Here is a 235,730-nt window from a genome sequence, read left to right on the forward strand (position 1 = left end):
TTAAGATTCAATGAGTTCTGAACTTTAACATGGAACAAATCTGGATCATTGAATTTGCCATTGTGCATTTTTATTTTCCTCTAGCCTCGTGAAGCCCCAAACTTTTGCTGGAGTGCAATTCTGCAGGAGTGGCATTTCACCCAAACCAATGGTACAGTGAATTAGCAACCTAATCAATTAAAATTACTATCACAGCAGAGTTACATTTTGTAGCAGGAGTCACTGGATAGTAATCATGAGTGGTGACTACCTTAATTTCCCTCCTTTCTTTTCTTTCCTTTCCAGCTTTAAGTGTGGCAACCACTTCTTGTTCTTCAAAAGACTTGGCTGAAATTAAGTTACTCAACAGAAGCCACGGATTATGATTGCACACCTGGCATATTCCACATTGTATGCCAAAACTAAGATAGTAACCAAACGATTATTACTTAATAGCAAAAATACCACATCAATTTCTGGCCTTAATCATCACCCAGTTCTCTAAGTTACTAACACCACAAAGTGACAGTGCTGCAATCAGTCTGTCAAACCTAAAATGTTTAATTATTACATAGAAAGTACAACACTGAAGTATCATTCGGCCCAAATAGCCTGCTGGTGTTTATACTCTGCATGTGATTAAGCAAAAAAAAAGCAAACTTTTGAGGGAACTTGTTTCAGACCCTTTAAAATGCACTACTAATTTTATGCCTTCTACTGGCATTCATGTAATTTTTGACCTTTCATACAAATAAAGGAATATTTTATATACCTACTGCTTTAGTTATAAAGCCTGTGTAACTTTGTGTTCATCTGTCAGTGCTATTCTAACCTTATCCTTTTGGGGGCAGTATCAGCATTTTGAAGCTGTTGATCAGCTTTTATGAGTTTTGTATGTTACCATGTATGATACGATTAGATCAATTAGGCAGAAATTTTGCTTGATTCACTTTTTTTTTTAAAAAGGAGGGGAAGATGCAAGGAGTAGCTCAGAGGCTTCAATGATTGGTTTGGTAGATTTCATGATAGAGTAAATTGTTCATGGTCTGTACAAGAAATAGGGTTGTTGTGCTGAATGACCTTTTCTCATTCCTAACAGAAGGGGATTAGCAAATGACTCATTGCTAATCAATTCTTGAGCACTACCAAGGGTTTACTTTAAGACAAGCATTGCTAGAGGCCTGGCAGTATAGTGGCAAATCACTTGCTGCAACAAATTGCCCTTGGAATTTAGAACAGCAGGAGCAGACTTAACCAGAGGAAATGAAGAACATGCATATTCCTAACAATTACCTTTTCACTCCACTGCCCTTTATTTACATAAGCAGGGTTTCTGCCAAACCCCAACAAAAGTTAGCCAGTGGAGAGGGAGAAGCTGTGAGCAAATTTCCTGTGATTTTTTAAAAATTAAATTAAAATCTGTAAGTAAAATCTTGAATGGTATAGAATCAGAAGTACATGACTGATTGTGGAGCTGAGTGCAAAGGAACTTAGTTACATTAATAACCTATTTAATATCTACCACAAAATTATCTAAATATATGTTAAGATTTGAATCGATTTTACCGATTTGCAACTTGATAGTCTTGTCTACGTTAAATCATTTACAATTGAGATATAATAAAATCCAAAATTCATTACTACTGAAAATATTCACAAATCTCACCTCTATCTTATCCCAAAAATGGGCTGTACAATACCTACATTATTTAGACTTTTCCAGGGTCATTCAGGAATACCATTTCCCCAACATCTATATTAACAGTAAGTCATGTATTACCTCAGGATTACAGTAATGCCAACACACAATTAAACAGTGTAGCCTTTTAAAATGCAGGAAGAAATGTAGTAGTCTCTCTCTTGCTCTCAACGGTTTTTTATTGGCTGCTTTCATACTGCAGTTGATGAGCATTATTACCAATGCAGAGCCATCCCTTCCTGGTGGTCTTGCCATAGCTGCAGATTTCAGCGCTGATGAATATTACATGGTTTTATACTACCATTTTATCACTGGTCAGTGCCCAGAAAGATGTGGTAATGCCCAAAATTGCATCAATGTTCTTCACAAAATGCCTTCTACCATTCAATAAAATGTCACTTAACATGTATCTTGATGAAATATGGCATATCAAGTTATTGTGTCATAATTATTGAGTGAAAAACACTTAGGTTTGGGAAAATGCAGATATGACTACTTATCTATCCTTATTTCACAAGAGAAATCTAGCTAGAATCTTACACAGAATCAATGGTGAACAAAGCCAGTTGTCTAAAGTGAATTTTTTTTCAAGACAGTCTGCCCTGGGTGAGGGAAAAGGCTGCCACTGTTTGATTTCATGCTGTTTGTGCTGTATGTCTTAATCAAGACATAGTCTTAGTTGTGCAAAGGCCAGCTGCACCATCCCAGTTGAACAAAGATGTGCAGTGGCAGCAGATCAGATGAGAAGTAAAATTATGAGCGAAAACCACTTTTTATTGCATCATCACACCTTTCGGATGTCACTGTCACTGACGGAAGCCACTTGATCTTGGCAGCACCACACATGCAAGTTCCCATATCTAATTTCAGGTCTACAAACTCTTAATTTGCCACTGTTTAAATGTCATGTTCTGTCAGAAAGTGTTAGTGCAAGGAATTTTTGTACTGCATCCAATCTTCAAGGTTTTAGAGTTCCCAGGCAACTCATCCCTCACTCACTAGTTTTGACATATGTATCTAGCTCTTCACTCAAAAAGGTTGGACATCTTTGAGTGCTTATGAAAAAAAAAGACAATATATCAGTCTAGTCTGGGGTGTTGGAAAACATGAAAAATAAATTTCCAATTTTTCTAATTGCAATTTATAGCACATTTCAATTAATAAACCAAGTAACTGGCTAAAATTTTAAGAAGTACTAAAACACCTGCTGATTGACATTAGCAGTTCTGTGCAAGTCAGTGGAGGAAAATAGGAACAGGAGTAGTCCATTCAGCCTGTTGAGCCTGCTCCGCCATTCAATTAGATCATGGCTGATGATCTGCCTCAACGCCACTTTCCCACGTTATCTCCATATCCCTTGATGTCATTAGTCTCCAAAGATCTATCAATTTTTGTCTTGAACATGCTGGATGATTGAGCTTCCACAGCCACTTGCTGCAATCCTGTCAATATGCCATTAAAACTGCAAATCGTTTGCATTTGCCCAATGGTTGGAAAAGATTTAGACTACTCCGAAATCTGGTTGTGCATTATTGCCTTATTTGCGATTGGAGCAGAGTTAATGATGTACAGTCGTCCCAGGTCTGATGGTTTCTGGTAACTGCGTAGAGATCCAGTATCTCTTTGTACTATGTAAAATTGAGTTTAGCCTTCGATTCAATTGCTGTGCCAAAATTTCCACGAATGAATAGAGCCAGTGGCAGTGTATATGGTAATTACCAAAACCTGATTCTCTGCAATAGTACTGTAATATTTTCGTACATCGTAGTGACTTTCATGAAGATAGTCAGAATTGAGACAAGACTTTCCCGATTTTGACTCGGTCTGCCAGTACACACACTAGTTTTTTATTTGGCAAAAAAAAATTTCACTGAACTTTTACACAGCTAATCCATTTGACTCCAGTTCCTGGCAGTCTTCCCTCTGCAAAATTTAACTTGTTTCCTGGAAGAAGAGTGCCAGTCCAAGCTGGATTATCTCTACCTGATTAAGGGAACCCAGTGAGACCTTCAGTAGGTAGATGTAGTTGCTAGCTGTTCAGACTAAGTCACATCACCAATACAGTGAATGAAGACTCAGTACAGCAATGGGAAGAGATTGTGGACAAGGTTGTTCTGATTACTTCAAGAAAAACATGGTTCGCATCCTGGGCATAGCACTTTATCCTACAAACTTCATAAATAGGCGCATAGAGTATAAAAACAAGGAAGCTATGATAAACCTATATAAAACATTGCTTTAGCCTCAACTGGAGTATTATCTCCAGTCTGGGCACATGCACTTTTGGAAGGATGTTAAGGCATTAGAGAAGGTGCAGAAAAGATTAATAAGAATGGTCCCTGGGATGAGGAACTACAGTTATGTGGATAGGTTGGAGAAGCTGGGTCTGTTCTTCTTGGAGAAGAAGGGGAGATTTGATAGAGGTGTTCAAAATCATGAGGAGTCTGGACAGAGTAGATAGAGAGAAACTGTTCCCTTTGGCTGAAGGATCTAGAACCGCAGGACACTGATGTAAGCTGATTAGCAGAAGAAGCAACGGTGACATGAGGAAAAACCTTTTTACGCAAATGAGTGGATAGGATCTGGAATACACTGCCTGACAGTGTGGTGGAAGCAGATTCAGTTGAGGCCTTTAGAAGAGAACTGGATAATTATCTAAAGAGAATACATTTACAGGGCTACAGGGAAAAGGCAGGGGAGTGGGACTAGCCGGGTTGCTCTTGCAGAGAGCCGGCACGGACATGATGGGCCGAATGGCCTCCTTCCATGCTGCAAATTAGTATAAATGGGTGGTTGATGGTCGGCACAGACTCGGTGGGCCAAAGGGCCTGTTTCAGTGCTGTATCTCAAAACTAAACTAAACCATTCTATGATTCTAGTAGATTCCTAGTTTGTATTCCAGACACAACACTCTGGATTGCATCTTAAATCTTCAAAGCAATTTCTCCTCATTCATGTGTCAGCAAAAGCTTGGTGAATGCGCTTAGAACAGGTGTGTTTTTTAAAAAAACTTTGTTGAGACAAAAGTAGCTGGAATAAAGGGTAGCATTGTTAGGTTTCACAGAAAGTGCAGGACTAATATACTCGACTTATGTCCTTGCATACAAAAGCAGCGCAGACTGGACAAGATACATCAAGCATAATCATAAACCAAGCAAGCTCAAGATGAAGTCAACACTTATCACAGTTTGAACTCCATTATGAAGGCATTTGCAAAACATACTCCCAAAAGGTTTACTACCTTCATGGATCTTATCCAGATGTCATTTCAGCACTCGAGAGAATTTCAGTTGAGATCTCAAAGTATTTTTATGGATCAGGCATTAGGGGCAATGTTAACAAATTTGGTCATCATTAAATTTTTTCTTAGCATGTACAAAGTAACACCTAGATTAAACAGCATCGCAGAATAAAGACCTTTGTTGGAAATGAGCAAGATCATCCAGCAATACCCAGGTGCAGCCCCACATAAATTTACTATGCTAAAAAGCCCCACATCAATTTCCTCTTCTCTCCCAAAAATGAGAAACTGCAGTCTACACACAGTACAGCTTCAAACTCACTTTTAATCAATTCTGTCCTTCCTCTCCAGAAGATATCAGGGAAATTTTAACTTCAAAAAAAGATGGGAAAGTTTAGGTTGGGTGGGAGGTTAAAGTGTTAAAAAATCCTGAATCCTGACCCAAAATTGTCTCCAAACTGCCCACTTCTGGTTTTAACAGAGATGGGACGGTGGGTGGACAGGCAACCAACCTACTCCAAGAAGGTAGGTTGGCACTTTAAATATTATAATACGGCTGCAGTCCTCGTTGTTATTCAACCTTTTGAATTTAATTTACAGACAGCCGAGTTTCCCAAGCCTCGTACCAGGTGAGTACTGCCAAAACCAGAAGGTAAGTGCCTTTTCACTTAACTGCTGGATCCAGAGTGTCTGCCTGGGCAACCACTACCCCCCTCCTTCTACCACCACCATTCTGATCTACCCACAACCTCCCCTACAAGGCCTCCAACCGCCCATCCCCCAGGGCCACCCCCATTCTGAATTGACCACCCTTCCCCCATATTACCACAGACGTACCTGCTCTGCGACTTCCACCAAACTGCTTCCCGCCCGACTGCAAGACAAGTTTGTCTGTCTGTCTGTTGGTTGGTGATGTCAGGCACACGCTGTGGAGTGCAAGGGAACCCTGACTCTCGGTGGGTCAGATAAGTTAAAATTCCACAAATTCAATTGACACCACCCTTCCATCCCACTACTATCTTGCTGAAGTGGCCATTCTAAACATGAACCAAGACAATGAATTTCTGCAAGCTATTTAAGGGGGAAGGAAAGATGGCATCACAGGTCAGTCCAATTCTCTACTCACTAGACAGCCATACACATATCCAATTATCTTCCTTCAGAGTGTGAAAACTAGCTAATGTTCCCTTCCTTAACTCAGGTGGTGAGCCCAATTTAAGAGTTCCTGTCAATGTACCAGCTGAGACAGTTAATCAAAAATCAAAGATCAAACCCACTACTTGCCCAGCTTATCCTCTTTATTCCCCATTCATTGATAGTATTTTCTAATAACCTGGACTATACAACCCCTTATAAAATTTACAAATTCCGTAAATCCATATATGCTATGAACCTTTTGTGTTTCCAGTGGCCTTGAGTTTCTTTAATCCAGCCTTTGTTGGTCTCTGGCATATCAGGGTCCTACTTCATTACAGGATTTCTTCTTAAGATAAAACCATCTCTCATCACTTCCTTGCATTGCTCTCCACACACTTTTTCCTTTCCCTTCCAACTCTACTTCCTAACAAGTCCACCCCTGGAAAAAAACTAATTCACTTACAATTGCACTTTCAAAATCCCAATATCAAACCTTTGGCATCTTCCCCTTTCACTCCATTTCTGCAACTACCAATCTGCCCAACCACACCCTCATCCCCACCTTCGATGACCTAGTCCCATTAAAACCATTACTCTTTGAACCTTCATCTCTGATGCAAGAACAATGGAAGTAGACTTGAACAGATATGGCGAACAACTCCCATTCCTCTTCAAATTCCATGAATGTGTTGCTGCGTCCTAAATCCACACCCATCTTTCCCTGAACTCCATGTTTGAATCCCTCCAGGTTTCCTCCCCCGCTACAGTACTGAAATCGCACAAAGTCACAAATGACATCCATGTGACAGTGACTATGGTAAACAATCCTCCTCATCCTTTTCGACCTATTTGTAGCATTTGATACTGTATCCTCCTCCAACACATTTCCATCATCGTCATCGGCCTGATGTTAACTGTTTTTCTCCCTCCTCTGAAACAGCAGGACCTGCTGGCTATTTCCAGTACTTTGTTTATTTCAGATTTCCAGCATCCATAATATTTTGCTCTTGCTCCACAATCGTCCAGTTGGGTGGGATTTCATTCCCTGGTCTATTCTTATCTATCCAGACATAGCCAGAGAATCACCTCCAGTAGCATCTCTTCCCACTCCCACTCTCCTACTGCAGGTGTCTCCTGAGAATCTATCCTTGGATCCCTCCTATTTCTCATCTACATGCTGCCCCTTGGCGACATCATAAACAAAGCATCAGTTTGCACATCGACAAATAACTGCAGCTAACTCTACCTCACTACCATCTCTAAATTGCTGGTCTGCTTGTCCGACATTCAGTACTGGATGAGCAGTAAATTACTCCTATTAAATATTGGGAAGACCAAAGCCATAATTTCCTTAGCCACCGACTCCATCTCTCTCCCTGGCAATTGCCTGATATGAACTAGACTGTTTGCAACCTTGGTGTCATATTTGACCAAGATCGGCTTTCAACTACCTTTTTATTTATTATTCGTTCAGGGGATATGGGCATCACTGTCTAGGCCAGCATTTATTGCCCATCTCTATTTGCCCTTGAGAAGGTGGTGGTGAGCTGTCTTCTTGAACCGCTGCAGTTAATGTGGGGTAGGTACACCCACAGTGCTGTTAGGAAGGGAGTTCCAAGATTTTGACCCAGTGACACTGAAGAAATGGTGATATAGTTCCAAGTCAGGGTGGTTTGTGGCTTGGAGGGGAACTTGCAGATGGTGGTGTTTCCATGTATCTGCTGCCCTTGTCCTTCCAGGTGGTAGAGGTTGTGAGTTTGGAAGGTGCTGTCAAAGGAGCCATGTGAGTTGCTGCAGTGCATCTTGTAGATGGTACACACTGCTGCCACTGTGCATCTGCGGTGCAGGGAGCGAACCTTGAAGGTGGAGAGTATTCCATCACACTCCTGACTTGTACCTTGTAGACAGTGGACAGGCTTTGGGGAGTTAGGAGGTGAGTTACTCGCTGCAGAATTCCCACCCTCTGACCTGTTCTTGTAGCCATGGTATTTATATGGCTACTCCAGTTCAGTTTCTAGTCAATGGTGATCCCTAGGATGTTGATAGTGGGGGATTCAGCAAAGGTAATACCATTGAACATCAAGGGGAGATGGTTAGATTCTCTCTTTTTTGAGATGGCCATTGCCTGGCACTTGTGTGGCACGAATGTTACTTGCCACTTATCAGCCCAAGCCTGGATATTGTCCAGGTCTTGCTGCATTTCTACATGGACTGCTTCAGTATCTGAGGAATCGCGAATGGGGCTGAACATTGAGCAATCATCAGCGAACATCCCCACTTCTGACCTTATGATTGAAGGAAGGTCATTGATGAAACAGCTGATGATGTTTGGGCCTAGGACACTACCCTGAGGAACTCCTGCAGTGATATGCTGGGACTGAGATGATTGACCTCCAACAACCACAACCATCTTCCTTTGTGCTCGGTATTACTCCAACCAGCGGAGTTTTCCCCTGATTTCCATTGACTCCAGTTTTGTTAGGGTTCCTTGAGGCCACACTCGGTCACATACTGCCTTGATGTCAAGGGCAGTCACTCTCACCTTACCTCTGGAGTTCAGCTCTTTTGACTATGTTCGGACCAAGGCTGTCATGAGGTCAGGAGCTGAGTGGCCCCGGCGGAACCCAAACTGAGCTGGTTATTGCTGAGTAAGTGCCACTTGATAGCACTGTTGACAACCCCTTCCATCACTTTACTGACGCTCGAAAGAAGACTGATGGGGCGGTAATTGGCCGGGTTGGATTTGTTCTGCTTTTTGTGCACAGGACATACCTGGACAATTTTCTACATTGCCGGGTAGATGCCAGTGCTGTTGCTGTACTGGAACAGCTTGGCTCGTGGCACAGCTAGTTCTGGAGCACAGGTCTTCAATACTATTGCTGGAATGTTGTCGGATTCCATAACCTTTGCAGTATCCAGTGCCTTCAGTCGTTTCTAGATATCACGTGGAGTGAATTGGATTAGCTGGTGGGGACTTTATAAGGAGGCTGAGATGGATCATCCACTCGGCCCTTCTGGCTGAAGCGGGATGCAAATGCTTCAACCTTGTCCTTTGCACTGATGTGCTGCCCCCCGCCCCCCCATCGTAGAGGATGGGAATGTTTGTGGAGCCTCCTCCTCTTGTCAGTTAACTGTTCACCATTCGCAACTGGATGTGGCAGGACTGCAGAGCTCAAATCTGATCCATTGGTTGCGTGACCACTTAGCTCTATTGCATGCTGCTTCTGCTGTTTGGCATGTAATTGGTCTTGGGTTGTAGCTTCACCAGGCTGACACCTCATTTTTAGGTATGTCTGGTGCTGTTCCTGGCATACCTTCTTTCTCTCTTCATTGAACCAGGGTTAATCTCCTGGCTTCATGGTAATGGTAGAGTGGAGGATATGCCGGGCCATGAGGTTACAGATTGTGGTTGAATACAATTCTGCTGCTGCCCCATAGCGACTCATTGATGCCCAATTTTGAGTTGCTAGATCTGTTTGAAATCTATCCCATTTAGCATGCTGGTAGTGGAACACACTACCAATATTGTCATGGACAGGTGCATCTGCAGCAGGTAGATTGGGGAGGACGAGGTCAAGCAGTTTTTTCCCTCTTGTTGGTTCCCTCATCTCCTGTCGCAGACCCAGTCTAGCAGCTGTGTCCTTTAGGATTCAGGGAGCTCGGTCAGAAGCGGTGCTACTGAACCATTGAAGTCCCCCACCCGGAGTACATTTTCTGCCCTTACCACCCTCAGTGTTTCTTCCAATTGGTGTTCAACATGGAGAAGCACTGGGCTGGATTTTATAATCCCATCACCGAGATCGTCAGTGAGATAAAAGAATAGCGGCACGCCCATGCTGGCCATAAAGCCGCTGCAATCTTGAGCAGTGGCTCATTTGCAGGTGCTGATGCCATTTTAAAAGGGCCATCAGCTCAACAGACTAATTTAAATATTTAAAGGTAAATTTTATTCAAATAAATACATCTCTTTTGCCTCTCTCCCAATATCAATTAAATTTTCCCTTTTCCTCACAAAACACTTACCATCTGACCCACCCCCAAACTTTCAATTACACCTCCCACTATCTCCTACACCCATGACATTACTTTGACCCCATTTCACACCCCCCCCCCCACCCCCACCCACCAGCGTTGCGCCTCATTTCTCCTGGCAGGGATCGAAGGCACGGGAATACCAGCCGCTTGGCCATCGCTAAGACCCTATATTTCCACCTCGGTATCACCCAATACTGTCTCCACCCTCAATTCAGCTGCTGTTGAAATCCTGATCTATGCATTTGTTACCTCTAGACTTGACTATTCCAACTGTTACACCGGTGTGTTTTGTTGAATAATGATTTTCTTTGGTCCACTGGATTTGTATTTTTTTTTGAAGAAATATAAAAGGATAACTACTGGCAACTTATGATCACACAGTTTGCAACACTAACCTACATTGCAAAGGACTGTGAGGAGGGAGACAAAATATCTGTGCATTTTCCAGCAAGAACCAAGACCCAGGAAGTTTAAAATCTTTTCAGCACGCAAAGAAATATTGCTTGCTGCTATTTTTGAATCACTGATTGACTGTCATGTGACAAGCCCCTCCCCATCTGTGGTCTTAAGCTGGAGTTTTTTTTCTCCGCAGAAAAGCAGCAACTGGACTGACATGAGCAGACCCTAAGTGGGGGTGTCTCTCTCCATTCCAGCTCGAAAGCTTTCAAATCCTGCTTGTTGACTCACCTCATTTGCATACTCCAGCAAGAGTCAGAAACCCTATTGGAGGAAATCATCCACATCGCTATCTCCAAGAGACTCTCAGAATCAGTCACCTACCTCTTCAAATTAAAAGCCTCAGGACCACAGAATTCAGTTAGATGCCAGCCAAATCACCAAACTTCACATACAGTATACTTTTTTTTTTTTAAATGGACTCTAACTCAACCAATCTACCTTTCTCCACTCAACAATTTGTGCGTGTAAACCTTTCGTGAGAGAGAATGTGGGTGTCTTCTTTATTAGTTTGGTTTAGGTACAATAAAGTTAACCTTATGAAAACTTGTCCAACTGGCTCTTATGACCATAGCAAGTAAGTAATCAAAAACCTACTGAATTGGCCAGTACATCCACTTTAAGAATTAAAGAGTCAAACTAGGAGCAGGAAAAGAGGGAAGTTCTTCGATCCCTCCTCACTTGACCATAACACAACACACTTCTGATTGGCCTTCTATATTCTATCCGCTGTAATTGTCATTCAAAACTCTGCTGCCCGTGTCCTAACTCGCACAAAGTTCTGTGCTCCCATCACCCCTTTGCTGACTGACTTACATGGACAACACCTCAATTTTATAATTCTCATCCTAGTTTTCAAATCTCCTCCAGCCCTACAACCTTCTGAGATACCTGCTTTCCTCTAATTCTAGTCTCTCAAGCATCCGATTTTAATCGCTCCATCAGTGGTTGGACCTTCAGCTGGCAAGGTCTTAAAGCTCTGGAGTTCCCTTCCTAAGACTCTGCCTCTCTTTCCCCCTTTTTGATGCTCCTTAAAACTTACCACTTTGATCAAGCTTTTGATAACCTGCCCAATATCTCATGGCTCATTATCAAATGCTCCTGTGAAGTGCCTTGGAACATTTTACTACATTAAAGATGCTCTATAAATACAGGGGGTTTCCACTCCGTTTGTGTGGCATGTTTACTTTCTTGGACCTTAAACACCTCTACAACTGCCTCAACTGAATGCAAAATTATTTATCAAGTGCTCAAAATGTTATCAGATTCTTTATTGCCCATGTTAAATTTCAACACCTAGAAAAAAATCTGAAGATCCAAGTCATTACAAGACAAAAAATTGTTCACCAAACAGATTTTATTGTTATTCTGTGCCATATATTTGTATTTCAAAAACAAAATCAGTAATCATCCAAATTTACCAAAAGAATCTTCAGACAAATCCTTATATTTATTTCATTATACTTCAACTAATGATTTAAATAGCTGATACATTTTTGTCTTGCCAAGCCTTTGTATTGTGTTAAAACAAAGTGACACTACACCAAGGTATATCCAAGTAAAATCTGGGGCAAGTATTTTCTTCTTAGTAGAAGATTTTCTGATGTGGCACTGTTTGTCCAACAGAACAACTGGAGTTCTCATATCCATATAAGTCCAGTTTGGTTTGGAGTTGCACATATTTTAAATAAGCAAACATTACAGCTTCTATAAACTAGATCAAATACAAGCAGCAGTGTGGACTTAGATAGTCAAGTTCAAGGTATTCACTGATCAAAACCTCCAAGCAAATGATCTAAAAGAGTTAGCTAATACATGAGTACTTCAGTAATTACTACAAATGATCACTCTGGAAACACTGGAGAACAAGACCGAATCAGACAGACATGACAATCACTTGCACAGGCACTATAAAACATTAGAGCAATATGTTCAGGTTTGGAACATCAAGATTTCAGGTTTTCAGACTATTACAGATATTGAACTGCATACAGCCACAATCGCATCAACTGTAGATCCCATTAATATTGCTCCCATGTTTGGTATTTGCATTTTTTAAATAACTTTTTGGTGAACTCGCATCTTAGCAATGATAAATCAAATATGCCTGAACACAGCTTCAAAGCAGCATCCTGTTAATGCAAGTGGGAATCTTTCCAAATCACCATCTAGATGGCCTTTCTGAGCAGGATTACCAGTTATGGGCAGTACTGCACCAACCAGATAGGTTTCACTTGAAGAAAAAGCTTTAGTGCCAGAGGAAACTTTCATTCCTTCAAATCTTATGACGCATAAGAAAAATTAGTTTGCTTAAATCATTTTACCAGGTAGTCCCACACCCTGTGAATGAAGATAAATGCCTAAAGGTTTAAAATTAATTAACTGCATATCCTAGATGCTGCACCACTTGGTCACCGATAGTTGCATGTGAAGAATACTGACTTACATGCAACCTTCAGTGTCAGTGATTGTACAGCAACGTGCGAATAAAAATAAAATGAAACGTAAAGATGGCAGAATTGAAACGCCCAAGGTATCCACCATGTCACCACTGTCCCTCTTGATTGCTTTTTAGATTTGTGTAGTTTTCACTGAGTAATTTTAAATCCTTACATTGATGACATGCACACTAAATATGAAGCTCTCAATTCTATGTTTTTCAAACAAACAGATTAACTGACAGTACACATTATACATTTATGCATTTGATTACGTACAAATACACGAGATGGACATCAGTATTAAATGTAACTTGCATAAAAACCTGCTTATTTTGTTTAATATCAGTAAGGCAACCACCACTGTTTGAAGTGCAAACATTTCCATTTAGTTTGTGTATCGCTCCCTGCTTTTCCCAAACCAATATAGGAATCTTGACATTCTTAGTAAGCAAAGCGCATTCCTTTTGTATATCCAAGTTTGTCTAAGTTGGGGTTGCATGCAAATTGAATCATGGGAGGCGGGCCACACATGAGAATCAAGCTGTCATCACTGGGTGCTGGCAGGTGTTCCTTTATCATGTCAGAACTCAAAAAGCCTTCACTAAAATCCCAGCCTAAAATAGAAAAATAAATTTACATTAAACAATAGATCCATTTGGATATTTCCACAAAACCTACTGTGCCTCTCAAGAGTTGGTTTCCACTACCACCTCAGGTCAATGCCAGGCATACACATTTGGGCCCCAGCTGTTCACAATAATATCAATGATTTGGACGTGGGGACCAAATGCAATATCTCAAAGTTTGTGGATGGCACAAAACTAGACGGGAATGTGTGTTGAGGAAGATGCAAAGCGGCTTCAAGGGGATTTGGACAGACAGTGAGTGGGCAAGAACATGGCAGATAGAATATAATGTAGAAAAATATGAGGATATCCATTTTGATAGGAGGAATAGATGTTCAGAGTATTTCTTAAATAGCAAGAGATTAGAATGTGAAGATGTAGGGGCCTCACAGCTCCAGCGACACAGGTTCAGTTCTGGGTACTGCCTGTGGAGTCTGCAACTTCTCCCTGTGACCACATGGGTTTCCGCCGGGTGCGCCGGTTTCCTCCCACAGCCAAAGACTTGTAGGTTGATAGGTAAATTGGCCATTGTAAATTGCCCCTAGTGTAGGTAGGTGGTAAGAGAATTGAGGAAAGGTGGGATGTGGTAGGGAATATGGGATTAATGTAGGATTAGTATAAATGGGTGGTTGATGGTCGGCACAGACTTGGTGGGCCGAAGGGCCTGTTTCAGTGCTGCATCTTTCTATAAAGGGACCTGGGTGTCCTTGTAAATAAGTCACTGAAAGCTAACATGCAGGTGCAGCAAGCAATTAGGAAGGCCAATGGTATGTTAGCCTTTAACACAAGAGGATGCGAGTACAGGAGTAATGAAGTCTTGCTTCAATTGTATAGAACCTTGGTTAGACTGCACCTGGAGTACTGTGCGCAGTTTTGGCCCCCTTCCCTTATGAAGGCTATTACTGCCACAGAGAGTGCGCAACAAGGCTTCACCAGACTGGTTCCTGGGATGGCGGGACTGTCCTATGAAGACAGATTGGGGAAACTGGGCCTGTATTCTGTGGTTTCAAAGTATGAGAGATGATCTCACTGAAACCTACAAAATACTTAAAGGGATAGACAGGGTTGATGCAGGTAAGAAGTTTCCCCTGGCTGGGGAGTCTAGAACTAGGGGACACATTTCAAAATAAGGGGGAAGCCACTTAGGACAGAGATGAGGAGAAATTTCTTTATTCAGAAACTTGTGAATCTTTGGAATTCTCTATCCAGAGAGCTGTGGAAGCTGAGTCATCGACTATATTTAAAGCAGAAATTGACAGATTTCTAAATACCAATAACAAAGTGATATGGGGATAGTGTGGGAAAAAGGCATTGAAGTGAATGATCAGTCATGTTCATACTGAACGGCAGAGCAGGCTCAATAGGCTGAATGGCCTACTCCTGCTCCTATGAAGCATCAGGAGGAATTCCATTTACCTTGTCAGGACATTGTTGAAAAAATGCAAGGTCAAGTTTTTTTGTGCTTGACAGATCAGATTTGGTTTTCATGAAGTTATTAAAATCACCGCCAAATTAGGGAAGGGCAACAAATGCTGGCTTTGCCAGCGACGTTCACATCCCAAGAAAGAATTTTTAAAAATCCTTGTTTTCCATGCACTATTCCATAATCCTTTTGCTGTTTTGATCCCTGATTTTAATTAGTTCATCTCAGCCAGGGCAATTCATTTAGCCTTACTGCTCCTGGGGTTTGGAAGGAAGGTGACAGTTGCTGGAAAGTACACGTTTGGATGTAGCAGAGGACAGTTTCATGCTCAGGCACTGATGCTCCATGAGGTTGACAGCCTGACACTAACTGGCTGGGCTCACACAAATGGTTCCATTTCACTCAAGAAGGTTGACTTTACGAGCCAAAGTAGGTAAAATTTAAAATTGAAGAGACCATGGGATGAATAAATGTGTTAATTCACTCACAGCAAGAAAATACTTGATATTCAGATACCCAAGCTTTATAAGTGGAGCCTGCCAACTTAAAATTGAATAATTTTAAAGTCTCAGAACATGAAGGAAAAGTTAATCAAATAAATCTATCACAGGACTTTATTAAGAACCTTTTCTACAATAACTTATTTGTACAATTAACCTGTGATGGTCAAAGTTTATCACCATCCTTACTACTGGAAATTAATAACTGAAAATTAACCCCAAAGCTTCACAAATTGTAAAGACTGTTTCCGTTTGGCTTTTTTTCCCCCCTGACTTTTTCTAATCTATTCCAACTATTCTTCACTGTCCTTGCCTCAAAACCCAGAGCCCAGGCTAATGCTCTGGGGACATGGGTTCAAATCCCACCACAGCAGATGAAATTTGGATTCAATTAATAAATCTGGAATAAAAAGCTAGTCTAATGACGACCATGAAACCATTGTCGATTGTTGTAAAAACCCATCTGGTTCACTAATGTCCTTTAGAGAAGGAAATAGGCTGTGCTTACCTAGTCTGGCCTACAGGTGACTCCAGACCCACAGCAATGTGGTTGACTCTTAAAATGCCCTTTGAAATGGCCTAGCAAGCCACTCAGTTCAAGGGCAGTTAGGGATGGGCAACAAATGATGACCTAGCCAGCGACACCCACATCTAGAAAAAAAAACACTAAAAAAAATTCACACTTTCACCCTCTGCCCTTGCAATCACCAATAGCAGAGAACAAGTTTGAGGAAAATGCACTTGATTAATTGAAATCAAGAATGACCTTTAGCCACTCAAATACACAGACAAGGCAATGTCTGGTGTGGAAAAATGTACCAAATCTGGAAGGAATGTTCAAATGAGCAGCCCTTAAAAGAACAAGTCGACATACCTGTAATGAATGACAAATTAAGATGGAAACAATTCTTTGGCTCCATTTCGAATATGAGATTAAGAATCCCGATTTGAATGTGAATGAAAAGTCTACTCTAAGCAAATACCAAAAGAAATTAATTGTAAATTTGCTTTATTGAACTGTATTAAACATTGAGTGTCTACCTTCAGGAGCTTTATCCACAGTATACCACAGCCTAAAGCGATCAGGATACTGAGCTTGAATTTCCTCCAAGTCATCACGTAGCAGAATGTCCTTTTCAGTCTAAGATGGAAGAAAATATTGACAAAACATTGTTTAACCTGCACGCTATACTGTTTTCGGCAATGAAAGAGACCAGGAGCCAGGTGGTGCATCCCCAAAAACTGGAGTTAATCCAAGACAAAGGATAAAAAACAGGAAGAAAAATGAGCCATGTATTCTAGCTTATTTGAATACTTTGAAAGGTTTCTTTCCTGCTTCTTGAATTGTGAAAATTTCAGTAAAATGATATCTACTCTAAATAGTTATCTAATTCAAACCTTGTCAATAACCTTAGCTAGAGTTCGAACTTCAGAATTACAGTATTAGAGACAGCAAGACACAAAACAGAGGAAGATAAGGAAAAAGATTAAATGTAGTAATCCTGGCTATAGTCCTTTTGCCCCAATTAAGGGTATGCCTTTTCAGTGAACCCAGCTTCCATCCTCCATAAAAGAGCTTATCCAAAACTCACCTACACATTTCCTAATGCAACCAAGTTCCGTACCCCCATTACCCTGTGACCTACATTGGCTCCCGGTCTACAAACATCTCATTTAACATTTTTTGTTCAAATCCCATCATCTCACCCCTCCCCATCTCTAAGTTGCTTCAACTCTGCAACCCACTCCCCCCAAAAGAACTGTGTATTCCTCCATTTCTGGCCTCCTATACATTCCCAACTTCCTTCGCCCCATCACTGGCAGCCATATCTTCAGATGTCTAGGCCCAAAGCTCTGGAATTCCCTCCCTAAATTTCTCCCTCCTCCTTTAAGAGGTTCCTTAAAACCTACCTCTTAAGATTTTGGTCACCTGCTCTGATATCTTTGGCTCAGTGGCAATTATTTTCTAGTTATGCTCCTATGAAGCATTGAGATGTTTTACTACTTCAAGTCGTTGTTGAATGGCTGACTGAATAGCCAGTTTGATATGGCTATAAATAGAATGACTTGATACAAGTTTCACTAAACAGCCATTGTACTGCATTGTTGCTGTTTTGATGCTAGTAGAGGTGTCCAACCTTTTCACGTGGGAGGGGCCATATTACAATTTTTGTCCTACTTTGGGGGCCGGTGAGAAAAGTTTGTAAAGATAAAGGCATCAAATTTTTTTTTTTAATCAAAACAAAAAACGTGCATTTTTGTGAGGCAGCTTTAAATCAGAAGACTAATTTGACTTACTTCCTCGTCACTATGTTAAACACTAACTTAGTGACATAACTGGCATTGTTTTTGCTTGCATAAGTAATCAAGCCAAGAGGAGTATAGGAAGCGGAGGGGTGAAATCAAAAAGGAAGTTAGGAAAGCTAAGAGAGGACAACCAAAATCAAGGTGAACCCAAAGATGTTTTATCAATACATTAGGAGTAAGGATAACTAATGAAAGAGTAGGGCCCATGAAAGACCAAAAAAAGGTAACCTACATGTAGGGGCAGAGGATGTTGGTCTGGTTCTTAATGAATACTTTGCATCTGTCTTCACAAAGTGGGAAAGGGGGGGGGGGGGAATACAGATACTGTAGTCAAGGAAGAGGGGTGTGAAGTACTTAATGTGATAAACATAGGGAGGCAGGAAGTATTAATGGTATTAGCATCCTTGAAAGTGGATACATCACCAGGGACAGATGAAATGTACGTCAGGCTGTTAAAAGGAGCCAGACAGGAAATAGCAGAAGGTCTGTCCATCATTTCCCAGTTCTCACTGGATACAGCTGAGGTGCCGGAGGATTGGAGGACTGCAAACGTCGTACCTTTGTTTAAAAAGGGAGTGAGGGATAGACAGAATAATTACAGGCCAGTCAGTTTAACCTCAGTAGTGGGCAAATTATTGGAATCAATTCTGAGAGGCAGGATAAACTATCTCTTAGAAGGGCACAGATTAATCAAGGATAGTCAGCATGGATTTAAAGGAAGATCTTGTCCAACTAACTTGATTGAATTTTAAGTAACAAGGAAGATTGATGAGGGTAGTGCAGTTGATGTGGTCTACATGGATTTTAGCAAAGTTTAAAAAAAAAGCACATGGAATCCAGGGAAATGTAGCAAGGTGGATACAAAATTGGCTCAGTGGCAGAAAACAAACGGTAATTGTTGACAGGTGTTTTTGTGACTGGAAGACTGTTTCCAGTGGCGTTCCAAAGGGCTCAGTACCAGGTCCCCTGCTTTTTGTGGTATATATTTATGATTTGGAAGTAAATGTAGGGGGAAATGATCAAGAGGTTTGCAGACAACGCAAAAATCGGTCGTGTGGTTGATAGTAAGGAGGATTGCTGTAGACTGCAGGAAGATATCAATGGACAGGTCAAGTGGGCAGAAAAGCGGCAAATGGAATTCAACCCGGAGAAGTGTGAGGTAATGCATTTGGGGAGGTCAAACAAGGCATACACAATTAATGGGAGGATACCGAGAGGTGTAGAGGAAGTGAGGGACCTTGGAGTGAATGTCCACAGATTTCTGAAGATAGCAGAACAAGTCAATAAGGTGGTTAAGAAAGCAAGTGGAATCCTTTCCTTTATTAGCAGAGGTATAGAATACAAGAGCAGGGAGTTTATGCTGGAACTGTATAAATCATTGGTTCGGCCACAACTTGAGTTCTGTGTGCAGTTCTGATCATCCCATTACAGAAAGCATTAGAGAGGGTACAGAGGAGATTTACGAGGATGTTGCTGGGACTGGAATAATGTAGCGATGAGAAAAAATTGGATAGGTTTGGGTTCTCCTTGGAACAGAGAAGACTGAGGGGAGATTTGATTGAAATGCACAAAATTGAGGGGCCAGGACAGAGTGGATGTGAAGAGCCTATTTACCTTAGCAGAGAGGTCAGTGACTAGGGGGCACAGATTTAAAGTGATTGGTAGAAAGATTAGAGGGGAGATGATGAAAAATCTTTTCACCCAGAGGGTGGTGGGGGTCTGGAACTCACTGACAGGGTAGTAGAGGCAGAAACCCTCAACTCATTTAAAAGACGTCTGGATGTGCACCTCAAGTGCCATAACCTGCAGGGCTTTGGACCAAATGCTGGAAGATGGGATTAGGCTGGGGGCTCGTTTTTCGGCCAGCACAGACATGATGGGCCAAGTGGCCTCTTTCTGTGCCACAACCTTTCTATGACTCAACCTCTGCCCACACATTTGATGTAGCTATGGAATATTTCGGACAGCTGTCCATCAGTTAGGAGCGATTTTGATCTCTGTCTATTGCATCTCTCTTTGCCCCTCCCCACACTCACCATAAATGTGTATAATAGAGGCAGGCTGTGAACGCAGCCTCTCTGCTGGGCGCAGCCATGTTGTGTGGGAGCGGTCCTGACAAAGTTGTAGCTGTCCGCCAAGGTGCCTGACATTCAGGCAGTGCTGGGTTTGACCCCAGAGTGGCCACTGTAGCTGGTGCTTGGAGCAAAAGCAGAGCCAAGCTTGAAATTCCGACTCAAGGAAAGGGCAAAACAAATCAGAGGGCAGAAACCACACAGCAAGGAGGAGAAATGGCCAGATAGTTTATATCCGTGGGTCGGATGGATTCTGGCCCGTGGGCCGTATGTTGGACAACCCTGTACTAGTAGATTCTAGATGTAAAGGGACTTTTCTGGGTTATTCACCTAGACCAAGTGTTGGTTCAAGGCTCGTGCTCCTGAATACATACAATAGCCACGATACAGTTGCAACTGGTAAATTTCAACACAAGTGATTAGCAAAGGATTTCATCCCCTACTTTCCTTGACAACATCCAAGTCCAGTCAATATATCATTATAAATGAAAACAGAAAATGATGGAAATACGCAGCAGGCCAGGCAGCATTTGTAGAGAGAGAAACAGAATTAGCATTCCAGGTTGATGACTTTTCATCAGAACCTGAAGCGTTAACTGTTGCTCTCTCCACAGATACTGCCCAACTTGCTGAGTATTTCCAGCATTTTCTGTTTTCATTTGAAGTTTTCCGTGTGTTCAGTTCAATATTTATCTCTCAACCAACATCAAAATAAATGAATTTACCTGTTAATTGTTGGTGGGATCTTACAGTGCACAGTGTAGCTGCCACATTTCCTTAAATTACAACAATGCTACACTTCAGGATATCCTGAGGTTGTAAATGGTTTTATATAAACAAGTTCACTCCTTTATATATATCCCCACTACAATGGCTTGAATTAATTAGTCCCATTTAGATTGTCTCAGCACAGTAAATGTTTTAGTCTACTCACTTGATTTGCAAAAAGTAAATAGCACATTGTTGGGTCCTCGTGATCCTTCATAATCCCACGGATCAATTGCAGCATTGGAGTGATACCTATAGAATAAGGCAACAAATTAGTAAAGGGAAACCAAACAAACAATTTTATGTAGTCGACTGTCCAAGTGATACTTCTCTGCTTGGCGCCACAAATGCGCCAACATTCTATGTTCTGTAGGTTTCCATCCCTTTACTCCCATGTATTATGTTCTATTTCCTAACTTCTAACATTTAAAAAAGGAAAATAAAAGTCATAATTTCTTGTCATATTCCTTCTCATAGAATTGAATCACTACTTGAAAACTAGGCATGACTCTGTCATTAAATGTCTCGTGCAAAGTGTACTAAGCACTATAGACAAGGATTCCAGGTTCAATTACCAGTTGTGTTGAGTTAGCTCTCATCCATAATAGCTACAGATAAGTTATTACTGGTTCAAAGTCCTTGACAGGGAAGGAAAGCTACACCAGGCAAAGATTTCAACGGCGATTTGTGATGGAAGCTTGTGTGTGAATAGCATATATGTTAAGTTGCCCTCCCATACATGAACACTCCCCCATGCTCACTATACACACGGAAAACAGCTTGTGCAAGCTTTCAGAAGGATGCGGTTTTCTTGGAGCCCCTATTTGACACAGTACAAGAGGAGGGTTAGAGAGAGAGAAAGCAGTAGGAAAAATACTTTTCAATCATTTGTATATTCAAAACGAACTAGCAAAAGATAGTCACAACTATCACAAGCACAAAATAGTTACTCAACAGACTCGCATTACATACGAACATACAAACTAGAAGTAGGCCGTTCGGCCCCTTGAGCCTGTTCCGCCATTCAACATCATGACTGATCTGTTTGTCTCGAATTCCACACTCCCATCTACCTCCAATAACCTTCGATTCCCTTGCCTAACAAGAATCTATCTACCTCCGCCTTAAAAATATACAATGACTCCACCACCACTACCTTGAGGCAGAGAGTTCCAAAGTCGCACAACCCTCCGAAAGAAAGTTTCTTCTCATCTCTGCCCTAAAAGGACAGCCCCTAATTTTAAAACAATGCCCCCTAGTTCTGGACTCACCCACAAGAGGAAACATCCTTTCCACATCCACCTTGTCAAGACCGTTCAGGATCTTATATACTTCAATCAAGTCTCCCCTCACTCTTCTAAACTCCAGTGAAAATAAGCCCAGTCTGTCCAACCTTTCCTCATAAGGCAACCCGCTCATTCCAGGTATAAATCTAGTAAACCTCCTCTGAACCACCTCCAATGCATTCACACCCTTCCTTAAATGAGACCAAAACTGCACACCGTTTTGGAGATGTGGTCGCACCAAATCTCTGTATAACTGAAGCATAACATCCTTACTTTTATTTTCAGTTCCTCATAAGATAGCATTCCATTAGCCTTCTTTATGTCTCGCTGTACCTGCATACTAACTTTTTGTTACACACGCACAAGAATACCTAGATCCCTCTGAACCTCAGAATTCTGCAGTCATTCTCCATTTAATACTGCTTTTTTATTCTTCCTGCCAAAGTGAACAACTTCACATTTTCCCACATTATACTCCATATGCCACATTTTTGCCCACTCACTCAACCTATCTATATCAGTCTGCAACCTTATGTCCTCTTCACAACATACTTTCCTACCTATCTTTGTGTCATCTGCAAATTTAGCTACCAAGCCAGTGCTCCCCTCATCTAAGTCATTGATATAAATTGTCAGAAGTTGAGACCAGGGCACAGACCCCTGCAGGACTCCACTCGTCACATCCTGCCACTCAGAAAAGGACCATATAGTCATACTGTGTTTTCTGCCAGCCAGCCAATCGTCGATCCATGTTAATATGTTACCCCCTCTACACCATGAGCTCCGACTTTGCACAATAACCTTTTACATGGCACCTTGTCGAATACCTTCCGGAAATCCAAGTACAGTATGTCAACGGGTTCCCCTTTATCCACAGCACATGTTACTCCTTCAAAGAATTCCACTAAATTGGTTAAACATGATTTCCCTTTCACAAAACCATGCTGACTATTTTACCTTGAGTTTTTCTAAGTGCCCAGGTATAGCCTCCTTAATGATTGATTCTAACACCTTCCCCATGACAGATGTCAAGCTAACTAAGTGCCTCTCTTCCTTCCATCTCCTGACTTACAGCTATTACTGGAATGTTTTTGTATCCGCTATAGTGAAGACAGAAGCAAAATTTGTTCATTTCATCCACCATTTCCTTATTATCTATTAACTTCCCATTCTCTCTCTAGAGGACCAACACTCACTTTACTTACTCTTTTCCTTTTTAAATACCTGTAGAAACTCTTGCTGTTTTTACATTTTTAGCTAGCTTAAATCTGCAATCAAAGCAAAGTCACAGCTGTAATGAGGTTTACAACTTATTACCTACCAGTTCCACCGGCTATCAAACCAAGTTTTTTGGCAGATTTGGTTTCTGGTGGTGATTTCTTGTCAGGCTGGATACCAAATTTGCCTAGAAAAAACAAAATAAATTACTATGCAACTGCTCCTCTCCATCCACCTAACCCACAAGAGTCATGACACAATTGGACTTTGTCGTCTTAAACCTGTGTTAGTAGATAAAGTAAACAATGCTACACAATATGCTTATTTTGATGGTCAGCTGCATGTGAAACGTGAAGCAGTTTTTCACCGGGATAAATGCAAAAGTAGCCTTATAAGTTTACATGTAGAGACGACAAATGTTTGTGCTTTGCCTGCTCCTTTAGATTGATACTATTAAGAAAAGAACTCTGAGTTTCCAATTTCAGTCTCTGTTCAGAGAAAGGCAAAACATTAAAACAGGTGGGAAGCATCACAGGGCTAATCTTAGGCCACAACTATCAAAGAGCATTTGCTCACTTTTTCCGGAGTGTATGGCATGAAGGGACAAGTGCTCACCCTTGAAAATTTAACATTTTTAAAAATTCATTCATGGGATGTAGCCGTCGCTGGCTAGGCCCACATTTATTGCCCATCCCTAATTGCCCTTGAGAAGGTGGTGGTGAGTTGCCTTCTCAAACCACTGCAGTCCATGTGAGGTAGGTACACCCACAGTACTGTTAGGAAGGGAGTTCCAGGATTTTGACCCAGCAATGACGTAATGGCAATATAGTTCCAAGTCAGGATGGAGAGAGACTTGGAGGGGAACTTGCAGATGGTGTTCCCATACATTTGCTGCGCTTGTCCTTCTAGTTGGTAGAGGTCGTGAGTTTGGAAGGTGCGGTCTAAGGAGCCATGGTGCATTGCTGCAGTGCATCTTGTAGATGGTACACACTACTGCCACTGTGCACCAGTGATGGAGGGAGTGAATATTTGTGGATGGGGTGCCAATCAAGCGGGCTGTTTTGTCCTGGATGGTGTTGAGCTTCTCAAGTATTGTTGGAGCTGCACCCATCCAGGCAAGTGGAGAGTATTCCATCACACTCCTGATTTGTGCCTTGTGGACACGTTTTGGGGTGTCAGGAGGTGAGTTACTCGCTGCAGGATTCTGAGCCTCTGACCTGCTCTTATAAATAGTGGCTACATGGCTACTCCAGTTCAGTTTCCGGTCAATGGTAAGCCCCTAGGATGTTGATAGTGGGGGATTCAGCGATGGTAATGCCATTGAATGTCATAGGGAGATGGTTAGATTCTCTCATGTTGGAGATGGTCACTGCTTGGAACTTGTGTGGCACGAATGTTACTTGTATCAGCCCAAGCCTGGATATTGTTCAGGTCTTGCTGCATTTCTACACAGAACTGCTTCATATGAGTCTTCACAAATGGTACCGAACATTGCACAATCAGCGAACATCCCCACTTCTGACATTATAATTGAAGGAAGGTCATTGATGAAGCAGCTGAAGATGGTTGGGCCCAGGACACTACCCTGAGGAACTCCTGCAGTGATGTCCTGGAGCTCAGATGATTGATCTTCAACAACCACAACCATCTTCCTTTGTGCTAGGTATGACTCCAACCAGCAGAGAGTTTTCCCCGATTCCCATTGACTTTTGCTCGGCTCCTTGATGCCATTCTTGGTCAAATGCTGCCTTGATGTCAAGGGCATTCACTTTCACCTCACCTCCTGAATTCATCCCTTTTGTCCATGTTTGAGCCAAGGCTGTCATGAGGTCTGAAGCTGAGTGGCCCTGGCAGAACCCAAACTGAGTGTCACTGAGCAGGTTATTGCTAAGCAAGTGCCACTTGATAACACTGTCGATGACACCTTCCATCACTTTGCTGATGATTGAGTAGGCTGATGGGGCTATAATTGGCCGGGTTGGACTTGTCCTGCTTTTTGTGTACAGGACATACTTGGGCAATTTTCCACATTGCCAGGCAAATGTCAGTGCTGTAGCTGTACTGGAACAGCTTGGCTGGGGGTATGGCAAGTTCCGGAGCACAGCTCTTCAGTACTATTGCCGGAATATAGTCAGGGCCTATAGCCTTTGCAGTATCCAGTGCCTTCAGTCGTTTCTTGATATCACGCGGAGTGAGCCGAATTGGGCTGAAGTCTGGCTATGTGATGCTGGGGACTTCAGGAGGAGGCAAAGATGGATCAACAACTCGGCACTTCTGGCTGAAGATTGTTGCAAATGCTTCAGCCTTATCTTTCACACAGGTTTGTGCTGGGCTCCCCCATTACCTCCTCCAGTTAGTTGTTTAATTGTCCACCACCATTCACGGGTGGATGTGGCAGGACTGCAGAGCTTAGATCTGATCTGTTGGTTATGGGATCGCTTAGCTCTATCACATGCTGCCTATGCAGTTTGGCACGCAAGTAGTCCTGTGTTGTAGCTTCACCAAGTTGACACCTCATTTTGAGGCATGCCTGGTGCTGCTCCTGGCATACCCTCCTGCACTCTTCATTGAACCAGGGTTGGTCTCCCCTGGCTGGATGGTAATGGTAGAGTGGGGAATATGCCAGGCCATGAGGTTACAAATTGTGGTGGAGTACAAATTCTGCTGCTGCTGATGGCCCACAGCACCTCATGGATGTCCAGTTTTGAACTGCTAGATCTGTTCGAAATCTAACCCATTTAGGACAGTAGTAGTGCCACACAATACAATGGAGAGTATACTCAATGCGAAGGCAGGACTTCGTCTCCACAAGGATTGTGTGGTGGTCACTCCTACCAATACTGTCATGGACAGATGTATCTGCAACTAAATAATGACAAGAAATTTAGACACACTTGATGCTGCCATTCATTCCGACACTCGGTGGAAACCCTCCCCCCTCTAAATTGAATCATGTCACAGGAGCAGCCTGACTTAATAAATGCCGTTAATGCTACTACATGGCCCCCGATCTTAAAATAAAATGACTCTTAATTCAGGTTCGAAGAGGCAGAACATATTCAATCACTGCAAGCGGTGGATTTTTTCCATACGAGCAATAAAACATCCCCTCAATCCATTTACAGGAGTGAGTTATGTTCTTGATGTTGCAGTTTGTACTGCCTTCTGTACTTGGTGATACATGCCTATTTCACAACACATTAACTAGACAAGAACAAACACTTCCACCTACACGTTCTACAAACATCTTTGATATAGTTGCTCAGACATGTCATTTGTACATTGCAAACCTCCAAACTGCAAAAATCTCACACATGACAAGTGATTTAGTGCAACAAAATTCCAAAAAGGGATTTACTACTCAGTTCATTCTACAATTGTCAAGTTCACAACAAACCAAACTATGTGGAATAGCTCCATGTAGGGGGAGAAACACAAAGTATTGGTCTGGCATGTAATCTAGAAGGGGCATTACAGCTTTCCAAGCACATTATGGAGGATACCGCAGTGCACTACAAAACTATATTCCAGATTTAACCCCATTTTCCATAAACTTAAATAATCTTCAAGAAAAGGAAACATGCTCTCAAAGCTTTTCGTGTTGCACTCAGAGAGACGCAAGAATGCCAAATTTCAAAGAGAGCAACAATTAAGAAATCATCAATTCACAGTGAACCGGTTTTGTACAATCCCTGGTGATATCCCATCAGAGGATAGGTCTACTAATGCTGGGGACGCAGTGTTTTACTGTTGGGTGGAAGTGGCCCTGGGTATCCTCAGAATTGACTCCATTCTCATTGTCTTGGCTTCCGATTACATAGGGCAATAAAATCTGATTACCAACAACTGATAAATCAGTACTCTATGTTGAACATCACTCGGAAGCAGCTGAGGGAAGCAAGGGCACAAAATATACTCTGGATTGGAGAACTCAATGTCCACAAAGAGTTGCTTAGTGGCACATCACTTACTCAAGGATATGCTGCCGGACTAGGCCTATTTGGTGTCAAGGAAACATGAGGTGGTGACCTACTGTCACAGATACATTAGTTTACGACAGGACTAGTAGGTAAGTACAGCACAATCCATGTGAAGACAAGGTCTTCTCTCCATCATGAGCAAATCCTCCATAGGGGGAAGGTGGTGGCGTAATGATAATGCCACTGGACTAGTAATCTAGAGCCCAGACTAACTTTCTGGGGACATGGGTTCGAATCCCACCACGGCAGATGATGAAATTTGAATTCAATTAATAAACCTGGAATTAAAAAGCTAGTCTAATGGCGACCATGAAACCATTGCCGATTGCTGTAAAAACCCATCTGGTTCACTAATGTCCTTAAAGGAAGGAAATCTGCCATCCTTACCTGGTCTGGCCTACATGTGACTTCAGACTTGCATCAACATGGTTGACTCTTAAAATGCCTCTGAAATGGCCTAGCAAGCCACTCAGTTCAAGGGTAATTAGGGATGGACAATAAATATGTCAGCCATGCTAGCAACGCCGCATCCCACAAACGAATAAAAAAAAATTGTATGTGGTATTTCACCATGCTAAACAGGGGGACAGAGATTAAGGAAAGATCTAGCAGCCCAAACCAATGCATTGTTGAGATGCTATGGACCATTAGCCACAGCCCAATTCTATACCACTACAATCTGTAATCTCCTGGCCTGGAACATCCCAAATCCCTCTGCCACCATCAACCCAAGCTCAATGGAGAGTGTAAAAGGGGAGCTTTAGAGGTCCATGTATACAGATCATTAGAGTATTGTCAGGTGCAAAAATAATCAAAAAGGCTAATGGAACATTTTGCCACAGCTATATAAAGCCCTGGCTGGATCACATCATGAGTATTGTGTAGAGTTTTGGACACCACACCTTAGAAAAGATATACTAGCCTTGGAAATACTGCAACACAGAATCAGCAGAATGTTGCCAGGGTTCAGAGGAGTAAGTTATGAAAGATCACATGGATTAGGACTTATTCCCTGGAATTTAGGGGAGATCTGATTGAGGTTTCTAGGATTTGGAAAGGATACTGTAGTTACAGAGAAACTTTTATCGTTGGCGTGAGTCTAGGACAAGGGCGCATAACTTAAAAAGTCAGACCATTCATGACAAGTTAGGAAACACTTTATCACGCAAAAGGTGGTAGAAGTGTGAAACACTCTCCCACGAAAAGCAGATGTCAGTTCAATTAATAATAAGTCTTAGATATATCTTTGCTAGCCACAGATATTAAGTGATATGGAGCCAAAGTGGGTAAATGTGAGTTAGGTTACAGATCAGCCATGATCTCATGAATGGCTGAACAAGCTCACAGGGTTGAATGGCCTACTCCTGTTCTTATGTAGACCAAGTGTAGCACTGGGCATATCTTAGAATGAGATATGAACAAAGTGAAACTACACAGGACAACTTGCAATGCTAAATACCAAAAGCAGCTAATTGCTCTGATCTGCTGCTAATGGAGCCAATGTTCTGTCACTCTACCTTACCCAGTCAAGAATGGTGGAAAACTATCAGATAACAGGAGGAGGCCGCTCAGTATATTCCCATCCTCAACCATGATGCAGCCAACACATGCGCAGAGCACTTTATGACATGAAGCATGGTGAATAAAAACCTGTACAATGAGCTCAATTTAATGTACACAGCAAACTCTCACCTAGTATGGCCACTAATCAATGGAAATCATGCCAACAGGAAAGCGCAATTACAGGTGGCCTTCTGAAAGTCTTTGTTCAAGGTTATGTCAGTTGTTAAATACCTCAAGAGTTTTGATGTCTCTATAACCTGGAAGTACCTGGAACCTTTTAGTGCCCCAGGCACATCACACACTATACAATAATGTGGTATAAATTCTTAACACAAAGGGTACACTAATCAGATGAAGAACAGGTATCTTCCACATATCTTTACCCCTCTTCCCCCACTCCCTCACAAACATTACGAATGCTGGTGATCTTTATTTCAAATCTGTGATTGAGGTAATGCCAGTAATAAAGTCTGATTCATGTCTTTGAATGGATTGCAAACCTTTTCCATAGTAAGTGAGTAATCCACCCGGCCCTCTGAAGTGAATGGTATCGCCAACCTTCAGGTCTTCCAGATATTGAGACATCTTGCCACCTTCTGGGAACTTGGGATGCACCCCTTTAAAATAGATCTGCAGAGAGACAATATCAAACTTTGTGAGCTAGTTTACTCAGGTCCAAGAGAGAGGTTTCTATTATGGAGCCATAAGGGACTAAAATCAGCATCAGCTCCAGCAGAAAAGTAATACAGGCAAGGCTGAATGTTTATTTATCCCAAATGTAAAGCTGGATATCTTTTAACAAGTGTTTAAATTATACAAGTACTGTTGCTTCAGAAATGTTGGAATACAGAATCTAATCATGAATATAGATCTTCCAAACAGGAAGAAGATTAAGCAATGGAGTCAGGATTACAAGTGCTTAACTGGACTAGTATACGCCACACAAAATTTTATGTGCAGCTTTTTGAACAAACTATGCAAGAAATCAGTGTTAAATTAGTTGACACTGCTGAGTTTGATGCAGACCAAATCCTATCATTTACTGATCATCCAGCCATCCCGAATTCGTAATTATAAGTGCTGTGTAGCTCATTAGTTCCTGTCTTTTAACAAATAAATTAACCCAGGTAATTTTACTGTTATGCACAGACAACTGAACTAGAAGAATAAGGTTAACCTGACCGCAACAAACTCCAAACAAAGATTAACACTTTAAATACAGACTTGAGTTCATGAACAGCAGCTGTTTAGGTCACCACATTAGTTATTTCCCCTCTCATCCTTTCTTTTCTCTTTCCCTCCTCCCAAGAGCATTCCTGATCCTACCCCTTTTACCAAATATACTGCAATTCTTTTGGGCCTCCTTATCTCGAGAGACAATGGATACGCGCCTGGAGGTGGTCAGTGGTTTGTGAAGCAGCGCCTGGAGTGGCTATAAAGGCCAATTCTGGAGTGACAGGCTCTTCCACAGGTGCTGCAGAGAAATTTGTTTGTTGGGGCTGTTGCACAGTTGGCTCTCCCCTTGCGCCTCTGTCTTTTTTCCTGCCAACTACTAAGTCTCTTCGACTCGCCACAATTTAGCCCTGTCTTTATGGCTGCCCGCCAGCTCTGGCGAATGCTGGCAACTGACTCCCACGACTTGTGATCAATGTCACACGATTTCATGTCGCGTTTGCAGACGTCTTTATAACGGAGACATGGACGGCCGGTGGGTCTGATACCAGTGGCGAGCTCGCTGTACAATGTGTCTTTGGGGATCCTGCCATCTTCCATGCGGCTCACATGGCCAAGCCATCTCAAGCGCCGCTGACTCAGTAGTGTGTATAAGCTGGGGGTGTTGGCCGCTTCAAGGACTTCTGTGTTGGAGATATAGTCCTGCCACCTGATGCCAAGTATTCTCCGAAGGCAGCGAAGATGGAATGAATTGAGACGTCGCTCTTGGCTGGCATACGTTGTCCAGGTCTCGCTGCCGTAGAGCAAGGTACTGAGGACACAGGCCTGATACACTCGGACTTTTGTGTTCCGTGTCAGTGCGCCATTTTCCCACACTCTCTTGGCCAGTCTGGACATAGCAGTGGAAGCCTTACCCATGCGCTTGTTGATTTCTGCATCTAGAGACAGGTTACTGGTGATAGTTGAGCCTAGGTAGGTGAACTCTTGAACCACTTCCAGAGCGTGGTCGCCAATATTGATGGATGGAGCATTTCTGACATCCTGCCCCATGATGTTCGTTTTCTTGAGGCTGATGGTTAGGCCAAATTCATTGCAGGCAGACGCAAACCTGTCGATGAGACTCTGCAGGCATTCTTCAGTGTGAGATGTTAAAGCAGCATCGTCAGCAAAGAGGAGTTCTCTGATGAGGACTTTCCGTACTTTGGACTTCGCTCTTAGACGGGCAAGGTTGAACAACCTGCCCCCTGATCTTGTGTGGAGGAAAATTCCTTCTTCAGAGGATTTGAACGCATGTGAAAGCAGCAGGGAGAAGAAAATCCCAAAAAGTGTGGGTGCGAGAACACAGCCCTGTTTCACACCACTCAGGATAGGAAAGGGCTCTGATGAGGAGCCACCATGTTGAATTGTGCCTTTCATATTGTCATGGAATGAGGTGATGATACTTAGTAGCTTTGGTGGACATCCGATCTTTTCTAGTAGTCTGAAGAGACCACGTCTGCTGACGAGGTCAAAGGCTTTGGTGAGATCAATGAAAGCAATGTAGAGGGGCATCTGTTGTTCACGGCATTTCTCCTGTATCTGACGAAGGGAGAACAGCATGTCAATAGTCGATCTCTCTGCACGAAAGCCACACTGTGCCTCAGGGTAGACGCGCTCGGCCAGCTTCTGGAGCCTGTTCAGAGCGACTCGAGCAAAGACTTTCCCCACTATGCTGAGCAGGGAGATTCCACGGTAGTTGTTGCAGTCACCTTTGTTTTTATAGAGGGTGATGATGTTGGCATCGCGCATGTCCTGGGGTACTGCTCCCTCGTCCCAGCACAGGCATAGCAGTTCATGTAGTGCTGAGAGTATAGCAGGCTTGGCACTCTTGATTATTTCAGGGGTAATGCTGTCCTTCCCAGGGGCTTTTCCGCTGGCTAGGGAATCAATGGCATCACTGAGTTCCGATTTGGTTGGCTGTATGTCCAGCTCATCCATGACTGGTAGAGGCTGGGCTGCATTGAGGGCAGTCTCAGTGACAGCATTCTCCCTGGAGTACAGTTCTAGGTAGTGCTCAACCCAGCGGTCCATCTGTTTGCGTTGGTCAGTGATTATGTCCCCCGATTTAGATTTGAGGGGGGTGATCTTCTTGATGGTTGGCCCAAGAGCTCTCTTCATGCCATCATACATTCCTCTGATGTTTCCGGTGTCTGAGGCCAGCTGAATATGACTGCATAGGTGTTGCCAGTAGTCGTTTGCGCAACGCCTAGCTGTTCTTTGTGCAGTACTTCTGGCTGCTTTAAGTGCTGCGGATGTTAAATCGCTGGGGGCTTTCTTGTAGTTCAAAAGTGCAACAAACTCCAAACAAAGATTAACACTTTAAATACAGACTTGAGTTCATGAACAGCAGCTGTTTAGGTCACCACATTAGTTATTTCCCCTCTCATCCTTTCTTTTCTCTTTCCCTCCTCCCAAGAGCATTCCTGATCCTACCCCTTTTACCAAATATACTGCAATATTAACTTGCATATGTATGTAAAGAGTGAAAGAGTTAAGGACAAAACATGCACAAAGGAAGAAAGAAGTGTGGAAGGAGCAATTTCTGAACTTTTTTGGCTATTTACCCTTTTGGGTAATGGATGTTGAAATTAAGTTAACTTCAACTCAGATTCATAACATTGTCCGGTGATGCAGATCAAGATTCAACACAAAGAATTAGACCCAGAAGTATTTAACCAGGATGGTATTTATCACATACCACATCAATTTGAGATTTGTTAACACCTCTAACAAGGAGATTGAGCGATTATGCTAGTATGACCATCAGTCTGAGGCCAGTAGGGAGTATAGCCAGGGAACCTCCTACTTTGGAGCAGGGGGAAAGAGAGGGAGAATATCAGTTTGATTGACAGCTCATCTGACCAATCCACAGGAACGGGGAGGTGAGCTCGGTGAGAAGTTAAGCTGTTTTCTTTTTGCCCAGCCAAGAAAGGACATGCACAAATACACACAGATCGCCTGCAAGAACTGCTAAGGAAGTGGAGGGTGCTCTCAAACTTAGAGCTGATCTGTTTTGGGGAGATTACTGGTCAGAAAAGTGTATAGTGTGCTTTATTATTTTCTAATGATTACTGGCATGAGAGGTTACAGTACCCAACTCATACTGTAAAGGGTTTTCATCAATAGTTCCTCTTATGCCAAGTTATCACTTTACAAGAAATTGTGCAACAGAAGTAAACTGTTCTTTATAAGGAACGCAGGGTCTGCTTAGAGAAGAGTCTCAGAATAAGGGGTCAGCCATTTAGTACTGCGATAAGGAGAATTTTTTTCACTCAAAGGGCTGTAGATCTTTGGAATTCTCTACCCCAGAGGACTGAATGCTCAGTGATTGAACATATTCAATACAGAGAAATAATTTTTTGGATGCCAAAGGAATTAAGGATGTGGGGATAGTGCAGGAAGGTGGAATTGAGGTACAAAATCAACTGCATTCGTATTGAATAGCAGCGGAACAGGCTTATGCTCTTACGTTACAAATTTTGGGTCTTGTTTTTTAGTGTAGTAGGCACTTTGAGACAAAAATAAATAAACACAACTTGACATTTTGAAGAGGCTAGCTGTAGATAAATAAGAATGGGTAAGGTGTTGTACCTTATGGTTTTATGGTGAAAAGATTCTTCAATCTGCCTTAACAGGGTTTGCCACTTTCTAGTTTTTAAATTCCACTCTTATGCTCACAGAATACCACATTTAAAAATACATTACATTTTAATCGTGAATAAGGAAATGGGCGTTACCTTGACAACGAGATCCACATAGCCTTTGTCATCGTCACTGCTAACTGGAGTATACGGTCGCACAACAAGGCTTCCATCAATTCTTGCAGAGAGATACACATGTTTTCCTGTATTGAAAGATCCAAGTCAAACATCTAGTGCTAAAACATAAAACTAAGAACAACTGGAGTAATATAACTAACTGTGCTAGCAGATGTCCTGGGGCATTGCATGCAGATTGAGGACGAGATGGGGCTTTGTCTGTCAAGGAAACCTGCTATGCCAAATGAGGAATTTTAATTCATTAGTTGGAAACTTATATTAAACTTTTAATGGAAAAAAAATCCTAGAAAAATACTGACAGCCAAGATGGCCACTGCAATTTGCATCTGAAACACCTTGCACATACCAAAGCATCCAAGAGACAACGCATGTCTGATGAGCCTATACCTAAAACAACGGCTTGCTCCATTGATTGAGCTACCCGAGATTGCTTTCATTAGGATGATGTTCAAAACCATCCTGGAACACTAACACTGAAAGGGCAAACCCCTCCAAGTGTAAATATTGGCATCCTGAGGCACGAGAGATTGTAATTCCTAAACTTGAATCTCGTTAGAAGTTACCAGAGAATACACTAAGGCAGTCAGTCATGTGACTGCCCAACTCTGTGAAAGCTGGGAATTGCCCTTGAACAAAAGGAATAAGCCAGGGACTCAAACTGTGCAGAAGCCAGAAGAGCTCCTCCTCTCCAGAAGGCCTGGTGGGGCAAGCGAAGCCCAGAAGCCAGTTGCTAGATCCAAGACAAAGACACCAGGGGAAGAAAGCCACCTACAAGTCTGCCTCCAAGAAAACTCTGAGCCAGGTGGGCCAGCCACAAAGTACACTTCTACCAGCCAAAGACTCCAAGAACACAATTTCATTTGTAAGACAACAGAATCACCCAACCCCACAGACTGTATATTAATTTTTATTTGTTCTGGACTCTAATCCAACCACAAATCTACTCCTCACTCTATAATCTATGTGTGTGAGAGATTCTCATGAGTGTGCGCGTGTGTGTGTGTGTGTGTAGCATATTTTTTAAAATAATTTTATTGAGATCGGGTTTAGATTGTTAAGTATAATAAACTCAACTCTTGTTTAAACTCAGGAAAACCTGTTCGACTGGTTCTTTTACCATCGCAATAAAAGCAAAAGGTAAAATACTCAGTTGGGTGGTAAGCACATCCACTGTTTAAAAAGGAATAAAACCTGTTGTGGTCAAATAAGTGGAAGGTCAGAGGGGAGCCTGTGACCCCCCTCCTCACCTGGCCGTAACAGTGTCCTATAGGGCCATAAGCACATTTCTTTTTCCAGTCGGATGCATTTCCCACAATGTGTTGAGCAGAAATCAGATCAAGTTGAGCAAGGAGTGTGCATCATCTACACAGAGAAACAAGTACAGAGTTGACTCTAGATAGAGCATTGGAATTGAGTATGAGGGAGGCACAGTTGGAATAGAGACAAATCTGGGCAGGGACAATGTGGGGCACAGTACCCTTAAATCCTATCCATGACTGGCTTTCCATTAATTTGCTGGAAATGAAGTTGCAGGTAATTAAGATTTTTATTTTTAGGCACACACGAAACCTGAAACTTATGAACTGTTGCAACATTTAAAGCACCACTTATCAAAAGCTTTCCTCAATCCAAGCCTGTGTGGGAAGCATCATGGAAGCTGTATCCGTTGTTTTTCCTGCAAGGTGGCTCTACACGAGGGCCTTGTGCAATACGATTGGTCAGCAACAAAAGCAAACAAGGAGAAAAACACAGACCTAACTCATCAAGACAAACAAAACTGATGGTCACTATAGGTGTGAATAATGATACACAGTAGGTGTAAAGACTATAAATAAATAGCATGCACTGGTACAGGTCGCACACTATGCTGATGAACTAACAAGATACTAACACTAATACGAAGATTCCAGTCTCATCTAGACCATCAAGGGAAAGATACTTTGCTCCACAAGGGAGTAAACTTCAGTGTCAGGACAAGTGACCCCAGGTTGTTCTCATGTAGCCTTCAGCCAATAAATCTGCAGTTCAGGGTGGAAGTAACTTACCAATAGGCAAACCAAGAATGTGATCGCTTGAAGGAAGAGCAAAGCGAAACCGCCTGGTGTCATGACTCACAACCTATTCAAAAAGCAAGAACAGTGACAATACTTTCTTATTTTAGCAATTTTTGGAAGACTAAAAGTGTCCTCAAAAAAGTCATACTTACTTCCTTATCTATTAGTCGCAGTGGGTACTTCTCATTGGCATCTTTCAAAGTGATTTTAGATTTCTTTTTTTTGGACAAAACATAGTGTCCCACAACTACTCCAACTGTTGTTACGAAAACAGCGCCAATTGCAAAAAGCACTCCCGAGGTCTGTAACATACAACAACACTTCATGGCAACAGAAAACACCAAGCACAAAGATTCTTAACTGCAGCACATTTACATTCACTTTTAGCATTAAGTAGCTCAGAGTTACTTAACACAGTGACAGAATTAATCATATAATACTTAGAGCTTGTAATTAAGCATATAGAACTAGTAACAACAAAAATCACTCACTTTAAAGTCAATGCTGGTATACACTTAGTTAAAATGACAAAGAGCAAAATCTCATACCAACACTGAAGTCTGAACCAGTACAAAATAAAGGCAAGTTCACATGAACAGAAGTGAATGGCACAGCACAACTTCAAGGAAACTTTGTTTTTGGGGTCGGGGAGAAAGAGGGGGAGCAATTTATGTTTTTTTTTTGCACAGCATTTTATCAAAAAAGAGTTCACCACTAAAAAGCTCACTCAGGCACTAAGCAAACATGGATTCCCAGCTCATCAATGTTTAAAACAGCTACATTTCGTAACTCACTAGAGGATTAGTTTTGATTTAGGTTTATTACCTTACCTGGTAGGGGAATCACAATGCCATAGAAATCATCACCCAGTGAAACTAAAGGTACTGGGCCACAATTTACTCTAACCAGCAAATAAACGGCATCTGTCATCCGTCACACTTGCTCTTGCCAGTTTAATTTCCATGAGCTTTTGTGCAGCAAGTTGCTGTTAGTGGGGAATAAGATGGTTAAAAATAAAGTGAGGGGAACTGCTATTAAAAATGAATTAAACTGTCTGTACAACAATGCAGTGTCTATCATATGTTGTAACGAACTGATTGAATGTCACTGGTCACAACAAAAAGCACTATGCAAATATAAGTAAGCAGTTCAATACCAAAATATTTTCCCTCTAACTCAATTTAACTATAACCAAGCAGACTACAAAGCTCTAGAATAAATCTTTTTTATTTTTTTTATTTAGAGATACAGCACTGAAACAGGCCCTTCGGCCCACCGAATCTGTGCCGACCAAGAACCACCCATTTATACTAACCCTACAGTAATCTCATATTCCCTACCACCTACCTACACTAGGGGCAATTTACAATGGCCAATTTACCCATCACCTGCAAGTCTTTGGCGGTGGGAGGAAACCGCAGCACCCGGCGAAAACCCACGCGGTCACAGGGAGAACTTGCAAACTCCACACAGGCAGTACCCAGAATTGAACCCGGATCCCTGGAGCTGTGAGGCTGCGGCGCTAACCACTGCGCCACTGTGCCGCCCAATCTAACATACATTTTTACAAAAGTAGACCATAAACTTGAACTTCAACATTCTAAAGAATACCACACAACTGAAAAAGCCCAGTGAACACAACAACCAAGTCAATACACCATTAGTGTATTGCCAAAGTGCCAGTAGCAGGCAGTCAAAAATTTGGTGGGCAGATAATTGACCCAAAATGATTAAATGTACAATCAAGAACAATGCAAAAAAAACCCTGCCTTACAGTTTTGCCTATTTAATTTGAGAAGTATACAGAGAAGTCAACTCTCAATGTTATATCATAGAAGTATGAAATTAAAACCTCCAAGGTCAAGTCATTGAATAGTCAGTTTAAAATCTAAGATAGATGACCCCTCAGACTAGAAGCAATTCTAAATTTAAAAATGCTTAGGGTCAGAACACGTAAACAGGATGGGATGGTAAATTGGAATCTTATCACTTCATGCTTGAGTTTATTCAAACTCAAATTAAATAATCTTTTCAATTCAGTCTAAATATTTTCCACTCAGACCTGATTATACTAACATCTTAATTCTTAGAGATGACATTTATTCTCCCTCTTACTTCGAGAAGTTGCTCAGCTACAAACAAGAATAAAATAGAAAATGCTCTTGTACTAAAACGTCCTATTTTGCACCAAACTTGGCTACGGATTAAAAACCTTGTGCCCAGGAATGTCAGGCTGTTGCCAAGGGTCAGTACTAGCAGGCAGTTATTCCCACTGACATTTGAAATAAAACTGACACAACAAAGCAGGCCCTTTACTTTGTCAATGTTTAAACTACTTCGACCTGATGGGAGGAAATGGAAACTTGTTGGCAGCTACAAACATGCTAGGGGATTGATAGATCTAAAGTAAAACTGACATGCTTAATTTTTATTTGTAAATCAGCCATATGATCAATGTAACAGAATACGAGGTAGCACCACATTGAATTGCAAGCAGTATCTAATGAAAAGTGTCCTTGTATGACCTTATTTCCATAATAGTAACTATTAGCTTACAATTCCTTTGTAAGGAGCTGGATCAATTTCCTCCATTTTTTTTCCTAAACCATTTACTTGCTTTCACCACTAGATCCAAATTATGTTTTGTTTCAAACAGTACAAGCATTCTATAACTATTTCGATTTTGTGGCCCATACATGTACATCATGCATTCTCCCTGATTATTATATTTGGTCAAGTCTTGATACAATCTTTCTGTAACTTAGAGTACCAAATGATACCAGTTCATCCTGGGTTCCACCAGGGCCACTCAACTCCAGACCTTATTGCCTTGGCCCAAACATGGGCAAAAGAGCTGAATTCCAGAGGTGGAATCAAGGCAGCATTTGATTGAGTGCGGCATCAAGGAGCCCCAGCAAAATTTAGGTCAACAGGAATCCGGGGAAAACTCTCCGCTGGCTGGAGTCATACCTAGCACAAAGGAAGATGGTTATGGTTGTTGGAGGCCAATCATCTCAGCCCCAGGACACTGCTGCAGGAACATACGAATCAGGAGCAGGAGCCTCGAGCCTGCTCCGCCATTCAATACATTCATGGCTGAACTGATTACTCCACATTCCCACTTACCCCCGAGTTCCTCAGGCCCAACCATCTTCATCTGCTTCAATGATCTTCCCTCCAACATCAGGTCAGAAGTGAGGATGTTCGCTGATGTTTGCACAGTTTCAGTATCATTTACAACTCCTCAGATACTGAAACAGTCCGTGCCCACATGCAGCAAGACCTGGACAACATTCAGGCTTGGGTTGATAAGTGACAATTAATATTTGCACCACACAAATGCCAGGTAATGATCATCTCCAACAAGGGAGAATCTAACCATCTCCCCATTACATTCAATGGTATTACCATCGCTGAATTCTCCACCAACATTCTGGGGGTTGCCATTGAGCAGAAACTCAACTGGACCAGGGATAGAAATACTGTGTCCACAAGATCAGGTCTGAGGTTGAGAATTCTGTGATGAGTAACTCACTTCCTGACTCCCCAAAGCATGTCCACCATCCAGAAGGGAACAGTCAGGAGTGTGATGGAAAACTCTCCACTTGCCTGGATGAGTGCAGCTCCAACACTACTCAAGCAGCTCAACACCATCTAGGACAAAGCAGGCCACTTGATTGGCACCCCATTCATCACCCTAAAAATTCACTCCCTCTACATCATTGCACAATGTCAGCAGCATGCACCATCTACAAGATGCACTGCAACAATTCATCAAGACTCCTTCAAAAGCATTGTCTAGACCTGTGACCTCTACTACCTAGAACAAGGGCAGCAGACGAATGGGAACACCATCACCTGCAAGTTCCCCTCCAAGCCACACACTGTCCTGACTTGGAACTATATTGCCGTTCCTTCACTGTTGTTGGGTCAAAATTCTGGAACTCCCTCCCTAACAGTACTGTGGGTGTACCTACACCACAGGGACTGCAGCAGTCCAAGACGGCAGTTCACCACCACCTTCTCAAGGGCAATTAAGAATGAGCAATAAATGCTGTCCTTGCCAATGATGTTCACATCCCATGAGCAAATAAAACTATTTGAGGGCAGGGAATACAGATTTCAAAGCATCAACATTTTCAAAATCACTTTACAAACAAGACAAGCTCCCAATTATTCATTGGAAAGTTCAAAGTTTTTTTTTTAACCCCAGGCCAATAATTAAATGTTGCAAGACAAATTCCATAGTGCTTACAAGGGCATTATATACTGCCTAATGTCAAAAATATCAAGGACTGCAGGATGAGTCAGACTCACTTGAAGCTGACAACTGGAATGTCTCCCAGCCAACTTGTGCAAAGAACTGTATGAAGATTTGCCAGTTATATCCAAGGTCTTGATCATAAAATTCTGCACCTATGTCACTAACCAGCATTGAACAATTCATAAGAATTGGGCTGGAATCACAGATTCAAGCAATGCAAAATAAACTTGTACTAAACAGCTAAAGTTAGTTTAAGAGCCAATGTTTAAAAAGGTAGCATACCTGGTTACTAGTGAGCAGGACAGAGAATAGCACAGGTGAACAGAAAGTAGTACAAACATAAGGAATAAGGAGAAAACCCCCAAAGGAAAAACTCAAAAGAAAGGCAGTGCAACAATTTCCACCCCATGAGTTACCAACACTGAGAGGAACTAGCCAAATTTCCATCTGGGTAACTACAGTAGTCAGTTAATTACAGTAGTGAACTTTCATCTTGGGGCACTTTCCAAGTTATATGGGTACAGCCCAAATAACTTGCCCCCTTCATTAATTCCCGAGACTCACTTTCTATAGGACTAACGTTCACTATGTTAACTCTCTTTTTAAAATATCTATAGAAACTCTACTGTTCTATTTCTAGCAAGCTTTCTCTCGTACTCTAATTTTTCTCCCCTTGTTAACAATCTTCTGACCTGCCACCCCTCTTTGTGCAATTATATGCTTTTTCTTTAAGTTTGATATTATCTTTAACTTTTTTAGTTAAGCATGGATGGCGGGTCCTCCCCATTGAATGTTTCTTTCTTGTTGGAATGTATCTGTAATGTGTATTCTGAAATATCTCCTTAAATGTCTGCTACTGCATCTCTATTGACCTATCCCTTAACCTACTTTGCCAGCTTTTAGCTAGCTCTGCTTTCATACCCTCAGAATTGTCTTTATTTAAGTTTAAAATAACAACCCTAGATCCACTCTCCTCTCCCTCAAACAGAATATAAAATTAATTATGATCGCTGCTGCCTAGGGGCGACTTCACTACGAATTAATGAATCCTATCTCGTTGCACAATACCAGGTGTAGTATAGCCTGCTCTCTGGTTTGCACCAGAACATGCTGTTCCAACAAACTATCCCCAAAACATTCTATGAACTTATCTAGGCTACCTTTGCCCACCTGATTTTTCCAGTCTATACGTAGATCAAAATCCCCCATTTTTATTCATAGTCATACAGCACAGAAACAGGCCCTTCGGCCTATCGTGTCTGTGCCGGCTATCAAGCACCTAACTATTCTCGTCCCATTTTCTAGCACTTGGCCCGTAGCCTTGTATGCTATGGTGTTTCAAGTGTTCATCTAAATACTTCTTAAATGTTGTGAGGGTTACTGCCTCTACCACCACTTCAGGCAGTGTATTCCAGATTCCAACCACCCTCTGGGTGAAAAGATTTCTCCTCAAATCCCCTCTAAACCTCCTGCCTCTTACCTTAAATCTATGCCCCCTAGTTATTGACCCCTCTGCTAAGGGAAAAAGTCTCTTCCTATCTAACCTATCAATTTTGTATACCTCAATCATGTCCCCCCTCATCCTTCTCTGTTCTAAGGAAACAACCCTAGCCTTTTCAGTCTCTCTTCATAGAAGAAATGCTCCAGCCCAGGCAACATCCTGGTGAATCTCCTCTGCACCCTCTCCAGTGCAATCACATCCTTCCTATAGTGTGACAACCAGAACTGTACACAGTACTCCAGCTGTGGCCTAACTAGCGTTTTATACAGCTCCATCATAAACTCCCTGCTCTTATATTCTATGCCTCGGCTAATAAAGCAAGCACCCCATCTGTCTTCCTAACCACCTTATCTCCCTGTGCTGCTGCCTTCAGTGATTTATGAACAAGTACACCAAGGTCCCTCTGACACTCTACTTCCTAGGGTCCTACCATCCATTGTATATTCCCTTGCCTTGTTAGTCCTCCCAAAATGCATCACCTCACACTTCTCAGGATTAAATTCCATTTGCCACTGCTCCGCCCATCTTACCAGCCCATCTGTATCATCCTGTAATCTAAGGCTTTCCTCCTCACTATTTACGACACCACCAATTTTCGTGTCATCTGCAAACTTACTTATCATACCTCCTCTGTTCATGTTTAAATCATTAATGCACACTACAAACAGCAAGGGTCCCAGCACCAATCCCTGCAGTACACCACTGGCCACAGGCTTCCACTCGCAAAAATAACCCTCGACCATTACTCTCTGTTTCCTGCCACTAAGCCAATGTTGGATCCAATTTGCCTAATTGCCCTGAATCCCATGGGCTCTTACCTTCTTAACTAATCTCCCATGCGGGACCTTACCAAAAGCCTTACTGAAGTCCATGTAGACTACATCAACTGCTTTACCCTCATCTACACATTGTCACCTCCTCGAAAAATTCAATCAAGAAAGACATGATCTCCCCCTGACAAAGCTGACTATCCCTGATTATTCCCTGCCTCTCCAAGTGGAGATTAATCCTATCCCTCATAATATTTTCCAATAGTTTCCCAACCACTGATGTTAGACCCACCAGCCTGTAATTATCTGGCCTGTCCCTGCTACCCTTCTTGAATAATGGCACCACATTCGCTATCCTCCAATCCTCTGGCACCTCTCCTGTGGCTAGAGAGGATCTGAAAATTTGTGCCACTGCCCCTGCTATCACCTCCCTCGCCTCACACAACAGCCTGGGATACATCTCATCTGGGCTTGGGGATTTATCCACTTTTAAGCCCGCTAAAGCATCTAATACGTCCTCCCTTTCAATGTTAATATGTTCAAGTATATCGCAATCCCCCTCCCTGATCTCTACACCTACATCGTCGTTCTCCACAGTGAAAACACATGAAAAGTAATCATTTAAAACCTCACCTATGTCCTCCAGCTCCACACACAGATTGCCACTTTGGTCCCTAATGGGCCCTACTCTTTCCCTGGTTATCCTCTTGCCCTTAATATACTTATAAAATGCCTTAACATTTTCCTTTATATTGACCGCCAATGTTTTTTCATGTCCCCTCTTCGCTCCCCTAATTACTTTTTTTTTTAAGTACCCCCCTACACTTTCTATACTCCTCTAATGCCTCCACTGTTTTCAGCACTCTGAATCTGCCATAAGCCTCCTTTTTTTTTTTCCTGATCCAATCCTCTACATCTCTTGACATCCAGGGTTCCCTGGAATTGTTGGTCCTACCCTTCATCTTAATGTGTACATGTTTGCTCTGAACTCTCACTATTTCCTCTTTGAATGCCTCCCACTGGCCTGTAGACATTCCTGCAAGTAGCTGCTCCCAGTCCACTTTGTCCAGATCCTGTTTTATCGTATTGAAATCAGCCTTCCCCCAATTCAGTATCTTTATTTCTGGCCCGTCTTTGTCCTTTTCCATAACTACCTTAAATCTTACAGAGTTATGGTCACTATCCCCGAAACGCTCTCCCACTGATACTTCTACCACTTGTCCGGCTTCATTCCCTAGGATTGGACCAGTACTGCCCCTTCTCTTGTAAGACCTTCTACGTACTGGCGCAAAAAGCTCTCCTGTATGTATTTTAGGAATTCCGCCCACCTTGAGCCTTTTGCACTCAGACTATCCCAGTTGATATTCGGTCAGTTGAAATCCCATATTACCCTATTGTTTTTACACCTCTGTGATTTGCCTACATATCTGTTCCTCTATCTCTCCGACCGTTTAGAGGCCTGTAGTACACACCCAGCTAAGTGATTGCCCCCCTTTTGTTCTTAGGTTCCTCAAATGAGGGCATATGGTGAGAACTTAAGATATCATCCCTCCTTACTGCAGTAATTGACTCCTTGATCAACAGTGCAATACCACCTCCTCTTTTATCCCCTCCCCTATCACGCCTGAAGATTCTATACACTGGAATATTGAGTTGCCAGTCCTGCCCCTCCCTCAGCCATGTCTCTGTAATAGCAATATCATAATCCCATGCCCTCTATTCATCTGCCTTATTAGTAAGACTCCTTGCATTAAGGTATATGCAATCTAGCCTTGCATTTTTTACTTGTGCCTTAACAGGTCTATATTTGCTCTGCCTTCCAAACTGACTCAGTTTCTCTTCTATATTTGGCTGTGCATCACCCCCTACTGTACCTCCACTCTGTATCCCACCCCCCTGCCAAATTAGTTTAAACCCCACCCCCACCCAAGAGCACCAGCAAACCTCCCAGCAAGGATATTGGTCCCGTTCCGGTCCAGGTGCAACCGGTCCATCTTGTACAGGTCCCACCTTTGCTAGAAACAGACCCAGTGATCCAGGAACCTAAAGGCCTGCCTCCTGCACCATCTCCTCAGCCACGCATTCATCTGCTCTATCCTCCTATTCCTATACTTGCTAGCACGTGGCACAGGGTGTAATCCAGAGATTACAACCTTTGACGTCCTCCTTTTTAATCTGCTACGTAGCTCCTTAAATTCTTGTTGTAGGTCCTCATCCCTCTTTCTACCTATGTCGTTGGTACCAACATGTATCACGACCTCTGGCTGCTCACCCTCCCCCTTCAGAATGTCCTGCCGCCGCTCCGAGACATCCTTGACCCTAGCACCAGGGAGGCAACCTACCATCCTGCAGCCTCGTTTGCGGCCACAGAAACGCCTATCTGCACCCCTTATGATAGGGGATTCTATCACTATAGCTCTTCCACCCCATTTCCTTCCCTGCTGTGCAGCAGAGCCCTCAGTGGTGCCACGAACTTGGCTGTTGCTGCTTTCCCCTGGAAGGTCATCCCCCCCAACAGTATCCAAAGCAGTATATCTGTTTGAGAGGGGGATGGCCACAGGGGACTCCTGCACTACCTGCCTGCGCCGCCTACTACATCTGGTGATCACCCATCCTTTTTCTGCCTGTGCTGCCATTACCTGCGGTGTGATCACCTCACTAAATGTGCTATCCACGATGTCCTCAGCATCGCGGATGCTCCACAGTGAATCTACCCACAGCTCCAGAATGCGGATAGCCAGTAGCTGCAGATGGATACACTTCCTGTACACGTGGTTGTCAGGGACACTGGAAGCATCCCTGATTTCCCACAAAGTGCAGGAGCATATCACTGGGCTGAACTCTCCTATCATGACTTACTCTTAGATTAATTAGTTACTCCCTTAATTAAAAAGATACTAATTACACTAAGAGCCTTGTTCTACCCACTACAATCTAAAGTCCTTAATAAGTTCACTGAATTAAAAAAAAACACTTTTGTAGTAATCACCTTATCACCAGAGGTTTTTTCAACAAAAAAGACTTTCCTCTTATTTTTTTCAGCTATTTAAATTCACTAACAGCTGCTACTCACCCAACCAGTCACCTTGCAGATTTTCGAGTCTCAGCATGCACCGAGAGCGCAGGTCTGCCAGCTGCTCCCGTCTTCAGGTTAGTGTTGCAGCACCTTTCTGACAAGCTCTCATTATTTCTTTCTTTATACCCCGTCCTGTGTGGTTACTGTTATAGGGCCTGTACGCCACCCCATGTGACTTCTTGCCTTTATCATCTCTCATCTCGACCCAAACCGCTTCTACATCCTGGTCTCTTGAACACCAGAGCCACCCTTCCACTTTTTCCTAGCTTCCTAATCCTTCGTAAATGTCACGTACCCTTCAATATTCAGGTCCCAATCTATGTCATCTTGCAGCTATGTCGCTGTAATGGCTATCAAATTGTATTTACTTATTTCTATTTGCGCTAAGTTCATCTGTTTTGTTTCAAATGCTATGTACATTCAGATACCGAGCCTTTAGTTTTGTCACCTCTAGCCTGATCTGATTTTCTTCGATTTGTACTCTCTGCCCATCAGTCTATCATTTCCCATATAATACCTTTTTCTCTTGCTTTGTCTCTATTCTTTGATTTACTACATCTTCCCAAATTTAATCTCCTGCCCCCATTATTTACTTTAAAGCCCTCTCTACTTCCCTAGTTACTCAGCTCGCTAGAACACTGGTCCTAGCACGGTTCAAGTGTAGACCATCCCAACTGTACAGCCCCCACTTCCTCCAGTACTGGTGTCCGTATCCCACAAACCAGAACCTACTTCTAATGCACAGTCTTTGAGCCACACATTCATTTCTCTCTTATTTGCCCTATGCCAATTTGCACACGGCTCAGGTAATAATCCAGACATTATCTTTGATTAGTCAGCATAGCAGTTACTGCCAATGAATTCGAAGTGAGTTTAATAAAAATGGCAGGCAGCCATCGTGTCAGCCCCCCTCCCTAAACATATTTCATTGAAAATTATATTTTAAAAGTGTAAAATGGTTTAAATTGAGCTAAATTGAAAGCAGGGTATCAATTGCCATTAGCTTTTTGCAATAGTGGTGCCAATACTTCAGCAACCTAAGTCAATAAAATATTTTTAGCAATTTACTGTGGCGCGGTATTAAATGCTTGACAGCAAAGCCCAACTGGTCCAAATTATTAACTGCAATATCCTTCCAAAATACCACCAATGTCATTCCTTTAATAGATAAACTAATTTTCAAACCAGTTCAAGAACATACTGCCAAAACATTTTTAGACTGTCATTTTGGCAGCATTCACCAGTATGATCCACTCACTAGTCAAATATTCCACACTATGCATTCCAGGTACATTTGGATAAATGCAAGAAGCAGCCTACCCACCCAGACACAAAGGTTTCTTTTGTTCGCAACATATTAATATTTTCCAGTGCAGTAAGCTCAATTATGAGCAAAAAAAATGCAATGCAAAATAAACATACAATGAACACTAGAACACAAAAATGTAACTTGTTTACATATTCCGTTTGTACACTGTTGTGTTTACTTACTGACACTATTTATGGATAAGCATCCCCTGCAGAAAGATGAGCCACACCCAACCCCCGGCCCGGCCCACTCACCCCCTCCGGCCCGGCCCGGCCCACCAACCCCTCCTCAGCACTCCCCTCCGCGCAGCTCCAGCCACACCCTTCCACAACTAACGTTGGCTGTACTGCTCCACCAGCGCTTGCTGAAAGGAGCCAATTGAGACCCGAATTACAAACCCTTGAGACACAATCTCACTGACCAGCGAATACCCCATGGCCGGACTGAAGAATCCAGGGAGACAGCTCCTCTCAAAACACAACAGCCACCGACTTTCCCTCTCCCAGAAACCCTTGCACCCGCCACGCATGCGCACTCCGAAAGGCAGAAATAAGGTTGCTACGCCACCCAGCGGCCGGGAAGATTCACTGCCGCTCGGAGACAGCGCCGCCCAGCGGCCGGGAAGACTCATTGCTGCTCGGAGGCTCACCCAGAGCAATCAACAGTCAACTACAGACAAAGGTGCTTCACCATGCATGAAACACGCCTATTATTCTATTTGCTGTCGGCCCATTCTGGGTGGGTGAAAAGATGATGGAATCTCAGACGTTAGTTTTTCAACTTTTCTTTGGGACCTGGACACCCCTGGCAAGTTTGAATTTATCGTCCAGCGCCAATTACTGACCAGGTAGTGGTTGGCACCTTTGCCAAAGGTTGGCGGCGGGGGGGGGTTCACTCCAGAACTTAAGTACCAAAATATATCAAGGCTGACACTCCATAGAGATATACAGCACAGAAACAGGCCCTTTGGCCCATTGTGTCCGTGCTGGCCATCAAGCACGTAACTATTCTAATCCCATTTTCCAGCACTTGGCCCGTAGCCTTGTATGCTATGGAGTTTCAAGTGCTCATCTAAATACTGCTTAAATGTTCCCACAGTGCTGTACTGTTGGAGGTGTTGCCTTTTCGATGAGATGTTAAACTGAGGCCCCATCTGCTCTCTCAGGTGGATGTAAGCTCTCATGGCATTATTTTGAAGAAGAGCAGGGGTGTTATCCCTGGTGTCCAGGCCAATAGTTATCCCTCAATCAACATCACAAAAACAGATTATTGGTCATTATCACATTGCTATTTGTGGGAGCTTGCTGTGCGCGCATTGGCTGTCATGTTTCCTGCACTACAACAATGATTACACTTCAAAAGAACCTCATTGGGATGTCCACAGCACAAAAACGGGCTATTTGGCTCCACAGGTCTGTGCCGATATTTATGCTCTACATGACCATCCTCTCATCATATACTTCATCTCATCCAATCAACATATCAATCTATTCTTTTATCCCACATGAGCTTATCCAGCTTCCGCTTAAATGCATCTACGCTAATCACCTCAATGACTCTGTGTGGTAGCAAGTTCCTCAGTTTAAACATCCTCTGGATAAAGAAGTTTCTCCCTCTTGGCCCCCATGCTGGTTGAGATTACTCATGGCTCCTGTTCCTCAGGTACCATCCTAACCCAATTGATAACCATTATCATCATCTGCTCCTCAAAAAAAACTTGACCTATCCTCTTCAATTACTGCCTCCTTCTCCTCTAAAAGGTTTTCAAGCGTGTCATCACCAGCTAGGTCTGTGGCCAACTTCCCCAAAATTTTGTGTTCAAATTATTTCAGTCCAATATCTGCTCTCCCGATCACACCAAAACTGTTGAAGCTAACATAATGAAAAACATTTTCTGTTCTCATAACCACAGTGCATTATCTCTCCTTCTCCACTTCAATCTTTTCATATCATTTCATATGGTTAATTACACAGTGTTTCTCTAGTGTCTCTGCTCTGTTCTCTAGCACTGATAGTGTATAATGGCACCCAACAGTACCTCTCCACCACATCTCTTGACCACTGTGCTATTAGACCACCCACTCACTATCAAGTCATGGATAAGCCAAAAGTACCCCTAACTGAACATCTTGAAAACCAAAGCTTTGGTTTTCAGCCCCTTCATTCCCTTGCCACCAACTCTATCCCCTCATCAGCCATTTGCTTAGACCAAACTAAACCATATTGTGTCTTGGTGTCTTCTCCAACACAGAGCAGAACTTCAGACCCAATGTATCCAGCAGCAATACTGCTTATTTCTACCTGCAGAATATGATCTGTCTCCACTCCTTCCTCAGTAATTTGACCACCAAAATCCTTTTCAATGCTTTTTCCACCTCTGCACTGAATGCTCTAATCCCAGCTTGCCAGCTTCACATCCCACCCCTCCAGAAATTCCACTTGTATGAAGCTCAGCAGCTTGTATCCTGTTCCACACAACATCCTAGTTGCTCATCAATGATTAGCTCCAAATGTTGCATTAAATTTAAAATCATCATCCTTTTCTTCAAATCCCTCCTAACTTCCTATCTCTGCAGCTTTCTCCAGCTTTATATCCTTTCTTTTACCCACATCAACAGGAGAGGTGAGAATGACTGCACGTGACATCAAGGTAGCATTTGACCGAGTGTGGCATCAAGGAACCCCAGCAAAATTGAAGTCAATGGGAATCGGGGGAAATCTCTCCACTGGTTGGAGTCATACCTGGCACAAAGGAAGATGGTTGTGGTTGTTGGAGGTCAATCATCTCAGCCCCAGGACATTGCTGCAGGAGTTCTTCAGGGCAGTGTCCTAGCCCAACCATCTTCAGCTGCTTCATCAATGATGTTCCCTCCATAAGCACAGAGGTGGGGATGTTCGCTGATGATTGTACAGTCAGCCATCAGAACCATTTGCGCCTCCTCAGATAATGAAGCAGTCCATGCCCGCATGCAGCAAGATGTGGACAATATTCAGGCTTGGGCTGATAAGTGGCAAGTTACATTTGTACCACATGGTACTGGGCAATGAGCATCCCCAACAACAGAGAATCTAACAATCTCCCTTTGACTTTCAATGGCACTACCATCACTGAATCCCCCATCATCAACCTCCTGGGGGTTACCACTGACCAAAAACTTAATGGGACCAGCCATATAAAGACTGTGGCTGCAAGATCAGGTCAGAGACTGGGAATTCTTCAGTAAATAACTCAACTCCCCAAAGCCTGTCCACCCTGTGACGTGTGTGATGGAATACTTTTCACTTGCCTGGATGAGTGCAGCTCCAACAACACTCAAACAGCTGACTGCATTCAAGACAAAGCAACCCGCTTAATTGGCACCCCATCCATCACCTTAAACATTCACTCCCTCCGCCACTGGTGCACAGTGGCAGCAGTGTGTGCCATTTACAAGATGCACTGCAGCAATTCACCAAGGCTCCTTTGACAACACCTTCCAAACTTGCGACCTCTAACACCTAGAAGGACAAGGGCAGCAAGGCATGGGAACACCAACACCTACAAGGTCCCCTCCAAGTCAATTACCATCCTAACTTGGAACTATATTGCCACTCCTTCACCATCACACCGGCATGAACTGGTGAGCAGTGATACATAGAGTCATTATGGCACAGGAAGAGGCCATTCGGTCCATCAGGTCCATGCCAGCACTCTGAAGAGCAATTCAGTCAATCCTATTCCCCTACTCTATCCCCATAGCCCTGCAAGTTTATTTCCCTCAGGTGCCTGTATAATTTTCTTTTGAAATCAATCATCGTCTCCCCTTCCAAGACCCTCAAGGTCAATGAGTTCCAGGCCATTACCAGTCACTGCATAAAAAATTCTTCCTCACACCACCCCCCCGCCCCCTCAGTATTTCTTGTCCAAAGCCTTATATCTGTGCCCTATTCCTTATACCATCAGCTAATGGGAACAGCTTTTTTTTGTCTACCTTATCTAAACCTGTCATAATCTTGTACACCTCTATCAAATCTCCCCTCAATCTCCTTCTTGCTCCAAGGATAACAATCTCAGCTTCTCCAGCCTACCCTTGTAGCTAAATTTCCTCATCCCTGGAACCATTCTGGTAAATCTCCTCTGCATCCTCTCAAGGACCTTCACATCTTTCTTAAAATGTGGTGACCAGAACTGGTTGCAATACTCTCGTTGTGGCCTAACCAGAGCTTTATAAAGGTTTAGCTTAACTTCCCTGCTTTTGTACTCAATACTTCTATTTATGAAGCCCAAATTCCTATATGCTTTGTTAACTACACTCTCAATATGCCCTGCCATCTTCAAAATCAATACATATGAATTCCTAGGTCCCTCTGTCCCTGCACACTCTTTAGAACTTCACCATTAAGTTTATATTGCCTTACCCTATCCGTTCTACCAAAATGCATCACCTCACAGTTAGAATTAGAATTAGAACATTACAGCGCAGTACAGGCCCTTCGGCCCTCGATGTTGCGCCGACCATCTGACCGACACTATTCCATTTTCATCCATATGTCTATCCAATGACCACTTAAATGCCCTTAAAGTTGGCGAGTCTACTACTGTTGCAGGCAGGGCGTTCCACGCCCCTACTACTCTCTGCGTAAAGAAACTACCTCTGACATCTGTCCTATATCTTTCACCCCTCAACTTAAAGCTATGTCCCCTCGTGTTTGCCATCATCATCCGAGGAAAAAGACTCTCACTATCCACCCTATCTAACCCTCTGATTATCTTGTATGTCTCTATTAAGTCACCTCTCCTCCTCCTTCTCTCTAACGAAAACAACCCCAAGTCCCTCAGCCTTTCCTCGTAAGACCTTCCCTCCATACCAGGCAACATCCTAGTAAATCTCCTCTGCACCCTTTCCAAAGCTTCCACATCCTTCCTATAATGCGGTGACCAGAACTACACGCAATACTCAAGGTGCGGCCTCACCAGAGTTTTGTACAGCTGCATCATGACCTCGTGGCTCCGAAACTCGATCCCCCTACTAATAAAAGCTAACACACCATATGCCTTCTTAACAGCCCTATTAACCTGGGTAGCAACTTTCAGGGATTTATGTACCTGGACACCAAGATCTCTCTGCTCATCTACACTACCAAGAATCTTCCCATTAGCCCAGTACTCTGCATTCCTGTTACTCCTTCCAAAGTGAATCACCTCACACTTCTCCACATTAAACTCCATTTGCCATCTCTCAGCCCAGCTCTGCAGCCTATCTATGTCCCTCTGTACCCTACAACACCCTTCGACACTATCCACAACTCCACCGACCTTCGTGTCATCCGCAAATTTACTAACCCACCCTTCTACACCCTCATCCAGGTCATTTATAAAAATGACAAACAGCAGTGGCCCCAAAACAGAACCTTGCGGTACACCACTAGTAACTAAACTCCAAGATGAACATTTGCCATCAACCACCACCCTCTGTCTTCTTTCAGCTAGCCAATTTCTGATCCAAAGCTCTAAATCACCTTCAACCCCATACTTCCGTATTTTCTGCAATAGCCTACCGTGGGGAACCTTATCAAACGCCTTACTGAAATCCATATACACCACATCCACGGCTTTACCCTCATCCACCTGTTTGGTCACCTTCTCGAAAAACTCAATAAGGTTTGTGAGGCACGACCTACCTTTCACAAAACCGTGCTGACTATCGCAAATGAACTTATTCTTTTCAAGATGATTATAAATCCTATCTCTTATAACCTTTTCCAACATTTTACCCACAACCGAAGTAAGGCTCACAGGTCTATAATTACCAGGGCTGTCTCTACTCCCCTTCTTGAACAAGGGGACAACATTTGCTATCCTCCAGTCTTCCGGCACTACACCTGTCGACAATGACGACATAAAGATCAACAACAACGGCTCTGCAATCTCCTCCCTGGCTTCCCAGAGAATCCTAGGATAAATCCCATCTGGCCCGGGGGACTTATCTATTTTCACTCTTTCCAAAATTGCTAACACCTCCTCCTTGTGAATCTCAATCCCATCTAGCCTAGTAGGCTGTATCTCAGTAATCTCCTCGACAACATTTTCTTTCTCTACTGTAAATACTGACGAAAAATATTCATTTAACGCTTCCCCTATCTCCTCTGATTCCGCACACAACTTCCCACTACTATCCTTGATTGGCCCTGTTCTAACTCTTATCATTCTTTTATTCCTGATATACCTATAGAAAGCCTTAGGGTTTTCTTTGATCCTATCCGCCAATGACTTCTCGTGTCCTCTCCTTGCTCTTCTTAGCCCTCCCTTTAGATCCTTCCTGGCTAGCTTGTAACTCTCAAGCGCCCTAACTGAGCCTTCACGTCTCATCCTAACATAAGCCGCCCTCTTCCTCTTGACAAGCGCTTCAACTTCTTGAGTAAACCACGGCTCCCTCGCTCGACAACTTCCTCCCTGCCTGACAGGTACATACTTATCAAGGACACGCATTAGCTGCTCCTTGAATAAGCTCCACATTTCGTTTGTGCCCATCCCCTGCAGTTTCCTTCCCCATCCTACACATCCTAAATCTTGCCTAATCGCGTCATAATTTCCTTTCCCCCAGCTATAATTCTTGCCCTGCGGTATATACCTGTCCCTGCCCATCGCTAAGGTAAACCTAACCGAATTGTGATCACTATCGCCAAAGTGCTCACCTACATCTAAATCGAACACCTGGCCGGGTTCATTACCCAGTACCAAATCCAATGTGGCATTGCCCCTGGTTGGCCTGTCCACATACTGTGTCAGAAAACCCTCCTGCACACACTGGACAAAAACAGACCCATCTAAAGTACTCGAACTATAGTATTTCCAGTCAATATTTGGAAAGTTAAAGTCCCCCATAACCACTACCCTGTTACTCTCGCTCCTGTCGAGAATCATCTTCGCTATCCTTTCCTCTACATCTCTGGAACTATTCGGAGGTCTATAGAAAACTCCCAACAGGGTGACCTCTCCTCTCCTGTTTCTAACCTCGGCCCATACTACCTCAGTAGACGAGTCCTCAAACGTCCTTTCTGCCGCTGTAATACTTTCCTTGATTAACAATGCCACACCCCCCCCTCTTTTACCCTCTTCTCTGTTCTTACTGAAACAGTTCTCTGTATTAAGTTCTATCAGCCACTTGCCTGCCCATTCTGCTTGCCTATCTATGTCCTGTTGCAGTTGATTGGTATAATCCTCACTGTCATACCTCCAAGTTTGGCATTAATTGGCAAATTTTGAAATTCTACTCTGTATTCCAATATCCAAGTTATTTATATACATCAAAAAAGCAGTGGTCTTAGCACTCACCCTTGGGCAACAGCACTGTCTACCATCTTTCAGTCTGAAAAACAACCATTTACCATGACTCATTGTTTTCTGTCCTTAAGCTGGCACTGACTCTTTTACTCCATGAGCCTCAATTTTGTTAACCAGTCTTTTATGTGGTACTTTGTTAAACACTTTTATAAAATCCATTTAGACAACATCCACTGCATTCCCTTCATCAACCTTCTCTGTTACTTCATTAAAAAATTCAATTACAAATCCAGGCTGGCTCTCCTTAATTAACTCAAACCTCTCCAAGTGCCTGGCAATTTTTTTCTTTGATTATTATTCCTAAAACCTTACCCGCCATTGATGTTAAACTGACCGGCCTGTAGTTACGAGGAATGTCCTTACACCCTTTCTTGAACAAGAGTGTCACATTTGCCACTTTCTAATCCTCTGGCACCTCTCCCGTAACTAGGGAAGATTGAAAGATTATGGTAAACCCTTCTGCTATTTCCACCCCCACTTCCCTTAACAACCTGGATGCAAGCCATCGGACCAGGCGGCTTATTCACTCTAAGCATAGTCAGCCATTCCAGCACATCCTGCCTATCAATTTTCACCCCTCCCTTACCTCTACCATCTCCACTTCTACCGATATTTTGTCAGTATTCTCTCCCTTAGTAAACACCAATACGAAGTTCTCATCAGGTATTCTAGCCTTGCCCTGCGCTTCTAAGCATATATCATCTTCTTAATCCCTAATAGGCTCCATCCCACCTGTTAGTACTCACTTACTATTTACATGCGATTTTTGGATTCCCTTTTATGTTAACTGCTATTCTATTCTCATATTCTCTCTTTTCCAATCTTATTTTCCTCTTCATTTCCCCTCCCAACTTATTATGTATGGCCTGGTTCTCGCTTGAAGAATTCACCTGACATACATCATACACCCTCTTTTTTTGTTTCATTGTATTCTCTATTTCCCTCTTCATCCAAGGAGCCCTGGCTTTGGTTCCCTTACATTTTCCTCTTGTTGGAATGTACCTAGCCTGTATCTGAAACATCTCCTCCTTAAAGATCACCCATTGCTCCAGTACAGTTTTTCCTGTCAAACATTTGTTCCATTTTACTCTGGCTAGATCGCCTCTCATTCAATTGAAGTTAGCCCTCTTCCAATTTAAAAGTTCTACTTCCTTGTTCTTCTCCATTGCTAATCTAAATGTAATGATGCAGTGATCACTGTGTTCCCTCACAGACACTTGATCCACTTGTCCCATCTCATTCCCCAGCACCAGATCCAGCAATGCCTACTTCCTAGTTGGACTGAGAATATAATGGTTAAGAAAGTTCTCCTGAACACATTCCGAAAGTTCCTCCCCCTCCTTACCCTTTAACATTATCCTAATCGATATTTGGGTAATTAAAGTCCCCCAATATCATGACTCTATAGTTCCTGCAAATATCTGTGATTTCCCTGCAGATTTGCTCCTCTCTCTCACGATTTGGAGTACCTCCAAATACCTTCAGTCGTGGGATCATACCCTTTTTGCTTCTCAACTCTAAACAAATGGATTCTGTCCTTGCCGCCTCAAGGACAACCGCTCTTTCCAACACTACAATGTCTTCCCTAATCAGTACTGCCACTCCACCTCCCCTTTCTCCTTCCCTATCTTCTCTGAACACTTTGTATCCTTGAAAATTAAGCACCCAGTCCTCACCATTTTTAAGCCACGTTTCCATTATTGCCACTACATCATAATCCCACGCGACTATTTGTGCTTGTAGCTCACCAACCTTATTTACCACACTTTGTGCATTTGCATGATAGTGTCAGTCTGTATGGGCACAACTGAGCTGATCTCAGAAGAAGTGGCAATGATAGGAACATGAACGGCAGCAGTCTGTCATCCCCAAATGAGATATTTGTATCTGTGAAACTTATGGGAGAGCATTCCTCTCTTGTAGTGGCCTTAATAGTCATTAGCACAGCCCTCAAAACTGATTGCATTTCCAACAAGGGTCATCACCCCCTGTGAATTGTCCCAATGGCCATTAACCAAGATGCTTCAGTAGTCATTCCATCTCAACTGTATATGTCAGTTAAGCCCTTTCATTCCACTGGACTCATTTCTCTGGTGTTGACTTCAACCACTCCTTTGCTAAAATAAAATTAGTTTAACAAATCAGAATAGAGTGTTCACTGTAATGCCCAGCAACTGTAGTTCATCCTTGAAGCATTAGATGTCACTGTTCAGCTGTTTGTTCGCCTCTGGCACACTCCTAAGCAGATGCTAATAGATAAGGCAAGTGATTTATTATAGGGCAGGACATTACCTCTTAACATTTAAATCCTCTCATTGCATTTGGGAGTAATTATGCAAAATTACAGAATTAATGCTCTTAAAGCAGATCTGGCTGCTGGCTTTGACGGCATTTACTTTAGGGTTCTCAAGGAAATAGGGACCGTGTTCTGTGAATCACCGCTTGCTGAACTCTGCAATTATACTCATGGGACTGAGAGTAGCCCATGTGTAGCTATATTTAAAAGCAGGTCTGTACAAGAAAATTATAGATCTTCAGTTATAGGCAAGTTGCTTAAAAAAAGATCATGTGAGATGCACTGTATCATTACCTTGAAGGAAAATGTCATCAGTGAATCTCAACATGAATTTCAGAAAGGAAGGAGGGAAATCACTAATTTGGTTGAATTTTGGGAAGAAGTTACAAAGTTAGTGGATGATAGAATCCCAATGGATATTTTAAAAGCTTTTGATTTAGGTGCAGTGCAAAAGGTCACTGAGTAAGATTGAATCTTATGGGATTGGTGTGCAAATTTTATGCTGAATAATGAAGTGGTTGCTTTTTCTTTGATAGATATGGCAGAGGCTCTGTGTGGTGACTGATCACTGGTGAATCCCACAGAGAACAGTGTTAGAGCTGGTGTTTTTCACCATCTTGATTGATGATCTGGATGCCAGAAATGGGGGAATTATCCACAAGTTATCATATGACCCAAAGCTATTTGTGGGTGTAAGGACTTTGGACGAAAAATGTAGATTGCAAGCAGATCGGGATGCAGTGTGGGAATGGGCAAGTATCTGGCAGAAATCTTTCACAAAGGGTGGCGCAGTGGTTAGCACCGCAGCCTCACAGCTCCAGGGGTTCAATTCTGGGTATTGCCTGCGCAGAGTTTGCAAGTTCTCCCTGTGACCGCGTGGGTTTTCGTCGGGTGCTCCGGTTTCCTCCCACCACCAAAGACTTGCAGGTGATAGGTAAATTGGCCATTGTAAATTGCCCCTAGTGTAGGTAGGTGGTAGGGAATATGGGATTACTGCAGGGTTAGTATAAATGGGTGGTTCTTGGTCGGCACAGACTCGGTGGGCCGAAGGGCCTGTTTCAGTGCTGTATCTCTAAATAAATATAGATAAATGAACATGATGCATTTGGGGAGGGACAACTTTAGCCATATATACACTATGCAAGATTGCATGCTTAAACTGACAGTGAAAATGATCTTGACCATATAGTGCATGATTCATCAAAGGTCCATGACACAAAGAAAGGTAGGAAAGTAACTTGTAAAGAGGACATAAGGCGGCTAAAAAGGGATATAGATAGATTAAGTGAGTGGGAAAAGACTTGGCAAATTGAGTATAATGTGGGAAAGTGTGAAATTGTCCACTTTGGCAGAAAGAATAAAAAAGAAGCATATTATCTAAATGGTGAGAGGATGCAGAGGGATCTGGGTGTCCTAGTGCATGAATCGCAAAAGGTTAGTATGCAGGTACAACACATAGTTAGGAAAGCTATTAGAGTGTTATTGTTTATCGCAAGGGGAATTGACTACAAAAGTAGGGAGGTTATGCTTCAGCTATATAGGGCATTGCTGAGACCACATCTGGAGTACTGTGTACAGTACTGGTCTCATTGAAGGAAGGATGTAAATGTGTTGGAGGCAGTACAGAGAAGGTTTACTAGACTAATACCTGGAATGGGCGGGCTATCTTATGAGGAAAGATTGGACAGGCTATGCTTGTATCCGCTGGAATTTAGAAGAGTAAGAGGCGACTTGATTGAAACATATAAGATCCTGAGGGGTCTTGATGGGGTGGATGTGGAAAGGATGTTTCCCCTCGTGGGAGAATCTCAAACTAGGGGTCACTGTTTAAAAATAAGGGGTCGCCCATTTAAGACAGAGATGAAGAGAAATTCTCTCAGAGGGTCATTATTCTTTGGAATTCTCTTCCTCAAAAGGCGGTGGAAGCAGAGTATTTGAATATTTTTAAGGCAGAGGTAGATAGATTCTTGATAAGTAAGGGGGTGGAAGGCTATTGGGGGTAGGTGGAAATGTGGAGTAATCAGTTCAGCCATGAACTTATTGAATGGCGGAGCAGGCTCGAGGGGTCGAGTGGCCTACTCCTGCTCCTAATTCGTATGTTCGTATGTATGTTCATATGTCCAAGACCAGTACTGCGAGACTATTGTGAAAGTGAATTGAGTGTTAGAATGAATTGCCAGGGCAATTAAATACATAACAAGGAACACTGTACTTCATTTGCATAAGCCATGGTCAGGCCATCTCTGGAATAGTCAGCACGGTTTTGTGAAGGGTAGGTCGTGCCTCACAAACCTTATTGAGTTTTTTGAGAAGGTGACCAAACAGGTGGATGAGGGTAAAGCCGTGCATGTGGTGTATATGGATTTCAGTAAGGCGTTTGATAAGGTTCCCCACGGTAGGCTATTGCAGAAAATACGGAAGTATGGGATTGAAGGTGATTTAGTGCTTTGGATCAGAAACTGGCTAGCTGAAAGAAGACAGAGGGTGGTGGTTGATGGCAAATGTTCATCCTGGAGTTTAGTTACTAGTGGTGTACCGCAAGCATCTGTTTTGGGGCCACTGCTGTTTGTCATTTTTATAAATGACGTGGATGAGGGTGTAGAAGGGTGGGTTAGTAAATTTGCAGATGACACGAAGGTCGGTGGAGTTGTGGATAGTGCCGAAGGATGTTGTAGGTTACAGAGGGACATAGATAGGCTGCAGAGCTGGGCTGAGAAATGGCAAATGGAGTTTAATGCGGAAAAGTGTGAGGTGATTCACTTTGGAAGGAGTAACAGGAATGCAGAGTACTGGGCTAATGGGAAGATTCTTGGTAGTGTAGATGAGCAGAGAGATCTTGGTGTCCAGGTACATAAATCCCTGAAAGTTGCCACCCAGGTTAATAGGGCTGTTAAGAAGGCATATGGTGTGTTAGCTTTTATTAGTAGGGGGATCGAGTTTCGGAGCCACGAGGTCATGATGCAGCTGTACAAAACTCTGGTGAGGCCGCACCTTGAGTATTGCGTGCAGTTCTGGTCACCGCATTATAGGAAGGATGTGGAAGCTTTGGAAAGGGTGCAGAGGAGATTTACTAGGATGTTGCCTGGTATGGAGGGAAGGTCTTACGAGGAAAGGCTGAGGGACTTGAGGTTGTTTTCGTTAGAGAGAAGGAGGAGGAGAGGTGACTTAATAGAGACATATAAGATAATCAGAGGGTTAGATAGGGTGGATAGTGAGAGTCTTTTTCCTCGGATGGTGATGGCAAACACGAGGGGACATAGCTTTAAGTTGAGGGGTGATAGATATAGGACAGATGTCAGAGGTAGTTTCTTTACTCAGAGAGTAGTAGGGGTGTGGAACGCCCTGCCTGCAACAGTAGTAGACTCGCCAACTTTAAGGGCATTTAATTGGTCATTGGATAGACATATGGATGAAAATGGAATAGTTTAGGTCAGATGGTTTCACAGGTCGGCGCAACATCGAGGGCCGAAGGGCCTGTACTGCGCTGTAATGTTCTATGTTCTATACTATGGGCTGCTTCACCACCTTGTTCTGGGCAATCGGGGATGGGCAATAAAGGCTCACCTAGCCAGTGACGCCCACATCCCATGAGCGAATTTTAAAAAATGACCCGTTTGGGTCCTGTCACATGGTGGGAGATGAAGCAGCTGGAAAAGTTTGGAAGGAGCGTGACTGGACTAATATCTAGTTTAAGGGACCTTAGCTTAGGGAACTGAGAATGTTTAATTTGGAGAAGTGTATGCTTTGCAGAGATTTGATTGAAGTCTTTAAAAGAATGAAAAGATTAGTCTTGGTCCAAGTGGATAGGCTATTTGAGCTGATAGATTAGGGAGAACCCAGGAACACACCACCTAAATCATTTGCTATACTTGTATTCTATGATGAATGATACTGGCTTCAAAAATAAATAACAATTTTGTAATGCATTTGTAAAATCCATTTTAGAGCCTTAGAATTGTCTAAAAATGCAGTCATGGGTGCAAGCGAGTTTGTGTATATGTTTAGTTCAACAAGAATAACTCATTTCCTTTTAAGAGAACTTACATAAAATGTTTAAATTAGTTTTTTTTTTCATGGGATGCAGGCATTGCCAGCATTTGTTGTCCATCCCTAATTGTCCTGACAACTATGTGGCTTGCTGGACCATTTCAGAGGGCAGTTAAGAGTCAACCACATTGCTATAGATCTGGAGTCATATGCATGCCAGACCAGGTAAGGACAGCAGATTTCCTTCAATGACCTTAGTGAACCAGAGGGGTTTTTAACAACAATCAACAATTACTGAGACTAGCTTTTAATTCCAGACTTTTTTTTAATTAACTAATTAATTTTAAATTCTACCAGCTGCCATGGTGGGATTTGAACCCCTATCCCCAGAGCACTAGTTTAGTGACATTACCACAATACCAATGTCTGTCCCGTGCTTAGCATTCACTGGTTAGGCCAGTTCGATGAAGTATTGTTTCCGGTTCTGGGCAGTACACTTTAGTCAGGATGTCAAGGCATTGGAAAGAATGCAGAGGACATTTACCAGAATAATACCAGTGACGTGGGACTTTGGTTCTGTGGAGAGACTGGAGAAGCCGAAATTGTTCTCCTTAGAGAAGAGAAGGTTATGGGGAGATTTAATAGACGTGGTCAAAATTACGAGTGGTTTTGATAGATTCAAGAAGTTTGCGCCGGCAGGTGGAATGGTAACCAGAGAACACAGATTTAATATAATTGGCAAAAGAACCAGAAGGGAGATGAGAATGTTATTACACAGCAATTAAAGTTATGATCTTGAATGTATTGCCCGAAAGGGCAGTGGAAGCAGATTCAATAATGACTTTCAAAAGTGAATTGGATGTATACTTCGAAATGAAAAAAACGCAGGGCTATGGGGAAAGAGCAGGGGATTGGGACTAATTGGATAGCTTTTTGAAAGAGATGACAAAGGCATGATAAGCTGAATAGCTTCCTTCTGCGTTGTATGATTCTATGACATTAAGACCTAAATTCTGTGATAACAACAGAATATTTACTTTTTATTATCTTCTCCACATCATATTCCTTCTCCTGATTGAGTGAGGAGATGTGTGATCAGCTGCATGTCTTTGCTGATTATTCTATTGAGCTGACTAACTACCAGAAAATGTCCAAGAGCAGCTCGGAGTCAGGAGGTGTGCCTCCCGAGTCTCTCCCTTAATAGTGTAGCCGAGACTGGGAATTAGCAGATGCATATTGCAGGCACAATCACTTCGGCAAAGAGCATTGAGAAACCAGGTGCTGTGCTATTCAGTGTGAGATATTGTGAGATTTTTACAGATCAGAAGTTGGAGTTTACAATATGGTGGGAAATTTGAGTGTGGTGGGAGACTGAATGGCACAGTAGATTAGTATGTTGTGCTTTCACTTGTGAGACTCCTCGATTTGAACACAGCCCTGAGTGATAAGATGTAAGAAACTTAGAAATGGACCGTGTCCAGAGGGACACAATGATCAAACCTCTGTATAAGGGCAGAAAAAACGTACCCAACGTCGCCCTCATCCTGATGACTACCTTCGTGTGCAGCTGCATCAAGCTGTGTGGAGAGCCCCAGTATGCAAACACCAAGTGTCACTACGTGCTGAGGTTCTATCTGTCCCTGGTGTTGCGAAGGATGAGTCTGGTCGCATTGCCGCGGAACGCTCCATCCAGTTGGAGCGTGCCGTACCACCTATCCTTTGTGAAAAAGTTTGTGCAGAAAAACACCTTTGACCACCAATCCATCAGGCAGTGATCTGCACAGAATGTCCTCAAGGCCCTACGGGATAAGGAGAAGGTGGATCCTGTCGGATGGTTCCCCGAGCAGACTGCCAAAGTCATTTGGCTGAATGCCTCATCAACAGAACTTTCAAACAAGCACCAAGATGTAGCTTGGCTGGTGGTGAGAAGGGCCCTCCCCGACAGAGGCTTCCTGCATGCCTGGAGTCTCACCGCCTCCGCACGCTGCCCTTGAGGTGGCTGTGGTGGGGAAGAGACTGTTGCCCACCTCCGTCTGGAATGTGCCTTTGCAAAGCAGGTGTGGAAAGAGATGCAGTGGTTTTTGTCGAGGTTCATCCCAAGCAGCTCTGTAACACAGTAGTCTGTGCTCTACGGGCTGTTCCCAGGGACGCACACTGAGATAAACATCATTTGCTGCTGGAGGACCATCAATGCGGTGAAAGATGCTCTTTGGTCTGCCCGAAACCTGCTAGTCTTCCAGTACAAAGCGTTGTCCACAACTGAGTGTTGCAGACTGGCACATTCCAAGGTCCACGACTACGTGCTGAGGGACGCACTAAAGCTTGGGGCAGCCGCCGCAAAGGCTCATTGGGGAAAGATCACTGCGTAAGGTCCTCCCGCCATAGTGAATTGAGGGGCTGCACCCATGGAAAACCCCTCGGGCTGTATACACCGAATGTGGTTTAGCTGTAAAATGTACATGGTATGTAAAATGGAACGGAAGGGTTGTGAGGCAACTCACTCCGATATTGAAGAAAACAGATTTCCTTTGCGCTTTTTGGAATGTCAACTTAGTGCTGTTTTGAACTGTTTTGTAATGTATCTTTTTACAGATTTTTATGAATAAAGTTTATTTTTGGAAAAAAAAAACTTTTGACATCCAGAGTTAGCATAAAGCAAGACAAGACCTGATATAACACATCTGGAAAGAAAAGATTCCATTACGTTAATGTAGTGAGGTTCTACAGTCAGTGGATCAACCTCTACTGCACTGGTGGGATTATTTCAATTCTCACTTCAGCCATCTTAATTGCCTCTATGATACCGATTGCCACTTGTCCTAAAATCAGGAATGTTTTGTATTTTACTTACTTGGAAATGTTTAGAGGATCCCAAATTCATTTTACACAGGTCCCTTGGAACTTGCAGAGAGTTTAAACCTGGGCTTAAACTAAGGTCACGGAATTGAAAACACAAAAGGAGAAGAGAAGTTCTAGCATGCAGACCAGAGGACAATTTGGACATATCGTAGGTAACAACACAAATGAATTGCATCAGAAACTCCTGATAACAATGTGCCTTTAAAAGTGGAAAAACATATAATGTGATGTACTTAGATTTCCAAAATGCCTTTGTTAAAGTTCTTCATGAAAGGCAGCTACCGAAGCTGAAACAGTGGAAATTCAAAATCAAATCTAGGTGTGGACAGGGAATTGACTAAAGGAAACAATGGGGACTTGATAAGTGAGAGATGCCAGCTAGATATTGAGTTGAGTGCCCCAGGGATTACTGCTGGAGGCCCCTTCTTTATCGATGCTAAAGACTTGGATTCAGAAACTCAATGCAAACAGGTAAAACTTGTACTAAGATAGAGGGACAGTCAAGCCAGAGAAAGCAGTTAAAAACCTAGAAAACGAGATAGATGAAATGTGAAAATGGGAAAGACAGACAAGAGGGAGGCAATTTTAACCATTTGCAGTAGCATTAAATAGGTAATAACAGATCAACTGCCCATTATACACCACTGTTAATTTTATTTCCCAGACTTCAATGGTCATTAACATGCCAAATCACCAGGAAATAGAAAAAAACCATATAGAATAACTAATTATACTGCCAGACCAATTGAGCGTCATTCAGGAGACGTCTTGCTAAAATTGCACAGTACCTTGGTCAGACCATACCTTGAGTACTGTGTTGGATATTGGTCACCAAGACATAAATCATTCTAGTTATGGAAGTGGTGCAGAGAAAATCTGTAACTCTTCGGCTGAATTTTCAATGCCAGGAGGGGATGAGCAGGGGTGCAGGTTTTCTTTTTATATTTCCAAAATATACTTTATTCATAAAAATCTGTAGAAATTACCTTCCCAAACAGTTTAAAACAGCATCAAGTCAAAAAACACAAACATTGCAAGTGAGATCAGTTTCCTTCAATACAATCATGAGTTGCCTCAAAACCCTTCCATTTCATTGTCATGCCATATACATTTTTACATTTACAGCACACAAAACTTTCCCGATACAGTTCGAGGGGTTTCCCATGGATCCAGCCCCTCAGTTCAGCTTGGTGGGAGGACCTTACACTGTGGTCTTTCCCCATTGAGCCTTTGCTGCGGCTGCCCCATGCTTTAGTCCGTCCCTCAGCACGTAGTCCTGGACCTTGGAATGTGCCAGTCTGCAACATTCGGTTGTGGACAACTCTTTGCGCTGGAAGACCAACGAGTTTTGGGCAGACCAAAGGGCGTCTTTCACCAAATTGATAGTCCTCCAGCAGCAGTTGATGTTTATCTCGGTGTGCGTCCCTGGGAACAGCCCGTAGAGCACAGACTCCTGTGTTACAGAGCTGCTTGGGATGAACCTCGACAAAAACCACTGCATCTCTTTCCATACCTGCTTTGCAAAGACACATTCCAGGAGGAGGTGGGCAACCGTCTCTTCCCCACCATAGCCACCGCCGGGGCATTGCGCGGAGGGGGGCGAGACTTCGGGTGTGCAGGAAGGATCTGACGGGGAGGGTCCTTCTCACCACCAGCCAAGCTACATCTTGGTGCTTGTTTGAAAGTTCTGGTGATGAGGCATTCCGCCAAATGACTTTGACGGTCTGTTCGGGGAGCCATCCGACAGGATCCACCGTCTCCTTTTCCCGTAGGGCCTTGAGGACATTCCGTGCAAACCACTGCCTGATGGATCGGTGGTCAAAGGTGTTTTCCCACAGAAACTGCTCCACAAATGATAGGTGGTACAGCACGGTCCAACTGCGTGGAGCGTTCCGCGGCAATGTGACCAAGCCCATCCTTCGCAACACCGGGGACAGATAGAACCTCAGCACGTAGTGACACTTGGAGTTTTCGTACTGGAGGTCTACACACAGCTTGATGCAGCCGCACACGAAGGTGGTAATCAGGATGAGGGCCACGTTGGGTACGTTTTTCCCGCCCTTATCCAGAGATTTGAACATCGTGTCCCTCCGGACCCGGTCCATTTTAGATCCCCAGATGAAGCGGAAAATGGCTTGGGTGACCGCCACAACGCAGGAGTGGGGTATGGGCCAGACCTGCGCCATGTACAGCAACAACGTGAGCGCCCCACACCTGATGACCAGGTTCTTACCCACAATGGAAAGAGATCGCTGCCCCCACATGCTCAACTTTTGTTGTACCTTGGCTACTCGCTCCTCCCAGGTTTTGGTGCATGCCCCGGCCCTTCCGAACCATATCCCCAGCACCTTCAGGTAATCTGACCTGACGGTGAAGGGGACAAAGGATCGGTCAGCCCAGTTCCCAAAGAACATGGCCTCACTCTTGCCGTGGTTAACTTTGGCTCCCGAGGCCAGTTCGAACTGGTCGCAGATGCTCATCAGTCTGTGCAAGTACAGCGGATCCGAGCAGAAGACGGCGACGTCATCCATGTACAGGGAGGTTTTCACCTGAGTGCCTCCGCTGCCTGGGATTGTCACCCCTCTTATGCTCGCATCCTTCCTAATAGACTCAGCAACGGGTTCAATACAGCAAACAAACAAGACCAGGGAGAGAGGACAGCCCTGTCTGACTCCAGATTTGATCGGGAAACTTACCGATTCCCACCCATTGATTGAGACTGCGCTACTGATGTTTGTGTAGAGCAGTTGGATCCAATTGCAGATTCCCTCCCCAAACCTCATTTTGGAAAGCACGTCAATCATGTAGGTGTGCGATATCCTGTCAAAAGCCTTCTCCTGGTCCAGGCTAATGAGGCAGGTGTCCACCCTCCTGTCCCATACATAGGCGATCGTATCCCTGAGTAGCGCGAGACTATCAGAAATCTTCCTGCCGGGTACAGTGCAGGTCTGATCGGGGTGAATCACCAACTCCAGAGCAGATTTGACTCGACTGGCTATGACTTTGGACAGAATCTTGCAGTCAACATTAAGCAGTGAGATGGGCCGCCAATTTCTGATTTCTGCCCTCTCCCCCTTCCGCTTGTAAATGAGGGTGATGATGCCTTTCCTCATGGATTCTGACATGCTGCCGGCCAGGAGCATACTCTCGCATACTTCTAGCAGGTCCGGGCCGACCCAGTCCCACAGGGCCGAGTACAACTCGACCGGTAAACCGTCGCTTCCGGGAGCTTTACTCGTCTCGAAGGACTCGATGGCATTTGTCAGCTCATCCAGAGTTAGCGGCTTGTCCAGTCTCTCCCTTCTGCTGTCGTCTAAGACCTCTGTGACAGATGACAGGAATGACTGGGAGGCTCTGCTGTCTGTGGGCTTCGCGTCATACAGCCCAGCATAAAAGGATTTGCTGATCCTTAGTATGTCGGACTGCGAAGACGTTACCGAGCCATCCTCTTCCTTCAGGCTGCTGATAACAGAGCTCTCTCTGTGTACCTTTTGGAAGAAGTAACGCGAGCACGTCTCATCCTGCTCGATGGAGCGGACTCTGGACCGGAAGATGATCTTGGAGGCCTCCGTGGCAAAGAGCGAGGCCTGCTGGCTCTTCACCTCTTGGAGGTCCTCCTTGACCTCGACCCCCATTGACTGCAACCGGAGCAGATTTTGCATACTTTTCTGGAGTCGGGACATTTCCCTCTGTCTCTCTCTCGCCCTCTGAACACCTTTGTGGATAAAGAACCTCTTGATGTTCTCCTTGATCGCTTCCCACCAGTGAACTGGAGACTCAAACAGGGGTTTCACGGTCCTCCAACCTTTGTAATCCCTTTTGAGTTCCTCAACGTTCTCTGGGGTCAACAGTGTAGCATTGAGCTTCCACGTCCCTCTGCCAACCCGCTGGTCATCCTGTAAGAGGCAGTGGCCAGAGAAGAACACTGGCTTGACGTTGGTGGATCCGACCGTGACAGCACGGGACACAAACAGGAAGTCAATCCTGGAATGGGCAGATCCGTCCGATCTTGACCATGTGTATCTGCGCTGCGCTCCGTCTGCAGGTTTGCTGAAGACGTCGTGCAGTTTGGCATATTTAACTGCTTCTATTAGGAATCTGGACGTAGCGTCCAGTTTGCTGTCGTCACTGCTGGATCGTCCAGCCGCATCGATGATGCAGTTGAAGTCAGGGGTGCAGGTGCGCATTGAAAATTGCATTCCTGGAGGGCATCTCTGGATCCCAACGCCTCCAGAACAGGACGCAATTTTCAAAGGGAGAGCAGGAGTGGGGGAACCAGGATCCTGTTCATCTCCAATTAACAGCTCATTAAGCTCCTTGACGATCTTGTTATTGGGCCGAGGAGGGCCAGAAGGCGACTTTCAACTCGGAAATCACCAAACCTGAACACTCTGGTGCACGTTCGTGCACAGCTATCTGGTTCAAAGTGGGGAGCTGCAAAATTTCTCATAAGACCAGAAAAATTTTTGCCACTAGGGGTTTCGCTGCGAGATCGGGTGCAGAACCATTTGCTTGCCATTTGGCCGATTATCTGAGTGATGTGGCTTCTGGCCCTCCTCCCAAATCCTGGCTCCCAAGCCTCATCGTGGCTGCCATCTGCCTTTGAGGCTCCTGCTCCAACACGCATCTCCTGCCTCCTTGCAGAACTGGGTGCCACTAATTGGCTGCTGAGCTCGCCTCATGCCCAATTAGGGCATTAGCATTTGAAGATTGCATCGCATGAGCAACATAGACGCAGTGCGGGGTCGGGACCTGGAAATTATCCAAGCATCAGGTTCCCGATCCCAATTTGAAAAACAAGCCCATAATCTCTTAAAAAGAGATTAAAAGTGGACTTTCATGATATATAAAAGATACTAAGTGGCATAGATAAGGTAATTTTACAGCATTAGTTAAAGTGTTGTCAAGATTTTAGACCAAGAGACATTAAGTTAAAACTAGTGTACAGGATATTTAGAGTAAATAACAGGAAGCACTTCTTCATGTTAAAATTAATCCAGATAGTTTAGTGGGATTGAAAAGTTTAGATTAATTCAAGGATTATTGATGGAGGAATCTTAGTTTTTCTTTGTTCTGGAGTAATGAGCCAAGATGTGCTTTACTGGCTTTTCTGTGCTATATTTATCCTGTGATGTTGCACAGAACAGCTAGATACTGTCAACAAGAAATTTATGGAATCTGGATCGGAGTCAAGGAACATTAGGAGAGAATCCCAGAAATCCTGGGATGCTTTTGGGATGGTTGACAGATTATAAATTAAACTAAAATTGCAGTAATATTTGACAAGTAAGGCATGTACTCGTTTGAAAAGAAGCACTCGTGGTGTTGAGTTTTTTATTCATTCATGGGATGTGAGCATTTAATGGCCATTCCTAATTACCTCTAAGAAGGTGGTGGTGAGCTGCCTCTTGAACCGCTGCAGTCTGTGTGGTGTAGGTACACCCAAAGTGCTGTTAGGTACGGAGTTCCAGGATTTTAATTCAACGACAAAGAAAAAACAGCGATATATTTCCAAGTCAGGATGGTGTGTGGTTTGGAGGGGAATTTGCAGGTGGCGGTGTTCCCATGCATCTGCTGCCCTTGACTTTCTAGGTGGTAGAGGTCATGGGATTGGGAGTTGCTGTTGAAAAAGCCTTGGTGAGTTGTTGTGTGCATCTTGTATATGGTACATACTGCAGCTACTGTGAGCCAGCGAGAGTGAATATTTAGGAAAGGTATGATTCTGTGAGTATAATGATGCCAGGCTGTTGCTTGACTAGTCTGTTGGACAGCTCTCCTTATTTTGGGAGAAATCCCCAGATGTTAGTGAGGAGGACTTTGCAGGGTTGACTGGACAGGGTATGCCTTTATTTTGTCTGGTGCATAGGTCGATGCTGGGTGGTCGTCCTGTGTTATTCTTACTCTAGTTTTGCATAGCGGTTTGAAACAATAGAGTGGCTTGCTATGCCATTTCACAGGGCAGTTAAGAGTAAACCACATTGCTGTGGGTCTGGAGTCACATATAGGCCACATCAGGTAAGGACGGCACATGTCTTTCCCTAAAGGGAAACCAGATGGGTTTTTGCAACTATTTGGTAGTTTCATGGTCATCATTACTGATACTAGATTTTGTTTGTTAATTAACTGAATTTAAATTCCCCAGCTGCTGTGTTGGGATTTGAACAAATTTTTCCAGATCATCAGTCCAGGCCTCTCAATTACTAGTCCAGTAACAGTAGTCCAGTAACAATAACCAGTCCAGTAACATAACCACTACGCTATAGTGGTAGATGCTATATCACTATACCTGCAAAATTGTTACACAACATTTGTATAAACAGGATCCATTGGTGATATTAGGAGACATTCCTCTCCTTTATTTTAGCACAGGCATTAATTTATTTTAAATGGGTTAAATGTCACATGATTATGTTACACTAATATTGATAAAAGCAAATTTGAAGCTCTGTAAGGGAGAGAGTATCACCTTAATGAACAACAGGTAATATCTGGAGAGTTGGGTCTTCCCATCATTTTAAGGGCAGATTATTCAAGCAGTTGTTAACACTGATGATAAAGAGAAGAGCAGCCTTGATGTTGTGAAGTTGCTATCAACAACAGTTTACTTTGAGATTCTGATATTCATGCACAAAACCAGGAATAGGACATGAAAGGCAGGATTTTCTGTCAGTTTTCTGATGATGGTGGGCTGTAAATTGTAAGAAAAATTGGGCATAGATTAATTACATTGGATCCCTGTCAATTTGTACATCCAATCAGGATTTCCAGCATGACTTCTACTGATGCCTGAAGCGGGAACGGTATTTACTGGACGAGTAATCCAGAGGCCTGGAATAATGATCCAGAGACATGGGGCAGAATTTTAGCTGCTAAGAGGAAGCAGATTCAGGTGCGATTGTGGGGGTTGGGAGAGGGGAAATGCTCCTGCCCACTTCCGGGTTTAACCTGGGCAGGTTTGCGGGCCAGTGGGGAACCTCTGTGCAGCTGTCAGAAAATCCATTACAATATTCAAAAAGGCAATTAAGTTTAAATTTAACCCAACGTTCTGGCTTTAACAACCAGTGCACTGGTTTCCCGAGTTATGCGGAACTTGCTGGGATAAATGAGGCAAGAGAACAGTGGGGACTGATTGCTCAATGAAATTGACGTGCTGGGAAGCCTAGAAAGAGTGAAATGACAAAGCTTGTAGCGAGCCTCAGTGAAAGGTTTGTGCTTGCACGATTTGTTCTGAGAGCCTGAATTCATTATTTCTGAGGGTCACTTTCAACTTATTGGAAGTATTTTTAACGAAAGCCTGGCTCAGGTATAAAATTAAAACCCGACCCAGGCCTAAGTCCTTTAATTTTTTTTTTAAATACTCGACCCAACCCGAAAATAACAAACATATTAGATTAAATGTAGATTAAAATTAAAACAATACGAAATGAAACAGTACAATCCAGCCCGACACGACCTGAACCCGAATCCTGGACGCAGAATACAGACCCAACCCGAACCCGACACGTATTCAGGTTTGGTCAGGTAACAAGGCTTTATTTTCAACTACGTTGGAGTTTACTCAGCTTCAATTCAACGTCCTTGCTGTTAGCCTTCACTGCAACTTATGCAGCAGTAGGCTGGACCTTTGATGAGGAGCAGCAGGAACAGACACACCAGCAGCAGCAGCACCAACTACACCAGGAGCAGCAACAACACTAACAGCAGCTTCCTTCTCCGCAGATGCATGCCGGTCCACAGGACAGGGGATTGACAGGGAGTTGCAGATAGGAGGAGGCGATACTCCCCAACACAGGATCTACAAATAGAGGGTGAGCTTCTGCAACATGACACAGTGCCTCAGGAGGTTCAAGCTTTTGTGGCAGGTTATTGCTTACATCTGCAGCCTCCTGGAAGAAGGCCTTCTTCCAACAGAACTGGGAGCCACGCATTGCCAGTGGCCGTCAAGGTCACCACAACACTGAATTTCTTCGCCTCTGGTTCCTTCCAGGGATCTGCTGGTGACATCTCCAGGATCTCTTAATCTGCTGCCACACATACATCTCCCAGGTCACCAATACCTTGTTTTCCAAGGCCACCACTTATGTGAACTTTGTTACAGATGAGGCTCGTCAAACACATGGGTTCCCACAGGTACAGTGAGTCATTGATTACACACATGTGATAATCAAGGTGCCCTCAGATCAGCCTGCAGTCTCCATCAATCGCAAGGGATTCCATTCCCTTAATGTCCAGCTATTTTTTGACCACTGGAAGGTGATCATTCATGCTTGTCTGTGCTAAACATCCAGGGAGCTGCCATGGTTCATTCATTCTGCATCAGTCACGTCTCCTGCAGGTTTTCGCTCCTCCACACAGCCTTAGTGGCTGGATTCTGGGAGACAAGGGCTGTCCTCTGAAAACCTGGTTGACTCCTATAAGGACCCCTACCAGTGAGCTAGAGGAGAGATGCAATAGGAGTCACATGACCACAAGGACAATAACAGAACAAGCTGGTTGGTTGCTCAAGATGCACTTCAGATGCCTCAACAGATTTAGTATGCACCATCAAGGGTCTTCAGAATGGTGGTCTGCTGTGCCTTGCACAATATCAAGCTGCAGAGAGGAATGGAGCTGCAGCAAGGGAAGGTGCAGAACATCCGGCATCCTGCGAGGAGGAGGAGGAGGAGGAGGAGCCAGATATGGCCATGGTGCCTACAGTCACACACCTGGCTGCCAGAGAAGCCTGCGACAGACTCATGCAAGCACCCTTCACTTAATAGCTATGCATGAGGATGTTTGACAGTGCCATCAGAAACACTGGACACCTGGCGCCCCACCAGACACAATTCATTCCAACAGTTAACAAGCCAACCATCATAAAAGCTGATCATATCTTTCACCTGAATTTCCAGGGAGAATGGGGGCTTGAAATAAACAGCTGAATTTCACAAACCCCCTGACGTCGGGGTTCAATTTGGGGGGAGGTGCCGGAAAATGCCTCCGATGCCGGGAGGGCCCGGCCCAATATTGCTGGCAGTGGCGAGGCCTTGTAGTGGACCCCTGCCGCTCAGTAATGGGACCCCCATTGACATACTTAAATACATTTAAATTAATGAATTAATAAGACTTACATTCCCGCCGTCTGTCCCGGTGGGATCTTTGTGCCACTGGCCAGCAGTCCCGCTCTTTCGGATCCCTGTCTGGGGAACTGAAGCGGAACACTGGTGGGGAAGTGGGGGGTGGGGGGTGGGGGGTGGGGGAGGGGGCGCGAAGGTAAGTTTCTCAGTTCGGGGAGGGGAGCAGGGTCAAAGTAATATAATTGGTGTAGGGGATGGTGGGAAGGCTTATCTTAAAGTTTATGCACTTTGAGGGGGGAAGGTCATGTGGACAAGGTAAGTGATTTGGGGGGTGTGGGAGGGGGCAAAATAAATGTTTTTAATTTCTTTTATTTAATGTCTCTTTAAATTTTTGAATTCAACGGTAGGGTTCAAAGCCCTTTAAAAATGGCACCAGCACCTGTGCACAGGCAGTTGACGCCATTGCAGGGGATGGACAGCCCACCCCCTCCACGTTATTGGGGTGGGGGGAACTGCCCGCCCTGACTACTTAAATGAGCCGCCATGCTTAATATAGCGGCGGCTCCGCATGGGTGGGCCAGGTAGTGGTAGTATAAATTTCAGCCGAAAGTGTCTCATTCACTGAAATAAGTATTAACATAACCCGATAAATTTTGCTTGTTATGCACACCCGTGTGAATCCCCATGTGCAACTATTAAGTCTTTCTCATCAGCTTCCTCTTACTTCTGTGTGTGCAACCCTTGTAGCTTCAGCAGAGTTAGAGGCAGGCTGCTCATTCCCCTGCTGTGACATTGCTGTGACGGATGAGAGTCCCATGGTGTCCGTCCTCTGGATTTTGGAGCCTGTGAGAGCCCTGCCAAAAGGGAATCATAGAATCATTGAGTCATAGAATGGTTACAGCACAGAGGGAGGCCATTTGGCCTGTCGTGTCCATGCTGTCTCTCTGCAAGAACAACTCACCCAGTCCCATTCCCCTGCCTTTTGCCCATAGCCATGCAAATTTTTTCTCCAGATAATTATCCAATTTCCTTTGAAAACCATGATGAATCTGCCTCCATCACACTCTCAGACAATGCATTCCAGATCCTAACCACTTGCTGTGTAACAATATTTTTCCTCATGTCACCGTTGCTTCTTTTGCCAATCCCCTTAAATCGGTGTCTTCTGGTTCTTGATCCTTCTGCCAACAGGAACGCTATTTCCCTATCTACACTGTCCATACACCTCATCATTTTGAACACTTCTATCAAATCTCCTTTCATCCTCCTCTTCTCCTAGGACAACAGCTCCAGCTTCTCCAAACTATCCACAAACTGAAGTTTCTCATCCCTGGAATCATTCTCGTGAATCTTTTCTACACCCTCGCTAGGGTGGACTCAGATGGGGCAAAATCAGAAATGGAAATGGAAGGCAGAAAATTATTGAGGGAGTCTGGAAGGCAGAGGAAACAAACACTAGAAAATTTAAAAACGAGAGTTTGGCAGTGCTCAAGGGTGTATGGATGCAATCCAAGGAGTATAGCAAATAAAGCAGATGAGCTGAGGGCACAGATAGAAACAAGGCAGTATGATATTCTAGCTATTACAGAAACATGGCTTAATGACGGACAAGAATGGCAGTTCAATGTTCCTGGTTACAGGGCTTTCAGACAAGATAGTGAGGGGGATAAAAAGGGAGGGTGTGGCAGTTTTGGTTAGAGGAGCAATTACAGTTATGAGAAGGGATGATATGTAGATCATCAATTGAAGCCATATGGATTGAGCCTACGAACAAAAAAGGGGTAGTCACGCTACTGGGAGTGTACTAATAGACCTCAGAACAGTCAGAGGGAGATAGAAGAGCAAATATGTAGGCAATTCTCTGAGATGTGCAAAAACAATAGGGCAGTGATAGTAGGGAATTTTAACTACCCCAATATTAACTGGGTTCATTTTAGTGTGAAAAGAATGGAGGGAACAGAATTCTTAAGGTGCAATCAGGAGAACATTTTTGGCCAGTATGTAGCCAGTTCAGCAAGAGAGGGTACAGTTCTGGACTTGGTTTTAGGTAATGAAGCTGAAAGGAGTGGCAATGAGAGACCATTTTTGTGGTAGTGATCATAATTCAGTTAGTTTTAATGTAATTATGGAAAAGGACAGAGACAGAACAGGAGTTAAAGTTCTAAATTGGGCTAAGGCCAATTTTACTAAGCTGAGAAGTGATTTAGTGGACTGGAAACAGTGACTTGAAGGTAAGTCAGTGTCAGAACAATGGGAGGCATTCAGGGGGTTCAGGGTAAACATGTTCCCACAAAAAGAAAGGGTGGGATAGCCAAATTTGGAGCCCCCTGGATGTCAAAGAGCTTACAGGGTACGATAAGGTAGAAAAGGAAAGCTTATGTGAGACATCAAGAACTCAATACTACAGAAAACCAAGAGGAGTATCGAAAGTGGAGGGGTGAAATCAAAAAGGAAGTGAGGAAAACAAAGAAAGGGCTTGAAGGAATATTGGCATGTTAAATCAAGGAGAACCCAAAGTTGCTTTATCAATACATGAAGAGTAAGAGGATAACTAAGGAAAGAGTAGGGCCCATAAAAGACCAAAAAGGTAATCAATGTGTAGAGGTGGAAGATGTGGGTATGGTTCTTAATGAATACTTTGCATCTGTCTTCACAAAAGAGGGGGACAATACAGGCATTGTAGTTAAGGAGGAGGAGTGTGAAGTATTGGATGTGATAAACATAGGGAGAGAGGAAGTATTAAGGGGATTAGCATCCTTGAAAGTTGATAAGTCACCAGGGCCGGTTGAAATTTACCTCAGATTGTTAAAAGGAGCCAGGGAGGAAATAGCGGAAGGTCTGTCCATCATTTTCCAATCCTCACTGGATACAGGTGTGGTGCCGGAGAATTGGAGATCTGCTAACATTGTACCTTAGTTTAAAAAGGGATCGAGGGATAGACCGAATAATTACAGGCCAGTCAGTCTAACCTCAGTAGTGGGAAAATTATTGGAATCAATTCTAAGAGACAGGATAAACTATCACTTAGAAAGGCACAGACTAATCAAGGATAGTCAGCATGGATTTGTTAACGGAAGATTGTGTCTGACTAACTTGCTAGAATTTTCCGAGGGAGTAACAAGGAGGATTGATGAGGGTAGTGCAGTTGATGTGGTGTATATGGATTTTAGCAAGGCTTTTGACAAGGCCCCACATGGCAGACTGGTTAAAAAAAGCCCATGGGATCCAGGGGAATGTAGTAAGCTGGATACAATATTGGCTCAGTGGCAGGAAACAAAAGGTAATTGTTGACAGGTGTTTTGTGACTGGAAGGTTGTTTCCAGTGGGGTTGTACAGAGCTCAGTTCTAGGCCCCCTGCTTTTTGTTATATATATTAATGATTTGGTTGTAAATGTAGGGGGAATGATCAAGAAGTTTGTAGATGACACAAAAAATGGCCGTGAGGTTGATAGCAAGGAGGATAGCTGTAGACTGCAGGAAAATATCAATAGACTGGTCAGGTGGGCAGACAAGTGGCAAATGGAATTCAACTCAGAGAAGTGTGAGGTGATGCATTTGGGGAGGTCAAACAAGGCAAAGGAATGCACAATAAATGGGAGGATATTGAGAGGTGTCGAGGAAGTGAGGACCTTGGAGTGAATGTCCACAGATCCCTGAAGGTAGCCGGACAGGTCGATAAGGTGGTTAAGAAGGCATATGGAATCCTTTCCTTTATTAGTCGAGGTATAGAACATAAGAGTAGGGAAGTTTTGCTGGAACTGCATAAATCATTAGTTAGGCCACAACTTGAGTACTGTGTGCAGTACTGGTTACCTCATCACAGAAAGGATGTAATCGCACTAGAGAGGGTACAGAGGAGATTTACCAGGATGTAGCTCACCACCACCTTCTCAAGGGCAATTAGGGATGGGCAATAAATGCTGGCATAGCCAGTGACGCCCACATCCCATGAATGAATTTTTAAAAAATGTTGCCAGGACTGGAAAATTGCAGCTATGAGGAATGATTGGATAGACTGGGATTGTTCTCCTTGCAACAGAGGAGGCTGAGAGGAAATTTTATTGAGATGAACAAAATTGTGAGGTGCCTGGATAGAATAGATGTGAATGTCCTATTTACCTTAGCAGAGGGGACAGAGGTTAGGGGGCATAGATTTAAGGTGATTGGTGGAAGGGTTGTGGGGTGGGGGGAGGTGAAAAACCTTTTCATACAGTGGGTGGTGGGGGTCTGGAACTGACTGTCTGAAAGGGTGGTAGAGGCAGAAAACGTCATCTCATTTAAAAGGTGCCTCAATGTGCACCTGAAGTGCCGTAACCTGCCAGGCTTTGGACCAAATGCTGGAAAGTGGGATTAGGCGGGATGGCTCTTCTTTGTCGGCTGGCGCAGACATGATGGGACATGTGACCTCTTTATGTGCTGTAAACATTCTAAACCCTGCTCCACCTGCAGCTGTGCAGGGGCAGACTCAGTCATCGGGGCAGGATGCACAATGTGTGGCCCTATTGGGGGTAGGGGAAGGGGGAGCGGGTAGGGTATGGGGGGGCAAGGGATGAGAAGTGGGAGCACCTGGAGATGAACCCCACTGCCATGAGCCTTTTCTTCGTCTTCCCTCTGAGGGCCCACATGCCCTGCTAGCCAAGAGCAGGAGAGCACTTGGCTGCATATCAGTGAGGTGTTGAGCCTTTGTGAGGCGAGGCTTTGCTCCATCCTGTGTAAAGTGGCAGACAGAGTCTGCAGGCTATTGGTCTGGGCCAGTTTGCACTTGGTTGCCTGCTGTGTCTCCATGCAGATGGTCACTCTTTCCATGGAGGTGGACATCAGTGCAAACACCTGAAACATCATAGCACTCATGCTAGAGATGGACTCCTCCAGTCTCTCTCCAAGCATGCGCACTGCCTCTACAAATCCTGACAGGACTACAGTGTTCCCACTGCTGCTTCAGAATTTCCCTTCTTGTGGATGACCCCTGAGGCTCAGCACCTGTGTCCAGCTGAGCAGAGCTTAAGGTATCCTGCACCCTCTGACCATAACTCTGCTGTGCCCAGATCCAACAACTGCTCCTGTTCACATGTGCTGTGCGCCTCACCATGTGACAACATAGCTATCTCTACTTCAGTACCCACTGAGGTATGTGTATCTGAGCTGGTGGAGGGTGCGCATGTGTCTTGTGACGATGCATCCTCAGAGTACTCGCCCTCCTCTCGGGACTCCTCGGCCTCCTCCCTCATCAGCTCCTCCATCACCCGTGCAGGAGCTATGGGAGGTCAAATATATGAGTTAGTTTTTCCATTGAGAAAGGGTACAAACGCAGCATAATACAGATCATGACAGTTCGGTTACTGGTGACATCAAATCACCATGAGTGATTGTTAAGTGCCAAGTGGCAGTGTATTATCTAATGCTGTCACACGCTCTCTGAGCCACCCCCCACTCTCTGTCTACGATGCCTAGTGTCTGTGCTACTCTGCCGATCTCCAGGGCGTCCTCCTCCATTACGGTCAGGGTGGCTAAGGCTGCAGGTCTACCCCTGGTTCTCTGTCTTTCCCTGGAGTTGTGCACTGTCTTCTCCTGTAATGAGAGAACGAAGAGACTTCTGAGTGTGAGAAGTGGAATGTGTGCTGAGGATGGAATGAGAACATTTGAGGAGGGTGACTGTGAAGGATGGGTGCGAGAAGGCAATAGGATGAGGGTGAGTGTGAGTGTTGGGTGTTGAGATGGAGATTTAAGGAGGGTCTGGAGAGAGGAATGTGCAAGGAGTGATGGTCAGAGGACTCCTGTGCAGGAGAATGCTCAGGAAGATAGAGAGTACCACCTGAAAGTGTTCTGACACTCACCTTTCTGGACCTAATGATGTCGTTAAATCTTTTCTGGCACTGAATACAGGTCCTGGGGCGGTGGGGGTGGTGCACTACACTCCTGCTGCTCACCTGCTCACTGCCTCCTCTACTTCCAGCCATGCCTGATTTTTTGGGTGGCTGGCCTCTTCCTCCAATCCATAGGGAAGAGGACCTTCCTTCTGGCCCTCACCACTTCCAGCATGACCTCCAGAGGAGTGTCAGAGAACCGGGGCTGGAGGTTGTGGGGGGTGGGGTTTGCCTTCCCACATCTTCCTTCCATCTTCTTGCCTTCCCTTTGCTTCAGAAGCAGCTTTCCTGCAGCCATTCTGACCCCTGCCAGGATCACTTTAACTACAGAGCCTTCATTGACGGAGTGCAGGTCATCATATGGTGCACTCTGTGATTGGCCAGGAAACCAGGAAGCGGGATGCTAATGCCATGGCTGAGTTTGAGTCACGACAATGCCTGCTTCAATGACAAACGGGTTCCCGACCCGCTACCGGCCTCCCCACTCCGTCTGAGGCTGTTGCAATAAGATTCTGTCCATATGTTCAATAGCCACCATGGCAGCTGGGAACTTTAATTCAGATAATTAAATAAATCTGTAATAAAATGCTAGTATCAGCAATGGTGACCATGTAACTACCAGATTGTCATAAAAACTCATTTGGTTCACTAATATCCTTTAGGGAAGGAAATCTGCCATCTTTAACCAGTCTGGCCTACATGTAACTCCGGACCCACAGCACTCTTAGCTGCCCTGTGAAATGGCCTAGCAAGCCACTCAATTATCAAGATGGTGAAGAAAGTGGCTCACCACTACCTCCTCAAGGACTATTAGGGATAGGAAATAAATGCTGGCCTGGTCAGAGATGTTTGCATCCTGTGAATGAATGAATAAAAAAAAACCTGACCAAAAATGGACAGGTGCATTTAAATAAAGCAATAATGACCGTGTGATGTCACATATTTTCCTCATTACCACCTCAGTGACACTAGAGTTTACTTCTGCCTGTACACAACAGGCATCTAGTGTTGCTAAGTAATTTGGAACAAGTAAAAGAGGAAAGGTCACAGACCTGAAATGTTACATTTGTTTCTCTCTCCACAGATGCTGCCAGACCTGCTGTGTATTTCCGACACTTTCTGTTTTCATTAAAAAAAAATCAAATCTCTGCAACAGAAGGTCAAATCAGTAGAGTTGCTATAGAGTGACAATCCCACACTGCTGTTTCATTGAGTCTCATTTTGGATGCAGCAACGTCAATTTATTCTTGGGACTGCCTGGCGCTTTGAGCTGCTGCCAATATCTAAATTCTGTCGCAGCAATCCTTTATTGCCTACATTTGGCAGGTGGAAAGCCTGCCTCACCAAACTTAAACTTCAGATCATGTCAGGGAGCAAAATCCTGCCACAATGTATGAAACACAACGTAAAAGTCAAAGACATTTGGATTTGTTCCTTCCGACAAAAAGTTATGCCCAAAACATTACCCAGTCCTTTTCTTTTGAATCTTATTGTCCTGCTCTGTATTCCCTGCATTTCTGGTGGGGGGGATTTTAACCTTTGTTGATCATGTAAACCAAGCAATATCAGATCATTGGAAACAAAGAATGGATGAGGGATATAACAGTCGGCCAGTCTGATATTATCTATATTACACTATCGCCAGAAGATAAAATTACTCAATTAGTCTAAACTCCAATCTAACTTAATTAACTATATTGCTAATGCATGTGACTTAATGGGGGGTAATTTTAAACTTCTCCCGCATGATGGTAACCTGGTGACACTTGTTGTAGAAACCAAGAAACCCTGCCTCTGATTCTCAACTTGTGATTTCACAGGGTGAAAATTGGACAGGTTCTACAATGGGTGGATGATCCACTCGACAGGATCCTGCCCAGTCACTGACATGGAAAATTAGCCCCAGTGTAAATGACTTGTACACCGTTATAATTCGGCAACTGGTCCTTTCAGAGATCTGAACCAGCGTAAGTCATGTTGCTTAGTAAATTAAAAATAGACTAAAGTGCTAATCCATGTAGTTCTTTCTGGGAAAAGATCAAGATGATAATCTTAGAATTGACACTGCAGATAAACTGAAGTTAAACTTCAGGTTCAGTTCATTGGCTTGCTATGTATTTTTGGAATCTGTATGTCTTATTCCATCCAATTTGTACTAGGCTATATTGTAGCCCAGGGTCAAGAGGTATCAGGACAGCAATATTAATAATGGACTGTGGCCCTGAATCCTCTGTGTAAAGATTTCTGCTTTGTAAAGTGAGCCTAGTCTAATATCACAGCTAAAGAATAGTTGGATTCTGTAATTTTTTTGAGGTTGGAATTGCATTGAATCATTTCCTGTATCACGTGCCTTTCCCACTATCCCAGCAGCGAGCAGGCCAAACAAATCTATTTTATGGCACTGCTCATTTCCCAGATGCTGTTGGAGCCAGTTATGGCACAGATGAGCTCAAGCATTGGTGGAACATACAGGCAAATCGTGAGGTGCCAAAAGAAATCCGACATACTACAGAGGTCTGAGTTTAACGGGGCCCATTGTGCAGGTGAGTTATGTTTATGTTATTCTCACTTATAAGCTGTTGATTGACTGTGCATTTGTTAACTTTAAACCAGTTGTGGCTGAACGGGAAGCCTGCTGCTGTGGGACACGCGAGGCTGTTTGTGAAAGTAAACTAAAGCTTCTCGTAGACATCTCCTCAAGACGTTTCCTTCTGTCAGGATAACACAGTACAGATGTTTAAGTACAACTTACTTAAACACTGCAATCTAAGACCCTTATTCTTCGAAATCTGTTTCTATATATGTGTGTCCTAATATAATGCTAAACATTTTAAACTCCAGTCACTTTACTTTTCTACATCTTAATATTTGAAGTGTTCACTCCAAGTTTTAAGCCAAGATCACAGAGGTGAAAGAAGTGAAGTTTTTAAGGGATGAGAACAATAATGAAACAGATATTAAAGAGACTGGATGGTGAGGATGCTTGTTCCAGATTGAAATAATATTTGCTGTAGCCCATATCTACATCACTCCATCATAGAGAGATACAGCACTGAAACAGTCCCTTCGGCCCACCAAGTCTGTGCTGACCATCAACCACCAATTTATACTAATCCTACATTCCCTACCATATCCCCACCTTCCCTCAATTCTCCTACCACCTACCTACACTAGGGGCAATTTACAATGGCCAATTTACCTATCAACCTGCAAGTCTTTGGCTGTGGGAGGAAACCGGAGCACCCGGCGAAAACCCACGCAGTCACAGGGAGAACTTGCAAACTCCGCACAGACACTACCCAGAACTGAACCTGGGTCGCTGGAGCTGTGGTGCTAACCACTGCGCTACTGTGCCATCTTTGTCAAGTTCCACTGCCCCAGATCCTCATCCTCATTTTCAAATCACTCCATGATTTCACCACTCCCTATTTCTGCAATCTGCTGCAGCTATATAGAATCATAGAAACTTGCAGCGCAGATGGAGGCCATTCAATCTATCATGCCTGTGCTGGCTCTTTCATGCACCTTCGACACACTGTTATTGCTCATTCCCCATTCCCTCTGGGCTCATTGGCAGTGCTCCTTTAGCCACCATATCAACTCAGGAGCAGCCTCCTTTACCTTTTGCGTTGTCATCTTCTTCCTCGCTTTCATCAGTCACTTCAAAAATGCCCCCTCCCAATTCCTCTTTTCCTGTGTGCATTTGTGGTCCACCATCTTGTCCTCAGTTCTCAGAAATCCCTGTGTACGTAAAGAGTGCTTTGGAAATGTAACTTGCAACTGTTAATAAGTTAATAGCTTTAAGGCTGCCACATGATATATTAACCTTTCCCTTTGAGGTACTGACTGACTTTCTAGGCCAGAATGTGTTGTCAAAATAATGGTGAGGCTAATGGTGTTCATTATTTCTATGTAAATGGTAGAGCAACTTCAGGTTAAGAGCAGATACCCCGTTAAATGTGAATATCCAAAAGATCAATTGAGTTGTGTCGTTCTGCTGTTAGCTTTGCAAAAATTGCTCTCTGCCACATCCTTGACATGCATTGAATTTCATGAAAGTTGCTGTATTTGCATGGTAGATACAAGTAAACCCACTGTATATATTAAAGACCTGTAATTAGTAGTGTAAGTACCCTTTTAATGGCATGATAATTGTTAATTATTGCCAATCAACCTCTCTATGAACATAAGAACTAGGAGCAGGAGTAGGCAATTCAACCCCTCGGGCCTGCTCCGCCATTCAATATGATCATGGCTGATCCCACCTCGGCCTCAACTCCACTTTCCTGCCCGTTCTCCATAACCCTTCAACCCATTACTAATTAAAAATCTGTCTATCTCCTCCTTAAATTTACTCAATGTTGCGGTATCCACCGCACTCTGGGGTAGTGAATTCCACAGACTCACGACCCTTTGAGAGAAGCAATTTCTCCTCATCTCTGCTTTAATTCTGCTACCCTTTATCCTAGAACTATGACCTCTCATTCTAGATTGCTCCACAAGAGGAAACATCCTCTCTACGTCTACTTTGTCAATCCCCTTAATCATCTTATACACCTCAATTAGATCTCCTCTCATTCTTCTAAACTCTAGAGAGTAAAGGCCTAAACTGCTCAATCTCTCTTCATAAGACAAACCCCTCATCCCTGGAATCAATCTAGTGAACCTCCTCTGAACTGCCACCAATGCAACTACATCCCTTCTCAAGTAAGGGGACCAAAACTGTACGCAATACTCCAGGTGCGGTCTCACTAATGCCTTGTACAGTTGCAGCAACACTTCCCTACTTTTATATTCTATTCCTTTAGCAATAAATGCCAAAATTCCATTTGCCTTCCTTATTACCTGCTGTACCTACATACTAGCTTTCTGCGATTCATGCACGAGGACACCCAGATCCCTCTGCACTGAAGCACTCTGAAGTTTCTCTCCATTTAAATAATAATTTGCCTTTCTATTCTTCCGACCAAGATGGATAACCTCACACTTATCCACGTTAAACGGCATCTGCCAAATTTTGGCCCATTCACCTAACCTCTCCATATCCATTTGTAAATTTCTTATTTCTTTATTGCAACTTACTATCCCACCTATTTTAGTGTCATCTGCAAATTTGGCTATAGTACCTTCTATCCCTGCATCCAAGTCATTAATATAGATTGTAAATAGTTGGGGCCCAAGGACTGAACCCTGTGGCACCCCATGAGTTACATCTCGCCAACCAGAAAAAGACCCATTTATCCCGACTCTCTGTTTTCTGTTGGTTAGCCAATCCTTTATCCAAGCTAATAAATTGCCCCTAACCCCATGTGATCATGTATTAACTTTTTGTGCTGCACCTTATCAAATGCCTTCTGGAAGTCCAGATATACTACATCTACAGGATCCCCATTATCCACTTTGCTTGTCACAGCTTTGAAGCACTGAAAACTAACCATTACAAGCCTCATTGTTTCAGATTTTTATTTTTTGGGGGAGATTTTAGAAAGGTCAAATTTAAAGCTTAAGTTTTTTCTTACTTTTCTGTCTCTTTCTCTCACTAAAGGCTGAATTTTGCTGCGGGCTTTGGGACCCCGATGTTGGAGGCGGCCTCCTAATTGACTGCCTCCGGGCCTATCGTCCAATTTAGGATGGTGGGCGGACTCCTCACGCTGCTGGCCAAACCAGAGGGTCTGCAGCTCTTAAGCCTCAGCAGCGCCACCAGGAGAGGTGGGCACTGCTAAGGCCGGCCAGAGACCAAGAGGACACCTCAAAATGGAGGAGCCCTCAGACAGGTAATTTATAAAAATTCAGATAGCCAAAGGTAGGCCCCACTGATTGGAGGGGAAAGCACTGGGGGAGTGTTGGGGCCACGAGGGCTGCCTTGCCTCCCTGGGTTCCCCTCTTTGGGCCATGGAGACTCTGGCTTCAATGGCCCTCCTGGGCTGCCGGAGGGAAGCTGCCTCCATGAAGCTGACTTAATAGCTCTAATTGGGGCCTTAAGTACTTCAATTGGCTGCATGCTTCCAAGGCGCCGGCAGCTGATCCAGTACACAGCCCACTGCTGGGAAACTTTCCTGGTGGCGGGACTGTGTCGGAGAGCCATCCTGATGTGGCTCCCTGGCATTTTACGGGCCCCCCCCCACCTCTGTTCCTGCCATCCAGGGCTTGGCGAAATTCAGCCCTTAATTCAATTTTCTCCCCTCTCTTAATTTCTCTATCTGTACCTGATCTGATAGTGAATTGACCCACTTTCTCAGTCCTTCCACTGTTTATTGCCCAACCCTTAAATCTCATTGCTTAAGGAAAATACACTATTGATTGCCATGTTCACTCAGGTCCCAGATGCCCTGGTCCCCTCATTGTGATGTTATCAACTCACACTTTCAGCAACTTTGTGATTAAAAAAATATTTTTTGGAAGGGTGCAGGGACAAGTCCAACGAATGGCAGATGGCACGCGACAGCCAAATCTGACACAGATCCAGCATTTTCTATTTTTATTTCAGATTTACAGCAATTGTTTTTTCTTTTTTGTCTCTTTGATTTATTAACATTAAATGCTCTTATTCGGCCACCAGATGTCATCAACCCATATTTTGTACATGTTGCATGATATACTATTTATAGATTGCCTAGTGATTTCTGCAAGCAGGTAGGTATCGTTGCAGTCGAGGTTTGTAAGCAAGAGCCTCTTTAAATATGCATGTTGTTTCAGCAATTGATGAAACAATACAGAAATCCAAATTTAGCAGTATATTTCACATCACATCTGAAATTGCACCTCCCCCACTCCACTACCCCACTCCTCTTTATCTACGTGCTGTACCTCAGTGACAGAATCTATAGGCATGGGACCAGCTTTCAAATGTATGCTTATGAGACCCAGCTCTATCTTTCCACCACCTCTCTCACCCCCTCGACTATCAGACTGCTTGCTTGACATCCAGTGTTGGGTGAGTCACAATTTCCTCCAGCTCAAGATTAGGGAGACTGAAGCCATCATCTTTAGCCCCCAGCCACAAATTCTAATCCCTTGCTACTGATTTCAACCCCCTCTGGGCCACTGTCTCAGGTTGAACTGGACTGTTTACAACTTGGTGTCCTGTCTGGCCTGAACTGAGTTTAAAACCCCCTATCCTATCCAGCACAATGACTGCATTCTTCCACCTCTGCAACATCATCCCTTGCCACTCATACTTCAACCCTTCTGTCATTGAAATCCTTGTACATGCCTTTGTAACCTCCAGACTTGACTTCTGCAGCACTCTCCGCACTGGCCTCTGATCCTCCATTCTCCATAAAACTCTACTGCACATTTTGCTCAGCCATTGCCCCGTGTCCTTGCTGATCTACCTTTGCCTAATAATATATTCAATTTGAAACCCTCATCCTAATCTTTAAATTGCTCCATGGCTCTGCTGCACTTTACCTCTGCATCTGCTCTAGCTCCACACCCTCATCCCAAACACTCATTTTCACTCACACTGGCCTTTTGTACATTCCTCTTGCTTTGCCCCAACATTGGCACAGCTGCTTGGGTCCTACTCTCTGGAATTCCTTTTGTAAACCTCTCTCCGCCTTTCAGCCTCTCTCTCCTTCCTCAAAAACTTGCTGAAACCCCAGTTCCTCAACCAAACTTTCAGTCACCAGTCCTAATCCCTCTCTTCCTGACTGGGCATCAATTTTCCTCATGACTATCAGTGAAACACCTTGTGACATTTTTTATGATAAAAGGTGCAATATGCCTGTGAGTAACTGCTGTGAAAGTGAGATATACTCATCTTTGTTAAATTAAACACCAGGAACTGGGTTGAGATTAGGCAAACGTGTTTCATGAAGGATTTGACAGTTGAGAGAGAAGGAATAGTTTGTACCCCAAGCTGTTTGTTTAAGGAGTCTGTTTGAATACACAAAGGAACTGGTAGATTATTCATGCAGATGTAAATGTTGACATGCCAGTAGCAAAACATTGCAAATGTATAGTCCCATTATTGTCTCAACTGGACATGGGGCGGGGGTGGGTTGGGGGGAGGGGAGCTTGGGTGAGAAGGGTGGCTGGGGTGAGGTAGGTAGGTATGCAATGCTAAAACGTTTACTCTGCTATTGTCTTAAGTACCAACGTCAGATTCTTTTGTGTGGATGTCCACACTGAAAGGCCCCTGCTACAAGGAGCAACTGGGCAAAATATGCAGCTTGGTGCTAAAATGTGATTCTCCTGCCATATCATTTCAAAACTATTTCCTGTCTGACTGTTTTGTTTGCAATTCTAAAATAGTTGCAGATGTTGAAGTGGATGCCAGATCCTTCAGTCTTGTGATGAGAAATGTATATGCTTTGGAAACTCTTAGGGGAGAGTAAAAACATTCTCGAGGGAAGTGTTCATAATGTTCACTGGCAAACGTTCAGAAAGCACTCGCCAAGAAAATTATTTCTCATTATAAACTTCTCCTAACATGCTCCTTCCTACGTTTGGAAAGAAAAAATATTATTATAGTGTAATATTTACACAAATGCACAGCCATTAACTTAGTACACGGGATTAAAATCATTTCTATGATCAATTAAGTGTTGTTTTTAAACTAATTATTCTTCAGCCGTAGGATTGGGCCATTTATTGCCTAGTAACAGATGTTGAGCTATTCAGTTGTTAACACAAATTTCAACTGTTTGGTGAATAGAGGGGTGGGACTGAGGGATAGTGAAGATTTGCTCTGATCAGTATGTGTAGCAATATTGTAAATGTGTTCATAAATAACATGCTTGTGAAGCCACTAAGAGTACCCAGAGCAGTTCTTCCCCATAGATTAGCAGATTGTTGAGCTAAATCTAAGATTTTGATTTTCCTACCAAATCCTGGCAGAAATTTTGGTTTAAGGCTATTTCTAAATAAGTCATCAGCTTGTTACAGGTACCTGCGAACCAAAGATATTTGGCTGAATAAGAATCCAGAACTGATTTATACAAAACTGTCAATTTCATTATATGACTGAGTAGACACTATGGAGATTAAATTGAGCCAAGTAGTGTCTATTTTTAGACACTATGTGGCCACAACAACAACTCGCATTTATATAGCACCCTTAACATAGTAAAACCTCCTAACACAGGTGCGTTATCAAAGAAAATTTGACACTGAGCAACATAATGAAATATTTGGACTGTGGTTGTAGGTTTTAAGAGCATCTTAAAGGAGGAGAGAAGATTGAGAGGTAGAGAGATTTAGGGAGGCTTAGGGCCTAGGCAACTAAAGGCATGGCTGAGAATGGAGGAGCGACTTACAAAAGGGATGCTCAAAAGGCCAGGATTGGAGGAGTGCAGAGACCTCAGAGGGTTGTAGAGCTGGAGGAGTTTAGAGACATAGGAAGGGCTGAGGCCATGTAGGAATTTGAAAACAAGGATGAAAATGTTAAAACTGAGGCATTGCTGGTCTTGCAGCTGATGGAGGTGAGCACAGGAGTGACAGGTGAACAGGACTAGATGTGAGTTAGGATACAGGCAGCAGAGTTTTGGACGAGTCATGTTTATGGAGGGTGGAAGAAGGTACACAGCCAGGACGGTATTGGAATAGACAACTCTAGAGATAAAAAAGGCATGCATGAGGACTTCAACAGCTGATGAGCTGAGGCAGAGGTGGAGTCGGGCGATATTACATAGATGGAAGTAGGTGGTCTTGGTGATGGCGCGAATATGTGGTGGGATGCTCATCTCAGGGTCAAATACAACATTAAGGTTGCAAGCAGTCTGGTTCAGCCTCAAAGACAGTTGCCGGGGCGAGAGATGGAGTTGGTGGCGAGGTGACAGAGTTTATGGTGGAGACCGAGGACAATGGCTTCAATTTTGCCAATATTTAGTTGGAAGAAATTTCTGCTCATTTAGTACTGCATGTCAGACAAGCAGTCTGATAATTTAGAGACAGTGGAGGGGACAAGACAGGTGGTGGTGATCTAGAGCTGGATGTCATCAGTGTACATGTGAAACCTGACATTGTGTTTTCAGATGATGTCACCAAAGATGTAGATGAGAAGTAGAAGGGGGTCCAAGGATAGATCGTTGGGGGACACCAGAAGTAACGGTACAGGAGTAGGAAGAGAAGCTATTGCAGGTGATTCTCTGGCTATGACTGGATAAATAAGACTGGAGCCAGGCAAGTGCAATCCCAGCTGGATGACAGAGGAGTAGCGTTGGAGGAGGATGGTGTGGTCAGCAATGCCAAAAGCTGTAGATGGGTTGAGAAGGATGAGGAGGGATAGTTTATCACAGGCACATAGGATGTCATTTGTGACTTTGATAAGGGCCGTTTTAGTCTTGTGGCAGGGGCAGAATCCTGATTGGAGTCTGCAAACATGGAGCTTTGGGAAAGATGGGCATGGATTTGGGAAGCAGGAACAAGTTCAAGGAGGTTGGAGAGGAAGGGGATGATCTAATGTACTAAAATGGCGGGCAGGAAGTGTGTACACATTTCCAACTGGAAGTATGCAGCCCGCCATATTGGAAAAGGACAAACAAGAGGCACCCTTTTCTCATGCCAGAAGCAGGCGTTCAGCCCTGCATTTGCATATAACCCCCTGCATTTTAAGTTCATTTCTTGCGCAGGTCCACTGCACCTTTTGTGCTCATGTGATATGGGGAGTAAAGTTTCTGAATTGATGGTGTGCAAACATTGTGAAGGCACTTTGAGGTGATAGTTTCATATTGCTTCACACTGGCTCTAGTTTAACTGCTAGACAATTGCAGATGGTATGAAGTAATTTTTTTTAGTGCATCAAAATGCTAAAATAAAAATTTTAACTTGAGCTTAGACATAAGAACCTAAGGAGAATATAATAAAATAGGAGCAGGAGTAGACCATACAATTCCCTGAGCCTGCTCCACCATTCAATATGATCATGGCTGATCTTCTGCCTCAACTCCACTTTCCTGCCACTCACCATATTCCTTGATTCCTTGACAGACCAAAGTTGGAATTTCATGATGAGACGATGGCCTACCCACTGGCTGGAAAGACATCTTGCGTGACAGTGGCTACCCTGATCAGATCATTTCTCGCTGTATATCGCGCAAACTTATGAACGGCCTAAGGCCGTTATTTTTGGCCCTGAAAAGTGCCCAGTCCACCTCACATTATCCTGGAAGGGTAATATATCCCAGTGTGATGCTAGATATATAGGCCGTACGTCCCAAAGATTGGCGGATCACATCAAACAACATGTCCCTTCCTCTGTTCGCAACGGGCAAGGTACAGACCTTATCCAACCAGCCCGTGCTTGGAAAACTCAAAACACAGTGTCCAACGTTAGATGTGATTCTGTGATTGGATAACATTTGCTAAATAATCCTCAGTATGCGAAGAATTACGCTGACAACCAATTTAAGATTGTCAGTAGGGCTTGCAGTGTGGCACATTTGCGCGTACTGGAAGCTACATATATTAACACATAAGGCCTTGTTCTTTGCAGACAGGAAGAACATGTACAAACATTACGCCTGTTTCAGCTAAACAAAATAACTGACAGTCATTCGCTGGTTCATTCCTCAGGGCAATGCCTTGACCAAACAGAGCCAAGCTGCCTGGTTTAAATTTCATAGAGAGTTTGGCAGTTAACTAACTGTCAGTCACCATAAACTGGTGCATTCTCTAGGGCAACGCCTCTGCCAGTCAGAGTTCACGTGCCAACCAATCAGCACTCTTTTCTCACACAGTATAAAGTTCTTGTTTTCTCTTACATTGGTATTCTTGTGGATTGTCCCAATGAGTGCAAGACGAAAAGCTTCAACAACATATCTCTAATTTCAGCAATACTCTATAGTTCTTGCACATCTCTGTGATTTCCTTGCAGATTTGCTCCTCTATCTTTCAATATTTGGTGACTTATAGAATACCACTAGTAATGTGATAATACCCTTTTTGCTTCTCAACTTTATCCAAATGGATTCTGTCCTTGCCCCCTCAAGGACAGCCCCTCTTTCCAAAACTGCAATGTCTTCCCTAATCAGCATCACAACGCCCATACCCTTTTTTCCTTCTCCATCTTTTCTGAACACTTTATACCCTTGCATATTAAGCAGCCAGTCCTCACCATTTTTAAGCTACCTTTCTGTTATTCCCACTACATCATATTTCCATACTGCTATTTGCACTTGAAGCTCACCAATCATATTCACCAGACTTTGCACGTTTATACACATGTATTGTAATTCTGTCTTTGCATTCCTTGTAGCCCTTCACAATCTGCTCCTATCTAATATGGAACTACTCCCTTCTCTAGTACTGTCCAACATTATGCACCTTATTCCTCTCTTCTGCTTCTATATACTGATGCCTATCCCCCTGCCAATTTAGTTTAAACCCTCCCCAGCCTGGTGGAGATAGTGCTGGTCACAGACCTTTAGCTGTACAGGAGAGAGGAGAGCAGCAGAGAGGGCAGCAGTAGAGTGCATAATAGCAAAGAGAGGAGCAGCAGAGAGGGGAGCGGCCGAGAGGGGAACACCAAAGAGAGGCAGTTCATAAGAGGCCATATTGGCCACATAGGATCTGCAGACCAAGGATCCACTTTCTCAACATGTCAGAACACCGGAGGTACAGGATATCATGTCAGGTTGTGACAGACATTTACAGCCTGCTGGAAGAAAATGTGCTGCCAGCTGGACATGGTGCCATGCTTTACCAGTGGCTGGCAACTTTAATACCACAGCCCTCAACTTTTTAACCTTCCAGAGCTGTCCGAAGACATTTATAGGTGCACAAATACATAAGACAGGAGATCGAAGGCTTGTTTATCAGGCCAGGCAATTATGTCAACCTTGCCTGCGATGACACCAGCAAGAACAAGCTGGTGTTTGGGTTTGTGGCTCTGGCTGGCTTTCCACAGGTGCAGTGTGTCATTCACTACACACATGTGGCAATCAGAGCATCCATAGATCACCCAGGAGTATTCATCAAACACAACGGCTTCCACTCCACCAATGTGCAGCTGGTGTGCAACCACAAAAAGATATTTTTGTAATTGTGCACAAAATTCCCAGGCAGTTGCCATGATGCTTTTATCCTTTTTTTTATTTGTTTATGAGATGTGGCCATTGCTGGCTAGGCCATAATTTATTGCCCTTCCCTAATTTCCCTTAAGAAGGTGGTGGCTTGAACTGGGGCCTTAGCTTTTCACTTTGTATATCAATGATTTGTAAGAAGCAATAGAAAGTTATATATCCAAGTTTGCAGATGATAAAGTTAGGAGATTGTTTAGGTGAGAGCAGGAAGCGACAAAAGGATGTAGCTGGACTAAATGAAAAGGCAAAACTATGGTAGAGGGAGTTCAATGTGGGTGATCTCATTGAAACATATAAAATTCTTAGAGGGCATGACAGGTAGATGCTGAGAGGCTATTGCCCCTGACTGGAGAGTCCAGAACTAAGGGGCATAGTCTCAGGATAATGGGTCACCATTTAGGACTGAGAAGAGGAGAAATTTCTTCACTCAGAGGGTTGTGAATCTTTGGAATTCTGTACCTCAGAGGGCTTTGTATGCTCAGTCAATGAGTATATTAATGACTGAGATCAATAGGTTTCTGGACATTAAGGAAATCAAGGAATATGGGAATTAATGCAGGAAAATGGACTTGATGCAGAAGTTCAGTCATAATAGTGAATGGTGGAGCAGGCATGTGGGACCTTATGGCCTATTCCTGCTCCTATTTCTTATCTTCTACCTCCTTTTGTTCTTTATCTAGAGCGAGGGGCATACAGTTAAATTAGGGCTATGCCATTTTGCTGGGAAATCAAGAATAAATTTTTCACACTGAGAGTGGTGTAACTCTGTGTCCCAAAAAGTTGGGTCAATTGAAATTTTGCAGACAGGCATCAATAGATTTTTGTCAGTTGGAGGTATCAAGGAATATGGAGCAAACTGAGTTGAGATCAGCCATGAATTAACTGAAAGGCAGGATCGGCTCGACAGGCTTAATAGCCAACTCCTGTTCCTATTTACCTGTAAAGCAACAGTGACTACTTTTCAAAAGTAATTCATTGGCTGAGGATATGATTGATGCTGCATGAGTGTAAATTCTTTTATATCATATTTTGAACATATGTTGTTTCCTTTTGACTGTTATAAATAGAACTTTATATTTTGCTCGTTTTCTGTTGCCTGTTAAAGAATTTAGTTTTTTTTCAAATCAAATTGTCTGCAAAGAATAAATGGCACAAGCTAGACAACTGGAATGCACTAATCTGGCTCACAGAAAAACTGAAGTTTGTGTGACTAGTTCAAGATGGTCCAAAATTACTATTAGTTTCCAGGCTGAAGAATGTCAGTCCCACAGCTGAAGAATAATCCGTATAGAAGAACAGCAGTTGTTAGATTACAGAAATATTCAGATTACATGTGCATTGAGTTAATGGTACGCAATTGCCTAAACATTACCCTGCAATGTTGACAATGTGTTCTACAGAAGTAGGGGCAGGCTACAAGAAATTTATGGAAGTGTTTTTTTGCCAATGTGTTCTGAATGTTTGCCAGTGAATGGTATGAACACTTCACTTGAGAATGCCTATACCCTTCACTTGTACATTTCAAGCATGATTGTAGTAACAGTCCAAAACAGCCTGAATTGTCACCATAGCAACTGTATCAGAAAAGCATAAGCAAATGCACCATGGAATGCAAGTCAGATGTGTTTTTCACAGACAAGATTTGAAGAGATTTGCATTTTTCCGTGCCCTCCCAATTTTCTTGCCTCTTCCCCCATTCCTGTCCAGAGGCTGGGGTATGTCTCCAAGATCACCTAATTCCCTTTAAGATTTTGCCCAATTGACTACTATTTATGCACGAGCCCGGATGGTGAGTGCTGTCTGTCTATTTGAGAATGGGGGATTAAGCTCCCACCTGGGAGTAGAATTTCCTTGTGGGTTCTCCTCACCCCCAACCATAACTTCAATAGGAGAATGGTGGAAAACCCCAAAAAAGCAGAAACAGCTGTTCACACTTTAGAGTTCACCTGACGTGCATCATACACCCTCTTTTATTGTTTCATCATAATCTCTATCTCCCTCGTCATCCAAGGAGCCCTATTCTTGGTTCCCCTACCTATCACTCTTGTTGGAATCTACCTAGCCTGTACCTGAAACATCTCTTCCTTAAAGATAACCCATTGTTCTGATACAGCTCTTCCTGTCAGTCTTTGGTTCCATTCTACCCTTGCTAGATCCCTTCTGATCATGCTGAAATTAGCTCTCTTCCAATCTAGACCATTCTATTTTATTCTGTTCCTTGCTTTTCTGTATTACTAGTCTAAACTGTATGATACAATGATCACTCTTACCCAAGTGCTTCCTGACAAATACTTGGTCCACTTGGCCCACCTAATCTCCCAGCACCAGATCCAGCAATGCCTCCTTTCTAGTTGGGCTGAGAACATACTGATCAAGGCAGTTCTCCTGAACACATTTCAGAAATGTCTCCACCTCCTTACCCTTTACTCTAAAATTATTCCAATCGATATTTGGGTAATTAAAGTCACCCAATATCACCACTCTATAGTTCTTGCACATCTCTGTGATTTCCCTTCAGATTTGCTCCTCTATCTCTTTCTCACTATTTGGAGGCCTATAAAACACCCTTAGTAACTTGATCATATCCTTTTTGTTGCTCAACTCTAACCAAATGGATTCTGTCCTTGCCCCTTCAAGGACATCCTCCCTTTCCAACACTGCAATATCTTCCCTAATCAAGATTGTTACCCCACTTCCCTTTTTTTCTTCTCTATCCTTTCTGAACACTTTATATCCTTGTATATTAAGCACCCAGTCCTCGCCATTTTTCAGTTATTGCCATTACATCATATTCCCATACTGCTATTTGTGCTTGTAGCTCACCAGTCTTATTCACCACACTTTGTGTGTTTACACAAATGCATTGTAATCCTGTCTTTGCATTCCTCGTAGTCCTTCTCAGACAATTCCCATCTAATACGGAACTACTCCCTTCTCGAGTACTGTCTAACACTCTCTCTCTGATCCCTCCTAATATTTTTCTATTTCCGACTTAAGTCCTACCTGTCTCTTCCAATTCTCCGTGCACCTTGGTGTTCCTCTCTTGTATTATCTTCTGTTTCCCACACTCCTGCCAAGTTAGTTTAAATCCTCCCCAATAGTGCTATCAAATTGCCCCGCTGGGAAATTTGTCCCAGCTCTGTTCAGGTGCAACCCATCCAGCCTGTGCAGGTCCCATCTTCTCCAGAACTGGCCCTAGTGTCCCAGGAATCTAAAGCCCTCCCTCCTGCACCATCTTTCCAACCGCACATTCATCTGCACTATCGTTCTAATTGTATACTCACTTGCGTATGGTACTGGGAATGATCTAGAGATTAGTACTCTTGAGGTCCTGCTTGCTAATTTCTTACCTAGCTCCTTAAACTCTTTCTGCAGTACTACATCCCTCTTCCTACCTATGTCATTGGTACCAGTGTGGACCATGACTGCTGGCTGTTCACCCTCCCCCTTGAGGGTGCTCTGCAGCCATTCAGTGACATCCTTGACCCTAGTACGAGGGAAACAACACACCATCCTGGATTCATGTCTGCTTCAGCAGAAATGCCTGTCTATTCCCCTAACTATCGAATCTCCTATCACTATCACTCTTCCAGTATTCTTTTTGCCCCCCTATGCAGCTGAGCCAGCTGTGGTGCCATGGCCTTAGCTCTCGCTGCACTCCCCAGGCAAACCATCACTTCTACAGTATTCAAAACTGAATACTGATTGGAGAGTGAGATGCACTCAGGGGTCTCCTGCACTGCCTGTCTGTTTCTTCCTGACTGCCTGGCGGTCACCCTTCCCTCTCTCCCTGCATACTCTTAAGCTGCAGGGTGACCACATCTATAAACTTGCTATCCACGAAGCTCTCAACCTCACGGATGCACTGCAATAATACCAGCTGTTGCTCAAGTTCCAAAACCTGGAGCTCAAGCTGCTGCAACTGACGACATTTGCTGCACACATGGTTAACCAGGACACAGGAAGTGTCCTGGAGTTCCCACACTATAAAGGTTAAAGCAGCCTTGCTGTTCCTTTATCGATTGGATAATAAACCTTGGTACAATAAATAAACCTTGCTACTATGAATACTAATAAACCCTACCAATAGTAATAAACCTTGCCAATAGTAACAAGAACCTTACCAATAGTAATTAACCTTATTTAAAAACAAAAGGTAACACTCACCACCTACTCAATTGTTATTTGTCATTAATACGTAATATTTTTAACATTTTTAAACTCTAGTTATTTAATCTCAGTCTCTGTGCAGCAATACTCACCAGCCAGTCAACTCATGGCTTTCCTGTGATGTCACTGTTCACTTTTCTTTCAAACTCAGGGCGTGCTTGGCCTCCTGTCCACTGCTCACCAGATTTTTCTAAGCTTTCTGCTGATTATCTTTTGAATAATAGAGGGAGACTGGGAAATATTATCCTTGATATACTCCGATATCTTGTAATAATCACTCCATGATGGGTGATAAAGATCTGTTAACTTAGCTGAATTGGTAGGTGTCATCTTAGCTCAATTGGTTGAACGGCATTGTGACTCAGCTGGCAATGCTCTGGGCTCTGGGGCAACTCCTGTGTCACCCCTGCCCAACTGCTGTCTACTCAACTGCCTTTTCCTAGCCCATGCTGCAGTAAATATAGTGAAATATCTCAATCAAAACTCTATAACATTATCAGCTCCTTTCCTTAAAGTAGCTTGACACTAGCCTCAAACTGACTGAATCCCCTGCCAATAACATGGGCTGAATGGAAATGGGATTAACTCTCCCAAGACAATTATATAGTTTGAAATGTATGCAGCTACTGCAATTTACGAAGTAAATCCACAGTACATTAATAATAGTGTGAAGATGAGACTTGTGTCGGAATTTTATGGGCCCCCCTGAGGTGGGAAAGGAGGCAGGGTGGGGGGGCACAGAGTATCGCGATGGGTGGTTGAGGGGGTGGAGGATGTTGCCTCCCCATTGCCAGGCGATCTTCTTGGGGGGCAGGATAGGCCAATTGAGGCCCTTAAGTGGCCTATTAATAGCTAATTAAGGGATTGGTCCTGCTGCCGCTGGGATCTTACTAGTGGGGGGGAGGGGGGGCCTTCACCATGTTGGGAGGATGCCTTTCAACACAAGGCACCCTCCCTGCGGGCTTGGAGGGGCCCTCGTCCGTGGGCAATTTGTGGCCGATGGAGGACCCCACTGGGAAAAACTTTACCCTCTGGGACTCACCTCTCCCTGGATTTCATGACCACCCCCTCCTCGCCGAGGCCTTCCAGACTGGCTCCGGCAACCTCACCTCATATACCACTTGTCTGGGGTTCCAGCACTGGGCCTGGGACCAAAGCCTCTGCAGTACCAGCAGTGGCCACCGCTCCTGGCAGTGCTGCCAATACTCTTGAGCTGCCGGCCCTCTTATTGGCCAGCGGCTCATGGAGGCGGGATCTTTAATTGAAAAATAGCTCCAGAGGGGCTGTCAAAATCGCCTTTTCGGCCCGGCACCGGGAGCTCCACCTCCTACACAAAATCCAGCCCTTGGTCTCCACAAAGATTATGTTCACTCATAACAATGCTATCATGGACAGATACATCTGTGGCAGGCAGATTGGTGAGACCGAGGTCAAGTACATTATTCCCTTGTGTTGGTTCATTCACCATCTACCGCAAGCCCAGTCTGGCAACTTGGTGATAATACTGAACCACTCTTGGTGATGACTCACCTAGAATATAATTCTGTGCCCTTTCTACGCTTATTGCTTCTTCCATGTGGTATTCAATATGGAGGAACACTGATTCATTAGCTGAGGAATGTCGATAATCAACAGGAGATTTCCTTGCCCATCTTTGACCTGAAGCTATGAGACTTTATGTGCTCCAGCACCAACATTGAGGGCTCCCAGGGCCAATCAGCCCATATTGTATAACATTTTTCCGCAAATGCCGGGATGGTGACGGAAGAGTCAACATTGGTTGATAGGTATGATCCTTTTTTGTGTCCTGATTCGATGCCTGGGTCATAGTTGAATGGTCTGACTGGTTTTATTCTTTTGTTCCTTTGTAGTGGTCTGATATAACTGAATAGGCTTGGTAGGCCTCTCCAGAAGGCAGTTAAAAATGAACCACGTTTGTGTGAGACTGGAGGCACATGCAGGCCAGACCAGGAAATGATTGCAGGCTTCCTTCCCTGAGGACATTAATAAACCATTTGGGGTTTTATGATATTCCAACAGCTTTATAGTCACTTTTACTGATACTATCTTTTTTATTTCCAGATTTTATTTTCTTTTGATTTCAAATTCTCAGACTGCCATGGTGGGATTTGAACTCAAGTTCTCTGGATTGTTAGTCTAGGCCTCTAAAATACAGATAAACAGTTTTTATTCTCCTTCTCTAGCCTACATATAATCTGGCTATTGGTATCCCATTGTTTGAGCTTATTTTAATGATATAATTGTGAAAAATAAAGGCATATTTTGGTGGTATTTCTCTCATGTACAGATGAAAGGCTTAAAACTCTTTCTGGATTTTAAAAATGCCTGAGAAATCAGAGATGGAAGGAGCTCTTTGCCCCAGTATAAATTCTGTGTATTTGTTTTTACTGCAACAATAAAGGCATCAGTAAGACATTTGTTTTTACAAAAACAAATAATTATTGAGCCCTCCACCGAGCTTTTAAGTCATAGGTTTTGAGGGAATTGTGGAATAACCTTGCTGGAACTGGAGAAAGTCATCATAACAGCGGAGCTTGCTCAGACAAAGTAGCCTATGAATCTGATACCTCCTTTGTATTATGGAAGTGCTTCAAGGAGAAGCAGGTTGTGCCATACCTGCCCTAAACAGGCTCATGTGGAGCATAAACACAGGCATAGACCTGCTGAACCAAATAGTCTGTTCCTGTGCTGTAAAATCCTCTGTAACTCTATATATCCTGGATTAAAGAATCAGCCTGGGGGTTCCAAAGGACTGGAACAATTGTGCATCTGCAGCTGTTTGAAAGCCATGATTTGCTACTTGATTTCAGGCTGCTGGATCTTGATGGGCCCCTACAGACCAGGAATACAGAATATTGTTGGGAACATTATTGGGTTACCCCCTGTCTGTCTCATCCAAGAATTGGTATTTGCTATAGGAGAAAGACCAAAGACTTCGCAGGGCTTTGGGGAAAGAGCAGGGTCTAATTAGATCACTCTTTCAAAGTGCCATCGCAGACACAATTGGCCAATTGGCTTCTGTGCGGTATTGTTTTATAATTCCTTCTAACATCCAGGCTTGGCCTAATAAATGGTAACATTCACAACACACAAGTGCCAGGCAGTGAACATCTCCATAAAGGAGAGTCTAACCATCTCCCTGTAACATGTGTGTATGTGGAGTGTGCAGTGTATATGTTGTCTGTGACTGTGTTGTGTGTGATTGTGTTGGTGTGTATATGTGATGTGTCTGTTGGGTGTGTGTTGTCTTTTGTGTGTATGGTGTGATGTGATGTGTCTGTGTTGTTTATGCATGTGCATGTGGTGTGTCTGTTGTAGGTTATTTTATATTTTCATTCATGGGATGCACATATTGCTGGCAAGGCCAATATTTATTGCTCATCCCTAATTGCCCTTGAAAAGGTTGTGGTGAGCAGCTTTCTTGAGTCTCTGCAGTCAATGTTGTACAGGTACTCCAACAGTGCTATTAGGTGAGGAGTTCCAGAATTTTGACCCAGTGATGATGAAGGAACAGTGATATAGTTCAAGTCAGGATGATGTGTGATTTGGAAGGCAACTTGCAGGTGGTGGTGTTCCCATGTGTCTGCTGCCCCTATCCTTCTAGGTTTTTTTTTGTTTATTTCCAAAATATACTTTATTCATAAAAATCTGTAAAAATTACATTCCCAAACAGTTTAAAACAGCATCAAGTCAAAAAATACAAACAGTGCAAAGGTGATCAGTTACCTTCTATACAATCATGAGTTGCCTCACAACCTTTCCATTTCTTTGTCATGCCATATACATTTTTACATTTACAGCACACAAAATTTTCCGGATACAGTTCGAGGGGTTTCCCATGGATCCAGCCCCTCAGTTCAGCTTGGTGGGGGGACCTTACACTGTGGTCTTTCCCCATTGAGCCTTTGCTGCGGCTGCCCCATGCTTTAGTGCGTCCCTCAGCACATAGTCCTGGACCTTGGAATGTGCCAGTCTGCAACAATCGGTGGTGGACAACTCTTTGCGCTGAAAGACCAGAAAGCTTCGTGCAGACCAAAGGGCTTCTTTCACTGAATTGATAGTCCTCCAGCAGCAGTTGATGTTTGTCTCGGTGTGCGTCCCTGGGAACAGCCCGTAGAGCACAGACTCCTGTGTTACAGAGCTGCTTGGGATGAACCTCGACAAAAACCACTGCATCTCTTTCCACACCTGCTTTGCAAAGACACATTCCAGGAGTAGGTGGGCAACCGTCTCTTCCCCACCACAGCCACCGCGGGGGCATTGCGTGGAGGGGGCGAGACTTCGGGCGTGCATGAAGGATCTGATGGGGAGGGCCCTTCTCACCACCAGCCAAGCCACATCTTGGTGCTTGTTTGAAAGTTCTGGTGATGAGGCATTGCGCCAAATGACTTTGGCGGTCTGCTCGGGGAACCATCCGACAGGATCCACCGTCTCCTTTTCCCGTCGGGCCTTGAGGACATTCCGTGCAGACCACTGCCTGATGGATCGGTGGTCAAAGGTGTTCTCCCACAGAAACTGCTCCACGAAGGATAGGTGGTACGGCATGGTCCAACTGCATGGAGCGTTCCGCGGCAATGTGACCAGGCCCATCCTTCGCAACACCGGGGACAGATAGAACCTCAGCACGTAGTGACACTTGGAGTTTGCGTACTACACACAGCTTGATGCAGCCGCACACGAAGGTGGTCATCAGGATGAGGGCCATGTTGGGTACATTTTTCCCGCCCTTGTCCAGAGATTTGAACATCGTGTCCCTCCGGACCCGGTCCATTTTAGATCCCCTGATGAAGCGGAAAATGGCTCGGGTGACCACCACAGCGCAGGAGTGGGGTATGGGCCAGACCTGCGCCACGTACAGCAACAACGTGAGCGCCTCGCACCCGATGACCAGGTTCTTACCCTCAATGGAGAGAGATCGCTGCCCCCATATGCCCAACTTTTGTTGTACCTTGGCTACTCGCTCCTCCCAGGTTTTGGTGCACGCGCCGGCCCTTCCGAACCATATCCCCAGCACTTTCAGGTAATCTGACCTGACGGTGAAGGGGACAAAGGATCGGTCAGCCCAGTTCCCAAAGAACATGGCCTCGCTCCTGCCGTGGTTAACTTTGGCTCCCGAGGCCAGTTCGAACTGGTCGCAGATGTTCATCAGTCTGCGCACAGATAGTGGATCCAAACAGAAGACGGCGACGTCATCCATGTACAGGGAGGTTTTAACCTGAGTGCCTCCGCTGCCAGGGATTGTCACCCCTCTTATGCTCGCATCCTTCCTAATAGACTCAGCAAAGGGTTCAATACAGCAAACAAACAAGACCGGGGAGAGAGGACAGCCCTGTCTGACTCCAGATTTGATCGGGAAACTTTCCGATTCCCACCCGTTGATTGAGACTGCGCTACTGATGTTTGTGTAGAGCAGTTGGATCCAATTGCAGATTCCTTCCCCAAACCCCATTTTGGAAAGCACGTCCATCATGTAGGTGTGCGATATCCTGTCAAAAGCCTTCTCCTGGTCCAGGCTGATGAGGCAGGTGTCCACCCTCCTGTCCCGCACGTAGGCGATCGTATCCCTGAGTAGCGCGAGACTATCAGAGATCTTCCTGCCGGGTACAGTACAGGTCTGATCGGGGCGGATCACCAACTCCAGAGCAGACTTGACTCGACTGGCTATGACTTTGGACAGAATCTTGTAGTCCACATTAAGCAGTGAGATGGGCCGCCAATTCCTGATTTCTGCCCTCTCCCCCTTCTGCTTGTAAATGAGGGTGATGATGCCTTTCCTCATGGATTCTGACATGCTGCCGACCAGGAGCATACTCTCGTATACTTCCAGCAGGTCCGGGCCGACCCAGTCCCACAGGGCTGTATACTATCCTTCCAGGTGGTAAAAGTAGCAAGTTTGGAAGGAGCTGTTGAAGAAGCCTTGGTGAGTTGCTGCATTGCATCTTGTAGATCGTACATACTGCAGTCATGGTGAGCAGATGGTGGAGGGAATGAATGATTAAGGTGATGGATGGGATGCTGATCAAGTGGGCTGCTTTGTCCACGTATTTAGCCAATTCACTTTTGAAAGTTACTGTGGAATCTGCTTCCATCACCTTCTCAGACAGTGCATTCCAGTTCGTAACAACTCCTGTTATTTTTTATGATTTTATTTGATGTTTCTGTCAGGCAAGCCCCCCACCTGCCAAGAATTAGGAAAATTAATTTAGCCGCATGAACATTGATTTTAAACTGTTCATAGTGAAGAAAGAACTTGCTTTAAAAAACAATTGGAGACGTTGGCTGGAGAGAGACATTAGCATATCCATAGACAGTACTTCAAAGGACAAAGGGGCTATTCCCTGCTCCAATTTAATACACGATGGACTTTTGATTACCAGACGTTAAAGATGGAAAGGCTAGCATTCCAGGTTAACTGCTAAAATGGCTGAATACGCAAACTGGTCGAACCGGTTTGGGTCACATGACTAACTGACTGTTGGAGTCTTTTTTGAATTTGAACTTCCAACAAGGAAAAACACAGAAAACTGTTTGCTCCTGGACTGGAAAAGAACTCTCTCTTGTTTGCTGTCATCTCGCTCTCACCAGCTTTGGAAACCATTGAGGACATATGAACACCAAGAGAGTAAAGTCTCCTACAGTGAACAAGGTTTAAGAAGAATACTGGGCCCCAACAAAATTGTAGTAAAACTACAGCTGTAGTAAAAATAAGTAAGGCAGATGAATTGAGGGTGTTGATTAGCACATGGGATTATGATATTATTGCTATCACAGAGACATGGCTGAGGGAGGGGCAGGACCGGTAGCTCAATATTCCAGGGTATAGAATCTTCAGGCGAGACAGGGGAGGGGGTAAAAGAGGAGGTGGAATTGAACTGTTGATCAAGGAATCAATTACTGCAGTAAGGAGGGATGATATCTTAGAAGGTTCCTCAAATGAGGTCATATAGGTAGAACTTAAAAACAAAAAGGGGGCAATCACTTGGCTGGGAGTATACTACAGGCCTCCAAACAGTCAGGGAGAGATAGAGGAGCAGATATGTTGGCAAATCTCGGAGAGGTTTAAAAATAATAGGGTAATAATAGTAAGGGATTTCAACTTCCCCAATATCAACTGGGATAGTCTTAGTGCCAAAGGCTTTGCCTGTGGAATTCGCTACCACAGAAAGCAGTTGAGGCCAAAACATTTTATGTTTTCAAGAAGGAGTTAGATATAGCTCTTGGGTCTAAAGGGATCAAAGGGAATGTGGCGAAAGCGGGAAGAAGTTACTGAGTTGGATGATCAGCCATGATAATAATGAATGGCGGAGCAGGCTCAAAGGGCCGAATGGCCTACTCCTGCTCCTATTTTCTATGTTTCTATGTTAAAGGGGGCGGAATTCTTAAAATGCATACAGAAGAGCTTTTTGAGCCAGTACGTGGAAAGTCCTACAAGAGAAGGGGCAGTACTGGACCTAACCTAGGGAATGAAGCCGGACAAGTGGTAGAAGTGTCAGTGGGGGAAAATATCTGGGATAGTGACCATAACTCTGTAAGATTTTAGGTAGTTATGGAAAAGGACAAAGATGGACCAGAAATAAAGGTACTATATTGGGGGAAGGCCAATTTCAATACGATAAAACAGGATCTGGCCAAAGTGGACTGGGAGCAGCTACTTGTAGGAAGGTCTACATCAGACCAGTGGGAGTCATTCAAAGAGGAAATAGTGAGAATTCGGAGCCAACATGTGCCCATTAAGGTGAAGGGTAGGACCAACAAGTCCAGGGAACCCTAGATGTCAAGGGATATAGTGGATTGGATCAGGAAAAAAAAGGAGGCTTATGGCAGATTCGGAGGGCTGAAAATAGCGGAGGCATTAGAGGAGTGTAGAAAGTGTAGGGTGGTACTTAAAAAAGTAATTAGGAGAGCAAAGAGGGAACATGAAAAACACTGGTGGGCAAGATAAAGGAAAAGCCTAAGGCATTTTATAAGTATATTAAGGGCAAGGGGATGACCAGGAAAAGAGTAGGACCCATTAGGGACCAAAGTGGCAATCTGTGTGTGGAGCTGGAGGACATAGGTGAGGGTTTAAATGATTATTTTTCATCAGTGTTCACTATGGAGAAGGACGATGTAGGTGTAGAGATCAGGGAGGGGGATTGTGATATATTTGAACATCTTAACATTGAAAGGGAGGAAGTATTTAGCTGTTTCAGTGGGCTTAAAGGTGAATAAATCCCCAGGCCCAGATGAGATGTATCCCAGGCTGTTATGTGAGGCAAGGGAGGAGATAGCAGGGGCTCTAACACAAATTTTCAAATCCTCTCTCGCCAGTGGAGAGGTACCAGAGGATTGGAGGACAGTGAATGTGGTACCATTATTCAAGAAGGGTAGTAGGGATAAACCAGGTAATTACAGGCAGGTGAGTCTAACATCAGTGGTAGGAAAATATTGGAAAAAATTCTGAGGGACAGGATTAATCTCCACTTGGAGAGGCAGGAATTAATCAGGGATAGTCAGCATGGCTTTGTCAGGGGGAGATCATGTCTAACGAACTTGATTGAATTTTTTGAGGCAGTGACTAGATGTGTAGATGTGGGTAAAGCAGTTAATGTAGTCTACATGGACTTCAGTAAGGCTTTTGGTAAGGTCCCACATGGGAGATTGGTTAAGAAAGTAAGAGCCCATGGGATCCAGGGCAATTTGGCAAATTGGATCCAAAATTGGCTTAGTGGCAGGAAACAGAGAGTAATGGTTGAGGGTTATTTTTGCGAGTGGAAGCCTGTGACCAGTGGTGTACCACAGGAATCGGTGCTGGAACCCTTGCTGTTTGTAGTGTACATTAATGATTTAGATGTGAATATAGGAAATATGATCAGTAAGTTCGCAGATGACACCAAAATTGGTGGTGTCGTAAATAGTAAGGAGGAAAGCTTTAGGTTACAGGACGATATAGATAGGCTGGTAAATGGGCGGAGCAGTGGCAAATGGAATTTAATCCTGAGAAGTGTGAGGTGATGCATTTTTGGAGGACTAACAAGGCAAGGGAATATACAATGGATGGTAGGACCCTAGGAAGTACAGAGAGTCAGAGGTACCTTGGTGTACTTGTCCATGGCTCACTGAAGGCAGCAGCACAGGTAGATAAGGTGGTTAGGATGGCATATGGGATACTTGCCTTTATTAGCCGAGGCGTAGAATATAAGAGCAGGGTGGTCATGATGGAGCTGTATAAAACATTGGTTAGGCCACAGCTGGAGTACTGTGTACAGTTCTGGGCACCACATTATAGGGAGGATGTGATTGCACTGGAGAGGGTGCAGAGGAGATTCACCAGGCTGGAGTATTTCAGATATGAAGAGAGACTGGATAGGCTAGGGTTGTTTTCCTTGGAGCAGAGAAGGCTGAGCGGGGACATGATTGAGGTATACAAAATTATGAGCGGCATTGATAGGTTAGTTAGGAAGAAACTTTTTCCCTTAACAGAGGGGTCAATAACCAGGTGGCATAGATTTAAGGTAAGGGGCAGGAGGTTTAGAGGGGATTTGAGGAAAAATGTTTTCACTCAGAGGATGGTTGGAATCTGGAACGCACTGCCTGAAGAGGTGGTGGAGGCAGGAATTCTCACAACATTTAAGAAGTATTTAGATGAGCATTTGAAACGCCATAACATACAAGGCTACGGGCCAAGTGCTGGAAAATGGGATTAGAATAGTTAGGTGCTTGATGGCTGGCAGAGACACAGGCCGAAGGGCCTGTTTCTGTGCTGTATAACTCTATGACTCTAAAACTACCTACAATCGAGGGCCCGACAGCGAGCTCAAAGCACAGTAAAAAAGAACCCTCTTTAGGGATTGCCTCAAAGCTCTCCATTTATTTTTTTCTTCTCTCTTTTCTGTCCCTATTTGCATGTAGAAACATAGAAAATAGGAGCAGGAGTAGGCCATTCGGCCCTTCAAACCTGCTCGGCCATTCATTATGATCATGGATGATCATCCAACTCAGTAACCTGTTCCCGCTTTCGCCCCATACCCTTTGATCCCTTTAGACCCATATCTAACTCCTTCTTGAAAACATATAATGTTTTGGCCTCAACTGCTTTGTGTGACAGCAAATTCCACAGGCTCACCACTCTCTGGGTGAAGAAATTTCTCCTCATCTCAGTCCTGAAAGGTTTACCCCGTATCCTTAGACTATGACCCCTGGTTCTGGACTCCCCCAACATCGGGAACATCCTTCCTGCATCTACCCTGTCAAGTCCTGTTAGAATTTTATAGGTTTCTATGAGAACCCCCTCACTCTTCTGAACTCCAGCAAATATAATCCTAACCGACTCAATCTCTCCTCGTACATCAGACCCGCCATCCCAGGAATCAGTCTGGTAAACCTTCGCTGCACTCCCTCTATAGCAAGAACACCCTTCCTCCAATAAGGAGACCAAAACTGCACACAATATTCCAGGTGTGGCCTCACCAAGGCCCTGTATAATTGCAGCAAGACATCCCTGCTCCTGTACTTGAATCCTCTCGCTATGAAGGCCAATATACCATTTGCCTTTTTTACCGCCTGTGGCACCTGCATGCTTACCTTCAGCAACTGGTGTACGAGAACACCCAGGTCTTGCTGCATATTCCCCTCTCTCAGTTTGTAGCTGTTCAGATAATAACCTGCTTTCCTGTTATTGCTACCAAAGTGGATAACCTCACATTTATCCGCATTACACTGCATCTGCCATGCATTAGCCCACTCATTCAACTTGTCCAAATCACCCTGAAGCCTCTCTGCATCCTCCTCACAACTCACCCTCCCACCCAGTTTTGTGTCATCTGCTAATTTGGAGATATTACATTTAGTTCCCTCATCTAAATCATTAATATATATTGTGAATAGCTGGGGGTCCTAGCACCGATTCCTGCGGTACCCCACTAGTCACTGTCTGCCATTCGGAAAAAGACCCATTTATCCCTACCCTTTGTTTCCTGTCTGCCAACCAATTTTCTATCCATTGCAATACACTACCCCCAATCCCATGCGCTTTAATTTTACACGCTAATCTCTTGTGTGGGACTTTGTTGAAAGCCTTCTGAAAGTCCAAATACACCACATCCACTGGTTCCCCCTCATCAACTCTACTAGTTACATCCTCGAAGAATTCCAGTAGATTTGTCAAGCATGATTTCCCTTTCGTAAATCCACGCTGACTCTGCCCGATTCTACCAATGTTCTCTAAGTGCTCTGGTATAAAGTCTTTGATAATGGACTCTAGAATTTTCCCCACTACTGACGTCAAGCTGACTGGTCTATAATTCCCTGCTTTCTCTCTACCTCCCTTTTTAAATAGTGGGGTTACATTAGCTACACTCCAATCTGTAGGAACTGTTCCAGAGTCTATAGAATCTTGAAGATGACTACCAATGCATCCACTATTTCTAGGACCACTTCCTTAAGTACTCTGAGATGTAGATTATCAGGCCCTGGGGATTTATCGGCCTTCAATCCCATCAATTTCCCCAACACCATTTCTCTACTCATACTGATTTCCTTCAGTTCCTCTCTCTCACTAAGCCATGTGTTCCCCAACATTTCTGGTATGATATTTGTGTCCTCCTTTGTGAAGACAGAACCGAAGTATGCATTTAGTTGGTCAACCATTTCTTTGTCCCCCATAATAAATTCTCCTTTTTCTGACTGTAAGGGATCTTTATTTGTCTTCACCAATCTTTTTCTCTTCACATACCTATAGAAACTTTTACAGTCAGTTTTTATGTTCCCCGCAAGCTTACTCTTGTACTCTATTTTCCCCTTCTTAATCAATCTTTTGGTCCTCCTTTGCTGAATTCTAAACTGCTCCCAATCCTCAGGTCTGTTGTTTTTTCTGGCAAATTTATATGCCTCTTCCTTGGATCTAATGCTATCTCTAATTTCCTTTGTAAGCCATGGTTTGGCTACCTTTCCCGTTTTACTTTTGCGCCAGACAGGGATAAACAATTGTTGCAGTTCATCCATGCGCTCTTGCCTATCCACTGTCATCCCTTTAAGTAACATTTCCCAGTTCGTCATTGCCAACTTGCGCCTCATACCTTCGTAGTTTCCTTTACTAAGATTCAGGACCCTAGTCTCAGAATCAACTACATCACTCTCCATCTTGATGACGAATTCTATCATATTATGGTCGCTCGTCCCCAAGGGGTCTCGCACAACTAGATTGTCAATTATTCCTCTTTCATTATACAAGACCCAGTCTAGGATGGCCTCTTCTCTAGTTGGTTCCTCAACGTATTGGAACATCCCGTATGCACCCCAAGAATTCCTCCTCTATGGTATTGTGATTAATTTGATTTGCCCAATCTATATGCAGATTAATATCACCCATAATTACAGATGTTCCTTTATCGCATGCGGCTCTAATTTCCTGTTTAATGCCATTCCCAACATCACCACTACAGTTTGGGGGTCTATATACAACCCCCACTAACGTTTTTTGCCCCTTAGTGTTTCTCAGCTGTACCCATACAGATTCCACATCGTCAGAGCTAATATCTTTCCTTACTATTGCGTTAATTTCCTCTTTAACCAGCAATGCAACTCCACCGCCTTTTGCGCCTTTGTCTGTCCTTCCTAAATACTGAATACCCCTGGATGTTCATTTCCCATCCCTGGTCACCTTGCAGCCATGTCTCTGTAATCCCGACCATATCATACCACTTTCCATCTATTTGGGCGATTAATTCATCCACTTTATTGCAATTGCTCCATGCATTAAGGCACAAAGCCTTAAGGATTGTCTTTTTGACATTACTTGTCCCCTTCCCACTATTTTACACTGTGGCCCTGTTTGATTCTGGCCCTTGATTTCTCTGCCTATCACTTTTCTTCTTCCCCGTACTGTCTTTTGTTCTTGTCTTTGATCACCCCTCCTCTGACTCCTTGCAAAGGTTCCCATCCCCCTGCCATTTTACTTTAAATCCTCCCCAACCACTTGAGCAAATACTCCCCCTGGGACATCAGTCCCGGTCCTGCCCAGATGTAACCCATCCAGTTTGTACTGGTCCCACCTCCCCCAGAACCGGTCCCAATGTCCCAGGAATCTAAAACCCTCCCCTTCACGCCATCTCTTCAGCCATGTATTCATCAGATATGTCCTGCTGTTTCCACTCTGACTAACACGTGGCACTGGTAGTAATCCTGAGATCACTACATTTGAGGTCCTATTTTTCAACATACTTCCTAGCTCCCTATATTCTGCTTTTAGGACCTCATCCTTTTTTTTACCTATGTCGTTTGGACCAATGTGTACCACGACCACTGGCTGTTCACCCTCCCCCTTCGGAATGTCCTGTAACTGCTCTGAGACATCCTTGACCCTAGCACCAGGGAGGCAACATACCATCCTGGAGTCTCTTCTGTGGCCACAGAAACGCCTATCTATTCCCGTTACAATTGAATCCCCTATAACTATTGCATTCCCACACTTTTTACTCCTCTCCTATGCAGCAGAGCCAACCGTGGTGTAACGAATTGGGCTGTTGATGCTTTCCCCTGAGAGGCCATTCCCCCCAACAGTATCCAAAGCAGTATATCTGTTTTGCAGGGGAATAACCACTGGAGATTCCTGAACTGCCTGCCTGGTCCTCTTGCTCTGCCTGGTGGTTACCCTTCCTGCCTGTGGAGTCTGAGCTTGCGGTGTGACCACCTTTCTATATGTGCTATCCACGATACTCTCCACCTTGTGGATGCTTCACAGTGTCCCCAGCTGCTGCTCCAGCTCCGAAACCCGGGCTTGCAGGAGCTGCAGCTGGAGACACTTCCTGCACACATGCTGGTTCCGGGCACTGGAATTGTTCCCGGCTTCCGACATGGAGCACGAGGAGCACACCACGGCTTTGAGCTCTCCAGCCATGACATAACCCTTTAAATTAACCTTTTGGAAGATCTTAATGTCAAATAGTATCAGTTACTCTAGGGCCCTTCTTCCCTGATCCTCGTTACTACAGAACTTCCTAAAACAACGTAGCTGAAGAGATGGTGTGTATCGCGTGTGCATGCTAGCGTGGGCGCACCATATATCCATAGGTGTTAACCGTGTTAGAGTTTAAGTAAGTTAATAAATTTCACTTTTTTTCTTTAAACCTATGAAAACCTGGTTGTGCTCATTTCTTTGCCTTATAATTGGAAAGTGGTGAACAAGGATTCACTAAAGGGGGAGCTCAAAACACAGTGTGTTTAAAAATTAAACCCTGTTACAATAAGACCAGGTAAAGACAGTAAAAGACCCCTCGACACCTTTCTCAACTGGTTGTAACATTTCCTACTGTGTATAGCATTCCTGTGAAGCAGCTTGGAATGTTTTATTTAATTAAAAACACCATATAAATACAAGTTGTTGTATGAGGTGTGTCTGTGTGCTGTGTGTAATGTGTATGATGTTTGTGCTGTGTTGGCATGTAGTGTGTGATATCATATTGAATTAGCTCAGATCCAATTAAAAGCATGTTACCTCTATCCTGTTCTTTCATTTCACCTCTCAAAAGCTTGCTAATGCCATAGAAGATCCACTAGTTTCTATGTAAAGTGACAGTATGTACCATTCTAACTGGTTATCTGGTGGATAACTAAACAGTGCAGATCAGGAAGATTCCAGGTTCAATTGTTGGTCTTTGCTGAGTTAGCTAATCTCAGTCAGACCAGAGGAGGAGGTGATATAAATAGTTTTAGATCCCAAAGGTTAGGGATTGTCATTCAATAACCCTTGTTTAAAATACATGTTTTTTAATGTTGGATGAAGACAGGATGAAGGTCAGCAATTATATCTCCCATAGTAGTATAGCCTGCCAATATTCATTGTTGAGGCTCACACAAGTACACAGTTCACACACACACACAAAACACAGAAACACCACACATAATCCACCCAACCCCCTCCATCACCATGCACGCACACATGGCTCTCTGAGTGAGATGGATTCCAGTGAACTATCAATGCCTCCCAGTGAGGTGAAAAAATAATAAAATTGCAAATCCCAAATACTGTTCAGGAAAATGTCACTGCTTAGATGAAGCTGTTCTTTCTGTTCTCATTGAACTGCCCCCCAGATGATGTCTCGAACTGAATCTCAGTGGAATTGTATTTTCTGTTCAGTTCACAGTAAAGTGCTGTGGAATATTATCACATTGAAGAGTGTTAACAGTATCACATCCAAAACAATTCAAGTTTTGATGTTAACTTTGGATTTTAGTACATAAATCATTGGCGGTCAGAACTTAAATATGTTGTATGTTTGGAAAATTGCACTAAAAATTTTTTTTCTTTCTTCTTTGACTCTTGGGCCCAATTTCAAATTTAGAAATTCTTTCTTCTTGATGTGGGAAATGTAGGACCCAAGAAACAGAATTATTACTCCATCTTCACTCCAAGAATCTGACAACAGTTTGAATGTCCCCAACAGAGGCAGGAGTATTTTGAGTGGCAGATAGTCCTGGGACGAAACCAACAAAGCCAGGGTAATTTATGAACATAAGAATTTGGAGCAGGAGTAGACCATATGGCCTCTTGAGCCTGATCCACCATTCAATATGATCGTGACTGATTTTTGACCTCAACTCCACTTATCCACCCGATCCCCACATCCCTTGATTCCCTTAGTATCCAAAATTTAGAGTGGGAAATAGTTCTGGGACTCATCCAACAGAGACAGGGGATTTTATAGTCACAGATAGTTCTGGACCTCATCCAACAGAGCCAGAGGAGTTCAGCATGCCATTCTTAAGTAAATGAGTGTAAGTGACAGGCAATCTTGTTCAAAGTTAAATTCTCAACCACTTAAAGTATATGAAACTTCCAACTATTTTCGACACAGTAGAAACATTCTAACTTTGCTGTAGTTTGGACAGAGTCCTGAACACTGGTTGGTTGCAGTGCCATAAATATAACTTCACGGAGATCTGCTTCAAAGATCATTCTTACAGAACTTGGCCATGTTTTGCCAAAATAAACAGAGTAGACAGGAAAATATCATTAAACGTTCTTCGAAGCTGGTGCCTAAAACCTGTAGAGCTGGCCAAGATTTTCCATTGCACACAATATTCTGTGTGCACAGGAGCAGCAACTGCTTTTCTACATGTCTCTGAAAATGTGTGTGATATATACCTCCTACAATTACTGATTTACCAGGTTAGTGAAGCCATTTTGAGAACTTTACTAACTAATTATGGTAATGAACTGTGATAAGGTAGCTGCTTGATGAAGAGCGGAAGAGTGCAAGATTAGTCTAGCTATTGTGGAGCAGAACTGAGTTGGAGTGAAATTCTTTCTGCACATTCTTTGGCTTCTCATAGGCCCATATCGGAACTTCCAAAAACATGAAGTCTGCTTGACCCCATTCACAATGACCAGCTTTTATCCACTCCAATATGATGGAGTGTAAGGGGTGACTTAGAATATTTTGGAAAAAAAATTATATGAGGAAAATGATTTCAACTATTGTGTGGCCTCAACCTTTGACTGCTACTGTACAACAGTGACCACAAAAGTACTTCATTGGCTGTAAAGCGCTTTGGGATGTGCTAAGGTGCTATATAAATGCAAGATTTTCTTTTGTTTATAGGAGCTACATTTATTTCAGTGTTACTCCTCTCCTTGCTGGAGGTGCTGATCAACATTTGAGGCTCAATTGGTTTAGTAGAAGGAGAAGCATTTCAAATCAGTCTGATGTTTTAAATTTATTGTAAACTCTTCAATACTAGATTTTTTAAAAAATCCACTAAAACCCTGCAATAAATTGACCTAAAGCTTAGAATACCAGACTAACTGTTCTGACTTACATTAAGAAGTAAATAAAAACCTGACAGTCTGCTTATAGCATCCAGCAGAAAACCAGCAAGACAGAAACTTCAACATCACTTTTACATTTGCTAATCTCAAGAGAGCTCATTAAAGTTATCAGTTCCTAAACATTTTTTGAAAATAATGTGAAATTTCTGTGCGTTTAAGCCTATATGTGATGAAGTTGAGGAGTGTGAGATTGTGGGATTGGCCACACAATGACTGTTTCATTAAGTTACCAACTGTCTGACACCAAAACTGTTTACTGCCTTTTTTGTTTCAATAAAATCTAGGGTAAAATATGAAAATTTGAGTTTTTAAATTTAATATTGCCACAGATAGAGACAGTACAAGATTTTGGTAAATTCTCAGCCCAATTTCCACAAAGCACAACATTTAAATTTCGGTAGGAATGGTTCAGTTGCTGTCTTGTGTTGGCAGTATAAAGGTGGTTTCCAAATGCAGACTGGAGAGAGAAGTAGCAAATTTACCCAATATTTCTCACACAGCTTGATAAGCGACAGTACTTTTGATGCACTTCAGGTACCATGAATCATTATTAGTCTTATTGTCTGCATGCAGCTCAACAGAATGGTGCTCAGGACCATACACACTGCAGAAACGATGCAACAAAGGTGAGCCCTGTAGTTTCAAAATTAAACTGACATATTCATTTGCTTTTGAAAGCTCATCATTTTAGATGGAAATAATTGGTAAAATTGAGAAAATGCTGTTTTTGGGAAACATTTTGTGGCTTCAGAGTGAGTTATGTTTTTAATTACTTCTATCATGTTTCTTGAAATGAGGCACAATATAATGCAAAGAAAAAGAAAACCATAAAGTTATACATAGCTTTTTACCACCACTGAGTGAAGAGTTTATAGGATGTGATCTAGAATTGCCTCTTAGAATTGCTTCAGAAATACAATTTTTTTAATGAAAAGAAAGGCAGATACAACTGCTGCAAACAGAGCCTGGCATAATGGGTATCCAGTAGGATGTTCAGTTACAGAGAAAACTGCAATTTTTTGCCTCACTGGTGGGACCAATTGGACAAACTGCACCAACAGTATGGATACACAGCCCCCCCACAATAAGTCAATCCATTAGGGGAGTAATTTTCATGGGACAAGGGCGGAAAGCTGATATTTGGAAATCAGCTGCCCGTTATGCATCCCATCCCATTTTCTTTTCATTGACTTTTATACTGTTTACTGTATTGCTTATTGTCCTGAATGAAGGCAAACAATGATTACAGTGAAAGATTACAACAGCCCAAGGCATTACCACAGTAATGGCATTACTGGCTGGGCCAGGCGATTGTCCCACGCTTCGCCCTGGCCCTGGATCAAATTTTCAAAGTCTACTTAATTAATCTCCTGAGGGAAACATTTCAAAACATAAAACTGTGTGAACTTTCTCTTTCACTCTCTAGCAAAATGTCAGGACATCGATCTAACAGTGCAGGTTACATTATTCAACCTTGACCAGCTGTATTCACAGATGAATTTTCCATCATGGGAATCAATGTGTTCCTTAGAGTATTTGTTCATCTATGTTATGCTTATTATAACTTTCCATCCTGTTCATAATCAAATATTATCTCATCTCTTTTTTTAAAGGAATTAATTGACATAGCCTTAAATATATTTATAAGCAACTTGTCCACTTTGCAAGAAGAATAGAAAAGCAGTATATTATTTAAATGGAGAGAGATTGCAGAACTCTGTGGTACAGAGGGATCTAGGTGTCCTGGTACATAATTCACAAATAGTATGCTGGTACAGCAAGTGATTAGGAAGGCAAGTGGAATGTTGTCATTTATTGCAAAGGGAATGGAATATAAAAGTAGGGATATATTGTACAGGGCGTTGGTGAGACCATATCTGGAATACTGTGTATAGTTTTGGTTGCCTTATTTAAGAATGGATATAATTGTAATAGAAGCAGTTCAGAGAAGGTTCATTTGACTGATTCCTGGGATGAAGTGGTTATCTTATGAGGAAAGGATGGACATGTTGGGCGTGTATCCATTGGAGTTTAGAAGAATGAGAGGTGACCTTACAGAAACTTGACAGGGTGGATGCTGAGAGGATGTTTTCCCTTATGGGAGAGTCTAGAAGTAGGGAACACAGTTTAAAAATTAGGGGTCTCGCATTTAAGATGGAGATGAGGAGAAATGTTTTCTCTCAGAGGGTCATTAGTCTGTGGAATTGTCTTCCGCAGAGAACAGTGGAGGCAGGGCCATTGAATATTTTTAAGGCTGAGTTAGATAGATTCTTGATTGACAAGGAAGTCAAAGGTTATAGAAGGTAGACAGGAAAGTAGAGTTGAAACCACAATCAGATCAACCATGACCTTATCAAGTGTCAGAGCAGGATCGAGGGGCCTAATCCTGCTCCTAATTCGTATGTTCGTATGTACATATGCATGCAGATTTTAAAAATGTCTTCTAATCTCTCACTTTGCTTGTGGTTTCTTTAATTCTGTACTCAGCCCTTCTAGTTTTGCAATAACCAACAGTATCCATGTTTCTGAATATTCAGTTTATGTAACTTCCAAATCTTTCCTTGGACTTTCTTCAATGGAAAGAAATTCAGCTCCCGTGAGTCTCTCTGAATTCGAGAACCGTCCTCTTAACTTCTTTCTGAAACCTCTCTCATACACAATCTGGAAATGTTAGAATGTTACAAGAAACCATCACCTGCACATTTCTTTTTTTGATTGTTCATGGGACATGGGCATCGTTGGTAAGGCCAGCATTTATTGCCCATCCCTAATTGCCCTTGAGAAGGTAGTGGTGCGCCACCTTGAACCATTGCAGTCCGTGTGGGGTAGGTATACCCACAGTGCTGTTAGGAAGGGGGTTCCAGGTTTTTGACCCAGCGACAGTGAAGGAATGGCGATATAGTTCCAAGTCAGGATGGTGTGTGGCTTGGAAGGCACCTTGCAGGTGATGGTGTTCCCATGTGCCTGCTGCCCTTGTTCTTCTAGGCGATAGAGCAGGGTTGTTCGGATGGAGGGCCATATTGCAATTTTTGCTCGGCCCAGGGGGGCCGGTGAGTAAATTTCAAAAGATAAAGGTATTAAAAATTTATCTTACTAATAAAAACAAGAACAAAAGTGCAATTTTGTGAAGAGGCTTTAAATGAGAAGACTAATGTATTGACTTACTTTCTCGTCACTATATTGAAAACAGATTCAGTGACATACCTGTTATTGTTTTTGCTTTAATAAGTAGTCAATCTCTGCCCGCACACTTGATGTAGTGTTCAAAGTATTCTGGATAGATGTCTACCTTTCAGGAGAGACCTTGATCTCTCTTTCCCCTCTCCCCCTCTGTGTGTGTGTGTGTCTCATTCTCTCTTCCCTCCCCCCTCCCCTCTAGGACTAGGGGACACAGATTGAAAGTTTAGTGCAAAGGTGCAAGGGAAAATATGAGGAAGCACTTTTTTACATAGTGGGTAATGACCTGGAATTCGCTGCCCACAAGGGTGACTTCAAAAGGAGGTTACATGACCAACTAAGAGAAATGGACTTGCAGAGCAATGGGGATTGAACCAGGGAGTGGAACTGACTGCAAAACTCTGTGGAGAGCTGGCATGGCTTGATGGACAGAATGGCCTCTTTCTGTGCCGTAAGTAAATGACTCTTTGACTCTCTCCGCTTTCGGTCTCTCTCTCTCTCTCTCTCTCTCCCCCTCTCTGTCTGTCTCTCCGTCTCTCTCTCTTCCCTCTCTCTCTGTCTCCTTCTCCACTCTTGTTTGGTCGCTCTCCACCCCCCCCCCCCCCGTATCTCTCCCCACTTCCTCGCCACCCCGTGTCTCCAATGTTCCCCACTCCCCGCTCAGTTCCCCACTCTCTCTGTTCCCCTGTCTCTCTGTACCCCCTCTCTTTCCCCTCTCTCTCTCTGTACCCTCTCTCTCCCTCTATCTCTCTGTTCCCCCTCTCCCTCTCTCCCCCCTCTCTCCCACTCTCTCACACAGTTGCAGAGTGTGGAACGCTCTTTTAAAGTTCTTTTAAAAGTCAGTTCTGTGAATAAAGATAGTTGTCAGTTTCACAGATGACAGCCGCTGGCATCAGGAACAGCCATTTCCCAACACACTTGGGCTTTCCGGCCATCTTTTTAAAAAAAAAAGTCACAACCTGCTGGAAAATCCTGAATCTGTTGGGAAATGATTGTTCCCGATGTCAGCGGCTGTCACCTGTGAAACTGACAGCACAATAGTTTAAAAGCTGGTTCTGACAAAGGGAAATTTCTCATCTCCAGTCACGGTGAGGATGCGGAACGGCCCCAGGAACAATTTACATCAGCAGGCTGGATGGAAATGTTTAGTGGGCCCGGATCCTGACCTGCGGGCCGTATGTTGGACAACCCTGCGGTAGAGGTTGCAGGTATTGAAGGTGTTGTTGAAGTAGCCTTGGTGAGTGGCTGCAATGCATCTTTTAGATGGTACACACTACTGCTACTGTGCACCGATGGTGAAGGGAATGAATGATGAAGGTTGTGGAAGGGGTGCCGATCAAGTGGGCTGCTTTGTCCTGGATGGTGTTGCGCTCTTCAGTGTTGTTGGAGCTGCATATGAGTAATATGGAGAGCAGGGCAATACTTGGGCATTTATTTTTAGAATTTATTTATTTATTTTTAGAATACGTGAGAGCATATATATCAATTGAGCTTAGTTTGGGCTCCGCGGGTGCCACTCAGCTATTGACCACATTACAGCCTTGGTTCAAACAAGGACAAAAGAGCTGAACTCAAGAGGTGAGGTAAGAGTGACTGCCCTTGACATTAAGGCAGCATTTGACCGACTATGGCATCAAAGAGCCCTAGCACATTTGGAGTCAATGGGAATCAGGGGAAAACTCTCAACTGGTTCGTGTCATACCTAGCACAAAGGCAGTTGGTTGTGGTTGTTGCAGGTCAATCATCTCAGCTCCAGGACATCACTGCAGGAGTTCCTCAGGGTAGTGTCCTAGGCCCAACCATCTTCAGCTGCTTCAACAGTGACCTTCCTTCAATCATAAGGTCATAAGTGGGATGTTGGCTGATGATTGCACAATGTTTAGAACCATTCACGACTCCTCAGATACTGAAGCAGTCCATGTAGAAATGCAGCAAGACCTGGACAATATCCAAGCTTGGGCTGATAAGTGGCAAGTAACATTCATGCCACACAAGTGCCAGACAATGACCATCTTCAGCAAGAGAGAATCTAACCATCTCCCCTTGACATTCAATGGCATTATGATCGCTGAATCTACCACTATTAACATCCTGAGGGTTACCATTGACCAGAAACTGAATTGGAGTAGCCATACAAATAATAATAAAACCAAAATACTGCAGATGCTGGAAATCTGAAATAAAAACAAGAAATGCTGGAAATAATCAGCAGGTCTGGAAGCATCTGTGGAGAGACAAGCAGAGTCAACGTTTCAGGTCAATGACCCTTCATCAGAACTATATAAATACCATGGCTACAAGAGCAGGTCAGAGGCCAGGAATCCTGCGGCGAGTAACTCACCTCCTGACTTCCCAATGCCTGTCCACCATCTACAAGGCACAAGTCAGGAGTGTGATAGAATACTCTCCACTTGCCTGGATGGGTGCAGCTCCAACAGCACTCAAGAAGCTCGACACCATCCAGGACAAAGCAGCCCACTTGATTGGCACCCCATCCACAAACATTCATTTCCTCCACCACTGACGCACAGTAGCAGCAGTGTGTACCATCTACAAGATGCACTGCAGCAACGCACCAAGGCTCCTTAGACAGCACCTTCCAAACTCGCGACCTCTACCACCTAGAAGGACAAGGGCAGCAGGTGCATGGGAACACCACCATCTGCAAATTCCCCTCCAAGCCACACACCATCCTGACTTGGAAGTATATCACCGTTCCTTCACTGTCGCTGGGTCAAAGTCCTGGAACTCCCTTCCTAACAGCACTGTGTGTGTACCTACCCCACATGGACTGCAGCGGTTCATGAAGGTAGCTGACCACCACCTTCTCAAGGGCAATTAGGGATGGGCAATAAATGCTGGCCTGGCCAGCGACACCCACATCCCATGAATTAATTTAAAAAAAATAAACAATGCTAAAATTTCAAAGTAGAATAGTATGGTGAGCAGACATGTAGCATGCTACTCCTATGCACGACAAGACTAAGATTCCACTCCAGGACCTGAGCAGAAAAGTCAAGGCAGGCATTCCAGTGCAGTACTGAGGGAGTTGCTGCACTGTTGGAGGTGCTGTCTATCGGATGAGATGATAAACTAAGGCCCCATCTGTCCTCTTAGGTGGACGTAAAAGAACCCATAGCCTTGTTTTGAAGAAGAGAAGGGGCGCTATCCCTGGCATCCTGGCCAATATTTATCCCTCAATCAACATTGCATAAACTGATTATCTGGTCATTATCACATTGCTGTTTGTGGGAACTTGCTTTGCTCAAGTTGGATGCTACATTTCCTACATTACAACAGTGACTACACTCAAAATTACTTGATTAGCTGTAAAGTGCTTTGGCATGTCTGGTGGTCATGAATGGCATGATATAAATGCAAGTCTTTCTTTTCTTTAAGCTAGTAAATTTCAGGTCATAGGAGACAGGGACCGTCTTATGAAAAGAGCCTTTTGCTGTGATCCCAAAAAAGGAGAACTGGGAGACAGCTTGTATCCTAACAGACTCTTTCCAACTCACAAGTCCTTATACATTGATGGACAACAAGTGGAGAGCGACAGGGTTTGCTAACACAAAATCCTGGCTTGGTCTGTGAACAGTCAGTCTTGCGATCAATTGTAAGATATTTCTGGGAGCTGTAGGTGATAATGCTTCATGGGAATTGTAACTTGTGAATTTGTTAATTTTCCTCGGTGATTTCTTTGGGAACTCCTGCCCTAGGCCAATTGAGGCCCAATTAATGACCACTTTAAGGGCTTATTCCTGCCTTCACTTCAATTTTGTCAAAGATGGAGTGGCCTGCCACTGCGGGAAGATGCAGCCAGGAAAAGCCTGGCGGCCTCCTAGCGGAGTCGGGGGCGGGGGTTCCCTCCTGTGGGGACAATCCAAGAACCCCTAGGAAGGCCCACCCCACCCTCACTAACACCCATTCCCCCTCCCCCCGATCCATCGCCAGGACCTGCCTGAATGGCCCCGGAGACCATGACCCCAATTACCTCTCCCGGGATCTTCTCCAGTCTTTGGTACACAATGAGTTTTGTTCTTGTTGTACCCACAGGGTTCTGTTGACAGATTTAATGCTGGATGTTTGGAAATTGCACGTTAAATACAAAATAGAAATTCTACAACATTGAGATGCAGTCCCATGGGGAGAAGAAGAGAAATAGAAAACCTAAGAAAACTACTTTTTTATAACTTCTTCCCGCCCCCTTCCCCATTTTATAGAGTAAGATCACATACTCAGCAGAATTTTGTTTGACATTTTGGTTAAAAAATTCTTACTGGCATGGAGACTGAGTTGGGTTTTCTCCTTGCTAGCTGCTACAGTAGTATCATCAGGGCAGAATATTCCTCTGTGTCCCACAGGGGATCCTTAGGAAGCAGTAGGGCAGTGACTGTTGGCTGGGGATACACAGCAATCTTGTGGGGTTCAATGGTCTAAAGTGGACACTGCTTTTCATGGAGCTGCTCTGGGCTGCATGGGAAAACTCACAATCCACGAGTTGGCTGAGCAGGGAGGAAATCTTATTCGAGGGTTTCTATGGCAGTAAGAAAGTGACTTCACCAAAAAGAAATTCTGCTGATTATAGTATTTTGTACAATATGATGAGGAAGCACTTTGAACAAAAACACTTTGATTAAATGTTTTAAAAACAATTTTGGTGTTTAATCACATTATGCCTTAAAACAATCTGTTTACATCGCCCCTTGTTTGCCAGTTCCCAACTATTAAGTAATTTTGAGGTGCTTTGATGTATGGGGTAGATACAAAGCCAAGAATTTAATTGTCTAATTGGGCTCCAAATGAAGAGGTAAATGTGGAAGCTTTTAAGGTCAGTGGAGGAAAACATTAAAGTCAGGAAATGTAACTTTTAGCCCTCTAACGTTGTTACCTGCATTAGCATTAAATTTGGTTGCAATGCCCACAGTAGATTACCAGAGTTACAGGCCAGGAAATTCAGCTCCACAGCACCCATTTCTTCAGTACTGTGGATGCCCTTTCGTCTCCAAAATAGTGTCTGCAGTGAGTGTGCAGCCATCTGATGCTAACTACGCAAGATGGCATTTTGGTGAGGCATTAGCGCCGTGCATAAGGCTTCCGCTGGAAGTATGCAGAGTAGGCAGACCATGACTTCATCGATGCTGCCATTTTGGAACTGGATGCTGATGCACAGCTGAACACGCAGGAAGTACCTCCCCCCCCAACACCCCACAACCCCAGTTGCCATTTAAAGGGATCACGAACTACTTTCAGGCACGTTGCTGATTGATTTCTACTGGCTCTTCTGCGATTGTAGAAGTGTTTGGTGCTGAAGTCTACAGGGAGTTGTGCGGTACATGATGAAGGGTTTGGTTCTGACTTCAAGGATTCTGCACAGCCACTTGCTCCTAGATATGGGTGCAATATTTTATGTAATGAGAAACTTCTTTATGTTGTCTGATGCAACATAAATGAGATGTGTGGAGTTCAGGTAGTTGAAGATCTCAAAACAGCTTTATTAAACAGCTAACTAATATATACAGTACAGAGTTATCTATTTGCAGGTCTTGCCTCTTGGTGTTACAGTACAGAGTGAGGCTGGCATGCAGTCACATGACTATGTCCTGGCATGTAGCTCATTAGCATACTAAGATCTTAAAAGTACATTACTCTTAAAGGCAATCACAGAACAGTTTGTATCCTCCTTGGCCTAAAGCATGACAGGGAGCGTGAGGAGAGGTGACACAGAGCAGGACAAGCTGCTGGAAGAGGGAGGAGAAGGGGGATAATGGCTGTCAGTAGGTGGCCATATCCATCCAGGGTGTTCAGGGAGCAATTGTCCTACCATAGAACACTGATAAATGCAGCAATGATGGCAGCAGTCAAAGCCTGCATGGAGGCATGCTGAGCTTGCATGACTTCAGTCTGAGTTTCGACTGCAGCACCCAGACCATTGGGTGGTTTTAATTGTGCTGCAATGGAAGCTGAGACATCAGCCATCAGACACTGCATCATGGTTTGTTTGCAAGAGTTATCATGGATTTAGACACCACTTCCACGCTGGAGAGGCTGGGTTCTAAGTTCTACGCAAAGCCCTGTGCCAAGTTGGTGCTGGACTCCTTTATGCTCCTTGAGATCGACAGCAGGCTTTCTGGCAGGTCTGCCAATGCACCAAGCAATTCAATTTCATTGTGTATACCCATCAGCCTTCTTCTGTAGGATGCCCCATTGAAGTGCTCATCTGAGTCCTCTGCAGCAGAACTCATGTGCAACCTTGCCCTCTGGTGAGCTGGCACCTGCACAACCTTTTCCCCTGCCCTGGCTGCAGGCCACTCATGCCCAGTGTCTCTCCACATGCAGATCTCACCTCGAAGCTATCCTCTAAAGTATCAATATCTGAGCTGGTGGTTGCAAATATGAGAGCAAGTGATGGTGTTTCTTCTTCATCGCTGTTTTCCTGCTCACCCACCTCTTGCTCTTCCACCACTGCCTGGCCAGATTGCAGTTCTCGGGTACCTTCAAGGAGAAAGGCACAAGGGTAGGTTTGTGGTGAGGGAGGGGGGAAAGCAAGAGAACCATGCACCATCCACAGCTTGTAAATCAGAAGAGATTGTGGGATGAGGGGGACGTGGATGTGAAAGGAAGATTAGTAGGAACATGCCATCATCTTCGATGGTTTCAGCCTCCCCACTGGCCAAGGCCTCAGCCATGACTGCTCCATTAATAATGCACACTGTCTTCTACATGGAGGTGCATGGGCATGCATCTGTGCCTGTGCCTTCTTGGTTCCATGCTGCTACCTCTGGTTATGTGCCACCTTGTCCTGCAAGAGAGAGGGAAGTGTGTCAGTAAGTGTGGTGCAACGTGTTTGGGTGACATGGCTGTCAGGGTTAAATAGCTGGCAGTTAGTGCAAGCTGTGAGGCATGGGTGTGAGGCTTGCAGCAGTGCTAAGTGTGTGAGGGTGTGGTGAAGCTATGAATGTGAGGTCTGAGTCGTGATTGATAGAAATTATTTGTAGTTGAGTGATGGGGGTGTGGTGAATTGAGCAGTGTGTGAGGCTAGTGGTGCAGTAAGTAGGATATGATATTTGAAGATACATCCACTGACCTTGACCACATGTGAGATCATTGAACTTGCGGCACTGCATGCATGTCCTCGGGAGTAGACACCTGGCATTGACCATCATGGTCCCAGTGCCTTTGCAAAGTTTATCTGGAAGGCCTCGTAGTCTCCTGTGGATAGATGACATCTCTTCTGCTCTCCACCTCCTACACCAAGGCCTCAAATGCAGCGTTGAAAATTCTTGGAGCCCTCTGTCATTCTTATATCTTTCCCTGGAAAAACTCACTTTTAGAATTACTTCCAGCAACTGCTCCAGCCAAATTGCATCTCCCCTATAAGAGGTGCAGGTTGGCTATAAGTAATGTAGGTTGGTTTGAACTCATACTATCCTCTCAAGATTTTGCACCCTCTGCTCAGACATGCAGTCACTCAACAGTGCACTCAGGCTGCATACTACAGTCATTTAAATGAGCATGTAACACAAAGTTTGCATGGTGCCTGCATTGGAAGCAATGGGCATGGGTTAATCATGCATCGAGATCCCCATGTCCATTTGCAGGGGTTATCCAATTTCACAGCCACAGACCTCAGTGTTAAGGACTCTTCAGTGTTGTGGGATGACATTAAGAGCGGATCACCTTAAGAAGCTGTAAATGATGGTCATCAGAGGAAGTGATGTCGTGTCACACATGACCAGGGAGTTGTGACTCGGCAAAGTGAGATGTGTTTAGATGTGGCTTGTGCAATAACTGTTTGTGTATATATATATATATATATATATATATATATATGTTCTAGTTCGGTTATAATAAAAACACACATTTTCTTTGGATATTAATTGTAGCCCTGTGAGTCTTACAATAATTCACATTCCTAAGGAACAAGTAACATTATATTCAGTGTAATGAACACCATTTTGTATCAAAAGATGATGGACTGCATTTTTAAAGTGCACTAGGGTGCGGGGGTGGGTGGGGTGGTCCGTGGGTGCGAGCGTAATTTAAAGATTGCATTCTTGGAGGTCGGCACTGGGTCCCCCTGCCTCTGGAACACAAAGCCATTTTTAAAGGGACTTTTAGATTTTTAGAGGAATGGCAACCCTGCACACCTCCAGTTAGGTGCCTGTTGAGCTCATTGTGGAACTCATTAACAGACTTGTCAGCAGCAGTCCACTGGCTCTAAGTAGACAGAAAACTTATCTCCTTATCAATTAAGGGCTCACCCATTTGGAAATTGCAATCTTAATCAGTTTCCCACAGATGGCAGTTTGCTGACCCAAAACCAGACCCGGTTCCTGTTTCCCGCCTCTGTAACGAAAATCCGGCCCCATGTCTTTGAGCATTTACCGTAGTATTTTTAATGCTTAGTACAGTGCAATGTATTTGTTTCTTTGATAAGTTTGGGCATTTATTTTATCTAGGAATGCACTGTTTTGCAGAAGAAGAATTGTTTTAAATTGTCTTTTATCACTATAGAGCTACAGACAACTTTCTCTTTCTCTTTCTACCACCTAGTTAGTGAAAGATCCGGCATGTGCCATTGCATAGGAAGAGCTTCCAATATCCTGCAATCTAGATATTTAGGTTAGAAGCTAATCACTAGAGCATTTATTGGTAGTTAGTGACTCCCTATTGGATATAACTGAGGAGTACAACAGCCACAAAATGGTCACACAGCCTGAAGATCAGTTGAGTTGTATTCAAATGCCAAATAATTTTTTTCTCATAATCTTCACTTCATTGATCTGTAATTTGATCCTCTTTTGCAGTGACACAAATTTTCATCATGCGCTTCTCATACCTGTGTTGTCTGGAGGCTGTCGAGCTGATCCTGCACATTTATCATCCCATATACGTCACTTGTATTTATTACACATGTAGTCTCAGATCTTTAACGTCATTGGTTAATGTCCTTGATTTGTAACATTTGTGCCACACGAGTGCCAGGCAATGACCATCTCAAACAAGAGAGAATCTAACCATCTCCCCTTGACATTCAATGACATTACCAACGCTGAATCCCCCACTATTAGCATCCTGGGGGTTACCATTGACCAGAAACTGAAGGAACAAGTCAGGAGTGTGATGGAATACTCGCCACCTGCCTGGATGAGTGCGGCTTTAACAACACTCAGGAAGCTTGACACCATCCGGGCCAAAGCAGCCCACTTGATTGGCACCCCATCCACCACCTTAAACATTCATTGCCTCCACCACTGATGCACAGTGGCATCAGTGTGTACCACCTCCAAGATGCAGCAACTCACCAAGCCTCCTTTGACAGCACCATTCGAACCCATGACCTCTTCCACCTAGAAGAACAAGGGCAGCAGATGCATAGAACATGACCACCTGCAAGTTTGTCTTCGAGTCACACACCATCCTGACTTGGAAATATATTGTCGTTCTTTCACTATCACTGGATCAAAATCCTGGAACTCTCTCCCTAACAGCACTGTGGATGCACCCACAGATGAACTGCAGTGGTTCAAGAAGGCAGCTCACCACTACCTTCTCAAGGGAAATTAGAGATGAGCAACAAATGCTGGCCTTGCCAGCGATGCCCACATTCCATGAAAGAATAGTAAAAAAAATGTCGCACTGCTTGTACTGGATGAGCAGAAATTTCTTTCAACTAAATATTGGGAAGACCAAAGCCATTGTCTTTGTCCCCTCTACAAACTCAATTTCCTCGCCACTGACTCCGTCCCTCTCCCTGGCAACCTTCTGAGGCTGAACCAGATCTATTGCAACCTTTGTGTATTTGACTGTGAGATGAGTTTTCGACCACATACCCACTTCGTCACTAAGACCGCCTATTTCTACCTCTGTAACATTGCCCAACTCTGCCCTTGCCTCAGCTCATCTGCTGCTGAGACCCTCACCCATACCTTTGTTACCTCTAGACTCCGATGCTCTCCTGGTTGGCCTCCCATCTTCCACCCTCCATAAAACTCATCCAAAACTCTGCTGCCTGTGTCCTAATTGGCACCAAGTCCTATTCACCCATCACCCCTGCGCTCACTGACCTACATTGGCTCCTGTTCCGGCAACGCACCAATTATAGAATTCTCATCCTTGTTTTCGAATCCCTCCATGGCATAGCACCTCCATATCTCTGTAACTCCTCCAGCCTGACAACCCTCCCAGATATCTGAGCTGCTCCAATTCTGGCCTCTTGAGCATCCCTGATATTAATTGCTCTGCCATTGGTAGCCATGTCTTCAGCTGCCTAGGCCCTAAGCTCTGTACTTCCCTCCCTAAACCACTCTGCCTCTCTACCTCTTCACCTCCTTTAAGACGCTCCTTAAAATGTACCTCTTTGACTTCTTTTGGTCATCTGTCGTGATATTTCCTTATGTGGCTCATTTCAAATTTTGTTCACTAATGCTCTTGTGAAGCACCTTGGGATGTTTTTACTACATGAAAGGTGCTATATAAATGCAAATTGTTGTTGGTAAGATTGACTGATGCACTGCAACACTATTGTTGCTGTACTGGCATAGAGTACTATCATAAAAATATTATATCATAGCCCTGAACCAAGATGGATGCAGAGCCGCAGCTATGCAGTAACTGCCACAAACACACAGAATATATCATAAAACTGGAGTTTTGTCCAGAATTTTATAAATAATCAGCAAATACTGTACACAAAATAAAAATAAAACACATTTCCAAAATAAAACTGCTACGTAAATACAAAATAACTGTGGAAAGAGCTGCTCCTACACGGTTCCATATTCACTATTTGCACTGGTAACTGTTCAAGCAGTTGGACAAAAGTCATGTTTCAAGGTCACAGTCGTGGTGCTGATTACTTTACTCTCCAATCTTAAATTTGGTACTGAAAAGGACAGTTTGTATGTACAAGGTTTTTAGTGGTGTACTTCCAGTGTAGTTATCTGAAGTTTAGCTTTAGCTTTGGATAAAAATTGGATGGACCTAAGTTGAATTCTTAGTCACAATCAGGCGTCACAACTGGATTCACCCTTTGGAGCAGAAGCTCAATATTGTCACAAACTAAAGTATTGTGATTGAACTTTCTGATCCGAGAGATGAACTCTAGAAAGCTGCACTATAATGTGCTTACTCTTGGGAAGATATTGCCATGCTGTTGGCTTGAGTTCTTTGAGGCATTGTGGATTCTGAATCTCATATTCTGGTTTACAATTAGATATCTGAGCCTAAAGCTGGGGTTCAGAGAACCCTTCATATTCTTTCCATAGTGCAGCTACTGGATTGTGCATCCACAGTAACATTGCTTTAAAAACCTTTAACTTCACCTGTCAAAACTCAACTTAATCCATTTGGCCATGATGACCAAATCCAAGATGACTCAATTGAGATTTGGAACCGATTGAATGCTGATCTTTAGTATATTTTCATACCACTGCACTGGTCACAGCCTCATAAATATCCTCTCAATAAAAAAAAACCTGTTTTTATAAAGCACTTTCATGAGAATAATAAATTGAAAGCGTTTTCAGATTACGGAATCTGACGTTTATTTCCCAGATGAAAAGACCAGGGGGTAACCGGTTCAAGGATAATTAATTTCAGTGTTAACAGATGACAGGGTAAAGTGTTTGGTATTCCTGTAGAAGCAAGCCAATATGCCACAGGGCATTAAAAAACAGACAGCGCTCAAAGGGACAGTGAAGGCAGATATCCAACAATCACAAATATCCAATTTAAGCTCAAGTGAATTCAGACATCCTGAAAACACAAGAAGACCAGTGTTACTCAGACTGACAGAGTGTTCCATACATTTATATTTTCCTGTGCAAGGATTACATTTTTTTACCTAATTAGTTCTTGTCCTTTGAAATGATTCTCCTTTGTGATGCTGTTTAGGAGGCTGTTACATTGACACCATTTATCACCTCTGCTCTTCTGGAAGCTTGCCATATGCTGGTCACTATTGATAGGACTGGAAGAGCACAGACACATATCAAACACCTTCAGGTAGGTGAACCATTCAGATTATCTTCCCAACCATGACTGAAAAACAGAAACAAAATAGTATTTTTACAAGTTAATATTCGAAGACAAATCGAGCGTTACAAATGACTATTTACATCTTTTCTTAGTTCTTTGTTTAAATGCACTTCATGACTTAGTCTCCTCTGACAAAGAAGCTGATTAATATCTATTTGTTATTAACTAAGCATTAAGGCTTTGCAAAGGATGTGTAATTATTGCTATGTGAATAATAAACAAATGGACTTGTCTGTGCAGAATGTCCAGCAATGTGTACTTATTAAAAGTGTTAGTTTACCATTTGTTTATACAGTGTGGGGGTTTGTGCTATTTTACGATGTGGTGAGGCTGAAACTTCTGGGGGAAATTTTAACCCCCCAAAACTGGCGGGTTTGGGTCAGGTGGGAGGTTAAAGTGTTAAAGATCTGAATCCTGACCCCAGCCTGCCTCCAACCTGCCCACTTTCAAGTTTAATGGAGGTGGAATAGGGCGCAAGCAACACACCCGCTCTCAGGAAGTGGGTCAGCAATGTGATTGTTATGAGTCTGTGTGTCCCACATTAATCCACCATTTCAACTTTAACTCTGGCTGGTCGGGTTTGCCAGGCCTTAGGAAACACAGTGGCGAAAAGAAAGTAAGGATTGCTCTATCCAGCAGGTATTTTCTTTCCACTTACCTGCTGGATCCAGCATACCAGCCTCACCAAATTCTGGCAATTGTACAACTTCCTGACCATTCTCCTTCTCCCCTCTCCCTCCCCTGAGATCTATGACCACACCCCCGCCTCAACCTCCGATCCCTCAGGTTTCCAATCTCTGACCTTTCACCCCACGTTGGACTGCTCCCCACCTCACCATAATTGGACGTACTTCCCAGGCTCAGACCCCTGGGATTAGACCCATCCCTGTCACCAGGGTCAAAGATCGGACAACCCTGTCACCTCACCACCCTGGGATCAGTTGGGAACCTGTCAATGACGTCACACACAAGCTGTTGAGTTAAAACTCCATAGCATGAAGGGAAACTCCAACTTTCAGTTTTCCCACATGGTACTAGATCCCCTGCTCCCAGCAGGTCAAAAAGTTACAATTCACCTCTTAGTTTTTAAGTTGTTAAGTTTTTAAGCAGTTCTTTTCCTTTTGTAAAAGTTCCTGTACCACGCACCTTTAGGGTTACAAACTCTGGTTGGACATATCCCGGTAGGATTCATCACATGACCTGCTGCTGCCAACCTCCCCACCCCACATTCCTGCTATTGTTTGCTGACATGTCCATCATCACAGTGCTCCGCCTTTCCAAGCTAATCGTGAAGCAAATACTCTTCATCAGCCGCTTGGATGATACTTGACTGTCAGTCAAACAGCCTTTGTCCCCACCTCCAATATTTTTATAACTTTAAAAACAAAAATGTGCAAAGAAACTGAAATAAAACACGATTTTATTACCTCTATGCTGGGTTACTCGCAGCCGAGTCCTGGAAATTCGTCTTTAATTCCTGGAAACTCCAGGGTAAACCTGCAGGATTAACAATCCTACACATCATTCATACCCAAAGGGGTTGGTGGCTGATTTAATCCAGGCTTCATTCTGATGTTGCTTAAGGGCTTGTGGGAATGCAGTCTGGGAATCATGTTCTCTCCCGGTTTCCCTCCTTCCATGTGGGGAAGCGCTTGACTTCTCAATGTGGAGCACATGGCTATTTGTGAACATTCTCCCACAACTCATTGTGTTGGAGCCATGCACTGAAAAAGGGAACCACTTTTGTAAAATGTATATTAATGAAGAAATAATGCACAGTGCCAGTGTTCTGAATAATAATCTTTAAATAATCTGGATTCTGTAGTTAAAACTAACATGATATCATATTGAAGCTTTTTAAAAGAATTCTGCAAATACAAAATAGCAGTATTCATCATAAAGTAGTTTTCCAGCACAAAGTAGGATACAGGGACTCCTTCAAATTGCAAACTCTTGATAACTTTATACCAATTATGGGAAGCAAGTTACCACTAAATAGAAGTGCACTATTCAGACTAAAACAGGGTGTTAAATTTTTAGACATGAAACAATAGAAATTAAGATGATAACAAGCATTTAAACTACTGACGACTGCTTGGTATAGATTAAACTGACCTGTAGAAAGGTAACATGCAAAGGTAGAAAGATGCACTTACTATTTTTTAATTATAAACTTAGAGAAAGCAATTCGGAAAATGGAACTTGATTAACTTAAAAATTAACCAGTAAAAACAAAAGACTGTGTAGTGCAGTCTTTTGATTTTACTGGTTAATTTTTAAGTTAACCAAGTTCCATTTTCTGAAATACTTTCTCTAAATTTACAATTGGTGCAAAGTCGCTTGAAGTGCACTTAGGCAGGATGCGTAAAGAAAGAAAAGAAAGACTTGCATTTATATAGCACCTTTCATGATCTCAGGATGTACTTCTTGAAATGTAGTCAATGTTGTAATGTAAGGGCCATTGCAGACAATAGACTTGTTCTAATTCAACTTCACAACTCCTGGAGCACAATTATAGCAAGCCATTAAGGCTCCCAGGTGGTCCATTGGGCAGCTTGGGAATTTTAGAAACACTGAGGGTGAAATTTGTCTTAGTTTATAGCACCAAATGGGAAATAGGGAATTGGTAGTCCGTTTTATAATCCACATGGTTTTCTTTTCTTTTCTATGACTTTAATGGAGAAAATTGTGCAGTATGTAAAATGGGCTGACGATTTCCTGATGTCTATTTTGCACCAAGACGTTCATGCATTATTGTAAGGCCTCTTATCCCAGTGCACAGAATGTCCAAGATGAATTTCCCTCCCATTATGCTTAATAATTTAACATTAGCTGAGCCAATTGTACATCTCCTCCATGTCTTCCATTAAGATTTAACTGGAATCCTAGTAAACATGGAGCTGGTACTATAACTCAGGTCTGCTGGCACTGCATTAACCTCAAAGCGACTGCCCCAGACTGATAGTGCAATACGACAAAGCCTTAAGAAGATGAATTAAGGAAGTGACACAGATATATTCTTATTTTCACATTGTATTATTATTATTATTATTAACGTCACTTTCTTCTTCCTGAAGATGATTATCGTAACCTTTACATTTATAAACTAATAAAACGCTGTCCCCCATTTACAATTTTCTTTTTTCACTTTTTGCATGAAAAGCGATATCAGTGAGAAAAACAGAAAATTCAGAAACACTAAGTGGGTCAGGCAGCATCTATGGAGAAAGATTCAGAGTTAACGTTTCAGGTTGACGACCTTCCATCAGAAATGGTGAAAGTAAGAAATGTAATAGGTTTTGAGCAAGTGAAAGGGGGATGGGTTGTAACAAGAACAACAGGGAAAGTCTGTGATAATGTGGAAGATAGGAGAAATTAAATGTCAAAAGGGTTGTTGGTGCAAGGCCAAAGGGAGTGGTAATGAGACAAGTAGAAGTATGAATGACAGAATCATGAACAGCTGCCATCCAAAAGCAAAAACAAGAGAAAAACAAGAGAGGAAAACCAAAAACAACAAAGAAAATGAAAACAAAATGGGGGCAGAGGTTACGGTCTGAAATCGTTGAACTCAGTGTTGAAGGCTGTGAAGTGTCTAATTGAAAGATGAGGTGCTGTTCCTTGAGTTTGCATTGAGCTTCATTGAAACACTGTATGGGGTAGAGGACAGAGAGGTCAGTGTGGGATCAAAGTGGAGAGTTGAAAGGACAGGTGACCGGAAGCTCGGGTCATGCTTGCAGACTGAACGGAGGTGTTCCGTAAAGCAGTTACCCAATCTGCATCTGGTCTCCCCAGTGTCGAGGAGACTGCATTGTGAGCAGAGAATACAGTATGCTAAATTGAAAGAAGTACACATAGATCACTGTTTCACCTGAAAGAAGTGTTTGGGGCCTTGGATGGTGAGGAGAGAGGAGGTAAAAGGGCAGGTGTTGCATCTGCTGCACTTGCATGGAATGGTGCTGTAGGAAGGGGATGGGGTGGTGGGGGTAACTGAGGAGTGGGCCAGGGTATCGTGGAGTGAACAGTCCTTTTGGAATTCTGAAAGGGGAGGTGACGGGAAGATGTGTTTGGTGGCGGAAATGGTGGAGGATGATCCGTTGAATACAAAGGCGGGTGGGGTGAAAGGTGAGGACAAGGGGAACCCTAACGTGGTTCTGGGAGGGAGGGGAACAGGTGAGAGCAGAAGTGCAGGAAATGGCACAGACATGGTGAGGGCCCTGTCAAACACAGTGGAGGGGAATTCTTGGTTGAGGAAAAAGGAAGACACATTAGAAGCACTGGTATGGAAGCTTTGATCATCAGAACAGATGTGATGGAGCCAGAGAAACTGGAGAATGGAATCGAGTCCTTACAAGAAGTGGGGTGTGAGGAAGTGTAGTCAAGCCTTAATTTCAGAAGAGATATTATTCCATGGAGGCATTTTCCATTTCCCATATGAGACCTCTGGTTTCTCTGCCGACTGATTTGTTGCCAGTTATGCCTAATTTAGGGACAAATTTGTGCTGTGGACACATAAACAACAAGGAACTGGATTGAGACCGTCCACACACGTGTCCCTACAATCATCAGACAAAGAAGACATTTCATTACATCAATCTGGGTGAAAGGCCAATGTAAAACCAAGTGCACAATATACTGCTCCTAATTTTAATTCCATTGTAGAGTTCTGAATATTTTAATTTGTATCTGGTTCTAATGAAACTCTAATGTGTTTCTGCTGGACTAAACAGCATGGACTTGATAAATGGATAAGGAGCAGCCAAGTCCTTTGGTTATTGTAAGGCCCATATCCCAGTGCACAGAATGCTTATTATAATATAAATAGGGCACAGCTAGTGAAATACTCCTGCTATACTTTCTTCAGGCTGCTATGATTGATGATCTTTTATCATGTAATCTGATCACTTGCGTTTAATCATTGATCTTCTGATGAATTATATTGTTGCAGGTGTGCTCTTAATTATTCCACTGGAAGGTGGTCAGAAAGTTAGTTGATTGATAGTTCCACCAGCTGTTGAACCTTCACCAATATTAATTGTATACAGACCTTGCACAGTTTACATTGATAAATGGTATTTGACATGAATTTTTTCATCCGTTCATGAAATGTGAGCTTCACTGACAAGACCAGAATTTGTTCCCCATTCCTAATTACTCTTAAGAAGGTGGTGGTGAGCTGTTTTCTTTAATAGTCGCAGTCCATCTGGTGCGAGTACACCCAAAATACCATTAGGGAGGGAGTTTCAGGATTTTGTTCCAGCGACAGTGAAGGAACGGCGATATATTTCCCACTCAGGATGGTGTGTGGCTTGGAGGGGAACTTGCAGGTGGTGGAGTTCCCATCCGTCCTCCTAGGTAGTAGAGGTCATGGGTTTGGAAGGTGCTGTTGAAGGAACCTTGGCGAGTTGCTGCAGTGCATCTTGTAGATTGTACACACTGCTGCCACTGTGATCCAATGGTGGAGAGAGTGAATGTTTAAGGTGGTGGATGGGTGCCCATCAAGCAGGCTGCTTTGTCCTGGATGGTGTCGATCTTCTTGAGTGTTGTTGGAGCTGCATTCATCCAGTCAGGTGGAGAATATTCCGTCACACTCTTGATTTGTGACTTGTAGATGGTGGACAGGCTTTGGGGAGTCAATAGGTCAGGTACTCGCCACAGAATTCCCAGCCTGTGACCTGTTCTTGTAGCCACTGTATTTATATGGCTGGTCCAGTTCAGTTTCAGGTCAATGGTAACCCCCAGGATGTTGATGGTGGGGGATTTAGTGATGGTAATGCCATTGAACATCAAGGAGAAATGGTTAGATTCTCTCTTGTTTAAGATGGTCTTGCCTGGCGCTTGTGTGACACGAATGTTACTTGCCAATTATCAGCCCAAGCCTGGATGTTGTCCAGGTCCTGCAGCACGCAGACATGGACTGCTTCAATATCTGAGGAGTCACAAATGGTACTGAACACTGTGCAATCATCAGCAAACATTCCCACTTCTAAGCTTATGATGGAGGGAAGGTCATTGATGAGGCAGCTGAAGATAATTGGGCTTAGGACACTACCCTGAGGAACCCTTGCTGTGATGTCCTGGGATTGAAGTGATTGACCTCCAACAACCATAACCATCCTCCTTTGTGCTGGGTATGATTCCAACCAGTGGAGAGATTTCCCCCAAGACCCATTGAATTAGTTCAATTTTGCTAGGGCTCCTTGATGCCAAACATGGTCAATTGCTGCCTTGATGTCAAGGGCAGTCACTCTCACCTCACATCTGGAATTCAGCTCTTTTGTCCATGTTTGGATCCAGGCTGTAATGAGGTCAGGAGCTGAGTGACCCTGGTAGAATCCAAACTGAGCATCGGTGAGCACATTATTGCTGAGTAAGTGTTGTCTGATGGCACTGTCAACGACATATTTCAGCACTTTGCTGATGATTGAGAGTAGACTGATGGAGCAATTTTTGGCCGGATTGGTTTTATCCTGCTTTTTGTGGACAGGACACACCTGGGCAATTTTCCACATTGTCAGATAGATACCAGTGTTGTAGCTGTATTGGAACAGCTTGACTAGGGCCATGACTAGTTCTGGAGCACAAGTCTATAATACTACAGCCGGGATGTTGTCAGGGTCCATAACCTTTGTAATATCCAGTCATGGAGTGAATCGGATTGGCTGAAGCCTGGCAGGTATGATGCTGGGGACCTCAGGAGGCGGCCGAGATGGGGCATCCACTCGGCACTTCTGGCTGAAAATTCTTCAGCCTTGTCTTTTGCACTGACAGTGAAATGGACTTTCCAGTGGTCCATTATTAAAGACTTCAACCACTCTGTGCACATGACATAGCAGATGATTAGTAGCAAGATGCACAGTTGAGTGGTAGTGTTCACCAATAGTGATAAATATAATTGCTACCAGCCATATTTATATGAACACACACCATTCATTACAAAACCTGGTGTAAATTACTTTCTATTTTTAACTGCTACTTTTTGTCGCAATTGATATGGTAACAGAGATGGTAGCAATGTTTCATCTGATGGCTAAAGTAATAATTGTGCTTATATAATACTTTATTACATTGTTTAAAAATACTTTATATGCAATGTGTTGTATATCTTGCTGTGAGCTGCACTTCGAAGTGATTAATTGATCAGGGAATAGAATGAATCACAATAAGTGCAGCAAACAGCAATGTGAGAAGCAACGAGTTAATATTGTTCAGTAGTGTTTGTTGGGAAGAAATGCTGGCCAGGATACGAGGACAACTCTTAGATTTAATGATGCCAGAGGATAGTTAATGTTCTGAAAAGGCCTTGGCTAACATTCTATCCAAAGAATGGAACCTCTGGCAATGCAGCTTCAGCCTTGGCTTTTTGTTCAAGTTCTGGAGCGAGGCTCGAACCCAAAACCTTCTAACTGGGCATGGGCAAAAGTGCTGCTAACTAAGCCAAGCTGACATCTGAGATAGGATTCATGCACTGTCCTTTTGAGGTAGTGGAATACAATTTTTTTTTTTTGGAATTGTAAATCAAGTTTTATTTAAATTGTTTTAGTTTAGAGATACAGCACTGAAACAGGCCCTTCGGCCCACCGAGTCTGTGCCGACCATCAAACACCCATTTATACTAATCCTACACTAATTCCATATTCCTACCACATCCCCACCTGTCCCTATATTCCCCTACCACCTACCTATACTAGGGGCAATTTATAAAGGCCAATTTACCTATGTAGGAGGAAACCGGAGCACCCGGAGAAAACCCACGCAGACACAGGGAGAACTTGCAAACTCCACACAGGCAGTACCCAGAATTGAACCCGGGTCGCTGGAGCTGTGAGGCTGCGGTGCTAACCACTGCGCCATCTGTACCGCCCATAAATTGTATATTGTATAAATTGTATAATTCCATTCACAGCTGTCCGCAATTAATGATGCTAACAGTACAGCTGGATTTGCCAGAGGAGTTGCCGAGCTTCTCCATCTTCTGTACGACGTCATAGCCCTCTACCACCGAACCAAATACAACATGTTTTTTATCCAACCACGGAGTGTCCCCAGTACATAATAAAGTGGAGAGTAACTATCACAGTGTGATGAATTTTTAAAATTAAGTTTTCAACTTTTCAACTTTTTATGTGCAAGTGCAATAGAAATTGTTTGGTGCTTGTAAATGAGTACAGTGGCACATTCGGTTTGTTGTTATGAATCTGTATACACTGGGGAAAGCAGGTTTTTAGCAGCTGAGATAGTGAGAATAAGAGGTCCTACCTACTGATCTTCTTAGTTGGACAGTTGACAGTTTATAACTTTCTTTGATCATTGCTTAAATGACATCTCACATTAAATGTGAATACCGACCCCCCCCCCAAAAAAAACTTCTGCATCCTCAGTTGGTTTGTTAAAGCTGAGATTTCAGCACAGTACTGAGGAAGTGCTGCAATATTGAATGAGACATTAAAACCAAAGCCTTGTCTACTTGTTCAGGTGAACATAAAACTATTTGAAGAAAAACTTGGGAGTTCTCCAAATATCCTGGGCAATATTTTTTTTTCATTCTTTCATGGGATGTGGGCATCACTGGCAAGGTAAGCATTTGCTGCTCATTCCTAATTGCCCTTGAATTGAGAGCCTTACTAGGCCATTTCAGAGGTCAGTTAAGAGTCAACCACATTGCTGTGGGCCTGGAGTCACATGTAGGCCAGACTAGGTATGGACAGTAGATTTCCTTCCCTAAAGGATATCAGTGAACCAGATGGTTTTTATGACAATCAATGTTAGTTTTTTTGTACCATTACTGAGACTAGCTTTCAATTCCAGATTTTTAATGAATTGAATTTAAATTCCAACAGCTGCTATGGTGGGATTTGAACCTGTGTCCCCAGAGGATTAGGCCTGGGCCTCTGGAATACTAGTCCAGTGACATTACCACTGCACCACCATCTCCCCTCATTTCTTCCTCAACTAACACTGCACGAAATAGATTCATTGGTCATTTATCCCATGGCAGTGCAATAATGGTTTGCGGTATTAGACTAGTAATCTAGAGGCTATTAATTCAAGTCCCCTGGCAAGTTTTCAAATTCCAGGATCAGAACCTAGCAGTGGTCTGGCCTATCTGTGGCTCCAGTTACCACACTATACATGTGTTGATTCATAGTTCTCTCTGAAATGACTTAGCAAGCTACTTAGTTATAAAATGAATTACTACTCAAAGGGGAAAGCTTACTGCCACTTTTTCAACAACAACTTATATTTATATAGTGCCTTTAATGTAATAATATGTTCCAAGGCACTTCACAGAAACACTATAAAACAAAGTATGAATCCGAGCCACAAAAGGAGGTATTAGGTCAGATGGCCAAAAGCTTGTTCAAAGAGATGGGTTTTAAGGTGTGTCTTAAATATTGTTAATTATAACAATTTAGTAAGGATTTAATAAGTATTTATTTATTTTATATTAATTAATTAATTAGTGAAAGAAATGTCAGTTAGAGGGGTGAAGTGCTTCACCTGTGAGATGTGGGAAGTCCGTGACGCTTCCAGCGTTCCGGACGACTACATCTGCAGGAAGTGTACCCAGTTGCAGCTCCTCACAGACCGCATGGATCGGTTGGAGCGGCAACTGGATGCACTTAGGAGCATGCAAGTGGCAGAAAGTGTCATCGACAGGAGTTTTAGAGAAGTGGTTACACCCAAGGTGCAGGCAGATAGATGGGTGACCGCTAGAAGGGGCAGGCAGTCAGTGCAGGAATCCCCTGTGGCTATCCCCCTCTCTAACAAGTATACCGTTTTGGATACTGTTGGGGGGGGATGGCCTATCAGGCGAAACGAGCAGCAGCCAGAGCAGTGGCACCATGGCTGGCACTGTTGTTCAGCAGGGAGGGACAAAGCGCAGAAGAGCAATAGTTATAGGGGACTCTATAGTCAGGGGCACAGATAGGCGCTTCTGTGGACGTGAAAGAGACTCCAGGATGGTATGTTGCCTCCCTGGTGCCAGGGTCAAGGAACGGACAGGGGGCATTCTGAAGGGGGAGGGTGAACAGCCAGAGGTTGTGGTACACATCGGTATCAATGACATAGGCAGGCAGAGTGATGAGGTCCTGAGGGGGAGTTTAGGGAGTTAGGTAAAAAGTTAAAAAACAGGACCACTCGGGTTGTAATCTCGGGATTACTCCCTGTGCCACGTGCCAGTGAGGCTAGAAATAGGAAGATAGTGCAGCTAAACACGTGGCTGAACAGCTGGTGTATAAGGGAGGGTTTCAGATATCTGGACCATTGGGATCTCTTCAGGGACAGATGGGACCTGTACAAGAAGGACGGGTTGCATCTAAACTGGAGGGGCACAAATATCCTGGCTGCAAGGTTTGCTAGCGTCACTCGGGAGGGTTTAAACTAGTGTGGCAGGGGGGTGGGAACCAGAGCAGTACTAGTGTGGCAGGGGGGTGGGAACCAGAGCAGTACGACAGCAAGTGAAATAAATGAAGGGGAACTAGTAAATAAGGCCAGTAAGACTAAGAGGAAGAGCAGGCAGGGAGATGTTGCGGAGAACAGCGGGACTGGTGGTCTGAAGTGCATTTGTTTCAATGCAAGAAGTATAACAGGTAAGGCAGAGGAACTTAGAGCTTGGATTAGTACTTGGAACTATGATGTTGTTGCTATTACAGAGACTTGGTTGAGGGAAGGACAGGATTGGCAGCTAAATGTTCCAGGATTTAGAAGCTTCAGGCGGGATAGAGGGGGATGTAAAAGGGGTGGGGGAGTTGCATTACTGGTTAAGGAGAATATCACAGCTGAAAGACTCCCACATGTCAGATGTTGATTTACCCTCAAACAGCCGCCCCCAATCTAAAATCTTCAGTTCATGCCTAATATTGTTATAATTAGCCTTCCCCCAATTTAGCACCTTCAACTGAGGAGGGGTACTGCAGGAAGACACCTCGGAGGGGGCATGCAGTGAGGCAGTATGAGTGGAGCTCAGGAATAGGAAGGGTGCAGTCACGATGTTGGGGGTTTACTACAGGCCTCCCAACAGTCAGCGGGAGGTAGAGGAGCAGATATGTAGACAGATTTTGGAAAGATGTAAAGGTAACAGGGTTGTAGTGGTCGGTGATTTTAACTTCCCCTATATTGACTGGGACTCACTTAGTGGGCTTGGATGGGGAAGAATTTGTAAGGAGCATCCAGGAAGGCTTCTTGAAACAATACGTAGATAGTCCAACTAGGGATGGGGCCGTACTGGACCTGGTATTGGGGAATGAGCCCGGCCAGGTGGTCGAAGTTTCAGTAGGGGAGCATTTCGGGAACAGTGACCATAATTCCATAAGTTTTAAGATACTTGTGGATAAGGATAAGAGTAGTCCTCGGGTGAAGGTGCTAAATTGGGGGAAGGCTAATTATAACAATATTAGGCAGGAACTGAAGAATTTAGATTGGGGGCGGCTGTTTGAGGGTAAATCAACATTTGACATGTGGGAGTCTTTCAAACGTCAGTTGATTAGAATCCAGGACCAGCATGTTCCTGTGAGGAAGAAGGATAAGTTTGGCAAGTTTCAGGAACCTTGGATAACACGGGATATTGTGAGCCTCATCAAAAAGAAAAAGGAAGCATTCGTAAGGGCTGTAAGGCTAGGAACAGATGAATCCCTTGAGGAATATAAAGACAGTAGGAAGGAACTTAAGCAAGGAGTCAGGAGGGCTAAAAGGGGTTATGAGAAGTCATTGGCAAACAGGATTAAGGAAAATCCCAAGGCTTTTTATACGTATATAAAGAGCAAGAGGGTAACCAGGGAAAGGGTTGGCCCACTCAAGGACAGAGAAGGGAATCTATGTGTGGAGCCAGAGGAAATGGGCGAGGTACTAAATGAGTACTTTGCATCAGTATTCACCAAGGAGAAGGACTTGGTGGATGATGAGTCTAGGGAAGGGAGTGTAGATAGTCTCAGTCATCTCATTACCAAAAAGGAGGAGGTGTTGGGTGTCTTGCAAAGCATTAAGGTAGATAAGTCCCCAGGGCCTGATGGGATCTACCCCAGAATACTGAGGGAGGCAAGGGAAGAAATTGCTGGGGCCTTGACAGAAATCTTTGCATCCTCATTGGCTATAGGTGAGGTCCCAGAGGACTGGAGAATAGCCAATGTTGTTCCTTTGTTTAAGAAGGGTAGCAAGGCTAATCCAGGAAATTATAGGCCGGTGAGCCTTACGTCAGTGGTAGGGAAATTATTAGAGAGGATTCTTCGGGACAGGATTTACTCCCATTTGGAAACAAATTGACTTATTAGCGAGAGGCAGCATGGTTTTGTGAAGGGGAGGTCGTGTCTCACTAATTTGATTGAGTTTTTTGAGGAAGTGACAAAAATGATTGATGAAGGAAGGGCAGTGGATGTTAGCTATATGGACTTCAGTAAAGCCTTTGACAAGGTCCCTCATGGCAGACTGATACAAAAGGTGAAGTCACATGGGATCAGAGGGGAGCTGGCAAGATGGATACAGAACTGGCTCGGTCATAGAAGACAGAGGGTAGCAGTGGAAGGGTGCTTTTCTGAATGGAGGGATGTGACTTGTGGTGTTCCGCAGGGATCAGTGCTGGGACCTTTGCTGTTTGTAGTATATATAAATCATTTGGAGGAAAATGTAGCTGGTCTGATTAGTAAGTTTGCGGACGACACAAAGGTTGGTGGAGTTGCGGATAGTGATGAGGATTGTCAGAGGATACAGCAGGATATAGATCAGTTGGTGACTTGGACGGAGAAATGGCAGATGGAGTTTAATTCGGACAAATGTGAGGTAATGCATTTTGGAAGGTCTAATGCAGGTGGGAAGTTTACAGTAAATGGCAGAACCTTTAGGAGTATTGACAGGCAGAGAGATCTGGGCGTACAGGTCCACAGGTCACTGAAAGTGGCAACGCAGGTGGATAAGGTAGTCAAGACGGCATATGGCATGCTTGCCTTCATCGGTCGGGGCATAGAGTATAAAAATAGGCAGGTCATGCTGGAGCTGTACAGAACTTTAGTTAGGTCACACTTAGAATATTGTGTGCAATTCTGGTCGCCACACTACCAGAAGGATGTGGAGGGTTTGGAGAGGGTACAGAAGAGGTTTACCAGGATGTTGCCTGGTCTGGAGGGCATTAGCTATGAGGAGAGGTTGGATAAACTTGGATTGTTTTCACTGGAACGACGGAGGTGGAGGGGCGACATGATAGAGGTTTACAAAGTTATAAGTGGCATGGACAGAGTGGATTGTCAGAAGCTTTTTCCCAGGGTGGAAGAGTCAGTTACTAGGGGACATAGGTTTAAGGTGCGAGGGGCAAAGTTTAGAGGGGATGTGAGAGGCAAGTTCTTTACACAGAGGGTGGTGAGTGCCTGGAACTTGTTGCCGGGGGAGGTGGTGGAAGCAGGTACCATAGAGACGTTTAAGAGGCATCTTGACAAATACATGAATAGGATGGGAATAGAGGGATATGGACCCTGGAAGTGCAGCAGGCTTGGAGGGCCGAATGGCCTGTTCCTGTACTGTACTGTTCTTTGTTCTTTGTTTGTTCTTTAAAGGAGGAAAGTGAGATGGAGAGGTGTAGGGAGGGTATTCCAGAGCTTGGGGCCTAGGCAACTGAAGGCATAGCCACCAATGGTGAAGTGATTAAAATCAGGGATGCTCAAAAGGCCAGACTTAGAGGAGCACAGATATCTAGGAGGGTTGCGTGGCTGGAGGAGATTAGAGAGATGGGAAGGCGGGAGGCCATGGAGCGATTTGAAAACAGAGAGAAGATTTTTTAAATCAAGATGTTGCTTGATCAGGAGTCAATGTAGGTCAGGGAGCACAAGAGTGATAGGGGAACGGGACTTGGTGCGAGTTAAGACACAGACAGCAAGTTTTGGATGACCTCAAGTTTACGAAGAGTAGGATGTGGGAGACCAGCCAGCATTGTGTTAGTATCGTCAAGTGTAGAGGTAATGAAGGCATGAATGAGTGTTTCAGCAGCAGATAAACTGAGATGGGGCGAAGTCGGCAATGTTGCAGAGGTGGAAATAGGCGGGCTTCGTGGTGGCGCAAATATGAGATCGGAAGCTCATCTTGGGGTCAAATGTGATACCAAGGTTGTGAGCAGGCTGGCTTAATCTCAGACTGTTATCAGGCAATAACTTCACCCATATCCTCAAAATAAATATAAAAATAAATTTGGCTGTGTGTACAAATGTAGCTGTTTGTCCATCTATATAACAACACTTTCAAGACCATTGCATCAACATCGAAAGTAATTCATTGGCACTGAGGTGCCTTGGACAACACTTCAAAAGTATTTTATTGGCTATAAAGTGCTTTGGGATGTCCTGAGATGTGAATAGTGCTGAATAAATCAAAGCCTTCTTTCTTGCAACATCCTGAGGATGTGATAGAAGCTACATAAAAGAAATAGGAAATAAGCAACTGTTGCTAAATAAAATTCTACCACATTGTTATAAACATTGTGAATCAGATATTAAGTTCAGTTAAAGTATCACAATGACTAACATTGAACATTACATTATTCAAAAGTAATCACAAGATTAGGGCTGCCCCAAATTAACACTTTGTGCTGAAGACATCTTCTTGGAATTTGGAAAAGATCCTGGTCAGTAACAAGCCTATTTGCATCATGTTTAGCAAGTGCTGTCCCTGCTCCATTCCCTGAATCCACTGCCTTTCTCTGAAGGTCTTCAGCCATTCATATAAACTTTAGTTGATGCATTGGTGTTGATGGTGCTAATATGAAAGATTTTCAATTGGTGGTAAAATCAATAAGTTAAAAAAACTCTTGTAAAAGAAGTAAAAGTGTTGTTATGCCAATGTGTTTTTTGAATGATAATTTTCTTTGATCCACTGACTGAAGATATGAATTTATATTTTTCTTTGAAGAAATTTAAAAAGGACACTTGAAACAGGATGAATGTTGGCAGCTTAAGATGATCATCTAGTTTGCTACATTGTATCCTACATTGCAAAGGACTATGAGGAGGGAAACAAAATGTCTGTGCATTTCCCAGCAAGAAACAAGACCGAGGAAGTTTAAAGGAATTGTTTGTTCTTTTCAGCAAGTAGAGAAGTACTGGTAACTGCAATATTTAAATGACTGAATGACTGTCATATGATAAGTCTCTCCCCATCTGTGGTTTTAAGCTGGTGTTTCTTCTGTAGCAGAGGAGAAGCAACTGGACTCTAACACATGCAGACCTAAGTGGGGATCCCTTTCTCTCTCTCTCTCTCTCTCTCTCTATCTACAACCAGCTTGACATCTTTCAAATCCTGCCTGTTGACTGACCACCTTTGCATACTCCGGCTACAATCGAAACCCTGTTGGTGGAAATCATCCACATCGCTATCGCCAGGAGACTCACTGAACCAGTCATCTACCTCTTCAAATTAAAAGCCTCAGGACCATCGGATTCAGCTAGACGCGAGCCGAATCACCAAACCCCACAGACTGTATACCTTTTTTTATGGACTCTAGCTCAACCAATCTACTTTTCCCCACTCTGTAACCTTTGTGTGTGTGTGAACCTCTAGTGTGTGAGAGAGTGGAAGTTGGCGTGTTATTTATTATTTTGTTAGGTTTAAGTACAATAAAGTTAACCTCTTTGTTAACTCAAGAAAACCTGTCCGATTGGTTCTTGTTATGATCATAGCAAGTAAATAATCAAACACCTACTGAATTGGTCAGTAATTCACCTTAAGAAAAAATTAAACCTGTTGTGGTCCAACAAGGAGAGGGAAAAGAGGGAAGCCCTTCGACCCTTCCTCACTTGACTGTAACAGAAATTTGGGGGCTCTCGTCCAGTATCAAACCAAAAGACAAATGGGAAATTGGAAGCGGGAAACTAAATTGATCCCTAGCAATAAGTTATAAACTTGAATACATGTTTTCTTGTGGTTTTCAGTGCTAGAGTACTAAAATATCCACACTCGAGGCCAATACCTTCCTAGAGCAGAGTGATGTAACTTGGGCCAGGTTAAAAGCCCTATCTGTTGAAGAGTTGAGGAATGTAGCTGGGCAGTTAGAGATTACTAACTGTCCAAAAGCTAGGAAGCCTGAAATCCTAAAACCTGTTGCTAACCATTTTAAAATTAACACTGAAGAACCGGAAACAGGCATAGAATCTGAAACAGACAAAGTAAGGTTAGCACAAGTACAACTAGAACAGCGGAGACTAGAATTAGAATTTCAGGAAAGAGAGAAAGAAAGAGCTTTCCAGGACAGGGAGAAAGAAAGAGAATTACAGGAAAGGGAAAAAGGAAGAGCTTTCCAGAAGGAGAAGGAGGAAAGGGAGTTAAAGCTCAAACTAACTAGGGGAAGACACAATATGACAAGTGAAGGCACTGCTAGTGAGAGAGTTACCCATAACTCATGACCAGGTGCTGTGCTGTTAATGTTCTCCCAGTTGATACCAAAGTTCAATGAGGGGGATGTGGAAGCAATTATCATCTCTTTTGAAAAGCTTGCAAAAAAGCTGAAGTGGCCAGTAGACAGCTGGATACTGTTATTGCAGATCAAATTAACAGGAAAAGCCCATGAGGTTTATTCACTGTTGCCTGATGAGAGTTTATCAGATTATGAGATGACTAAAAATGCTATCCTGAGTGCATAAGAGCCAGTACTGGAGGCGTACCGTCAAAATTTCCGAACTTTCCAAAATTAGCCGGATCAAACTTACATCGCGTTCAAAAGGGTTAAGCAACTCACTTTTGACCAATGGATACGGGCAGTTGAGATAGAGTCCACCTATGAAAACCTCAGAGAGGTGATCCTTCTCGAGGAGTTCAAAAAATCGCTTCCCCTTTCCATAATTAACCACGTGGAGGAACAAAAGGTTCCAAGAGCCAGGCAGGCAGCATTCCTGGCTAATGATTATACACTTATTCACAAGCCCTTGACCCAAGGAAAACCCTTTTGTAGTCACCTCCAAAAACCTGAAAAGTATAGAAGGTGGGAGAGTGACAGGAGAACAAATAGCAATGAGTGAGAAGGGTGAGCTGTAACCACGAGGGGCCCTCCTCAGGCTGAGAACAGGAGTGACGTCTAGAAACCTGTATGTTTTCATTGTAACAAGGCAGGTCACCTTCGAGCTGTCTGCTGGAAGTTACAGGGAAAACCCATAGGTTTAGTCAGGGTACACCAGGGTGGCTGAACTGGCACTTCAGACAGATGACCCTACTGTCTGGTTATCTGAAACCTTCTTTGGGAAGTTAGAGAACCCAAAGAATGGATTAAACAGGACTTCCTTGGTCGAGTCTCAGCAAGCTGACCCAGGTTTAAAAAAGTTAGTACAGACTGTCCAAACTAAAGCTGAAGCAGAGGGAGTTCCGGAGTGTTACTGTTTAAATGATGAGGTGCAGATGAGGAAGTGGAGACCTCCTCACAGACCTGCAGATGAAGAGTGGACAGTGGTTCAGCAGGTAGTGGTGCTGCCGAGGTACCAGAGGGAAATATTGAGAATAGCCCACGAGATTCCAATGGCTGGAGATGTCGGTATCAGAAAAACTCAAGCCCGCATCAGACAGCATTTTGACTGGCCGCAACTTCACAAGGATCTGGTGGAGCTCTGTAAGACTTGCCACACGTGCATTAAAACCTGCATCCCTAATTCCCATACTGGCGTTTGGGGAACCGTTCAACAGAGTGCTGGTAGATTGTGTGGAACCCCTGCCGAAAACAAAAGGTGGCTACCAGTATCCTCTCACCATTGTGCATGTGGCTACTCGATTTCCAGAGGCTATCTCTCTAAGAACTATCTCTGTCAAGGTAGTGGTGGAGGGGCTAACCCAATTCTTCACCTGATATGGGCTGCCTCTGAAATCCAGTCGGATCAGGGCACAAATTGCATGTTCAGTATTTTTCCAAAGGTCATGGATAATCTGGGCATAACCCAGCTCAAATCCTCAGCCTCCCACCCATAGTCGCAAGGAGTGTTGGAGCAGCACCACCAGACCCTAAAGACAATGATCAGTGCATACTACTATGAGTACCCCCATGACCGGGAAAAAGGGCTGGGATTTCTTCTGTTTGCTACCAGGTACTCACCCAATGGGTCCAGTGGCTTTAGTCGCTTTGAATTAGTTTATGAACATGAGGTGAGAGGTCCTCTAAAACTAATCAAGGAGAGGTTTTTGGGATCCAGGGACAAATCATCCCTGTTAGACTACATCTCCATGTTCTCAGAACGGCTCACGAGAGCCTGTGCAGTTGCTCACAAACACCTAAAAACCTCCCAGACAACTATGAAAAGGCAGTCAGAGAAACATGCCAAGGCCAGAATATTTCAGCCTAGAGATTATGTGTTAGTGCTATTACCAATACAGGGAGAACCATTGAAAGCCCAGTTCAGTGTCCCGTACAGAGTGGTAAAGAGAATTAGCAAGGTGAATTATATAATTGACACCTCAGATTGTAGGAAAAAGCAACAGCTGTGCCACATCAATATGTTAAAATGGTATCACAGACAGGAAGGAGACAAACAAGCACAAGTCTGTCAGGCAGTCAGAAAGAGGAGGGCAAATGGGACAGTGAGGACGAGTTGGATGGAGGCCTAGAGGATTCCCAAAGTGAACCCCTTACTGTCCGGTTGGCTAACACTGAAATGTTAGGCAAATTAGACACCATACTCTCCTATTTAAATGCAGAACAGAGAGGAGACCAAACAAGGCTGTTCACAGCATTTAATGGGATCTACAGGGACAAACCAGGGTGCACAACCCTAACCCTACACCATGTGGATGTAGGAGAGACTCCTTCCATAAAACAAAATCCTTATCACCTAGGTCCCAAGGAACTTTTTTTATTTATTTTTTTATTTTTAGAGATACAGCACTGAAACAGGCCCTTCGGCCCACTGAGTCTGTGCTGACCATCAACCACCCATTTATACTAATCCTACATTAATCCCATTACCCTCTCACATCCCCACCTTCCCTCAATTCCCCTACCACCTATCTACACTAGGGTCAATTTTATAATGGCCAATTTACCTATCAACCTGCAAGTCTTTGGCTGTGGGAGGAAACCAGAGCACCCGGCGAAAACCCATGCGGTCACAGGGAGAACTTGCAAACTCCACACAGGCAGTACCCAGAATCGAACCCGGGTTGCTGGAGCTGTGCGGCTGCGGTGCTAACCACTGCGCCACTGTGCCGCCCCAACAAGGAAACTGACCCAGGTTTGGGAGGAAATTCAGAATGAAGATCTAGAAATGAAAGATTTAAATTCTGAAGGGAGAGACACAGAAAAGCTCATAAGCCAAAGGAAAACCCTTAGCCCAAAAAGGTTTTTTGTGGCAGATTTGGAGGGTGGTGATGGTGGTGGTGACTGCAAATCAAGTATCCGAACTGAGGAGGAATTTTGGGCCAGGCTGGATGAGATGGAACAACAGGAAGAGATGCAGGAAGAAATTGATTGGTGATCTCAAGCTGCAAGGAAAAAAATCCAGGTTAAAGTACAAAACGACTATGAAGCACTTCAAGGCAGGCGTAAAACTTTGCCTGACAAAGTGTCTTATGATGTTATGGTGACATTTGGTGCACTTGCGTTTATGCACAAATGAAGTCATCGTTTTCCTAGGTGACAATTGGTTTGCGAAGTGCTTTGCAAAGCATGCTGTTGGCCTGGTGGAGCACAGAAAAAAAACATGTACGAAAAGCACTGGATGATTTTCACAAAGTTATGAACAACTTTGAATCCAGGGTTGAGTTCACTAATATACAGAAATTGGAAAAGAAAGATATTGTGGAAATACATGAGGACATTCAGTGTATGCTGGAGAACAAACTGATTGAGCCCGGCCAAAGCAGTTGGAGATCCCCAGTTGTGCTTGTGCACAATCCCAGATAAATAAAAATTAAACTAAATTTTGGCTATGATAGTGAGACTGATGAGTGTGTGTGTGTACAGTTTTTTTTTAAATTTGTGGCCTCAGAATGAAATGTTGCTCTTATCACATTTAATTTTGTGTGTTGGGGAGGGGTTACGCCAATGTGTTTTTTTGAATGACAATTTTCTTTGGTCCACTGACTGGAGATATGAATTTATATTATTTTGAAGAAATTTAATAAGAACATTTAAAACAGGATGAATGCTGGCAGCTTAAGGTGCCTAGTTTGCTACATTGTATCCTATATTGCAAAGGACTGTGAGGAGGGAGACGAAATGTCTGTGCATTTCTCAGCAAGAACCAAGATTCAGGAAGTTTAAAGGAACTGTTTGTTCTTTTCGGCAAGCGGAGAAATACTGCTAACTGCTATGTTTGAATGAGTGAATGACTGTCATGTGACAAGACCCTCCCCCATCTGTGGTTTTAAGCAGGTATATTCTCTGCAGCAGAGGAGAAGTAACTGGTCTCTGACTCGTTGTTACCACCAAGGCGGGAGGAGTGCACTGTTTATTCTTGCTCCACTTCTCTATGGATCACAACATACATTTAACTTCTTTCCCACTTACTGATCTGGTCAATCATAGACTCTCTTTTTGTCCCAGAATAAAACACACCAACTAGATATCTTTAATAAACAACAAAATTATCAGTTTATTATAAAACAAATCTTAACCAGTAATGAAGTAAAGCATAAACACACTGAGTGAAATATTAAAGTTCCCTTTTTACCTTAGCCCATCACAATCACACACACACATACTAGTTAACTGGAAAAATAATGGGATTTGCATTTTAGAGCTCTAGTACAAAAGAAAAACGGATAAAAACACTGGGGTTAAATGCTTGCTCATTCTTGAAGAAGAAAGAGAAGATATGGAAAGATGTCCTTTGTTTTAGTTTGGCATCCCAAATGCATATAGACAGCTGTCACTGGGATCTTCTGCGAGCAGTTCTTTCCAAATGATGTTGAAGATCAGTTTGGGTAGGCTTTCCAAGAAATGCAGTTATAGAGGCTTCAGACAGGCCTAACAGCAGAAATGCAGCAACAGGGGTTTCAGTTCCCACATATTCGATATGCGGGATTTCTTCAAATACAGGAGGAAAGAGGAGACTGACACACTGGAAATGCAGAGTTTCTTTCCAAGAGAGAGAGATGAGCTGGGTTTTTCTTGGCAAGCAAAAACCAATTGTCTTTTGTAACAATTAAAAGTGAAACCAAAAACATATCAGAAGTCAAGCCTCCTGACCTCTATAAATCTTGACCTGTCACTTCTCTGTAAACATTTCCCCAAGTCAAAACAACAAGCTCACTGCTGGTATTTTATCTGAAAACAGGTGCCTTCCAGTAAGGGCTTGTTTACAAGCCAAGTCCATGAACCTTCTGGTGATCTCTTTAAAAAAAACATGAAGTTCAGCATCCCTTCAAGCCTCCAGATAAATCAATGCCCATAATTCAACTATAAGTCCTTAAAAACAAATTTACAAAAAAATAGAAGCACTCTCATAATACAGCATTTTCAAATGCATTTCATTACAAAGTGTAAAAAAAAGATGGAAACATTTAAAAACATATTTTCACACTCATATACATTCACTTTTTACCTGTAGTTAATACAGTACTGCTTTGTACTATCTTTGCATTCAAATAACTCAAAACAAAGTTGGATTCTCGATAAAGCGTCTGCAATAACATTATTTCTGCCCGCAATGTGGAAAACCTTTAAGTAATAAGGCTATAATAGTAAACTTCATTGGAATAGTCTGACATTCTGGTTTTAAAATTTTTCCACAAAGTCTAGGGGATTTTGATCAGCATATGCTAGTGTCTCTCTGTAGTCGTGGCGGGCATAGATTTCAAAATGCTTAACAGCCAATAATAGACCTAGGGTTTTTTTCTCCACTGTTGAATATCATTTTTACTGTTGATTTAGGTTTTTGGAAGAGTATCCCACTGACCTTTCTATGCCCAATTCATTGTCTTGTAACAGGACTGCACAACCCCAGGTCACTAGTATAGTGCTAAAGTTAGGTACAAACTTTCGGTAGAAACCGCACATCCCCAAAAACGTCATGATTTCTCGCTTAGTCTTAGTGGTAGGGAACTCCACCAATGCTTATACTTTCGCTGTTCTTGGCAACACTAGCTCTTGCCCTACTGTATGCCTGAGGTAGGTCACTCTTACTTTTGCAATGCACTTTTGGCAGAGTTTATTACTAAATTAACCTATGGTAATTTTCTAAACAGAGCTTCTAGTTGTTCCAAGTGGTCCTTCCAAGTGTCACTGTATACCAGTACATCATCAAGATAAACTACACAGTTGGGAACACTGGCTACCGCTTGGTTCATTAGTCTCTGAAAGGTTGCTGGGGAATTGTTTTAGCCCGAATGGCATCACTCGGCAGTGGTAAAGACTGTCTGGTGTGACGAAGGCCGATATTTCTTTAGCTCAGGGTGTTACAGGAACTTGCCAGTATCCCTTTAACAAATCTATTTTTGTAAGAAACATGGCCCACTCTGTCAATACAGTCTTCTAAGGGAAGAGTTCGGTAGGAGCCTGTCTTTGTTACTGCATTAACTTTTCTGTAATCTATGCAAAGTCTAGTTGAACCATTAGGTTTAGGCACTAATAGTACTGGCAAATTCCAGCTGCTTTGATTGGGTTCTTTTGGATGGTTTTCCAACATGTATTGGATTTCTGCTTTTACCTGGGCCTGTGTCTCTGGACTTAAGCGATAAGGGTGCTGTTTTATAGGAAAGGATTCCCCTATATCCATATCATGGGCTGAATTTTAAAGCCCCTCCACCATCAGGAATGGTGGGGGGGGGCAATGAAGATCTGTACGATGGAGGCCTGCCACCGACCCTGACGGCAGCAGGCCCCGTACCAATCTCGGTGGTGGCAGCGAGGCCTTGTGGTGGCTGCCCCACTGCTCGGCGACGGGACCCCCATTTCAATATGTAAACTAATTTACATACCTAATTTCATGATGGTCCCATCATTAGGTGAACCCCTCGTGACAAACAAAAGAAATTCTAGCCCTTTATCCCAATCATGGGGATATTCATGACAGAATGCCCTGATCATCATTTTAAGGTCTGATGGTACCATTCTAAAGCCCCTTGTGTCTGTGGGTGGTATGCTGAAGACTTTAACTGTGTTATACCCAAATTACCTATAACCTCCTGAAGGATTTTAGACATAAAATTGGAACCTTGATCCGAGTGAATCTCAATCGGTAATCCATATCGAGTGAAGAACTGGGTTAACATCTCTACCACTACCTTAGCAGAGATTGTTCTCAAGGGAATGGCCTCTGGGAACTGAGAAGCCATATCAATGAAAGTGAGTATATATTGATGTCCCACTTTTGTTTTCGGTAAAGGTCATACGCAGTCTACCAACACTCTACTAAATGGTTCCCCAATAACTGCTTTGGGAATTAGAGGTGCCGGTTTTATAGCAGGTTACTGTTTTCCCACAATCTGGCAGGTATGGCACATTTTACAAAGCTGCACCGCGTCGTTGGAAAGACCTGGCCAGTAAAAATGTCAAATTGTACATGATTTGGACTTCTGGATCTCCAAATGTCACGCTATAGGAATTTCATGCGCTATCCTTAATATTTCCTGGCAATACTTTGACGGTACCACTATCTGATGAACAACTGTCCATTCTTTGTCCGCAGGTCTGTGAGGAGGTCTCCACTTTCTGATCAGAATCCCATTTTTGATATAATAGCCTTCTGGAACTCCTTTTGCCTCAGCTTCTGTTTGAGCTGATTGTGTCACCTTCTACTCTGGATCAGCTTGCTGAGCCGTGATCAGAGAAGACTTATTAAAAATTTCCTTCAGATTATCCAAATCCCCAAAGAAGGTTTCAGATATTCGACTATCTGACTGTGGTGCCAATTTCACCTTCAACAATGGAACCTGTTTAGCCATTGCTCGGGTTATTACACATGAAGGAAAAAATCCTTGAACCTTTTCCTGAAACTGTTCTGTTGCTTTAACTTCTCCTTTTTCCGTGACTACTGGAGAACCTACTACTTTTGCTCCGGCCAAATCATTCCCCAGGAGTAAGTCAACTCCATCTACTGGCAAACTATGGACAACTCCTACTGTTACCGTTCCAAACAATAGGTCACACTCTAGGTGCACCCGATACAAAGGTACAGGTATATACTTTCCCCCCAATACCATTCATTAAGACATTAGCATTCAGTGCGCTCTCTGGTAGAAATGTTATGCTTTTCCCCAGCAAAAGAGTTTGGGTGACTCCTATATCCCTAGGTATTACTATTGGTTTACATGCCTCACCTGAGGGATAAGGAGTTACTTTTCCTTTTGACAAGAATTCCCTATAACTCTCAGATATCGTATTCACAACTCCTGCACTCACATTAGTTTTTGTATTTGGCCTTACAGCTGCAGTCAGAGCTACAAGCTGATCTGTCGTACTCTCAGTCAGAACCCCTTTCTCTTCAGTGGCTTTGTATACCCCAATAAATCCCATGGGTTTACCTGGTTCCTTGGAACCAACTTCCAGCATTCTGCATGAAGGTGTCCCACCTTGTGACAATGTTAACACTTAGGCTTTTGGATCTCACTTCCACCCTCAGCCTCTTCCTTTCTGGCCTGAGGAGGAAATCCCGGGGCTTTCCCAGCTCTCCCTTCTTGTCTCGGGCTACTTGCCTTCCTTTCACCCTCCCACCTTCTGTCCTTCTCGGGTTTGTGGGGCTGATGGACAAAGGGTTTGGGCTTGTAAACAAGCTTATTATCATCAGCAATTTCCATTGCCTGCCTGGCCATTGACACCTTCTAGTTCTTTACATGGGTTCTTACTAATTAGAGAATTAGTTCCCTAAGATTCTCATACATGGCTTCCATCTTTAGTGCTTGTATCCAACGATCAAAATTCATTTGCTTTACCCTCTCAAATTCTATATAAGTCTAACCTGACAATCTCCGGAGGTTCCGAAATTTCTGCCTGTACGCTTCAGGGACTACCTCATACGCAGCTAGAATAGCTCTTTTTGCCATCTCATAAACTGCAGAAGCCTCCTCAGAAAACATGGCATTAACTTCATGAGCTCTGCCCATCAACCTGCTTTGCATGAGCAATGTCCAGCTTTTCTTCGGCCACTTCATCTGTCTGGCTATCTTTTCAAAAGAAATGAAAAATGCCTCTACGTCCCTTTCCTCAAACTTAGGGAGGGCTTGTACAAATTTAAACAGCTCTCCACTGGGCCCTGGACTGGAGTCAGATCTTTCCTCACCAGAACTTTCCTTGGAACCAAGGCCACTCTTGTGTCTTAGTTCCATCTTTTTAAATTCAAATTCCATTCCTTTTCTTTCTCTTTCCCTTTCCTTTTCCTCAAGTTTAAGTTTCTTCATTATCAATTCTCTTTCAAGTTAAAGTTTTTTCAATTCTTTTTCAAGCTGCTTCACCTGTAACTGAATTTTAGCTAATTAAACTGCACTACCCTCTGGTTTGCTTTCTTCTACCAATTGCAAATGTCGTGCTATTACTTTAATTATGTTTGCTTTCTTAGCTCCTGGTTTTAACACGTACCCCAATTTTGCTGCCGATGCTATTAGCTTAATCTTGGTTAAGTTCCTCAAATCGCTCAGGAATACATCCTCCATTGCCAGAAAAGTCACAGTAACTGTAAAAGACATTCCAGTGGTGTAGACTTTACTCTATTGCACAAAAAACCTGGTTAGAACATAGAACAGTACAGCACAGTACAGGCCCTTCGGCCCACGTTGTTGTGCTGAACCTTTAACCTACTCTAAGACCAAACTACCTACATACCCGTCATTCTACTATCATCCATGTACCTATCCAAGAGTCGCTTAAATGTCCCTAATGTATCTGCTTCTACTACCACCGCTCGCAGTGCATTCCACGCACCCACCACTCTCTGTGTAAAGAACCTACCTCTGACATCTCCCTTAAATCTTCCTCCAATCACCTTAAAATTATGCCCCCTGGTGATAGCCCTTTCCGCCCTGGGAAAAAGTCTCTGGCTATCCACTCTATCTATGCCTCTCATCATCTTGTACCCCTCTATCAAGTCACCTCTCATCCTTCTTCGTTCCAATGAGAAAAGCCCTAGCTCCCTCAACCTTTCCTCGTAAGACATGCCCTCCAGTCCAGGCAGCATCCTGGTAAATCTCCTCTGCACCCTCTCTAAAGCTTCCACATCCTTCCTATAATGAGGCGACCAGAACTGAACACAATATTCCAAGTGTGGTCTAACCAGGGCTTCATAGAGCTGCAGCATAACCTTGTGGCTCTTAAACTCAATCCCCCTGTTAATGAAAGCCAACACACCATACGCCTTCTTAACAACCCTATCAACTTGGGTGGCAACTTTGAGCGATCTATGGACATGGACCCCAAGATCCCTCTGTTCCTCCACACTATCAAGAATCCTGTCTTTAAGCCTGTATTCTGCATTCAAATTTGACCTTCCAAAATGAATCACTTCACACTTTTCCAGGTTGAACTCCATCTGCCACTTCTCAGCCCAGCTCTGCATCCTGTCAATGTTGCAACCCTCAACAGCCTTCCACACTATCCACAATTCCAGCAATCTTCGTGTCATCGGCAAACTTGCGAACCCAGCCTTCCACTTCCTCATCCAAGTCATTTATAAAAATCACAAAGAGCAGAGGTCCCAGAACAGATCCCTGCGGAACACCACTGGTCACCGAGCTCCAGGCTGAATACTTTCCATCCACTACCACCCTCTGTCTTCTATGGGCCAGCCAATTCTGTATCCAGACAGCCAACTTTCCCTGTATCCCATGCCTCCTTACTTTCTGAATGAGCCTACCATGGGGAACCTTATCAAACGCCTTGCTAAAATCCATATGCACCACATCCACTGCTCTTCCTTCATCAATGTGTTTTGTCACATCTTCAAAGAATTCAATAAGGCTTGTGAGGCATGACCTGCCCCTCACAAAGCCATGCTGACTGTCTCTAATCAAACTATGGTTCTTTTTATTTTTGCTTTCTCAATTTTTTTTTAAATTATTCATTCATAGGATGTGCGCATTGCTGGCTAGGCGAGCATTTATTGCCCATCCCTAATTGCCCTTGAGAAGGTGGTGGTGAGTTGCCTTCTTGAACTGCTGCAGTCCATGTGGGGTAGTACACCCACAGTGCTGTTAGGAAGGGAGTTCCAGGATTTTGACCCAGTGACAATGAAGGAATGGTGATATAGTTCCAAGTCAGGATGGTGTGTGGGAACTTGCAGGTGGTGGTGTTCCCATACATCTGCTGCCCTTGTCCTTGTAGGTGGTAGAGGTCGTGGGTTTGGAAGGTGTTGTCTCAGGAGCCTGGATGTGTTGCTGCAATGCATCTTGTAGACGGTACACACTGTTGCCACTGTGCGTCGGTGGTGAAGGGAGTGAATGTTTGTGGTTGGGGTACCAATCAAGTGGACTGCTTTGGCCTGGATGTTGTCGAGCTTCTTGAGTGTTGTTGGAGCTGCACCCATCCAGGCAAGTGGAGAGTATTCCATCACACTCCTGACTTGTGCTATACTCGGTCAAATGCTGCCTTGATGTCAAGGGCAGTCACTCTTGCCTCATCTCTTGAGTTCATCTCTTTTGTCCAGGTTTGAACCAAGGCCGTAATGAGGTCAGGAGCTGAGTGGCACCAGCGGAACCCAAACTGAGTGTCACTGAGCAGGTTATTGCTAAGCAAGTGCCGCTTGATAGCACTGTCGATGACACCTTCCATCATTTTACTGATGATTGAGAGTAGACTGATGGGGCGGTAATTGGTCGGGTTGGACTTGTCCTGCTTTTTGTATACAGGACATATCTGGGCAATTTTCCACATTGCCAGGTAGATGCCAGTGCTGTAGCTGTACTGGAACAGCTTGGCTGGGGGCGCAGCAAGTTCTGGAGCAGAGGTACCATAGCCTTTGCAGTATCCAGTGCCTTCAGTTATTTCTTGATATCACGCAGAGTGAATCGAATTGGCTAAAGTCTGGCATCTGTGATACTGAGGACTTCAGGAGGAGGCAGAGATGGATCATCAACTCGGCACTTCTGGCTGAAGATTGTTGCAAATGCTTCAGCCTCATTATTACCCCACTTACAATTGTATGTCTTGGGCTTTGGGTTTATCCCACAAAGAGCCCCCAATTATATGTTACGACCAAAGTGGGAGGAATACACTGTTTATTCTAGTTCCACTTCTCCACAGGTCAAAACATATATTTAAATTCTTTCCCACTTAACGATATGGTCAATCATAGACTCTATTTTTATCCCAGAATAAAACACACCAACCACGTTTCTATAATAAACAACAAAATTATCAGTTTATTATTAAACAAGTCTTAACCACTAATGAAGTAAAGCATAAATACACAGATTGAAATATTAAAGTTCCCATTTTATCATAGCCCCTCACACTCACTCACACACACACATCAGTTAACCAGAAAAAACAAAGGGATTTGTATTTTAGAGCTCTATTACAAAAACATGCAGACAAAAAACGCTTGGGTTAAAAACTTGCTCATTCTTGAAGAAGAAGGAGTAGATATGGAAAGATGTCCTTTGTTTTAGTTTGGCATCCCAAATGCGTATAGACTGCTGTCATTGGGAGCTTCCTAGAACAATTATTTCCAGGCGACGTTGAAGATCAGTTTAGGTCGGCATTCCAAGAAATGCAGCTACAGAGGCTTCAGACAGGCCTTACAGCAGAAATGCAGCAACAATGGTTTCAGTTTCCACACATTCGATATACAGGGTTTCTTCAAATACAGGAGGAAAGAGGAGACTGACACACTGGTATGCAGGGTTTCTTTCCAAGAGAGAGAGATGAGCTGGGTTTTTCTTGGTGATAACAATTAAAAGTGAAACCAAAAACATATCAGAAGTCAAGTCTCCTGACCTCTATAAATCTTGACCTGTCCTTCTCTGTAAGCATCTCCCCAAATCAAAACAGCAAGCTCCCTGCTGGTATTTTATCTGAAAACAGGTGCCTTCCAGTAAAGGCTCATTTGCAAGCCAAGTTCAGGAAGCCTTCTGGTGACCTCTTTAAAAAAAACGCAAAGTTCAGTATCTCTTCAAGCTTCCAGATGAATCAATTTCCATAATTCAACTATAAGTCTTTAAAAACATGTTTTACAAAAAAATTAGAAGCACTCTCGTATCAACGAGCAGACCCAAGTGGGGGTCTCTCTCTCTCTCTCACTCTCTCCAATTCAGCTTGAAAGCGTTCAAATCCTGCCTGTTGACTGACCATCTTTGCATACTCCGGCTACAATCAGAAACCCCGTTGGTGGAAATTATCCACATTGCTATCTCCAAGGGACTCACTGAACCAGTCATCTACCTCTTCAGACTAAAAGCCTCAGGACCACCGGATTCAGCTCGAAGCCTGCTGAATCACCAAACCCCACAGACTGTATATCTTTTTTATGGACTCTAACTCAACCAATCTACCTTTCCCCACACTGTAAGCTATTTGTGTGTGTGTAATCCTCTAGTGTGTGTGAGAGTGGAAGTTAGCGTTTTGTTTATTGTTTTATTAGTTCGTTTAGGTACAATAATGTCAATCTTTTTCTTTATTAACTCAAGAAAACCTGTCCGATTGGTTCTTGTTATGATCATAGCAAGTAAGTAATCAAACACCTACTGAATTGGTCAGTAATCCACTTTAAGAAAGAATTAAACCTGTTGTGGTCTAACAAGGAGAGGGAAAAAAGGGAAGCCGTTCAACTCCTCCTCACTTGACCGTAACAGTGTGAAGCATCATCCTCCTTCTTAGCATCTGAGACCACCACCTTAAATGGGCGTGCCCTCTTGTTTCCCACCTGCAATCTGACCTTACATCTCCTGTGGATGAGTAACAGATGTAATGGGCTCACTGTTCAATGCACATAAACAGTTCATCTGCAGCGAGGCAAGACCAGATAGATTAGGGGATCCAGTGGGTTAATTATAATTTTAAAAATAATAAATATCCCTGTAGCCATGGAAAGGGACCTGTGTTTGATAGCTTATATTACACACTGTAGAGCCTCATTATGCAAGGAAAATAACAAATGGATTTACAATTTCCAATTAACTGTAATCTGTCTGTAGCCTTGAAACCTGATTCAGTGATAACACTGAATAGAGCTTTATCTGGACAGATAGATCTCATTTATGGGGCTGTCATATTTCAGATATTTTTCTCTACCGAAAGCATTTGGAAGTGAGTTACATGTAAGTGTTGTGTTTTAAAACCAAGTGAATTCCTACAAGCTTAAAAAGCTACAGGCTGCAGTCAGTGGGTCAGAAGAGGTTTGAGATATTAAAGAGCCCAATATTATAAAGGTTGCCACAATGATAGGGATCTTTAAGCATTTTTCAAAATCTCATCTCAGATGGCTTAACAAACATTATGGCAGGGATGATTCTATTCATTTGAATCCGGGTTTCTGCTGAGAATATAGCCTTAGGCGAATCACTTAGGTTGCTGGCAAATCTCTGAATGACAAAGGAGTCATTTCCTGTGAATGACGGGAGAGAAAAAGAGAGAAGAGGCTCAGGTACAGTCGTCAGTCAACTGACTCTGAGAACTGAGCCTGTCCAAATGAGGGGGGTACTCATTCCTTCAGGCCAGGAGCTGATTGTGAGCAGAAAGCTGAACAGCAAACGTTAAGTGAGCCTGCTAATAGGGATAGTATGACATATTTTTACTATTTTTCTTGTTCCCAAGGAGGGTTAGGAAATTAGTTGGATTAAGATAAAATTTTCTTACAACTATCAGTCTGTATGTTCACTTGCTGTCTGTAAAATAAAGCAAGTTAACAATTGGTATCAGGTATATTGCTCATTACTCTCTTGTCAGTCTGCCTACAAAAGCATTGGAGAAACACACATGAGCCCATGTGTGAAATACACAATATCCAGCACAGATTACAGGAGGGTACTATTGTTGTACCTTTGTATTTTGCAATTGTATGAAAGTGGTTAAAAGGGTATAAGGGATCCTGGGCTATATAACTAGAAGCGTAGAGTACAAAAGCAAGGAAGTTATGATGAACATTGTGACGGAAACCACCCATGCCAAAATGAGACATATTAATTTTGTCATATAGAACATTATTTTTGAACTGTTACTGGACTTGAAATAACTTGTTTAAAAGAACCACAACAGTGGCTGAAAACATGGCTGTACATTTGCATCCTAAAAGACAGTTGCATGAAGAAGACAATGGGAACACTCCCCGATTTAATTAGCCAGATGGGTTTGTTAATAGTGATGATCAAGAGACACTGCGAGTCCTTGAGCCAGCATTCCATCCACCCACTGAGAGTGTCTGGTAAGCTTGAAGGAATCCACAATCTCGCAGGTGAGGCTGCTAGTTACAACTAGTTACAAGGAGCTAGTTACATGACTAACCTGCTGGCCAATCCAGTGAGTTCTGGAATATTTCGACCAATGCCTCCACTATCTCTGTAGCCACTTCCTTGAAAACCCTCGGATGCAGGCCATCAGGTTCTGGAGACTTGTCTGCCTTTAGTCCCATTAGTTTGTCAAATACTTGGTCCCTTGTGATAGAGACTGTTACAAGATCTTTCCTCCCATTAGCTCCTTGCTTATCTGATACCTGTGGGATGTTTATAGTGTTCTCCACCGTGAAGACCGATGCAAAATATTGGTTTAAATTATCTGCCATTTCCCTGTTCCCTGTTATCAATTCTCCTGTCGCATCCTCCAAGGGTCCCACGCTCACTTTAGCTACTCGCTTTCTTTTTATCTACCCGTAGAAGCTTTTGCTGTTTGTTTTTATATTTCTTGTCAATTTACTTTCATAATCAATTTTCTCCCTTCTTCTTAGCTTTTTAGTCATCCGCTGCTGGTTCCTAAAAAGTCAGTATATCGCCCCTTAATGAAATGCATATGAAAGTTAATAAAAATGTAGCTCCTACTTCTTGACAGCTATAAACCTAAAGTAGTAGCCACTTCCTAAGAATCCTAGTCATAGGCACATCACAAACACATCTAAACACAGTGTTGGGGGTGCTTTACTGAAATGGAGGGATTAAGGAACCTTGTTGGGGTAAAGTCATGGAAGCCTATTCCACATTTTTCCACACAACAAAAACGTAATAGTTCAAAACAGCATTGTAATTAAATTGTCAGGTCATTCTCAAATACCCCTGAGATTCATGCTAGTTAGTTACCATTATGGTAAATGTTTGTTAAATCTTAACTGGTGTGTGAGTCAGTGTGCTGTATGTAATGTAGCAAACCAATCATTTTAGCAGCAAGAACTAGCGAGCAGTTATTTAGTACTTTAAAGTGACAGGGTAAGAAAAAAACAAGGGTATGTTATTTAAACAACAATCACTGGCATGTGTCTTAAATAAAGCATCATTCTAGTTGAATAAAATTCAATTTATTGTTGAATCAGAGCTCAAGGCTACAGTTAATTGAATATTGCAAATACTTTGTTGTTCTCCTTGTTCAGAAAGGGGTAAAATGTAAACTACCATATATGGCTACATTCTATCTCCAATCATTTTGATGGAGTTGCAAGGGGATCGACAGAATGAAGAGAGAGGTTAGTAGAATTTTTTATGCAGAGTTGTTTGAGCATGGAGTAGTTGGGGAGAGAAACCATGGTATCTTTTGAGAGGAGAAGGTAAGCATTTGAAGTAGCGGAAGATATAGGGCTCTGGAGAAGAGCAGAGCAGTGAGATTAGTTTTGGATTGCCCAAGGCTCTTTGGAATTTCAATCACTTTATGCATATGCAGAAATAGCATAATTTAAAAAAATTAATTTTGCTTATTAAGAATGATAGATGACAGTTTCTTGCTGGACATACAGGCACCAAGAATTAGGTTAAGGCTTCTCCAGACTCATTTCATGGGGAATGCAGAGCCAGCAGAGAGGGGACTTTCATCCTATCAGCCTGGGTGAACACAGGTCCAGGTTCTAGATATTAAAGGACAGTGCAGTAAGCTGCTTGGTCCTCGACAGATAATAGAGAAGTCCTGAATGTAGACTCTGGTACAACTACACATGGTCCTAGAATAGAGTCCTGGAGCAATAGTAATTAATTCCCAAATAACACCATGCAGGGCTACAGTTTGTTCTTGACAATGCATTGCTTCCCAACCTTTAGTATTCACTTTTTGAATGTCTGGTCATTAATGTGACAGATGTCAGTGCAATGGAATGGGAAGCTTTTCCATTTGCTTTTTTTTTTCTTGGCAATTTTCTCTACTCTCAAGAGCATTGACAGTTCCTTGGGGCTGGGTACCCTCCGATATGCCAACTGGGTATTATTCATGTGTAAGTCATTGAATAGCAATGAAGATTGGGAACCCTGTTTGATTTTCCTCTCTCCAACCCAAAGGCACCAGGTCAATTGTAAAATCCTGACTGCCAATCTCAACTAACTCAGCACAGTTTTTGGGCAATCCTGATCGCTATGGAACCTTCCCTTTACAGTAAATGGCAGGCCACAACACAGCGCTTTTCCCCTGACAGTGCAGGGCAGTTTGGGACCTTGGCGTGCAAAGAATATTGAGCAATGCCCTATCACTGGTACTGCAGCAGATTAATGCACCGTTGTGCAAACAGATGGTAAAACCTCTAGCCAACATCATCCTTTTATTAAAATTAAGGATACACAGAAACAAAGGTTAGCTCTAAGTGCTGCAGTAAAGTACTTGCTGTAGCTTGTGTTTGTCTTATCAATGAAAGAAATGCTACAATCATGGCAAATTTGCTTCTCTAGCCAACTTCAGTAACCCCTGCTGTCCTAGTTGAATCAGTTGTAAAATAAGACTCTGAAAATTTCATGAACTTCAAAAGAATCACAGTAGTCCAGAAGCTTCCAAGATTATATACTGGGGAAATAGGCTGTCCAGTGTGATACTGAACTATACAGTAGTGAGTTAACTGATGCTAGCTCAGGCAACTGTTGAAGCACTCCTTGGGCTAGGCAGCAGGATCTCCACCTTTATTCATGACCCATTGTCTCCTGTTAATAATTGCACAAGTGTGCACATTGCATACGGATATAATCAGGTTGTGTTGCCACCCCTGGAGACCACTTTAAACAACTGAAGCAGTCCGTGCCTGCCTGCAACAAGACCTGGACAACATCCAGGCTTGGACTGATAAGTGGCAAGTAACATTTGCATCACACAAGTGCCAGGCAATGGTCATCTCCAATAAGAGAGAATCTAACCACCTCCCCTTGACGTTACTGTCATTGAATCCCCCACCATCTACATCCTGGGGGATGGTTACCATTGACCCAAAAATTAACTCTGCATCCATTGGGTAAACAGAGGCTCCTACATATATACACCGCAGGTGGAGCAGTCTTTAGTGGGGCCCTCACTGGTTCCAAAACCCAGTGATTATCGGCCAAGAATATATCAGCAGTCAGAGCAGGGATTTGATCAGCTGGTCTCTACCTCTGCCGAAGCCACAGGGTTTGCACCACATAGGGGTGGTAGGAAAAGGAGTAGTAAAGCAAAAGTGTATGTATATTAGTGTATGAGAAAAAGTTGTGTTGTTAAGTTTCCATTGTTTAGTACAATCGTAATATTTATTACTTTGCACCACTTGCCCATGTTGCCCAACATGCCCAATATGCCCTTTCAGTTTCTTCTTGATGAGTGGAAAGATGGGGACAAATGGTGGATGTACAATGGGTGGTTGGTTGGTAGCAGGACTGCTTTGTGTCAGTGGGGTTGTGTATGTGATGAGTGGAGAGTGGTCTTTGTATGTGGTTGTTAGAAGGATCCAGTGGTGATAAATGACTGAATCTTACAGAGATAAAGGAATCCCTGGAATCCTGGGCAGCAAGTGAGGGTCTGGTGTTGCACTGGGGTCACCATCTTTCTCCTCTTCCTTGGATTCATCCACAGATGATATGTACTGAGTGCCTTGTTCTTCCTGCAGCTCCAATCCTTGCAGCTGCGCAGTGTTGTGCAGAGCACAGTACATCACGATCATTCTGGAGACTGGTTGATGAGTACTAAAGTATTGGAGTGTTGGAGACTCTGTCTGGCGCCTCAAGCTCTGTCTAGGCACCTGAAGCATGCCAATTGCTCGCTCAATGACCCATCTGGTTGTTATATGACTTTTATTGTACTGCTCTTGGCCTTCATTGGTTGGATTTCTCATGCATGCCATCAGCCAAGTTTGAAGGGGTATCTTTTCTCTCCTAGCAGTCATCCCTGTTTTCAGGTCCAAAGAAGTCAGGGAGCTTGGACTGTTGTAGGATGAAAGCACATGGCAGCTCCCAGGGAATCTGTGCACACCTGCATGAACCTTTTCCTGTGGTTGCACGCCAACTGAACATTGAGGGAATGGAATCCCTTGCTGTTTATGAAGACTTCTAGTTGAGCTGCGGGTGCACAGATTACAATGTGTGCCTTGCATTTATGGGAAGCCAGCCAGAGATGCAAATCGAGTGCCTGCTCATTCTGACTAGCTTCATGACAGGCAAAGTTCACATAATTGATGGCCCTGGCAAGCAACATATAGCTGACTTGTCTTATGTATTTATGTGCAGCCAACAAGGAGATCCTGGATATGACTCGGTCAGTTGCCTGGAAGGATCATGAGGTAAAAATGTTGAGGGCAGTGGTCACTTTTACAGCCACAGGTAATACATGATCACCAGCTCCAGCAGGGAGCAGAGGCTGCAGATGTTTGACACTACCTGATGCGACAGCCTCAACCTCCAGAAGCACTGTTCTTCTGAGAAGTCCGGGAAGCTGAATATTTGCCTGTACACCCAGTTATGTGGGTAGTGCCTCCTGCAAGCTCCACCATTCTCTTCTGCTCCCTTCTCTGCTCACCACTTGCAAGCCTGTCCATAGCAGGCTGTTGCTGCTGTGGACTGTCACCAGGCTCCTTGTCTGAGGTTCGATTTAACGCAGCCAAGGCACAACTTACCCCGATATGAGTGCAGAAACTAACCTCTCACCACAAGAACTCTGAACAGATCCTTTCCCAGTGGTAGGTGGGAAAGCAACTGTGAACACTGCATATTTGTGGCTGATTGGCCTGACTTTCTACAAAGCCCATGAATTGCTGTCCTGTTCACGCCTTGGTTTCTATAACGAGTTTCAGGAAGTCTGGGAAACCCTTCAATGTGCCGTTAAGTTCAAACGTTGGTTGAAATATCATACAATGGTGTGATTAACATATTTAAATGGCTAACCCGCCTCTCTGGAGGGTGTTACAACAACCAGCAGAATGTGTCTGAGTTAAACCCAGATATTGGTGTGTTGGATCCGGCTTCTGGACGTGAATGCATTTTTGGCTGCTTTAACCATCCTCCCCCCACCCCCAACCTAAACCCACACCAAAATAAAAGCAAATTGCTGCAGATGCTGGAAATCTGAGATAGAAACAGAAAGTGCTGGAAATACTCAGCAGGGCAGGCAGCATCTGTGGAGCGCCTGACCTGCTGAATATTTCCAGCACTTTCTGTTTTTATTTACCTAAACCCACATGCTGCTCCACGTTAAAAATCCCCCCAGCAGTGGTCTACCCTAGCAGGAGAACATCTGATGGGGCAGCAGTGGGAAGCGGCTGTTACCCAGCGATCTCTGATATGAAATCCCAAAATTGAATATCCATTGTGCTGCAAAACATGCTTAATTTGACTCGCAGAGTTCAAAGTGAAAATGGGCATCCAAGCAGATGGCCGGGCCTTATATTCCAATTGATTAAACAAGGGTTATTTCTAGCTAATTTCAGGCTGAAGTCCACTTTAAAAATGCCAGTACATTAGTCTGGTTCAAATTTCACATAAAAAATACACAATACAGAAATCCTTGTGATCTGGTACAGAGCAAATGAATCACTTCAGCATGGCCTAAAGATTGAACCTGAGAATTTTATGGTCCGTATTGCTGGCTAACCCAACTGTTAACATCTCTGGTTCATTCAAAGAAACAATTTATTTGAGTTTGAAGCAGGAGGTAGGGTTTAGCTTTGTTGAACCAAAACCATTCAGACCAATGAGCTTTAAAGTGATTAGACAGCTCCACTTTTGACCTCATTTCCCAATGGATCAATTACTGCTTTCTTCTTGTTCTGGATGCTGGAAGGAATACTATTAGAGAGATTGTGTACAGATCATTAGAGTCTGAATAGCTGGTTAGCAGGAGTGTGCTCAGCCATACATAACAGGAGACTGTAGAACCAGACAACGGGTCTCTGAAGACAGGTGCTGTAAATCACAGTTCAGTTGAGTTCTGATCTTGCTGAAGTACAATGGTTTCAGGGAACAGAAATATGTTAGTTTTAGTCTTTGCGCAGGAAAATAAATTTCAGAAAGGATGAACTGTCCTATACTTTACCATAGAGATGTAAAAACCCTTCAGCTGTTTCATAGAATCACACAGCACAGAAAGAGGCCACTCAACCATTGAGTCTGTGCTAGCTGTCTGATATAGCTACCAATTAATCCCATTCCCCTCCTGTTTCGTATAGGCCTGCAATACTTTCCTGTTTGTTTATCAAAGGATAAAATATTGAATGCTATTGGTCAGTGTAACTTGCAAGCCTCAGGAAGGGTGTGTGACGTGGTCCAATATTAGAATGAAACTTAGAGGTAGGTGAGTCACAGCTCTTAATTTATATGTCATTTTTAAACTAATCATGTAAGTTTATTCACTGCTTCGACAAATGGATCATTGTCTTTTTTGTTGTAAAATCAATCCTTTTGACCCTGAGGGAGGATTGCTTGAATCATGAGGTGATGAGATGTATGAAACTGCAGAGTCCCCGTGTGTGTCTGTAAGTCAAACTGGGAAACTTGCTGGAAGAAGCAGGATACAGAGAAAAAGTTAGATAGAGAGCAACTACATGAGGACATAGATACATCCGGAGTGAGAGGGAAAATAATACTGGTGGCTTTATATGTAGAGAGAATGACTTCATTACTTTTCTATATTATAGGATTTAAGGTGCCATATGCCTCTCACTGGCTATTTTTATAGACTCGTATGAGAATGTTTTATACTGTCTCGTCCCTCTCCAATTGAAGATCTGTAATTACATTCTCTTAATTGCTTTTCTCTTGAGTGCCAGGTCAGTTGAGTCGTGGATTGAATTCATTCAGCCTTCTGTGGTGAATAAAATGAGTACCTAGTCTAAGTTATGGGGGAGGGGAGAGCTGACTGCAGGGATTGTGCTGGAATTGGCCACTGCCACAAGTATAACCTCCCGATGTTCCTGACCGTTGGTGATGTAAATGGTTATTGGTGGCGCCTCATGGTGTCATATGGTGTTGATAAATTTCCTCTTTAATTACTGTTCTTTACGTAGAGTTTCTGAAATCTGTTTGTCTCAGGCGATTCTACTTCTAAACCTGAACACAAATTGTTTGCTGTTTTTCCTTCTTCTGTACTGAAGAAATTAACCTGAAATTGACAAGACAAGTGGATTATTGAAAAGTAGAGATGGCAGCTCAAATTTATTGTGGTATTTCATGTTTGTAACTCCATTTACTAGAAAGCAATTTTCAATTGGCTCCTGTCCAATTAGAATGCTGGACTCCCTCCGTAAAAATCAATCTATGTATCAAAATTTAAATAAATGCGAATTGGATTGGTGGGGCCAAAGCTTGCTCACCTCTCTTTGCCAGCTGTAAGAGTCCTACTGGAAATAAGTTTGGGCAATTGTACCCAGTTTTTTGTGGATAAAGGCCCACAGCACCAATAAAAACAGAAAGTGCTGGAAATAATCAGCAGGTCTGGCAGCATCTGTGGAGAGAGAAACTGAGCTAACATTTCAGGTCTGTGCCCTCTCATCAGAGTAAAAATATTTGATATTGGGGGTCATTTTAATCCAACCTCCATTGAATTTAATAGAGGGTAACATCAGTGTTCCACTTGATCTTATGGATTTCCCACCTGAAGAATTAGGTTAAAATGAACCCCATAGTTCAGCAACCATCAGCACAAAACTGACAATCTTGCTCAGAGCGGCCACAAGCATTGGTGAGCCTGCAAAGTGGAAAAATGTCACACATGAAGTAGAACGTATTATTTTGAGGATCAGTTAAGACAATTTGAGGAAGCTTTCCTCTGGTTGCTATTTCTACAAATGGGCTAAACCTGTTATTTTCGAACCCTTTTTACTATTTCACATGAAATAATGAGCAGAGGGAATCTTAATGCTTTGGTTACGATATCCTTTCTACATAATAATCAGAAGAAAGCTTCCCAATAGAGGAAGCTTTGCTTTTCATCTGAACTATGAAGTATCTGACTTGAGAACACTTCAGGTTGAGAAATAGAGCCAATAGTAGGAAGCACTTTCAGCATTGATCCCCTTTACCTTGAATACCAATTTCACCCTCCTAAAAAGTCTAATTTTATTATAGGTGCCCTATTATTCATTCTGTTCCCTATTTCCAGGGAGATATACCTATTTACACATTCAAAATTGTGGTATATACAATGACCCTGACACTCCTTGGTGCGTGTTCAGCCTGCTGCTGCTCTCCTGGCACTGACCTTGCAGGATTTGGCACATAATTGACATGATACCAGTGGGTATCCATTAGTGCATCTCTGGTGCTCATGTGTTCCATGTGGACAGAACATCTGGTGGCTGCCCATGACTGGGTAGGGTGGGGGTGGGTGCAGAGCAGTGGGACTAATGGGCTAGTACTTCCAAAGAGTTGGCACTGGCATAATGGGACAAATGGTCTCCCTCTGTGCTGTAAGACTCTATGATTAGAGAACTCACCACATGGGAAATTTTTAAAATACATTTGTGAGACGTGGGTGTCGTTGGCAAGCCCGGCATTTACTGTCCATCCCTTAAGAGAACAATTGCACTGTGCAACCAAGCAGGATGTACAGACACCTTAAGAGAACCATCCTCCTTCAATGTCTCTACACTGTCCTCTGGATTATTAGTCCAGACCTCTGGATTACTAGTCATACAAACATACAAATTAGGAGCAGGAGTAGGCCACTCGGCCCTTTGAGCCTTCTCCGCCATTCAATAAGTTCATGGCTGAACTGATTACTCCACATTTCCACCCAACCCTGATAACTTTCCACCCCCTTGCCTATCAAGAATCTCTGCTTCCACTGCCTTTTTAGGAAGACCCTCTCAGAGAAAAAATTTCTCCTCATCTCTGTCTTAAGTGGGCGATCCCTTATTTTTAAACAGTAACCCCTAGTTTGAGATTCTCCCACAAGGGGAAACATCCTTTCCACATCCACCCTGTCAAAACCCCTCAGGATCTTATATGTTTCAATCAAGTCGTCTCTTACTGTTCTAAATTCTAGTGGATACAAGCCTAGCCTGTCCAATCTTTCCTCATAAAACAACCCGCCCATTCCAGGTATTAGTCTAGTAAACCTTCTCTGAACTGTTTACAACACATTTACATCCTTCCTTAAATAAGGACACCGATACTGTACACAGTACTCCACTTGTGGTATCACCAATGCTGTGTATAGCTGAAGCATAACCTTCCTACTTTTGTATTCAATTCCCCTCGCAATAAACGATAACATTCTATTAGTTTTCCTAATTACTTGCTGTACCTGCATACTAACCTTTTGCAATTCATGCACGAGGACACCCAGATCCCTCTGCATCTCAGAGCTCTGCAATCTCTCACTATTTAGATAATATGCTTCTATTTTATTCTTCCTGCCAAAGTGGACAATTTCCCACTTTCCCACATTATACTCCATTTGCCAGGTCTTTGCCCATTCACTTATCCTATCTATATCCCTTTGTAGCCATCGTACGTCCTCTTCTCAAGTTACTTTCCTACCTATTTTTGTGTTATCAGCAAATTTAGCAACATACGTTTGGTCCCTTCATCTAAGTCATTTATATAAAGTCTTGGAACATAACATCTTCACGATGACATCCCACAATTATGGATGCAATCCCGCGAGCACCTGTCCCTTCTTGTGCTTCATTACACAATTGCACTGTGCAACCAAGCAGGATGTGCAGACACCTTAAGAGAACCATCCTCCTTCAATGCCTCTCCACTGTCACCTGACTGAGTGGGACTGTTCTCACCTGGTTCCATTCTTATCTATCTAATTGTAGCCAGGGTATCACTTGCAATGGCTTCTCTTCCTGCTTCCACACCATTACCGCTGGTGGGCCCCAAGCATCCATCCTTGGCCCTCTTCTATTTCGCATCTACATCATGTCCCTCAGCGACATCATCCGAAAACACAGTGTTAGTTTTCACACGTATGCTGATGACACCCAGTTCTACCTCACCACTACCTCTCTCGACTCCTCCACTGTTGCTAAATTATCAGACTGTTTTTTCAACATCCAGTACTGAATGAGCAGAAATTTCCTTCAATTAAACATTGGGAAGACCAAAGCCATTTTCTTCGGTCCATGCTACAAATTCTGTTTGTAGCTACTGTCAGTGGGAAATTGTCCACTTTGGCAGGAAGAATAAAATAGAAGCATATTATCTAAATAGTGAGAGATTGCAGAGCTCTGAGATGCAGAGGGATCTGGGTGTCCCCAACTGCCAAGAAAAAGGCACATTCATTTCACCACAGGGACATTAGACTTCAAATTGTTGCTGGGAAGAAAAGAGGGCCTATTACATGGAATTGCCAGGCCACTAGCTGGAAAGATATTTTTGCATACTAGCAGACAGTGTTGGAACAAAGGAACCAGTCCCTGCTCCCAATACACAGAATGGACATGGTCAGACCAGTTTAGTCACATGACTAACTGGCTGTTGCAGAGTTTTGAACTGAGAGTTTTGGAAAAACAGTGTGTTTGAAGGCAGAAAGCTCCTGGCGCCTGGATTGAGAACATCTCTCTCCTGTCTGCTCCCATCTCTTTCTCATCAGCTTCGGAATCCATTGAAGACACATGAACCCCAAGAGAGAAAAGTCTCCTACAGTGAACAAGGTTTGAGAAGAATTCTGAGCCCCAACAAAAAGCAAGAATTACCTACAAGCAAGGACTCTACAGTGAGCTCGAAGAACCGTAACAAACTCTTCAGATATTGCCTCAAACCTCTTCACTTTATCTTTCTTCTGCTCTTTTCTGTCTCTATCTGCATGTGTGTTTCACATATGCAAGCTAGCGTGGGCGCGTTGTGTATCCGTAGGAGTCAACCGAATTAGAGTTGAAGTTTAAGTTTTAATAAATTTCACTTTTCTTCTTTAAACCTAAGAAAGCCCGTTTGTGCTCATTTCTTTACCTTATAATTGGAAAGCGGTGAATAAGGATTCACCAAGGGGGAGCTCAAAAAACAATGTGCTTACAAATGAAACCCTGTTATAGTAAGACCAGGTGAAGGCTGAAAGGGACCCCTAGACACCTTTCTCACCTGGTCATAACACTACTAACTCTGTTCTTCTCCCTGGCAACTCTCTGAGGTTGAAACAGTCTCTTCATAACCTTGGTGACATTTTTGACCCTGAGATGAGCTTCCAACTACAAGTCCGAGCTATCACTAAGACTGCTTATTTCAACCTCCATAATATCATCCGACTCCACTCCTGCGTCAGCTCATTTGCTTCTAAAACATTCATACATGCTTTGTTACCTCTAGGTTTGACTATTCCAATGCATTCCTGGCCAGTATCCTACATTCTACCCTCCGTAAACTTGAGTTCATCCAAATCTCTGCTGCCTGTGTCCTTACTCACATCTAGTTCCATTCACCTATCACCCCTCACCCCTGTGCTTGCTTACCTACATTGGCCCCTGGTCAGGCAATGCCATGATTTTAAAATTCTCATGTTTTCAAATCTCTCCATGGTCTCAGCCCTCTGTCATTTCCTCTAGGTCACAACCCTCTACGATATCTGCGTTCCTCTAATACTGGCCTCTTGAGCATCCCTGATTTTAATTGCTCCACTATTGAAGGCAGTGCCTTCAGTTGCTGAGGCTCTAGGCTCTGGAATTTGCCCCCTAAACCTCTCTACCTCTCATTTAAGGCATTCCTTTTAAGACATTCCCTTTGAAGACATTCCTTAAAACCCATCTCTTTGACCAAGCTTTAGGTCATCTGCACCTAATATCATTCTATGTGGTTTGCTGTCAAATTTTGCTTTTTAACACTCCTGTGAAGTGCCTTAGGTCATTTTATTCCGTTAAAGGTGCTTAGAAATATAAGTTGTTGTTTTTCTCTTTATAACTATCACAAATTGACATCTTTTAAATCAATTTGGCTTTGGATATTCCAAGGTCTCTCTGTCTAGTTCTGTTCATGCCTATCTTCTCAAATCGACTCTTAGTTTTCATCCTGAAAGCTGCTCTGAACTTTAGGTATTTTATTTGTTGCCAACTGATACTTCTTCTTCATTTTGCTGCAATTCTTCTAAAAAAAATAACTGCAATCATAAAACTGTGACTGTAGTGATATCATGCAGTTTAAGCAATGATGTAGCAAGAAGTGTTCCCAGAGGTTAATTCCTTCTAGTTTGGAGGAAAGGGCAAAGCACAACAAGCAAAAGAAAATAGTTTTTCGCGTTTTCAAAATATTCATGAATGCAATTCTGGAAAGTGTGTGCAGTGATCTAATTTAATCTTCTTTAAACTGCTTAGGCAGTTGTTATATATTGTTATACTATCTGTAAAGTGCCAGGAACTAATTAGCTGGGAACTAGTTGTTATGTGTAAGTGTTCCAGTGGGGCCATATTCACAGCTGCACTGGAGAGTCATGGGATATGTAACATAAACCCAGTCTGACCAGTCTTACAGCAGGTAGCATGCTGGCTGAACAAATAAATGAAAAGCTCAAGCCTTTCCAAGTTTAAAGTGTGATTATTTCCAACATCTGGGAACCTGAAAACAAGAAGAAGCTGTAACAGCAATGCTGTCCATTGGCCTGGGACTGTAGTGGGTAAACTCACAGTTGTAGAATGGACCGGACAGAGCAGAAGGTTCAATCCCAGTCTATACTGAGCTTCCTGCTGCTCATCATCATTAGTCAAGTATTACATGTGACTCAATGGAAGCACTCTCACCTCTGAGTCCAAAGGTAGTGGGTTCAAGTCTCCAGTGTAGAGACTGGAGCAAATAAACTAGGCTGACACTCCAGCATGGCATCAAGGGCATGCTACACTGTCCAGGAAGCAATCTTTTAAAATTCCTACTTTGGTGTACCTCCTCTCTCCTGCACCACCCCCCCACCCTCTCCCCCCCCCCCCCACCACCGAATATAAACTCATGTAGCTGTACCTGCATAGATTGTATAAGGCTGAGCACATTGTACAAACCTGGGTACATTGTATAAACTTGCCTACATTTCCAGTTTATGGTCAGTTAGCTGATTCCAGTTGGGGCAGCATTAGGGATGCCACGAACTTGGCCTTAGTTCCACTGGGCTATTGAGGGCTGTCCAGTAATCCCTACTGGAAAGAGTACATGGGTGCACATTGGTTAAGAGCCAGATCAGCTATCGACTGTGATGCCCATTGTGATCGAATAGCTTGCTAACAGTCACTGACTAAACTGACTCCTGACTAATTGCCTATTGAATACGGACTGCACATCAGCAAGAATCAGTGCCTTTGGGAGAGGAGAAAGGAGGTAAAACAATTCATCTTCCTAGTCTAGGAGTGCAAAGACATTGGGCTGAAACTTAGCGGCCCCTCGACGCCGCGGGTTGCGGGGCAGGGGCCGGTAAAATTCTACGGGGAGAGGCCCGCCTCAACCCACGACGTCAAAAAGGGCCTGCTGCAAATTACCGGGGGTGGGGAGACCTCCGTGCGGCCCCCTGCCGCACGGCGGCGGAACCCCAATTAGAATATGTTATACATTACTTACCTCTGCAGATTATGCAGCCTGCCGCCTCTCCACGAACACGTCTGTATTTTTCACTGAACGGGCGGCCGTCACGTGCCGTCCCATTCAGGATTAGAAAAGCCGACGGGCCCTCAGATGCAGAAGTTGTCGCCAGCAAAAGTAAGTTCTGCTATTCTGGGGTCTCACTCTGCATTCTGGAAGGGAGGAGGGAGGGTGGATATTCAGGGGTTTCACTCTGCATTACCGAAGGGAGCCACTGCAATTCCTCCCTCTGTAATGGTTGGCAGCTCTGTGCCATTGACTGCTTCCGTCACTGAAGGAACAATGGCACCTGAGTCACCCTATATGTGGGGAGAGTGCCAGAGACGGTAGGCGTGTGAAGCTTATATGTCTTGTGGGCCAATTAATGCAGCTTGTTCAATCTTTATGTGGTCTTGCAGGAGCTTAGTGGGGGCTAAGACGGGCAATGTTATGCTGTACCACATAGTTGCTGCATGAAAGTACCTGATGTACCACTCAACATGAATCTCTGCCCTGTCAGGAACCTTCGAAGAATTGAAGGAACTGAGTTGAATTGCAACTTGAAGATGTGTTTCTTGAGAGGATCCATATACGCCACAGGCAAAACCAACAGGCAGATGCAGCCCACATAGAGGCCCCCGGTCGTGAGCAACAGGACCCAAGGAGAGCTCGCCACTACAGATCGCCACACACCTACAGGTCCCGCAGAACAAATCTGCAGATGTCAGACCCCCAGTGTCAGAGGCGACTGCAGATGTCGAGAGAGGCAGTGACACATCTCTGTGCCCTGCTGAATGATGACCTGCAGCTCAGGGGCTTCGGGAGACATCCTATGCCTGTGGCCCTCAAAGTGACAGCGGCTCTCAATTTTTATGCCTCTGCATCGTTTCAGGGGCTCACCGGACACCGTTGTGGGGCCACACAGTCAGCAGTGCACTGTTGCTTCAGGGAGGTCACCGATGCCCTGTACCAGTGACTATATCCGCTTCACGACAAATCCTGAAAGCCAGGCCCAAAGGGCCACCAGTTTCGGCTCCACTGCAGGATTCCCACAGGTGCAAGGGGTCATAGATTGCACCCATGTGGCCATCAAGGCTCCCGCTGGGAGACCAGCTGTATATGTAAACCGTAAGGGCTTCCACTCAATCATGTGCAGCTCGTATGTGATCACCGGAAATGATTCATGCAAATCTGTGCCCGCTTTCCAGGCAGCTGCCATGCTGCACAGTCGCAGTTGCCGTTGCTGTTCACTGAAATGGCTCAGATGGTGGGGTGGATTCTTGGAGACAAGGGCTACCCCTTGCATACATGGCTCCTGACACCGGTGAGACACCCCAGCACTGCTGCAGAAGAGCGATACGACGCCAGCCACGGAGCTACCAGAGCGACCATTGAGCAGGCGATCGACATGCTGGAAATGTGATTCCGCTGCCTGGATAGATCGGGTGGTGCCCTGCAGTACAGGCCGGAAAGGGTAGCTCGTATCATTACTGTTTGCTGTGCTCTGTACAACTACACAGCCAATCGGGGGGTGGCCTTGCAGGATGAGGAGAAACATGAGCAGGACTTATCCTGGGACGAGGAGGACACTGAGGACTTACAGCAGGGAAGGCACGTGGGAGGACAGAGAATATCCAGGCACTGCACGCAGGATGAGCAGTGAACTAGGGATGCATGGCAATGCCTTATTGATTAAAAGTTCTCCACGCCATAGGAACCACCGTGGGCTCTGCACACCACACAGCACCCTCATTCACCTGTTGTGTAGCAGTCCGCATCTGCAACATCTTAGCATCCACCATTACTGGCAGCAGAATACTGAGCCATTGTCCATATTACTGCATCCGTGGAGATGCAATTGAGTGATACTGGCATGGCAATGATGTTATTCCATACGTTGGCAATTCTGGAAGGCCAATGATGTAATGGGAGGAGCCACGATCGGTACATGCTGGCCCACTTCATTCACATAGTAAAAGCAACGCAATGTTAGTAAAGACGATTTTATTTTCGGCCTTTCTACAGTCTTGTGTCACCCATGCAGACGCATTTGTGTCAGGATGCTTGTTGGAAATGCTTGTGGATGCCACTTCTGTGCTAGCAGCCTTGGCTGTAGGAAGGCTGCTGATATGATAACCCTTTGGCTGTGGATGACTTTGGCGGTCGTACCCTGTGCGCATGAAGCCTAGAGGGCTCTGGCTGGCTGGGAGAATGATCGTTCATCTCCTTCCGGCATTGGACCCTTTGATGTTGGAAAGCCCCATGGCTGTTCACCTTCTCTGCCACCTCTAGCCAGACTGCCTTGTTCAGGCAGGCGGGCCTCTTCTTAACATTGCTGGTGAAAAGGACCTCCCACTTTGCCCGCACAGCCTGGAGAAGAGTGAACAGGGAGGCTTCGCTGAACTCTGGGGTCACCCTAGAGAACCCTTCTGCCATCCTCGGCTTTTTGTGTGGTCCTTTAAATGCAAAGGTGGCTCCACCGTGTAACTGCTCTAACCTTTAGCTGCAAGATTTGTCTTGCACATGTTTGAAGACCTATGTAGGAGGAGGAAATCTGTGCTGTTGTCATGGTTTTTCAACTATTATATATCGACACATGTTCATGAACACTTTGCTTCTGCAGAAGCTGATCATATTTATTGGTGTAATATTTCTAGTTGGCAATGCAGCTAGAATATGAACATATATTCCTGTTTTTTAACAAAGGTTGTTTAATTGCTCTTACATGTCTTTTCACATAACAGTTGGCAGTGAAATGAATACAGATTCCAAATGTATATTAGTCTGCGGCTATTCAGAGTCAGATGATTAGAAGCCCATAGTATGTAAATATTCTTCAATTATGGTTTTATTTCTGTTGTGTATTTGCCTTTTATGGTACATTTAAGTCTTATGTCCTGGAATGTGCAAAATTAAGATTATTCACCCAGGTGCGGCATGCCTGCAAGAAGCAATGTAACACTTGAGTGAAAGAAGAGGATCGCAACTTCATTGGACACTGGGACACAACAGGGTAAGTATGTGGCAGCAAAGCAGAAAGTGCTGCGGAAACTCAGCAGGTCAGGCAGCATCTGTGGAGAGAGAAGCAGAGTTAACTTTCACATCTGTGAACTTAGTCAAGTTAACTCTGTTTCTCTCTCCACAGTTGCTGCCTGACCTGCTGAGTTTCTGCAGCACTTTCTGCTTTGCTGCCAGATTGACAGCAGCCCCACTCTACAGCAGTCAGTTAAGTATTTATTTGACAGCTGTCAGGAAGCAGGTGCTGGGGTGCTTTAAATAGGGCCCAAGCACCTGCTACACAACTGCCAAAAGGTTCCTCACTGCGCTGAATGTCCCGCCTTGCCCCATATAATATGGGGGAGGGGGTGGCTTGGCGCAGTGATGCTAATGAGCCCCCTGTGCGTAATGTCGTGGGGGCTCTGCGGCAGCCGCTAAATGCGGGCACCCCGCTGAGTTTAAAGGGTGCCGCCACAGAGTGCGGCACCCGAATAAAATTGAGCCCTTTATGATGTGCTGTGGCTCAGAACAGTTAACTCTCAGCACAGACTAAGGAGCCGTATACCACAATACAACTCCTTGAGATGCATTTATCCAATATACCATGATGTTGAGGGGGCGACAGGCGAGATGAGGGCAGAGATAGAGCTAACATGCTCTTATTTATCAAGAGCCTCACAGATCAAGAATGAATCACATATACAGACACAGTATCAGTAACTTACATATATTGAATGTGTCTATCCTGTGTGCACAGTAGAGATACTGGCAGATACAGAATGTCTCCCACACTTACATACTCCCCCAGAGACAGAAACATAAGGAATGCATTCCAAACACACATTCAGTACCAGAGACTGCCAAATTCAGAATAAAACCTACATTCACACACAGGACCAGAGACTGAAAGTCCAGAATGTGGCCCTCATTCATATACATATCCTTAGCCCTTATCCAATAGGTATGAGCTTCTTGCTCCCTGTGTGGACGAGGGCACAGGCTGCAGGGGGGATGAGCAAACTGACCACATCAGCGTGGTTCAGAGCGCTATTCAAGTGGGGGGAGTAGTAATAGGGAATTGCAGATATAGGGGAATAGATACCATTCTCTGCATCAAAAACAGGGAGTCCCAAAGGCTGTGTTGCCTACCTGGTGCCTAGATTAATGACATCTTTTCTTGACTGGAGAGTAACTTGGAGTGGGAAGGGAAGGATCCAGCTGTCTTGGTCCACATAGGTAGGACAAGGAATCCGGTTCTGCTGAGGGCCTATGAGCAGCTCGGGGCTAAATTAAAAAGCAGAACCACAAAGGTAATACTCTCCAGAATACTACCAGAGCAATGTGCAAACTGGCATAGGGTAAATAAGATTATAAAGGTAAACGCGTGGCTCAAAGATTGGTGTGGGAGAAATGGGTTCCAATTCATGGGGCACTGGCACCAGTACTGGGGAAGGAGAGAGCTGTTCCATTGGGACGGGCTTCATTTGGACCATGCTGGGACCAGTGTCCTGGCGAATCATATAACTAGGGTTGAAGATAGGACTTTAAATTAATTAGGGTGGGGTGGGGAGGGGGTGGTGCTCAATTGAATGGAAGTTTAAAAAATCAAAAAGGAACGACAGAACAGAGGTGCAAAATAGGGAAGAGGCAAACGGTAATCAAAGTATGACAGGAAGGTGCAGAAAATATAAGCAGAAGAGTGCAGCAGAAATTAGAACCAGAATGAATAATAACGATAAAAATTCAAAGCCTCTTTATCTGAATGCATACAGCATTTGTAACAAGATAGATCAGTTGACGGCACAAATAGAATAAATGAATGTGACTTGATAGCTATTACAGGAACGTAGTTGCAGAGTGACCAAGACTGGAAACTCAATATTCAAGGGTATACAATGCTCTGGAAAAATAGGCAAAAAGGAAAAGGAGGTGGGGTAGCTTTGTTAATAAAGGAAGGTATCAGTGCAGTGGTGAGTAGTGATATAGGTGCAATAGATCATGATGTGGAATCAGTTTGGGTGGAAATAAGGAATAGCAAAAGGAAGAAGTCATGGGTAGGAGTCGTCTATAGGCCCCCGAAGAGTTGTCTCACTGTAGGACAAAGTATAAATCGGGAAATAATGGAGCCGTATAAGAAGGGCGCTACAATTGTCATGGGTGATTTTAATCTGCATATTGACTGGACAAATCAGATTGGCAGAGGTAACATAGAAGACGAATTTGTAGAGTGCATCAGGGACAGTTACTTAAATCATTTCATTGAAGAACCTACCCAGGAAACAGGCCAATTTCGATCCAGTATTGTGTAATGAGGTAGGATTAACAAGAGATATCATAGATAAGGATCCTCTGGGGGGGTAGTGATCACAACATGCTAGAATTTTAAATTCAAGTTGAGGGCGAGCAACTCGGGTCTCAAACCAATGTCCTCAACTTAAACAAGGACAATTGCAGGGGTATGAAGAAAGAGTGTCTAAAGCGGGCTGGGAAAATGGACTAAGGGGAAGGTCAGTGGATGAGCAGTGGCAGACATTTAAACAGATATTTCATAATGCTGAGCAAAAATTTATCCCAGTCAAAAAGAGAAGGATGAAACCATCTGTGGTTAACAAATGCTGTCAAGGAGAATATCCAATCAAAAACTAAGGCATACAAAGAGGCAAAAACCAGTGGTAGGCCAGGGGATTGGGAATATTTTAGGAATCAGCAGCGGATGACTAAAAAGCTAATAAAGAGGGGGAAAATTGATTCTGCCAGTAAATTAGGCCGCATTTGGAGCACTGTGTGCAGTTCTCGTCGCCGCACTACAGGAAAGATGTGATTAAAGCCAGAGAGGGTGCAGAAAAGATTCACAAGGATGTTGCCTGGTTTGGAGGGCTTGAGTTATGAAGAGAGATTGGATAGGCTGGGTCTGTTTTCCCTGGAGCGAAGAGGCTGAGAGCAAACATGACAGAGGTATATAAAATTATGAGAGGCATAGATAGGGTAGATAGCCAGAGTCTGTTTCCCATGGTAGGGGTGACTAAAACTAGAGGGTATAGATTTAAGATGAGAGGGAGGAGGTTTAAAGGGGATTATTTATTTATTTAGAGAAACAGCACTGAAACAGGCCCTTCGGCCCACCGAGTCTGTGCCGACAAACAACCACCCATTTATACTAATCTGACATTAACCCCATATTCTCTACCGCATCCCCACCATTCTCCTACCACCTATCTACACTAGGGGCAATTTACAATGGCCAATTTACCTATCAACCTGCAAGTCTTTGGCTGTGGGAGGAAACCAGAGCACCCGGCAGAAACCCGCACAGACACAGGGAGAACTTGCAAACTCCGCACAAGCAGTACCCAGAACTGAACCCGGGTTGCTGGAGCTGTGATGCTGCGGTGCTAACCACTGCGCCGCTGGATCAAAGGGGTAATTTTTTACACAAAGAATAGTGGGTATCTGGAATGAGCTGCCTGAGGAGGTGGTGGAGGCAGGAACAGTAGCAATATTTAAGAGGCATCTGGACAGGTACTTGAATGAGCAAAACATAGAGGGATATGGAATTAATGCAGGCAGGTGGGATTAGTATAGATAGGCATTATGGTCGGCATGGACGCGGTGGGCCGAAGGGCCTGTTTCTATGCTATACGACTTTATGACTCTGTGACTCTAAATAAAACTTTGTTTGAATTGGAAATGGACTGAACAATATAACTAAACACAGCTGGAGAAACCTTAAGGCCACTAGAGGGGACCAACATGCTAAAGAGAAAAGAGTGCACTATGCTGGGATGGTTTACAAACTCTGCTTGGGATCACGGTTTGTAGCTGTGTGTGATTCTTACATGGGGTCAAACTCAAACTCAAATAGTAAGTTTTATTTTCTTGAATTATGTGACACTGCGATTTAAAACTCAAATGTCATGAATTTATTAAACAATCCATGGTAAAAACTGATTCATATTTGATTCAAGATGTAAACAGTTCTAGATGAAATGAGTCAATTAATCTATCATGGGGACTACAATTGAAGGTTTTGTGTAAATTCCTGCAGTGCATCAGAATTATTTTTGCAACTCCCAGAGGTGTGTGACTCAGAACATCACAACTACATATGGGCATCAGCGCACAGTGAGGAAAAGCCATTTAAGCCATCATGCCTGATCCTTTTACGAGCCTTCAACCTATCCTCCCATACAATCTACCCCTTCCACTGAATGTCCTGAGGGACAATTCTATGCCAGTACCCCCTCATCACCCCAAACACTATCATACAAAACTTCGGAATATTCTTCCATCCTTCCATAGATGCAGCTCAGCCCTGGCCTCACCCAATTGTTTTTTTTTGGAGAATAAAACAAGGTTCAGAGATCCAACATTTGAAGAAAGTGTGGGGAAAGAAGGTTAAATTTGATAGAGATTTTCCTCATAAGATTGGCATTTCTTTCCTCGATTAAATATGTTTATTGAATCTGATAGGCTGTCCCAGCAGATTTTTTCTTTTTATATTTCAGATTTCCAACATTTCCAGTTTGTTCTTTTTCTTATCTCTAAAGTATTTTGATATTCTGGCTAACTCCCATCTAATTTGTGCCAAATTAGCATTCGATCCAATTCCTTCCCAGAGATTTCAAGGAAGCCAGTATTTTCTGTCAGAAGTTAGAAGTGTATTCTGTGAGTAAAATATTCTAACTGCAAAGAAATTATAACTGGAAGGGAAACAGATCAGCGGAGGTGTAAAATGCAGCGAATAAATCTTATCCAGAAGGATGCAAAATTTCGAGAATATTGATACAAAATTAATATAAAGAGAAACTGGGGCAGTATTTTGAACAGAAAGCACAGTGCCTTCCTCCCAAACCAACACTTGCCTTCCCTAATAACTTTAACTAACAACTTCTTTAGTTTGTCACATCCTCTGTTTTTACTGTAAAGTGCTTCCCTCCATCCGCATTATTGAGTCCTTTCTTCATTTTTAACATAGTAACTTGGATGACCAGTGATAGCTGCTCTACAGAGGCATACTGACCAGGACATGCTAATACAAGTGCTGTATTAGCTGATCTCAGCCAGGAGAGCAGTTAAGAAAATAGGAACATCGGTACATGAGTAGGCCATTCAGCACCTCGATCCTGTTCTGCCAATCAGTTAGATTATGGATGATCTCTAGCCTAATGCCTTGGTTTTGTAATCCTTCAACCCTTGCCTAACAAAAATCTGTCAACCCCAATTTTGAAATTTTCAATTGACCTGACCTCTTTGGGGAGAGAGTTCCAGATTTCCACTATCTGTACATCCCTGAAATGGTTATGCCCACTGGTCCTGGACTTCCCCACCAGAGGAAATAGTTTATCTCTATCTACCCTATCAATTCCTTTAATCATCTCAAACACCTCAATTAGATCACCCCTCAATCTTCTATACTCTATACAGTTCTATACTGTTGGGGCACTACCACAGCCTTGGCTGGTGCTGGGTGGGGGCCGGTGGGGGAGGGGCAATATCAGTCAGGGCTACTTGGGGTTGCCATACATCTGGGATCATCCCGCATTAAAGATTAATCTCCTGGACACTGCTGTGAGCAAACCGGGAGAAAAATCATTGGAGCATTTTTTAAAAAGTATTTTCTTTCATTTACTTAGAACGCTTTTGTTCATTAGATATAAAATATTGAAGGTTGGGGAAAATGGCTGTTTGACTGGGTGAGGCGGTTGGATATGGGAGGTATGTGATGACCCTCCAGAAATGTATCCCAGTGTTGTCAACCCTAAGGCTCCCACTGTTGACCCTATCAAGTGATCTGCGCTGAAAGGTCTGTGCGTGTGGTGTCAGCTAAGGATATGATTATGTTTGGCTCGCGCCTGATTTCCCTACCTCCCCCTCCCCCCTAAACTCCCTGCCTCCAACAATGAATATCCTCACTGTCCACACATGAACAATAGTTGCGTGGATGACCAGGGATTGGTCAGTATCTGCGGAAACACCCCCCCCCCCCCCGTAAAAGTCAACACTTTCAGGAAAGGATGACAGACTTTGGCCCCTTTCCTTTATTTTTCAGTTTTCCAAAAGGAATAGCCTCCTTTTATAGCTCAATGACCTGAAATATGAAACAAACCATGTGGTGCGAATTCAGGACTGGATGTCGGTGATATAAAAACAGAAAGTGCTGGAAACACTCAGCAGGTCTTGCAGCATCTGTGGCATGAGAAGCAGAGTTAACGTTTCAGGTCAGCTTCTCGCTCCACAGATGCTGCCAGACTTGCTGAGTATTTCCAGCACTTTCTGTTTTTATTTCAGATTTTCTGCATCTGCAGTATTTTGCTTTTATTTTAGATGTCGATGACTTGTATTAGAAGGAGACAGTGCACGTTTGGGGCGGGGGTAACATCCACCCCAGGCTGTGACTAACCTTTTTGTGGCAGATTATTCATGAAATTAATTATCAGAGGATTTATGCTTTTCCCTGCAGGACCCTGTATCTATAAGGGAGAGAGAGTCAATCCTCCACAATACTGTCATGCAATACTGGTTTAAAAGATGATTAAGAATTTTGCAGAAGATTTTACAAAGGGTTAGTGAGTTTGTGGGGGAGTAGAGGAAAAGGAAGGAGAAGATTACCCAAGAGTCACCATGTAGACATGGTGAGGATGTAGAACAGGAAAAATAACTCAGTAGTAGCTGCACTTTTTTTAAGTGCAGGGTTACTTGGTCTCAAAGCTCAGTCAGTACAAAGCTTGAATTTTGTTGTTAAAAAAATGCATTGAGCAAATCTCCCCTGAGCCCTATATAGAAAAACCAACTGCAGAGAGAAAAAACAATTCCTTCTCTCCAGGGATAAAAACATTACTTACTTTAATCAACTAGGTCAGTTGCTTCATCCTTCTGCATTAAGAAAAAAGCACCTTATAAATGCTGTTTTCATTTTTATTGCTGTTAATAAAAGGCTTGAGCTCACAGCAACTGCCACCCTTATCTCTTTATCTCCTCCTCTGCATATTTCTCTCTGCAGAATGCCTTGCGGTGGGCTTGGCCACTGAGTGCAGCAGCATTGAGGGAAAGGGCTGCCCGCTTCTCACCTTCGAGGTTGCCCCATGTTGTGTTCTGTTACAATATGACGGATGGTTACCCTTGTGTGTGTAGCTAGTTTTATGCTTGCTAAGTGTTTGAAACTGTGTGAAATCATTAGGCTCCCAGCACCAAGACACGCACTGTCAACAAAAAGGTGAGTTGAACTAGATGTCACTTGACTGTGAAACATTGTGCATTTGTATTAATCTATTGGGTTTTTGCTTGGTATATATATATATAAAATATTGAACGTATGAGAGGCACTTGGCTGAACTGTTGATCATAGATTCTGAGTCCTTAAGTCTCTGGCTGCTGAATAAAAACACCCTGTATTAACTAAAATAGTCCCTTTATCTCAATATTCCTGTTAATCAAATATTGTGATTGTCCAGGGATTTTCTGCTGATGCTTATTCTGTTACCGTTGTAATTCATGGTAACTGATTTTCTCCAGCACAAACATGTACTTGGATACTTCGGCAGTATTTCCTTAGCTGCCAGTGTTTCAGATTCAAAAGTGTGGCACCGAGAGTGAGTTGGGAGGATGAGTGCAGCGAGGTTGGGCAAGTTTACCTATTTAAATGATGCAAGAATCAAAAACAACCTGCACCTAAAAAAAAATCTGGTGGTGTCTGATTTGAGTGTTGCAATTACCAATATCCACAATTTGCTATCAGTAACTGACAGGGTATGAAATCCTGATGTTGTGAATGCTGGTTACTGAAGCAATCACTGTGTGCTGTTTTTAATCCAGTGATGTCTGGAGTCTTGCACTGCTGAGGGATAAGTGTTTATGACTGGAAGTTGCAGGACTCTGAATTGGATGGGGAAATGACAAAAGCAGTGATTACACGGTGAGGGGTGCAGTTAGGAAGATCTCAATCTAGGTGATAACATCACACAGCTGTGCTCAAACAGATGTACCTCTGCAAGGACGTTAAGAAAATTAAAACAGGTCATCATAAATTAGTGTAAGAAATCAACATTTTGCGATAAGTTCGCAACAGGCAGAACTCTGTGTGCTTGTGGGGGCTGAGGACAATCTTCATGACCAGTGAGAGTGAAAAAATTAACTGCAACTGTCAGGATATTCAATGATATTTTCTGGATGTCGTTACGTAATAAGAGATACCACTGGACCAATGTTCCCTCAAATTTCTGTTTGCTGTGTGTGGCCGGCATGTTGCATTGTGCTGCCCCTTTGAGATTGAAGCATAGCCGTGAATGCACGCATCTTAAAGGGCACATTGCTTGTGTGTGGCCTCTTTGTTCCCTGCACATTCCCAATTGCTGCACAGCCACCTATCTGTGCAGCGTAAAGAAAACTTTACACTGGACTAATACCATTGTATTAATGAAGTGATAGTACTTTCACCATAACTGCACAGAAAATCTGTCCTAAGTGTCTCACTGGAGAATGCCTGATAATTGTCACGGCAATTGATTAACTCTCTGTGCTTCTTCCCAATCAGAACTTGACCAGTGTCCTCCTTATGTGTTTCTTTTTGAAAGCAAACCTGGATAAGTGATTATAAGGCATATTAGAGGAGGTAGAAGTTAAGAATCGCATGGCATTATTTGAAGAAGAGTGTGTCCTCGCAAAAAATCCTCTCTTACCCACCATCAAAGACCACCATTCATTTTGTTGTTGGTGGGATCTTGTGTGAAAAATGGCTGCTGGTTTGCAGTGATTGTATTTCAAAGTAATTTATTGCATGACATTGACTGTGTTTCAAAGTAATTTATTGCATGTTAAGTATTTTGGGACATTTCTGAGAGACATGCTATGCAAGTGTCAATGTGAAGCTTGTACTGGCATAGGCATGATATGCTGACTGGGCTCCTTTTGTGCTAAAATATCTATGGCTTTTGTGTACAGTATTGAGTTTGTGAAAACATTTTTTAATTAGTCCAATTCACTCCAGGTTGGCTACACACAGCCATGGGATCACATCCATGTTTCCCCTTGCATGTTCCCAACCCCTGCTGGGCAATGAATGGCATTTTTAAAATTTGTTTATGGGAAGACCAGCATTTATTTCCCTTGAGTAAGTGGTGGTGAGTCACCTTCTTGAACTCCTGCAGTCTGGGTGGTGTGGGTACACCCACAGTGCTGTTAGGGAAGGAGTTCCAGAATTTTGACCCAGCGACAATGAAGGAACAACGATATATGTCTAAATCAGGATGGTGAGGCAAACTTGCAGGTGGTGGTATCTCATGCGTCTGCTGCCCTTGTCCTTCTAGGTGGAATTGAGGCTCGTGGGATAAGGAGGGAAAAGCAGTGGTTGAGTCAATCAGTGTGCTGTCCTGGACTTTCAGCAGATAGGGCCTGGGAGCAGTTTACTTGCACACTGGCAAAGGCACAGTAAAATGTAAAAGAGAGGAGGAATTATGGATATTATTTTTAAGAAGATGATGGGATTAAAGGGCTTGGTAGGTAAATGTTCTGTAATACTGAATCACACAAACCAAAAATACCTCAGGTGGAATTGTTCCCCAGAATATCTGATCCTACCTGGGTTTGAGGTACAAATTGGTCTCAATTGCTGTCATTCCTGCTCCTGATTGCTTTCATGTAGCAGGAACAGGACTGAGCTGGGGTTCTGATGCCCTCCATAGATAAATAGCCTTCTTACACATACTGTCCAGTCGCTCACATAAAGAATGTCCCCTTGGATGTGATGCTGCAGCACAACCAGCATTGATGGAGCTGAACTTCAGCATGTGTCAGGAGGGAAGTGGAACTATGAGTGGGGAAAATCGTAAATTGATCCTTAATAATAATTAAATAAGAAATTACCTTTGTGTATATTTTCTTCTGTTCGCTAATGACAGTGAGAAAATCAGAATGAGTATAAAGCAGGGAACACTAACACTGACTTTCCCTTTTAGTGAATAAAGAGAAATGTCCCCTTCCATGTATAGCTCTAAATTCGTGAGGGGCTGGTACCTTGAGCTATCATCTCCTACCTGTTCAAAATCATTCCTTTTGGAAGAACATGACCCTCAACTAACATCAGCAAAAGACAGATAATCAGGTCATTATCACATTACTACTCGAGAGATCTTGCTGTGTCCAAATTGCCTACCTCATTTCCTGCATTAAACTTCAAAAGTACTTAATTGGCTGTAAAGTGCTTTGGGATGTCCTGAGACCATAGAATGAGCTACATAAATGCAAGTTCTTTCTTTCTTAAATACCTCTCAATTACCCAAACAATATCACATTAACAAAAAATGAAATTTAATGCTCAGAACGGCAAAGTGTATCCATTGTTTAACAAGGTGAGTTTCCGTATTGGAAAGGAAATTTTAAAAATTGCTCTCAGTATTTTCCAATTTGTCTGCTCATGGAATGAAAACATTTAAATATGATTATGTTCAATATCTTGATCTAAGCATCCACATAGCTGAGGAATTATATTGCTCCATCTCTGCCAAAAAATTAGGCTTTGATTATTTCAAGCTATTGAAATATAATATATTCAGACTGAAAGGCACTGTAGAACTGGAGTAAAATAAGCTCCCCAGGCACTATTACCAGCCTAAATAAATGGCTACAACTGTCGTGCATGCCAAATACACAGAAACTTGAGCCAAAACAGTTATCCTATGTAAACAGGTTCCATGAATTTCCAGGCAACATCAGCGAACAGTTAGTAACAAGTGTAAACCATCGCTGTAAGCTTTATGATAGAGATTTGGAGAAAAATCATTTCCCAAGACCAAGCACAATTAACAAAAACTGAAGATTGTATTGGCAAACACACTTTGAACGGAAGAAAATGGGCAATCTATTCAATGGAATAGCGGGTTTCTGGGAATGAATTAGAGAATAGCGGATATCTGGCAATGAATTATAGAGAATACTGGGAATCTGGAAATTAATTAGAGAATAGTGGATTTCTGGGAAAGTATCAAAGAATGGCGGATATCTGGGAATGTATTAAAGAATATGGGTGTCTGGGAATGTATTGGGGAATAATGGATATCTGGAAATGAATTAGGCGAGTGGATATTTGGGAATGAATTATAGGAAAGTGGGTATCTGGGAATGTATTAGCAAGTTGTGTATATTTGGGAATGTATTAGAGAACAGTGGCTGTCTGGGAATGTATTAGGGAATAGTGGATATCTGGGAACGAATGAGAGTACAATGGCTATCAGGGAACATATCAGGGAACAGTGGATATCTAGGAATGAATTACAGAGGACAGTGGATATCTGGGAATGAATTAGGAATAATGGATATCTGGGAATATGTTAGAGAGAATAGTAGATATCATGGAATGCATTAGGGAATAATGGGTATCTGGGAATATGTAAGAGAGAATAGTGTGAATCAGGGAATGTGTTAGGGAACAGTGGATATCTGGAAATGAATTAGGATAGTAGATATCTGGAAATGAATTAGAGGATTGTGGCTATCTGGGAAAGTATTAGAGAATAATGGATATCTGAGAATGAATTACAGTGGATAATGGATATCTGGGAATGAATTAGGGAAAAAAGGGTGTTACGACCCGGTGAGAAAGGGGTCTAGGGTTCCCTCTCAGCCTTCAATTGGTCTTACCGTAACAGGGTTTAATTTTAAACGCCGTTTTTTTAGCTCCTCCTTAGTGAATCCTTGTTCACTAGCTTCCAATTATAAGGCAAAGAAAGTTGCCAAACAGGTTTTCTTAGGTTTAAAGAAAAAAGGTTGAATTTTATTAAACTTAAACTCAAATTCCGTTAACGCCTACGGATACGTGACGCGCCCACACTAGCACACATACGCGATACAAGCATGCAGATAGAGACAGAAAAGAGTAGAAGAAATAAAGTGGAAAAGTTTGAGGCAATATCTGAAGATGGTTTTGGTTACTGTTCTTTGAACTCACTGTAAAGTCCTTGATTGTAGGTAGGTCTTGCTTTTCGTTGGGGCCCAATATTGTTCTTGAACCTTGTGCGATATAGGAGACTTTTCCCTCTTGAAGTTCATGTGTCCTCAGTGGGTCCAGAGGCTTGTGAGAAAGAGATGGGAGCAGCCAGGAGAGGTCTTCTCACTCCAGGAGCAAACAGTCTTTCTGAGTTCAAACTCTTTGTACAATTCAGAAAAAACACAGGTTGCCAAGCAGGTTAGTCATGTGACTAGCTGGTCTAACCACATCTGTTTGTGGATTCTCTTGTCTTAGCCACCCTGGAATGTCTCTTCTTACACACAATACCTGGTGCTTAAAGACCATTGTGGGTTACATTGGAGCAGGGAATAGCCCCTTTGACCCTCCAAGCACTGTCTATTAGTGTGCAAATGTTTTTTTTCCAGTCACGGCTGATATGTTTAACAAGTCATTTCCTCATTCCAGCAACAGTTTAAACCCAATGTTCAGATGACAAAATTAATAGGCCTCATTCTTGGCAGGTGTTGGGGGGGTGGGCGAGTTGAGAAAAGCGCATTTCATTACAAAGAGTCGAGAGAGAAAATATAAGATACAGGAAAAAAGCATGCGTATCTCTTTCTCGTTCTTTCACATTCATTCATAAATCCTAAGACTTATTACAGCCTGTCTTTTCTTGGTATCAGTGTTGCTTTAAACTGCCCTTTTTAGCATCCCAATAAACATGTGGTTCTTTGGGGAGGTTTGTTTTCAGTTTGCCCATTTCCATGACTGCCGAGGTTCTTTGTTCCTGTTGAGGTCTGCAAGGGGGTGGTGGGGGGATGGGGGTGGGGTGGGGGGGGGTGGTTGTTAGATTTAATGAGCCCAAAGTTGGAATTTTTTTCTCTCAGGAGAGTCAGTAATGGGTGGTCTATCCTGAACTCTCTTTCAGTGCTTTGCTGAGTCATGCAAAGGCTTTAGACTTCAGAGGATGGGTGGTTCTCCTTTTTTCCGGCTGTGGGCAAGGATTCTTTGCTAATCTCCCCTTTGTCTTCTGGGACACTCCTGCCAGCAGGTATTTGTGCAGACTCTACCTCACTCCCCTGTGGCACTTCGACTGGGTGAAGCACCACCCTCACAATTTCTCTGCCCCCTAGAGGTTTTTCTTTGTTTCTGCAGGTTCCTGTAAATGCTTTAGCAACTTTGGCGGGGTGTTTCTAGTGTCTGCGTTTACATAGGAGGATGTGGGATCTAACTTTTCAAATTTTTGGGGTTGGCTGACCGGATAATAGGGGTTTTCATTCGGGATTCCTCCCAGACTTACTTTAATCTTCCCCTTGGTCACTTTTTCCCCTTCCCTTTCTAACCTTTTGCCAGCCATGTGCCTGCCTGTCCTCTTTTGTTCTCGGCAGGGGTCCCTTACAGTTCATGAGCCCTCTGCTGGAGGGTCCTCCTATTTTTTTAGAATTCATTCATGGGATGTGGGCATCGCTGGCCAGGCCAGCATTTATTGCCCATCCCTAATTGCCCTTGAGAAGGTGGTGGTGAGCTGCCTTCTTGAACCGCTGCAGTCCTTGTAAGGTAGGTACACCCACAGTGCTGTTAGGAAGGGAGTTCCAGGATTTTGACCCAGCGACAGTGAAGGAACGGCAATATAGTTCCAAGTCAGGAGGGTGAGTGACTTGGACGGGAACTTGCAGGTGGTGATGTTCCCACGCGTCTGCTGCTCTTGTCCTTCGAGGTGGTAGAGGTCGCGGGTTTGGAAGGTGCTGTCTAAGCAGCCTTGGTGCGTTGCTGCAGTGCATCTTGTGGATAGCACACACTGCTGCCACTGTGCGTCGGTGGTGGAGGGAGTGAATGTTAGTGGATGGTGTGCCAATCAAGTGGGCTGCTTTGTCCTGGATGGTGTCGAGCTTCTTTAGTGTTGTTGGAGCTGCACCCATCCAAGCAAGTGGAGACTATTCCATCACACTCCTGACTTGTGCCTTGTAGATGGTGGACAGGCTTTGGGGAGTCAGGAGGTGAGTTACTCGCCGCAGGATTCCTAGCCTCTGACCTGCTCTTGTAGCCACGGTATTTATATGGCTACTCCAGTTCAGTTTCTGGTCAATGGTTGCCCCTAGGATGTTGATAGTGGGGGATTCAGCAATGGTAATGCCATTGAATGTCAAGGGGAGATGGTTAGATTCACTGTTGTTAGAGATGGTCAATGCCTGGCACTTGTGTGGTGCAAATGTTACTTGCAGCTTATCAGCCCAAGCCTGGATATTGTCCAGGTCTTGCTGCATTTTTACCCGGACTGCTTCAGTATGTGAGGAGTCACGAATGGTGCTGAACATAGTGCAATCATCAGCGAACATCCCCACTTATGACCTTATGATTGAAGGAAGGTCATTGATGAAGCAGCTGAAGATGGTTGGGCCTCGGACACTACCCTGAGGAACTCCTGCAGTGATGTCCTGGAGCTGAGATGATTGACCTCCAACAACCACAGCCATCTTCCTTTGCACTAGATATGACTCCAACCAGCAGAGTGTTTTCCCCCTGATTCCCATTAACTCCAGTTTTGCTAGGGCTCCTTGATGCCATACTCGGTCAAATGCTGCCTTGATGTCAATGGCAGTCACTCTCACCTCACCTCTTGAGTTCAGCTCTTTTGTCCATGTTTGAACCAAGGCTGTAATGAGGTCAGGAGCTGAGTGACCCTGGCGGAACCCAAACTGTGCATCACTGAGCAGGTTATTGCTAAGCAAGTGCTGCTTGATGGCACTGTTGATGACACCTTCCATCACTTTACTGATGATTGAGAGTAGGCTGATGGGGCGGTAATTGGCCAGGTTGGACTTGTCCTGCTTTTTGTGTACAGGACATACCTGGACAATTTTCCATATTGCCGGGTAGATGCCAGTGTCATAGCTATACTGGAACAGCTTGGCTAGGGGTGCGGCAAGTTCTGGAGCACACTTCTTCAGTACTATTGCCGGAATATTGTCAGGACCCATTGCCTTTGCAGTATCTAGTGCCTTCAGTCGTTCCTTGATATCACGCAGAGTGAATTGAAATGGCTGAAGTCTGGCATCTGTAATGCTGGGGACTTCAGGAGGATCATCAACTCGGCACTTCTGGCTGAAGATTGTTCCAAATGCTTCTGCCTTATCTTTCGCACTGATGTGCTGGGCTCCCCCATCAATGAGGATGGGGATATTTGTGGAGCCACCTCCTCCAGTTAGTTGTTTAATTGTCCACCACCATTCACGACTGGATGTGGCAGGACTGCAGAGCTTAGATCTGATCCGTTGGTTATGGGATCGCTTAGCTCTGTCGATTGCATGCAGCTTATGCAGTTTGGCATGCAAGTCGTCCTGGGTTGTAGCTTCACCAGGTTAACACCTCATTTTGAGGTATGCCTGGTGCTGCTCCCGGCATGCTCTCCTGCACTCTTCATTGAACCAGGGTTGGTTTCCTGGCTTGATGCTAATGGTAGAATGGGGGATATGCTGGGCCATGAGGTTACAGATTGTGGTAGAGTACAATTCTGCTGCTGCTGATGGCCCACAGCACCTCATGGATGCCCAGTTTTTGAATAGCTGGATCTCTTCGAAATCTATCCCATTTAGCACGGTGATAGTGCCACACAACACGATGGACGGTATCTTCAATGTGAAGACGGGACTTCGTCTCCACAAGGACTGTGCGGTGGTCACTCCTACCAATACAGTCATGGACAGAAACATCTGCGGCAGGCAGATTGGTGAGGACAAGGTCGAGTATGTTTTTCCCTCGTGTTGGTTCCCCCACCACCTGCCGCATACCCAGTCTAGCAGCTATGTCCTTTAGTACTCGGCCAGCTCGGTCAGTAGTGGTGCTACCGAGCCACTCTTGGTGATGGCCATTGAAGTCTCCCACCCAGAGTACATTTTGTGCCCTTAGCACCCTCAGTGCTTCCTCCAAGTGATGTTCAACATGGAGGACTCATCAGCTGAGGGAGGGCGGTAGGTGGTAATCAGTAGGAGGTTACCTTGCCCATGTTTGACCTGATGCCATGAGACTTCATGGGGTCCGAAGGTGATGTTGAGGACTCCCAGGGCAACTCCCTCCCAACTGTATACCACTGTGCCGCCACCTTTGCTGGGTCTGTCCTGCCGGTGGGACAGGACATACCCAGGGATAGTGATTGCAGTGTCTGGGACATTGTCTGTCAGGTATGATTCTGTGAGTATGAATATGTCAGGCTGTTGCTTGACTAGTCTGTGAGACAGCTCTCCCAACTTTGGCACAAGCCCCCAGATGTTAATAAGGAGGACTTTGCAGGGTCGACAGGGCTGGGTTTGCCGTTGTCGATTCCGGTGCCTAGGTCGATGCCGGGTGGTCCGTCTGGTTTCATTCCTTTTTATAGACTTTGTAGCAGTTAGATACAACTGAGTGGCTTGCTAGGCCATTTCAGAGGGCATGTAAGAGTTAACCACATTGCTGTGGGTCTGGAGTCACATGTAGGCCAGACCAGGTAAGGACAGCAGATTTCCTTCCCGAAAGGACATTAGTGAACCAGATGCGTATTTACAACAATCGACAATGGTTTTATGGCCATCCTTAGAATCGCTTTTAATTCCAGGTTTTTGTTAATTAAATTCAAATTCCACCTTCTGCTGTGGTGGGATTTGAACCCATGTCCCCAGAGAAATTCCCTGGGTCTCTGGGTTTCTAGTCCAGTGGTACAGGTCTTAGAGGTGCAGATTCCACTGTAGTTTAGGGCCTCCCCTCAACCTGGCACATGTGACAACTCCTGTAGTACTCCACCATATCTTTGTGGAATTTTGGCCAGTCAAACTGCTGTCTTATGTGGGCTTTGGTCTTTCATATATGGGCATGTACAGCCACTGCAATCTCACGGGCCATTCTTACTATTTCCCTCCGGTATCTCTGTAGCACCACTAACTGGTGAACCACTGTCCACTCCTTGCTCTCAGGTCTGTGAGGTGAACTCCATTTCCTCATCAGTACCTCATTCTTTAAATAGGAGCAATCAGGGCCTCCCTCTGCTTCAATTTCAGACTGGGCAGCCTGCACTAACTCTCTCAATACTGGGTCAGCTCGCTGAGCCTCAGCTAGGGAAGATTTATTTGACTCATTCCCTGGGTCTCCTAACTTTCCAAAGATAGACAGACCTCATGGTCATCTGCCTGCAGTGCCAATTCAGTCTCCTCAGGGGAGCTGGTTTGATCACGGCCTGATTTATTACACATTCAGGGAAACTTCAGAGACCTCCTGCGCTCTTTCTTTCACTACTGGGGTGGTGGGGGGAGGGGGCTACCACCTTCACCCCGCCAGATCATTACTAGGAGCAGGTCAACCCCATCCACAGTCAAGCTAGGGACAATCACTACGATTGCCGGTCCTGAAACTAGGTCGCACTTCAGGTGCACCCGGGGTACTGGTACAGACATACAGTGCCCTCCAATGCCATTTACCACCATTCTGGTGTTCACTGCACTCTCTGGAGGAAAGGTCAGGCCTTTTCCTGGTAAAAGGGATGTAGTGGCCCCTGTGTCCCTGAGAATTAACAAAGAACAAAGAACAGTACAGCACAGGAACAGGCCATTCGGCCCTCCAAGCCTGCGCCGATCTTGATGCCTGTCTAAATTAAAACCTTCTGCACTTCCGGGGACCGTATCCCTCTATTCCCATCCTATTCATGTATTTGTCAAGATGCCTTTTAAACGTCGCTATCGTACCTGCTTCCACCACCTCCCCCGGCAGCAAGTTCGAGGCACTGACCATCCTCTGTGTAAAGAACTTGCCTCACACATCCCCTCTAAACTTTGCCCCTCGCACCTTAAACCTATGTGCCCTAGTAACAGACTCTTCCACCCTGGGAAAAAGCTTCTAACTATCCACTCTGTCCATGCCACTCATAACTTTGTAAACCTCTATCATGTCGCCCCTCCACCTCCATCTTTCCAGTGAAAACAATCTGAGTTTATCCAACCTCTCCTCATAGCTAACGCCCGCTAGACCAGGCAACATCCTGGTAAACCTCTTCTGTACCCTCTCCAAAGCCTCCACGTCCTTCTGGTAGTGTGGCGACCAGAACTGCACGCAATATTCTAAGTGTGGCCTAACTAAGGTTCTGTACAGCTGCAGCATGACTTGCCAATTTTTATACTCTATGCCCCGACCGATGAAGGCAAGCAAGCCGTATGACTTCTTGACTACCTTATCCCCCTGCGTTGCCACTTTCAGTGACCTGTGGACCTGTACGCCCAGATCTCTCTGCCTGTCACTACTCCTAAGGGTTCTGCCATTTACTGTATACTTCCCACCTGTATTAGATCTTCCAAACTGCATTACCTCACATTTGTCAGATTAAACTCCATCTGACATTGCTCCGCCCAAGTCTCCAACCGATCTATATCCCGCTGTATCCTCTGACAATCCTCATCACTATCCGCAACTCCACCAACCTTTGTGTCGTCCGCAAACTTACTAATCACACCAGCTACATTTTCCTCCAAATCATTTATATATAATACAAACAGCAAATGTCCCAGCACTGATCCCTGCGGAATACCACTAGTCACAGCCCTCCATTCAGAAAAGCACCCTTCCACTGCTACCCTCTGTCTTCTATGACCGAGCCAGTTCTGTATCCATCTTGCCAGCTCACCTCTGATCCCGTGTGACTTCACCTTTTGTACCAGTCTGCCATGAGGGACCTTGTCAAAGGCTTTACTGAAGTCCATATAGACAACATCCACTGCCCTTCCTTCATCAACCATCTTTGTCACTTCCTCAAAAAACTCAATCAAGTTAGTGAGACACGACCTCCCCTTCACAAAACCATGCTGCCTCTTGCTAATAAGTTCATTTGTTTCCAAATAGGAGTAAATCCTGTCCCGAAGAATCCTCTCTAATAATTTCCCTACCACTGACATAAGGCTCACCAGCCTATAATTTCTTGGATTATTCTTGCTACCCTTCTTTAAACAAAGGAACAACATTGGCTATTCTCCAGTCCTCTGGGACTTCACCTGTAGCCAATGAGGATACAAAGATTTCTGTCAAGGCCCCAGCAATTTCTTCCCTTGCCTCCCTCAGTATTCTGGGGTAGATTCCATCAGGCCCTGGGGACGTATCTACCTTAAAGCTTTGCAAGACGCCCAACACTTCCTCCTTTTTGATAACGACATGACCCAGACTATCTACACTCCCTTCCCTAGACTCATCATCCACCAAGTCCTTCTCTTTGGTGAATACTGATGCAAAGTACTTATTTAGTACTTTGCCCATTTCCTCTGGCTCCACACATAGATTCCCTCCTCTGTCCTTGAGTGGGCCAACCCTTTCCCTGGTTACCCTCTTGCTCTTTATATACGTATAAAAAGTCTTGGGAATCTCCTTAATCCTGTTTGCCAATGACTTTTCATGACCCCTTTTAGCCCTCCTGACTCCTTGCTTAAGTTCCTTCCTACTTTCTTTATATTCCTGAAGGGCTTTGTCTGTTCCCAGCCTTCTAGTCCTTACGAATGCTTCCTTTTTCTTTTTGACTAGGCTCACAATATCCCTCGTTATCCAAGGTTCCCGAAACTTGCCAGACTTATCCTTCTTCCTCACAGGAACATGCCAGTCCTGGATTCTAATCAACTGACATTTGAAAGACTCCCACATGTCAGATGTTGATTTACCCTCAAACAGCCGCCCCCAATCTAAATTCTTCAGTTCCTGCCTAATATTGTTACAATTAGCCTTCCCCCAATTTAGCACCTTCACCCGAGGTCTACTCTTACCCTTATCCACAAGTACCTTAAAACTTATGGAATTATGGTCACTGTTCCCGAAATGCTTCCCTACTGAGACTTCGACCACTACAACCCTGTTACCTTTACATCTTTCCAAAATCTGTCTACATATCTGCTCCGCTGCCTCCCACTGGCTGTTGGGAGGACTGTAGTAAACCCCCAACATCGTGACTGCACCCCTCCTATTCCTGAGCTCCACCCACATTGCCTCGCTGAATGACCCCTCCGCGGTGTCCTCCCGCAGTACAGCTGTGATATTCTCCTTAACCAGTAATGCAACTCCCCCACTCCTTTTACATCCCCCTCTATCCCACATGAAGCTTCTAATTCTCGGAACATTTAGCTGCCAATCCTGTCCTTCCCTCAATCAAGTCTCTGTAATAGCAACAACATCATATTTCCAAGTACTAATCCAAGCTCTAAGTTCCTCTGCCTTACCTGTTATACTTCTTGCATTGAAACAAATGCACTTCAGACCACCAGTTCCGCTTTGCTCAGCAACATCTCCCTGCCTGCTCTTCCTCTTAGTCTTACTGGCCTTATTTACTAGTTCCCCCTCAGTTATTTCACCTGCTGTCCTACTGCTCTGGTTCCCACCCCCCTGCCACACTAGTTTAAACCCTCCCGAGTGACGCTAGCAAACCTCGCAGCTAGGATATTTGTGCCCCTCCAGTTTAGGTGCAACCCGTCCTTCTTGTACAGGTCCCATCTGTCCCTGAAGAGATCCCAATGATCCAGATATCTGAAACCCTCCCTCCTACAACAGCTGTTCAGCCACGTGGTTAGCTGCACTATCTTCCTAATTCTAGCCTCACTGGCACGTGGCACAGGGAGTAATCCCGAGATTACAACCCTGGAGGTCCTGTCTTTTAACTTTCTACCTAACTCCCTAAATCCCCCTGCAGGTCCTCGTCACTCTTCCTGCCTATGTTGTTGGTACCGATGTGTACCACAACCTCTGGCTGTTCACCCTCTCCCTTCAGAATGCCCCCTGTCCGTTTGGAGACATCCTTGACCCTGGCACCAGGGAGGCAACATACCATCCTGGAGTCTCTTTCACGTCCACAGAAGCGCCTATCTGTGCCCCTGACTATAGAGTCCCCTATAACTATTGCTCTTCTGCGCTTTGTCACTCCCTGCTGAACAACAGTGCCAACCGTGGTGCCACTGCTCTGGCTGCTGCTGTTGTTCTCCCCTGATAGGCCATCCCCCCAACAGTATCCAAAACGGTATACTTGTTAGAGAGGGGGATAGCCACAGGGGATTCCTGCATTGACTGCCTGACCCTTCTAGCGGTCACCCATCTATCTGCCTGCACCTTGGGTGTAACCACTTTTCTAAAACTCCTGTCTATGACGCTTTCTGCCACCTGCATGCTCCTAAGTGCATCCAGTTGCTGCTCCAACCGATCCATGCGGTCTGTGAGGAGCTGCAATTGGGTACACTTCCTGCAGATGTAGTCGTCCGGAACGCTGGAAGCGAAACAGACCTTCCACATCTCACAGGTGAAGCACTTTACCCCTCTAACTGACATTTCTAGCACTAATTAATAAATTAATTTAAAATAAATAAATACTTATTAAATCCTTCCTGAATTATGTTGCAATTAACTATATGGTCCCTAGTGCTAGATTTTTCCTATAAATATTAAATGCTAAATACAGTAATCTCCTCCCTCCGGTTTAGTTACTCTACTTATTAATTAATTAGTTAATTAGGGTTTTAATCAATTTTTATCAATGTTTTATTTTCAAATTCACTACAGATTCCCTACCAGCCAATCAGGTCACAGCTTTCCTGTGATGTCACTTTTTCAGATTTTTTTTTAGTTTTTTTACGAGAGTAAGTTTTTTATACTTACTGGTCTGGAACTCTGCCCTCCAAGTCTTCTCCCTGGATGTAGGCCGCGAATCCCCAAGGTAAGTTTTTTTATACTTACAGGTCCGGAACTCCGCCCTCCGAGTCTTCTCCCTGGATGTAGACCACGAATCCCCGAGGTGAGTTTTTTTATACTTACAGGTCCGGTACTCCGCCCTCCGAGTCTTCTCCCTCGATGTGGGCTTGCTTGCCCCACTCGAGGGGTATGGGATTACCTTCCTTTCAAACAGAAAGCCTGATAGCCTTCAGGAATCCTATTAACTTTTCCTGCACCTGCAGCAGTAAGCCTCCTGGATCTCCCTCTTACTGCAGTTAAAGCCACAGCTTGTTCTGCTGTGCTTTCCATCAAATTCCCTGTCTCACCTGACCGGATGTGCTCTGATTAACCCTACAGGTTTTCCCTTTATTTTCCAGCAGTCAGCTTTTAGGTGACCTGCCTTATTACAATGGAAGCACACAGGTCTCTGGGTCTCACTCCTGCTCGCAGCACCTTCCTTTTTGGCTAGAGGAGGCCTCCCTATGTCTCCTGCTTTTCTTTCTCTCCCAGGACTGCTTGGGCTTCTATCACCTTCCCACCTTTGGTCCTTTTCAGATTTGTGGGGGTGACTAGGAAAGGTTCTCCCCGGGAAACTGATTTATAAATTAAAGCAAACTCATCAGCCAGAATGGCCGCTTGCCGTGCTCTCTGAAACCGCTGCTCCTCTACATGGGTCTTTATGGAGAGTGGGAGAGAGTGTTTAAATTCCTTTAACAGAATTACTTCTCTGAGATTCTCATAGCTGAGCTGTACTTTAACAACCCTCAGACGCTGGTCAAAAGCCAGCTGTTTGCTTCTTTCAAACTCCAGATAAGTTTGATTAGCTTGCTTCTTGAGCGTTCTAAAGTTTTGGCGATCGGCTTTGGGTACTGATTCATTTGCCCCAAGGATAGCATTTTTTGTCAGTTCATAATTTAATGAACTCTCATCTGGCAACAGGGAATAAACTTTATCGGCTTTTCTGGTTAGCTTGCTTTGTAATAAATGAGGCCAGGTCTCAGCTGGCCATTTTAGCTACCTTGCCAGTTTCTCAAAGGATACAAAAAACATTTCCACATCTTCCTCAGTGAATTTTGGGATTAGTTGAGATAGTTTTAACAATTCTATACCCGGCCCTGCATTATGCTCCTCCATATTGGCCATGCTTTCACTGGGATTTCTCTGTTGCCCCCCTAGTTAATTCAAGTCGCTTCAGCTCTCTCTCTTCGCATTCTTTCCAGAATGTTCTTTCTCTCTCTCTCTTGCCTTTCTCTTTCTCTCTCCTCAAGTTCAAGTTTCCTCTGTTCCAATTGTATCTTTGCTAACAATACCCTGTTGGAGTTTGCTTCTAACCCTGCTTCTGCTTCTTCAGATTCAAGGGAAAAATGGTTGGCCACTAGCCTTAGGTGTTCAGACTTCCTAGCCTTGCCACGTACAGTGATCCCACACTACTCAGCCATTTTCCTCAACTCCTCCATAGACAGTGCTTTTAATTTATCCCAAGTTACTTCACCCTGGCTTTGGGAGCTACTAGCTTCAGTTGCGGACATGTTAGTATTCAAGCACACACACCACAAGAAAACCTGTATTGGAATCATGCCCTTTTTGATTGGGAACAATTTGCCTTCCCACTTCTAATTTTTCTCGTTTGTTTGTAGGTAAAATCCCGGATGAGCCCCCAAAATTTCTGTTACGACCCAGTGAGAAAGGGGTTTAGATTCCCTCTCAGCCTTCACATGGTCTTACTGTAACAGGGTTTAATTTTAAACACACCGTTTTTTTAGCCCCCCCCTTAGTCAATCCTTGTTCACTAACTTCCAATTATAAGGCAAAGAAACTAGCCAAATAGGTTTTCTTAGGTTTAAAGAAAAAAGGTTGAAATTTATTAAACTTAAACTGTAATTTGGTTAATGCCTAAAGATACTCAATGCGCCCACGCTAGCATGCATACACAATACACACATGCAGATAGAGACAGAAAAGAGCAGAAGAAATAAAGTGGAAAAGTTTGAGACAACATCTGAAGATGGTTTTGGTTACTGTTCTTCAATCTCACTGTAAAGCCCTTGATTGTAGGTAGGTCTTGCTTTTCGTTGGGGCCCAGTATTCTTCTTAAACCTTGTTCGATGTAGGAGACTTTTCTTTCTTGAAGTTCATGTGCCCTCAGTGGGTCCAGAGGCTTATGAGAAAGAGATGGGAGCAGCCAGGAGAGATCTTCTCACTCCAGGAGCAAACAGTCTTTCTGAGTTCAAACTCTTTGTACAATTCAGAAAAAACGCAGGTTGCCAAGCAGGTTAGTCATGGACTAGCTGGTCTGGCTACGTCCGTTTGTGGATTCTCTTATCTTAGCCGACCCTGGAATGTCTCTTCTTACACACAATAGCTGGTACTCAAAGTCCATTGTGGGTTAAATTGGAGCAGGGAATAGCCCCTTTGTCCCTCCAAGCACTGTCTATTAGTAGGCAAATGTTTTTTTCCAGTCACGGCTGATCAGCTTAACAAGTAATTTCCTCACTCCAGCAACAGTTTACAATCAATGTTCATATGACAAAATTAATATGCCTCATTCTTGGCAGGTTGTAGGGGGTGGTCTGCATGACAAGGGTTCTTGGGAATGAATTATAGAGAATAGTGGGAGTCAGGGAATGTATTAGGGAATAGTGGATATCTGGAAATGAATTAAGATAGTGGATATCTGGGAATGAATTAGAGGATAGTGGCTATATGGGAAAGTATTAGCGAATAGTGGATATCTGAGAATGAAATAGGGAATAGTGGATATCTGGGAATGAATTCGAGGGAATAGTGGATATATGGAAATGAATTAGGTAATAGTGGATATCTGGGAATGTATTAGAGAGAATAGTGGGAATCAGGGAATTTGTTAGAGAGAATAGTCGCTATTTGGGAATGTATTAGGGAAGTGTATATTTGGGAATGAATTAGAGGATAGTGAATATCTCAGAATGCGAAAATCCCTAGCAAAACTGGAGTCAATGGGAATCAGGGGGGAAAGTCTCCGCTGGTTGGAGTTGGAGCTAGCACAAAGGAAGGTGGTTGTGATTGTTAGAGGTCAATCATCTCAGCTCCAGGATATCACTGCAGCAAAGGGTGACAACTCCACTTTCCTGCCTACCCCCTGTAATGAGTTCTTTATGTTGTCTGTTGCAACATAAATGAGATGCGTGGAGTCCAGTCTGCTGAAGATCTCTAGATGCTGAAGCATCTAACAAGTATATACAGTACAGAGCAAACTATTTACAGAACCTTACTCTGGGTGTTACAGTTGCAGAGTGACTCTGGCTTCGAGTCACATGACTGTGTCCTGGTACTTAGATCATTAGCATCCTAAGATCTTAAAGGGACATCACTCTTACAGGCAATCATACAACACCCCAATACCCTTGTTTGTCAAGTATCTGCTTACCTCTGCCTTAAAAACATTCAATGACCCTGCCTCCACAGCTGTCCAGGGAAGAGAGTTCCACAGACTCACGACCCTCAGAGAAAAAAAAATCTCCTCATCTCTATCTTAAATGGGAGACCCCTTATTTTTAAACTGTGTCCCCTAGTTTTAGACTCTCCCAAAAGGGCAAACATCCTTTCAACATCAAACCTGTCAAGTCCCCTCAGGATCTTATATCTACACTGCTTACAATGCTGCCTATCTTTGTATTGTCAGCAACATAGATATATTTTTCTATCCCATCATCTGAGTCATTAAAGAACACAGTGAATAGTTGAGGCCCCAACACAAACCCTTGTTGGACACCACTAGTCACATCCTGCCAAATAGAATATCTACCCGTTATCCCTACTCTCTGATTACTTCCGCTCAGCCAGTTTCCTAACCAAGTCAATAATTAGCCTTCAATTCCATAAGCTTCAGCTTTAGCTAACAGTCTCTTACAACAGACTTTATCAAATGTCTCTGCAAGTCCATATAAATAACAACCAAAAAAATTTCCTTGTCCACTACTTCTGTCACCTCTTCAAAAAATTCAATCAGATTTGTCAGGTATGACCTACCCTTTGCAAACCCATGCTGGCTTTCTCTGATCAGCTGAAAATTTTCAAGGTGTTCAAACATCCTTTCCTTAATTATAGGCTCTAGAAATTTCCCAACAACAGGTGTTAGACTAACTGGTCTATAATTCCCTAGTTTCTGTATGTCATCTTTCTTAAATAACAGAGTGACACACACAATTTTCCAATTTAAAGGATCTGTTCCCAAATCAAGAGAACTTCTTTATAACCCTGGGATGGAAACCATCTTGTCCTGGGGATTTGACACTCTTTAGTACCATTATTTTCTTCATTACTGTTATATTTTGCTTACATTAATTTTGTTGAGTCCCTGTCCCTGATTCAATAATAGTTCCTTGGAATGTCTGGTACGTTGACGTTTTCCTCTACTGTAAATCCTATAGCAAAAATAGTTATTAAGCATGTCTGCCATTTTCTTATTTTTATTGACAGTATCACCATTATCAATTTGCAAGGAGCTCACATTGCTTTTTGTGTTGATTTTGATATCCCTGGCAAGTTTCTTTTCATGCTCCCTGTTGTAGCTCTTACTATCTGCTTTGTCATCCTTTGCTGATGTTTGTATCTTTCCCATTCGATAGGATACTTTTTTTGCATTTTTGTACGCTTGTTCTTTTAGTTTTATGTTGTCTCTTACCTCTATAGCTGTCCGTGGCTGTCTTTTTTGCAAGTAGAATGCTTGCCCTTTATGGGTATAAATATAAAAGCAAAATACTGCGGATGCTGGAAATCTGAAACAAAAACAAGAAATGCTGGATTCACTCAGCAGGTCTGGCAGCATCTGTGGAAAGAGAAGCAGAGTTAACGTTTCGGGTCAGTGACCCTTCTTCGGAACTCATATACCCACGGATGGGTATAAATATGTTCTGTATCACATTGAATTCTTTTTTGAATACCTTCCACTGATTTTACCCATTAACAGATTTGTCCAGTTTACTGTGGACAGTCTCTGTCTCATCCCATCGAATTCAGCCTTATCTAAATCTAGAATCTTAGTAGCTGTTTCATGTTTCTCCCTTTCAAACACTACATTGAATTCGACCGTATTATGATCACTAATAGACAAGTGTTCACATACTGTTAGGCTGTTCATTAAATCTGGCTTATTACTCATTATTAAATACAATACCCCCTTGTTGGTTTATACCTGACGACCGCAAGCTTTTTAATTTTGCCAGTCAATGCTTTAACCCATTTACATAATGAGTGATATTAATAATCAGTAAAGAAATAATTTTTTGGCCAAAAAATATACTTCATTCATAAATGTGTAAAAGTACATTATGTAATGTCAATTTTGAACTGTTATGTAAAGTGCAATACGGATCAGTCTCTTTTAATACAGTACATGAGGTGCCTCATTACACTTGCCATTACAGGTTATATTTACAATGCATATTTACATTTCGTGTCAAACATTCCATGGTGCATACAGCCTGAAGGGTTTTACACAGTTTCCAGCCCGTCGGTATACTATGGTGGGAGGGCTTTACACATTGAGCCTTTGCTCCAAGCTTTAGTATGTCTTTCAGTACATCATCCTGGATCTTGGAATGTGCCAGACTGCAATACTTGTGGTCATGGACAGTTCTTTGCACTAGAAGACCAGCAATTTTTGGGTAGGCCAAAGAACATTGTTCACCAAGTTGATGGTCCTCCAGCAGCAATTGATATTTATTTCACTGTGTGTCCCTGGGAACAGCCCAGAGAGCATGGAGTTTTGTGTTATTGAGCTGCTCAGGATGAACCTTGACAAAAATCACTGCATCTCTTTGTAGACATGCTCTGCAAAGGCACATTCCAGAAGGTGGCGGGTGACGGTTTTTTCCCGACTGCAGCCGCCTTGAGGGCAGCGTGCAGAGGCGCTGAGACTCTGGGCATGCATGAAGTATCTGACAGGGAGGGCCCTCCTCACCACCAGCCAGGCTACATCTTGATGTTTGTTTGAAAGTTCTAGTGGTGAGGCATTCTGCCAAATGAGTTTGACAGTCTGCTCAGGGAACCAACCGACAGGATCCACCATCTCCTTTTCCCGCAGGGTCTCGAGGACATTACATGCGGACCACTGCCTGGTGGACTTGTGGTCAAAGGAGATTTCCTGTACAAACTTTTCCACAAGGAACAGGTGGTATGGCACAGTGCAGCTGAATGAAACATTCTGTGACAACATGGCAGACCCATCCTTCGCAACACTAGGGACAGATAGAATCTCAGCACGTAGTGACATTTGGCATTTGCATACTTAGGGTCTATGGACAGCTTGATGCAGTTGCACATAAAGGTAGCTGCCAAGGTGAGGGAGGCGTTGGGAAAATTTTTCCCCATTATCGATAGAATTGTACATCGTGTCCCTGCGGACAAGGGCCATTTTCGATATCGCCATATAAAGTGGGTGGCTTGGGTGACTACCATGGTACAGGACAGGGATATGGGCCAGACCTGTGCGATGTAGAGCAACACTGAGAGTGCCTCACACCTGATCACCAGTGTTACGACTGACCACTCCAGTCAAAGCCCCCAATCAAAATATACAAATCTGATTGTGGTGGGAGAAATGCACTGTTAATTCAATCCCGTTCCTCCACAGATCACCTAACATATCAGTTTTACACTTTCCAAATTAAAGAAAGACCCAGCCAAATTGTACTATCTATTAACCCTCAAATGAGGCTGACCAAACCAGGTGTCTTTCAATCAACAAATTAACTGTTTACTTAAAAAAACTAAATTCTTAAACACTATGAAGATAGAAACAACATTTAAAATAGAAAAAAAGAGTCCTTGCAAATTTACAATCCAATGTTGCTTTAAGTCCTCACAGCCATCTGATGGGAATAAAAAGGTTCTTCAACAGTAGAACAGTCCGTAGTCTATTTCCAGCAGTAAGTGATGCTTTCCGTCCTTCAGCGAATTTCAACAATTAACGACTTGCAAACACTTTTTAAATGACTCAATTTGACTTTAGAGTTTTTGAGGGATAAAAGACTGCCACAGTCTAACTTCTCTTCCTTCAGTTTAAATTACCAGAGATCTCTGTTTTGGCTTGACTTTTTTTTTAGAATTTTTAGAGATAATAATAAACAGACAAAATTCTCTTCCTTCAATCTAAATGGTTGAGAGCTTTTGTTTCAGGTGCTAACATCAGCTGTCTGCCTTTGTTCCCTGTTAGAACAGACTGTCTTTGACTAAAAGCCAGTTCAAAATTGAATTGTAACAAATGTATCACATGATGCTGAATACAAGTGGCTGTATCCATGGTAATGAGAATGCACCCTTTGAATCGCAGTCTCCGAATGGCTGTATCCAAGGCAACGAAAATGCACCTTTCGGTAACTTCAGAGTCCTGCTGGTTTTTAAAGCAGTACTGATCCTTTGCAAGCCTTAAAGGTACACCGCATATTCCCAGAAAAAAAATACAAGACCATGACACCAGTGTCTTGTGCTCTTTGTGTTATCTTACATAACACAATAAAGTATGTGAATTCCAATTCCTTGAAGGTTTATTCACAGCTAACTAATATATACACTACAGAGCAAACTATTTCCAGAATCTTTGTCGAGGGAGTTACAGTTGCAGAGTGACTATGGCTTCTAGTCACATGACTACATCCTGGTACTTAGTTCATTAGCATACTGAATTCTTCAAGAGACATCACTCTTGAAGCGATCATACAACATCCCCTTTCTTTCTAAATATAAATCTCAAACGCTTTCAGTAAAAACATATAAAATTGGATATCAAAATTATTGACACAGGGATTGATATTATGAACTTTACATGTGCAGAAGTCCATATGTCATTTCAGTGGTGTGTTGGAGAACTTGTGTTCTCCAACAGCTGTTGCTGTTTTTTCTGAAGTTTCTCCCTTTCTGCATTCAGTTTCTGTTGCTCTGCCTTTAGCCTGCTAAAATACTCTGTTGCTTTTCTCAGGATGACCACTTTTGAGGCTTTGTCATTCTTGGAAGGTTCTAGTATCTCACCTCGAAGAGTCAACAGACAATGCTTCAACTCGTTCCTCCTCTGCCTCTTCAGGACATTGCATTTCCTTCGCCTCTCCTTGTCCTCTCCTCGTCCTCTGCATCTGAAGGTCTGCGGCTCAAGGTCGAGGCCTTGTTGGGGCAAGAGTACTTGGCCTTATGGTGGTACCTGTTCATTCTGGCTTGTTGTGGTGCCGGTGGTTCTCTGGATAGCAGAGGTGAGGGTGCAGCATGGTTATACTGTTGCTGGGTTTCCAGACTGCACCATTAGTCTGAGAGCAGGTTCCGGTCCTTAGAGATTTCCCCTTAGCAATGCTCCCCACTGCCAGCCTTTGCTTCTCAGTGGTTACAACGTCAGTCTGTTTTTCTGAGTCATTGGAGCGTGAAGAAACACTGCCTGTTGACAAAGAACTTTCACCATCTGAATTTGGATCTTCATTCTCTTGGTGTGGCGTCTCTGGGAAGGGGCTGATACTCTCCAAACCAGAGCCACTGAGAACCTGGAAGGACTGACTCAATGTGGGTATCCTTTGTCTCTTCTGCTGTAATGGGCACCTTGGTGACCTTATGGATAGTTACAATGTTGAGATACGTACACACTGGTAGCCCTGCCACTGCTGGTCCACTCGTGTCTACCAGGTAAAATATTTGTGGTTTTCATATTGACTTGTGATGCTGCATTGTATTGTTAGTCAGCCACTACAAGGGATGGGTGACCCATTGTATGCAGTTAACTTTGCAGTTGTCTGTTGGATCATTAATTTCCAATGATCCTGGTACATATCCTTAAGGATTCAGATTAGTGGGATAATTGCACTAGCGCCCGTGTCAATCTTAGTTCTGAGTGTGTGCTTGCCAACTTTCTTTGAGCACATGATATTGACAGTAGCAAAAGCTTCCAGTTGTTTGACTTCATCAGCACAATGTGTCAGGTGCACAATGTGTAGCGCCTGATCGTCCTCTGGCTGAGAATCACTCCACTCTGAGCCCTGTCTCGGGTCAATTTCACTGTCGACTTCATGTATCGGCTTGCATTTACGCTGGTCTCTGGCGCTTTCCTTGCTGCTGTTGCTGCATCAGTCTTCTGTTTGCTTGTGTCCTATTGAGACTTCTGGCTGCTTCTTTGGAGCAAGATTTCTTGCATGGGCGGGCCCAGTGTCCTTTTGCACCGCATGCCTTGCACAGGTATTGGAATGCAGGACAACTTCACCATGAGTGGGACAAACCACACTTACCACACAGCTTGTTTGCTTTTTGCAATCTGGTTATCGTGCCTATACTGTCGACTGCATCTAGTGCTTGCAGATGCTGTTATCCAGCTACAATGGCTTTGTATTTCCGGCCATCTTCTAGCAGAGCATCAATGCTGTGACCTTTCTTTTTCTTTTTGAAATGCTTCAATGGGTGTTGAGACAATTACCAGCTCTATTATTTGCTCCGACAGCTCAGTTTCTGGAAAATCGCATTTGTTGCCGTTACTATGTCATCTGTTGATGAATTGATCTATTGATTCCTGTGGCTGTTGCCTGTAGGACATAATTCCAGGCGATGAATTCTATAATTCACTCTTACCCGAAGCTGTTCTTCTAGCACTTTCCATTTCTTTGCGGGATCTTTCTGGTCCTCTTCAGATAAGCCAGAGGTATTGATTCTGTATAATCCCTCATTTCCAACTGCTGCCAGTATTTTCCACAGCTTACTTCTCTGGTTCTACAACTGCTTGGTTTGGGAAGCATAACTGCATTCTTTGTTTAAAAAGTTTGATCTCGGATAGGATATCAATGGCCTTCCAGTTCATGTTGGGAAATTTGATATCCATCTTTCTGCTGTTCTTTTGCTTATAACTTTCTTTAAGACTTGTTCTATTAACTTAGTGCTGTTTCCCCTTTAAGAAATTCTCTTTTATTTAGACTAGCTGCTTTGATGGAGGGTACCAGGTGCTTGTCAGTGTTTTCTGTTTACTTTGCTTTCAGCACTTCGGCCTGTATGTTTACACAGTTGTTCAATAAGCAGTTCCAGGGCTTTTCCCTTTACATTTTTTTGTTAGAGATTGTTTATATTCTTCAGGCTTGAGCAGTTTAATGATTTTTTTGATAGCTTTGGCTGCTAGAGTTTATTTGTCTTCTTCACAGTTGGTTTAATGGTTTTTTAAGCTTTGGCTGTGTGACTGGAGACTCTGCTGTGTTCAGGCTTGATTTTTCAGCTTGACAGCTTCAATGGAGACTCTGCAGCATTTGGGTGTTTCCCGTGCTTTTTTTTCCAGACGCGTCCTGTAATAGCGCCAACCTCGATCAGCCTGAGAAAGGAATTGGGGGGTTTCCCCATTTTTTTCTCTCTCCCACAGAGCCTTTGAAAAAAATCAATTCTTCAAGCACTTCGAAGCTTTTTTTTAAAACTAGGATCCCTCGATCATCGGCTCAATGACTCACCCGATCACAGGAATTTATTTGCAGCCTGTTGTTCGGTGCTCTGTCTCCTGCAGCTGGAGGTAGGTTCTTTTTTCTTTCCAATTTTTAGGCCAGTATTTCTTTCACTCTTTTCAGGTACATTTTTAGAATAAGTTTCTTCACTGGTTTTCTGCTTTCGCCCGTGGTCATCAAGATTCTAACTTATTTTATCACCACCGCTGCCACCATATCATGTGTTCTTTGTGTTATCTTACGTAACACAATGAAGTACATGGATTCCAATTCCTTGAAGATCTCAAACAGATTTATTAACAGCTAACTAGTGTATACAGTACAGAGAGAACTATTTACAGAACCTTTATCTAGGGACTTACAGTTGCAGAGTGACTATGGCTTCTCGTCATATGGCTACATCCTGGTACTTAGCTCATTAGCATATTGAATTTTTAAAGGGACATCACTCTTGAAGCGATCATACAACAACCAGGTTCTTACCCACAATTGAGAGGGAGCATCACTCTCACATTCTCAGTTTCTGTTTCACCATGCCTGCTCACTCCTTCCAGTTTTTGGTACACACTCCAGCCCCTCCAGACCATATCGCCAGCACCTCCAGGTAGTCAGACCTGATGGTGAAGGAGACAAAGGATCAATTGGCCCAGTTCCCAAAGAACATGGCGTTGCTCTTGCTGCAATTTACTTTGGCTCCCGAGGCTACATCAAACTGGTCGCAGACGCTCATCAGTCTGTGAACCAACAGTGAATCCAAACAGAAGATGGCGAGGTCATCCATGTACAGGGAGGCTTTGACCTGAGTGCCTCCGCTGCCTGGGATTGTCACCCCTCTCATGCCTGCATCCTTCCTGATGGACTCAGCAAAAGGTTCCATACAGCACATGAACAAGAGAGGGAAGAGAGGACAGCCCTGCCTGACTCCAGCTTTGATCGGAAAGCTTGCTGATTCCCACACATGGATTTAAATTGCGCTACTGATGTTTGTGTAGAACAGATGGATCCAATTGCAGATTCCATCCCCAAACCCCATTTTGGAGAGCATGTGCATCGTGCAGGTGTGCAATATTCTGTCAGAGGCCTTCTCCTGGTCCAGGCTGATAAGGCAGATGCCCACCCCCCCTGTCCCGCAGATAGGCGATTGTGTCCCTGAGTAGTGCAAGACTATCAGAGATCTTCCTGCTGGGTACAGTGCAGGTCTGATCAGGGTGAATTACCAATTCCAGAGCAGACTTGACCCGATAGTTAATAACCTTGGACAGAATTTTGTAGTCCAGATGAAGCAATGAAATGGGCTGCCAATTTTTGATTTCATCCCTCCCCCTTCTCGTTGTAGATGAGGGTGATGATGTCTTCCCTCATGGATTCTGATGTGCTGCCAGCCAGGAATATACTCTCATAAACTTCCAGCAGGTCCAGCCGATCACGTCCCATGGTGTCGACCTGACTGGTTAACATCACTTCCGGGGGATTTCCTCCTCTCGAAGGACCTGACAGCCTTAATCAGTTTGTCCAGAGTTAGCAGTTTGTCCAGTACAGGAAGGACTGGGAGGCTGTGCTGTCTGTGGGCTTCACGTCGTACAGAATAGCAGAAAAGGATTTACTTATCCTTAGTATGTCATGCTGTGACGATGTCACTGAGCCGTCATCTTCTTTCAGCTGCTGATCACAGAGCTCTCTGTGCTTGTCTCATCTTGCTCCACTGAACGGAGTCTAGATCGGAAGATGATCTTGGAGATGACCTCCGAGACAAAGAGTGAGGCCCGCTGGCCCTTCATCACTTGGAGATCCTCCTTGACCTCGACCTCCATTGACTGCAGCAGGAACAGATTCTGTATGCTTTCCTAGAGTTGGGACATTTCCCTCTGTCTCTCTCTCGCCTTCTGAACACCTTTGAGGATGAAGAACCTCTTGATATTTGCCTTGATCACTTCCCACCAGTACATCGAGTTCTAGAAAAGGAGTTTCATGGTTCTCCAACCTTTGTAATCCCTTTTGAGCTCCTTGATGTTTTCTGGGGTCAACAGTTTCATGTTCAGCTCCCATGTCCCCCTATTAAACTTATTAATTTCTATCTGTGCTATTAATTCCACTAATTTGTTGCAAATGCTTCACACATTCAGATATAGTACCTTTAGCTTTGACTTTTCTTTCATTTTCCCTGACACCACCTTAGTCTTTAATGCCCTATTACCTTTGTTACTCTCGCTATCTCTTCCTGACCCATTCTGCTATTTTTACTCAAAATGTTGCTCTGCTCTACAGCCTTGCTGCTTTTGAATTTACCCTTTCCTGAATCCTCCCACTGCTGCCCCCCCTACCGATTAGATTAAAACCCTGTCTACTTCCCTAGTTATTTGATTTACCAGGAAACTGGCAAACTGGCCCTAGCCCGCTTTAAGTGGGGACCATCCCAACATAACAGCTCTCTCTTTTCCCAGTACTGGTGCCAGTAACCCATGAAGCAAAAGCCCTGCCTCCCTCACTACACTTTCAGTCATGCAGTTAACCTTCTAATCTGTATATCCCTATGCCAATTGGTGTGTAGCTCAGGTAACACTCAGAAATTATTACTTTTGAGGTTCTGCTTTTTAATTTGGATGCTAACTCCTCAAACTCTGTTAGCAGGACATCATTCCTAGTTCTACCTATGTCATTGGTTCCTGCGTGGACCACAACAGCTCAATCCTCCCCCTCCCATTCCATGTTCTTCTCCAACTACTATGAGATGTCTTTAACCCTGGCACCAAGCAGGCAACACAATCTTCGGAACACCCAGTCCTGCATGGACAGAATAGTATCTATCCCAGTGACTATACTGTCCCTCATCACTACCACATTCTTTTTCTCTCTCACCACTTGAATGGCCTCCTGCACCATGGTGCTATGGTCAGTTTGTCCATTATCCTACAATCCTTGTTCTTATCCACCCAGGTAGCAAGTACCTCATACCTGTTGGTCAAAGCTAAGGGCCAAAGCACCTCCATAACTACATCCTGGATCCCAATACCTGCCTGACTCACAGTCACACCCTCCTGTCCCTGACCATTGACCAACTCTAAAGTTCTTCTTAACCTAAGGGGTATGACTACCTCCTGGAACAAAGTATCCAGGTAACTCTCCCCCCTCCCTGATGCCCCACAGTGTCTGCAGCTCAGACTCCAGCTCAATAACTCTGAGCCGAAGTTCCTCACACTGCAGTCATTTACCACATTTATGGATGTTGGGGATTGCAGTGCTCTCCACAAAATCCCACACGTGCAGTTACGGCACACCACTGGTCCTGCCATGTCTATCTAACATTATTTAATTGATTAGTTAATTTTTTTTATTGAGTCAGTTATTCTAGTTTTATTAATTAATTGATTTATCTAGTTTGTTACTAATTTTGTAAAGTAATAGCAAGTTACAGTTTCCTAACTTTCTGATAAAAAGACACTATTGGAGGCTAAAACAAAAATGAATAAAAAGCAGTACCTTCTTCCTACTCCGCTCTGAATTCCACTAACACCAAATTCCTGATTTTAGCACTCTGTTAAGGAAGCACTCTTTCACGACCATCTGCTTGTGTGGTAGCAAATACTGTTTACTTATATAGAGCTTATGACTAACACCCAAGTTACAACTGCTAACTCAGCTTGCTGCTACAGTAATTAACACCGATTCAAACAACCACTTTTAGCTGACTGACAGCTAACTGCCACTGACAGCCACCTTACCAGTCCAGCCAAGGCAGCTTTGACAGCAGGAACGGGAGGAAGTTCAGACAAAGGTAGAGCTGCGTCAGATTGGGGGCCGATGAGTTCCTGCCTTCTGCCGATCTTCCTGGAGGTGGGGTGAAAGCAGCCAGGGCTACCCGCACCGTTGTTCTGTTCGCAATCCCACCAGGAGAGGTGGGTGCTGCTGCAGCAGATAGGAGAATGAGAGGGTGCCTTAAGATGGTGTAGCAGGTGTACTATATTGTCAGTGTACTGTTAGTATTAAATGAGGACAGTAGACTTTCGGTCAAAGTAACAGGGGTTTATTTAGAGGGATCTTATCTCTAGGGTATTTACATGAACACTGAGCAACACGAGATTCAGACTTATGACATCACATCCTGTGATGATGCTTAAGGTCTATATACATAATCTACCCAGCAACAACTTATGTACATTATACTACATCTCTCCCAAGTCTCTGACTTCATTCATCAGGTCTGTAATGCTGTGGGGTTCTCACGACTCTGCCATAGTGTGTTCTTTTTCACTTGTTTGGGGTATTGAGTCTTTTGGTTCTTCTTCCTCACTTTCCTATGGGTGAGTGAAACTATTGGCTGACTCAGGTTCTCTGTTTTCACTGTCGTCTGGGTGACCTGTTGTTGGTTGTATCACCGGTTCATCAGCTCTCTCTGGTAGCTGATTCTCTTGATTTATAATTATCTCTTCTGGATGGCATCATCTGTTCCTTTCGCGTGAGGGAGATCCTTTTGAACCACTTGCCCTTCCTCCCATTCTTCTACTTCGCATTAGCCTCGAAGGAAGGGGCCTTTTAGGTGATGGTACATTCCTTTTAAGGTAGCACTGTTCCTTCTGCTGATTTCATTCACCATGCTTACTTTTTCCTGAGGTGGATCTCTCATTCCTCCTTGAATCCTCCTCGGAGGCTTTTTCGGGGTGGAGGTGCTCTACGTCATCTACTATTTTCAAATGGTGGTCTAGTAGCTTGCTCTACTTTAATGGGTTTTCCATCCAGAGGCTTCCCATTCATATTCGCTAGAGTTTAGAAAAATGAGAGGGGATCTCATAGAAACCTACAAAATTCTAACAGGACTCGACAGACTAGATGCAGGAAGGATATTCCTGATGACAGGGGAGTCCAGGACCAGGGGTCACGGTCTAAGGATAAGAGGTAAGCCATTTAGGACTGAGATGAGGAGGGATTTCTTTACCCAGAGAGTGATGAACCTGTGGAATTTTCTACGACAGAAAGCAGTTGAGGCCAAATCATTAAATATATTCAAGAAAGAGTTAGATATAGTTCTTAGGGCTAAAGGGATCAAGGGATATGGGGAGAAAGCGGGAACAGGGTACCGGGTTTGGATGATCAGCCATGATCGTATTGAATGGCAGTGCAGGCTCGAAGGGCCAAATGGCCTACTCCTGATCCTATTTTTCTATGTTTCTATATCCTTGGCTGCATCCCTCCCATCTCCTGGACTTTTGAAAGTAATAAAAGCAAAACCCCTCAACTTATTTGTTTCCTGATCTTTCATCAGCAGGACTTCTACTATTCTTCAATTTTTGCCAAACTCTGCTTCAATTACCTTTTCATTTGTTTCAGTATTCATACCACCAATGAAGAGTTTTTTTAGGACGATCTTCTTCCACCTTGCGTTACATTTTTTATGGAGTAGTGAACAGGCTTGGTTCTTTATAATATATAGGGTTTCCTGAATGGTGTTATTTCTGTGTGTTAAGGTTGTCTTACCCCCTTCAACTGAATCCCTCCTGGCCCGTATAATTTCTTGTTGGATATTCTAGCGTTTCCTTCCTCAGCCAAGGTGTTTGGTCAGATAGGACAGAAACTGTTGCTCTTGTATCTAACTTGATATTTTCCCCCATTGAGATTTCTGCTACCCAGTAATCTTTGTTTTCTCTTACACTTGCCAGTGCAGACACAAGGGGCTGAATGGCCTCCTTCTGTGTCATAATTTTTCTATGGTTCTACTTCCCCAGGGGAGTATTGATTGTTTGTTTCTCTTTTACTTCATTTTTTTAAAAACTCGTCGGCAGCATTTGTTTCCTGCTGTGACAGACCTGCTGAAAGTGCCCCCTTTTCTTGCACCAGAAACATTCAGCTTCCCGAGCTGGGCAAATTTCCTGCAGGTGTGGCTCCCAGCCACATCTATCGCCATTAAGTGTTGCTGCCTGTAGATGTTTTCCCCACCTCTTGGGCCTTCTGGTGCCATTATTCTCTGTCTTCTCCACAGACTCAACTGATTCTAGGATTTGAGGTTGGACTCCCCTGATCCCCGTGACCGAGTAGATGATTAAATTTTCAGATCTCTGCCTGCCTGCACAACAGAATGGCTTCTTGCAAAGTCAAATCTTCTTTCGGCTGAAACTGATCTATAACACTGATTGCTATTCTGCCCCGAAGCAGTTCCTTTTGCAAGCTCCTGTAGTCACAATCCTCAGCTACTTTATATAGATCATTAATAAATGAAACAATACTGATCTGTTCCCTGTCTGGTTGTGCCACTAGACCCGACCTGTTGAATCTTCGAATCCATCTCGGCCACGCTTGGCCTGGTTGGGCCCTGTCGCTCACTCAAAGCTCTCTGGTAAGGGTATTGAATTCTCTATGCTTCTCTTCGATGTTTTCGATCGTTTTTTTACACTACAGAAATCATTTTACCACTGCCACCATATACTATATTGTCAGTGTGCTGTTAGTACTAAATGAGGATTGTAGACTTTGGGTCAAAGTAACAGGAGTTTATTTACAGGGTCCTATCTCTAAAGGTATCTACATGAATACTGAACCATCCGAGGTTCAGACTTATGACATCACATCCTGTGATGATGCTTAAGGTATATATACATAATCTACCCAGCAACAGCTTATGTACGTTATACTACAGGAGGTAGCCAATTTAATATGTAAGTGCCAGGGAAGAGTGAGGATGCTGCTGGGATCTTCCCAGCGACGGATGGGACCCCCACTGAGGGCAAATCCCGGCAGGTGCCTGGTGGTGGCTTCCGGATGGCTGGCTGGGGCGGGGTTGGGTTGTTGTCTGTGAGGTCTCCTATTCATAACCCCCCCCCCCCCACCACCCCCCACGTCAGAGCTGCTTCTGCCACGGGGCACAGCTGCAGCCGCAGGCCATCCTGTGGAAAAGGTTCCTCTCCATCATGATGGCTGGCAGCTGAGGCCACAAGTATTTTTAAAAGTTTCAAACATTTTCCGATGCACCTTTATCTTGAGGCGCTCTCACATTCTCCTGCCTACCATAGCAATGCCCACCTCTCCTGCTGGGGCTGTGGTAGGGCATCACTGCGGGTCCTCCTATTAGCCCAGTTGGGTGCATGTTCTGCCCGCTGTACTTAATTGGATGGCACTCCCGGAGACGGAGTCATAATTGTTTGCCTCCGGTAAGACCTCACAGGCATCAACGGCGGGGTCTAGTCACAACCTCAGAAAATCTTCAAAAATGGTAAGATTCTGCCCTGTGTCATGATCTTAACCTGCTCTCCCATCACAATTGATCTTTTATTTCTAGGTTGCTATTTCACAGTACTAAGAAAAGGATAATAGGGACCAAGTTCAATGTATCCATCCTGTGTATTTTTTCCCATTGTGTTTTCTGCTCACAGCATGTCCTAATTTCAGGTGCAACCTGGTTCCCCCATCATTGCCAATGCTCCTGTAAGCCAGCAGCTGGGGCAATATGCGTAAAGCCAAGATTGACCTGTCCTCTAGTTTTCCATCCTTACCCATGGAAGGGCAATTAGAGATGGGCAACAAATGCTGGCCATGACATCAATGCTCACATCATGAAAGAATAAAACAAAAAGGAACTGGCCTTTGCTTGTTGCTTCCACCAGAATGATGAGCCTGTGTCTCACTGCACTGTGTTGCTTGGCTTCACCAGGTCAAAACACCAAGTCACTGCACTCACTAAGGAGTGAGCCTTTGGCTTAATGGTAGCATTCCCTATCCTTGAGTCAGAAAGTGCAAGGTTTGAGTCCTGCTCTAGAAATCCCAGGAAGGTGACAATTTTCCACTGGAATTTTGATTCTGAATCCTGGGTTGACATCCAGTGGGTTACTCACATCCGGTGGGTGTGGATGGTCTCCTCTCATCATACGGGTTGTGGGAGTCCATAAAACTCTCCCACCATATAGGACTAACCATCCTATCAGCTGGTGTAAGGATAGTTATAGCCATGTAAGGAGTGTCCATGTCATGGCCTGACAAACTGTTAATCAGCCTGCAAATTCTTCCCTACTTTGCACTCTTCTCCTAGAGAAGAGAGTGTGAAGAAATGAAAACATCAGTTGCACTGACTAGAGTAAAACCTTGGATTATTGGGTCAGAGAAAAGACTCAGAAAGACTCAACGTTCACTGGGTTCTCAGGTTTTGATTACTATGGAAGGAATTGACAAAGTGGACCCTGGTAACCTGTTCACTATAGTGAGGGGGGTTGGTCAAATATCAGGGAACACAAATTTAAAAGATAGGGCGTTTGAGTAGGAATGGAATTTTTCACTCAAGAGGGAATTTATTGAAGTAAGCGCAGGCCCGATTTTGATTTTGTAAGTGAATGAGTTTTGAGTTAAAATCTTGCCCATATATAAATGGGTTCTAGGTATAATTAGACACATTTCTAGAGAGAGAAGGGATTGAAGTGTATGGCAGAGGCAGATAGGTGGAACAGGAGTTTTGGGCCCTAATGCCCTTTCCCTGCTGCTAAAAAATTCTATGTTGCCTCCAAAACTTACCTGCAGGTTTTTTGATTCTGTTACTCAATGGTTTACTTTAGTAACACACGGACCTTGTAATCCTAAAACTTGACCATCTAGCATTTGCAGAACCAGATAATTTAAGCAAAACAAAATCCAGTTGTTAAGGAATAACTTCAATTAGAGCAGCAGTTTGTGGAACTTGAACTACAGTATGAATCTAACGACAAACCTGACTCTAATGCATAGAATCTAATATCCTTGTTGCACAAGAGGCAAGCAAGATTCTAGCATTTTACTAGCTTAGACTTTATGAATTTAGATGTAAATCTAGAGAGATCTTTTCACTTCAGGTACAGAAGCAAATGGCCTCCAGTTTAATTAGTTCTATTCTCCAATGAAGATTCTGCATTATCCTTCGCTCATCAATTGGATTCCTACGGATTTTCATTCTGTTTTATCAGAGTGCTCTTCCAAACCCTTCATTATCTGTTTATAAAACTCCAATTTTAACTTTCTAAAAGATACTTTTTGCTCATGGGCTTATTTCCATGAATAGTAAGCATGTATAACCAGAAGTCTTTATTATGGTTTCTCTTTTATGAAATTTTTATAGATACAATTCAGACACACTAACAAAGGATGAACAATATTTACAATAAAGTCATTTCAGAAGTATTTTAGTCTTAGTGAAAAAATAAGCTTCTCCGTTTTATTCTTGCACCAACCTTTTTGCTAATATTAGCAGAGGAAAATGTACTATTATAGTTCTAACCTAAGAGTAATGTTTCAAATCAACAGGTAAAAATTAAGTATTGGCTTTCAAAACATGGTTTTATACCTTGAAGAATATAGCAATGCATGGATGTAAGTGCTTATAACAGTATGGCAGTATTATTTGGGAAGTCATGGTGAATCAAACCATGGCCTCCTGACTGTGCTCTGATCCACTAGCTGCATGACTTTAGAGTCATCGTAGCATCTAGTGGAGCTTTGTGACACCAGCAACACAGGTCAGTGCTTTCCAGCATCACAGAATTTCCTGTGTGCACAGGAAAATGGGGTTAAAATCTGCTCTGTACAGGGACAGCACCAATACCCCACCAGTAACGTGAATCAGTACACCAGCGTAGGAGTGATGGGCCGCACACAGAATAAAAGGGTGTGTCTTTGAGTATGAATGAACTATGAATAATCATCACAAATGAAGAGGACAGCTATATTTAGGAAATAGCTCAAAGTGCCAGAGTTACTAATGTTTAAGGCTTCATTTAGCCATTAGCCAAGGGAAGATGGTTGAAGTTGCTCAGGAAATTTTTGGTGAAACATCAAGCAAGGACGGAAAGTCCAGATAAATTCCAGAAAGAAAAGTTGATAAAGGAGATCGGAGTGGCCTATTATGTGGACCATAGGGTTGGTTTTCATATGAGCGTTTCTATTAGATGGAGTGAGCTCAATTGCCTGCTCAGTGGAAGCTGTCTGAGGCCTGAGTCACTTTCATGGTCAGCCCTTACTGACACTTCAAAGAATAGTACAGCACAGGAACAGGCCATTCAGCCCTCCAAGCCTGCACCGATCTTGATGCCTGCCTAAACTAAAACCTTCTGCACTTCCAGGGACCGTATCCCTCTATTCCCGTCCTATTCATGTATTTGTCGAGATGCCTCTTAAACGTCGCTATCGTACCTGCTTCCACCACCTCCCCCGGCAGCTAGTTCCAGGCACTCACCACCCTCTGTGTAAAGAACTTGCCTCTCACATCCCCTCTAAACTTTGCCCCTCTCACCTTAAACCTATGTCCCCTAGTAACTGACTCTTCCACCCTGGGAAAAAGCTTCTGACTATCCACTCTGTCCATGCCACTCATAACTTTGTAAACCTCTATCATGTCGCCCCTCCACCTCCGTCGTTCCAGTGAAAATAATTCGAGTTTATCCAACCTCTCCTCATAGCTAATGCCCTCCAGACCAGGCAACATCCTGGTAAACCTCTTCTGTACCCTCTCCAAAGCCTCCATGTCCTTCTGGTAGTGTGGCGACCAGAATTGCACACAATATTCTAAGTGTGGCCTAACTAAAGTTCTGTACAGCTGCAGCATGACTTGCCAATTTTTATACTCTATGCCCCGACCGATGAAGGCAAGCATGCCGTATGCCTTCATTGGTGAACTGCTCACACTTTGCGGGAGGTAGAGATGGTAAATCTGCTGGCAAGACCATAGAACCCAACGAGTCTAGGTAAGTTAAAGGGGCAGCAGGGAGAAGTGATCCTGAGGAAAAGTCATGCATGGGGGTCGCCTGGAAATTGATTTTTGTGAGGATAAGATGAGCATTAATGTCCATAACGGTTTCCCTCTGCACCATTTGGGGAGACAGCTTGCCTCGTGCTTAGTACCTTTGCTTACATTATGGCTGAGATTAGGAACTCACTTCTGGTGAATCACAAGCTGAACCACTTGATGACGCAATGCAATGCTACAATGACAATACGATGGAGGCTGACTACCATTCAATCTGTGCCATTCAGTTTATATTATAAAGTACTCCCCCAAGCTCATCCTAACTTGACAAATAAATTACCTTTAGTACCTGGTAATAAATCTGATTATGGAAAGTTTGTGTTGTGTTTTTATTCAACTGGCAGTCAAACAAATGGGGCCCACTTCTTCGACCTTCCAGTGATGTCATCCTAATCCCATCCACATTGTTACTACAGAGCCTTAGAAATAAATAACTACAACAAACTTTATACTGTTACATCTCAGGAGTATTAAGCAAAATTGGAGGTTGCCATTTCCGAGTTTCAGGTTGTTTAAGGAAGTACTTCAGAGCTGAAGGAAATTATGGGATAATGGAGCTTTAAAAAAAGTTTTAGGTTAAGTCATGGTCATTCCTTTGTGATGTTTTCTATGGAATTTTGCCACCAAACAGCTGAACTGCAATAACATTTTCAGCCCTGTGTATCATAATCCATATTCCTAACAGTATTAAAACCCATAAATTAAAGTAGTTACTCTACTTTTTTTTTTGAATTGTTATGAGTCGGTTAGTCTTTTTACTATTGCAGTAATTCAGCCACTCAGAGGCTGACGTAAAGGCATTAACCCAAACTAAATTTGCAATTAAATGATTGCAAAGTGTAAACTGCGGCCTTCTTTCAATTGTCATTTCAGACTGAACGCTGTTGAAAGCAATTGAAACAACTGGATTCCAAATGGAAAAGTCTCGGACCTATATCAAGTACCTCATGTTTCTGTCCAATTGTTTAATTTTTGTAAGTAACTGGTTAGTCATATTTATGAACAGATGAGAAAGATTATTTGCACAAAACAGGCACTTGGGTAGAAAACTCTGAGAATAGTAGAGATTAGTAATTACAAGAAATGATATTAAAACCTGTGTCCATGGCAACAGGCATTGTTATTTGATAAATTTAATCAAATACATACCGCGTAATTTTATTAAAGTCTAGAATGCGGCTTAATTGTATTACGCGATAGAGGGTACTTTATCTTAAAAACAGTTATGAAATAATATCCAGGAGCTGTGGAGGTTACTACAGGATTCTTGATGAATTTTAATACAGGATGTTGCAACTCTGTAATAACCTTACTATGGTCTGTTACAGGCAGGGGGTATCTGTCTGCTGGGAGTTGGCATCTGGGTTACAACCAACCCCAATGGCTTCAAGAACATTGTGACTGCAAACCCGTTGATCTATACTGGGGCTTACATCATCCTGTCAGTCGGGGTAATTCTCTTCTTCCTAGGGTTCTTAGGTTGCTGGGGAGCCATCCGAGAGAGCAAACAACTACTTATGACTGTACGTACAGCAACTTGAAATCTTCATTCTTTCAGATTATTTTTGATTGATGTTTAAAGGTGTGAGAATGGTTACAATTCAAGCTGTATTTTCCTGCTATTCACCCCCAAATTAAAATCAATGAGATAAGTTGCACAAATGCATATTAAATCTCCAATGGATAACAGCAAAAAGTGCAGCCCCAAAATTTCTCCCCATTTCTTTTGAAGGTGCTAGGTTTGAAAGACTATAATGCCACAAATGCCACTTTCCCTCTGGTCCCTTGCCCACCTGGTCATTCGTCATATTTGTATCTGGTGAGAGGCAGCATGCATTTAGCCTCTGGAGAATAGAGTCATACATGGGCAGAAGGTGGCCATTCGGCCCATCAAATCCATGCCAGCTCTCCATGGAGCTATGCAGTCAGCCCCACTCCCAGGCTCGATTCCCGTACCCCTGCAAGTCTGTTTCTCTCAGGTGGCCATCCAACTTCCTCTTGAAGTCATTGTAGTAAAAGAACATTGCCTTTGAAATTTAATTCAAATTCTTAACATACAAATTAGAATGATGTCATGGCTTAGTGTCTGCTGACCAGCCCATTGGACGAAATGAATTGAATAAACTAAAGATGATTATGGAGTTTTCCCATCTCTAGAAACACAGGGATCATTTCTGATAGTCAGATAATTATTCAAAGCCGTGCTTTCAGACTTTGCCACTGGGGCACCTCCGTAAAATAGTGACCCCTATAAAATATGGACAGACTCCAAGGGACCCCCAGTAAATATTGCCACATTCTCAAGGACCCTTGTAAAATATTGACACACTCTCAGGCCCCCCTGTAAATATTGACAAACTCTCCTGAACCCCTTTTGAGTATTGACACATTCCCAGGGCGTGGTTTAGTGGGTAGCACAATCTGGGTTAGAAGGTTGTTGGCTCAAGTCCCACTCCAGACACTTGAGCACATAACCTAGGCTGACACTTCACTGCACGTTTGGAGTTGTCATCTTTTGGATGAGAGATTTAACCGAGACCCCCATCTGCCCTCTCAGGTGGATGTAAAAGATTCTATTTGAATACGAGCAAGGGAGCTCACTGCGGTGTCCTGGCCGATATCTATCCCTCAACCAACTACACTTAAACAGATTATTGGGCCATTATCTCATTGCTGTTTGCAAAATGGCTACCATGTTTCCTATATTACTACAGTGATTACTCTTCAAAAGCACTTAATTAACTGTAAAGTGCTTTGTCGTGTCCTGTGCTTGTGAAAGGCACTATATAAATACCATTTTTTTGTTTGCCTGTAGACCAGAATAGACCTCTGTAACCTATGGTTTAAAGAATTGTGCCACATTAGTTTTGAAGAATTCTATTAGACCTGCTGCTTTTTCTGTAAGATTTCCCAGGTTAAAAGTATCTTTTAAAGTAGCTTGCATCATATGGATTTTTTCTTGATCAATGTGTCAATATGACTAGGATAATTTTTCCTCTGAATTTTCCTTTGTGCTTAACAAATTACAGATCTCCCATCCCCAAATTCTTTTCTACATCATCACCAGATAGAAATGAAGACCCATTCCAACTTTTCCTATTCTTAATTCATCATTCCCACTACCTCAAACATGTGGAGTTCCTTCCCCTCCTTTCCCATCATTCTTCCTTCCTCCAACAATCAACAACTTCTTAAACAAAGTTTAACTACCCCTTCTTCACTTTCTTCATCTTCTACTCTTTTCTTTGGTGGTATTCTCTACAGTAGCTCTTGACCCTTCACCTAAGGTCCAGTATTATCCAATGGATTTAACTAAATAGCAAACTTGAGTATTTTGGAAATATGGAGCTAATGCAGTTACATATTTGAGGCTTGCCTTGACAAAGCAGAGAGATGGAGTTGGTCATTGAAAGTAGGTTGTGAGTGGCCCCTGCTGGTGATTCCAGTTCATCCATACTATGCACTGCATCTCTTACACAGTATTCCATTCTGTACTGTTGGAATTTTTTTCTTACAAAAGAGGATCAATTCCTTGGGTTTTCTAAAACCTACCGAATTCGAGTCAAATCGTACATTTTTGAATAAAGAATAAATTTTGTGCACTGCACCTATAATTCGATTAAGTTTACAGATTTGTTTTAAGTCCCCTCCCCTAAATAAATGGGTAACTGGGACAAGGGCCTGAATTTTGTGGAGGCGGCCGGAGGCAAAAGCAGGAGGTGACCCTGCTTTGGCCAGCGGTGGGACCCGAGGAGGCATATTGCTGGCGGTGGTGGTGAATTAAGTGGTTGCTGTCCAATTAAAAATGGCGGCACAGCAGCCTCAGCATCGGCACCACTAGTGGTGGCCTTTGCTGAGGCTACAACACCAGAGAGTGGGGGCCTCAATGGCTGGGCACACTTGAAGAAAGGTAAGTGGGGTTGGGGGACTCCAGGGCCAGGCAGTCAGGTCCCAGCATTCGTGTGGGGAGGCTCGCTGATTGCTGATTGCGCCGTTGCTGCTAGGGGCCACTATTGCTGCCGTGGGGGCCTGTCCTTGGGCAATGGAGTGTCCATGAAGGAGGCCTCCCACCCCGGAACCTACTGGGAGGCCACCAGGTTTCACTGAACGGTCTCCCCACACGGAGGCTGCCCCACCCCCCACCCCGACATGGGCAAAATTCCAGTAGAGTTAGTAAGCGGCCCTTAATTGGCCACTTAAGTGGCTCAATTGGCTTCCTGGCGGGAGGGTGAACTGTCAACTTTCCCACCGTTGGCAAAATGGCATGGCAGCAGGAAGACGTCAGGCATCCCGAAGCCTTCCCACACCTTTTTTCTCCCTTCCTGTCTTCCAGCCCGTTGCCAAAGGACCTGAAACATTCCAGCCAAGGTAACTGCTAATCAATTTACAACTGAATTTTTCCAGCCTGATTCGAAAAGCTTCAGAATACAGATGGACAACCTCATGAAAATCAAAGGCCAGTCACCTATGTGAGGCATCACCAGAAAGTACTCAGAAACCATAAGTTGTGCATCAGATTCAATATCTCCTGTTTGAAGTGTCATATTTTAGACTTCTGTTGTCAGTGAAACCACAATTATATGTTTTAATGTACATTTCTGATCTTGCTCTAAATGGCAAACAGCGGAATTCTTCCCTACATAGCGACTCAAACAGATCGTTTAAGGCATAAGGATTAATTGATTGTGTCCTGTTATTTGCAGTTTTTGCTGCTGATTCTGATCATTTTCATTCTGGAGTTAGTTGCAGCTGTCCTTGCATTAGTCTTCAGAAAGCAGGTAGGTACAATGACCTGAAATAAAACTATTACTTTACAGCGAGTTGAGAGTAATTAGTGTACTAAATCTGAACATTGTCATTTCTATCCAGATAAGAAAGGATTATTTCTTAAAGGAATTGCAGATGAAGTATAAAGGAGACAATTCTACAGATGCCTTTTCAAAAACCTGGAGCACCATCATGATGGACGTAAGTTATTTTTTAAAAGTTCTCTCCTTCCACCCAGTCCCACTGAAGGTGCTGATATATGCTGATGTAGGCTTATATAGGTTGCCTATAATTCCACAGGCATGAGCTGCCAATTCGTGCCTTACCCAAGTGAGTGTCGACAGGCTGCTTGGCCATGTGATATATCACAGGTGAAAATATCAACAGGCAGTTTGACATGTAATGCATCACAAGTGACTTTGATTCCTTCCTCAGTTGACACCCACACTCGGGTCACAGGATAGTACTTTGCAGCAAGAACCATTTTTTGTTCGCTAACAAGGGGGCTGTAGTGCGGGTTGTAGCCCACTGACTGCTGTCGTACGCAAGGCCAACCAACTTGCTACTGCCTGGGATTGAATCTGGGTCATCGTGACCTGTTGGCTAACCCATATTGATAGTCAGTGTACATAGCCCTGGTACATTACTGTGAGACTGGAGTTTTATGGCTTGTTTACATTGCTGAACTTTTTCCGCTGGATTCAGTTAATGTCCAGTGATTCCCCGGCTGCTGCAAGGTACATGTAAGTGGGTGTCAGGTGTTGACAGAATTGGACCCTGCTGTGCTGCAATGCATGGCCAAGCAGAGAAACAGGCCTTTCAGCCCATCAAATTCTGTGCTGGTAATTTTCTCCAAGTAATCCACCCACTCTAATTCCGCTCTCCTGATTGCTTCCTGTACCCTTTACTATTACTTTCGTAATGAAGCAGAATTTGCTTCAAAGGCATAATGTTGATGACTTGTCATTTCAGTTTTCCTGCTGTGGTGTAAATGGGCCTCGTGATTTTGGACAGAATTCCACTTTTCATGAGCTCTTCCCCAATGTGCTGCTACCTGAAGCATGTTGTAAGAAGAACAGCACAACCCATGTCTTCGTAGACGAGAACAGGTGTTTACAGGGAGATGCTGGCTATATAAACAACAAGGTGAATGGAAAATCTACATGAAGCATTTGTTGTAAAGAGGCGCTAATTCTTACCAACTGTTGGTTGGATTGTTATAAATTATATTGGTAGCTCAGTGAGATTTCAGGATATATATGATGTATTTATCTCTTAAATCTTGTAAACATGATTATAATTTTTATGGTGTAGAGTAAGATAAGCAGTGATGTATGAGCTTTACAGAACCAAAGCAGGTAGATGGAACTGTGATACAGATCGGGCATGATCTAATTGAATGGCGGAACATGTACGAGGGGCTGAATGGCCTACTCCTGTTCCTATTTTCCTTCCTATCAGACTCCAAGCTGGGTTCATAAAATATATCGAACAGAAGGAGGTCATTTAGCCCATCTAGCATGTGCCAGCTCTTTGAAAGAGATATTCAATTAATTCTACTCTCCTGCTCTTTTTTTTTTATTAATTCATAGAATGTGGGCATTGTTGGCCAGGCCAGCATTTATTGCCCATCCCTAATTGCCCTTGAGAAGGTGGTGGTGAGCTGCCTTCTTGCACCGCTGCAGTCCATGTGGGGTAGGTACACCCACAGTGCTGTTAGAAAAGGAGTTCCAGGATTTTGACCCAGTAACAGTGAAGGAACGGCAATATAGTTCCAAGTCAGGATGGTGTGTGGCTTGGAGCGGAACTTGCAGGTGGTGGTGTTCCCATGCATTTGCTGCCCTTGTCCTTCTAGGTGGTAGAGGTTGAAGGATTGGAAGGTGCTGTCTCAGGAGGCTTGGTGCGTTACTGCAGTGCATCTTGTAAATGGTACACACTGCTGCCACTGTGCTTCGGTGGTGAGGGAGTGAATGTTTGTGGATGGGGTGCCAATCAAGTGGGTTGCTTTGTCTTGGATGGTGTTGAGCTTCTTCAGTGTTGTTGGAGCTGCACCCATCCAGGCAAGTGGAGAGTATTCCATCACACTCTTAACTTGTGCCTTGTAGATAATGGACAGGCTCTGGGGAGTCAGAAGGTGAGTTACTGTCATGGTCCTGTAGTTTTTTTTCTCCAGGAAATATGCGGTTTGCCTTTAAGGCTGGCAAAGGATCAGTACTGCTTTAAGAACCAGCAAGCCTCAGGAGTTAAAGAAAATGCATTTTCGGTTGCCGTTGGATACAACCATTTGGGGACTGCAATTCAAAGGGTGCATTCTCGTTACCATGCATACAGCCACTTGGAGTGAGCATCAAGCGATACGTTTGGTTACAATTCAATTTTGAACTGGCTTTTTAGTTGAAGACAGGCTATTCTATGAGAGAACACAGACAGACAGCTGGCGTTAACACCTGAAAAAAAGAGCTCTCAACCATTTAAACTGAAGGAAGAGAATTTTAGTCTGTTTAATTATTATTATCTCTCAAAATTCTAAAAAAAAGTCAAGCCAAAACAGAGATCTCTGGTAATTTAAACTGAAGGAATGGAAGTTAGACTGTGACAATCTTTTATCGCTCAAAAACTCTAAAATCAAATTGATTCATTTAAAAAGTGTTTGCAAGTCATTAATTGCTGAAATTCGCTGAAGGACGGAAAGCATCACTTACTGCTGGAATTAGACTACGGACTGTTCTACTGTGGAAGAACATTTTTCCCCATCGGACGGCTGTGAGGACTTCAAGCAACATTGACTTGTAAATTGCAAGGACTCTAATTTTTTCTATTTTAAATGTTGCTTATATCTTCATAGTATTTAAGAATTTAGTTTTTCTGATTAAACAGTTAATTTATTGATTTAAAGACACCTGGTTTGGTTAGCCTCATTTGGGGGTTACTAGATGGTACAATTTGGCTGGGTCTTTCTTTAATTTGGAAAGTTTAAAAGTGATATGTTAGGCGATCTGTGGAGCGACGAGATTGAATTAACAGTACGTTTCTCACACCATAAACAGAATCGTATATTTTGATTGGGGGACTTTGACTGGAGCAGTCAGTCCTAACATTACTCGCCGCAGGATTCCTAGCCTCTGACCTGCTCTTGTAGCCATGGTATTTATATGGTTACTCCAGTTCAGTTTCTGCTCAATGGCAACCCCCAGGATGTTGATAGTGGGGGATTCAGCGACCGTAATGCCATTTAATGTCAAGGGAAGATGGTTTGATTCCCTCTTGTTGGAGATGGTCATTGCCTGGCACTTGTGTGGCATGAATGTTACTTGCCACTTATCAGCCCAAGCCTGGAAATTATCCAGGTCTTGCTGCATTTCTACATGAATTGCTTCAGTTACTGAGGAGTCACGAATGGTGCTGAACATTGTGCAATCATCAGCAAACATGCCCACTTCTGACATTATGATTGAAGGAAGGTCATTGATGAAGCAGCTAAAGATGGTTGGGCCTAGGACACTACCTTGAGAAACTCCTGCAGTGATGTCCTGGAACTCAGATGATTGACCTCCAACAACCACAACCATCTTCCTTTGTGCTAGGTATGACTCCAACCAGCAGAGAGTTTTCTCCCAGATTCCCTTTGACTCCAGTTTTGCTCGGGCACCTTGATGCCATACTCGGTCAAATGCTGCCTTAATGTCAAGGGCAGTCATTCTCACCTCACCTCTTGAGTTCAGCTCTTTTGTCCATGTTTGAACCAAGGCTCTAATGAGATCAGTAGCTGTGTGGCCCTGGTGAAACCCAAACTGAGCGTCAGTGAGCAGGTTATTGCTAAGCAAGTGCCGCTTGATAGCACTGTCGATGACACATTCCATCACTTTGCTGATGATTGAGAGTAGGCTGATGGGACGGTAATTGGCTGGGTTGGACTTGTCCTGCTTTTTGTGTACAGTACATACCTGGGCAATTTTCCGCATTGCTGGGTAGATGCCAGTGTTGTAGCTGCACTGGAACACCTTGGCGAGGGGCGCAGCATATTCTGGAGCACGGGTCTTCAGTACTATTGCCAGAATGTTGTCAGGGCCCATAGCCTTTGCAGTATCCAGTGCCTTCAGTCATTTCATGTGGAGTGAATTGAATTTGCTGAAGACTGGCACCTGTGATGCTGGGGACTTCAGGATGTGACCGAGCATCCACTCAGCATTTCTGGCTGAAGATTGTTGCAAATGTTTCAGCCTTTTCTTTTGCACTGATGTGCTGGGCTCCCCCATCATTGAGGATGGGGATATTAACCTGAAATTTTTCCTATTCAAATATATATCGAATTCCCTTTTGAAATTACTATTGAATTTGCATCAACTGCTGTTTCAGGCTGTGCATTCCAAATCATTACAACTTGCTGTGTAAGAAGAATTCTCCTCATCTCCCCCCCTCCTGGCTCTTTTTCCAATTATATTAAATTTATCTCCTCTGGTTACTGACCCTCCAACCAGTGGAAACAATTTATTCCTATCTACTCTTTCAAAACCCTTCATAGGGTTGTAGGAAAGAATTTACCTTCAGTCTGTATTACAATTGCTAGCCTAATACAGATTACCATACAAGCCCACTGCCTGCCCGATAAGCTTCCTTCAAGACTTAAACCATTTTCATGGTCAGGCTGCATTTTAATAATTCTCTTAATTAATACTCCTCTCAAGCTGCACAAAAAAAAAATCTTGAAATAACCTTACCTTTAATAAATTTGGATTTAGGCCCACTGGTTAGGTTGCTCGACAGAGTTCTAAAGAGTGGGGCTTAAGCAGCACACATATGCCCATTGGAACTCTAGAATGGTGTTGAGCTCTCATAGGACCCCAATTTGCATAAATTAATTAGGCTGCTGCCTGGCCATCTATTTCTGAGTCCAGACAATATTAGGACTGGGTCAGACATTGGTGGTGAGAATGGGGCAATGTCTTTTTAATGAATTTTGATCCATCTACTGCTCCATTCTCACTGAAAAAATAGTGCAGAAGGATCAAAATTGGCCCCTTGTTTCTTTAATCAGTGGTTTTAACTCCACTGATGCAAAATGAACAGAGAGGCCTGAGGCCTGCAAATAGGCCTCATAACTCACCTACATCTTCAAGCAAACTGCTGATGCCAGCTATGCCTATTCAGGCAGCTTGCCCCATGAGAAAATGCAGCAGTCATATAAGTTCTTGGGGAGGGTAGTTGAATCAGGCAATAACGGCAACTGTGAATTTGGGGGAACATTCCTGCTCTTCTTGGCTCCACCGAAAGATTTTGTTTTAAAATAATTTTTCATTTAATTTACCATTTGTTGGTGGCCATGGAACTGATAACTGCCCTGTGCTTCGGTAGCAATTTTTATACTGAACCCCTTCAACAGGTGTTAAACCCCTTATTAACATATTAAAGGCACCTAACATCTGTTTTTAGGCATTTAAGAAAAATGCTCCCCACAAACCTAGGAGCGGGACCAATGGCAAATGGAGGTAAATGGGTATGATTTAATTGCCATTACGGAGAAGTGGCTACAGAGTGACCAGGACTAGGAACTGAATATTCAGGGATATTCATTTTTTTAGGAGGGATAGACAGTGGGGAAAAGGAAGTGGGGTAGCGCTCTTAATAAGGGATGAGATCAGTACATTAGTGAGAGAGGATCTTGGACGAAGGAGCAAGATGTAGAATCAGTTCGGGTAGAGCTAATAAACAACAAGGGGCAGTAGACATTGGTGGGAGTTGTTTATAGGCCACTAAATTGTAGTGCTAATGTTGGGTACGATATAAATCAGGAAATTAGAGCTGCATGGAGCATGGGTAATACAGTAATAATGGGCGAATTAAATTTACATATAGATTGGGTAAACCTAATTAGCACTAATGCTGTGGAGGATGAATTCCTGGAGTGTTTATGAGATGGGTTCCTGGAGTAGTATGTTGAAGAACCAACTAGGGATCGGGCTATTTTAGACTTAGTATTATGCAATGAGAAAGGGCTAATTAATAACCTTTCAGTAAAGGAGCCATTAGGAAATAGTGACCACAATATAATAGAATTCTACATTAAGTTTGAAAGAGATATAGTTCATTCTGAAACTAGGGTCTTAAATCTGAACAAAGGAAACTATGAAGCTATGAGGGGCAATTTGGCTATGGTGGATTGGGAAAATACATTAAAAGATTTGACGGTAGACAGGCAATGGCTATTATTTACAGAAGTATTACACAGTTTACAACAAATATACATTCCTCTAAGGCACAAAAACCCAACAGAAAAGGTGAACCAACCGTGGCTAACAAAAGAAGTTAAGGATTGCATTAGGTCAAAGGAAGTGGCTTATAAGGTTGCCAGAAAAAGTGGTATGCCCGAGGATTGGAGCAATTTAGAGTCCAACAAAGGAGGACCAAGAAATTGATAAAGAAAGGGAAAAGAGGTTATGAATGTAAGCTAGCTAGAAACATAAAGGTGGACTATAAAAGCTTCTTTAGGTATGTGAAAAGGAAATGATTAGCAAGGATGAATGTGGGTCCATTGCAGGCGGAGACAGGAGAGTTTGTGGTTCAGAATCAGGAAATGACGGAGAGACTAAACAATTACTTTGTGTCTCTCTTCATGCAGGAAGACACAGAAAATCTCCAAGAAATACTCGGGAACCAAGGGACTTGTAAAAATGAGGAACTGAAAGTAATTAGTAACAATAAAGAGGTGGTACTCTGTAACTACATCCCTCCTCAAGTAAGGTGACCAGAACTGTACACAATACTCCAGATGCAGTCTCACTAATGCCTTGTACAGTTGCAGCGACACTTCCCTACTTTTATACTCTATTCCTTTAGCAATAAATGCCAAAATTCCATTTGCCTTCCTTATTACCTGCTGCACCTGCATATTAGTTTTCTGTGATTCATGCACGAGGACACCCAGATCCCTCTGCACCAAAGCACTCTGAAGTTTCTCTCCATTTAAATAATAATTTGCCTTTCTATTCTTCCAACCAAAATGGATAACCTCACACTTATTCACGTTAAACTCCATCTGCCAAATTTTAGCCCATTCACCTAACCTATCCATATCCATTTGTAAATTTCTTATTTCTTTATTGCAACTTACTATCCCACCTATTTTAGCGTCATCTGCAAATTTGGCTATAATACCTTCTATCCCTGCATCCGAGTCATTAATATAGATTGTAAATAGTTGGGGCCCGAGGACTGAACCCTGTTGGAATTTTTTGAGGATGTTACTTGTAGCATAGATAAAGGAGAACCAGTGGATGTGGGTATTCGGATTTTCAGAAGGCTTTTGATAAGGTCTCACACAGGAGGTTAGTAAACAAAATTAGAGCACATGGAATTGGGGGTAATGTACTGCAATGGATTGAGAATTGGTTAACAGACAGAAAGCTGAGAGTAGGAATAAAATGGCTCATTCTCAGGATGGCAGGCTGTTAATAGTGGGTTACCACAATGATCAGTGCTTGGGCCACAGCTGTTTACCACCTATATAAATGATTTGGATATGGGGACCAATTGTAATATTTCCAAATTTGCAGATTATACAAAACTAGGAGTGAATGTAAGTTGTGAGGAGGATGCAAGGAGGCTTCAAGGGGATTTGGACAGGCTAAGTGAATGGGCAAGAACATGGCAGATAGAATATAATGTGAATAAGTGTGAAGTGATGCACTTTGGTAGAAAAAAACAGAAAGGCAGAGTATTTCTTAAATGGAGAGGGGTTGGGAGGTGTTGATGAACAAGGACAGGTCTCTTTGGACATGAGTCACTAAAAGCTAGTATGCAGATGCAACAGGCATTTAAGAAGGCAAATGGTATGTTGGCCTTCATTGCATGGGGATTTGAGTACAGGAGTAAAGATGTATTGCTTCAATTGTATACAGCCTTGGTGAGACCTCACCTGGAGTATTGCGTACAGGTTTGGTCTCCTTATCTAAGGAAGGATATACTTGCCATAGACGGAGTGCAATGGAAGTTCACCAGACTGATCCCTGGGATAGCGGGATTGTCTTATGAGGAGAAACTGCAGAAACGGGGCCTGTATTCTCTAGAATTTCAAAGAATGAGAGGTGACCTCATTGAAACTTATGAAATTCTTACAGGGTGTGACAGGGTAGATGTGGATAGGACGTTTCCTCTGGCTGGTAAGTCTAGAACAAGGGGACACAGTCTCAGAATAAGGGGCAGGCCATTTAAGACTGAGATGAGGAGGAATTTCTTTACTCAGAGGGTGGTGAATCTGTGGAATTCTCTACTCCAGAGGGCTGTGGAAGCTCAATCATTAAGCATGTTCAAGACAGAAATCGATAGATTTCTGAATACCAGTGACATAAAGGGATATGGGGATAGTGGAGAAAAAATGGCGTAGAGGCAGATGATCAGCCATGATCTGTTTGAATGGCGGAGCAGGCTTGACAGATCAAATGACCTACTCTTGTTCCTGTTTCCTGTGATCCTATGACTGCACAGGTTGGGCAGAAGCCCCTCATTGGTAAGCTGTTATGGTTTGCATCCGCTTATCATCTAACAATCGGGTTCAACTCATACCAGTTTCAACCCCAATGAGTTAATCTTCTGACGTGGAGAGACTGTAATTGTGGACAAATACAAAGAAGGCCAGTATGAGGAGAAAAACAGCAGAGCAATAGTAACGAACAGAAGAAACACATAGATGTTTGCAGGTAGCAACAAAAAGAAAGGTAATTTTACCTGTGGTTGTTTGACTACACAAGTAGATCTCATGGTGATTTGGGGATTAGGCTGTTCGAGTAATGGAGACGTTATCAACAAAGTGTCTCAGGAAAGTGTAACAGGAAGTAAGTGTGACATATACAGGAAGTGCATGTGGTATTCAAGATCTGCACCTAATTATAGATTATAGGAATGTTGAATCTTTGCAGGTGAGGCATTTCATTAATTTTTATTGTTTCAGGGATGTTTCTCAATGATTGCAGAGAATTTTCGGAATTATGTCCATTTGGTTGGAGCATTCAGTATAATAGTGCTTTTAATTGAGGTAAGGTCACTTTTATGCAAATATAAGAATCTTGAAAAACTACACGGAAGAAAAGGAAAGGGGAAGACTTGTTACGTTCATTGCTTGTAGTGAAACTGTGAGCACACTTTTTACAAAAAGGTTTATCAATGGCAAGTGAGCAAATCTTCTCCAAAGGTGTTCTTGTGCTACCTCATAGCATAAAAATAGCTTTCTTATTGCTCTCTAAACGTGTACATTTTTACCACAATGGGGAAAGTCTCTAAATGCATGGGCAGAATGGTAGTGGTTTGAGCCAGGCGGTAAAAATGGAGTACTGCCAGATTGGATTAAGGCACTTACCAGTTTGAGACCAGTAGTTAAGGTATAAATGAACAAAAGACCATCTCTGATCATCTGGGTTGTTTTGGCACAATAGTCATATTGAATGAAGATTTTTTAAAAAAGATAATTGTACAAATGGAAAGAAAGTGCAGGAGAGTCATTTCTGCTATAAGTAATTTTCTCTCAATTCTGTCTAAACAAATACGGTCTTACGTACACATTACTTTACAGCAAGTTGCACTTTTGCAGCGGCTCCACAGAGATACCAGAGGGTGGCTGGTGTTAGTGGAACTGCAACAAGAGTTTGTGTCTTCAGGAGAAGATGGGAGAAAAATTGATTTATATAACTACCAATTTAGTAGATCAAAGCATTAAATAGAAATGGGCCTATAACTCAAACTACTGGGCCTATAACTCAAACTACTGGGCCTATAACTCAAACTACTGTGCCTGAGTTGGGTGAGTTTATCCTGTTTTAGGCAGTAGACTGTGCAATTGACTTGCACTATCTAAAACGGATTAAAATAAAACCTGTCCTCCCTGTGTTTAAGTAACTTTTTCTGTTGGCAATTCACCTTTTAAGCAGGGGAAGAACAAATACATGAGGTAGACTTTGGCTTTGGCTGATAGTGTAAAAGAGGCGAAGTTGGATTCGTTATACATCTCTGCCCATTGATGGAAAGTAGAAATGGGAGACATGTGTAATGTACAGCTGATCCGATATCACCTATTTAACACTATCAAAACTATCAACACTATGAAATGGCCAGAATCAAATGGTAAGAGAAAAATGGAAGGACACGTTTAGAGATAAATTAAAATACAATAATCTCTGGGAAATTTGATATTATCAATTCATTTTTCGAACATCATAATTACATCCAATTGAGTTGTTCTGCTCCCATTAGATCCAGTAATGGTGGATGCTTTACTCCATTTTCCTCTTTACTTTCTGTTATGCACCACAAAATGTATATTCCCTTTCACCTTGGGAAAACAGTGTGTGTGGGCAACGTTCAATAACTCAGAAGGGTTGGGAACCAGCGGATACAGATTTAAAGTAATTGACAGCAGAACCAGAGGGGAGGTGAGGTGAATCTTTCTACACAGCATGTTGTTGTGATCTGGAATGCACTGCCTGAAAGGGTGGTGGAAACAGATTCAATAACTTTCAAAAGGGAATTGGATAAATACTTGAAGGGCTATTGGGAAAGGGCAGGGGAGTAGGACTAATTGAATAGCTCTTTCAAAGTGCCATAAGATGTACGATGGGCCAAACGGCCTTCCTTCTGTGTTGTATCATTCTATGATTCTATGAACTCAGACCAAACTTTGTGTTACTATGTAGAGCAAAACCTGTTTTCTTTTCCTTTGCAGCTTGGTGCTATGGCTTTCGCTATCTTTGTGTACCAGACCTACAACTAGTACTGACCATTATCAGGAGGAATGAACAATGCTCCAGTCACTATTGAACAATGAAAGAAAGAAACAGACAGCGAGAAACATCCTGCATGTGCTGGAAAATGACTGGGTGGATCTGCATAGCTCAGTGATTTACTGAGGCTGTATTCAAATAATGCATGAAATTGGGTTTGAGAGGGAAAGAAGCAAACCTTAACAAAGAAAAAGGCACACAAGATAAAATCGAACCATTTTTATATTCTGTCCACATATTTATAATCTTTGTTTTAGTCCTGTTAAGAATGTGCTACTGAAGTTTTTAACAGTGCTACTGCCCATTATTAAATTGTTGTATAGTCAGGTACCAATGTAATGTGGAGCTAAGTATATTACAGTGTAATAGATAAGGGTTATATGAATATTCATATTTCTTCTGTTTGAATATTTGTAATATCTCAGTTGTATTTTTGACTTTCAACCTGAAAATCTGCAGTGAACATCTTTTTAAAGCTGCCCTTTTAATTTATTATTCTGCTGTACTTTGTAATTTATATCTGCCCTCTCTCCCTCTCCTCATACAGATGATCAGCTCCTAACCTTGTGCTTTTGAGGTGGTTGTGAAAATGACAGGAGTGATATGAGTCATCTTATTCATTCAGTTCCCCAATATTCCCCCATATCCCACCCCTTCTCCACTTCCCAGTGGGAACTCAACTTGGCAACTTCCCCACACATCTTGCCTGCTGGGATTGGAGACTTGCCATTCCAAGAATCCATCACTCTGCAGGGCACTGCATTAACATGGCAGTAACAAGCAGCGATGACCCTAGTATATGTTTCCTGCTGCCACTGTGGGACCTGTGTTGTTTTCCTTTGAGATTTTCTTTCAGTGTTAATGGAGGGAGATATTATATTACTTAGTCATGCACTGGTTGTATTCCATGTCCTTGGTTTGCACACATGAAATCAGCTTTTGTGCGGGGTATATAAAAGCAGCAGCAGAGGACAACACTTTGTTTTTAAAACACATTTTAAAATTAATTTATTATGCTATGTGAATGGAATCCTGTTCCCAAGGCTCAAGAGCCCTCTGAATATTGAAAACTTAAAACTGGCAAAAAAATTCTGACCTGGGTATAATAAGGTAAGCATTCCTCTGCTCATTATGGGCAACATCAGCAGTGGATTTGTTAAGATTTCCTTGTTATAATTGTTTCTAGTGAAATCATAAATGTTCTTGTAGAAATCTTACCCCAGTATTTTCAAATGTTCTGTGCACCAGAGCAAGGACACTTGGGTATCTGATACCAGGGTTATCAATTGCATTTTAAAAACTTACAGAACATACTAGATGACCGTACAATACATCTCTTATAGCAACTTGACTATAACTGGTTAAACCTGCAATATCTTGATTCTAACTAACTGCCCTTTTTAAAATATAGACAGAACTCCAGTCTATTGGAACTATTGGAGCTGTTAAATATATGAGCCAATGGCACATACAACACCCAATTTTCTGAGCATCTTAGGGTGAATACTATTGGGGACAGCAGCCTGATCTGCTTTAGGAGACTTTATTCATGCCAGAACTATTTCTACATATTACATTTTAGCATCATCTTCTGTAGTGGAGACTAATGTAAAGTAACCATTTACAACCTCAGCTATATCTTGGGACTCGACCCAAACTGGCTTCTGTAATGCTACATACGGAGGTACAACTATCTGCATTCACACAAATCATGTGCCTGCCTAATCTGACACATTACTTGCAAACTTGTAAGTTATTGTCTAGCACTTGGCAAAGATAGAAGCAAAGTTATTCAATTCAAATACAAACATCTTTTGTGATTTGTTCAAGTATGTTTCTGATGAACAGCTTCTTGTAATACTCAGTTATTTAATTCATTGGGTTTTTATTACTGGTTTGAAGATAATTATTGTCTTGTCTTTTTCAAATTAGTAAATCTGGAACCTTCATGCCAGGTAGATGATGAGAAAAAGAAAAGAACCATGATGCAAGGAAATTACTTTTATCATAGTTTCACACTGCAATTGCAAACTATTATATTTTATTATACAGGTGCTAACTTTACCAACATTTGTAAAATGTCATTTGTTGTATTATTATTCAATAAATATGGTAAGCAGATAAAGTTTGTCAAATTATAGTGTAGCTGAGGGCCTGCAGCCTTAGGAAAGCATGGATGATTCCATGATATACAGGATAGAATCAAGTGTTGAAGCAATCTGTAACAGTTCTCTGTTTGTTACCACAGACGCAAGTTACAACATAAGAGGTGATCATTTGGCCCAATTGATCCATGCCTGCATTTACCTTCCATGAAATCAAATAGTCCTAATCACATCTATCCAACCCATTTCCACATCCCTTTAACCCTTCATTCACCTAT

The 235,730-nt window shown here is 43.4% G+C and overlaps 2 protein-coding genes across 12 annotated transcripts; one reads left to right on the forward strand and one right to left on the reverse strand.

The window, feature by feature from the left end:
* Positions 1–11,886: 11,886 nt before the first annotated feature.
* LOC137383831 (NADH-cytochrome b5 reductase 3-like) lies at positions 11,887–47,226 on the reverse strand. Its single transcript, XM_068057103.1, has 9 exons — positions 47,118–47,226; positions 35,929–36,078; positions 35,768–35,840; positions 33,681–33,787; positions 29,232–29,361; positions 23,292–23,375; positions 20,851–20,936; positions 16,579–16,678; positions 11,887–13,602 (listed from the first exon to the last, which is right to left on the reverse strand). Exons 1-9 carry the CDS (start codon positions 47,223–47,225, stop codon positions 13,430–13,432), a joined length of 1,011 nt encoding a protein of 336 aa, XP_067913204.1. The 5' UTR covers position 47,226; the 3' UTR covers positions 11,887–13,429.
* A 33,249-nt stretch (positions 47,227–80,475) lies between these two features.
* LOC137384082 (tetraspanin-18B-like) lies at positions 80,476–235,424 on the forward strand. Of its 11 annotated transcripts, none has more exons than XM_068057669.1 (9): positions 111,264–111,445; positions 112,679–112,731; positions 127,181–127,291; positions 219,143–219,337; positions 222,518–222,592; positions 222,684–222,782; positions 223,554–223,727; positions 231,526–231,609; positions 233,290–235,424. In XM_068057669.1, the coding sequence occupies exons 3-9, from the start codon at positions 127,235–127,237 to the stop codon at positions 233,335–233,337; spliced, it is 732 nt and encodes a 243-aa protein (XP_067913770.1). In that variant the 5' UTR covers positions 111,264–111,445; positions 112,679–112,731; positions 127,181–127,234; the 3' UTR covers positions 233,338–235,424. The 11 variants fall into 11 exon arrangements, with proteins under 11 accessions (XP_067913769.1, XP_067913764.1, XP_067913772.1 ...); XM_068057662.1 differs by lacking the exons at positions 111,264–111,445; positions 112,679–112,731 and adding exons at positions 213,314–213,392; positions 218,688–218,788 and having other exon boundaries at positions 127,213–127,291; XM_068057668.1 differs by lacking the exons at positions 111,264–111,445; positions 112,679–112,731 and adding an exon at positions 80,476–80,625.
* The last annotated feature ends 306 nt before the right edge of the window (positions 235,425–235,730 follow it).

This window comes from Heterodontus francisci, chromosome 25 (assembly GCF_036365525.1).
Source record: "Heterodontus francisci isolate sHetFra1 chromosome 25, sHetFra1.hap1, whole genome shotgun sequence".
Lineage (NCBI taxonomy): Eukaryota > Metazoa > Chordata > Chondrichthyes > Heterodontiformes > Heterodontidae > Heterodontus > Heterodontus francisci.

Excerpts from the sequence above, each read along its gene's own strand:
- LOC137383831 (XM_068057103.1), bottom strand. The coding sequence starts at position 47,225 with ATGCGTGGCGGGTGCAAGGGTTTCTGGGAGAGGGAAAGTCGGTGGCTG. Across the intron at positions 29,362-33,680 it reads ATGTGGATCTCGTTGTCAAG|ATCTATTTTAAAGGGGTGCA; the intron begins GTAACGCCCATT and ends GTCTCTCTGCAG. Across the intron at positions 13,603-16,578 it reads TGTGGATAAAGCTCCTGAAG|GCTGGGATTTTAGTGAAGGC; the intron begins GTAGACACTCAA and ends TTTCTATTTTAG.
- LOC137384082 (XM_068057663.1), top strand. The coding sequence starts at position 218,729 with ATGGAAAAGTCTCGGACCTATATCAAGTACCTCATGTTTCTGTCCAAT. Across the intron at positions 218,789-219,142 it reads TGTCCAATTGTTTAATTTTT|GCAGGGGGTATCTGTCTGCT; the intron begins GTAAGTAACTGG and ends GGTCTGTTACAG. Across the intron at positions 223,728-231,525 it reads CTGGCTATATAAACAACAAG|GGATGTTTCTCAATGATTGC; the intron begins GTGAATGGAAAA and ends TTATTGTTTCAG.